This window comes from Neoarius graeffei, chromosome 2 (assembly GCF_027579695.1).
Source record: "Neoarius graeffei isolate fNeoGra1 chromosome 2, fNeoGra1.pri, whole genome shotgun sequence".
In the NCBI taxonomy this organism is placed as follows: Eukaryota; Metazoa; Chordata; class Actinopteri; order Siluriformes; family Ariidae; genus Neoarius; species Neoarius graeffei.
The window spans coordinates 56,817,558-57,039,176 of record NC_083570.1 but is presented as its reverse complement, the minus strand read 5'-3'; the positions used below and the strand labels follow the sequence as shown (position 1 = coordinate 57,039,176).

The window sequence follows — 221,619 nt, the reverse complement described above, 5'->3', positions numbered from 1 at the left end:
GACTGGAAGCAAAAATGGCTTTAACATGTAGTTATGATGAAAAATGTAAAAAGTGGCTCATCTTACCCCGCTCTCCCCTATATATTTTTATAATACAGTAAAAGATGGTGCGCCTTAAAGGGTCTGGTAAGATAAAGCAAAGAGTGCTTTCTGGATACCATCACCTTTATGGTTTTATAATGCAAAATGACACAACACAGCAAACAGTGGCACAATGTCTGGCATCACACAGAAGCCAATATAATTTGGAGCTTTTGATATGGAGCACATGGTGGTTTGTTTGAGCTGCCGTTAAAATAAGGTCTGAAGGGTGTCTCCCAATAATCTAATTTTATATATGTCACTCATGAGGAAATCAATGAATTGGTTTGATAAATTTGGATATTTTTGTTTGTGAATGTGTCTATATAATAAAAAGAAAATCACACATTAGCTTGAAGATATGAAGTTTACCTCTCATGTTGAAAAACTTTTATTTTTCATACGAAATACATCATGGATCTGAGTAACATATTTAAATAATATTGGCTGGCTTTGAGTGGTCTATCAGATATATTCCATTCAGCTAGCATGATACTGAATGAGTCGAAGACAAGTTCGGTATCATGCTAGCTGAATGGAATATATCTGATAGACCACAAAAAAAGTCAGCCAATATTATTATTATTACTGGGCTGCCAACTCTCACGCAATGAGCATGAGACACACGCATTTGATTGTCTTCACACACTCACACGCCATACCTCCGATTTCTCATGCTAGAAAAAAATCTAGTTTATCTATCTAATCTAGGCTACCCATTGCGTCGCGCCAACCACTTGCGATTGATCAATTATGCCTTACGCACGGCTAAACAGGCAGAGAGGTGTTCCCTTCTGTACACACTCCCCTATGGTAGGTGGCGCATCTAATGATGCTGCACTCGCCGGAAGTTGAATAATTGCCTACCGTCAATTTAGAGGAAGAGGAGAGAGAAGAAGGTATCCGAGTTGAAGACGGGTGTCTCAGACAGGTTTGTACATATGCACGCCAATGTGTGGTGTTACTGGCGTAATTATGAACTTATATAAAGTTTCTTAATCGTTTTAGCCTATAAGTGTTGTGAGAATATTTAATGCCATATCGAGAGCTGTGTACTAGGCATGCTAAATCATTATAGGCCTCCTGCCATGCCACAGCCTCTATCTTCCCAACAAGCAGCACGGGAGAGCACCTCCTTAGCACACATTTATTAAGGCGCATTTTTAGTTTGTTTACTGTATGTTATCATACTTTATGACTTTATTTGAAGCCATACTGGAAATGTTGTAAAATAAAGCAAGTAAGAGATAATATTACAAATGCAAGAAGAGCCATTAGCCACCATACCTATTGTTTATTTACAGGGTATTTATTTTTAATTATTTATGATGTATGTAATTGCTCAGTTAAAGTAAATAAAGCATGGTCACCTGTAATATCAAAGAACTTGAACTTGTGAATAATTAAAAAAAGACAGGGAACAATATACTGAGGAGACAGGGTTTCAAAGAGGGCAAGACAGGTAGAGAATATTTGTCAGATAACAGGCCCTGATGAATGCTCTATTACTAATAAGAAACATAGATAAGAAATAAATTAATAAGAAATATATTAATATAGCTTATTTAAGTATGACCAAAATTTTTAAGCCCAACTTTGTGTGCACATTCCCACCTATGGCCAAGGTTCAGCTTTTTGTGTTTCAATACTGTTCAAACTTAACCATTTTAATGTTTCTTGTAGCACATGCACATTTTGCTTACTGTTTAAGCATTTTATTTGTTCTTTTGCTGTTGATATTTTTCCTCATGCCAATCTTCTGCTGAACCCAGTGGTGGGGAAAGCCCTTAAATGCATAATGAATAGTCAGTGAGGGACAATCTTATTTTTTGCAACAGTTATTAAAAACTTAACATTTAGTTTCAATTCAGAAGGTGTTTAGGCTTAGCTGATGAAATATTTTCAAACATGAACTTGCCTTTAAATCTGAAACACAGGTCTATAGGGCTACAGGAACATTGGCAGTCATCTGTAGTTTTCTAGTGTGGGGGCTTTTAAACCAAAACTTGGTGCTTTTGTTGGCCACAAGCTGAAGGCCTGGCAAGTCAGGGTGTATAAGAGTGTAGGTATGGCACAGCAGGCCACTCCAAAAATCCACCAGAATGCAGGAACATCTACTAAATCCAAAATTTCAAAACCCCCCCCTCCATTGTCCATCTCCAGCTGGACGACCCACAAACAAAACACCAGAATGCAGGGGGACAAGTGAATATCAAACCGAATACAAAATTCCCACTTACTGCATGGTGTGCGGAAAAATTTTGCCTTGGCAGCCCTGTATTATTATTATTATTATTATTATTATTATTATTATGTATACACACTCTCTTCATATCAGCATCCTCGAAGGACAACGCTAGCTTACCTGCGACTCAGTGCTTTTAGCATGGCAGTCCAGTTACCTTCCAGCCGGTGTAGTGTTAGCGAAGGCCGATGTTAGCTTACCCGTGACTCAGTGCTGTTAGTGCGGCAGTCCAGTTACCTTCCAGCCAGTGTAGTGTTAGCAAAGGCCAATGCTAGTGCAGTCAAGCTGAATATTATTATTATTTTCCCTGTGTAATTTACTTACTTTTAAAGCCAACATCAACAACTACACACAACGGAGCGACTTGGCAGCCAAAATTCTCTCAAAATCTTCTGCTTTTAACGAAGCAAACCTCGTGGCCATGTTTGTTTACAAATTGTCACAGTCACTCACTAGCATGGAAGTTTTACATCTCTGATGTGTCTCTCTTCCAGTTTTTCGATGTCTGTTAGTGTGATTTTCTCTTGTAAATATGCATGAAGAATATATAATGAAGTTTTGGTAGCCTTTTGGGTGTTCAGCGCGTCTTCAGTTTCAGTTTTCAGTTTGTTTATTTATTTAGTGCTTAATCCTAGCAGTAGCACTGGATCAGGCTCATCTTCTCTCTTTCCCGGCAGACAAAGAAATGATTGTGTGCATGCACAATCATCAAATAAGAAAACACATTTGGAGTTTGCCCAACAGCATGTGGCAGACTCTCCAAACACATTGGAAGAAGATTCTCTGGTAAAACAAGACTAAAATTTATCATTTTGGCCATCATGGGAAATGCCATGTGTGGTGCAAACCCAACACCCTGAGAACACCATTCTTACAGTGAAGCATGGTGGTGGCAGCATCATGCTGTGGGGATGTTTTTCATCTGCAGGGACAGGAAAGCTGGTCAGGACTGAAAGAAATATGGATGGCACTAAATACAGGACAATTCTGGAGGAAAACCTGTTTGAGTCGGCCAGAGGTTTGAGACTGGGACGAAGGTTCATGTTCTGGCAGGACAATGACCCTAAACATATTGCTAAAGCTACACTGGAGTGGTTTAAAGGGAAACATTTAAATGTCTTGGAATGGCCTAATCAAAGCCCAGATCTCAATCCAATTGAGAATCTGTAACATAACTTGAAGATTGCTGTACCCCAACGCAACCCATCTAACTTGAAATTTTTTCTTGAGGAATGAGCAAAAATCCCAGTGGGTAGATGTGCTAAGCTAATAGAGACATACCCCAAGAGACTTTCAGCTGTAATTGCAGCAAAAGGTGGCTCTACAAAGTATTGACTTTGGGGGTGAATACCTATGCACACTCCAGATTTCTGTTTTTTCATCTTAATTATTGTTTGTGTCACAAAAACAATGTGCACCTTTAAAGTTGTAGGCATATTGTGTAAATCAAATGGTGCTAACCCTCCAAAAATTCATTTTAATTCCAGCTTGTAATGCAACAAAACAGCACAAACACCAAGGGGGGATGAGCACTTTTGCAAGACACTATATATATATATATATATATATATATATATATATATATATATATATATATATATATATATGGTTAAACAGTTTGTTTATATGAGATTTTATATATATATATATATATAATCTCATATAAACAAACTGTTTTACCAGGTTTTTTTGGATAATCACAGCCATGCTGACATTGAATTCAAGAGCATGCTTGCAAGTGTGATAATGATTTTATGTAACAGTTCTAAGAACAATAAATTAACATCAAGTAGCTGACATTTCAAACACAGTGTCCTAATATATTGTTTAATTTTACTCTGTCAACAGAAATATTTCTCAAAGAAACCACAGCTGGATCGAGTGTATATGCTGATACTAAATCCTAAATATAAGCACGTTTGGAATGCTGCTTGTCCAATCAAATTATTGGACTGGAACTAACTGTTGTATACATATACACTACGGTATATCACCAAAAGTATGTGGACACCTGGACATCTTCCCCAAACTGCTTACACAAGTTGGAAGCACACAGTTGTATAGAATGTCTTTGTATTCTGTAGCATTACAATTTCCCTTCACTGGAACTAAGAGATCCAAACCTGTTCCAGCATGATAATGCCCTTGAGCAAAAACTGAGCTCCATGAAGACATGATTTGCAAAGTGGAAGAACTTGAGTGCCTTGCATAGAACCCTTGACCTCAATCCCACTGAATCCCACCACTGACTGGAGCATGTTCAGACAGGCAGCCACCTACAACAACACCACATATCTCCAGGAGTACACGGAGACCGTCACTGCCTACATGAGGAAGTGCATGGACGATGTTACGGTCACCAGAACCATCTCCATTCGGGCCAATCAGAAGCCATGGCTGACAGGGGAAGTCTATAGGCTCCTGTGGGCTTGGAACGCCGCCTTCAGAGCTGGGGACGAGGTGGGCCTGAGGACAGCTAGGGCCAATCTGTCACGAGGCATCAGGGTGACCAAGAGACAGTATTCCAGGCACATTGCTGACCATTTCAATGACAGCAGAGACACCAGGAACCTGTGGTGGGGGATTCAGACCATCACAGACTACAAGCCCTCACCCCAGACCTGTGACAACTCCACATCTCTGCTGAATCAGTTGAACGACTTCTTCGCTCGCTTTGAGGCAGACAACAGCACCACGGCACAGAAGACCCCACCACCTCCCGGCGACCAGGTGTTGACGCTGTCCCCAGACAGCGTGAGGAGAGCTCTCAGGACGACAAATGTACGAAAAGCCCCGGGTCCTGATAACATTCCTGGTCGTGTCCTGAGAGACTGTGCCGAGGAGCTCACAGATGTCTTTACAGACATCTTCAACATCTCGTTGAGCCAGACTGTTGTCCCCACATGCCTCAAAACCACCACCATCATCCCGGTCCCGAAGAAGCCGTCTCCCTCCTGCTTCAATGACTACCGCCCTGTCGCGCTCACTCCCATCCTCATGAAGTGCTTCGAGCGGCTAGTCATGAGGCATATCGAGTCTGCCCTCCCACCCCCCTGCCCTGGATCCTTTCCAGTTTGCATATCAGTCCAACCGTTTGACCGATGACACCATCTCCACTGCCCTCCACTCAGCCCTCACCCACCTGGAGACAAAAGACTTGTATGTCAGAATGCTGTTCATAGACTTTAGCTCAGCATTCAACACAATCATTCCTCAGCAGCTCATTCACAAACTGGACCAGCTGGGACTCAACACCTCCCTATGCAACTGGCTGCTGGACTTCCTGACGGGGAGACCACAGACTGTACGGGTCGGAAGCAACTCCTCCAGCACCATCAGACTGAACACAGGGGCCCCCCAAGGATGTGTGCTAAGCCCCCTCCTCTTCACTCTGCTGACCCACGACTGCACACCAACATCCAGCTCAGATCTCTTCATTAAGTTTATGGATGACACGACTGTGGTGGGTCTCATCAACAATGGCGATGAGACAATCTACAGGAGTGAGGTGAGCTGCTTGGCCATGTGATGCAAGGACAACAATCTCCGTCTGAACGTGGAGAAGACGAAGGAGATTGTTGTGGACTTCAGGAGAGAGCACACCCAGCATGCTCCACTATCTATCGACGGTGCTGCAGTGGAGAGGGTGAGCAGCACCAAGTTTCTGGGTGTGCACATCTCTGAAGACCTGTCCTGGAGCAATAACACTGCATCACTGGCCAAAAAAGCCCAACAGCATCTGTACTTCCTCCGCAAACTGAGGAGAGCAAGAGCCCCGGCCCCCATCATGCACACTTTCTACAGAGGCACCATCGAGAACATCCTGACCAGCTGCATCACCGTGTGGTACGGCATCTGCACCGTGTCCTGCTGCAAGACTCTGCAGCGCATCGTGAGAGCAGCTGAGAGGATCATTGGTGTCTCTCTCCCTTCTCTAATGGATATTTATAATTCCCGCCTCACCTGCAAAGCCATCAGGATTGCAGGTGACCCCACCCACCCATCTCACAGCCTCTTCAGCCTGCTGCCGTCGGGGAGGAGACTGCGGAGTCTCCAGGCCAAAACCAGCAGGCTCAAGAACAGTTTCTTTCACCAGGCAGTCAGGAGGCTCAACTCCCTCCCTGTTCTGCACCTCCTCCCCCCTCTGCCCCCTGCCACAGATTCTGCTCGCACACCCCCCTTCAGCATCTGACATGTCATCCTCACAGTCCCCCCCCCAACACACACATACATCTCATCGTTCATTAACGCACTGAACTCAGGGACCGCACATCTCACTTTACCTCGCTCATTTGCACTATTCCGCACTACCTCATCTTAACAGCTGCTAGTTTGTTTATACTGCTTATTTCATGTTTCATGTTTACCTGCTATACCTCAAGTGCCCTTGACTGTTTGGTTATTTGAACCAATTTATGTGTGTGTGTGTGTGTGTGTGTGTGTGTGTGTGTGTGTGTGTTTATTCTACGTCTAGTTCATATCTAGAGTGTTTATACTGTTTATATTGTCTGTTTGAGTGTTTAGTCTGTGTGTAGTTCTTATCTAGTGTTTACACTGTTTATATTGTCTGAGTGTTTAGTCTGTCTTGTTCTTATCTAGTGTTTATACTGTTTATTTATACTGTTTATATTGTTTGAGTGTTTAGTCTATGTCTAGTTCCTATCTAGAGTGTTTATACTGTTTATATTGTTTGTTTTTTTCAATTATTCTATTTTTATTCTATTTTTATTCTATTTTTATTCTATTTTTATTTATTGCATTGCCTGTTTGCACCGTGGGTCAGAGAGGACTGATATTTCATCTGTGCTGTATGTCGAGCATGTATAGCATATTTGACAATAAAGTTGACTTGACTTGACTTGACTTGACTTTGGGATGAATTGAAACACTTGCACTATCTACACTGTAAATAAATCCATTAAATTTATGGTTTTATAATCTGGCAGTGTACCTAGCATGAGCTGATGGTGCAGAAACAAAATTACTTCACATGCATATTCAGTCAAAGTCAAAGAAAGTGTGAAGGCAGAAGTAAAACAGGTAGGCAGGAGAGCAAGAGTAGAACAGAGAGAGGGAGTAAATCGAGCATTGGATCGGGGAGGAGTGTGTTTTAAAAGGTACGGGTACAAAGAGAGAGTTAATAAGATTGTCTCAGTATCCACATCAGTACTTCGGCACAAAAAGAGGGCTTTTAATTGCTCTTGGTTTTGACAGCTGTGTGCCTCAGTACAACCAGAAGTATTTAAATGCCTCTGGCATCTAATCCTTTGATTTTTTTTATTTTAATTTTTTTTGAGAATCTTACGGTGATACAGTGGTGCAACATTGCTGCCTCACAGCTCCAGAGTCTCCAGTTTGATCCTGAGTTCACACTGCAAAAAATAATATCTTAGCAAGTGAAAATATCTTGAAAATAGTTGAAACGATCTAGCATTTCCTATTAGAAGAATACAAGACACCAATTCTGAGATTATTAAACTTAGTCCTAGATTGCAACCAACTTAGTCTAAGATGCCTTATCAAGTAAAAATATCTGTCCATGCAGCAAGATAATTTCACTAGTATTAAGTAATTTTCTCCTCAAATTCAGTTTTCAATTTTTTGCAGTGCAGGTTTCTCTTCAGGTTACTCTCTGTGTGGACTTTTGTATGTTCTCCTGATGTTTACATGGGTTTCTTGTTCTCTGCATTTCTCCCACATATCATGGATTGGATACTCTAAATTTCCACTAAGTGTGAATGTCTGTGTGCATTGTGACCTGAAATTGACTGAAGTCCCAGTTGCCAGGTGTCCCAGTGTTCTTGGAATGGGCTCCAGAACCATCACTACCCTGACCAGGATGCAGCAACTACTGAAAATTAATGCATGGGGAAGCCATGGCCTAAAGGTTAGAGAAGCAGCTTTGGGTCTAAAAGGTTGATGGTTCAACTCCCTGGACCAGCAGGAATAGCTGAAGTGTGCTTGAGCAAGGCACCTACCCCATAACTGCCCCCAGGCTGCTCTGGGTATGTTGTACATCACTCTGGATCTACAGCATCTGCTAAATGCCTGTAATGTAATAAATAAATGAATGAACTACAACTGATAACCACAACTGACAGTGTTATTCAAAAAGACCAAAGGCAAACTGTTTGAGCCGGCATGTCACAGCATTAACGATGCAGAGTAACTTCTGATAATCTTATCAAACCATCCATCTATCTATTAACTATTCCGCTTATCCAACAGGTAGCAGGGGAAGCTGGAGGCAATCCTAGCTGACTTTGGTCGAGAGGCAGGATACACCCTGGCCAGGTCGTCAATCTATCACAGAGCTAACACAGAGATGAACAACTATTCACACTCACATTCACACCAATGGGCAATTTAGAGTAGCCAGTTGACCTAATACACGTCATAGGACTGTGGGAGGAAGCCAATCAAACAATCTTTATTGTCTTATCAAACAATTAACTTATAATAGTGTGAATTGGGGGCGGCATGGTGGTGTAGTGGTTAACACTGTCGCCTCACAGCAAGAAGGTCCTGGGTTTGAGCCCAGTGGCCGGCAAGGGCCTTTCTGTGTGGAGTTTGCATGCTCTCCCCGTGTCCGCGTGGGTTTCCTCCACGTGCTCCGGTTTCCCCCACAGTCCAAAGGCATGCAGGTTAGGTTAACTGGTGACTCTAAAATTGACTGTAGGTGTGAATGTGAGCATGAATGGTTGTCTGTGTCTATGTGTTAGCCCTGCGATGACCTGGCGACTTGACCCCGCCTCTCACCCATAGTCAGCTGGGATAGGCTCCTGCTTGTCTGCGACCCTGTAGAACAGGATAAGTGGCTACAGATAATGGATGGATGGATAGTGTGAATTGGGCAGCACAGTGGTGTAGTGGTTAGCACTGTTGCCTCACAGCAAGAAGGTTCTGGGTCTATGTGCAGCCCTGTGCTGACCTGGCAACTTGTCCAGGGTGTACCCTGCCTCTTGCCCATAGTCAGCTGGGAGAGGCTCCAGCTTGCCCACGACCCTGCACAGGATAAGCGGCTACAGATAATGGATGGATAGTGTGAATTGTTGAAACTTTGCCAACTTCCATAATCTACTGTGTATTTCAGGATAGGGTGGTGAGTTGTTTGTTCTGACAAGCCCCAGTTTAGCTGGACGATGGATGTGATCGATGCCCAAATTGTTTGGAACCTGAACATCTCAAACAGGCACTTACAGACCATTAATTTAGTTGTAGCATAATGCTATTAGCAACCTACCTTATTGGCTATGGATATGCTGCTCGCTAATCATTACCTGCAGACTCCACTGGAAAGAAGAAGATAAACCCCTTCACCATGTTGCAGCAATAGGAACAGAAACACTGATTAGTCCCATGGAAGAGGAGGAGTAAGTGTCTTTACTGTGTTGGAATGCAGATTAAAATAGCTGACAGTGGGTATGGGCAAGAGCTATTAGAAGGAATGCAACAGCGCACTGAAGTACAGCACTCAAGGGACCCTAGTACTGCCTCCAGTAATTCCTCTTCGACAAAAGAGTGACATACATATCAGTTTAAGGATCATCCTTAAAGCCTTTAGCTTTAGCACCCAGGGTGTTTACAAAATGTATGAGAGTTGCTCTAGAGTTCCTGCACTGTCAGGGTCTGTGTGTACTCCCCTATCAAGATAACTGCTGCTTCACAGTCCAAAGAGCAAGTGATGAGTTCTTAATGACACGTATTGAAGCTCTAGGAAAGAAAATCATTTAAAAGGAAAGCCATTTGACCCATGCACAGACTGGTCATAGATATGAAGCTTGACTTGCAGGCTGTGTGAGCTTTTTTGACAGAAGATGGAGCTGTCTTGATCAAAATGGCAGAACAGAAGTCTATGTGCAAACAAACAGACAACACAGTGGCTGGTCTTCTTCTTCTTCTCGTATATCAGCCGTAGTTGACTGTTTACTGCAGATTTGTTGGCGAGCTCAGGAGAGCTACCCAGGGCAGATGTCAAGGACGTAGAGTAGTTCCCCCCCAACCATTCACACCTACTGGCAATTTAGAGTAGCCATACTGGCTGGTGTGCTTCCCAGACAGGGCAGAGACAGCTGTTTTAGGCCAGGATATCCCATTCTGACTGAACAAACCATGATTCAACTATTACTGATGTCACTAGTAGCATTGTTGTAGTTGAGTCATTAAACCTCGAGTCCGGGTCCAGTTTTGAGTCCCCACTGTTCAAGTCTGAGTCAAGTCCAAGTAATTACGTAAAAAAATTTTTGAGTCAAGTCCGAGAACAAGACTCCAACTACACCATTTGACGGTGGCTGTTTTAGCACCATTAAGATTAGTTTGTTCCTGAATATGATGTATGAACAGGCGAATGTGCATTCTCTTTGTCAGGGAGTGCAAAGTATCCTGTGGTTGGGAAATGGATGTAAGTGCAGAAGGTGTGTTTATTAATACAGGTGAAGACAGGTAAACAATCCAGAACAGCAAGCAAAATCGTAAAATGTTGAAAGAGGCAATAGGTCAAGCAAGGCACAAACAGGCTATCGTAGACTCGGCATAATCAAAGACTAGAAACAGGAAATCAGGAAACCAAACAAGGAAATAAGGCTTGGTAATGTGTCAGCAACGCAACTCAATACTTTGCAAAGTAAGTGCGTTTTCACAGTTTTTATATAGGCGTGCTGATTGTGCCTTAATCCTGTGAAGGTGCAAGTCATTTACGGCACGCGCGAGAGTCCGCTTGGTGCACACGCTGTCTGGAGCGCGCTCGAGAGTCGATCTGATGCACGCGTCAAGGCGTGCAGGTGTGACACTCTTGCACGAAATTAGTACAAAAATTAATGTAGATATAAATATCTTATGCCAAATTATTGTGGCATGTTACAAAAAATAAAGAAAAAATCTGAGTCCTTATCTCCAATTTACGAGTCCTAATGCAGTTAATGCACGAGTCCGAGTCATCAGTGCTCAAGTCCAATCATGAGTCCTTCAAATTAGGGCACGAGTTGGACTCGAGTCCAAGTCCTGGACTCAAGTACTACAAGCCTGACTAACAGGCCCTCTATTTCCACTATCCACCAGTCTAGACCTACAATCCCAGATGAATGGGTGACCATGGCACAGGAGATTGTGCCTTGAATTTATAGGTATGGCCCCTAGAGGTGGTCCCAACATACTAGGATGTTTGCAAGGGGTCAGACACACCTGTGTGAGCGCACATGCTCCATATATGCACTAGGTGTCCAGCTAGTTATACAGTGTGCAGGCAAGTTCAATTTTTTTTATGGCAAAAAAACCTTTTATTGCACCGTAAATTATATTTTGGCAGGGTGGAAGAGTGGTGCAGTGGTTAGCACTGTCATCTCACAAGGTTCCAGGTTCGAACCTCACTGCCGACAGGGGCCTTTCTGTGTGGAGTTTGCATGTTCTCCCCGTGTCTGCATGGGTTTCTTCTGGGTGCTCCGGTTTCCCCCACAGTCCAAAGACATGCAGGTTAAGTAAACATACCCAGCCAATGAGTTTGCACAAGCCAGTGCATACTTAGTGTCAGTCCCAAGCCCAGATAGATTGGGGAGGGTTGTGTCAGGAAGGGCATCCGACATAAAACCACTGCCAAATCAAACATGTGGAACAGATTCACTGTGGCGACCCCTAATGGGAACAGCTGAAAGAAGAAGAAATTATATTTTGGAGGTTGATGTAGAAGCGTCTTGTTCTAAAACAGGTAGATTAGGAAAGCGTTCTCTAATCTTTTTTTTTTTTTTTAGTACAGTTAAACATATCAAAATTATTAACTGGACATACAGGTAAATACAGAGTTGTCCTTTAAACTCTGTAAAAGCCAGACAGATTAGAGATGACTTTAGTATATCATCTAATGAGGTTAGATCATCATTATCTACTGTGTGGTAGGACTTAAATGTTTAGATACAAACACAGTCTAAACAACGCACCCAAAGTGCCATGGAAAACGTGTTTTAACCACCACATCGTATGCTTATTTTAGTGAAAATGAATAACTTGTGATTATTTTGTGCTTGCTAATCAACTTACTTCAAAGAATCTTTCAGAATAAACCCACTGTTATGAATTGTCATCACTGCATTATAATTTTGTAGTGTTTAGGCCCTTGTCTAGACATTTTTTATATATTTCTCCTGAGCAATTTATTTTCCTAGGGTCCTCTTGGGTCCTGTCTCTACTCAGAGCCTGTGGAATCATACTTATTTAACCTACTTTTTGCAAAACCCCTGGATGTAAGTTCATTTTAAAATGATTTTGCGTCTTTACACTGAGACTGACCAGAGCATAGCTGTAATTATTTTCCTATACAACTCCTATTGATACGTACAGTATAACACATTATTATACATAAAAGACATTTTTTCCATGGAATAAAAACATGTATTCTGTTCCCTTCTAGTGGGTTTATTGATGCCATACAATATTGTCATCATATCGCTTATACTCCATGTATTACGCCACTGTACCCAGTGGAGAATGAGTGTGCAATATTGTTATAATATTGTACGTTGTCAAGAAAACACGATGTCATACATCAGCGCTCATGCAAAGAACCAATGACAAAACTTTTCTGCTGCACATGTCCACAATCATTTCTTTGTCGGAGAGAAGGCAGGGTTAATTCAGTGCTCAGTTTAAGCACAAAATAAATAAACTGAAACTAAAGACACCTGAAAGGCTACCAAAACTTCATTATATATTCTTCACACACAGGAGAAAAACATACCAACAGATATCGAAAAACTGGAAAAGAGGCACATCAGAGATGTAAAACTTCCATGCTAGTGAGTAACTGACAGTTTGTACATAAATGTGGCCACGAGGTTTACTTCATTAAAAGTGGAAGATTTAAAGAGAAAGGTGCGCTGAACACCCGAAAGGCTACAAAAACTTCGCTGGATATTCTTCACGCATATTTACAAGAGAAAAACTGGAAACGAGATACATTGGAGACGTAAATCTTCCGCGCTAGTGGGTAACTGACAGTTTGTACACAAACATGGCTGCGAGGTTTGCTTCATTAAAAACATAAGATTTAAAGAGAGAGAAGGACGCGCTGAACACCCGAAAGGCTACAAAAACTTCACTGGATATTCTTCACGTATATTTACAAGAGAAAAACAGACTAACAGACATTGAAAAACTGGAAAAGAGAGCAACAGTAGAAATATTATCAAAGTTCTACTTGGAGGTGAGAAGTGAGGGAGACTTTTACAAGAGGACTTCACTTGTGGACTTCACTCAGCAAAGCCCTTTTGTTTTGAACAACTGCAATGTAACAATTAACTCCTACTGAAAGTAACTGTGAACTTGGACTGTCAACCTGGATATAGTTTGTATATAAGTTGGGTTGTTGTTCAGGCTTTTTGGACTTGTACCATTTTTATTGTTAGAACTTTGACTTTGTACATGTACATTGGATTGACAGAAAATTGAATTACATTCGATCAGAATCAGCATTCAATATTGGTAAGTTACCCCCCGGTTCTTAACTTTTTGTAAACTCTATAATTGTTCGATCAAATGTGTATCTCATCTCATCTCATTATCTCTAGCCGCTTTATCCTTCTACAGGGTCGCAGGCAAGCTGGAGCCTATCCCAGCTGACTACGGGAGAAAGGCGGGGTACACCCTGGACAAGTCGCCAGGTCATCACAGGGCTGACACATAGAGACAAACAACTATTCACACTCACTCATCTCATCTCATTATCTCTAGCCGCTTTATCCTTCTACAGGGTCGCAGGCAAGCTGGAGCCTATCCCAGCTGACTACGGGCGAAAGGCGGGGTACACCCTAGACAAGTCGCCAGGTCATCACAGGGCTGACACATAGAGACAAACAACTATTCACACTCACTCGAATGTGTATAATAATAATAATAATAATAATCTCATCTCATCTCATTATCTCTAGCCGCTTTATCCTTCTACAGGGTCGCAGGCAAGCTGGAGCCTATCCCAGCTGACTATGGGCGAAAGGCGGGGTACACCCTGGACAAGTCACCAGGTCATCACAGGGCTGACACATAGAGACAAACAACTATTCACACTCACTCGAATGTGTATAATAATAATAATAATAATAATAATAATAATAATAGCTGCATTTTTTTTCACGGTATATGAGATATATTCCATTCCGCTAGCATGATAATGAACTCATCTTCGATTCGTTCAATATCATGTGAGCTGAATGGAATATATCTGATATACCACTCAACGCCAACCAATATTATTTAAATAGCCTGGCCTTCGGTTCACTTCCGAAGAATACAGGCAATACTGTATAGATCCTACTGATCTCATCTCATCTCATTATCTCTAGCTGCTTTATCCTGTTCTACAGGGTCGCAGGCAAGCTGGAGCCTATCCCAGCTGACTACGGGCGAAAGGCGGGGTACACCCTGGACAAGTCACCAGGTCATCACAGGGCTGACACATAGACACAGACAACTATTCACACTCACATTCACACCTACGCTCAATTTAGAGCCACCAGTTAACCTAACCTGCATGTCTTTGGACTGTGGGGGAAACCGGAGCACCCGGAGGAAACCCACACGGACACGGGGAGAACATGCAAACTCCGCACAGAAAGGCCCTCGCCATCCACGGGGCTCGAACCTGGACCTTCTTGCTGTGAGGCGACAGCGCTAACTACTACACCACCGTGCCGCCCCGATCCTACTGATGTTTCTGAAAATGTTTTGTTTCTCATCTCATTCTCATCTCTTTATCTCTAGCCGCTTTATCCTGTTCTACAGGGTCGCAGGCAAGCTTGAGCCTATCCCAGCTGACTACGGGCGAAAGGCAGGGTACACCCTGGACAAGTTGCCAGGTCATCACAGGGCTGACACATAGACACAGACAACCATTCACACTCACTCGAATGTGTATAATAATAATAATAATAATAATAATAATAATTGCTGCATTTTTCGCAGTATATGAGATATATTCCATTCAGCTAGCATGATAATGAACTCATCTTCAACTTGTTCAATATCATGTGAGCTGAATGGAATATATCTGATATACCACTCAACGCCAGCCAATATTATTTAAATAGCCTGGCCTTCGGTTCACTTCCGAAGAATACAGACAATACTGTATAGATCCTACTGATGTTTCTGAAAATGTTTTGTTACTATTAATTAGAATTGTGAAATGTGAATTACAAGGTAGCCATAAAGATATTTATTTTGCAGTGACAATTATGTTTGGAAACTTTGCACAAGTCTTCTACATATGTACAATTCTATATCCATGTTTCTCTCTCTTTATTGACTCGTAGTTACATGCCATTTACTCAATAGTCTTATGGTACTGACTGAGACAATGCAACTGGATGGACTGGACAGATCTATGCAATATCATGTCTCCCTCTGCTGACCAAAATGTTTAATAGGATTTTGTTTTTCTTTATTTTTTTGATGAATATTTTATTGAAATGTCTGCCTTTCCAAATATAATATAAGAACAAGGATTAAATACACGAATTTTTATGAGTTATGAGTCCAACTATAAATTTAAGAGAGTCCCAGAAAGTAACATCTTGCTTGTTTTATTGTCTCTTCAGTTCAATTTGAATGCTTTTAAAAACTGTGTTTCTTGAAATAAACTGCTGGTCATTGGTCATTTTACATACATTTTTTTTCAACAAAGTTTTGATTTAATCATACAGATTATGAACCACAAGAAGTCATGCTCACTTTCAGTTACACTTCCTGTAAAAATGCCATAGCAAACCGAATTCATATTCATTTCAACCTTAAAACCCATTTCTTTGACTTTATCCCAGGCATCCCTTCAGCAGTAACAGTCCAAAACAAAGTGTTCAAGTGATTCATCTTCTTCATCTTTTATCTCACTACAGTCTTCTAAATGTCACTACTGAGACACTGATGCCATGAGGTCGAAATAATAATAAAGACTGTCCTTAATTTAGCTTTCCCTTAAGAATGGCTTTTTAGACTCAGTAATTAATTTTGTTTATCTAGAAAGATTGAAGGGCGGTACGGTGGTGTAGTGATTGGCACTGTCGCCTCACAGCAAGAAGGTCCTGGGTTCAAGCCCAGTGGCCGATGAGGGCCTTTCTGTGTGGAGTTTGCATGTTCTCCCCGTGTCTGCATGGGTTTCCTCCAGGTGCTCCGGTTTCCCCCACAGTCCAAAGACATGCAAGTTACGCTAATTGGTGGCTCTAAATTGACCATAGGTGTGAATGTGAGTGTGAATGGTTGTGTGTCTCTATGTGTCAGCCCTGCGATGAACTGGTGACTTTTCCAGGGTGTACCCCGCCTTTCGCCCGTAGTCAGCTGGGATAGGCTCCAGCTTGCTTGCAACCCTGTAGAACAGGATAAGCAGCTACAGATAATGGATAGATGGATGGATGGATGGATGGATGGATAGAAAGATTAACCTTCAGCTGAAACTAGAATAAACAAGAGTCCTCTAATAACTGATGCCACATGAAACCTGATTTCATCTCATCTCATTATCTCTAGCCGCTTTATCCTGTTCTACAGGGTCGCAGGCAAGCTGGAGTCTATCCCAGCTGACTACGGGTGAAAGGCGGGGTACACCCTGGACAAGTCGCCAGGTCATCACAGGGCTGACACATAGACACAGACAACCATTCACACTCACATTCACACCTACGGTCAATTTAGAATCACCAGTTAACTTAACCTGCATGTCTTTGGACTGTGGGGGAAACCAGAGCACCAGGAGGAAACCCACATGGACACGGGGAGAACATGCAAACTCCACACAGAAAGGCCCTCGCCAGCCACGGGGCTCGAACCTGGACCTTCTTGCTGTGAGGCGACAGCACTAACCACTACACCACCGTGCCGCCCCAACCTCATCTCATCTCATCTCATTATCTCTAGCCGCTTTATCCTGTTCTACAGGGTCGCAGGCAAGCTGGAGCCTATCCCAGCTGACTACGGGCAAAAGGCAGGGTACACCCTGGACAAGTCGCCAGGTCATCACAGGGCTGACACATAGACAGAGACAACCATTCACACCTACGCTCAATTTAGAGTCACCAGTTAACCTAAATGTCTTTGGACTGTGGGGGAAACCGGAGCACCTGGAGGAAACCCACGCGGAGAACATGCAAACTCCGCACAGAAAGGCCCTCGCCGGCCACGGGGCTCGAACCCAGATCTTCTTGCTGTGAGGCGACAGCGCTAACCTCTACACCACCGTGCCGCCCCCGCCCCAACCTGATTTCAATTTTTCAAAAAATAGTTTTTATGTTGATGTAATTAAACATAACATCAATTGCAATTCACCAGCCTGGTTCAAAACACTGACTGCATTGCCCTCAACATGACTAACCAATACATTTTTCAAGCAAACAATATTCATTTGCAGTCTATAAGCTCAGCTTCCCTTTTAACCCTCACCATGATCAGTGATGACAGTAGCCGTGTTTCCATTAACTTACTTAATCCTGTACACAGTCTGAAATTTCAAACTAAAAAACGAGTAATGGAAACGTGAATTTTTGAAAAAAAAAAAAACTTGAATATTGCAAAAATGTTTTTATGCTGGCATGAGGTGCTTTTTCAGACAATTTTTGTAACAAGCAATATTTTACAAAATTGAAATGGAAATGCATTTTTTGCATGACATGATATGACATGAAGAGCAAATGGAAATGCTACCTTTCTGAAAACGAGTGCTCAGTAAGAGCAGAAACTATCATGAGAGGAGAAAACTCAGCTTTAATCTCATAACATCACTCAATGGAAACACAGACCCTTTGCAACTGTCCATCCATTATCTGTAGCCACTTATCCTGTGCAGGGTCGCAGGCAAGCTGGAGCCTCTCCCAGCTGACTATGGGCGAGAGGCAGGGTATACCCTGGACAAGTCGCCAGGTCATCGCAGGGCTGACACATAGATACAGACAACCATTCACAATCACATTCACACCTACGATCCATTTAGAGCCACCAATTAACTTAACCTGCATGTCTTTGGACTACGGGGGAAACTGGAGCACCCGGAGGAAACCCACACGGACACGGGGAGAACATGCAAACTCCACATAGAAAGGCCCCCATCAGCCACTGGGCTTGAACCCAGAACCTTCTTGCTGTGAGGCGACAGTGCGAACCACTACACCACTGTGCTGCCACTTTGCAACTGTGTTTTGTCAAAAAATTTTAAATATTGCTTCTATTTTGCCATAGAAGGCCCAATATAAATTGAATACATAAATAAATAAATTGTGTAAAGACATCTTTAGTCCATTGTGACAACACAATTTATCTGAGTTACACCATTGAAAGTGCAGTTCTATATTATCATATGGTTATTATCTATATGTACTTATTAAATAACATTGCATCCAATAAGGGTGGTGTAGTGGTTAGCACGGTCGCCTCACAGCAAGTAGGTTCTGGGTTCGAGCCCAGCAGCCAGCGAGGGCCTTTCTGTGTGGAGTTTGCATGTTCTCCCCATGTCTGCGTGGGTTTCCTCCAGGTGCTCCAGTTTCCCACACAGTCCAAAGATACAGTGCCTTGAAAAAGTATTCATACCCCTTGAACTTTTTCACATTTTTCCACCTTACAACCACGAACTTAAAAGTTTTTTATTGAGATTTTATGTGATAGACCAACACAGAGGAGCACATAATTGTGAAGTGAAACGAAAATGATAAATGGTCTTCAAAATTTTAAACAAATAAAAATCTGAAAAATGTGGTGTGTATTAGTATTCAGCCCCCTGTACTCTGATACCTCTAAATACAATCCAGTGCAATCATTTGCCTTCAGAAGTCATCTAATTAGTTAATAGAGTCCTACTGTGTGTAATTTACTCTCAGCATAAATACACTTGTTCTGTGAAGGCCTCAGTGGTTTGTTAGAGAACACTGAAGAATAAACAGCATCATGAAGACCAAAGAACTCACCAGACAGGTCAGGGATAAAGTTCTGGAATAGTTTAAAGCAGGGTTAGGTTATAAAAAATATCCCAAGCTCTGAACATCTCAAGAAGCACTGTTCAATCCATCATTCAAAAATGGAAAAAGTATGGCACAACTGCAAACCTACCAAGACATGGCCGTCCACCTAAACTGATAGAGCGAGCAAGGAGAGCACTGGTCAGAGAAGCAGCCAAGAGGCCCATGATCACTCTGGAGGGGCTGCAGAAATCCACCGCTCAGGCGGGAGAATCTGTGCACAGGACAACTATAAGTCGTACACTCCACAAATCTGGCCTTTTTGGAAGAGCGGCAAGAAGAAAGCCATTGTTGAAAGACAGGCATAAGAAGTCCCGTTTGCAGTTTGCCAGAAGCCATGTAGGGGACACAGCAAACATGTGGAAGAAGGTGCTTTGGTCAGATGAGACCAAAGTTGAACTTTTTGGCCTAAATGCAAAGTGCTATGTGTGGCGGAAAACTAACACTGCTCATCACCCTGCACACACCATCCCCACTGTGAAACATGGTGGTGGCAGCATCATGCTATGGGGATGCTTTTCTTCAGCAGGGACAGGGAAGCTGGTCAGAGTTGATGGGAAGATGGATGGAGCTAAATACAGGGCAATCCTGGAAGAAAACCTGTTGGAGGCTGCAAAAGACTTGAGACTGGGAAGGAGATTCACCTTCCAGCAAGACAATGACCCTAAACATACAGCCAGAGCTACAATGGAATGGTTCAGATCAAAGAATATTCATGTGTTAGAATGGCCCAGTCAAAGTCCAGACCTAAATCCCATTGAGCATCTGTGGCAAGACTTGAAAATTGCTGTTCACAGACGCTCTCCATCCAATCTAGCTGAGCTTGAGCTATTTTGCAAAGAAGAATGGGCAAAAATTTCAGTGTCTAGATGTGCAAAGCTGGTAGAGACATACCACAAAAGACTTGCAGCTGTAATTGCAGCAAAAGGTGGCGCTACAAAGTATTGACGCAGGGGGGCTGAATACTAATGCACACCACATTTTTCAGATTTTTATTTGTTTAAAATTTTGAAGACCATTTATCATTTTCTCTGTGTTGGTCTATCACATAAAATCTCAATAAAAACTTTTAAGTTTGTGGTTGTAAGGTGGAAAAATGTGAAAAAGTTCAAGGGGTATGAATACTTTTTCAAGGCACTGTATGCAGGTTAGGCTAATTGGTGACTCTAAATTGACCATAGGTGTGAATGTGAGTGTGAATGGTTGTTTGTCTCTGTGACAGCCCTGTGATAACCTGGCGACTTGTCCAGGGTGCACCCCGCCTCTCGCCCATAGTCAGCTGGGATAGGCTCCAGCTTGCCCGCGACCCTGTAGAACAGGATAAGCAGCTACAGATAATGGATATTGGATGCATCCAATAATCATTTGGTGTGGTGACAAGGTGCATTGTCCCACTGCACAATTCTGTAAAAGTACACAACCTACAACCCTGATTCCAAAAAAGTTGGGACAAAGTACAAATTGTAAATAAAAACAGAATGCAATGATGTGGAAGTTTCAAAATTCCATATTTTATTCAGAATAGAACATAGATGACATATCAAATGTTTAAACTGAGAAAATGTATCATTTAAAGAGAACAATTAGGTGATTTTAAATTTCATGACAACACCACATCTCAAAAAAGTTGGGACAAGGCCATGTTTACCACTGTGAGACATCCCCTTTTCTCTTTACAACAGTCTGTAAACGTCTGGGGACTGAGGAGACAAGCTGCTCAAGTTTAGGGATAGGAATGTTAACCCATTCTTGTCTAATGTAGGATTCTAGTTGCTCAACTGTCTTAGGTCTTTTTTGTCGTATCTTCTGTTTTATGATGCGTCAAATGTTTTCTATGGGTGAAAGATCTGGACTGCAGGCTGGCCAGTTCAGTACCCGGACCCTTCTTCTACACAGCCATGATGCTGTAATTGATGCAGTATGTGGTTTGGCATTGTCATGTTGGAAAATGCAAGGTCTTCCCTGAAAGAGACGTCGTCTGGATGGGAGCATATGTTGCTCTAGAACCTGGATATACCTTTCAGCATTGATGGTGTCTTTCCAGATGTGTAAGCTGCCCATGCCACACGCACTAATGCAACCCCATACCATCAGAGATGCAGGCTTCTGAACTGAGCGCTGATAACAACTTGGGTCGTCCTTCTCCTCTTTAGTCCGAATGACACGGCGTCCCTGATTGTTAGGGTTTTGCTGGGATTCGAACCTGGTTCGTTGGTGTGATAATCCAGCAAACCCCCACTAGGCCACCAGGGGGATGACTCAAATGCAGAGGCGTGAGGCGGAAGTAGAAAAAGAATCAAATGGTTTATTTAAACTATATACACTATATACAGGGCAAAACAAAAGACAAAAAAAACCAAAGAGTAAATCCAAAAGAAAAGCAAAGTGCAAAAATTCAAAAGCTAAGAAGATCAAAAACACAGTACAAAGGAAACTGGAGATAAACATAACAGCACAAAGACTCCGTGACAAGAGGACTGAACTCAGGGGTATAAATAGACAAACTAATTAAGGACACAGGTGAAGATAATTAGGCAATTAACACAAACACAAAACACAGGAACAGTGGCGGCCTCTAGAGGCCAAAATAAACACGACATGAAAAGGAAATAACAGCGGCCTCTAGAGGCCAAAACAGTCCTAGTCCTAACAGGACCCCCCCCTCTAGGAGCGTCTCCTGACGTTCCCAGGGCGATCCGGATGGGCCGAATGGAAGTCCCGACATAGTTCTTTATCAAGGACATCCCGAGCAGGAACCCAGCAGCGCTCCTCAGGACCATAGCCCTCCCAGTCCACCAGATATTGCAACCCGCCGCGGACCCGGCGGGAGTCAAGCAGGCGATTCACAGTGAACACAGTCTGCCCCTGGAAGATGCGGGGGGGTGGGGGGTTCCTAGGGGCAGGGGCATACGTAGACGTCAGTACGGGCCGTAACAGGGAAACATGGAAAGTGGGGTTGATCCTCAGAGTCCGGGGCAACTGGAGCCGGTAGGAGACAGGGTTCACCCTGCGCACCACCTTGAAGGGGCCAATGTAGCGAGGAGCAAGCTTGCGGTTCTCCACCCGCAGTGGAAGGTCCTTAGTGGACAGCCAAACACGCTGCCCAGGGCGGAAAGCGTGTGCAGGTCTCCTATGGCGGTTGGCCTGAGTCTGGTTGGTTCTGGAGGTCTGACATGGGTGCTGCCACAGAACTGAAGTTCCTGATGAACTTGCGGTAGAAGTTAGCGAATCCTAAGAACCGCTGAACCTCCTTAACGGACTTGGGAGTAGGCCAATCCTGGACGGCCAGGGTCTTGGCAGGGTCCATTTGGAGTTGGCCTGTCCGTACAATAAATCCCAGAAAGGAGACCTCGGGAACATGAAATTCGCATTTCTGGGCCTTGGCGAACAGATTGTTCTGTAGCAGCCTCTGGAGAACCTGGCGGACATGGTGGCGGTGCTCCTGCACGGTCTTGGAGAAGATAAGGATGTCGTCGAGGTAGACAAAAACGTATAGGTTAATCATGTCCCTTAAGACGTCATTGATTAGGGCCTGAAAAACAGCTGGTGCGTTGGTGAGTCCGAAGGGCATCACCTGGTATTCGTAGTGCCCAGACGGGGTGTTAAAGGCAGTCTTCCACTCGTCTCCCTGTCGGATACGGATGAGGTGGTATGCGTTCCGTAGGTCCAACTTGGTGAAGACGGTGGCGCCTTGGAGCAGGTCGAAAGCTGTGGACATCAGCGGAAGGGGATATCGGTTGCGCACAGTGATCTTATTCAGGCCCCTGTAATCAATACATGGTCGGAGCCCCCCATCCTTCTTGCCGACAAAGAAGAAGCCGGCTCCAGCAGGTGAAGTGGAGGGTCGAATAAACCCAGAGACCAGGGCATCTTTGAGGTATTCCTCCATGGCCTTGCGTTCTGGCTGAGAGAGTGAAAACAGTCTGCCACGAGGAGGGGTAGTCCCAGGGAGCAAGTCGATGGCACAGTCGTAGGCCCGGTGCGGAGGAAGAACGGCGGCCCTGCTCTTGCTGAATACCTCCTTGAGATCCCAGTACTCTGTGGGAACTTGAGATAACTCGGTGAGATCAGGGGGCTCGGCAGGAGACACAGGAGAGCTAGAGAGCAGACAAGAGGCATGGCATGCAGGGCCCCATTCCACAACCTGGCTTGTTACCCAGTCTATGCGAGGGTTGTGGCGAGTAAGCCAAGGAAGGCCTAGAATAACTGGGAACTCAGGTGAAGGAATCAGGTGCAGGGATATTTCTTCCTTGTGACCTTGAGACTGGAGGAAAACTGGAGAAGTAACTTGGGTGACTCTTCCATCACCTAACGCTTGGCCATCGAGGGCAGACACAGACAGTGGGACTTCAAGAGGTGCAGTCGGAATATTGATGCTTTGGGCGAAGTGAATATCCATAAAGTTCCCAGCCGCCCCTGAGTCTATCAAAGCTTGACAAGAGTGGACAGACTCACCCCAGGAGATGGAGACCGGGATGTAGATTCCTTGGCCAGGGAGTCCGGGAGAGAGGGTAGGCCCCGTCACAACCCTCCCTCGGCTGGACGGGGCGGTCCTTTTCCCAAGAGTTCGGGACATGATGCTCGGAAGTGACCAGGATTGCCACAGTAGATGCAGCACTTGTCTCTCCTTCTGCGCTCCCTCTCAGATGCGGAGAGGCGAGTACGACCCACTTGCATGGGTTCTGGACAGTCACTGAAGGAGGTAGACGGTCTCCAGGTAGAGGTAGGGAGGCTGGGGGGGCTCAAGGCTTGGTGGCGTTCTCTCATCCTGTTGTCCAGACGAATAGCATGTGAGATGAGGGTTTCGAGGTCACTTGGGCATCCAATAGAGGCCAGACCGTCCTTGATGGGGTCAGACAGACCATGGTGGAAGGCTGACACCAGGGCAGTCTCGTTCCATCCACTTACTGCTGCGAGTGTTCGGAACGAGATGGCGTAATCTGCGACGCTTCCTCCTTGCCGGATGGACATGAGCTTTCGGGCTGCGTCGGTACTGATGTCTGCCTGATCGAAGACCCGAAGCATCTCTTCAGAAAACAGCTGGAAATCAAAGCACTCAGGTCCCTGTCTTTGCCAGATAGCAGTAGCCCAGGCTCGCGCCTTACCAGCTAATAAGGTGATCACAAAGGCAATCTTGCGGCGATCCGTAGTGTAGGTGGTAGGCTGAAGCTCAAAGGTGAGTTGACACTGGGTAAGGAACTCTCGGCACTCACTGTGCTTGCCGTCATACCTCTGTGGTGCAGGAAGGCTGGGTTCGCGAGGTGAAGAAGGCAGCATTGCAGGAGGCACTGGAGCAGGAGTGGGAGCTGGATCAGGAGCAGGAACTGGATCAGGAGCAGGAGATGCAGGCAGAGATGTCAGCTGTGCCAGGGTTTTCCCAATTTGCTGAAGCAGTTCCTCGTGGCGAGCGAGGGCCTCACGTTGGCTGGTGAGCGTACGTCCATGAGCGTCCATGGTCGCTCCGAAGCGTGTCAAAGCTGCCATAATTCCCTGAAGGTTGGCCGGGTAGACAGTTGAAGCAGCCTCTGCTGAGTCGGTCATGACGGAGTCTTTCTGTTAGGGTTTTGCTGGGATTCGAACCTGGTTCGTTGGTGTGATAATCCAGCAAACCCCCACTAGGCTACCAGGGGGATGACTCAAATGCAGAGGCGTGAGGCGGAAGTAGAAAAAGAATCAAATGGTTTATTTAAACTATATACACTATATACAGGGCAAAACAAAAGACAAAAAAAACCAAAGAGTAAATCCAAAAGAAAAGCAAAGTGCAAAAATTCAAAAGCTAAGAAGATCAAAAACACAGTACAAAGGAAACTGGAGATAAACATAACAGCACAAAGACTCCGTGACAAGAGGACTGAACTCAGGGGTATAAATAGACAAACTAATTAAGGACACAGGTGAAGATAATTAGGCAATTAACACAAACACAAAACACAGGAACAGTGGCGGCCTCTAGAGGCCAAAATAAACACGACATGAAAAGGAAATAACAGCGGCCTCTAGAGGCCAAAACAGTCCTAGTCCTAACACTGATTTCCATAAAGAAGTTCAAATTTTGATTCGTCTGACCACAGAACAGTTTCCACTTTGCCACAGTCCATTTTAAATGAGCCTTGGCCCAGAGAAGATGTCTGCGCTTCTGGATCATGTTTAGATAGGGCTTCTTCTTTGAACTATAGAGTTTTAGCTGGCAACCGCGGATGGCACGGTGAATTGTGTTCACAGATAATGTTCTCTGGAAATATTCCTGAGCCCATTTTGTGATTTCCAATACAGAAGCATGCCTGTATGTGATGCAGTGCCGTCTAAGGGCCCATGATCTCCGTGATCTAAGACAGCAGCTTAGATATCCAGCTGTTCCTTTTTTGTACCTTTAACTTTTCCAGCCTCTTATTGCCCCGTCCCAACTTTTTTGAGATATGTTGCTGTCATGAAATTTCAAATGAGCCAATATTTGGCATAAAATTTCAAAATGTCTCACTTTCGACATTTGGCATGTTGTCTATGTTAAACTGTGGGTGGTAGAAAAGGGCAACTGGACTTGCTTGAAGATTCTTGAAAACGTTTCAAGCAAGTCCAGTTGCCCTTTTCTACCACCCACAGTTTACTATGACCTGGATGATTGAGAATCTTCACAGATATGTTGTCTATGTTCTATTGTGAATACAATATCAGTTTTTGAGATTTGTAAATTATTGCATTCCGTTTTTATTTACAATTTGTACTTTGTCCCAACTTTTTTGGAACCACTTCTAATGAAAGTGTGTAGGGATAATAGCCAGGCTCCAATATTTTAAGGACGCGTTTACAAAATGACTGACGAAAGCCAATCCAAATACAAACACACCGGAAAGCAGGTTTCCAAACTGCTTTTCTTTTTCATCTAGTAATACACTTCTGTGAAAATGCTTTTTGTAATCACTTCTCCATATTTTACCCATTATTTGTCCTAATAAGAGATGAAAAATTTTGCCTATTGCACCTTTAAGGTGATTCTTGGACCACTTCTAATGAAAGTGTGTAGGGATAATAGCCAGGCTCCAATATTTTAGGGACGTGTCTACAAAATGACTGACGAAAAGTCAATCCAAATACAAACACACCAGAAGGTAGGTTTCCAAACTGCTTTTTTTTCATCTAGTAATACACTTCTTCTGTGAAAATGCTTTTTGTGATCACTTCTACATATTTTACCCATTATTTCTCCTAATAAGAGATGAAAAATTTTGCCTATTGCACCTTTAAGGTGATTCTTGAACCACTTCTAATGAAAGTGTGTAGGGATAATAGCCAGGCTCCAATATTTTTTTTTTTTTTTTTGGGGGGGGGGGGGGGGGCTTTTTGCACCTTTATTGGATAGGACAGTGTAGAGACAGGAAATGAGCAGGAGAGAGAGAGAGACGGGGAGGGATCGGGAAATGACCTCAGGCCGGAATCGAACCCGGGTCCCTGGATTTATGGTATGGCACCTCATCCACCTGAGCCACAACGCCCCCCAGGCTCCAATATTTTAAGGACGTGTTGTGACATCCCGAGAGGCTGCGTCTTGGAGGGGTGCTATATTCCACGTAGATGGCTCCAACCACAAGCAGCTATAACTCCATCTGGTGGTGGAGTTGGGAACTTCACCCCTCAGCACACAACACGGCAACACACCTGTGGCCAATGATGGCCTAATGAGCAAGAGGGCTTTGTGAGAGCTCAAAACTCTCAGTGTGAATGTGGAGCGGAGAGGAGAGAGGTTCATGGACTCTCTTTTCTGAGTGGATCCTGCTGGGCGGAATATTCATTGAAATGCTTACCTGTGTTACGAACGCCGGCTACTGGATTGCCACCGGGCTGAAGACTACATGGATTGTTGACTGGACTCAAAGTAAGGCAGAAGATTTTGTTTGTTCTGTGAAAAGGATATTGGATGGAAATAAACCTGCCTATAATTTGGTTATTCTAAAGCCAGAGACATTTTTTGAGTTTGACTTTTGGGAATCAATCCTCATTTGAACATTGGAATTTGAGATGCCTTTTCTGTTTAATCTCCTGGCATAACATTAAAAATCTTGATTTCTTCTAACCTTTGTGTCCTTGCACTAATTGAAATATCCCGCTGAGAGCCAGTCAACCTCTTGTGATCTCACATATGGTGGAGAATGCAGGCACTTCAATCATCAATAATAGTGCATGTACGAGGAGGACACTGAACATTTGATTACTCAATTCTCCCAGTTAGCCATAGTCCCTCCACATAACAAGATGGAGGAAATTTTGAAGGCCCTTATTGCAGGCCAGCAAGCCCAAATACAGGTGAGTGCGGCCCTCCTGGAGGAACAAAGGAAAGCCAACCAACTGAAGGCAGAGGACTTGCAGCTACAGAAGAGGATGGCTGTTCGGAGTGTTGGCCCAATAAAGGCAAGTAACTTTATCTCCAAAATGGGGGCCACAGATGATGTTGAGGCATACTTGCACACCTTTGAAGCCACGGCCACTAGGGAAGGATGGCCCATGGCACAGTGGGTTGGACTGTTAGCCCCATTCTTAACGGGAGAATCATTGAATGCTGTCCGAGACCTACCCCCTGACAAGACTATGAACTATGATGCTCTGAAGACCGAGATCCTCAGCAGACATGGGCTCACCAAGTTCGGTATGGCTCAACGCTTCCACAGCTGGACCTTTCAAGCAGACCAGGCTCCCCGTGCGCAGATGCACAAACTTTCCAGAATTGCGAAGAAATGGCTGGAACCTGAAAAAACCACAGCGGCTGCAGTAGTGGAGGCCACTGTCGTGGATCACTACATATGAGCCCTGCCATATGAGGCGAAGCGCTTCATCAGCCAACAAGCCCTAACCACAGCTGAACTGACTGTTGAAGCTGTGGAAAAGTACCAGGCCACAACAGAAATGCTCCGTGCTTCCAGGAAGGACCCCAGGACTGCGCCCCTGCTGCCGACAGGGGGAGGTCGCCCCAAAAACCCCAAGGGGTCCAGCCCAGCCACAGCAGGACCTGGCTATGCTCCAGGGGGAGCCAGAAGCCAGCCAGGTCCGATTAGAATTCCCCATGATAGTGACACCTGACAATGCTTCCGGTGTGGGGATATGGGACACATGTCTTGGCAGTGTGGGAAACCAGTGGACGAGCCTATGCCCACTGTAGGGTCCTCCAGCTCACCATCTGCCCAGCTGTTTGCATCACTCGTCGGGGTTGCAGATGGGGCCCCAGATCGACCCCCCCCCCTCCACCTGCCCAGTGATGGTGAATTGCCGTGATGTCAAAGCATTGTTAGATTCGGGTAGTCTGGTCACCTTGGTGCATAAGGACCTGGTGGATCCATCATGTCTGACCACTGACAAAGTTCTCCCAGTTTCCTGCATCCATGGAGACACCAAAGATTACCCCACCACTGAACTAAAAGTGACCACCACCAGGGGGACTATACACACGAGGGTGGGAGTGGTTGATTCCCTCCCTGTTCCTGTTCTGATTGGGCGAGATTGCCCTACACCTGCTGTGGAGAGAGACCCAGCAGAGGCCAGCCTGGGTACCCCACAGTCAGAGAGGTAAGACTCATCCTGCAAACACCCAAGTGCAACCCGCACAACCCCTCATCCCCGCTTTTGCCCTCGCAGGGATGACAGGCACCCAGGCCAACACAGAGACTGGCCTGGACACTGGAAAAGAGAATGTGGCCCCAGAAAGCTCTCCGAGCTCCAACGAGGAAGACGCCCCAGGCAGTATGGCACTGCCCAGTTGCAGGATTCCACGCTTGCAAATGCCTTAAGAAATGTGCAGGTCCTAGAGGGTGTACTGCTAGGGAATAGAGCAAGCCCTACATACCCTCATTTTGCAGTTATACGTGGCCTAATGTATCAGGTGGTGAAGAAAAATGACAAAGTGCATGAACAGCTCCTTGTACCACAGCCCCACTGGGTGACTGTGCTCAATCTGGCACACACACATCCACTGGGGGCCCACCTAGGTGTAGAGAAGACAAAAGAAAGGCTCTTACAGCGTTTCTTCTGGCCTGGAGTGCACAAGGAAACAGAGAATTACTGTCGTAGTTGCCCAGAATGCCAGAAGGTGGCGCCTAAGCCCCCATACCGTAACCCACTCATCCCCTTACCAATTATTGAAACTCCTTTTGAGAGGATTGGACTGGATATAGTTGGTCCTTTGCCAAAAAGCTCCAGGGGGCATCAGTACATTCTGGTCATCCTGGACTATGCGACCCAGTACCCTGAGGCCATCCCCCTGAGGAAGGCTACTTCCAGACAAATAGCCAAGGAGCTGTTCCTCCTCTCCACCAGTCTGGGAATTCCAAAGGAGATATTGACGGACCAAGGCAGTCCGTTCATGTCCAGGGTGATGAAAGAACTCTGTGCCCTGTTGAAGATCAAACAGTTGCAAACATCGGTCTACCACCCCCAGACAGATGGATTGGTCGAACGTTTTAACAAGACTCTGAAGTCAATGCTGAGGAAGGCAATTGAAGAGGATGGGCGGAACTGGGACCAGCTGCTGCCATACCTGCTGTTTGCAGTGAGAGAGGTACCCCAATCTTCTACTGGCTTTTCGCCTTTTGAACTTTTGCTTTCTTACAGACCCAGAGGGCTGCTGGACATTGCCAAGGAGGCTTGGGAGGAGCAACACTGCAGACAGCGGACCCTGATCAAGCATGTTGGGCCCATGAAGGAGAGAATGAGGGCCATCTACCCGATAGTGCGTGAACACATGGAGACTGCTCAACGGCAACAGCGGGCCTCCTACAACCGACCTGCCCAGCCGAGAGAGTTTAAGCCGGGGGACAGAGTGCTGGTCCTGGTGCCGACCGTGGAATGTAAGTTCCTGGCAACCTGGCAAGGACCATATGAGGTCATCGAGTGGGTAGGAGAGGTGAATTATAAGGTGAGACAGCCTGATAAAAGAAAACCTGAGCAGATATATCATGTTAACCTCTTGAAAAAATGCCATGCCAGGGAGGCGTTGTTCAGCTGTTTGCCCCTGACAGAGTCCAAAGAACCCGCCAGAGAGGAGGTTCAGGTGGGGCCAGGCCTATCCCCACATCAGCGGCAGATGACCCTAGAGCTGGTGGACCGCAACAGAGACGTCTTCTCACTCCCCGGGCACACAGAGGTGGTCCAACATGAGATCCGCACTGTCCCTGGCCAAACGGTGACTCAGCATCCCTATCGTGTGCCGGAGGCTCGCAAGGTAGCTATCCAGGAGGAGGTGAGAAAGATGCTAGAGCTGGGAGTCATCAAAGAGTCCAAAAGCGCCTGGGCAAGCCCCATCGTCCTGGTTCCCAAACCAGATGGGTCAGTGAGATTCTGCAATGATTATCGCAAATTGAATGAGGTGTCAGAGTTTGATTCCTACCCTATGCCCCGTGTTGATGACTTAGTAGACTCCTTAGGACATGCCCGCTTCCTCACCACTCTGGACCTTACAAAAGGCTACTGGCAGGTGCCCCTGACCCCAGCGTCAAAGGCACGGGCGCAGATAGAGGGGGGGACGGGGGGGATTCGTCCCACCCAGATTTAAATTCACTTCGTTCGGTCCCCCCCACTTATAGGAAGGAAAAAACGTCTATGCTGTCTTTCTTTGCATAAGGCAAACCTCACGGAAAAATCAAAAGACTAATTACCATTCGGTTTATTGAGGTGCACGGCAGTGTATACATAGTTGCAACAACTCACATAAAACAAAACAAAGACTGATATTCGGTTGGTTGAGCTGCGCAGACTGCACAGGTTGTGAGCTCGAGCTTGGTTGCTATGGTAACCCACAACAAGCTTGACAGGCATATCGGGGTTGGGGTTGGTTTGCTGGCAGCTTTGTCCCCCCCAGTTTTTTGTCCCCCCCCAGTTCAAAAAACGTATCTGCGCCCCTGGTCAAAGGAGAAGACGGCCTTTGCCACACCAGAAGGTCTCTACCAGTACACACGGCTCCCATTTGGTCTGCATGGAGCACCGGCCACGTTCCAGCGCTTAATGCAGGGGTGTCCAAACTGATCCATAAAGGGCCGTGTGGCTGCAGGTTTTCATTCCAGCCATGCAGCAGCACACCTGACTTGGCTCATTCAATCAACTGAACTGTCTTCACACAGTCAAATACTTGCAGCCACACCCACCCTTGATTAAAGGGTGGGTGTGTCAGTTGATTGAATAAGCCAAATCAGGTGTGCTGCTGCATGGCTGGAATGAAAACCTGCAGCCACACGGCCCTTTATGGATCAGTTTGGACACCCCTGGCTTAATGGATCGGGTCCTTGCTCCCCACAAGAGGTATGCAGCTGCATTTTTAGATGTTGTCATTCAAAGTCCGGATTGTGAAAGTCATTTACCCCGTGTACAAGCTGTGCTTGATTCCCTCAGAGGTGCAGGTCTCACAGCAAACCCAAAAAAATGCAGGCTGGCCTTCAGTGAAACCAATTACCTGGGGTACACCGTTGGCCGGGGACTGGTCAAGCCACAGGAAGCGAAGCTGCGGGCCATACAGGACTGGCCGCAACCCCTCACAAAGAAGCAGGTGAGGTCATTTTTGGGCCTAGCCGGCTACTACCGGCGTTTTATTGCCAATTTTGCCTCCGTTGCTGCATCCCTGACAGATCTGACAACCAAACGGCACTCAAGAATGGTGAAGTAGAATCCTGTGGCGGAGGCAGCCTTCATCAACCTGAAGCAGGCCCTCTGTTCCAGTCCGGTTCTGGTGGCACCAGACTTCAAGAGGGAGTTCGTTGTTCAGACAGACACTTCAGAGGTGGGGCTGGGGGCTGTACTCGCTCAAGTGCATGAAGGTGAGGAACATCCCATTCTATACCTAAGCAGAAAACTGCTCCCAAAAGAGAAGAACTATTCAACAGTTGAAAAGGAGTGTCTCACCATTACCTGGGCCCTGGAATCCCTACAATATTACCTCCTGGGCCGGCGTTTCATGGTGATCTCTGACCACGCCCCTCTGCAGTGGATGGCCAAGAAAAAGGAGACAAACAGTAGGGTTACCAGATGGTTTTTAGGCTTCCAAGTGTTTAACTTCTCTGTTGTCCACAGGGCTGGCAGGCGCCATGGCAATGCGGACGCCCTGTCCAGGCGAGATGCCCTCTTTGTGACCTTCAGCCCGACGAGGACGTCGGTCCCGAGGGGGGGGGGGGGGGGGGGGATGTGTGTGACATCCCGAGAGGCTGCATCTTGGAGGGGTGCTATATTCCACATAGATGGCTCCAACCACAAGCAGCTATAACTCCATCTGGTGGTGGAGTTGGGAACTTTACCCCTCAGCACACAACACGGCAACACACCTGTGGCCAATGATGGCCTAATGAGCAAGAGGGCTTTGTGAGAACTCAAAACTCTCAATGTGAATGTGGAGAGGAGAGAGGTTCATGGACTCTCTCTTTTCTGAGTGGATCCTGCTGGGCGGAATATTCATTGAAATGCTTACCTGTGTTACGAACGCCGGCTACTGGATTGCCACCGGGCTGAAGACTACATGGATTGTTGACTGGACTCAAAGTAAGGCAGAAGATTTTGTTTGTTCTGTGAAAAGGATATTGGATGGAAATAAACCTGCCTATAATTTGGTTATTCTAAAGCCAGAGACATTTTTTGAGTTTGACTTTTGGGAATCAATCCTCATTTGAACATTGGAATTTGAGATGCCTTTTCTGTTTAATCTCCTGGCATAACATTAAAAATCTTGATTTCTTCTAACCTTTGTGTCCTTGCACTAATTGAAATATCCCGCTGAGAGCCAGTCAACCTCTCATGATATCACAGTGTCTACAAAATGACTGATGAAAAGCCAATCCAAATCCAAACACACTGGAAGGTAGGTTTCCAAACTGCTTTTTTTCATCTAGTAATACACTTCTTCTGTGAAAATGCTTTTTGTAATCACTTCTACATATTTTACCCATTATTTGTCCGAATAAGAGATGAAAAATTTTGCATATTGCACCTTTTAAGGCGGTTTTTGAACCACTTCTAATTAAAGTGTGTAGGGATAATAGCCAGGCTCCAATATTTTAAGGACGCGTCTACAAAATGACTGACGAAAAGCCAATACAAACACACCGGAAGGCAGGTTTCCAAACTCTGTTTTGTTTTGCTGTTTTTCCCAGCTATGTGATACACTTGTTCTTGGAAAATGGCTGAAGCTACATTTTTTTTAATCCCTTCTACATATTTTTCACATTATCTGGACTATAGAGTGCACCTGTATATAAGCCGCATCCGCTCTATTTAAAAAAATAAAAATAAAAAAAAGATATACAAGCCGCACCGGGCTATAAGCCGCAGATATCTATGTTGAAAAATTAGATATTTACTGCATGTACAGAACGATTTTGTACTGTAAATGTACATGTATGTACCTGAACAGATTCTTTCCGAACAGTGCCTTTTAACACGGCAGCAACTTTGCTGATTAAAACGGAACAGAACCAAGAGAAAATAACCGGTATTTATTTACCTTCATTTCTCCTGTGTTTGAAACCACAAGTCACTTTAATCATCTTCGCTGGATTTGAAAATAATTACCAGTTAGTAATTTGTCGTGCGTGTTCTATCTGCTAAAGATCTGCTAATTCTTCTTTGCATTGATTTTTCGTCTATCTTATTTTTGATTCTACTTCCGGTTAAAGCGCCCCTAGCGGTGGAAGAAAAATCCACAGAATAGCCGCACCTTTGTATAAGCCGCATGGTTCAAAACCTAGGAAAAAAGTAGCGGCTTATAGTCCAGAAAATACGGTATTTGTCCTAATAAGAGATGAAAAATTTTGCCTATTGCACCTTTTAAGGTGCCCCTCCTAGAACTGCCACCTTATTGTGGTGGAGGGGTTTGTGTGCTTGAATGATCCTAGGAGCTATGTTGTCGGGGGCATTATGCCCCTGTAAGGGTTTCCCAAGGCAGACAGGTCCTAGGTGACAGGCCAGACCAAGAGCAGTTCACCAAAACCCCTAATGGAGCAATAACCAAGGACTGAGACGTCGCCCAGTATGGCGCAGCCGGGGCCCCACCCTGGAGCCAAGCCCGGGGTTGGGGCTCGCATGCGAGCACTTGGTGGCCGGGCCTTTGCCCATGGGGCCCGGCCGGGCTCAGCCTGAAGAGGTGATGTGGGCCCGACCTCCTGTGGGTTCACCACCCACAGAGGTAGCAGTAAGGGGCTGGTGCAGTGTGGATTGGGTGGCAGTTGAAGGCAGGGGCCTCGACGACCTGATCCCCAGACACAGCGGCTAGCTGTTGGGACATGGAATGCCACTTCGCTGGGGGGGAAAGAGCCTGAGCTTGTGCGGGAGGTTGAGAGGTACTGGCTAGAGATAGTCGGACTCACCTCCACGCACAGCTTAGGCTCTGGAACCCAGCTCCTTGAGAGGGGCTGGACTCTCCACTCCTCTGGAGTCGCCCATGGTGAGCGGCGGTGGGCTGGTGTGGGCTTGCTTATAGCTCCCCAGCTCAGCCACCATGTGTTGGAGTTTACCCCAGTGCACGAGAGGGTCGCCTCTCTGCACCTTCGGATTGGGGAGAGGGCTCTTGCTGTTGTTTGTGCCTACGAGCCGAATAGCAGTGTAGAGCAGGGGTCTTCAATCCTATCCGCAAAGGGCCGGTGTAGCTGCAGGCTTTCATTACAGCCAAATTGGAGGCTCACTTGATTGTTGACTGGAGACGAGGGTGAAATGATTAAACAAGTGAAATCAGGTGTAGCTCCTGCTTGGTTGGAATGAAAGCCTGCAGCCACACTGGCCCTTTGTGGATAGGATTAAAGACCCCTGGTGTAGAGTATCCGGCCTTCTTGGAGTTCCTGGGAGAGGTACTGAGGGGTGCTCAGACTGGGGACTCCATTGTGCTACTGGGGGACTTCAATGCTCACGTGGGCGATGACAGTGACACCTGGAGGGGCGTGGTTGGGAGGAACGGCCTCCCCGATCTGAACCCGAGTGGTGTTTTGTTATTGGACTTCTGTGCTAGTCACAGTTTGTCCATAACAAACACCATGTTCGAGCATAGGGGTGTCCATAAGTGCACGTGGCACCAGGACACCTTAGGTCGGTGGTCGATGATCGACTTTGTTGTCGTTTCATCTGATCTCCAGCCCTATGTCTTGGACACTCGGGTGAAGAGAGGGGCTGAGCTGTCAACTGATCACCACCTGGTGGTGAGTTGGATCCGCTGGCGGAGGAGGAAGCTGGACAGACCTGGCAGGCCCAAACGTATGGTGAGGGTCTGCTGGGAACGTCTGGCCGAGCACTCTGTTGGGGAGGTCTTTAACTCCCACCTCCGGGAGAGCTTTTCCCAGCTTCCGGGGGAGATGGGGGACATTGAGTCTGAGTGGACCATATTCTCTACCTCCATTGTGGACGCGGCTGTTCGGAGCTGTGGCCGCAAGGTCTCCGGTGCCTGTCGTGGCGGCAATAACCGAACCCGGTGGTGGACACCGGAAGTAAGGGATGCCGTCAAGCTGAAGAAGGAGTCCTATCAGGCCATGTTGACCTCCAGGACTCCTGAGGCAGCTGACGGGTATCAGCAGGCCAGGCGTGCTGCAGCTCGGGCAGTTGCGGAGGCAAAAACTCAGAACTGGGAGGAGTTCGGGGGGGCCATGGAGAAGGACTATCGGTCGCCCTCGAAGAAATTCTGGCAAACCGTCTGGTGCCTCAGGAGGGGGAAGCGGTACTCTGCCAACACTGTTTACAGTGCGGGGGGGAGCTGTTGACCTCGACTGGGGACATTGTCAGGCAGTGGAAGGAATACTTTGAGGATCTCCTCAATCCCACTGTCATGTCTTCCATTGAGGAGACTGAGGCTGATGACTCAGAGGTGGACTCGTCCATTACCCAAGCCGAAGTCACTGAGGTGGTTTGCAAGCTCCTCGGTGGCAAGGCACTGGGATGAGATCTGCCCTGAGTATCTCAAGTCTCTGGATGTTGTGGGGCTGTCTTGGTTGACACGCCTCTGCAACATCGCGTGGCGGTCGGGGACAGTGCCTCTGGAGTGGCAGACTGGGGTGGTGGTCCCTCTTTTTAAGAAAGGGGACCGGAAAGTGTGCTCCAATCACACTTCTCAGCCTCCCAGGGAAGGTTTACTCCAGGGTACTGGAGAGGAGAATTTGACCAATAGTCAAACCTCAGATCCAGGAGGAACAATGCGGTTTTCGTCCTGGTTGCGGAACACTGGACCAGCTCTATACCCTTCTTAGGGTGCTCGAGGGTTCATGGGAGTTTGCCCAACCAGTCCACATGTGCTTTGTGGATCTGGAGAAGGCATTCGACCGTGTCCCCCGTGGTATTCTGTGGGGGGTGCTTCGGGAGTATGGGGTTCGGGGCCCTTTGCTAAGGGCTGTCCGGTCCCTGTATGAACGGAGCAAGAGTCTGGTTCGCATTGCCGGCAGTAAGTCAGACCTGTTCCCGGTGCATGTTGGACTCCGGCAGGGCTGCCCTTTGTCACCGGTTCTGTTCATAATTTTTATGGACAGAATTTCTAGGCGCAGCCAGGGGCCGGAAGGAATCCTGTTTGGGAACCACAGGATTTCATCTCTACTTTTTGCGGATGATGTTGTCCTGTTGGCTTCTTCAAACCAGGACCTCCAGCATGCACTGGGGCGGTTTGCAGTCGAGTGTGAAGTGGCTGGGATGAGAATCAGCACCTCCAAGTCCGAGGCCATGGTTCTCGACCGGAAAAGGGTGGCTTGCCCTCTTCAGGTTGGTGGAGAAGTCCTGCCTCAAGTGGAGGAGTTTAAGTATCTCGGGATCTTGTTCACGAGTGAGGGAAGGATGGAGCGTGAGATCGACAGGTGGATTGGTGCAGCCTCCGCAGTGATGCGGTCGCTTTACCAGTCCGTCGTGGTGAAGAAGGAGCTGAGCCAAAAGGCGAAGCTCTCAATTTACTGGTCGATCTATGTTCCAACTCTCACCTATGGCCATGAGCTTTGGGTAATGACCGAAAGAACAAGATCGCGGATACAAGCGGCCGAAATGAGTTTCCTTCGCAGGGTGGCTGGGTGCTCCCTTAGAGATAGGGTGAGAAGCACAGTCACTTGGGATGAGCTCGGAGTAGAGCCGCTGCTCCTCCACATCGAGAGGAATCAGCTGAAGTGGCTCGGGAATCTTTTTCGGATGCCTCCTGGACGCCTCCCTGGGGAGGTGTTCCAGGCATGTCCCCCCCGGGAGGAGGCCCCGGGGAAGACCCAGGACACACTGGAGGGACTATGTCTCTCGGCTGGCCTGGGAACGCCTCGGTGTTCTTCCTGAGGAGCTGGCCGAGGTGTCTGGGGAAAGGGAAGTTTGGGCTTCCATGCTTAGACTGCTGCCTCCGCGACCCGGTCCTGGATAAAGCGGAAGAAGACGTGACGAGACTTTTAAGGTGATTCTTGAACCACTTCTAATGAAAGTGTGTAGGGATAATAGCCAGACTCAAATATTTTAAGGACGCGTCTACAAAATGACTGATGAAAAGCCAATCCAAATACAAACACACCGGAAGATTCGGGACCGCAAGGTAGGTTTCCAAACTGCTTTTTTTTCGTCTAGTAATACACTTCTTCTGTGAAAATGCTTTTTTGTAATCACTTCTACATATTTTCCCCATTATTTGTCCTAATAAGAGATGAAAATTTTTGCTTATTGCACCTTTTAAGGTGATTCTTGAACCACTTCAGCCAGGCTCCAATATTTTAAGGACGTGTCTACAAAATGACTGACGAAAAGCCAATCCAAATACAAACACACCGAAAGGCAGGTTTCCAAACTCTCTTTTGTTTTTTTCCAGCTATGTGATACACTTGTTCTTGGAAAATGGCTGAAGCTACATTTTTTAATCCCTTCTACATATTTTACCCATTATTTCTCCTAATAAGAGATGAAAAAATTTGCCTATTGCACTGTTAAGATGATTCTTGAACCACTTCAGCCAGGCTCAAATATTTTAAGGACGTGTCTACAAAATGACTGACGAAAAGCCAATCCAAATACAAACACACCAGAAGGCAGGTTTCCAAACTGCTTTTTTTCATCTAGTAATACACTACTTCTGTGAAAATGCTTTTTGTAATCACTTCTACATATTTTACCCATTATTTCTCCTAATAAGAGATGAAAAATTTTGCATATTGCACCTTTTAAGATGGTTCTTGAACCGCTTCTAATGAAAGTGTGTAGGGATAATAGCCAGGCTCAAATATTTTAAGGACGCGTCTACAAAATGATGGACAAAAAGCCAATCCAAATACAAACACACCGGAAGGCAGGTTTCCAAACTCTTGCTTTTTTTTCATCTAGTAATACACATCTTCTGTGAAAATGCTTTTTGTAATCACTTCTACATATTTTCCCCATTATTTGTCCTAATAAGAGATGAAAAATATTGCCTATTGCACCTTTTAAGGTGATTCTTGAACCACTTCAGCCAGGCTCCAATATTTTAAGGACGTGTCTACAAAATGACTAACAAAAAGCCAATCCAAATACAAACACACCGAAAGGCAGGTTTCCAAACTCTCTTGTTTTTTTCCAGCTATGTGATACACTTGTTCTTGGAAAATGGCTAAAGCTACATTTTTTAAAATCACTTCTACATATTTTACCCATTATTTGTCCTAATAAGAGATGAAAAATTTTGCCTATTGCACCTTTAAGGTGGTTCTTGAACCGCTTCTAATGAAAGTGTGTAGGGATAATAGCCAGGCTCAAATATTTTAAGGGCATGTCTACAAAATGACTGACGAAAAGCCAATCCAAATACAAACACACCGGAAGGCAGGTTTCCAAACTGCTTTTTTTTCATCTAGTAATACACTTCTTCTGTGAAAATGCTTTTTGTAATCACTTCTACATATTTTACCCATTATTTCTTCTAATAAGAGATGAAAAATTTTGCCTATTGCACCTTTAAGGTGATTCTTGAACCACTTCTAATTAAAGTGTGTAGGGATAATAGCCAGGCTCCAATATTTTAAGGACGTGTCTACAAAATGACTGACGAAAAGCCAATCCAAATACAAACACACCAGAAGGCTGGTTTCCAAACTCTGTTTTGTTTTGTTGTTTTTCCAGCTATGCGATACACTTGTTCTTGGAAAATGGCTGAAGCTACATTTTTAAAATCATTTCTAGATAATTTTCCCCATTATTTGTGCGAGCATGAACTGAAAAATGTTGACTATGGCACAGGGGCGTGTTTAGCCTATTTTTGGGGGTGCTCAAGCACCCCCAAAAACGAGCTCAGCACCCCCTAGCTCAGCACCCTCAAAAACACTGCTTTTGGACGTAATTTTCAGAAATAAGTGCCCTTGCGCACTGCGCAATGAATGTGTGCGCGGGCATGTGTGTGTTCTTGAATTCACCTGTTACGTGATAGTTCTATGACCAGTAAAATACCTCTCCTCCTTGCGTCCCCTATGATTGGGTTGCCTGTCCGCGCGAGTGCTTGCTACGACATGGTGTTTTTTTTAACTGGATTCCATGCCGAGGAGGAATTCGAAGTAGCACCTGAGTATTACTGGCATAGCGAGATGTGAAGGTACAGACTGGAGTTACAATTGTTAAACACAACACAATAATATGCATAATGCGATATTGATGTTCCCTGGTCTATGAACAGAATGATAAAAACGAGATTTATCATCCATATCGAGATACTTTTGTGCAGAGCTGTACAAGTGCTACGGTGCTAGACTACCATGTGTTAGTCAATTTTATTTAATGTAACATAGCGTTTACGTTTGCTTATCATTCTTATCATGCTTATCAACAAAAAATATAAACTAATGTAAACTAATGTAAAATCATAATAATACACACAATACACAATAACACATTAATTAACAATTACCACTGTTCAAAATGAATAGCTCCAACATTACAAATGCAGTAGTAGGTCTTGTTTAGTTAAAAATATAACGTAAATATTTGTGTCAGTGGTTGTAAATGTGTAGATATCATAGTTTATTGGGTCAGCTTCTGTTAAAACATTGCATAAGTCTAGTCTTGTCTAGTCTAGTCTTCTTGTCTAGTTAAGTCTAGTCTAAATGCGGAATAAACGTGGAAACACTGTCGTTCAAGCCAGGTGCCTCTGTCAGCTCTGGGGGCTAAGCACCCCCAAAGATCAGATGCTAGAATCGCCCCTGCTAGGGCACCTTTAAGGTGGTTCTTGAACCTGAAAGTGTGTAGGGATAATAGCCAGGTTCCAATATTTTAAGGATGTGCCTACAAAATGACTGACAAAAAGCCAATCCAAATACAAACACACCAGAAGGCAGGTTTCCAAACTCTGTTTTGTTTTGTTGTTTTTTCCAGCTATGTGATACACTTGTTCTTTGAAAATGGCTGAAGCTACATTTTTTAATCCGTTCTACATATTTTACCCATTATTTTTCCTAATAAGAGATGAACATTTTTGCCTATTGCACCTTTAACTCTTTACCCCTTAAAGCAGTTACTACAGCCACCCTTGTATATGTATATACTGTTCACCCTTAAAACATATTTACAAGAAAAAAAGTCTAAAGACAAGGTTTTAGACAGGGCGTCATATGTCATCATTATGGGATATACACAGGGTCATCATATGTCGTCATTCAGGGGTAAAGAGTTAAAGTGATTCTTGAACCACTTCTAATGAAAGTGTGTAGGGATAATAGCCAGGCTCCAATATTTTAAGGACGTGCCTACAAAATGACTGACGAAAAGCCAATCCAAATACAAACACACGGGGAGGTAGGTTTCAAAACTGCTTTTTTTTTTCATCTAGTAATACACGTCTTCTGTGAAAATGCTTTTTGTAATCACTTCTACATATTTTACCCATTATTTCTCCTAATAAGAGATGAAAAATTTTGCCTATTGCACCTTTAAGGTGATTCTTGAACCACTTCTAATGAAAGTGTGTAGGGATAATAGCCAGGCTCCAATATTTTAAGGACGTGTCTACAAAATGACTGACGAAAAGCGAATCCAAATACAAACACACCGGAAGGCAGGTTTCCAAACTCTGTTTTGTTTTGCTGTTTTTCCCAGCTATGTGATACACTTGTTCTTTGAAAATGGCTGAAGCTACATTTTTTTAATCCCTTCTACATATTTTACCCATTATTTAATAAGCGATGAAAATTTTTGCCTATTGCACCTTTAATTCTACCCCTTAAAGGAGTTGCTACAGCCACCCTTGTATATGTATATACTGTTCACCCTTAAAACATATTTACAAGAAAAAAGTCTAAAGACAAGGTTTTAGACAGGGCGTCATATGTCGTTATTATGGGATATACACGGGGTCGTCATATGTCGTCATTCAGGGGTAAAGAGTTAAAGTGATTCTTGAACCACTTCTAATGAAAGTGTGTAGGGATAATAGCCAGACTCCAATATTTTAAGGACGTGCCTACAAAATGACTGACGAAAAGCCAATCCAAATACAAACACACCGGGAGGTAGGTTTCAAAACTGCTTTTTTTTTCATCTAGTAATACACGTCTTCTGTGAAAATGCTTTTTGTAATCACTTCTACATATTTTACCCATTATTTCTCCTAATAAGAGATGAAAAATTTTGCCTATTGCACCTTTAAGGTGGTTCTTGAACCACTTCTAATGAAAGTGTGTAGGGATAATAGCCAGGCTCCAATATTTTAAGGACGCGTCTACAAAATGACTGACGAAAAGGCAATCCAAATACAAACACACCGGGAGGTAGGTTTCAAAACTGCTTTTTTTTTCATCTAGTAATACACGTCTTCTGTGAAAATGCTTTTTGTAATCACTTCTACATATTTTACCCATTATTTCTCCTAATAAGAGATGAAAAATTTTGCCTATTGCACCTTTAAGGTGGTTCTTGAACCGCTTCTAATGAAAGTGTGTAGGGATAATAGCCAGGCTCCAATATTTTAAGGACGCGTCTACAAAATGACTGACGAAAAGGCAATCCAAATACAAACACACCGGGAGGTAGGTTTCAAAACTGCTTTTTTTTTCATCTAGTAATACACTTCTTCTGTGAAAATGCTTTTTGTAATCACTTCTACATATTTTACCCATTATTTCTCCTAATAAGAGATGAAAAATTTTGCCTATTGCACCTTTAAGGTGGTTCTTGAACCACTTCTAATGAAAGTGTGTAGGGATAATAGCCAGGCTCAAATATTTTAAGGACGCGTCTACAAAATGACTGACGAAAAGGCAATCCAAATACAAACACACCGGGAGGTAGGTTTCAAAACTGCTTTTTTTTCATCTAGTAATACACTTCTTCTGTGAAAATGCTTTTTGTAATCACTTCTACATATTTTACCCATTATTTCTCCTAATAAGAGATGAAAAATTTTGCCTATTGCACCTTTAAGGTGGTTCTTGAACCGCTTCTAATGAAAGTGTGTAGGGATAATAGCCAGGCTCAAATATTTTAAGGACGCGTCTACAAAATGATGGACAAAAAGCCAATCCAAATACAAACACACCGGAAGGCAGGTTTCCAAACTCTTGCTTTTTTTTCATCTAGTAATACACATCTTCTGTGAAAATGCTTTTTGTAATCACTTCTACATATTTTCCCCATTATTTCTCCTAATAAGAGATGAAAAATTTTGCCTATTGCACCTTTAAGGTGGTTCTTGAACCGCTTCTAATGAAAGTGTGTAGGGATAATAGCCAGGCTCCAATATTTTAAGGACGCGTCTACAAAATGACTGACGAAAAGCCAATCCAAATACAAACACACCGGGAGGTAGGTTTCAAAACTGCTTTTTTTTCATCTAGTAATACACGTCTTCTGTGAAAATGCTTTTTGTAATCACTTCTACATATTTTACCCATTATTTGTCCGAATAAGAGATGAAAAATTTTGCATATTGCACCTTTTAAGGCGGTTTTTGAACCACTTCTAATTAAAGTGTGTAGGGATAATAGCCAGGCTCCAATATTTTAAGGACGCGTCTACAAAATGACTGACGAAAAGCCAATACAAACACACCGGAAGGCAGGTTTCCAAACTCTGTTTTGTTTTGCTGTTTTTCCCAGCTATGTGATACACTTGTTCTTGGAAAATGGCTGAAGCTACATTTTTTTTAATCCCTTCTACATATTTTTCACATTATCTGGACTATAGAGTGCACCTGTATATAAGCCGCATCCGCTCTATTTAAAAAAATAAAAATAAAAAAAAGATATACAAGCCGCACCGGGCTATAAGCCGCAGATATCTATGTTGAAAAATTAGATATTTACTGCATGTACAGAACGATTTTGTACTGTAAATGTACATGTATGTACCTGAACAGATTCTTTCCGAACAGTGCCTTTTAACACGGCAGCAACTTTGCTGATTAAAACGGAACAGAACCAAGAGAAAATAACCGGTATTTATTTACCTTCATTTCTCCTGTGTTTGAAACCACAAGTCACTTTAATCATCTTCGCTGGATTTGAAAATAATTACCAGTTAGTAATTTGTCGTGCGTGTTCTATCTGCTAAAGATCTGCTAATTCTTCTTTGCATTGATTTTTCGTCTATCTTATTTTTGATTCTACTTCCGGTTAAAGCGCCCCTAGCGGTGGAAGAAAAATCCACAGAATAGCCGCACCTTTGTATAAGCCGCATGGTTCAAAACCTAGGAAAAAAGTAGCGGCTTATAGTCCAGAAAATACGGTATTTGTCCTAATAAGAGATGAAAAATTTTGCCTATTGCACCTTTTAAGGTGCCCCTCCTAGAACTGCCACCTTATTGTGGTGGAGGGGTTTGTGTGCTTGAATGATCCTAGGAGCTATGTTGTCGGGGGCATTATGCCCCTGTAAGGGTTTCCCAAGGCAGACAGGTCCTAGGTGACAGGCCAGACCAAGAGCAGTTCACCAAAACCCCTAATGGAGCAATAACCAAGGACTGAGACGTCGCCCAGTATGGCGCAGCCGGGGCCCCACCCTGGAGCCAAGCCCGGGGTTGGGGCTCGCATGCGAGCACTTGGTGGCCGGGCCTTTGCCCATGGGGCCCGGCCGGGCTCAGCCTGAAGAGGTGATGTGGGCCCGACCTCCTGTGGGTTCACCACCCACAGAGGTAGCAGTAAGGGGCTGGTGCAGTGTGGATTGGGTGGCAGTTGAAGGCAGGGGCCTCGACGACCTGATCCCCAGACACAGCGGCTAGCTGTTGGGACATGGAATGCCACTTCGCTGGGGGGGAAAGAGCCTGAGCTTGTGCGGGAGGTTGAGAGGTACTGGCTAGAGATAGTCGGACTCACCTCCACGCACAGCTTAGGCTCTGGAACCCAGCTCCTTGAGAGGGGCTGGACTCTCCACTCCTCTGGAGTCGCCCATGGTGAGCGGCGGTGGGCTGGTGTGGGCTTGCTTATAGCTCCCCAGCTCAGCCACCATGTGTTGGAGTTTACCCCAGTGCACGAGAGGGTCGCCTCTCTGCACCTTCGGATTGGGGAGAGGGCTCTTGCTGTTGTTTGTGCCTACGAGCCGAATAGCAGTGTAGAGCAGGGGTCTTCAATCCTATCCGCAAAGGGCCGGTGTAGCTGCAGGCTTTCATTACAGCCAAATTGGAGGCTCACTTGATTGTTGACTGGAGACGAGGGTGAAATGATTAAACAAGTGAAATCAGGTGTAGCTCCTGCTTGGTTGGAATGAAAGCCTGCAGCCACACTGGCCCTTTGTGGATAGGATTAAAGACCCCTGGTGTAGAGTATCCGGCCTTCTTGGAGTTCCTGGGAGAGGTACTGAGGGGTGCTCAGACTGGGGACTCCATTGTGCTACTGGGGGACTTCAATGCTCACGTGGGCGATGACAGTGACACCTGGAGGGGCGTGGTTGGGAGGAACGGCCTCCCCGATCTGAACCCGAGTGGTGTTTTGTTATTGGACTTCTGTGCTAGTCACAGTTTGTCCATAACAAACACCATGTTCGAGCATAGGGGTGTCCATAAGTGCACGTGGCACCAGGACACCTTAGGTCGGTGGTCGATGATCGACTTTGTTGTCGTTTCATCTGATCTCCAGCCCTATGTCTTGGACACTCGGGTGAAGAGAGGGGCTGAGCTGTCAACTGATCACCACCTGGTGGTGAGTTGGATCCGCTGGCGGAGGAGGAAGCTGGACAGACCTGGCAGGCCCAAACGTATGGTGAGGGTCTGCTGGGAACGTCTGGCCGAGCACTCTGTTGGGGAGGTCTTTAACTCCCACCTCCGGGAGAGCTTTTCCCAGCTTCCGGGGGAGATGGGGGACATTGAGTCTGAGTGGACCATATTCTCTACCTCCATTGTGGACGCGGCTGTTCGGAGCTGTGGCCGCAAGGTCTCCGGTGCCTGTCGTGGCGGCAATAACCGAACCCGGTGGTGGACACCGGAAGTAAGGGATGCCGTCAAGCTGAAGAAGGAGTCCTATCAGGCCATGTTGACCTCCAGGACTCCTGAGGCAGCTGACGGGTATCAGCAGGCCAGGCGTGCTGCAGCTCGGGCAGTTGCGGAGGCAAAAACTCAGAACTGGGAGGAGTTCGGGGGGGCCATGGAGAAGGACTATCGGTCGCCCTCGAAGAAATTCTGGCAAACCGTCTGGTGCCTCAGGAGGGGGAAGCGGTACTCTGCCAACACTGTTTACAGTGCGGGGGGGAGCTGTTGACCTCGACTGGGGACATTGTCAGGCAGTGGAAGGAATACTTTGAGGATCTCCTCAATCCCACTGTCATGTCTTCCATTGAGGAGACTGAGGCTGATGACTCAGAGGTGGACTCGTCCATTACCCAAGCCGAAGTCACTGAGGTGGTTTGCAAGCTCCTCGGTGGCAAGGCACTGGGATGAGATCTGCCCTGAGTATCTCAAGTCTCTGGATGTTGTGGGGCTGTCTTGGTTGACACGCCTCTGCAACATCGCGTGGCGGTCGGGGACAGTGCCTCTGGAGTGGCAGACTGGGGTGGTGGTCCCTCTTTTTAAGAAAGGGGACCGGAAAGTGTGCTCCAATCACACTTCTCAGCCTCCCAGGGAAGGTTTACTCCAGGGTACTGGAGAGGAGAATTTGACCAATAGTCAAACCTCAGATCCAGGAGGAACAATGCGGTTTTCGTCCTGGTTGCGGAACACTGGACCAGCTCTATACCCTTCTTAGGGTGCTCGAGGGTTCATGGGAGTTTGCCCAACCAGTCCACATGTGCTTTGTGGATCTGGAGAAGGCATTCGACCGTGTCCCCCGTGGTATTCTGTGGGGGGTGCTTCGGGAGTATGGGGTTCGGGGCCCTTTGCTAAGGGCTGTCCGGTCCCTGTATGAACGGAGCAAGAGTCTGGTTCGCATTGCCGGCAGTAAGTCAGACCTGTTCCCGGTGCATGTTGGACTCCGGCAGGGCTGCCCTTTGTCACCGGTTCTGTTCATAATTTTTATGGACAGAATTTCTAGGCGCAGCCAGGGGCCGGAAGGAATCCTGTTTGGGAACCACAGGATTTCATCTCTACTTTTTGCGGATGATGTTGTCCTGTTGGCTTCTTCAAACCAGGACCTCCAGCATGCACTGGGGCGGTTTGCAGTCGAGTGTGAAGTGGCTGGGATGAGAATCAGCACCTCCAAGTCCGAGGCCATGGTTCTCGACCGGAAAAGGGTGGCTTGCCCTCTTCAGGTTGGTGGAGAAGTCCTGCCTCAAGTGGAGGAGTTTAAGTATCTCGGGATCTTGTTCACGAGTGAGGGAAGGATGGAGCGTGAGATCGACAGGTGGATTGGTGCAGCCTCCGCAGTGATGCGGTCGCTTTACCAGTCCGTCGTGGTGAAGAAGGAGCTGAGCCAAAAGGCGAAGCTCTCAATTTACTGGTCGATCTATGTTCCAACTCTCACCTATGGCCATGAGCTTTGGGTAATGACCGAAAGAACAAGATCGCGGATACAAGCGGCCGAAATGAGTTTCCTTCGCAGGGTGGCTGGGTGCTCCCTTAGAGATAGGGTGAGAAGCACAGTCACTTGGGATGAGCTCGGAGTAGAGCCGCTGCTCCTCCACATCGAGAGGAATCAGCTGAAGTGGCTCGGGAATCTTTTTCGGATGCCTCCTGGACGCCTCCCTGGGGAGGTGTTCCAGGCATGTCCCCCCCGGGAGGAGGCCCCGGGGAAGACCCAGGACACACTGGAGGGACTATGTCTCTCGGCTGGCCTGGGAACGCCTCGGTGTTCTTCCTGAGGAGCTGGCCGAGGTGTCTGGGGAAAGGGAAGTTTGGGCTTCCATGCTTAGACTGCTGCCTCCGCGACCCGGTCCTGGATAAAGCGGAAGAAGACGTGACGAGACTTTTAAGGTGATTCTTGAACCACTTCTAATGAAAGTGTGTAGGGATAATAGCCAGACTCAAATATTTTAAGGACGCGTCTACAAAATGACTGATGAAAAGCCAATCCAAATACAAACACACCGGAAGATTCGGGACCGCAAGGTAGGTTTCCAAACTGCTTTTTTTTCGTCTAGTAATACACTTCTTCTGTGAAAATGCTTTTTTGTAATCACTTCTACATATTTTCCCCATTATTTGTCCTAATAAGAGATGAAAATTTTTGCTTATTGCACCTTTTAAGGTGATTCTTGAACCACTTCAGCCAGGCTCCAATATTTTAAGGACGTGTCTACAAAATGACTGACGAAAAGCCAATCCAAATACAAACACACCGAAAGGCAGGTTTCCAAACTCTCTTTTGTTTTTTTCCAGCTATGTGATACACTTGTTCTTGGAAAATGGCTGAAGCTACATTTTTTAATCCCTTCTACATATTTTACCCATTATTTCTCCTAATAAGAGATGAAAAAATTTGCCTATTGCACTGTTAAGATGATTCTTGAACCACTTCAGCCAGGCTCAAATATTTTAAGGACGTGTCTACAAAATGACTGACGAAAAGCCAATCCAAATACAAACACACCAGAAGGCAGGTTTCCAAACTGCTTTTTTTCATCTAGTAATACACTTCTTCTGTGAAAATGCTTTTTGTAATCACTTCTACATATTTTACCCATTATTTCTCCTAATAAGAGATGAAAAATTTTGCATATTGCACCTTTTAAGATGGTTCTTGAACCGCTTCTAATGAAAGTGTGTAGGGATAATAGCCAGGCTCAAATATTTTAAGGACGCGTCTACAAAATGATGGACAAAAAGCCAATCCAAATACAAACACACCGGAAGGCAGGTTTCCAAACTCTTGCTTTTTTTTCATCTAGTAATACACATCTTCTGTGAAAATGCTTTTTGTAATCACTTCTACATATTTTCCCCATTATTTGTCCTAATAAGAGATGAAAAATATTGCCTATTGCACCTTTTAAGGTGATTCTTGAACCACTTCAGCCAGGCTCCAATATTTTAAGGACGTGTCTACAAAATGACTAACAAAAAGCCAATCCAAATACAAACACACCGAAAGGCAGGTTTCCAAACTCTCTTGTTTTTTTCCAGCTATGTGATACACTTGTTCTTGGAAAATGGCTAAAGCTACATTTTTTAAAATCACTTCTACATATTTTACCCATTATTTGTCCTAATAAGAGATGAAAAATTTTGCCTATTGCACCTTTAAGGTGGTTCTTGAACCGCTTCTAATGAAAGTGTGTAGGGATAATAGCCAGGCTCAAATATTTTAAGGGCATGTCTACAAAATGACTGACGAAAAGCCAATCCAAATACAAACACACCGGAAGGCAGGTTTCCAAACTGCTTTTTTTTCATCTAGTAATACACTTCTTCTGTGAAAATGCTTTTTGTAATCACTTCTACATATTTTACCCATTATTTCTTCTAATAAGAGATGAAAAATTTTGCCTATTGCACCTTTAAGGTGATTCTTGAACCACTTCTAATTAAAGTGTGTAGGGATAATAGCCAGGCTCCAATATTTTAAGGACGTGTCTACAAAATGACTGACGAAAAGCCAATCCAAATACAAACACACCAGAAGGCTGGTTTCCAAACTCTGTTTTGTTTTGTTGTTTTTCCAGCTATGCGATACACTTGTTCTTGGAAAATGGCTGAAGCTACATTTTTAAAATCATTTCTAGATAATTTTCCCCATTATTTGTGCGAGCATGAACTGAAAAATGTTGACTATGGCACAGGGGCGTGTTTAGCCTATTTTTGGGGGTGCTCAAGCACCCCCAAAAACGAGCTCAGCACCCCCTAGCTCAGCACCCTCAAAAACACTGCTTTTGGACGTAATTTTCAGAAATAAGTGCCCTTGCGCACTGCGCAATGAATGTGTGCGCGGGCATGTGTGTGTTCTTGAATTCACCTGTTACGTGATAGTTCTATGACCAGTAAAATACCTCTCCTCCTTGCGTCCCCTATGATTGGGTTGCCTGTCCGCGCGAGTGCTTGCTACGACATGGTGTTTTTTTTAACTGGATTCCATGCCGAGGAGGAACTCGAAGTAGCACCTGAGTATTACTGGCATAGCGAGATGTGAAGGTACAGACTGGAGTTACAATTGTTAAACACAACACAATAATATGCATAATGCGATATTGATGTTCCCTGGTCTATGAACAGAATGATAAAAACGAGATTTATCATCCATATCGAGATACTTTTGTGCAGAGCTGTACAAGTGCTACGGTGCTAGACTACCATGTGTTAGTCAATTTTATTTAATGTAACATAGCGTTTACGTTTGCTTATCATTCTTATCATGCTTATCAACAAAAAATATAAACTAATGTAAACTAATGTAAAATCATAATAATACACACAATACACAATAACACATTAATTAACAATTACCACTGTTCAAAATGAATAGCTCCAACATTACAAATGCAGTAGTAGGTCTTGTTTAGTTAAAAATATAACGTAAATATTTGTGTCAGTGGTTGTAAATGTGTAGATATCATAGTTTATTGGGTCAGCTTCTGTTAAAACATTGCATAAGTCTAGTCTTGTCTAGTCTAGTCTTCTTGTCTAGTTAAGTCTAGTCTAAATGCGGAATAAACGTGGAAACACTGTCGTTCAAGCCAGGTGCCTCTGTCAGCTCTGGGGGCTAAGCACCCCCAAAGATCAGATGCTAGAATCGCCCCTGCTAGGGCACCTTTAAGGTGGTTCTTGAACCTGAAAGTGTGTAGGGATAATAGCCAGGTTCCAATATTTTAAGGATGTGCCTACAAAATGACTGACAAAAAGCCAATCCAAATACAAACACACCAGAAGGCAGGTTTCCAAACTCTGTTTTGTTTTGTTGTTTTTTCCAGCTATGTGATACACTTGTTCTTTGAAAATGGCTGAAGCTACATTTTTTAATCCGTTCTACATATTTTACCCATTATTTTTCCTAATAAGAGATGAACATTTTTGCCTATTGCACCTTTAACTCTTTACCCCTTAAAGCAGTTACTACAGCCACCCTTGTATATGTATATACTGTTCACCCTTAAAACATATTTACAAGAAAAAAAGTCTAAAGACAAGGTTTTAGACAGGGCGTCATATGTCATCATTATGGGATATACACAGGGTCATCATATGTCGTCATTCAGGGGTAAAGAGTTAAAGTGATTCTTGAACCACTTCTAATGAAAGTGTGTAGGGATAATAGCCAGGCTCCAATATTTTAAGGACGTGCCTACAAAATGACTGACGAAAAGCCAATCCAAATACAAACACACGGGGAGGTAGGTTTCAAAACTGCTTTTTTTTTTCATCTAGTAATACACGTCTTCTGTGAAAATGCTTTTTGTAATCACTTCTACATATTTTACCCATTATTTCTCCTAATAAGAGATGAAAAATTTTGCCTATTGCACCTTTAAGGTGATTCTTGAACCACTTCTAATGAAAGTGTGTAGGGATAATAGCCAGGCTCCAATATTTTAAGGACGTGTCTACAAAATGACTGACGAAAAGCGAATCCAAATACAAACACACCGGAAGGCAGGTTTCCAAACTCTGTTTTGTTTTGCTGTTTTTCCCAGCTATGTGATACACTTGTTCTTTGAAAATGGCTGAAGCTACATTTTTTTAATCCCTTCTACATATTTTACCCATTATTTAATAAGCGATGAAAATTTTTGCCTATTGCACCTTTAATTCTACCCCTTAAAGGAGTTGCTACAGCCACCCTTGTATATGTATATACTGTTCACCCTTAAAACATATTTACAAGAAAAAAGTCTAAAGACAAGGTTTTAGACAGGGCGTCATATGTCGTTATTATGGGATATACACGGGGTCGTCATATGTCGTCATTCAGGGGTAAAGAGTTAAAGTGATTCTTGAACCACTTCTAATGAAAGTGTGTAGGGATAATAGCCAGACTCCAATATTTTAAGGACGTGCCTACAAAATGACTGACGAAAAGCCAATCCAAATACAAACACACCGGGAGGTAGGTTTCAAAACTGCTTTTTTTTTCATCTAGTAATACACGTCTTCTGTGAAAATGCTTTTTGTAATCACTTCTACATATTTTACCCATTATTTCTCCTAATAAGAGATGAAAAATTTTGCCTATTGCACCTTTAAGGTGGTTCTTGAACCACTTCTAATGAAAGTGTGTAGGGATAATAGCCAGGCTCCAATATTTTAAGGACGCGTCTACAAAATGACTGACGAAAAGGCAATCCAAATACAAACACACCGGGAGGTAGGTTTCAAAACTGCTTTTTTTTTCATCTAGTAATACACTTCTTCTGTGAAAATGCTTTTTGTAATCACTTCTACATATTTTACCCATTATTTCTCCTAATAAGAGATGAAAAATTTTGCCTATTGCACCTTTAAGGTGGTTCTTGAACCGCTTCTAATGAAAGTGTGTAGGGATAATAGCCAGGCTCCAATATTTTAAGGACGCGTCTACAAAATGACTGACGAAAAGGCAATCCAAATACAAACACACCGGGAGGTAGGTTTCAAAACTGCTTTTTTTTTCATCTAGTAATACACTTCTTCTGTGAAAATGCTTTTTGTAATCACTTCTACATATTTTACCCATTATTTCTCCTAATAAGAGATGAAAAATTTTGCCTATTGCACCTTTAAGGTGGTTCTTGAACCACTTCTAATGAAAGTGTGTAGGGATAATAGCCAGGCTCAAATATTTTAAGGACGCGTCTACAAAATGACTGACGAAAAGGCAATCCAAATACAAACACACCGGGAGGTAGGTTTCAAAACTGCTTTTTTTTCATCTAGTAATACACTTCTTCTGTGAAAATGCTTTTTGTAATCACTTCTACATATTTTACCCATTATTTCTCCTAATAAGAGATGAAAAATTTTGCCTATTGCACCTTTAAGGTGGTTCTTGAACCGCTTCTAATGAAAGTGTGTAGGGATAATAGCCAGGCTCAAATATTTTAAGGACGCGTCTACAAAATGATGGACAAAAAGCCAATCCAAATACAAACACACCGGAAGGCAGGTTTCCAAACTCTTGCTTTTTTTTCATCTAGTAATACACATCTTCTGTGAAAATGCTTTTTGTAATCACTTCTACATATTTTCCCCATTATTTCTCCTAATAAGAGATGAAAAATTTTGCCTATTGCACCTTTAAGGTGGTTCTTGAACCGCTTCTAATGAAAGTGTGTAGGGATAATAGCCAGGCTCCAATATTTTAAGGACGCGTCTACAAAATGACTGACGAAAAGCCAATCCAAATACAAACACACCGGGAGGTAGGTTTCAAAACTGCTTTTTTTTCATCTAGTAATACACGTCTTCTGTGAAAATGCTTTTTGTAATCACTTCTACATATTTTACCCATTATTTGTCCGAATAAGAGATGAAAAATTTTGCATATTGCACCTTTTAAGGCGGTTTTTGAACCACTTCTAATTAAAGTGTGTAGGGATAATAGCCAGGCTCCAATATTTTAAGGACGCGTCTACAAAATGACTGACGAAAAGCCAATACAAACACACCGGAAGGCAGGTTTCCAAACTCTGTTTTGTTTTGCTGTTTTTCCCAGCTATGTGATACACTTGTTCTTGGAAAATGGCTGAAGCTACATTTTTTTTAATCCCTTCTACATATTTTTCACATTATCTGGACTATAGAGTGCACCTGTATATAAGCCGCATCCGCTCTATTTAAAAAAATAAAAATAAAAAAAAGATATACAAGCCGCACCGGGCTATAAGCCGCAGATATCTATGTTGAAAAATTAGATATTTACTGCATGTACAGAACGATTTTGTACTGTAAATGTACATGTATGTACCTGAACAGATTCTTTCCGAACAGTGCCTTTTAACACGGCAGCAACTTTGCTGATTAAAACGGAACAGAACCAAGAGAAAATAACCGGTATTTATTTACCTTCATTTCTCCTGTGTTTGAAACCACAAGTCACTTTAATCATCTTCGCTGGATTTGAAAATAATTACCAGTTAGTAATTTGTCGTGCGTGTTCTATCTGCTAAAGATCTGCTAATTCTTCTTTGCATTGATTTTTCGTCTATCTTATTTTTGATTCTACTTCCGGTTAAAGCGCCCCTAGCGGTGGAAGAAAAATCCACAGAATAGCCGCACCTTTGTATAAGCCGCATGGTTCAAAACCTAGGAAAAAAGTAGCGGCTTATAGTCCAGAAAATACGGTATTTGTCCTAATAAGAGATGAAAAATTTTGCCTATTGCACCTTTTAAGGTGCCCCTCCTAGAACTGCCACCTTATTGTGGTGGAGGGGTTTGTGTGCTTGAATGATCCTAGGAGCTATGTTGTCGGGGGCATTATGCCCCTGTAAGGGTTTCCCAAGGCAGACAGGTCCTAGGTGACAGGCCAGACCAAGAGCAGTTCACCAAAACCCCTAATGGAGCAATAACCAAGGACTGAGACGTCGCCCAGTATGGCGCAGCCGGGGCCCCACCCTGGAGCCAAGCCCGGGGTTGGGGCTCGCATGCGAGCACTTGGTGGCCGGGCCTTTGCCCATGGGGCCCGGCCGGGCTCAGCCTGAAGAGGTGATGTGGGCCCGACCTCCTGTGGGTTCACCACCCACAGAGGTAGCAGTAAGGGGCTGGTGCAGTGTGGATTGGGTGGCAGTTGAAGGCAGGGGCCTCGACGACCTGATCCCCAGACACAGCGGCTAGCTGTTGGGACATGGAATGCCACTTCGCTGGGGGGGAAAGAGCCTGAGCTTGTGCGGGAGGTTGAGAGGTACTGGCTAGAGATAGTCGGACTCACCTCCACGCACAGCTTAGGCTCTGGAACCCAGCTCCTTGAGAGGGGCTGGACTCTCCACTCCTCTGGAGTCGCCCATGGTGAGCGGCGGTGGGCTGGTGTGGGCTTGCTTATAGCTCCCCAGCTCAGCCACCATGTGTTGGAGTTTACCCCAGTGCACGAGAGGGTCGCCTCTCTGCACCTTCGGATTGGGGAGAGGGCTCTTGCTGTTGTTTGTGCCTACGAGCCGAATAGCAGTGTAGAGCAGGGGTCTTCAATCCTATCCGCAAAGGGCCGGTGTAGCTGCAGGCTTTCATTACAGCCAAATTGGAGGCTCACTTGATTGTTGACTGGAGACGAGGGTGAAATGATTAAACAAGTGAAATCAGGTGTAGCTCCTGCTTGGTTGGAATGAAAGCCTGCAGCCACACTGGCCCTTTGTGGATAGGATTAAAGACCCCTGGTGTAGAGTATCCGGCCTTCTTGGAGTTCCTGGGAGAGGTACTGAGGGGTGCTCAGACTGGGGACTCCATTGTGCTACTGGGGGACTTCAATGCTCACGTGGGCGATGACAGTGACACCTGGAGGGGCGTGGTTGGGAGGAACGGCCTCCCCGATCTGAACCCGAGTGGTGTTTTGTTATTGGACTTCTGTGCTAGTCACAGTTTGTCCATAACAAACACCATGTTCGAGCATAGGGGTGTCCATAAGTGCACGTGGCACCAGGACACCTTAGGTCGGTGGTCGATGATCGACTTTGTTGTCGTTTCATCTGATCTCCAGCCCTATGTCTTGGACACTCGGGTGAAGAGAGGGGCTGAGCTGTCAACTGATCACCACCTGGTGGTGAGTTGGATCCGCTGGCGGAGGAGGAAGCTGGACAGACCTGGCAGGCCCAAACGTATGGTGAGGGTCTGCTGGGAACGTCTGGCCGAGCACTCTGTTGGGGAGGTCTTTAACTCCCACCTCCGGGAGAGCTTTTCCCAGCTTCCGGGGGAGATGGGGGACATTGAGTCTGAGTGGACCATATTCTCTACCTCCATTGTGGACGCGGCTGTTCGGAGCTGTGGCCGCAAGGTCTCCGGTGCCTGTCGTGGCGGCAATAACCGAACCCGGTGGTGGACACCGGAAGTAAGGGATGCCGTCAAGCTGAAGAAGGAGTCCTATCAGGCCATGTTGACCTCCAGGACTCCTGAGGCAGCTGACGGGTATCAGCAGGCCAGGCGTGCTGCAGCTCGGGCAGTTGCGGAGGCAAAAACTCAGAACTGGGAGGAGTTCGGGGGGGCCATGGAGAAGGACTATCGGTCGCCCTCGAAGAAATTCTGGCAAACCGTCTGGTGCCTCAGGAGGGGGAAGCGGTACTCTGCCAACACTGTTTACAGTGCGGGGGGGAGCTGTTGACCTCGACTGGGGACATTGTCAGGCAGTGGAAGGAATACTTTGAGGATCTCCTCAATCCCACTGTCATGTCTTCCATTGAGGAGACTGAGGCTGATGACTCAGAGGTGGACTCGTCCATTACCCAAGCCGAAGTCACTGAGGTGGTTTGCAAGCTCCTCGGTGGCAAGGCACTGGGATGAGATCTGCCCTGAGTATCTCAAGTCTCTGGATGTTGTGGGGCTGTCTTGGTTGACACGCCTCTGCAACATCGCGTGGCGGTCGGGGACAGTGCCTCTGGAGTGGCAGACTGGGGTGGTGGTCCCTCTTTTTAAGAAAGGGGACCGGAAAGTGTGCTCCAATCACACTTCTCAGCCTCCCAGGGAAGGTTTACTCCAGGGTACTGGAGAGGAGAATTTGACCAATAGTCAAACCTCAGATCCAGGAGGAACAATGCGGTTTTCGTCCTGGTTGCGGAACACTGGACCAGCTCTATACCCTTCTTAGGGTGCTCGAGGGTTCATGGGAGTTTGCCCAACCAGTCCACATGTGCTTTGTGGATCTGGAGAAGGCATTCGACCGTGTCCCCCGTGGTATTCTGTGGGGGGTGCTTCGGGAGTATGGGGTTCGGGGCCCTTTGCTAAGGGCTGTCCGGTCCCTGTATGAACGGAGCAAGAGTCTGGTTCGCATTGCCGGCAGTAAGTCAGACCTGTTCCCGGTGCATGTTGGACTCCGGCAGGGCTGCCCTTTGTCACCGGTTCTGTTCATAATTTTTATGGACAGAATTTCTAGGCGCAGCCAGGGGCCGGAAGGAATCCTGTTTGGGAACCACAGGATTTCATCTCTACTTTTTGCGGATGATGTTGTCCTGTTGGCTTCTTCAAACCAGGACCTCCAGCATGCACTGGGGCGGTTTGCAGTCGAGTGTGAAGTGGCTGGGATGAGAATCAGCACCTCCAAGTCCGAGGCCATGGTTCTCGACCGGAAAAGGGTGGCTTGCCCTCTTCAGGTTGGTGGAGAAGTCCTGCCTCAAGTGGAGGAGTTTAAGTATCTCGGGATCTTGTTCACGAGTGAGGGAAGGATGGAGCGTGAGATCGACAGGTGGATTGGTGCAGCCTCCGCAGTGATGCGGTCGCTTTACCAGTCCGTCGTGGTGAAGAAGGAGCTGAGCCAAAAGGCGAAGCTCTCAATTTACTGGTCGATCTATGTTCCAACTCTCACCTATGGCCATGAGCTTTGGGTAATGACCGAAAGAACAAGATCGCGGATACAAGCGGCCGAAATGAGTTTCCTTCGCAGGGTGGCTGGGTGCTCCCTTAGAGATAGGGTGAGAAGCACAGTCACTTGGGATGAGCTCGGAGTAGAGCCGCTGCTCCTCCACATCGAGAGGAATCAGCTGAAGTGGCTCGGGAATCTTTTTCGGATGCCTCCTGGACGCCTCCCTGGGGAGGTGTTCCAGGCATGTCCCCCCCGGGAGGAGGCCCCGGGGAAGACCCAGGACACACTGGAGGGACTATGTCTCTCGGCTGGCCTGGGAACGCCTCGGTGTTCTTCCTGAGGAGCTGGCCGAGGTGTCTGGGGAAAGGGAAGTTTGGGCTTCCATGCTTAGACTGCTGCCTCCGCGACCCGGTCCTGGATAAAGCGGAAGAAGACGTGACGAGACTTTTAAGGTGATTCTTGAACCACTTCTAATGAAAGTGTGTAGGGATAATAGCCAGACTCAAATATTTTAAGGACGCGTCTACAAAATGACTGATGAAAAGCCAATCCAAATACAAACACACCGGAAGATTCGGGACCGCAAGGTAGGTTTCCAAACTGCTTTTTTTTCGTCTAGTAATACACTTCTTCTGTGAAAATGCTTTTTTGTAATCACTTCTACATATTTTCCCCATTATTTGTCCTAATAAGAGATGAAAATTTTTGCTTATTGCACCTTTTAAGGTGATTCTTGAACCACTTCAGCCAGGCTCCAATATTTTAAGGACGTGTCTACAAAATGACTGACGAAAAGCCAATCCAAATACAAACACACCGAAAGGCAGGTTTCCAAACTCTCTTTTGTTTTTTTCCAGCTATGTGATACACTTGTTCTTGGAAAATGGCTGAAGCTACATTTTTTAATCCCTTCTACATATTTTACCCATTATTTCTCCTAATAAGAGATGAAAAAATTTGCCTATTGCACTGTTAAGATGATTCTTGAACCACTTCAGCCAGGCTCAAATATTTTAAGGACGTGTCTACAAAATGACTGACGAAAAGCCAATCCAAATACAAACACACCAGAAGGCAGGTTTCCAAACTGCTTTTTTTCATCTAGTAATACACTTCTTCTGTGAAAATGCTTTTTGTAATCACTTCTACATATTTTACCCATTATTTCTCCTAATAAGAGATGAAAAATTTTGCATATTGCACCTTTTAAGATGGTTCTTGAACCGCTTCTAATGAAAGTGTGTAGGGATAATAGCCAGGCTCAAATATTTTAAGGACGCGTCTACAAAATGATGGACAAAAAGCCAATCCAAATACAAACACACCGGAAGGCAGGTTTCCAAACTCTTGCTTTTTTTTCATCTAGTAATACACATCTTCTGTGAAAATGCTTTTTGTAATCACTTCTACATATTTTCCCCATTATTTGTCCTAATAAGAGATGAAAAATATTGCCTATTGCACCTTTTAAGGTGATTCTTGAACCACTTCAGCCAGGCTCCAATATTTTAAGGACGTGTCTACAAAATGACTAACAAAAAGCCAATCCAAATACAAACACACCGAAAGGCAGGTTTCCAAACTCTCTTGTTTTTTTCCAGCTATGTGATACACTTGTTCTTGGAAAATGGCTAAAGCTACATTTTTTAAAATCACTTCTACATATTTTACCCATTATTTGTCCTAATAAGAGATGAAAAATTTTGCCTATTGCACCTTTAAGGTGGTTCTTGAACCGCTTCTAATGAAAGTGTGTAGGGATAATAGCCAGGCTCAAATATTTTAAGGGCATGTCTACAAAATGACTGACGAAAAGCCAATCCAAATACAAACACACCGGAAGGCAGGTTTCCAAACTGCTTTTTTTTCATCTAGTAATACACTTCTTCTGTGAAAATGCTTTTTGTAATCACTTCTACATATTTTACCCATTATTTCTTCTAATAAGAGATGAAAAATTTTGCCTATTGCACCTTTAAGGTGATTCTTGAACCACTTCTAATTAAAGTGTGTAGGGATAATAGCCAGGCTCCAATATTTTAAGGACGTGTCTACAAAATGACTGACGAAAAGCCAATCCAAATACAAACACACCAGAAGGCTGGTTTCCAAACTCTGTTTTGTTTTGTTGTTTTTCCAGCTATGCGATACACTTGTTCTTGGAAAATGGCTGAAGCTACATTTTTAAAATCATTTCTAGATAATTTTCCCCATTATTTGTGCGAGCATGAACTGAAAAATGTTGACTATGGCACAGGGGCGTGTTTAGCCTATTTTTGGGGGTGCTCAAGCACCCCCAAAAACGAGCTCAGCACCCCCTAGCTCAGCACCCTCAAAAACACTGCTTTTGGACGTAATTTTCAGAAATAAGTGCCCTTGCGCACTGCGCAATGAATGTGTGCGCGGGCATGTGTGTGTTCTTGAATTCACCTGTTACGTGATAGTTCTATGACCAGTAAAATACCTCTCCTCCTTGCGTCCCCTATGATTGGGTTGCCTGTCCGCGCGAGTGCTTGCTACGACATGGTGTTTTTTTTAACTGGATTCCATGCCGAGGAGGAATTCGAAGTAGCACCTGAGTATTACTGGCATAGCGAGATGTGAAGGTACAGACTGGAGTTACAATTGTTAAACACAACACAATAATATGCATAATGCGATATTGATGTTCCCTGGTCTATGAACAGAATGATAAAAACGAGATTTATCATCCATATCGAGATACTTTTGTGCAGAGCTGTACAAGTGCTACGGTGCTAGACTACCATGTGTTAGTCAATTTTATTTAATGTAACATAGCGTTTACGTTTGCTTATCATTCTTATCATGCTTATCAACAAAAAATATAAACTAATGTAAACTAATGTAAAATCATAATAATACACACAATACACAATAACACATTAATTAACAATTACCACTGTTCAAAATGAATAGCTCCAACATTACAAATGCAGTAGTAGGTCTTGTTTAGTTAAAAATATAACGTAAATATTTGTGTCAGTGGTTGTAAATGTGTAGATATCATAGTTTATTGGGTCAGCTTCTGTTAAAACATTGCATAAGTCTAGTCTTGTCTAGTCTAGTCTTCTTGTCTAGTTAAGTCTAGTCTAAATGCGGAATAAACGTGGAAACACTGTCGTTCAAGCCAGGTGCCTCTGTCAGCTCTGGGGGCTAAGCACCCCCAAAGATCAGATGCTAGAATCGCCCCTGCTAGGGCACCTTTAAGGTGGTTCTTGAACCTGAAAGTGTGTAGGGATAATAGCCAGGTTCCAATATTTTAAGGATGTGCCTACAAAATGACTGACAAAAAGCCAATCCAAATACAAACACACCAGAAGGCAGGTTTCCAAACTCTGTTTTGTTTTGTTGTTTTTTCCAGCTATGTGATACACTTGTTCTTTGAAAATGGCTGAAGCTACATTTTTTAATCCGTTCTACATATTTTACCCATTATTTTTCCTAATAAGAGATGAACATTTTTGCCTATTGCACCTTTAACTCTTTACCCCTTAAAGCAGTTACTACAGCCACCCTTGTATATGTATATACTGTTCACCCTTAAAACATATTTACAAGAAAAAAAGTCTAAAGACAAGGTTTTAGACAGGGCGTCATATGTCATCATTATGGGATATACACAGGGTCATCATATGTCGTCATTCAGGGGTAAAGAGTTAAAGTGATTCTTGAACCACTTCTAATGAAAGTGTGTAGGGATAATAGCCAGGCTCCAATATTTTAAGGACGTGCCTACAAAATGACTGACGAAAAGCCAATCCAAATACAAACACACGGGGAGGTAGGTTTCAAAACTGCTTTTTTTTTTCATCTAGTAATACACGTCTTCTGTGAAAATGCTTTTTGTAATCACTTCTACATATTTTACCCATTATTTCTCCTAATAAGAGATGAAAAATTTTGCCTATTGCACCTTTAAGGTGATTCTTGAACCACTTCTAATGAAAGTGTGTAGGGATAATAGCCAGGCTCCAATATTTTAAGGACGTGTCTACAAAATGACTGACGAAAAGCGAATCCAAATACAAACACACCGGAAGGCAGGTTTCCAAACTCTGTTTTGTTTTGCTGTTTTTCCCAGCTATGTGATACACTTGTTCTTTGAAAATGGCTGAAGCTACATTTTTTTAATCCCTTCTACATATTTTACCCATTATTTAATAAGCGATGAAAATTTTTGCCTATTGCACCTTTAATTCTACCCCTTAAAGGAGTTGCTACAGCCACCCTTGTATATGTATATACTGTTCACCCTTAAAACATATTTACAAGAAAAAAGTCTAAAGACAAGGTTTTAGACAGGGCGTCATATGTCGTTATTATGGGATATACACGGGGTCGTCATATGTCGTCATTCAGGGGTAAAGAGTTAAAGTGATTCTTGAACCACTTCTAATGAAAGTGTGTAGGGATAATAGCCAGACTCCAATATTTTAAGGACGTGCCTACAAAATGACTGACGAAAAGCCAATCCAAATACAAACACACCGGGAGGTAGGTTTCAAAACTGCTTTTTTTTTCATCTAGTAATACACGTCTTCTGTGAAAATGCTTTTTGTAATCACTTCTACATATTTTACCCATTATTTCTCCTAATAAGAGATGAAAAATTTTGCCTATTGCACCTTTAAGGTGGTTCTTGAACCACTTCTAATGAAAGTGTGTAGGGATAATAGCCAGGCTCCAATATTTTAAGGACGCGTCTACAAAATGACTGACGAAAAGGCAATCCAAATACAAACACACCGGGAGGTAGGTTTCAAAACTGCTTTTTTTTTCATCTAGTAATACACTTCTTCTGTGAAAATGCTTTTTGTAATCACTTCTACATATTTTACCCATTATTTCTCCTAATAAGAGATGAGAAATTTTGCCTATTGCACCTTTAAGGTGGTTCTTGAACCGCTTCTAATGAAAGTGTGTAGGGATAATAGCCAGGCTCCAATATTTTAAGGACGCGTCTACAAAATGACTGACGAAAAGGCAATCCAAATACAAACACACCGGGAGGTAGGTTTCAAAACTGCTTTTTTTTTCATCTAGTAATACACTTCTTCTGTGAAAATGCTTTTTGTAATCACTTCTACATATTTTACCCATTATTTCTCCTAATAAGAGATGAAAAATTTTGCCTATTGCACCTTTAAGGTGGTTCTTGAACCACTTCTAATGAAAGTGTGTAGGGATAATAGCCAGGCTCAAATATTTTAAGGACGCGTCTACAAAATGACTGACGAAAAGGCAATCCAAATACAAACACACCGGGAGGTAGGTTTCAAAACTGCTTTTTTTTCATCTAGTAATACACTTCTTCTGTGAAAATGCTTTTTGTAATCACTTCTACATATTTTACCCATTATTTCTCCTAATAAGAGATGAAAAATTTTGCCTATTGCACCTTTAAGGTGGTTCTTGAACCGCTTCTAATGAAAGTGTGTAGGGATAATAGCCAGGCTCAAATATTTTAAGGACGCGTCTACAAAATGATGGACAAAAAGCCAATCCAAATACAAACACACCGGAAGGCAGGTTTCCAAACTCTTGCTTTTTTTTCATCTAGTAATACACATCTTCTGTGAAAATGCTTTTTGTAATCACTTCTACATATTTTCCCCATTATTTCTCCTAATAAGAGATGAAAAATTTTGCCTATTGCACCTTTAAGGTGGTTCTTGAACCGCTTCTAATGAAAGTGTGTAGGGATAATAGCCAGGCTCCAATATTTTAAGGACGCGTCTACAAAATGACTGACGAAAAGCCAATCCAAATACAAACACACCGGGAGGTAGGTTTCAAAACTGCTTTTTTTTCATCTAGTAATACACGTCTTCTGTGAAAATGCTTTTTGTAATCACTTCTACATATTTTACCCATTATTTCTCCTAATAAGAGATGAGAAATTTTGCCTATTGCACCTTTAAGGTGGTTCTTGAACCGCTTCTAATGAAAGTGTGTAGGGATAATAGCCAGGCTCCAATATTTTAAGGACGCGTCTACAAAATGACTGACGAAAAGCCAATCCAAATACAAACACACCGGAAGGCAGGTTTCCAAACTCTGTTTTGTTTTGCTGTTTTTCCAGCTATGTGATACACTTGTTCTTGGAAAATGGCTGAAGCTACATTTTTCAAATCATTTCTAGGTAATTTTCCCCATTATTTGTGCGAGCATGAACTGAAAAATGTTGACTATGGCACCTTTAAGGCGGTTCTTGAAACACTTTAATGAAAGTGTGCGGAATAATAGCCAGGCTCAGATACTGTATGTCATGGCGGCGCAGCACAAAAAAAAAAAAAGAAAAAGAAAGAAAAGGCAGTTTATTGGTTAACGGCGCAGCACCGCTCGGCTCGGCTCCCTGCGCGCGCGCACTCAGCAAGAGTATTGTTTCTCCACAGACTCGCCAGCAGCCTGATGTGATGTGATGTGATGTGATGCACAAGTACAGCGTTTTGTAACTATAAGCAAAGTAGTGAACCCGGGCTTGTGTGGGATTCGTCCGTATAAGCAAAGGCCTCTTCCTGCTCTTTTCCCTGAGCTACTTCTCTCGCTCGGTGTTGAGTTGAACAGAGTTCGCTGTGCCACTTCTCTCCAGATGAGTTTCGCCGAGTTTACATCCGGGTTTTTCCCTAGGCAATGGGAGTCGCAGCACCGCTGTTCCCTAGGCAAAGTGAAATAAATTCGCCGCACCGTCACAAAAAGTAGTTCTGTTTCAAAACACGTTTCGCTTTCACTTTATCGCACAGGTTTGACTAATAATCCTCACTTTAGCGCCTGCTTATTTAATCTCCAGCTACTGAACGCGTCAAAGAGCCGACCCGAGCCGCTGCGGGTGTAGGTTCACAGCCCCTCCGTCTCCCTCTTCCTGCGCGCAGTGATCGGTTTTGTGCTGCGGTCGTGGTGAATGAGATTGAAGAAGAGTTCTTGTTTTGTATCTCAGTTTCTCTCTGTTTTTTTTTTTTTTAAAACGCAGAAATTAAAATTTTAAAGCAAACAAAAATAACACCAGCCCGTCTGAGTAAATCCATGCCGTGTGTTTTTGGTATCGCAGTGATGTAAGGAATCGTTTTCGGACTCTGTTTTGCTGATTTTTTTTTTTTTTTAGTGTGGGGGGGGTGTTTGTAAATATTTATTTAAATAATTTGTCAGAAGGACTACTGATCAAGTAAAGAGTGCAGGGTAAGTGTACTTGGGGATCTTTTTATTTATTATTAGAACTTTTTTTATTATTATTATTTATTATTTATTTATTATTTATTTATTATTATTAGTAATATCACCGCCGTTTTTAGGACTTTAGTCCTGTTATTTTTTTGATTGTGTAGACTCAGAGATGTGTAGGCTGTGAGCTGAGGAAGTCTGGGCGCCTGCCTGCCTGCCTGCCTTTACCCATACTGTAGGTTTGTCCTTATTCTCAGAGTTGAGCGGTGCTCCACTATAAGTGCACTGTTTACTGGAGGACGGCAAGCAAAACAGCAAAGGGGCCGAATTTAAGTTGGTTTACAAATCTTAAAAAGCAGCCGAGAGAGGGGGGAAAATCTTGTTTGTGCAGTTTATAAATAAAACATGCTGCTTGCAGTTAGCCTGCCTTTACAGTTATATGGCTAGTGCTAGCTCTAGCTCTGTTAGCTTCTCATCTGGAGAGCGTTCATTAGCCTGAAAAGCCAAGTGTTAGCACGATGCCACATCAGTGCGTCCATCCGAGCTCCTAAAGCCCTCTGTGTCTCTTCCAGCTAGTTATTCATGAAGAAAACTCTCTCCTATAGTTCACCAGGTTGTTCCTGACAGCCTGGAACGAGTTCTCTACTTGTTAATAACCCCAGCTCCATGTTTCAGAAATGTTTGCTTGGTGTTTCTTTGGCTGAGTTGTGTTAATGCTAACGCACCTAGCCTGTAGCTTGCACCAAGTAACAGGACTGACTGAGCAGATTGAGATTCAGCTAGCAAGAAAGCCGCGCTTAGCTTAGCCACCCCGAACTCAAAGACCGAGCCGCTTGGAAACTTTTTTCTTTTTTTAATTTATATGTTCCCTTCGTTCCTGTTTATGATCTCTCCAGGTCATATCACTGTACAGGCCCGTGTTGGAATAAAATAAAAAAAAGTACACTTTTGTTTTCTTCCTCATTGCTGTCTGAGTCCCGCATCATATCCTCAGTTTTATAGGAGCTGCTGGTTTTAGGCCCCAATAAAAACTTTAGCTGTTCCTGTGCACCTTGCAGGTTCAGATAACGCACTCGGGTTCTCGCTTTTCATGCAACAAATCAGCTCATGTCTCATGAGCACTTTTTTTTTATTTTTAAACTTGAGTTCGTAACTGTGCCATCCGGCTTCTTTACTCCTCTACCTGCTCTGACTTTGATAGTTCTCAGGTGAGGAGCAGGAGTCTGGGGTCATGCTCATCTCATCTCATCATCTCTAGCTGCTTTATCTTATCCTATCCCAGCTGACTACAGGGTACACCCTGGACAAGTCGCCAGGTCATCACAGGGCTGACACATAGACACAGACAACCATTCACACTCACATTCACACCTACGCTCAATTTAGAGTCACCAGTTAACCTAACCTGCATGTCTTTGGGCTGTGGGGGAAACCGGAGCACCCGGAGGAAACCCACGCCGACACTGGGAGAACATGCAAACTCCGCACAGAAAGGCCCTCGCTGGCCACGGGGCTCGAACCCAGATCTTCTTGCTGTGAGGCGACGGCGCTAACCACTACACCACCGTGCCGCCCTATATAAAACATCTCATCTCATCATCTCTAGCCGCTTTATCCTGTTCTATAGGGTCGCAGGCAAGCTGGAGCCTATCCCAGCTGACTACGGGCGAAAGGCGGGGTACACCCTGGACAAGTCGCCAGGTCATCACAGGGCTGACACATAGACACAGACAACCATTCACACTCACATTCACACCTACGCTCAATTTATGCTGTGTTCACATATATACCGGTACGATAGTGGTATAACTGTATCGATACAAAGTATACCGGTACAGTTTAGTGCATCTGTCCGCACTAGCGAGAAATGTTTGCGGTTTTCTTTCACGGTAGTTGAAATGCGCGTGCGCGAAATGTTTCCGTGGTTACCGAGTAACTTCCTTCCGAGAATATGGCGGATGAAACAACGTGTGTGTGCTTTTTGTTGTCAATGTACAGTCTGTATTTCTGGTGGTCATTTATTCAATCGAATCGTATAAAACGCACGAGGCAGTTGAGAAAGAAACAAACGAATCTCCGTTCTTCACTATTTTATTCAGCGAAGACATCGATTGAGGTGTGTGACTTTGCGCATGCGCATTATATTTGTATCGATACAGAACCGCTTCATCTGTCCATACTACAGCAAAGCGCTACAGTACCGATACAAAACCCATACATTTGTGGGTTTCGTACCGATACAGTTATACCGCTACAGTACCGGTATAGTTGCTAGTGTGGACAGGTGTTGCAGTACGAAAGTAGTATCGTATCGGTACAAAATCCCTAGCGTGGACAGGGTATTAGAGCAACCAGTTAACCTAACCTGCATGTCTTTGGACTGTGGGGGAAACCGGAGCACCCGGAGGAAACCCACACGGACACGGGGAGAACATGCAAACTCCACACAGAAAGGCCCTCGCCGGCTACAGGGCTCGAACCCGGACCTTCTTGCTGTGAGGTGACAGTGCTGACCACTACACCACCGTGCCACCACGGGGTCATGGTGATGTGATTAAAAAAAAAATGTGATTGGAATAATGTCTGTTTCATTGTGGTGTCTGTCTTTCTTAATAATGTTCCTATTAGCTGTCTAATCCTACCATGTGATACTCCTGTTTATTTGGCTATAATTAGTTATGACGGTGGTGTAGTGGTTAGCACTGTCGCCTCACAGAAAGAAGGTTCCGGGTTCGAGCCCAGCGGCTGGTGAGGGCCTTTCTGTGTGGAGTTTGCATGTTCTTTCCGTGCCTGCGTGGGTCTCCTCCACATGCAGGTTAGGTTAATTGGTGGCTTTAAATTGACCGTAGGTGTGAATGGTTGTTTGTCTCTGTTGCCCCTTTTCCACCAAAGCAGTTCCAGGGCTGGTTCGGGGCCAGTGCTTAGTTTGGAACCGGGTTTTCTGTTTCCACTGACAAAGAACTGGCTCTGGGGCCAGAAAAACCGGTTCCAGGCTAGCACCGGCTCTTTGCTGGGCCAGAGGAAAGAACCGCTTACGTCAGCGGGGGGGGGAGTTGTTAAGACCAACAACAAGAGCAAGACCACGAAAGGTCGCCATTTTTAAATAAGCAACGAGATATCATGGATGCAGTAAAACAGCAGTCATCCATTATTGTTGTTGTTGCTGCTGCTTCTTCTCCGTGTTGTTGTTGCTTTGATGTTCGCGCCAAGGTTTATGCAAATGCAGCGACGTAACTGACGTATACAGTGACGTAATGACGTGGCTCCCCTTAGCACCCCGAGCTACAGAAAAGCAAACTGGTTCTCAGCTGGCTCGCAAGTTGAACGAGTTGTGAACCAGCACCAGCACTGGCCCCGAACCAGCCCTGGAACTGATTTGGTGGAAAAGGGGTATATGTGTCAGCCCTGTGATGACCCATCGTCCAGCTTGCCTGCGTCTCTGTAGGACCGGATAAGCGGCTACAGAGAATGGATGGATGGATGGATAGTTATGACTCGGGCGGCACGGTGGTGTAGTGGTTAGCACTGTCACCTCACAGAAAGAAGGTTCTGGGTTCGAGCCCAGCGGCCGGCGAGGGCCTTTCTGTGTGGAGTTTGCATGTTCTTTCCGTGTCTGCATGGGTTTTCCCTACAGTCCAAAGACATGCAGGTTAGGTTAACTGGTGACTCTAAATTGAGCGTAGGTGTGAATGTGAGTGTGAATGGTTGTCTGTGTCTATGTGTCAGCCCTGCGATGACCTGGCGACTTGTCCAGGGTGTACCCCGCCTCTCGCCCATAGTCAGCTGGGATAGGCTTCAGCTTGCCTGCGACCCTGTAGAACAGGATAAGCGGCTACAGATAATGGATGGATAGTTATGACTGAGTGTTTGGATTTCCTGTGCAGGAAAATGGGGGCTGCGATAGTGAGGCGAGAAAGAGAGTGCAGGCAGGGTGGAGCAGTTGGAGAAGGATTTCGGGAGTCATTTGTGATAGGAAAGTCCCAGCAAAAGTGAAAGGTAAGATGTATAAGACAGTATTGAGACCAGCTGTGATGTATGGATTGGAGACTGTACCCTTAACGAAGAGACAGGAGGCAAAGTTGGAGGTGGCGGAGTTGAGGATGTTAAGGTTTGCGATGGGAGTGACGAGGTTGGACAGGATAAGGAACGAGCACATCAGAGGGACGGCACATGTGAAGAGCTTGGGAATTAAGCTAAGAGAGATGAGGCTGAGATGGTATGGGCACATCCTGAGAAGAGATGCAGAGCATGTTGGAAGGAGAATGTTGAGGATGGAGCTGCCAGGCACACGGAAACGAGGAAGGCCAAAGAGGAGATACATGGATGTGGTGAGAGAGGACATGAAAGTGGCAGGTGTGGTAGAGAAGGATGCGGAAGACAGGGAGCAATGGAGACGAAAGATCCGCTATGGTGACCCCTAATCGAGAGCAGCCAGAAGAAGTTGTTGTTTGGATTAAAAAGTTCATCCTTTTGTTTACAGCTTTTGGATTTTCTGAAGCTTGCCCCCCCCTAAATTAAAAAAAAAAATTTTTTTTTTTGGTTAACACCTTTTTTCAGGCTACTAAACTAAGTTTCCCAAAAGCATTGTTAAAAGGTAAAGCGAGCAGTACAATGAACTCTCTCTCTCTCTCTCTCTCTCTCTCTCTCTCTCTCCTAGTTAAGATGCTCTTAGCATTAAGAAGCTTTTGGGAAACCCACCCCTGTACTGTTCCTCGTCTTTGAGGTGCACTGTTATGCTGGGACTACACAATATTTTTGCCTTTTGCAATGGTCACCATCTCATATTAGTGCCATAAATTCTTGCCATGTCTTAATCAGGAGACTGGAAACACAAGTTTGACCTTGACGAATCATCGGTCACATCACATCCTTGCATTTTGTCAAGAAATTGGAAGAGAGTTAAGAAATTATCAGTCAAGGAACATGTCATAGAAATTGTCAAATTAGGTGAGGAAAATACAAAAGGTTCTGAGATGCTTGAATTTAGTCAGCGTGTTGTGGGGCGTCCTGGACGCCATATTGCTGTGCTTTGAGTATGTCACAGTACAAGGCATGTTCATTATTCCCAATGTTCATATTCAGGCCCAATGCTGGAAATGTGTTGGCTGTGTCAAAATCGGGCCAAATATGTGTAGTCTGATCCTGGTATTAGTGTGCGTCTTTTTTACCTGGAGAGGTGCCATGTGGTGAACATCACACCACATCAACATGCCCATCTTTTTTTCAAATGGGCAAAATTTGAATTTGTCAAAATATCTGAGGGCCAGTGATTTAAATACAATCCAGCTGGGTCCAAATCTGCGAAATATGTATATGAATTTCAAAGTTTTTTATTATTTGTTACGTCTCCTTTTTGCTTTAATGACGGTGCACTCAAGCAATCCATGGGCTCCACAAGTTTGTGCAAAACCTTGTCCATTTTAGATCAAATCAATCAGTGTGTCATCTGAACACATGCTTCAGTTCATCAGTTAACATGGTCAATATCATACATTTGACCTAGAAATCTTGAAATATTAAATCAAGATATTGAACATTTACTTTCTTTGTGTTTTTATATATTTCAAAATTCTAAAGCCAGACTAACACAGAGACAGACAGCTGTTTACACTCACGTTCACACCAGGGCTTTACATTAGCACCCGCCAAATGCGGGTAAAATTCGGAGGGTAATGACTTTAGTCCCACTAGCCACTTTGGCGGGTGGTTTATTCTGTGATATGACGATATATTTTAATTGTAGTTTTCTCTGAAGGCATCTGATATAATAAACACATTGCAGTGTAATAGTACGCGCCTACAACTCCCATGAACACCTGCATAAACATTCTGACAACATGTTAGAATTGTTTAGAACGTTCGTTAACGGCTCAGATAAAATCAATGGTATGGTAACCTGCGGTTAATGAACGAAACAAAGTTGCTGATGACTGACAAGCGCACTATGTGGCGGCATATCGCTGGAGTTTCAAACCCCGCTGCTCAGGAAAAAAGGGGCAGAGATGAGCAGGGCCGGAGCAGCATTTTAAAATCACAGAGGTCCGTGATGTGCAAAGCGTGCGCCGAAACATGTTCGCCATATTTAAATGAGAGGGGTGAATTACACGTCACACAAGAGATCTATTCCTGAAATTACTTTTAATGGTGTTTGAACTGAATATCATCAGTTTTGAAAAAAATCATGTCTGTGGCAAGAGTAAGAATAATTTAAACTTGTTTAATGGTTTGATCTGGCCCAAGCAATGAGGACAAAAGATACGCTAACCATGCAGCCTATGGAACTAAGATACATTAATAATCTGGCATCCGTTACACCTACACAAAAAAAAAACATTCTGGGGAAAAAAAAAAAATCAGTATACACCACCATGTTTTAGGCAAAGTTATCCAAGGCAAACATAGGTTGAAACTTTCCACTCTATTGCTTTGGCTTATCGAATGATTTATTTTTAAAATCACAAACAAGGCAGGCTACAACCAGACATACAGCTTGTGAACAGGCAAGGCAGGCAACTGCTTGGGGCCCCCTGGCCCAGGGGCCCCCCGAGAGTCAAGGCCCAAGGGCTTATTTATTTTGTTTTTTATTGTTCTTTACCATTTGTATTTTCACATTTGGAATTTAAAAAAACCTTTAAATTTTTCGTTGGTGTCGGATTATCTCATCTCATTATCTCTAGCCGCTTTATCCTTCTACAGGGTCGCAGGCAAGCTGGAGCCTATCCCAGCTGACTACGGGCGAAAGGCGGGGTACACCCTGGACAAGTCACCAGGTCATCACAGGGCTGACACATAGACACAGACAACCATTCACACTCATATTCACACCTACGCTCAATTTAGTCACCAGTTAACCTAACCTGCATGTCTTTGGACTGTGGGGGAAACCGGAGCACCCGGAGGAAACCCACGCGGACACGGGGAGAACACGCAAACTCCGCACAGAAAGGCCCTCGCCGGCCCCGGGGCTCGAACCCAGGACCTTCTTGCTGTGAGGCGACAGCGCTAACCACTACACCACCATGCCGCTGGTGTTGGATTATTTAAAACATATTGGTGATGAACACTGGTCAGAAGGGCCCCCTGGAAATTTTTGCTTGGGGTCACAACAGACTCTAGAATCGTCTCTGGCTACAACTGCGCTGCTTTGAAAATGGAAATTTAACAGCTTGATGAAAGTGCGCTGATAGTTCCCATGGAAACCCCGTGTTTCCTGCACTGCGTTCCTCCGCCGAGTCGCGTGCTCATTCGCTTTTGTGTTCTTGGTCTCAGAGCCGCGTGCACCAAACACACACAGGAGACAGAATCAACGTTTAACATGATTAACAATGCACTTTTTACGGAGACGTTTTAATGTTATTCTTTATTTTTTTATCCAGTTGAATATTTAGCATACAAATGTATTTTCAGCTCTTAAAAATGACCGAGGTCCGGACCGCGGGGGCCTCAGAGCTGGCTGCGGCCATGGAGATGAACAAGACGCTAATAGGAAGATAAGACAGTTCAATGACAAATGGAAGTTAGGGCGAGATTGGCTAGTTCATAGCAAAACCGAAAATACCATGTACTGCGAAGACTGTAGAAAGTCTGTCAAAAACCGACACCAGTAATTTTAAACTCGAAACTATAAAGGACCACGAAAAGTCAAATGCACACATCGGTAGTATAACATCAAAACCAGCGAAGATGGCTGGTTCACTACAGGACAGCATTGCTTTCAGTCCCTGGCTATCATGAAGTCGGCTGAGCTGGAGAGGATGGAGCTGCTGTTTAGAAACGTTCACGCGATTGTGAAGAAGTTGATCTCGCCCCAGCTATCAACTTATGGCCTGCTGGAAGCCTCAGGTCACGAAGACCATTTTTCATTGACCATTCAGACTCCTCTGATAATGAATGTAATGAGGACATTTAATGTCTCTCTCTACACATGTTCACACACACACACTATTAATAGATAATATACATAATAATACTTGATAATACACATAATACTTGCATATCAAAACAAATGTTTTTCAATGATAAATATTTTGAATTAGACTTTTAATATTAGAATCAGTTCAGTTGTACTGAATGTTATTTTTCATATTATACGATATTTCATATTGTAAGGGGCTTGAATTTGAGTTCAATAAACAGAACTCTGTTTATATTTTTGTCTGAATTGGTTGCATGTTTTCATATAGGGAGCTACCTTAACAGCACTGAATACTTGAGTGCTACTGTAGAGATACATTATACGCTGCCATTCATAATTAAATCTGGAGCTTCCGAACTTTAACGTATCATGGTGAAGAAAAAACTGCGATTTCCTGGCAACAAAATTGTGGCTAGTGAAAAGGCTGAATGGCTAATGACTCAGGAAAACCACTAGCCACAGTGGCCAGTGAGCAAAAAAGTTAATGTAAAGCCCTGATTCACACCTGCGGAAAATTTAAAGTAGCCAGTTGACCTAATCGGTATGCCTTTGGACTGTTGGAGGAAACTGGAGCACCTGGAAGAAACCCACGCAGGCACAAGGAGAACATGCAAATTCCACACCGAAAGGCCTCAATCACTGGACAGGTTCAAACAACCTGCTTGCTGTGAGACAAAAGTGCTTATCCATAAATATACGTGTGTGTGTGTATATAAAATTTTATATATATATATTTTTTTTTTACACACACACACAACAAGGCACAATCATAAATGTATCTACCACAGTATATTGTCATTTTCAGTTCAATAGTAAATGAGTTCCGAGTGCAGAATTTCAGTTTCAATATGAGGTATTTACTAGGGCTGTAACGATACACCCAACTCACGATTCGATTCGTATCGCGATTTTTGACCCACGATTCGATACGCCCACAATTTTTTTAAAAATGTTTTTTTAAAGTAGTAAATTTGACTTATTAACATTTACTTACTTACATTAACTATTTAATAACAAATAATTCAGACCACTGCAGAGAATGAGTAATATGTATGCAAAAATGAACAAATGTATATCCAAAGATTGTTTTATTTCTCAAAATAATACTGTTGAGCCGGAAGCTCTGTTTTTTTCGGTTCTGAAAAAGTCATTTTTCCAAATCGTGTAAATCCGTTAAGATTTTTTTTTGGGGGGTGGCTCTCTCACTGTCTCACTCTCATAGGGCCAATGATTTTCTGTGATCGCGGAAAACAGATGGAAATTACGGAATTTTTATGGTGAAACATTGCTCGCGTGTCAAAATGTAACTGCCGCAGAAGGCTTCTGCCCAAGCAGACATGCCTTCAGTGTTGCCAGATATTGCTAACGTTTTCCATCCCAAAATATGTTCAAAACCAGCCAAAAAGCACTTAAACCTGCCCAATCTGGCAACACTGCATGCCTTTCCGGTCAAGTGATTGTGATTGGCTTGTGGCACACCTAGCCAGCCAATGAGCTGCTTGTTTACAGATTCGCTCCCCGCGTCGCAACCAGAATGGCGACCGCTTAAAAGAAATGAATGCTCTGCCAGTGGCGAGTGTGGACGTTGCGTGAATCGCAGAAGATTGTCGCAGGTCGGCGAAAAAACGACTAACTAATAGATATAAAAAAATAAAAGTAATTTAAGTAAGTTTAAAATGTAATTTAAATTAAAAGTAAAGTATTCATAAATTGAAGTTTGGAAGCGCCTCTGTTTTTGGGCTGAGGAGAAGTTTGAAAGGGTGTACCGCGATTCTGCCTTCTTGTATCGTGATACGGATCGTGGTTCTGCGTATCGCGATTTCGATTTCGATACGCATATCGTTACAGCCCTAGTATTTACATCCATGTTGTAATTCCTAAGAATTTCACACACGGCAGTCTCTAGAGTTTACACAGAATGGTGTGGAGGGGGGGAAGACATTGAGTGACTGACAGTTCTGTGGGTGAAAATGCCTTGTTGATTATAGAGGTCAGAGGAAAATGGTCAGATTGGTTTGAGCTGCCAGGAAGGATATAGTGACTCATATAATCGCTTTTTACAACCGTGTTGAGCAGAAAAGCATCTCCGCATGCAACAGCAGAAGACCACATTGGTTTCCGCTCCTGCCAGCCAAGAACAGGAATCTGAGGCTATCATGGGTACAGACTGTCCAGAGTCTTTGCTTTTGGTAGTGTCAGAATCCTGTTCTTGGTTGACAGGAGTGGAACCTGATGTGGTCTTCTGCTGGAAGAGTGCTGATTTGTGTTACTATAGAGGATGTGCAGTCACGTGACCCGCACGTGTGTACTCCGCCCACTCCGGCATATTGGACGGCATCAGGATAGTTTATCTTGCGCGAGCGTAATGGATCCAGGGAGTAATCCCCAAGAAAATTCGGAAAATACCCCATCTACATCGCACGATTACTTGTCTAAGTTTGTTCAGCATCTTGAAGGTGACGTGAGGCAGCGTTACGTGGAAAAGTGTTCCAGGTTGGGGATTGCAGATCCGTACAACTTGCCGCAATCCTTGTTCAGGGAAATTCGGAGCTGCGGTGCCGGCGATTTGCCCGATCTGGCCTACCACGACATTTACAATTTTCTTGTTAATCGTGAATCGTGTTACACTGGCAAAGCCCTCAAAGCTTACAAAAGCCTGGAAGCTTATAAATATTTTGTTGCGGGATGGGTATCTCAACTATACCTTTGAAAGGTTCTGAAGAAGAATGTCTACTTGATAACCTCACAGGTAAGTGGCATTAAGACGTTTATCATAAAGAGACTATGCAGGACGTTTTATCTTAAGAATGTTCGAAATTTAAACTCCGTTCCAGATAATGACAGGGTTGTAAATATGTATGTTTTTGTCTGAAAAACAGTAAATCTGCGCAGCTTCCGCGAAAACGTGGGCAGTTTTCTTCTCATACTTCCTATTTTTCATGGACATGGACATGGCATTTGCTTATTTAGTAATTTTAATACAGAATTTACTCTGATGAAATTATTCAGACACTCCAACGCCCCCTTAAAGAAAAAAATCGGATCTGCGCATTTCAGCCGTGAAACGTCATCCGCCGTTTGCATCCCTGTTTAAACTCATAGGTTAACCGACTTTAACCAGCTAATGAGGCTCGGTGGTCGGTCAAGATTTTTTTTTTAGTTTTCGCCATCCCTACTATGGATTGGCCTTTCAAAGGCATATATGAGCCAAAAAGATAAAACATTGTCATAGACTAGGCCAGGGTAGTAGGGCTAGGCATAGCCATTTTAAACATTAGAGACTGTCTAGTTTCTAAGTATGCAGTTATCATTCAATCCGAAAATCAACTTAACAGATGTACTAGGAGTATTGAATTAGAAGATTACACCAAATGCTGAACAAGATATAACCATTCTCGAAAGATCTACTCCCACACACTTGATAATTAGAACGGGTTCGTCTAACTTCTATGCGCGGCCTTGCCGTCCAAAATGGCGGATAACGAATATCACGTGACCTCGTGACGTCACGTGCACGCTCTCTATAGACTTCCTGTCAGCTCAGATCAGTCTGGTCATTTTCCTCTGATCTCTCTCATCAACCTGTTGTTTATCAGCCTGCAGACCTTCTGCTCACAGGATGTTTCTTGTTTTTTTTGTTTTTTTTCCCCCTCACCATCCTGTGTAAACTCTAGAGACCCGTTGTGTGTGAAAATCCCAGGAGAGCAGCAGTTCCTGAAACACTCAAACCAGCCCATCTGGTACCACCAAGTCACAGAGATCACACTTTCCTCATTCTGATGTTTGATGTGAACATTAAAGAAACTCTTGATCTGCATGATTTTTATGCAGTGCACTGCTGCCACGTGATGGGCTGATTGGATACCTGAATCAATGTGCAGGTGTTCCTAATAAAGTGGACAGTGAGTGTATCTAACCAAGTGGAGCTCGTATTAAAATGTAGCTCCATCACTTTCAGTTGGTTGCTGATGACACCCCAAAATGTTTCCTTGTAGCACCTTAAAGGAGATATGCAGAACCTTTATTTTTAAATACATTTCTGAGTGGATAGTATCTCCATCCTTGACTCTTGTATGCTGCATAAATGGGAATAAAAAAAAATATATTTTTGAGAGTTAAAATCGACTGCAAAGTTGGTATTCGAGCTGAGCCAGCCAGCCCTGAGTGCATGACATCACAGCGGTAATGGGGTTTAAGGCCAAGGCCTTTTACAGCTATAGACCAAAGTCATATCAATAAAAATTTATGGTGAAAGTAAGAAATGCCGTTACCGACTTGCTCAACTAAGACTGATTTGACTTCATTGATTGTGGGTTGACTCTCATTAAAACAGGATAGGTGTTATAACTTATGCAACATACATGTACATGCATGCATTTTCACTGATAAAACGTAAAAGGCTAATTAAATAATCAGATGAACTGAGACGATCACATGCTGAAGCAAATTAAATAATCTTATACCGGTAACTTAAACACACAATACAAGTTACATGTATTAATCTAAATGCAGGGAAACAACAAGTTGTTTTGTATCCAAATGAGAGTCGCATCTTACCTGTCTGTGTTCTCGCTTCTTGAAGGCCAACCTTGTGTCTGATTTGTTTTGAAACAATCCGACTTTCAGTTGTTTGTTCAGTTCTCCGTTCATTTGCTTCTTCCATGTAAGAGCGAGATATTGCTGCTGAGGCAAACGTATCCAGCGGAGAAATCAGACGGCTAGGCCACTCATTCTCCATTTTCTCCATACTGAGTACTCCGCCATTACTGCTCAGCTCAGGCAATTACTAAAACCCGGGACGGGACGTCACCAGTTTTAGCAACAACTGCAAGGAGGTCACTGCCCGAGCGATAATATGTCACGTCCCATTCCATCCTGGGTTTTAGCAACAACCCTCGGCTCACGCTCCGGGAGAACTGGTGCAACTGAACCTCCTTCCTTTTTAAAATAAATAAATACTTTCCTTTTCTTGTAGTTTTCTTTTCCTTTAATTGTTGTTACTGCACCCTCTTTCAGTCCAGGCTTATAGCCAACGCTCCTCAACAGATCAGAGGTTTCGTACGAGTCTTCAGTAAAATGTGCAGAGCAGAGGAGAGACCACTTCATAGGCGCCCAATGTACCCGTGAACTTCTCACAAAACGCGTCCAAATCTTTGCAGTTTGAACATTCTTGGGCCATGAATGCAACGTAAATCCACCTTCTGTCGTGTTGCTGCACCTGCCAGCAACACATCTACATGGCATGGCGATAAATTAGCTCAAAATGCAGGATCGGAGTTGCAGTCAGCTCTGTGTTTTAGTATAGCGGAAATGGCGATGAGACCGATAGACTTCCTGCTGTGACGTTACGGGCATCAAGGTCATTCACTCAGACCGCTACCTATATGAATCACTTTAATCATAAAAATTACTCCTATTAGGTTTATTGTTAACACTTAAAACTATTCCTGTGCCATTCTTGACGTCTCAGTATGTTTATAAACAAAAAGTGAGGCCATGGTTCTGCATATATGCTTTAAAAAAGATCCTTATACCATTTGGCTGATTAGCACGGTGAAAGGTTTGAACTCTGGGGGAACAAAAATCAGTTCTTCAGCATTTCTCATCTTTTGAGTTGCTCGAGTTCTGAAAAGCGCTGCAGATGATTAATGTATCAACCACCTGAGCACCTAACACTTCTTATATATAAACAAACACACATGCATATAATATCAAATGGAAGCAAGAAAGCAAACAAATTTACTAAATGTAGTTCATTAACATTAATTTTGTACGTGCTCATGATCGACACTTTTTAGTGATGCTCGTTACATTAGATACCGAATTTAGTGACAAATTCCAGTTTTGATTCTTTCCACATGACACAGAGGCACTGTGAATGCCTGATGTCTAAACCTTTTTTGCTTAAATGATGATTAAAAAGTGGTTTTTTTTTCTGCAAATCTGTTTTAAAACTTGTGGGACCTCCTGATGGTCCGTGGGCCTTGAGCAGCTGCTTATAGCAAGAAATAACCCTGCATGTGATCTGCCTTTTTAAAATATTACTCTAAAAGCTCAATAAGAGTTCACGAATGGTCCTTCAGGTCCAGTGTGTGTGCCCTAAACCATTTTAAAGGGCACACAACATTTCACATTACCATGTGAAAGATTTACACTGAAGGGTGTCACTCCAGCAACAAGGAACTGTACAGGGGTGGGGTTCCCAAAGGCCTCTTAAAGCTAAGAGCATCTTAACTAGAAGAGTAAGTGTTCATTGTGCTGCTCGTTCTACCATTTAACGATGATCTTTGTGCGATAATGCTTTTGGGAAACTCAGACCAGTTTAGTACTTTTTTCCTAATAATGTACCTTGGCCTTAAAGGAAAACTGAAGGCAAATTTTTTTATCATCAAAATTCTATTTATCTCATTTTATTAAATATAGGAACGCATTTTTGATAGCCATTTTGTCACTGCTATAGCAAGTTATGAGTGTTTGAAATATGCTCTGTAATATATCAGTCCATATGTCAAAGCGATGGCCGTAAACAAGATTCGCTGAGACCTGTGCGAGACATCATAGGATGGAAGTAAAACGTACAGCGGAAATCAAAGTGACCAACATCTGCCGACGTTCCCTGTGTCCGAAATTGCTCACTCGTTCACTACTCCCTACTCCCTACTCCCTTTACTACATAGAGGACTATATAGTGAGCTCGTTGGCAAAATGAAAAGAAAAAAAACGCTTTCAGACACTAGTCCGTCACGCTGGTATTTACATCGGTACTGTCGCACAATTAAAACGTGCCGGATCAGTCGGCTGGTGGGTTTTCAAAATAATAAACGCATGCATGTGTTTTTGTGATAAATCTGTATTATACTGAGCGCATTTCGCACATTAATCAATACAAAGTACCGGCATCTTTCAGTTTTTTTAAATCAAGGCTGAATACTTTCTTCTTTGCCGCTGCCTTTTATTAAATCAAATTTGACTTTTAATTTGATTTCTTTCAGCACGACAGCAAAAACGACGCGCGCGCCGCCTTTCGAATGCTGATGTAATCAAGCCAGAAGTTTTGTTTGTTTTTGATAGCAATCAGGAAAGTTTGAAAAAAGTAGGCAGTAATTGTCATTTAAACTTGTTTTTGTGCAATATTTCGTTTGGAAAAACAGTTTTCAAAATGGCGGCGCTGACACTTCATGTTTCGAAGTCTCGCGCAAGTCTCGTGAAGATCGCGCGGATAAGCGACGCCTGCCGTGGACCAAACGAACTAAATTCAACACGACTAAAAACCGAATAGGCTGATAAGTATAATATTTAATTGCAATTAACTGCCAATACGAGTCACAATATAAGGATTGCTAAAACCGAAAACGTAATTGAAGAACACGTTAATTAAGAAATAAAGCAAGTTTAAAAATGACTTCAGTTCCCCTGTAACTAAATTATTTTTTAAAAATGGCTAAATAACAAGTCTTAATGTTACTACTGTTCATATTGTTCCAAATATGACAATATTTGGAATTTGATCCGAGTTGTGTAAACAGCATATTCCACTTGGATATTCTGAATTTGGCCTCGTATTGAATTTAGCACTTTCCGGTTAAGACACCTGGGATATGCCGATATTATGCAGATTTTAGGAACATTCTTTGGACATGTATACAATGCATTCAGAATATGTGTCTCGCTTGGGGATTTTATGGCAGTTTGTGACACGCGGCCTCTCGCCTGTGCATTGAACGCAAACTGACTATGCATTCAGAATATGGCATGGCTGCATGCAAACAGGAATATTAGTGGAATATTCATTTTCAAACGGCATAATAGGGATATTGTCTTTTTTTTTGGAATAAGGGCAAAAACCGGAACACTTTGTGCATGTAAACATACTCTGTGTCCGAAATCACTCACTTGTTCACTACTCCCTACATAGGGAATTACTGTATAGAGGACTATATAGTGAGCTCATTGGTAAAATGAAAAAATACTTTCAGACACTACTCCACTGTGCCGTTATTTACGTCATTACTGTCGCACAATTAAACTCCGTGGGTTTTCAGAATAATAAATACATGCACATGTTGTTCGTCCGTTGAGGCAATGAAGACCATCTAGTCATCCTGGACATGGGGCGGGGTCTATGAGTGCGAAGGTGACTTGTCAAGCCAATGTTTTCTGGCAGTGAGGACAGGGAATGGTGGCGGCCATCGGGGATCTGTCGGCGCTGATTTTGCGGGCCTGCCGATGGTGCTGAGCTGCAGCGATCCTGCTTGCTTCACAGGAATTCGCCCCTTTGTGAATGGCAGAATGCTACTTCCCTCTGTCTTGAGCAGCCTGCTCCCATTAAAGGGGGTTGATGCCGAAGGCCTTCAGCGACGCTTTGAGTGTGTCTTTGAAGCATTTTCTTTGACCTCTGCGAGAGCGCTTGCCCTCTTGTAGTTCACCATACAGTAACATCTTTGGGAGCCGGTGGTCTGGCATGCGAACTATATGTCCTGCCCAACAAAGCTGTGACTGCATCAAGATGGTGTGGATGCTAGGCAATCTGGCACGCGTTAAGACCTCCATGTCTGGTATTTTCTCTTGCCACTCTGTGCCAAGCAGTTTTCTGAGGCAGGTAGTGTGGAAGTGATTCAGCATTTTGCTTGGCGCTGATAGACTGTCCAAGTTTCACAGCCGTAGAGCAGTGTGGTGAAAGCTATGGCCCGGTACACCTTGGTCTTGGTCGCTTTGGTGATGCCTCTCCTGTCCCACACACTTTTGTACAGCCTGCCAAAGGCAACGCTTGCTTTGGCAAGTCTGGCATTCACTTCATCATCTGTGACATTTCTGGAAAGCGTGCTGCTAAGGGAGGCGAACTTGTCCACCGTGTTCAGACGCTGCCCGCTCAACATAAGGCTTTCCTGGAGCTGGTTGGTGCAAAACTACAGTTTTCTTAGTACTGATGATGAGGCCAAAGTTGTTACAGGCTAGAGCCCTGCACTCCCGCGGGAGTCCCGTGGGACCCGACGCAAAGCAGTGCGGCGCGGGACAAATTTTGAAAGCTCATTGCGGGCGGGAGGGGGAGTGCACAATGCGGGAGCGGGCGGGAGAGGTGATAAACTGCAGTCCCGCTAACTAAAAACGTGTTTAAAATAAAATTTATAAATTATTAATTTATGTCTATCATATATAATTTTTGCTGGATATTTTATTTGGCATTAATAAAAACATTTTAAGATGCCTAAATTTGCGGATGTGGTCTAATCTCGCGTACGTTTCCGATTCCTTTCCGCTCTTCCGTGTTTGAGATCTCCGATCATGGCAGAAGAGCAGAGCTCCTCTAGTGAAGCTCACAGTGCTTCAGAAGTAAGTGCTGCTTTAAAAAGAGGTGCCTGGCAACGTGCACCCTCGCTACGTGCGCTAGGTGAAAGATCGGTCAGTGGAGAGCTCAGCTAAGCTCAGCATGTTTAATTCCCAAGCCAATGACAAGAACTTTCGTGAGAAATAACGTGAACGTCTGCATCATGCGGGATTTGCGGGCGGGAGCGGGACAAAATATGGCGGGCGCGGGCAGGAGCGGGACTGAAAATCATAATTCTTTGCGGGAGCGGGACTGAAAATTCTGTCCCGCGCAGACCTCTATTACAGGCCTCAGCGAACTTGTCAGCATTGCACTACATGTCTTCTTCCGAGACAGAATTAAGGGCACAGTCTTTCGCAAACAGGAAGTCATTAATGGTGGCTGTCTTCACCTTGGTTTTCGCAAAGAGCCTCCTGAGATTGAAGAGTGAACCATCAAAGCGGTATCTGATGCTAATACCTGTGTTAGTGTCAGCAAATGCCTTTGTTAGCGTGGCGGAGAACATGATATTGAACAGGGTAGGGGCAAGGACACAGCCCTGTTTAACTCCATTTGAGACAGGGAATGGATCTGATGTTTCTCCGTTGTCTAGAACCCTAGCCTGCATGCCATCGTGTAGTTGTCTCACAATGGCGATGAATTTTCTGGGGCAGCCAAACGTTGCCATGATCCTCCAAAGACCCTCTCTACTAAGAGTCAAAAGCTCTGGTCAGATCAGTGTGGGTGGAGTACAGGTCAGCGTTCTGTTCCTGACACTTCTCTTGAAGCTGCTTAGCAGCAAACACCATGTCGATAGTCTCACGTTCTCTCCAAAAGCCACACTGGCTCTCCGGTAGGAGACCTTGTTCAAGGTGTGCAATGGGATGATTGAGGAGGACTCTGGCCAGGCTCTTCCCTGCGATGGACAGAAGGGAGATTCCTCAGTGGTTGTCACAGGTCTGACGATTACCTTTACGCTTGTACAGATGGATGATGGATGTATCTTTTGAAGTCCTAAGGAACTGTCTCGTGCTGCCATATGAGTTCAAATGATTAATGGAGTTTCTCGGCTAAGGTCATACCACCTTCCTTGTAGACTTCAGCTGGGATGGAGTCTGAACCAGGTGCTTTGCCGCTGGATAGCAGACGCAATACTTTTCTGAATCTCCTCCAAAGTTGGTGGATCATCCAGTGATTCATTGAATGGAACCTGAGGCAGTCGCTCAGTGGTTACATTGTTGATTGTGGTTGGGCGGTTCAGTGCGTTGTTGAAGTGCTCAGCCCATCTTTCGAATATCTTCTCCTTGTCAGTGATCAGAGTCGCTCCATCAGCACCAAGGAGAGGAGATGAGCCCGAGGTGGTAGGGCCATAGACTTCTTTCAGACCATTCTAAAAGTTTTTCATGTCATTCCTGTCTGCAAAGCCCTGGATCTCATCAGCTTTGTTACTCAGCCAGGTGTCCTGTAAATGTTGCAGTTTCTGTTGGACGATGCTGCGCATGTTCCTCAGTAAATACATGCATGTATTTTTGTGATAAATCCATATTATTGGGCGGCACGGTGGTGTAGTGGTTAGCACGGTCGCCTCACGGCAAGAAGGTTCCGGGTTCGAACCCAGCAGCCGGCGAGGGCCTTTCGGTGTGGAGTTTGCATGTTCTCCCCGTGTCTGCATGGGTTTCCTCTGGGTGCTCCGGTTTCCCCCACAGTCCAAAGACATGCAGGTTAGGTTGATGTGGGGCTGCCTTGGGCTGAGGTGCCCTTGAGCGAGGTACCTGACCCCTGACTGCTCCCCGGGCGCTCTGGGCTGCCCACTGCTCTGTGTGTGCATGTGTTCACTGCTTCAGATGGGTTAAATGCAGAGGATGAATTTCACTGTGCTTGAAGTGTGCATGTGACGATTAAAGGTTCTTCTTCTTATATTGAGCATATTTCCCACATTAATAAATACAGAGTACTTTGTGTCTGCTGCATCTTTCAGTTCTGTTTAATCAAAGCTGAATACTTCTTTGCTGCTGCTTTTTATTAAATCAAATTTGAGGCTTTTGATTTGATTTCTTTCAGCGCGACCACAATGCATGATGGGATATATTGCTTGGTTAGTGACCATCGGTTGTACACTACTTTTCATGGTGCATTGTGGGATACTTTGAGTGCACTATGTAAGGTGTAATAATTCTCACTATACATTCGGACAGCACTACAATATGGCGAACTCACTATACAGTCCACTATATAGTGAGTAGGGAGTGATTTTCGGATGCAGGAATAGTGACGTTTTCTCCTCTCTCAAAATGTCCTGAATGTTCTTTGATGTTCAGTTTTCTAACTGCGACTATAATAATAATAGTTATGAATGACCAAGTTGGATTCAATTGTTGCATTAAAGTGCATTTGACCTGTTTTTCTTTGTTTTTCGTTAATAATTATTCTTGAACGTTGGAATCTTTGTAGCATTTTCTTTTATGCCTCTCAACCGACTTGTGCAAAACCACACGAGAGCCTTGGACAGGAAGCTGTTCCATTAGATGTGTGGAGTACTGTATTGTGCATGTCTGGGAGAGCAGCCTCTGTTGTATCTTCATTGTGTTTTAATCAATAACCCAGGCTACATTATTTACGCTGTGCAATTAATGAAAGGAGCCTGAGCTGAATATTGGTACAGCAAAGAACGAATAACCAGAGAAGATTTTGTGCAAGAAAATGCAAATGTGCTTGGGCCATTATTAAAAAATGTTCTGTTTCCGGTCCACCGGCCGGGTGAGTGCCGTTTGTGCGGTTGAAATTTTTTTTTTTTTAACGCCGTTTTTTTTTACATTTCTTCGGGTTCGTAAATCTAAAATTGAACTTGACATTTCCGCATTCCCAGGGCTTTCCACTAAGGCTCATACTAGCCAGCCATGACAAATAAGTAGCCGGGGGGAGTAAACACAAAAACTCCTGTGCACGCAGTTCCCAGGATTAAATATATTTTCCACAGACCATTTATTTATTCACTTTACTCAAATACAAAGTAAAATGGCAGTAAATCTTCTTTCTTTTCTTGCGTATTGCATCATGAGGCGTTCCTGGCTTGTAAATCTCTTATTTTCGGTGCATGACACATTCACGCAGCTGAGCATGCTATGAATTAACGACAACAGTCTGCAGTGGGGCTACACAATTACACACTCAGCAAACATTTCTCCATTTGTGTATGAAAATACACTCCAACGACTCGGTCTGGTTTCATTTACAACCAACGGTGTCTTTTGATGCCAGCACGTAACTGAACGAGAGAAGACTGGTTTACCGGAGACAAAATAAACGTTATCTCTGCTTCTGTTCCCTCCAACACACTACTGCCTCCGCCGAGTGCGCGCACACTCTGAACTGAATCAGCTCTGCGCATGCGCCGTGCGGCACAAAAAAATGGCAGCCACCATGAAGGAAGGAGATCCGCAGTTTTCAAACATTTGCTTAAGTGTGAAATTGCAAAATGGTATTCTAGCGAACAACAAAATAGTAAAGATTCAGAAAAACAAATCTTTCAGTGATCATTTTAATAGTGTAATTTCATCCGAACTAGGCCTAACGCTCGATTTAGAACTACAAAAAGTCCGTGTGTCGGACATTTTAAGTACCTTTGTAAAAGTTTTGCAAATGTTGCAGTCAGCATTTAAAATGCTAACTTAAAGTTTTTGTACAAGTTTCAGTTGATTAAACTGTCATTTTATTAAATGTGTCTGCTTTTGTAATAAAAAAGTACTGAAAGAAAAAGCAAACACAGCATTGCGATTTTCTTATCCATCCATATATTAAAAAAAAAAATCCCTCCCTCCCGACTGAATGTTTTTGCTCACCCGGTGGACAGGAAACGGATTTTTTTTTTTTTAAGGATGGCCTTGCGCCGTAGCAGCAGTCGGCTGTTGCATACCATAACCTATGCAATTACGTGGATGCTAAAACTTCACCTGACGAAAAGAAAGGTTTGACTTTCCAACCACCTGTTGGATGAGCAGTAAAATCATCTAACAAGGCACAGGGCATTGATTCTCGTATACCGATAATGTTCTGGCACACACAAGCAGACAACACACTCTGCTATTAAAATAATGAGTCAATGTTAAAAAATGATCTATGAAAATACAGTATGATACATGTCGGTGTCTAAAGTGAAAGTGCAGTTCCTGCAGAAATGGAGTGTGTTGTGATGGCAAATCTTCAGGGTCAAAAACGCACATCAATTTTACACTTATAATCTTTTACATGCCTAATGTTACATTAAACCCTACACTAGTTTGTCCCTTTTTCTCCTTCCATATTTTTGGTATGAGACAAGAAATAATTTGTCCCCTTTATCCTTCCATATAAAGCATCTTGTGTGAGTAAACACTTGAAACAAGCTCTTAAAACTCGCAAAATATTCAAAGTCGCGTAGCTATTGACATGGTTCGCTTCAGGAGACCCACATGGTCGTTTTGATACTTTAATATTTGGAATTTAACCTGAAATTTGTCTATTTTTGGTCAAGTAAATATGATGAGTGAAATAGATCAGAAGAAAATTGGCCAGATTTATGCACCTCAGAGTTAAACAAACCTTCAAAACTCAGAAAATATTCACGAAGTCGCTTCGCTAATGATGTGGTTCGAATCGGGGTAGACGTCGAATCAGTCCGATGTCAAAACATGTAGACTGCGTGAGAATTATTTGATTTTCGAGAGAGCAGTCAATAAGTTGAAAGTCTCTTTTCAACAGCTGCCATAAGAAACGCTCAGGACCGGGGAAAATATGGTTTATTTGACATATGGAATTACATGCTTCATTTCTTTGCCGTTCTTAAGGTAAACAGACACAGGTGTATCTCTGTAAGGATCCTTTCCTGTTGTCAGACACTGAGAATAACATTATGAGCCTGGCAGTGATGAAAACATGCGCTTTACTTTGACGCAGATGTTTGGCCCGTAGACTTGCGTTGCATCTCAATACTGGACAGATTTCAATCGTTTTTGTCCCTAGCCAATATTTGGACCCAACGAAATGGAGAAAATAGGGCCCAGGTTAAAAAATCCCAGAGCTTTCCTGTTTTTATCCCCAGCTGGCCGAAAGGCCCGAAGGGGGATTATGTCGTGGCGATTTCCATCCGTCTGTCCCGGGAAGGGTGCTCACTTTCTGAAATCGACTCCTCTCACCATTTTTGGAGGAATTTTATGAAACTCAACAGGATTCTTTGTTCTATGTCGGTAATACGCATATTGTAATTTCGTTAAATTGAGTCACATTTTATAATTTGACAATTTCAGGAGTGTTTTCCTTCTAAATTCAATTCCTCTTACAATTGTTGGAGGAATTTCACGAAATCTGGCAAAAGGCTTTGTTATATGTCAGTAGTACACATAGTGTAATTTTGTTAAATTCAGTCACATTTGACCAGAGTTCCAGCCCTTGATTAACAACCTTGTACTTTGACAATTTCGTGAAGGTGTGCTCGCCTTCTGACCTCAACTCTTCTCACAACTTTTGGACGAATCTCTCGAAGCTTGGCAAAAGGCCTTGTTATATGGTGGTAATACCCATATTGCGATTTAATTTCATTTGTGAGCATTTTACCAGAGTTTTGACCCTTGATTAAATAACTTGTACTTTGACAATTTCATGAGGGTGTACGTTCTTCTGAAATCAACTCCTCTCACAGTTTGTGGAGGAATTTCACCAAACTTGGCAAAAGGCTTTGTTATATAACAGTTATACGCATATTGAAATTTCATTTAATTTGAGCAAATTTTACCAGAGTTATGCCCTTGATTATTAACAAACTTGTACTTTGGCAATTTCATCAAGGTGTGCTTGCTTTCTGAAATCAACTTCCCTCACAATTTTTGGAGGAATTTCATGTAATTGGCAAAAAGTGTTTTATCCCCCACTGGCCGAAGGGCCTGAAAGGGGGATTATGTCGTGGCGATGTCCGTCCTGGGAAGGGTACTCCCCTTCTGAAATCAACTCCTCTCACAATTTTTGGAGGAATTTCATGAAACTTGACAGGATTCTTTGTTATATGTCAGTAATACGCATATTGCAGTTTTGTTCAATTCAGTCGCATTTTACCAGAGTTATGGCTCAGTTGTCAGTGGGGGATATTGTGCTCTCAGAGCACTCTTGTTATTATTGAAGTTTATGTTGTATATGATTTGTATGGATGCAATTTTTGCTTTAAGAATGTTAATGGAGAAGTACAGAGAAGGCTACATTGTGTGTTTGTAGACCTGGAGAAGGCATACGATAGAGTGCCGAGAGGTGAGTTATGGTACTGTATGAGAGAGTGGAGTGAATGAGAAGTATATTAGAGCGGTGCAAGACATGTATGAGAACAGTGAAACAGCAGTGAGGTGTGCAGTTGGAACAACTGAATGATTCAAGGTGAAGGTGGGACTCCATCGAGGATCTGCTTTGAGTCCTTTCTTGTTTGCCATAGTGATGGATAGCTTGACGGACGAAGTGAGGCAAGAGTCACCGTGGAACATATGATGTTTGCAGATGATATTGTGATATGTGGTGAAAGGAGGTTGAGTTGGGTTTGGAGAGATGGAGGTATGCATTGGAACGAAGAGGAATGAAGGTGAGCAGGAACAAAACAGAATACATGTGCATCAATGAGAATGGGGATGAGAGTGTAGTGAAGATGCAAGGAGTAGACGTAAAGAAAGTTGGGGAATTCAAGTACCTGGGGTCAACTTGCAGGAAAATGGGGGCTACGATAGTGAGGTGAGAAAGCGAGTGCAGGCAGGGTGGAGCAGTTGGAGAAGGATTTCGGGAGTCATTTGTGACAGGAAAGTCCCAGCAAAAGTGAAAGGTAAGATGTATAAGACAGTAGTGAGACCAGCTGTGATGTATGGATTGGAGACCGTACCCTTAACGAAGAGACAGGAGGCAAAGTCGGAGGTGGCGGAGTTGAGGATGTTAAGGTTTGCGATGGGAGTGACGAGGTTGGACAGGATAAGGAACGAGCACATCAGAGGGACGGCACATGTGGAAAGCTTGGGAATTAAGCTAAGAGAGATGAGACTGAGATGGTATGGGCACATCCTGAGAAGAGATGCAGAGCATGTTGGAAGGAGAATGTTGAGGATGGAGCTGCCAGGCACACGAAAATGAGGAAGGCCAAAGAGGAGATACATGGATGTGGTGAGAGAGGACATGAAAGTGGCAGGTGTGGTAGAGAAGGATGCGGAAGACAGGAAGCAATGGAGACGAAAGATCCACTGTGGCGACCCCTAATCGGGAGCAGCCAAAAGAAGATGTTATATATGATTTTGAGACTCTGGAGTAGATATTTGTTCAATTTAGAATACTTTTAACTATTTCAGTCTGTTGGTATGTAACCAGTTTTCCTTAAGTTTGGCACATCAGTGCTCAGTAAATCTTTGTGAATATTTGGTTTGGAAAGTGTTTTCTAATGAAATAATTTATTTTTATAGGTGGGTTGTTTTTTGGGGTTTTGTTTTTTTCATGAAATTAGGAAATCAGGTGTACTGTATATACAGTACCAGTCAAAAGTTTGGACACACCTTTTAATTAAAATGTTTTTTTATTATTATTATTATTATTATTATTATTATTATTTAAAAGACACTTCATGTCTTCAAGTAATGATGGATGTTGTTTCTCTTTACTTAGTTGAGCTGTTCTTGATATAATATGGATTAATACAGTTGTGGAACAGGGCTATTTACTGTATTCTTATTATTTACTGTTTACTGTTTGATCTCGAACACATTAAGAAGGCAGAAATTGCACTAATTAACTTTTGACGAGGCACCTGTTAATTGAAAAGCATTCCAGGTGACTCCCTCATGAAGCTGGTTAAGATAACGCCAATAGTGTGTAAAGCGTCATCAAGGTAAACGCTGGCTACTGTGAAGAATCTAAAACATGAAACGTTTTGTGTTTAAAAAAAAAAACACTTGATTACCATATAATTCCACATATGTTCTACATGTTATTTCATAGTTTCTTTCGATAACCCATACATCAGACAAATATGAGGGAGAGAACAGATTGCTCACTAAACACTGTTCGTATTGCTGTGACAGTGCCGTGAATACGTCAGGACGAGCACTGAATTTACCAATAATTCAAGGTACACTGTCAGAAATGGGGGTACAGTAGGAGTCAATTTCTGTCCCTCAAGGTACAATCTACACTAATGTACACCCCAGGGTTTATTATTGGACCTCAAGGTAACTATGTTCCTTTTTAGGGCCAAAAATGTACATGTTCCCAAGCAGTACATAAAAAGTACAAATCAGTAACTTAGAGGCTACTGCCCCAAAAACAAGCTATTGTACCCCTAAAGGGACAACAACGTACTTTATTTTCTGAGAGTTTATGCAGTATTTAGGAGAGCTTTTTCCTTCACATTTTTTAAAGCCTGTGTAAAGCTACAGTATCAACAGGTCTGGCATTTACAGCAATTAAGTCTTGATTTTGAGCTTGACATTCTTGTACAGTGGTGCTTGAAAGTTTGTGAACCCTTTAGAATTTTCTATATTTCTGCATAAATATGACCTAAAACATCATCAGATTTTCACACAAGTCCTAAAAGTAGATAAAGAGAACCCAGTTAAACAAATGAGACAAAAATATTATACTTGGTCATTTATTTATTGAGGAAAATGATCCAATATTACATATCTGTGAGTGGCAAAAGTATGTGAACCTCTAGGATTAGCAGTTAATTTGAAGGTGAAATTACAGTCAGGTGTTTTCAATCAATGGGATGACAATCAGGTGTGAGTGGGCACCCTGTTTTATTTAAAGAACAGGGATCTATCAAAGTCTGATCTTCACAACACGTTTGTGGAAGCGTATCATGGCACGAACAAAGAAGATTTCTGAGGACCTCAGAAAAAGCATTATTGATGCTCACCAGGCTGGAAAAGGTTACAAAACCATCTCTAAAGTGTTTGGACTCCACCAATCCACAGTCAGACAGATTGTGTACAAATGGAGGAAATTCAAAACCATTGTTTTCCTCCCCAGGAGTGGTCGACCAACAAGGATCACTCCAAGAGCAAGGTGTGTAATAGTCGTCGAGGTCACAAAGGACCCCAGGGTAACTTCTAAGCAACTGAAGGCCTCTCTCACATTGGCTAATGTTCATGAGTCCACCATCAGGAGAACACTGAACAACAATGGTGTGCATGGCAGGGTCGCAAGGAGACAGCCACTGCTCTCTAAAAAGAAGATTGCTGCTCGTCTGCAGTTTGCTAAAGATCACGTGGACAAGCCAGAAGGCTATTGAAAAAATGTTTTGTGGACGGATGAGACCAAAATAAAACTTTTTGGTTGAAATGAGAAGCGTTATGTTTGGAGAAAGGAAAACGCTGCATTCCAGCATAAGAACCTTATCCCATCTGCGAAACATGGTGGTGGTAGTATCATGATTTGGGCCTGTTTTGCTGCATCTGGGCCAGGACGGCTTGCCATCATTGATGGAACAATGAATTCTGAATTATACCAGCGAATTCTAAAGGAAAATGTCAGGACGTCTGTCCATGAACTGAATCTCAAGAGAAGGTGGGTCATGCAGCAAGACAACGACCCTAAGCACACAAGTCGTTCTACCAAAGAATGGTTAAAGAAGAATAAAGTTGATGTTTTGGAATGGCCAAGTCAAAGTCCTGACCTTAATCCAATCGAAATGTTGTGGAAGGACCTGAAGCGAGCAGTTCATGTGAGGAAACCCACCAACATCCCAGAGTTGAAGCTGTTCTGTACGGAGGAATGGGCTAAAATTCCTCCAAGCCGGTGTGCAGGACTGATCAACAGTTACTGGAAACGTTTAGTTGCAGTTATTGCTGCACAAGGGGGTCACACCAGATACTGAAAGCAAAGGTTCACATACTTTTGCCACTCACAGATATGTAATATTGGATCATTTTCCTCAATAAATAAATGACCAAGTATAATATTTTTGTCTCATCTGTTTAACTGGATTCTCTTTGTCTACTTTTAGGACTTGTGTGAAAATCTGATGATGTTTTAGGTCATATTTCTGCAGAAATATAGAAAATTCTAAAGGGTTCACAAACTTTCAAGCACCACTGTATGTGCATATAAAAATCTTAAGAGTTATTATAATAGGTTCCTGCATGTGCATGTGGGTTTTTTTTTTCCTTTCCTCGTGTTTTTGGGTCTGTAGTAGAAGTGCTGGTTTACAGGTGCAACAGTAATGAGCTGATACTTGGACGCTGTGCTGTTCCACAGGCTGTGAGCGTCTCTGTCTCTCTAATTGTGTGTGTGTGTCCGTGCGTGCAGGGAGTTGGAGAGTGAGTGGACACCAGTCTCATTGCCAGCTGGTGAGTCCTGTAATAGCTTCAGTTATAATTGTTCTTTTGGCTCAGTGCCTCACACACCAAAATCAATGACACTGAATGTCTTTAAGGCTGCCTCTCGCTCACACATCATTGTTGTGCAGTAACCGTCATGTCCTTAGCCAAAATGACTCACACGTACATACATATATTTTCCCTCTGAATATTTACATAGCTGTACATCTTAGTTTATATGTGCTATTCTTTTTGTGCTATATTTGAAAAGTTCTCTTAAAGGAGATACGCAGAACCTTTATTTTTAAATACATTTCTGAGTGGATAGTATCTCCATCCTTGACTCTTGTATGCTGCATAAATGGGAATAAAAAATATATATTTTTGAGAGTTAAAATGGACCACAAAGTTGGTATTCGAGCTGAGCCAGCCAGCCCTGAGCGCGTGACGTCACAGCGGTAACCGGTTTTCAGGCCGAGGCCTTTTACAGCTATAGACCAAGGTCATATAAATAAAAATTTATGGTGAAAGTAAGAAATGCCGTTACCGACTTGCTCAACTAAGACTGATTTGACTTCATTGATTGTGGGTTGATTCTCATTAAAACAGGATAGGTGTTATAACTTATGCAACGTACATGTACATGCATGCATTTTCACTGATAAAACGTAAAAGGCGAATTAAATAATCAGATGAACTGAGACGATCACATTCTGAAGCAAATTAAATAATCTTATACCGGTAACTTAAACACACAATACAAGTTACATGTATTAATCTAAATGCAAGGAAACAACGAGTAGTGTTGTTTTGTATCCAAATGAGTCGCGTCTTACCCGTCTGTGTTCTCGTTTCTTGAAGGCTGATCTTGTGGCCGATTTGTTTTGAAACAATCTGACTTTCAGTTGTTCATTCAGTTCTCCATTCATTTGCTTCTTCCACGTAAGGGCGAGATATTGCTGCTCAGGCAAGCATATCCAGCGGAGAAATCAGACGGCTGGGCCACTCATTCTCCATTTTCTCCATACTGAGTACTCCGCCATTACTGCTCAGCTCAGGCAATTACTAAAACCCGGGACGGGACGTCACTGGTTTTAGCAACAACTGCAGGGAGGTCGCTGACCAAGTGATAATGTTGGTTTATAGCCAACGCTCCCAACAGATCAGAGGTCTCGTACGAGTCTTCAGTAAAATGTGCAGAGCAGAGGAGAGATCACTTCGTAGGTGCCCAATGTGCCTGTGAACTTCTCGCAAAACGCGTCCAAAGCTTTGCAGTTTGAACATTCTTGGGTCATGAATGCAACGTAAATCCACCTTCTGTCGTGTTGCTGCACCCGCCCGCAGCACATCTACAGTGGTGCTTGAAAGTTTGTGAACCCTTTAGAATTTTCTATATTTCTGCATAAATATGACCTAAAACATCATCAGATTTTCACACAAGTCCTAAAAGTAGATAAAGAGAACCCAGTTAAACAAATGAGACAAAAATATTATACTTGGTCATTTATTTATTGAGGAAAATGATCCAATATTCCATATCTGTGAGTGGCAAAAGTATGTGAACCTTTGCTTTCAGTATCTGGTGTGACCCCCTTGTGCAGCAATAACTGCAAGTAAACATTTCCAGTAACTGTTGATCAGTCCTGCACACCGGCTTGGAGGAATTTTAGCCCATTCCTCCGTACAGAACAGCTTCAACTCTGGGATGTTGGTGGGTTTCCTCACGTGAACTGCTCGCTTCAGGTCCTTCCACAACATTTCAATTGGATTAAGGTCAGGACTTTAACTTGGCCATTCCAAAACATTAACTTTATTCTTCTTTAACCATTCTTTGGTAGAATGACTTGTGTGCTTAGGGTCGTTGTTTTGCTGCATGACCCACCTTCTCTTGAGATTCAGTTCATGGACAGATGTCCTGACATTTTCCTTTAGAATTGGCTGGTATAATTCAGAATTCATTGTTCCATCAATGATGGCAAGCCGTCCTGGCCCAGATGCAGCAAAACAGGCCCAAACCATGATACTACCACCACCATGTTTCACAGTTGAGATAAGTTTCTTATGCTGAAATGCAGTCTTTTCCTTCTCCAAACATAACGCTTCACATTTAAACCAAATAGTTCTATTTTGGTCTCATCCGTCCACAAAACATTTTTCCGATAGCCTTCTGGCTTGTCCACGTGATCTTTAGCAAACTGCAGACGAGCAGCAGTGTTCTTTTTGGAGAGCAGTGGCTTTCTGCTTGCAACCCTGCCATGCACACCATTGTTGTTCAGTGTTCTCCTGATGGTAGACTCATGAACATTAACATTAGCCAATGTGAGAGAGGCCTTCAGTTGCTTAGAAGTTACCCTGGGGTCCTTAGTGACCTTGCCAACTATTTCACGCCTTGCTCTTGGAGTGATCTTTGTTGGTCGACCACTCCTGGGGAGGGTAACAATGGTGTTGAATTTCCTCCATTTGTACCCAATCTGTCTGACTGTGGATTGGTGGAGTCCAAACTCTTTAGAGATGGTTCTGTAACCTTTTCCAGCCTGATGAGCAACAGCAATGCCTTTTCTGAGGTCCTCAGAAATCTCCTTTGTTCGTGCCATGATACACTTCCACAAACATGTGTTGTGAAGATCAGACTTTGATAGATCCCTGTTCTTTAAAGGATATGGGACATGGATTTTTACCTGGGCATAATTATGTATAAAGGACATAAGAAATGCCATCTAAATCACTGCAGGGCGTCAAAAATGTGAAAATAATCACATTATTCAAGTTTTTCTATACATCAGCGTAAAACAAGGATTCGTTAATGAGCTAGGTGGTCACGTGACCCGTGACGTCACAAAAACTTTCCAAGGAGCCAGCGCTTGGGAATCTAATGTAAACAGGTTACCGAAATGGACACCATCGACAGTGATATTCCCGATGTTTCACAGAGATGTGAAGTTAGACCTTATCAATTCGAACCAATAGCTGGAAATTCACATGAACATGGATCTTGTCTTTACTCTGACGGGTCAGATGATTCTGAGAGTGAGAGTTCATTCAGCCCTCATGAAACTGAAAGCGGTCGGCTGGATAACACTTCCTGGTAAGTTAAAAACAATTCTGCTCAAAGGCTAATGATCTGTTGAAAGAAGTATTATTTTTGTATCATACATTGAAAGTTCATCATAGATCTAGCTAAAGTCCATTGCAAGCTAGTTTTTTTTTTTTTGCTGATATTTTTCGAGATTGATAGAGATACAATGCTTCCAGAGTCTGAGATGAAAACATTCAAAATGGCGAAACGAGTCAGAATTATGATACTCAATAATTGATACACCCAAAATTATAATACTAATCCTTACCTCGGCTTTCAGTCGCTTAGCGCAGAGGTCTTCAACAGGGGGGTCGCGAAATCGCACCGGATCACTCATATCAACAAAAATATTCCTGCCCTGTCCCCTGGCCTCCGTGCAGGGATGCAAACAGCGCGCCTTTCGGCGGATGCCGCCTTTTTCACGGCTGAATCGCGCAGATCCGATTTAAAAAAAAATTAAAAATAGCGATGTTGGTTCATGGAGCATGAGGCATGAAGTGTAAGGATGAGAGAGAGGTGGTTTGGGTCGGGAAGCTGCGCGCATTTGTGCAGCCTGGCGCAGGTGTGCGCGGCTTCCCGATTTGAACTTTTTTTTTTTTTTCTCATCCTTATGCTTCCTGTTTCATGTTTCATGAATTAATATCGCTCAGTACCTGAGTATTAATGTTGAAAGAATCCTCAGTGAAATGGTCCGAACACAGTTTGTGGGAAACAGTAGGTGCAAAGTTTTTTTTTTTTCAACAGGTGTTCTGTAAAGTTGTCCTACCAAGCCTACTGCGCATGCGCGAAGCCTACTGCGCATGCGCAGGTGAGCCCACACTTTCCTCAGCTTCGGGTCCTTGGGGAATGCAAAAAAACTTATTCCAGGGCATTTCCCATTGGAATTATTGCAACCATAAGCAGCACAATACACCATGATGTCCAATGTATGATGTCCAATGTACTTTAAAGACTATAAAAGCAATTTTCTTGTCATCCACTTCTCCATTCATCTACCCGCTTGTGCTGTGCCCGAAAGTTTTTGTGACGTATGATCACGTGACAGCGGCTCTTCCGGTTGCAAAAAATGCATATCGGAAGTCGAGCAGAAATGCCATATAATCACGAATATAACGATTTTGTTGAATTTAATAGATGATTTTGTATTTGTTGATGCAATTAATTCATATTTTTAATGGAAAGAAACTGATATAGCGTGCTTTTATGTTTCATGTTTCATGTCCCATGTCCTTTAAATAAAACAGGGTGCCCACTCACACCTGATTATCATCCCATTGATTGAAAACACCTGACTCTAATTTCACCTTCAAATTAACTGCTAATCCTAGAGGTTCACATACTTTTGCCACTCACAGATATGTAATATTGGATCATTTTCCTCAATAAATAAATGACCAAGTATAATATTTTTGTCTCATTTGTTTAACTGGGTTCTCTTTATCTACTTTTAGGACTTGTGTGAAAATCTGATGATGTTTTAGGTCATATTTATGCAGAAATGTAGAAAATTCTAAAGGGTTCACAAACTTTCAAGCACCACTGTGTGTGGCATGGTGATAAATTAACTCAAAATGGAGGATCGGAGTTGCCGTCAGCTCTGTGTTTTAGTATAGCGGAAATGGCGATGAGACCGATAGACTTCCTGCTGTGACGTTACGGATGTCAAGGTCATTCACTCAGACCGCTACCTATATGAATCACTTTAATCGTGAAAATTACTCTATTAGATTTATTGTTAACGCTTAAAACTGTTCCTGTGCCATTCTTGACGTCTCAAGGCATTTATAAATAAGTGAGACCATGGTTTTGCGTATTTCCTTTAATCTACTAACGCCGATGCCCCAAAACACCCAGACTAACACACTGTCAGTGTTACTGCTTTAATGTCCCAGCTAGTCTCCATTAGACCCTTCATAGCTTTGCTGGATAATGAATATCGGATGTTTCCTACAGGACATATTTGATTACATTTGAATAAACCTCCAAACAAATAACAGTTCTTAAATATTTTACAGGCTGAAAAATTTCCGGGACTGACTTGACTTGCTGGCGAACTGGACCAATGATGGAACTGCAAACATTACAGGAGGCCCTGAAAGTGGAAATACAAATCCATCAGGTTAGAAGCTGTTCAATAAATAATTTTTTTTTTTTTATTGTATTTTGAATTGAAACAGACCTGAACCTTGTCTCTTGACCAGTAATTGTCTTGTCTTGTTTTAAGTAAACTCTCGATATGCGCGTTGATGACTGCTCAGTGACCCCGAAGCAGTGCGTGTTTTCCTGTAGGGGATTGGAGAAACTGATTCTTCCTCACTAGGAGGCAGTTGTTGCATATGGTTTCAAATGTGCATGTTTTCTATAAAGTCAGTAAATATTGAACATGCATGCATGGATTTAAAAGTGCAAAAAAAAAAAATTTCTTCTTCCAGGCGTACAAGTGGGAGCTGCATGTTCCAGTAAGTAGAGAACGAGTATAGATGCCTCAGCAGGATAAATACAGTAGTTTGGGAACATGGCAGCACTATTGTTAGAGCCAGAACATTGCTGCCAAGTCTTGGGCTTATAGCTTCAAAGGCTCGGTATTTGCATGCTCAAAGTGTACTCAACGAACTCTATGTTAATGAGACCTAGTGCAGGCTCAGTGCGAGTGTACAGGGATGGAAAACTGCTCGAATACAACCTTTGACATTTCAGCAAGGAAGTAACTGATGGATGCTTCATAGCAATTAGGTGGAACTGTTGTTGTTGTTGTTCTTTAGCCGAGTGTCCCTGTATGACCTATAACCAATTCTGTTCCTTGTTTTTGTGGATAGACTCACTATTTCCCACATCTGCTGTACAAATCTATTTAAAAATCTTACCTAATATTTAACAATTATTCCACGAAATCGAGTTGTACATGAGCTGATAGCCGACGAGGTGCATAGCGCCAAGTTGCCTATAAGCCATGTATGATGAGATTGAGTGGAATAACTTCTTTATTATATCCACGTTCACTGGATTTTGAGAAACCGGGTATTTTTATTTTTGCAAATTCAATAAATAACTTTATACAAAACGTCTGACAAAATCATTTCCGCTTAGGTGGACTTCTTAAAAACTTTCCGATGGCTGCACGAATTGACTTTAGTGGGTTGTTTTGGGTTTTTTTGTTTTGTTTTTTGTTTTTTTGTAGAAAGTGCCGTCTTGCTGTTGTGCCGAGTTATAGAATAGCTTTAGACATTTATTTAATTCTTCCTTGGACATTTCAGTTATGTCATTTTCAAACTTCTTTAAGCTTTTGAGCCAGTCTAAAAAAAATTCAACAAATTTTAATGCTTAAAGATGAAGAATGTAAACAAACCGGTGAAATGGCAGGAGCAATTTGTGAAAAATGCTGTAATAATAATTCGTGAAAAATAATAAAGAAGAATAAAATAAGAATAAGAAATTCTTACCATCAAATACTTTCATTCCATGTTTTGTTGCTTTTTTTTTTTTTATCCCCCACTGGCTGAAAGGCCCGAAGGGGGATTATGTTGTGGCGAAGTCCGTCCGTCCGTCTGTCCATCCTGGGAAGGGTTCTCACCTTCTGAAATCAACTCCTCTCACAATTTTTGGAGGGATTTCACAAAACTTGGCAAAAGGCTTTGTTATAGGACAGTAATATGCATAGGGGTTGTTTTACAATCAGGGTACAAAGTTTGTGTCACAGGGGTCCAAAATTCAAATTGATTCAAACTGGTTCTTGTACCAGTTCTTAAGTGAAGGACAAGTTAAAGAACAGATAGGCATGTGTAATAGTTTGTATTATAACAAGATTAAGTGTAGCTTTAAGCAGGGCTGGGAGAAACTAATGAAGTGATTCTCGGAGAGGACATTTTTTTTGACAATTCAGAATCCACTACTTCCATAGTGCTTTTAAATATAAGGCTGTAAGCTTTGTGTTAGTTGTCTCTAATATTTATGTCCCAATATCTTGACCACATTTTAGGATGAAAATAATCATTTTAGATATGTTATTTTATATTGAAAAATTAGCTGTCTCGGAGAGGACATTTTTTGACACAATTACATACTAATTTGATCAAAATAGTCTGGAAACTTACTGGCATTCAACATTAAAACTTAACTACAACCCCAATTCCAAAAAAGTTGGGACAAAGTACAAATTGTAAATAAAAACGGAATGCAATAATTTACAAATCTCAAAAACTGATATTGTATTCACAATAGAACATAGACAACATATCAAATGTCGAAAGTGAGACATTTTGAAATTTCATGCCAAATATTGGCTCATTTGAAATTTCATGACAGCAACACATCTCAAAAAAGTTGGGACAGGGGCAATAAGAGGCTGGAAAAGTTAAAGGTACAAAAAAGGAACAGCTGGAGGACCAAATTGCAACTCATTAGGTCAATTGGCAATAGGTCATTAACATGACTGGGTATAAAAAGAGCATCTTGGAGTGGCAGCAGCTCTCAGAAGTAAAGATGGGAAGAGGATCACCAATCCCCCTAATTCTGCGCCGACAAATAGTGGAGCAATATCAGAAAGGAATTCGACAGTGTAAAATTGCAAAGAGTTTGAACATATCATCATCTACAGTGCATAATATCATCAAAAGATTCAGAGAATCTGGAAGAATCTCTGTGCGTAAGGGTCAAGGCCGGAAAACCATACTGGGTGCCCGTGATCTTCGGGCCCTTAGACGGCACTGCATCACATACAGGCATGCTTCTGTATTGGAAATCACAAAATGGGCTCAGGAATATTTCCAGAGAACATTATCTGTGAACACAATTCACCGTGCCATCCGCCGTTGCCAGCTAAAACTCTATAGTTCAAAGAAGAAACCGTATCTAAACACGATCCAGAAGCGCAGACGTCTTCTCTGGGCCAAGGCTCATTTAAAATGGACTGTGGCAAAGTGGAAAACTGTTCTGTGGTCAGATGAATCAAAATTTGAAGTTCTTTATGGAAATCAGGGAGGCCGTGTCATTCGGACTAAAGAGGAGAAGGATGACCCAAGTTGTTATCAGCGCTCAGTTCAGAAGCCTGCATCTCTGATGGTATGGGGTTGCATTAGTGCGTGAAAAAGACCTAAGACCTAAGACAGTTGAGCAACTAGAATCCTACATTAGACAAGAATGGGTTAACATTCCTATCCCTAAACTTGAGCAACTTGTCTCCTCAGTCCCCAGACGTTTACAGACTGTTGTAAAGAGAAAAGGGGATGTCTCACAGTGGTAAACATGGCCTTGTCCCAACTTTTTTGAGATGTGTTGTCATGAAATTTAAAATCACCTAATTTTTCTCTTTAAATGATACATTTTCTCAGTTTAAACATTTGATATGTCATCTATGTTCTATTCTGAATAAAATACGGAATTTTGAAAATTCCACATCATTGCATTCCATTTTTATTTACAATTTGTACTTTGTCCCAACTTTTTTGGAATCGGGGTTGTATGTTTCCAATGATATGGAACCAAATATTTGTTTTATGGTATAAAGAATGATTTAAGTGCATCCCTTTTGGAGCTACCTGTGGTCAAAAAAGCACTTTTTCTAAATGACATGAGTAATTTTGCTAAATATGACATATATTGCCATACATTCACCAAAAATAACATTATCACCAAATTTTTTTTTTTGCATGGTAAATAGAGCTATCACAGGGCTACAATAAACAACCAAGTTTATTTAGTCAAGCCTTTTGATATTGAAGATAATAAGTGTTAAATGTGATTTTTAGCTTGCGTACCCTGATTGTAAAACAACCCATATTGCAATTTCGTTTGCAATATATTGTAGTGTGGGATATTGTGCTCGCAGAGCACTCTTGTTTTGTATTTTTTTTGGTGTTTTGTTTTTGAGTAGAGTTTTTATTTCGTCCTCAGTCGGTTCAGCAACACGCTCCTCCATTTTGTTTTGCTCTACTCATGGTATATGAGCTGATAGCCTAGTAGTAGAGTAGCCAATCAGAGAATGCGATTGCTCATATCCAGTGAATGTGGATAGAATAAAATATATTTGAATATCTATGGAAACATGCAGTGGTGTGTGTGTGTGTGTTAATGCACAAAGAAGGAGCTGGATGGCTGTGATGTCTCTGGCATACTTCTGGTGGTTTGGTGTGCTACAGGTGTATTATGTTGCAGTACCAGGCTTGGCCTATGAGTGTCGCTAATGCTCTGTGTTAGAGATTGTATGTGACTGGCAATTTGACAGTTGTTTTTTTTTTTCTTTCTTTTTTTTTTTTATACAGAAACTGGTTGCCCAAATGAAGCAGGACCCACAGGTAAATACATTTAGAAAACAGTTCAATACTTACAGATTACTCAATCACTCAGTTTTAGAAGTTGTGTAGGAAAATGGAGAATTATTGATGAAGGCCAACAAATCCGCTTTATCATTTGAGGTCAGCCATGCAGTACCAAAACTCTGGTGCTTCACACACAGCTGCTCGAAATGCTTCTTGCTTTTGAACGTCTGGCAGCGGAAGAACCTGTAAGGCCAGTAAACATGCCCCGTAGCAGGCTAGCTGTTAGGGAGTGTACAGGGAGCCAGGAATAACAAAGCCTCATAATATTTGTATTGTATTAAGCTATACAGTTTAGAAACTGCTCTTGGATACAAAATAGGATCTAAATGAAATCATTTTCATATAAATTTTTTTTTTTTAGTTTATTTCAGAAAAACTATTCTAAGAAAAAAAATGTTGTAAACTATTGCACTGTTTCATGAACATTTGGCATGAAAACCTCCCATTTTTGACAGTTTTTAATATTTAAATCTTTTTCAGTGTTGTGTAATTAATTATCGGAAATGTCATTCAGTTTGCATGTGGCATTAACCTTTGCATGATGATTTACACTCACCGTAACAGATGCACTATATGACCAAAAGTATATGGACACCTAACCATCACACTCATGTGTGCTTGTTGAACATCTCATCTCAGCTTTATTCCATTCTCTCTTATAATAACCTCCACTCTTCTGGGAAGGCTTTCCATGAGGTTTTGGGAGTATGGCTGCGGGATTTGTGTTCATTCAGACATTAGTGAAGTCAGGCACTGATGTTGAGTGAGGAGGCCTGGGGTGCAGTCAGCCTTCCAGTTCATCCCAAAGGTGTTCAGTGTGGTTGAGGTCAGGGTTCTGTGCAGGAGTTCCTTCGCTCCAGGCTTTGCAAACCATTTATTCATGGAGCTCGCTTCGTACACAGGGGTGTTGTCATGCTGTAACAGGTTTGTGCCTCTTAGTTCCAGTGACGGGGAAATGTAAAGCTACAACATAAAAAGACATTCAAGACAAATTGTGCGCAACAGCTTAGAGAAGGTCCACATGTGGGTATAATGGTCAGGTGTCCACATTGTTTGGCCAGATAGTGTAAGTTGTACAGCTTTGAAAATACTGCACCATTTAGTTTCATCCTATATTGTAAATTGTTCTGCCTGACTTTTTTTTTTCCCTTCTATCTCACCAAATCTTTTGTTTTCTACTTCTGTGGTTGCCTACATTAAAGCTAGGGTAGGTCATTTTTTAGAAGCATTTTTTGCAAATTCTCTTTCCATCCCAATCGTAATAAGTCAGTCAAATGCTCTGACGATAAAAGGAAAAGAAATCCATCATCTGTGGTGTTCGCAGGGCTATAAAAAGGCTGTCCAATCATTTTATTTGTTCCTAGGCAGACATATTATTGCAGACATCTTGGTAAAGCTAGCGACAGATGTGACTACTAACGATAGCCATGTTTGTTGCTTACTTTCATTAAAATAAACTTGGGTGTTTTCTTACATGTGAATGAAACATGAGGTAGTTGGATATGACGCTGATCCGCTACGCTCCTCCACCCAGTGCGCTCCCTGTCATGGACTCATCTTTCAGCAGTAGTCAGGCAGTGCGCGTTCATGTGTTTTGGAGGAGTGGCTTTGAAGGGAGGCCTGAATGGAGGGGGTGGTATTTTTCAGTTGGGTACTTTCAAACTTGAGCTTACTCTTGCTGTTTTCTCCAAAATTACCTACCCAAGCTTTAAACGTCCCATTCATACTTTCATTCCTAACTGCTGAATGAAAGTTATTAATCCTGTTCACAGTTCGTTGTTTGAAGACGAGAGGCAGGTTGTATATCATTAACACTGCAATTAATACCACCACACATTTTCACATGCTGCTTTATTTATTATTTATTTATTTCCCCGCTTACCCTCTAGAATGCTGATCTGAAGAAACAGCTTCATGAACTTCAGGCCAAGATCACCGCCCTGAGTGAGAAACAGGTACAAAAGGGCCGTTTCCTTAACTTCACAGATCATCTCGCTTCAAGAATGCTCGTATAAAAGCGGTATGGTTTAGCGCTGGAGTACTCCGCTGTGGTGTCTGAGGAGTTAATCATGGTGTTTTGCAGTAATTAGCAGTGAACATGGGTTTCTACTTAACATGCTGAGACGTTTGTCAGGTGATTCAGCTGTGGAGTAAGAACACTGACCTGAGCTACAACACACACGTCCCTTATGTGGACATTTTGTCCTCTATTGCTTCTTTTTATATCCTGTACTGTCTGCTGTCTGTCTTAAGGTCCTTTAGGTCAGCCTGTAATTGTTAAAGAGAATAGGTCGAGTTGTATCATTTCACATTATTAAAACAAGGACAAATGGTTGAATGTGTATTTGTACCAAGAATCTGCTGGTGTCTATAGAGAGCTACAGCTGTGCCTGCTTTTTCAGAGATGGGGACGTGTTTTGCCTTTTTCAATAAATCTGCACATGGCATTGTAAATCAATAATCAGTATAGATGAATAAATTATTTAATGTTTCAGTGCCAACAATGTTGGCTTAATGAAGATGTATTCATATAAATGAATGCGTCACTTGGAAATCCATGTCCTCTTGTCAGCTAGCTTGGATTTGTCACTTTGAATCGTCTATTCTGTGAATACAAAATTCAGCCATACCCTGTTGTGTTTTAATAAAATGGGGTGTGTGTGTGTTGTCTGTCTATTCAAAGTGAAGTGAATGGGTTCTCTCTCTTTTAGTTTCTGCTAAAATTATACTTCCTGCAATTGGTTATATGAACATGCAAATACCACAATACTGTTTTTTGCCCCACATTAGTATGGTGTCGAGTGAACCCCCCTGTTAGTTATGCTGTGCATGCTGCAACTCACAGCAGCATAAAGATCCATACTGTAAGCTTATCTCAAATTGATGATAACTAACCTCCTCGGAGGATAAAAGGCTGTTTTATCGCTTTGTCATGACCGAGTTGAAGAGTATGTGTGGCATGTGACTCAGCCTTACCGCTATTTGAATTCATGTCCAGAAACTAGTATTTGATCTCGATTTTTATCTGATCTGCATTATGGTCAAAAAGAATTTGGTCTGTATCTGTAATTTTATCTGTGTTATGATAAATTATACAAACAGTCTCTAGATAAATAGCCTTGTTAAAGTGGAAGCAGTTACCCCTTTTATGATTAAACTGTGCAAGGAGGATGGTGTGTGTGTGTGTGTAGGCGCCTGTAAGCGTGTGCTTTCCAGTCTTCTCAGAGATGCGCTTTTGCTCCAGCAGACTCTGAGGCAGTGGTGTGTGTGAGCTGAATTTCAATGTGTTTATGTCTCTGTTGAGCGACTTTGGCAGCCTTTATTGAATAGGTTCCTCTGAAGGTGTGTAACTATGCTTCACACCTGAAGGGCTTTTCACAGTGACCATCTCCAAGCCAAAAAGACACCATGTGTGCAGTGCATATATCAACCCAGTGAATACTGGCCGCATTACGTATTTGGATAAAATAAGTGTATGCAGCGGTAGTAACAACCTTGGCTCGATTTTCAGCTCCGCATAATACACCATCTGTGTCCATTCTAGAAAAAGGTAGTGGAACAGTTGAGGAAGGAGCTGTTGGTGAAACAGGAGCCAGAGCTCAAGCTCCAGACGGTGCAGGCAGCGGCGGACGGTAAAGCCATGATCCTGTCACCCTCCTGTCAGCCTCAACAGCAGCCCACAGGTCCTCCTCACAACAAGGCAGCTCCACAGGTAAAGCCGCGTCCTGTGCTTGCAGGATATTCCTGACCTGGTACTGAAAGTACTAGAAATACAGCTGCAGTTAGAAGTTTACATGCAGGGACATGAATGCTGTCATGGCAATATTTGGCTTTCAATCATTTCTTTGAACTGTTCTTTTTCTGTGGCAGAATGATTATACAACATGCATCTTTTAATTAAATAAAACCAAGAATCTGGTACACGAGATTTTATTTTGGGTTTTCTGAACTCAACACAGGGTCAAAATTTTACATACCGCGCACCTGTAAAGTTGCTTTGCGACAAATAAACTTGACTTGACTAATATTTTTTGGTTAAACGTCCCTTAGCAAGTTTCTCCCTGACCAGATGCTTTTGGTCACCTTTAACAAGCTTCTGACAGAATTCTGCTTAGATATTTGACCACTCTTACTGCCAGAATTAGAAGAGTTCAATTAAGTTTGTGTGTTTCCTGGGACAGACCTAGCCTGGGAAATCCCATGCTGCTTTGCACAATCGTTCCGATCTGAAAAGACAGCATGGAAACTATGGTCTAAAGGCTCACTTGAGTTAGGGAGCCAATCAGAGAGTGGGGAGGGGTGGAAAGACAGTGACGCGTACTACTCGACAAACGGAAGCTTGTAGTTTGAGACTGTTTACGGATCACATTTAATATGGCGGCGAGCGATACGAACCAAACTTTCGATCAAGCTTTGTCTTGCACAAACGGCAGTAATCGTTCGGTGCCATTGTTTTCCTATTTTTGTTTTACTTTCTCTTTCCTTCTCTTCTTCGCGTCTTCGTCGCTCTAACTACGTCACCGGGTACAACTGCCATGATTGGCCATGGGCTACGTATACGCCAAATGATAGACATTCGCAACGTCCAATAAACGGCCGTTGACAATCGTAAACCACACCTCCCCTACGAGAAATTCAATAGGCGGATTCCAGACCATATTTCACTTGTGATATGGTCTGGTGTTAACCAGACTAGGACAGACCCGCCTTTTCACACAGTCCATGTATTTTCAATCGGGTTGAGGTCAGGACTTGTTTTAAGCTGAATGTTAGCCTGCTTTATCCATTCCAGCAAAACAGCCCCAGTGCATGATGCTACCACCACCATGCTTAACAACTGGTACAGCGTTCCTCTGTACCTCTGCTCATTGTGAGCAAACGACTTAATCTTTATGTGATCTGACCATAAAATGTTCATCCAGAAGGCTTTTCCTTTGTCCATGAGGTCAGCTGCAAACTTTAGTTGAGCTTGAAGGTGTCGATTTTGGAGCAGGGGCTTCTTCCTTGAATAGCAGCCTCTCAGTCCATGGTGATGTAAAACTCGCTTGACCGTACACAGGGATACTGGTGTTCCAGCAGCTTCCAGTTCATGGTAGGCCTGTGATTTGGTGGTTCCTGGGTTGTTCCTGATCATCTGAACCCATTTCCTTTCGATTGAGGGTGACAGTTTGGGTCATCTTCAAGCAAACTGGCTCCGCCTCCCAATCACTTGTATTTACATGCAATTGTTTGAACTGATGATCTTGGAGTCTGCAGTTTCATTACATACGAAAAAAAAGTTCATTTCAAATAATGTAACGGTCAACGTCGACATGGTTTCATATGTCCTTTACGTTGGCATGGTTCTTAAGCAATACGTGCACTCGAGAGCAGCTCAGAGTCAAATGTTTTTGACAACGAACATGGCAGGGGTGGAGAAGGTCATGAAAATATACCTGCTAAGAAAGAGGCCAAAGTGGAGGCGGAGTTGTAGGCGCTCTAAAATTTATTTATTTAAATGGCCGGGTTCTTGCCTGAACTGATAATCACATCAGTTTTTCTTTGGTTAATCAGACACAAAGTACACCCCCACACTTGGCAGAGCAGTTGAAGGTTAAGTGTCTTGCTCAAGGGCACTTGAGCCAGTCCTGCTGGTTCCAGTGACATTTTGGTCTCTAACCATTTGGCCATGGCTTCCCCAAAGTTTAGTTCACTCTAAACATCATATATATTTAACATTTCTTACTAAATTGCAAAAACCTCCCCTCAAAAAATTCAGCCATTTAAAAAATGTCTTCGTGTCTCGCTTAAACCACTGGCTACACTGCCCCCACGATTTCCAGGGATACCGCTCCATTTCGTCTGTATCTGTAACCTTTCAGAAAACGTCCACAGATACGGATGAAATGAACGTAGAGTACAGACAGAAGCCTCCCTCCGTATACATGTACGTATTTATCGTGACGCATAAACGAGCCTTAACATGACATGCGGTTTATAACTTCAAGAGAAGGGGGAAAAAAAAGCAGGTACAGTGGTGCTTGAAAGTTTGTGAACCCTTTAGAATTTTCTATATTTCTGCATAAATATGACCTAAAACTTCATCAGATTTTCACACAAGTCCTAAAAGTAGATAAAGAGAACCCAGTTAAACAAATGAGACAAAAATATTATACTTGGTAATTTATTTATTGAGGAAAATGATCCAATATTACATATCTGTGAGTGGCAAAAGTATGTGAACCTCTAGGATTAGCAGTTAATTTGAAGGTGAAATTAAAGTCAGATGTTTTCAATCAATGGGATGACAATCAGGTGTGAGTGGGCACCGTTTTATTTAAAGAACAGGGATCTATCAAAGTCTGATCTTCACAACACATGTTTGTGGAAGTGTATCATGGCACGAACAAAGGAGATTTCTGAGGACCTCAGAAAAAGCAGTGTTGATGCTCATCAGGCTGGAAAAGGTTACAAAACCATCTCTAAAGAGTTTGGACTCCACCAATCCACAGTCAGACAGATTATGTACAAATGGAGGAAATTCAAGACCATTGTTACCCTCCCCAGGAGTGGTCGACCAACAAAGATCACTCCAAGAGCAAGGCGTGTAATAGTCAGTGAGGTCACAAAGGACCCCAGGGTAACTTCTAAGCAACTGAAGGCCTCTCTCTCATTGGCTAATGTTCATGAGTCCACCATCAGGAGAACACTGAACAACAATGGTGTGCATGGCAGGGTTGCAAGGAGAAAGCCACTGCTCTCCAAAAAGAACATTGCTGCTCGTCTGCAGTTTGCTAAATATCACGTGGACAAGCCAGAAGGCTATTGGAAAAATGTTTTGTGGATGAATGAGAACAAAATAGAACTTTTTGGTTTAAATGAGAAGTGTTATGTTTGGAGAAAGGAAAACCCTGCATTCAAGCATAAGAACCTTATCCCATCTGTGAAACATGGTGGTGGTAGTATCATGGTTTGGGCCTGTTTTGCTGCATCTGGGCCAGGACAACTTGCCATCATTGATGGAACAATGAATTCTGAATTATACCAGCGAATTCTAAAGGAAAACGTCAGGACATCTGTCCATGAACTGAATCTCAATAGAAGGTGGGTCATGCAGCAAGACAACGACCCTAAGCACACAAGTCATTCTACCAAAGAATGGTTAATGAAGAATAAAGTTAATGTTTTGGAATGGTCAAGTCAAAGTCCTGACCTTAATCCAATCGAAATGTTGTGGAAGGACCTGAAGCGAGCAGTTCATGTGAGGAAACCCACCAACATCCCAGAGTTGAAGCTGTTCTGTACGGAGGAATGGGCTAAAATTCCTCCAGGCCGGTGTGCCGGACTGATCAACAGTTACCAGAAACGTTTAGTTGCAGTTATTGCTGCACAAGGGGGTCACACCAGATACTGAAAGCAAATGTTCACATACTTTTGCCACTCACAGATATGTAATATTGGATAATTTTCCTCAATAAATAAATGACCAAGTATAATATTTTTGTCTCATTTGTTTAACTGGGTTCTCTTTATCTACTTTTAGGACTTGTGTGAAAATCTGATGATGTTTTAGGTCATATTTATGCAGAAATGTAGAAAATTCTAAAGGGTTCACAAACTTTCAAGCACCACTGTAAGTGACTATTTATAGCTGGTATATTATAAGCAGTGACAGGAACTAAATTATCTTGCAGACATTCCACAGTGTTTAAATGTATTAAAAGCTGTAATTGTTTGCCGGTCACTGTGGTATAAGAGGAATAAAACACTTGGGGATGTCCTGTTGTCAAAAAAAAAACAATAATCCACTTTTCGTAGAGTCAGGACCCTGTTATATGAGATTTTCTTGTAGCAGTATGTCATGTTGTCTGACTTAATAAACAGAGCTTATGGACTTGGCTTAATCTTCAGATAGTGCTAGCTTGGTGAACATTTATAAAATGCTTTGTGTACGTAGTAAACAGTTTGTGCCACTGTACCACTTCTGTATCTAATATATAAATGAAAGTCTTCGGGAAATCCGGATATTTGACAAAACTCTTGAAAATCTCCGGTTTCCCGAATGGAGAAATTTATTTTTCGGATTTTTCGCGTTCCTAGACGCGGCGTAATGCTTCACATCGTCCTTGCATGGGCGCAGTCCTTAAATAGACAAACATAGTTCATTGATTAAAGACAGGTGTTCTTTGTTAACGGCACGCATGCCGGAGCTCATTAGGCGCACACGCCCAAGGCGCGCCTTCAGGTGCACGTGCTAAGGCGCGCAGGACTGACACCGTTCTGCGCAAGCGCAACACAATCGCACTAGAAAGCATGTTCAAGCTGCCAGTGTAGCTGCAGTCTTTTTAGTTGCGAATTACAAGTATTTCCTCTTGTGTTAATAATTCGCCATGTCAAAATAAGCAAAACTTTCCTCCTTCTTTCGACGTGAAGAGAGGTAAGCAATTTATTTTTTTTTTCCATCAAAGTTGCATTTTGTGGCTTTGAAGCTAAGTTTTAGTGCCGTTTCTAGAACACATCAAGAAAACGTGGAAGAAACCGCAATAATGGAAGAGCCGGTTTCTAAGCAACCTAAAACTAGCAATGGTAATTATTTTTTGTTACATAATGTACTCAGGCTGCCAGTCAGCGTGTGACACACACCTGAAAAATCCTAGCTACGCCCCTGATTTACATGAGAAATTTGGTATTCGTTGGCGTGTTTAAATTTACAGACAATACGAGCGAATGTAAACAATTGGCTTCAACTCGGATAAATATGAATTGGAAATGTTTAGTTCACTTTAGCTTATGCAAACGCACAACTCTACTAAAAGATTGATAAACGAGGCTCAATGTCCAACATTGAAACCTGAAAGCTTTAGAAACTCTAACAGACCTTTACTTTTTAACAGCACTGTTTTGGGATTTTGCGGAGTTTACCTTCAACTGTCTGAGTTTTTTTCAAAGTAATGAACTGTGTAGCAGGAAAATCACTGCGTTTTCTAAATGCACTCCTGAAAATTGCTCCTTAACTAGGGGACTTAAATTTGATATTTTTGACATGTTAATCATTAATGTACATGAAAGAAAAAGGCTTAAAAGTTATAACTTGTTTTAGTGAAAATAAGTACTAAAATGCACTAGAATGCAGCGTTTTGTGTGTTATGTTATTAATTTTTTCAGGGGACGTTGCGCCCCCCCCCCCCAATCTTAGTTTGACTTTCAAAAGTTCAGGATCTTTTTTTCTTTGCTCCACTTTCATCTCCACTAATATAAATTTCTTGTTGACGTGATTCCTCTCCTGGTTCTCCCGTTGTTTTTGTACATTCCACTATAGAAGACTCTGCAAGTCACGCCGGTCCTCACCGCGAAGACGCTACCTCTAGTACTGAAAGCTGCCGCCTCTACCATGCCTGCTTCCATGACTACGCCACGCCCCACAGTTGCCATGGTCACTGCCATCAGCAATCCCCCCAGGCCTGCCTTGACCCCTGACTCTCGCAATGCACCAGTGAACCTTCAGCTGTCCAGCAAACTGACCGGTCAGGACACCGAGGCAACGTCACGAGTCATGCCGAAGAACGTAATCGTAGTGAGTGTAAATCAGTGCATTGTCTATTCCTTGTTCTCCCTGTGCAAGCTCCTTTATAGAGCGAGGCCCTTATTTACCATATCTCCGAGTAAGAGAGCTAATCTCACTTCAATTTATTTTCTAATAATATTATTAGAATAATAGATCAAAGCAGCAGCAAACTCTTACTCTGAGAATTTGGGCACACCCCTTCCCTACTTTAGCTCATGTAAACAAACATTCTCAGTTACATTAATTTCAGGCTAATACTTTTTTTTAAATGTTTAACAGTTTGCATTAAGTCATTATTTAGTTATGAAGTGTTTTTATGTTTTATGGACTGAAAAGGATGTGTGCACAGTATTTACATGAAAAACTGCCATGACTTGTGTGCTGATGTGCTCAGCTGTGGTGATTGCTTGTATTCATCTGTGATTTTAAAACCAAAAACAGATGGGGAAAGATGATTTAAAAAAAAAAAGAGGAAAAAAGTTATCATAAAAATAATTTTTGGAAATTCAAACTGCACAGACTTAAAGTTTTTCCTCTCATTGATGTTTTCCCCCAAACAACAATAAAATAAAATCTGCTCAGCATTTTGCTTGCAAATAAAGCACTGGTTTTGTCACAGGTGCAGGCCAGCACCACCTCGGCTCAGCCTATCAAAGTTCCCCAGTTTGTCCCTCCTCCTAGACTGACGCCTCGACCCACCTTTCTGCCACAGGTGCGTCTCTGTAAGATCCGCCCACCCCCGTCCCTGTCCCAGCGTGTGCAGTTCAACACTGACGCCAGTAGAGGAACTCTAGCAACACAGAATAGGCTTAGACTCGGAGGACGTTCATAGCTGTTCACGTTTGAGTGCCACACAGTGAAGACTTATCAGGGCGCTTCAACCTGGACACACGTGAAACACTTTAATTGCAACATTTGTGATTTATAGAATTACATCATTAAGAAATGTGAGATTTCTTTATAGGTCCTAAAGATCTAGACCTTCGTATATCGGTTCCATAGGTGTAGAACTAGGCATACACGGCTCACTGTAATGACCCTAACTGTCCTGTTTTCTAACCCAGCGCTGACTGCAGTCATTTGTCAAACTCCATTCACCCTACTTTTTTCTGCAGCTAGTGTATTTGCCAGTGTGTTGCAGTGTGTGTATCCCTGTAAGGATGTTTCAACAGAAACATTTCTAATGCTTTTAGACTGGTACCAAAATCCAGAATTGTGACACCCAAAGGCATTTTTGAGACAAAGTCGGCAAACAGTCTTATTTTGTCAATTTGGGTGTGCCGAATTCAAATCTGCAATATGCCGAGCTCTATCTGACCTCTGTTGACCTCTAGAGGTCATTGAACTTTGGGCCTGTAAATATCTCAGCTGAACCCAGTTTCTCAGCTTTCTAAGGAATGAAATGTACTAAAATGATTAATGAAGTTAGCAAATGGCCTTGTTTGTTAAATGTTTGGGTGCTGAATTCATTTTTCATTTGTAAAACGACATATGACCTCTGATAACCTCAAGGTCATTAAACTTGGCCTATAGGCCTATGCATTTAACGGCATTTTTAAACTGACTTTACTCCCCCAAAAAGAATATGAACAGACAAAAAACAAATAGAAAGGAACAAATACAACATTAAATGCCAGTCCATGTACATGTGACTTACTTTTCACAATGAGAATGCCTAGGCGATCACCTTACATAACATTGCATTACATTTAGCGGTTATTGTTTATACAAAGCTACTGAAAAAAGGACAGATTCAGCAGCATACAAAATGTGGGGGCATACAGGGTATACAGGTTAATCAGGGTTAGTATATATGAGAGTTTTTTTCTTTGTTGTTTGTTTTTTGTAAAGGCTTTACCCCGTTTAAAACAAAACAAAAAACAACAAAGAAAAAAACTCTCATATATACTAACCCTGATTAACCTGTATACCCTGTATGCCCCCACATTTTGTATGCTGCTGAATCTGTCCTTTTTTCAGTAGCTTTGTATAAACAATAACCGCTAAATGTAATGCAATGTTATGTAAGGTGATCGCCTAGGCATTCTCATTGTGAAAAGTAAGTCAAGGCCAAGTTTAATGACCTTGAGGTTATCAGAGGTCATATGTCGTTTTACAAATGAAAAATGAATTCAGCACCCAAACATTTAACAAACAAGGCCATTTGCTAACTTCATTAATCATTTTAGTACATTTCATTCCTTAGAAAGCTGAGAAACTGGGTTCAGCTGAGACGTTTACAGGCCCAAAGTTCAATGACCTCTAGAGGTCAACAGAGGTCAGATAGAGCTCGGCATATTGCAGATTTGAATTCGGCACACCCAAATTGACAAAATAAGACTGTTTGCCGACTTTGTCTCAAAAATGCCTTTAACTCCTTAAATAAGCACTTTTTTGAATTTTGGTACCAGTCTATTTACTTATATGCTTGTGTTGCTCTGCTGTTTGCACCCTGCCCTTTGCAATGGTTTGATCCCCCCCCCCCCCCCCCCCCACACCTTCTTTCAGCAAGTTCCATTGTGCTTTGGCTGTCCCTTTGCTTAACATTTTATTTTTTGATGTAAAAAATAAATAAATAAATAAAACCCTGCCTTTTGATTTAACAAAGCCTTGTAATGCTACTTGGGGCTCTGTGACTTAAACGTTATAATTCAGACAGAACTAATTTCTCTATTTTGAAGCTCTGATTCTGACTGCAATTTACGTAGAATTTAACGACCAGACAATTAGCTGTAAGGCATCGACCAAATTTCCTAATGTTATTTCACTACCAGTGACTTGCGAGGACCAAAAAAGTGTCATAATGCCCTAAGCTCCCGTACATTTTTGGCTGTCTGCTTCTGCCTGATGAGAAATAACACACTTAAATTGAACTCAAGAAACAATTTGCACTTACCCTGTCTGTTAGTGGAGAAGGAGGATTTCTGGTCTTTCTCACTATTGATAAAGTGCTTACCAGAGCCCTTTAGTAGGCCTTACCTGGGACTAACAAGTCAGCATGACGATTGTTAAAGGCATGGGATCTTCTCTGACAGAAATTATCCCACTGAAATGCAGAAAAGTGGGAGGTGGTGTATGTACATGTGTGTGTGCGCCATAACTAACAGTCTAACTCGAGCCTCTTTAATTCATAGGTACGCCCGAAACCTGCTACTCCCAACAACGTGCCCATTGCCCCTGCTCCTCCTCCCCCCATGATGGCTGCTCCACAGCTGCTCCAGAGACCAGTCATGCTTACTACAAAGTTAACATCAGCGCTACCCGCCTCGGCAGGCCCCATCCACCAAGTGCGCATTGTCAACGGCCAGCCCTGCACCATCCCCAAAACCATCCCTTCTACAGGAGCCAGCACAGGCCAAGTGACGGGCATCGTTATTAGTGGCCCGATGCAGACGCTGCAGATCAGCAGCTTAAACGCAGACATAAAGGTGAGAGTACTGCCTTTGTGGCTGCGCATTGATGGTGTCTTCAGACGCTCATTTAATGGACAACATTAAAGCTAGAGTAGGTAATTTTTTTATTTTTATTTTTTTAAAGAAGCTTTTTTTTTTCTAGTTCTTGAAATTCTACTTCCATTCTCAAGTCAAGTTTATTTGTATAGCGCTTTTAACAGTAGACATTGTCGCAAAGCAGCTTTACAGAATTTGAATGACTTTAAACATGAGCTAATTTTATCCCTAATCTATCTCCAATGAGCAAGCCTGTGGCGACGGTGGCAAGGAAAAACTCCCTCAGACGACACGAGGAAGAAACCTCGAGAGGAACCAGACTCAAAAGGGAACCCATCCTCATTTGGGCAACAACAGACAACATTAACAATTTTAGCATGAAGTCAGTTTTGTTGATGTTATAACTCTTCAATTGATGGAAACTTGAGTGCAAACCTGTTCATGACAACCGCAGTCCTAAAGTTAGCAAGTCAACTGTAGTCCTCAGCCATAAAAGCATTACTGTAAGAGTCCAGAGCATCCTCCAAGTGTGACTTTCGACTGTCCATATGGGGCCGTCCTCCACAGGAGCGATGTGATGAAACTCTGACCAGACACAGGGCACCAGGATGGATCAGCAATGAAGAAATCCGATGCTCTGACAATAAAAAGAAAAAGAATCTGTCAGTCGTATGGCTGTAAAAAGCCTGTCCAGTCTGAAAAGCTTGGATTGCTTACCTGCACGCACTCTGTCCACATACTCATTGCACCTGACTGGAGTCTTCCACAAGTCCAGGCAGACATATTGCTAAAGATAGTGAGCTAGTTAACACCTGTTTACTAACAATAGCCACGTTTGTTCTTTACATATTGTTGGGTGTTTTCTCATACATGAATGGTTGGGTTTACATAGAGCCTAGCATTTCAATTATAATTGGTTTAAAAGCTCAAACTGAATAAAAATGCTTCATACAAACACTTCAATCAGAATAAAAAGGTCCAAACCGATTGAAAATTCAGTCGGTTGCAGATGGTTCCTTTAAACCTTTTCATAAACTGACCAAAAGGAAATATTAGCCATGTAAACGCTTGAGTGGATTGCCTTCTGCGTGTGCTCAGTATGACATCGGGCTTCGGTGCTTTCTTTGGAGTCTCACAGTAACGGTGTGTACATCACACGCTGCTACCGGAAGTATTAGACAATTGTGCCAACATTACCCTTGTCTGTTTGTTGCAAGATAAATGTTTACATTGACTTGTGTTCTATTTAAAAAAAATTTAATTAATTACTCCTAAGGGGGAAAAAAAAACTATTGTGGCATAATAAATTCTCTAGTGATTCAGAATAGGAAACAAAGATATGGCTTTGTACAGGATGGCATAATCCTATATTCAGCTACTTCTGTGAAGAGTGTTTCTTTCCAACCGTTGCGTAAATAAACTAGATAAAAGAAACATGATTGGCTAAAATACTCAACATATCCAGCTTTTGGGAGCAGAGTAATCCAGTTATACAGGATTGTGCACATATCACAAATTTTATTCTGATTGTACGTTTGAGACATATAAACACGCACATCTATCTGCATCTGCATCGCCAGTCGGATCGAATTCATTCCACGTGTAAAAAATGTCTGCATGTAAACACAGCTACTGAGCAGAGGTGGACAAAGTACCCAACTTCATTACTTAAGTCAGAGCACAGATCCCACTGGTCAAATGTTACTCCGATACAAGTGAAAGTTGTCCAGTCAGTTTTTATGCCTCCGCCACCGTAAGGTGCAGGACGCATTATGTTTTCGGGTTGTGCGTGCGTGCGTCCGCCCCGCAACCTTGTGAACGCGATATCTCAAAGGCTAATGAAAGGAATTTCACCAGACTTTCACCATTTGTGCGCTTTGGGACAAACATGAACTGATTAGATTTTGAGATCAAAAGGTCTAATGCCGCTTTTCCACTACAAACGCGGCTGAGCCGTGCCGTGCTGAGTCGGGCTGAGCGGGGCTGTTGGAGTTGCATTTCGACTACAACCGCGCTGAACCGTGCTGGCTGGAAGTGGGTGGACACATTGGGTGGAGTTAGCGAAAGTGGGTGGACGTCAGGTGATGTCGTTAAGCAGCGCAAACAGTGACATCAGTGATCTTTTAAGCGGTAGTCTCACGACCCGGATAGTAAACAATAAACATGGAGGACATGGAGTCGTTAGTGTTGCTGGTCTTGGTGCTGTGGCTTGTTGTCACCGACAACGCTTACAGATACTGGCAAGAGCGTATAGATGAGGCGAGGCGCATAAGGCTTCAGAAATTCTCGTAATTCGTAATTCTTCTCCTTCTTCCGGGTTTACGGTGTTTACAGATCCCAGCGCGCTCGCGGGGCGTGTGTGGGCATGTGAGGACACTCCTCCTCACCAATCAGTGCACAGGGGAGTGTCTGCTCATGCCCCCAGCCTCACTCGGCACGGTTTGGCTCGCTTCAGCCCCACTCCAAAACGGTGCGAGTTTTAGGGGCTAAGCAGGGCTGAAACGAGCTGAGTCGTGCTGGTTTTTGGTAGTCAAAACGCGAGCCGTGTCGGGCTGAAGCGAGCTGAAGTGAGCTGAAAAAGGGTAGTGGAAAAGGGCCATAAGGTCAAGGTCACTGTGAGGTCAAATGTCTGTCCGAAAACCTTGTGAACACAATATCTCCAAGGCGAATACAAGTAATTTCACCAGGTCAAGATTACTGTGAGGTCAAATGTCCATCCCCAAATCACAACTTAAGGCGTGTAGTCAACCAGGCGGAGGCATCCCCATCGACACCATTGGCATCAAGTTCTATCTAGTTTACTGAAGTTAAAGTACTGAAGTACTTGCTTTTAAAAATACTTAAGTATTAAAAGTACATTTTGTGTCAACACATCATTGTATTATTGCCACAGCGCTTACAAAACCTAACGCCGTTACCAAAGACAGAAATGTGAATTCACAAAATGAACTCATGCTGTGCATCATGGTGGTTTAACGTTAAGCTAGCTAGTCAGTGAAACTCCACCTGACATGCTAGCAAACTTTTCAAACTCGAAATCATATTGGGTAGCTAACACTACTAGAAAAGAAGGATTTCTACATTCTGTTTATTTGGCACATTGCAAAAAATTGAAAACTGAATTTGAGGAGAAAATTACTTAATACTAGTGAAATTATCTTGCTGCATGGACAGATATTTTTGCTTGATAAGACATCTTAGAATAAGTTGGTTGCAATCTAGGACTAAGTTTAATAATCTCTGAATTGGTGTCTTGTATTCTTCTAATAGGAAATGTTAGACTGTTTCAACTATTTTCGAGATATTTTCACTTGCTAAGATATTATTTTTTGCAGTGCAAGATTATGCTAAAACATATTTCTGAAAGGACTTCAGATAAGTTGATGTTATTCACGTTAGCGTAACTCCATTTTTACATGCTAACTAAGAGTGTCCAAGTTAACTAGCTATGTGTTGGCGTTAGCCGTGGACAAGGCTACGGCAACTTGGTGGGCAAATCCATAGAAAGTCATGTGACTAACCAGACTGTGTCACTATTGCAACGTTATCGCTAGCTCTAAAAGCACAGCCAACTTCGTTGCAAGCGTTCTCTTGGAATAAAATGTTTATATACCTCAACATGCTTCCACAGGTTGGACGGCGAGTTTTTGTAGGCCGTGATGTGGTTCGGTTTTGGCAAACATTTAAAACGAAATGAATCTTTAATCCTTTCAGAAAACTGTAACATGGATTCATGGGCTATGAGTGCGTGCATTCCCCAGAAGAACCACCTCCTTCCATTCTGCCATCAACTGATCGTGTTCAAATAACGCTGATGAGAAATTGAACTTGATTTTATCCAGTCTATGGACGTGACGCGACCCTAGTGATTACTGATGGACTGTCTCAGTGTCACCTGCGAAAAAACCAATCACATTTTAGAAAAGAAAAAAAAGACATCAACTTTCAAAGCTGCTTCATAGTAACGAGGACCTTGATAGAAATGTAGTGGAGTGAAAAGTACTAGATTTGCCTTTCAGATGTAGTGAAGTCAGAAGTCTCATCTCATTATCTCTAGCCGCTTTATCCTGTTCTACAGGGTCGCAGGCAAGCTGGAGCCTATCCCAGCTGACTACGGGCGAAAGGTGGGGTACACCCTGGACAAGTCGCCAGGTCATCACAGGGCTGCACATAGACACAGACAACCATTCACACTCACATTCACACCTACGGTCAATTTAGAGTCACCAGTTAACCTAACCTGTATGTCTTTGGACTGTGGGGGAAACCGGAGCACCCGGAGGAAACCCACGCGGACACGGGGAGAACATGTAAACTCTGCACAGAAAGTCCCTCGCCAGCCACGGGGCTCGAACCCGGACCTTCTTGTTGTGAGGCGACAGCGCTAACCACTACACCACCGTGCCGCCCCGAAGTCAGAAGTTTCCCAAAAAAATAACTCAAGTAAAGTACAGATACTCAAAAAGTGTACTTTGTTACTGTCCACCTCTGCTACTGAGATATGACAACAACATGCTACACTCCTTCCCCTCAATGCTCAGTCTCGTGGACACATTCTTCAGCAGTAGTCAGGCAGTACGCGTTCATGTGTTTTGAAGGACTGGCTTTGGAGAGAGGCCTGAAAAGAGGGATGGGACTTTTCAGTTGGATACTTTTAAAAATCTAGCTGTCTTGCTGGTTTCTCCAATATTACCTACCCTTGCTTTGAACTCCTCCTCATTTAATCCATCCAGTTTTAAGAGACCTTTCAAGTGTGTTTGTTTCCATTAATGTGTCTACAGCATTGAATGTGACCAGCAAAGCTTTATAATATTAAGGGTATCATTTAAATTTTAAGCACATCTAACTCCCCAACTCTCTGTCAGACTGTGAAATCTCAGGGGGCTTCAGAGCAGGTGCTTACAAGCACCCCTTCTTCAACGTCTCCTCTTCTTTCTCCTCCCAAGGTTAAACGAGAAGAGAATCCACAGGTAACATGAAAACCTGACTTCTCTGACCTTTATATATCTGATTTTTGTGTGTTACTTTTTCATTACCTACTGCTCATGTATATACTATATGTATTTATCTTCTCACTAGAAACTTGCCTTCATGGTGTCTCTTGGGTTGGTCACACATGACCATCTAGAAGGTAAGTCCCACCTACAGCAGGATTTTTCCAGCAAGTATTAGTTTTACATGAGACTCTGGGAGCAATTAAGTCTTTTACAGGACCTTCCCTCATTGTGTTTCTGTCTAGCTCATGGTCCTGTCGGGGCAGCGTTAGTATTACAGGGTCCGCTGGCGTCGTTCCGTCTTTTATAGATGCTACCTGGTGATTTTATTTCCATCCAGATCAGAACTGTGAGGGGGGGTTTGAGCTCCTGAGAAAATTTCTGAGCCAATTATTCAAATCCTTAGTGTATGTAATGCCTTATTGTAATGCTTCAAAAATGAATATATCATTAGTAATGACCAAAATTAATTAATAAAGCAGGGGGAGAAATAATATAAATTATTTTATCATCAAGCACAAAACTACCGATAAATCGCAGCTTCCGGATCCCGGAAAAAGGCAGCTTTGCCTCAGGGCTAATCTCACACGATGTCATGCGTGGAACCCCGGTTATCTGGGTCATTTTGGTTCATCTGACTCCGTGCTTGTTTTCTCACTGAAATTGGATATTGTTGTTGGAATCTTACAAAAATAACGATGGGAAAGTGCTGCGCTGTGTTTGGACGTTCAAATCCATATATAACACATCATTCAGTTCACAAATTTCCAAGAAAAAACACAAATCTAAAGCGACAGTGGGTGAGGTTTGTGCAAACGAAGCGGGCAGATTTCGTGTCGCCTACTAATAATAAATCTGATCCATCAAGTGTTCACCACCAGAACGACCACATGGGAATTATTGGAGCAAAAAGAAACCCATTTATTTAATAAATGACATTTGATCTGACATTTGGACAGTTCGTCGATTCCCACATTATCTCTCTCACGCGCGCGCACACACACACACACACACACACACACACACACACACACACAGTGCACCAGATGCAGGATTATGAGCAACATTTACACGCTTGCAACATCTGATCTTATCATATCTGATGCACTTTAACAGGAAGAAAAATGCACGCAGTCATCATCATTAATTATTAACTGAAACGTGTTAAATGCTCTCAGATTGCAATATTCCAAGACTCGATTTGTTTTTAGTTTTGTTCAGGAAAACATGATGAAAGGTAACCACCGCGTTCTGCACATCTCTAGCCATCTATCCATCTTTCCACCTCGTGCGCGCTACAGAGGAAGACTGTCATGAACTGAGTGAACTGGCGGTTTCTCGTCTCGGGGGCTCGAAAAGATAACCATTTACTCCGGAATATCCTTGATAATCATCTGCCCCTTCATCTGACATAAGAATCCCAATCACTATCAGAATTCTCTCCAAAACGTGATTCCATATCGAGACTGATCTAACCACTGCTGCACACGGGAACGAAATTGATACCTGAATTGTTACGTGTGACGTCACGCACCCCTTCGGGATCTTCCGGTTCAGTCTCGGCAGATTCCGTGAAAATCGGCTGATCTTATTGATTTTCCATTAATTTATGGCCTTTGGATCAGCTATGGTTCGAAAACACATGATCAAGCAACATAACGATTGTTGCTTTGTACAAGGAAAAAAGTGGGGTTTAGGGGCGTTACATACACTTTAATGGTGGTCTGATACTTCGTCTCATGTGGATAGATGCTTTGTAATTTTACCCTTGCATGTTCTCTTGAGGTTTCAAAAAAAAAGTTTTAGAATGCTGAAAGTCAGTGTATTAAGTCATTTTTTGTGCATACACGATAAAATGCATCCAGCAAATCATGAATGTTATGGAAGATTGGCACAAAAATGATTTGCTGTGGGTCATTTTACTTCCCCTCCATGCTGTTTTTATCGAGAGCCCATTAGAAGGGGAAAAAAAGACCAAGTCTATCAAATGATGGAATACAGTCCCACACGCTGATTAAATTGGCACGAGTCAATACCGTCCAATAGACATAATAGAACAATTGGATACTTTCATCAGTGCATTGCATTCAGTGAAGTTAACTGTTGCTGAGTGAAACACAAAGCTCTTTTTCCACCGTGCTTTTCTGTTGCAGAGATTCAGAGCCGAAGGCAGGAACGGAAAAGGAGAACAACGGCCAATCCTGTGTATAGCGGAGCAGTATTTGAGCCAGAGGTATAGATTTTTTTTTCCCCCCTCTGTACACCTGCATGCTGTACAGGGCTCGACATTAACTTTTCAACCCATTTGCCCTGGGGGGGGAAGTGGGGGTTAATTTCCACTTGCCCCCCAATATTCTCACTCGCCTCACATTTTGTGAGCACTTTTTTTTTTTTAAGGAAAACTTTGAATAGTTATGAATTGCAACATAAAATGAAGATCGCACATTGAGTTGAAGTTTGGTTATTGGTTTCTTTTTACTTCTAACGGACAATAACAATTTTATCCAAAATAGTTTTTCCTGCCATAATCGATTTATTTCCATTTCACATGCATGCAGCTGTTGTAAAGTGCACTGTGTTTGTGTAGAACTCTCTGACTAGGTTCATTACTCGATAATGTAGAAATCATAAAATGGAAATCTATAACAGTTTGTATGAAGAAAACAATAGGGTGCCAAGACTTTAACAGTACTTTGTTGAAGAAGAAGAAACCTTTATTCGTCACATGCACACTTCAAGCACAGTGAAATTCATCCTCTGCATTTAACCCATCTGAAGCAGTGAACACACGCACACACTCAGAGCAGTGGGCAGCCACACCAGAGCGCCCGGGGAGCAGTCAGGGGTTAGGTGCCTCCAGGGGCGCCGCCAGAAATTTTGGGCCCCATGAAAGATTAGAATTTTGGGCCCCACAACTTTGCCCACCCTCGTCACAATTGCACTATTGTCATTATTTGACTTTTGATAGCCCATGGACCTTGAGTTTGTGACTTTATTACTTTTTATGTATTAACCTACCAGGGACTAGATGAAAACTGGTCAGTGACTAATTCTGGTGCATTTACAATCACAAAAGAAAATTCAAGATTTTGCCACATGCCTTCTTGTGCTAGGACAATTGGTAGTGAAATGTGTGATGTGACTGGTGTCCGTTATTAGCAACACTTTAATCTAGCAAACTGTATATGGCGCTCGCTCATTAAAAGCTTCAGTCCTAAAGCATTTATGGGTTGTATTGCTGCTTACCTCCTTCTCCAAAGGGGGGTTCAGTGGTTTGGTAGGGCGGAGGTCCCCCTGAGGCTGAATCTGTGCATATTTAGGGCACCCCATTAGTTATGAAACTGGTTATTAGCACTAGTTATTAGCACCAGCATAACGTAATATTTCATCCTGTTTATCACACAAGTCAGTTCAGTTATTAAAATGGAAAAAATGTCACTGTACAAACTGTAAAAGTGTTCTCTTGATAGGCTAATCCAACCACGTTCATACTGTTCATTTACCATTCGCTAATATTTTGAACACACACGTGAGCGATAGCTACCTTTCTTTGAGAAAAACTGAGTGACCAGTTGCCTGCCTCTCCGGTCCCTCTCAGCTTTCAGCTGCCTTTCTTTACGTTTTTGACAGCCACTCTTCATATTTAGCGATCATAGACTGTACGCACTCCACTGCTGGCTGGCTGCTGCACCGCGACACAGCAGCAAGTAGCGTTGCACTGATCAGCACACAGATTTAACGCATCACGCTTCTACCAGAACTGGACCGTACCATTTCGCAAAAGGGAGAGGGTTAAATGACAATATGTTGAAGAACTCAAGAAATAGACAACCTTGTTCAATTAGCTCATTTTACCAGATGGAATATTGCATTGTTGTTATTTCAAAAGTCTTATTAAAATCATTAAAAGCATATTATCAGCCCCTTAAAGGGGCCCATGGCAGTGCTGGGCCCCTAGAATTGTTCTAACCTTTCCCCCCCGGCGGCGCCCATGGGTGCCTCGCTCAAGGGCACCTCAGCCCAAGGCCGCCCCACGTTAACCTAACTGCATGTCTTTGGACTGTGGGGGAAACCGGAGCACCCGGAGGAAACCCACGCAGACACGGGGAGAACATGCAAACTCCACACAGAAAGGCCCTCGCCGGCCGCTGGGTTCAAACCCGGACCTTCTTGCTGTGAGGCAACAGTGCTAACCACTACGCCACCGTGCCGCCCTAATATTGAGTATTTATATATTGGGGTTTTTTTTTGTTCTATCATCCACTTCTAGGTTTATTTAAAAAAAAAAACATGCTGCGTCATGATAGACAGGATAACATTTGAGTTTAAAATTATTTAGTGTGTAGGCTGTGGGTGTTTTATACAGACCTGGCAACCTGTAACTGAATCAGTGCAGCCGATCTGTCATGACGCAGCGCAGGGTTGTGGTTTTTGTTTGTTTGTTTTTTTAAATAAACCTAGAGGTGGCTGATAGAACAACAAAAAAAGATATATCAATATTTTGCACAGGACTGTGTTCCTCTGATAACAGAAACAAAGCTCCAGCTCTCTCTGCTCTTAATCTGTTCTGTTCTTTCAGGATTTATCGCGCATGTCACTCCTTGTTGGGTTTTTTTTTTATGCCCGAGTTGTTTGAAACCAATCTGGGTTTTCTGTGTTGAATAAGGAAGCGGCTTCACCTTTTAAGAAAATCAAACGCTTTCATGAAGGAGCTGACTCGAATGCGAGCAGAAAAAAATAAAATTAGATTCTTAAGCAAACTCTTCCATCCTCACTTCCGACTTTGTTTTTGTAAAATACATTTTAAATAAAATTGTGAATTTCTCTGGAGTTTTCAGGCTGAGCTTCTCCTCGTGTTCTTTAACCACTCGTTTCCTCGTTGTTCTTGAAGCATTTGCTTCTATTTGTTAACATGTTTCTTGATAGTGGGGAGACGGTAATGCCTTTTATCTATTTCTCTGTTTGAACAAGCAAAAACAACACAAAAATTAACCATATTGAAGACGGATTAAGCCTTACTTGCATGAAAGACGGTGTCTCTCTGACCCCAGCTGTAATTATCACGTGATGCATGACGTCATGCACAAGGGGTCTATAAAAAGTATGCGTGCCATACTACAACAGCAGGGGTATATAAAATACAGTTAGGTCCATAAATATTTGAACAGAGACATTTTTCTAATTTTAGTTCTGTACATAACCACAATGAATTTTGAACAAAACAATTCAGATGCAGTTGAAGTTCAGACTTTCAGCTTTAATTCAGTGGGTTGAACAAAATGATTGCATAAAAATGTGAGGAACTAAAGCATTTTTTTAAACACAATCCCTTCATTTCAGGGGCTCAAAAGTAATTGGACAAATTAGATAATTGTAAATAAAATGTTCATTTCTAATACTTGGTTGAAAACCCTTTGGTGGCAATGACTGCCTGAAGTCTTGAACTCATGGACATCACCAGACACTGCGTTTCCTCCTTTTTAATGCTCTGCCAGGCCTTTACTGCAGCGGTTTTCAGTTGCTGTTTGTTTGTGGGCCTTTCTGTCTGAAGTTTAGTCTTTAACAAGTGAAATGCATGCTCAATTGGGTTGAGATCAGGTGACTGACTTGGCCATTCAAGAATATTCCACTTCTTTGCTTTAATAAACTCCTGGGTTGCTTTGGCTTTATGTTTTGGGTCATTGTCCATCTGTATTATGAAACGCCGACTGATCGGTTTGGCTGGATTTGCGCACACAGTATGTCTCTGAATACCTCAGAATTCATCCGGCTGCTTCTGTCCTGTGTCACATCATCATAAACACTAGTGACCCAGTGCCACTGGCAGCCATGCATGCCCAAGCCATCACATTGCCTCCGCCGTGTTTTACAGATGATGTGGTATGCTTTGGATCATGAGCTGTACCACGCCTTTGCCATACTTTTTTCTTTCCATCATTCTGGTAGAGGTTGATCTTGGTTTCATCTGTCCAAAGAATGTTCTTCCAGAACTGTGCTGGCTTTTTTAGATGCTTTTTTAGCAAAGTCCAATCTAGCCTTTTTATTCTTGAGGCTTATGAGTGGCTTGCACTGTGCAGTGAACCCTCTGTATTTACTTTCATGCAGTCTTCTCTTTATGGTAGATTTGGATATTGATATGCCTACCTCCTGGAGAGCGTTGTTCACTTGGTTGGCTGTTGTGAAGGGGTTTCTCTTCACCGTGGAAATTATTCTGCGATCATCCACCACTGTTGTCTTCTGTGGGTGTCCAGGTCTTTTTGCATTGATGAGTTCACCGGTGTGTTCTTTCTTTCTCAGGATGTACCAAACTGCAGATTTTGCCACTGCTAATATTGTAGCAGTTTCTCGGATGTTTTTTTTCTGTTTTCGCAGCTTAAGGATGGCTTGTTTCACCTGCATGGAGAGCTCCTTTGACCGCATGTTTTCTTCACAGCAAAATCTTCCAAATGCAAGCACCACACCTCAAATCAACTCCAGGCCTTTTATCTGCTTAATTGAAAATGACATAACGAAGGAATTGCCCACACCTGCCCATGAAATAGCCTTTGAGTCAATTGTCCAATTACTTTTGGTCCCTTTAAAAACGGGGTGGCACATGTTAAGGAGCTGAAACTCCTAAACCCTTCATCCAATTTTAATGTGGATACCCTCAAATAAAAGCTGAAAGTCTGGACTTTATGTCCATGTCCATTATATAACTATAACCTGAATATGTTTCAGTAAACGGGTAAAAAAACAAAATTTGTCTCAGTGTCCATATATATATATATATATATATATATATATATATATATATATATATGGACCTAACTGTACCTTACAAAGCAGTAAATGAAACCAAGACTAAGAAAACAGCCAAGACATAATGGTGGATACTAGGCTTGGCACGGTTATGGGAAAAAAACCGAACCGTACGATACGCCTGTTGCGGTGCAATACGCGTATAAACCGCGGTACCCCTATTTAAGACGTTCGCCAAAAAAAAAAAGCCGAATGCCCGTATGAAACCACGTGGTTCTCTTTCTCGCGAACAGGGGTGATAGCGTTCCGGCGCCGCGCCGGATTTCCGGCGTACCGCGGCACCGGAAAAAAAAAAATCTAGTTCGCCCATTATCCTGTGTCATTCTGAGATGCGCAGATAGACAGTAAAGGGAATTCGGAATTCCCTTTACTGTCTATCTGCGCATCTCAGAATGACACAGGATAATGGGCGAACTAGATTTTTATTTTTTTTTTCCGGCGAGGGGAGGGGAGGTTTGTTTTAAACAGTGCAGTGATTGGTTTTATTGCAATATTTTATATTGGCTGTGTGTGTATTTTGTTATAAATCGTTCTAAGAATACAGTGGCACTTTAAGATTAGATAAGAAATCCAGCCATACGTTTCAAAACACTGCACTTTAATTTCAAGTGAAAAAATACATCCTCACTCTCAGGGATTAGAAGAGTTTTTGATTCGGTTTTTGTATATAGGTGGTTGGTTGGTCGCCACATAAAAGTTTAAGTTTTAACACACACATCTGTTCAAAAGTAAGCTTTAAGAACTCATTTTTATTTCTTCCAATTATGAAAACTCTGTATGTGACAAAAGACACCTGGTTCCTCTAGATGCCACAACATGGCAGCAAACACTCCTGACACTTTGTATAAATACTGTAGTAAATAAAAAAGCTGTTGAAATCATCCATGTCTTCCCTCTTGCTGTTTCAAAATACTACCTGGCTTTTCATCAGAGATTGTTCATAAAATGTGCTTATGTCAACTCAAACTCAGTTTGTGCATGATTATTTCATTGTAACTATAATTTTAACCTCTCTTAAATGCTGTATCCTAAACTATGTTTACTTAAGGTAAATAGTAGGCTATATGCCCAAATACAGAGTACTTAAGATTTAAAAAAAAAAACGCAATACGTACCGAACCGCAGACCTCAAACCGCAATACGTACCGAACCGCGACTTTTGTGAACCGTGCCACCCCTAGTGGATACGTAGTGAGGGACGCTTTTAGGAACTGAAATAAAAGATCAAAAAGACAAATTTTTGTGGTGCTAGTTCGTGATGTATGCTCATTCCAACTTGTCCGGTCGGGCATGTTGGGGATATATCCCACTTACCCGAATGCATGTTTCACTTGCCCCGGGCAGTCCTTAATGTCGAGCCCTGCTGTATGGACCTGGTAGTGCATTATCTCCTGATTTAACTAAAACATGATCCGGTGTCCAACATGAGATGAAACAGACCTGACCTAGGTTCAAAGCAAACCAGGTCCAATTACAAAAACACCCCAGCTTCACAATAAAGCCATAATGGAAGTGTTACAGAATTGTGATGCACAAAGCCCGTATCAACTTTATAGTAACTTGTCATGTTGCATTTTCTTTGATCGTCAAACTATAACACATTCCATTTAAATTAGAAAAGATGTAAATGATGGCCATTTATGAAGTCTAAAAAAAGAGTAGAAAACACTTGTTTAGCTACATTGCTTTAAGAACAAGCGGTAACTGAAAAATCTGATTAGTACTGATCATACTGTATGACATACAAGTGTCATGGAATACATGAGCCTGTCATGTTCAAGTAGGCACATACAATGTAGGGCCAAAAGTTTGTGAACACCTGACCATCGTGCACCCGTGCTTGTTGAACATCCCATTCCAGATTTGGTCCCCTCTTTCCTGTTATAATAACCTCCACTCTTCTGGGAAGGCTTTCCGCTAGATTTTGGAGCCTGGCTATGGGGATTTGTGATCATTCAGCTACAAGAGCGTTCCTGAGGTCAGGCACTGATGTTGGTGAGGAGGTCTGGGTCCGTGTTCCAGTTCATCCCAAAAGTTGCTCATTGGGGTTGAGGTCAGGACTCTGTGCAGCACATTCGAGTTCTTATACTCCAGTTTTGGTAAACTGTCTTCATGAAGCTCGCTTAATGCACAGGGGCATTGTCATGCTTGAACAGGTTTGGGTCCCTTAGTTCCAGTGAAGGGAAATTTGCAATGCAGCAACATACAACTGTGTGCCTTTAACTTTGTGGCAACAGTTTGGAGAAGGACCACATATGGGTGTGATGATCAGGTGTCCACAAACTTTTAGCCATGTAGTATATTTTCTGTTATTACACAGAGTCACCAGAGGAGGGAGACTGGAGCACGTAAAATAGGGATATAACTTAATATAAGCTGCATTGTTTGGCTTGAACAAGTAATATGTTGTGAAGTGGAACAAACAGATACAAATAGTATTGGGCTATTCTCTGGATTTTTATATATATAGGAATCACCCTGTCCGTCTGTCCATGTGCTTGTAAGCGCAACTCCTGCTAAACGGTTTGATGGATTTTGATGAAACTTTACACAGTTGCAGTATACTATCTGAAGATATGCATGAAAGAAAATAATCCTGCTCCGAAGTTTCAAAGGGGAGATAAATAGATGTTATTTACCAGCTTAAAGTCGGTCCGTATGGTGAAATACTGTGACAGAGGTCTTGAAAGTACTGAGCGAGGCCCTCTGGGCCGAGGTCACTGTATTTCACCATACAGACCGACCTTAAGCTGGTAAATAATATATTTTTTTTTTCTTTACCAAATTCTAACAGAAAACGAGAGCGCCCAAAAGGGAAAACCGAGGCGAGCCGCCATTTTGAATCCTCATTCACGGCTGTAATGCAAATGGCTCCCTCCTCGGTATACAAGTGCACTTCCATGGCAGGAAGAAAACTACATTTTGCCGCCTATGTCGTCCCCTATTTATACAAAATTGAGTCACTCAGGATTCAGCCATGTTTTTGCTCGGCGTTAGCAACAGTTAGAGGTTTTTAGCTTTCTCCTGAAATGTTTTATTTCTTCTCCCTCAGGGTAGTAGAACTCGCTTTTGCTGTGAACACTGTCGTTATCGCTGTCCATGCTGTAAAATTAATGCTATTCTCCTGAGAAATGCTGGCAAAAATTTATAAGATTTTCGATAATCTTATAAATAAATCTTATTTAAAAAAGATAAATGTTGACAAACAAATGCTACTATGTTTGTTGTTGTGAACGAGCGAGTCGCCAGAGGTCCATAACTGGGGTCCGTATCGTAGGATACGGACCCGCTCGCCAGCCAGAGCGCAGGATTTGATGGAAACCGGACCGCGAAAAAAATAAAAAGGCTTATTCCCTTACATATGGCAATATATGATGACAGGCTCGTAAGCGGGGGGTATTCTATCGTGAGTTTACTCACAGTTCTAGTTTTAATTTGTCTGCTGGTTACTGGTTATTTTCTTAATAATTAAGTGTTTTAAAGGTTAACGATCTATTCTTATATTTTAGTTTAATATGCATTATTGAATGGTGTTCTCTTGGGCATGTCCACAGCACTATTTAGTTAGACCCTGGGCAACATACCAATCAATTATCGCATTGGATTATTGTATCGCATCATGATTTAACAGACATATCAACTTTCCTCCAGAAATGAACAGGTAGCCGCAATACTTTTATGAATGAATACATCGGTGAAGAGTCTTTATAATGCAGCATGATGTGCTGAACTAGCTTAAACTTTAGGCCTGTTATATTACAGTATTATTGTCTGCTGTAGCAGACATCTGGTCATGGGTGGGGGGAAAAAAACAAAAAAAACAGGACTTTATTCAGCCAAAACTAAACCAAGCAGCACAAAAAACAAGGCCAGAATGCTGGGAACAAAAGCAAAGCAAATACAGGTGGCGTTCCGGAGCAAAGAGCAAAAATGCAGCGTGTTGAGAGCAGCACGTGTTTGACAGGTGTCTGATGAGCCTGCAGGTGTGCACAAGAGCCCCCCGGGTGTCTATGTACAAACAAACAGTCTGCATGTGCAGTCATGTTCTTTTGTCTCTAAACATTATTTTCATAGCATAATAAATAAATGTTATTTACCAGCTGGGAGGTCCGTATTGTGAAATACCGTGACCGAGGTCTTGAAAGTACTGAGCGAGGCCCTCTGGGCTGAGGTCAGTATTCAAGGCCGAGGTCACGGTATTTCACCATACAGACCGACCTTAAGCTGGTAAATAATATATTTATTTTTTTCTTTACCAAATTCTAACAGAAAACGAGAGCACCTGAAAGGGAAAACCAAGCCGAGCCGCCATTTTGAATCCTCATTCACGGCTGTAATGCAAGTGCACTTCCATGGCAGGAAAAAAACTACATTTTGCCGCCTATGTAGTCCCCTATTTATACAAAATTTGAGTCATTCAGGATTCAGCCATGTTTTTGCTCGGCATTAGCAACAGTTAGAGGTTTTTAGCTTTCTCCTGAAATGTTTTATTTCTTCTTCCTCAGGGTAGTAAAACTCGCTTTTGCTGTGAACACTGTCATTATCGCTATCCATGCTGTAAAATTAATGCTATTCTCCTGAGAAATGCTGGCAAAAATTTATAAGATTTTTGATAATCTTATAAATAAATCTTATAAATTAAAAAAAAAAGATAAATGTTGACAAAAAAATGCTACTATGTTTGTTGTTGTTGTGAACGAGCGAGTCGCCAGAGGTCCGTAACCGCTCGCCAGCCAATCAGAGCGTAGGATTTGATGGAAACCGGACCGCGAAAAAAATAAATGTATATTATTTACCAGCTGGGAGGTCCGTATCGTGAAATACCGTGACCTCAGTCTTGAAAATACTGGCCGAGGCCTCTGGGCTGGGTGATATGATATTTTTAGGTCATGTTGCCCAGCCATTGCCGCGCATATATGCACCCGTTTATTTACTCCAAATGCAAAATGTATTGCCATTACGTTGTTTGTCCGATATCTGTAGAACTTTAGGTTCATTTAATAATTCTGTGTTTTTAGACCCAAATGTTGTTTTCCAAAGAATTTGACCTTTCTAGTATACACACCCAGATGCATTCTGCATTTTGCTCAGTTGACTTTGTTTTTATGGCTCGGCTCAGTGAAACTGCTTCTGATGTAAAGAGTTTTTTTTGTGGTTTCATAAACATGTATGCTAATTACCTAATTTGTCTTATCACACCTCCTAGAGGAAAAAGAGTGCTGTCACCTATCTGAACACTCCCCTCCATCAAGGAACGAGGAAGAGAGGTCAGTAACTGCTCACTGCATCACTTTTAGCTCTGAATAACTTTATTTGATACAGCTGTTTGTTGTCTTTGTGCTTACAGTGCGTGTTGTATCATTGGTTGTCTGCTACTCCTGCTTTTACATGCTTCCTAACCAAGTTTTACAGTGTTGACGGCTCAACATTAATGACCTCTAAGAGTCTGTGAATTCTCTTGCTGTTGCTCTTGCTAGCTGTATCCTCTTTCCCAAGCTTGCAAACACTATCTGCTTTGTTTGTTTGTTTGTTTTTGTTTGTTTTTAATTGGCCCACCCCCCAGACCTGAATAGAAACTGGCTAACTTGCTAAACTAATATATTCTGTGAAGATGAGTGCTAAGCTTGATTGATTATGCATTTGCTTCAAATTTTTCTGCAAGTCAAACCGCTTGATGATTGTGGAAGGAATCAGGAGTTTTGCTTGTAGTTCTGGAAGAAGCTGAAATCACACGATGGAAAGAAAAACATGCATTTCATTTCTCCTTCTGAGCAAACGGCCTTATTCGTTGGATAGAGCTGCGTGATTGGATTCTGAATTTTGACAGTTACTGGAGCTCTGAAAGGAGTGAACGGTCCTTCTGTGTGTGTCTGGGCTCTTTTTGTGTGCCGCTTTCTTTGTCTTCCTCCCTCCTTCTTTCTGACTCCTTTTTTATCCTTCTCTCTCTTTCAAGCTAACTCCCTGCATGCAGTTGTTGTCTGGTGCACTAATTGCTTTCTGGACCTCCTTTCCCTTTTTTTCCCCCTTTCCCTTCCTTCTCTGCTTTCTTTAATTCCTCCATTTTCATGCTAGCCAACGAGGACCCCCTTTCAAAGGTATGTTGTGACCAATGTCTCATCTGTTTTATTTCACCTTTGTGTTTTTTTTTTGTTCCCCCTTCCTCCTCCTCCTCCATCTTTTTTTTCTGTTCTTTTTTTTTTCTTTTTTTCTTGTCTGTCTCATTTTCGCTCAGGTCGCCCACCCAAATACAGCAGCAGTGCATCAGGGCCAGAGCTGGGCTGCCACCCCCTGCTCTCCCCATCCAGCAGTCACCCCGCCTCCCCAGCCGCCGAGCGGCCTGAACTCGGGGGTTTCCCCCTCCCCGTCCACCCCCACTCTCTCCCTCAGCCCAGCCCCAGCTCCGGGGATGTAAGTAACCACAGAGGTTACCCCACTTTTCACTCTGCTCTAGAGTACAGTAGTGTATACCACAGATGCCCCACCACACTTTTACACCTGCCCTGTTCGTGTTGTACTGTAGTGGAGTGATGTGCTGACAAATATCCTCCCCCTGTTCCCTTCTTGGAAATACAAAAAGCAAATTGTCCTCCAAGCACATCATTATTGTGTTTTTGTTATTTCATCGGAAAGAAGAAGGCAGCAGCAGCAACCTTACACTCAAAAGTCTTTGTTTAATCTCCTTAATGGTCAAAATACCATGATCACTTATGAAGTGATTCACAAAGTTTGTTTTTCTAAATACGTTATCTGTTACCTTTGCCTTCAATAAGCTTTAAGTGTCTTATGCACCTATTAGTAGTAATTAGGATACTTTGACAGGTGCTTTGATCTGAATTTATTCTCAGATAATAATAATAATTCTGGATTTACTTTAAATACTGGATTATACTTTCAGCGATAGTTTTACCAATTAGCAAGTTTAGTAGTCCGCACTCCCCCTCCCTGCCCTGCCCTGTCCCCCATTTGATTGGTCCGGCACAGAGGGGTGGTGGTACTGACCCGTGCCGTTCTTCCTGACAGGGAGACATCCATGAGGATTTCTGCACTGTGTGCAGACGTAGTGGCCAGTTGCTCATGTGCGACACGTGCTCACGCGTCTACCACCTCGACTGCCTGGACCCGCCCCTCAAAAATATTCCTAAAGGCATGTGGATCTGTCCCAAATGTAAAGACCAGGTAAACTACATCACTCTGCCACGAAGATCCCCAAACTCGTTAATCAGTCTGCATTGAATCCTGCTAACCTGACCTCAACTTATCAGGCTTTTCAGACACACAAAGACAGTAATATTTAGTGTTTGATTAAAACCAGGCCTCTCTCTTACTAGTATCAATTATACATCCCCTAACCCACACCAAAAAAAGGCAAATAAGGCTGCTTATAAGAATTTGTAGCTTTCCATGTGGTCTTGTATCAATTGTCCTTTTATTTCACTCATCATGTAAATGGAAGCTGGCATCCAGTACACTCCCATTGAACTCCTTTCTTTGTTCATCACTACACCATTAGCAGTTGATCATTGGGGTAAAGGGGTTATTCTGGTGTCCCAAAGTTTTTTCCTCAGTACTGTGCCAGTGCTAATGTCATATTTATTTACAGATACTGAAAAAAGAGGAGGCCATACCATGGCCCGGGACCTTGGCGATTGTGCATTCCTACATTGCATATAAAGAAGGTAAAAGATCATCTTATCAGTAAGGTTAAAGGAGATACGCAGAGTCTTTATTTATAAATACATTTCTGAGTGGATAGTATCTCCATCCTTGACTCTTGTATGCTGCATAAATGGGAATAAAAATATATATATTTTTGAGAGTTAAAATCGACTGCAAAGTTGGTATTCGAGCTGCCCCGCTGAGCCAGCCAGCCCTGAGCGCGTGACGTCACAGCGGTAACCGGTTTTCAGGCCGAGGCCTTTACAGCTATAGACCAAAGTCATATCAATAAAAATTTATGGTGAAAGTAAGAAATCCCGTTACTGACTTGCTCAACTAAGACTGATTTGACTTCATTGATTGTGGGTTGACTGTCATTAAAACAGGATAGGTGTTATAACTTATGCAACATACATGCACATGCATGCATTTTCACTGATAAAAAGTAAAGGCTAATTAAATAATCAGATGAACTGAGACGATCACATTCTGAAGCAAATTAAATAATCTTATACCGGTAACTTAAACACACAATACAAGTTACATGTATTAATCTAAATGCAGGGAAACAACGAGTAGTGTTGTTTTGTATCCAAATGAGAGTCGCATCTTACCCGTCTGTGTTCTCGCTTCTTGAAGGCCGCCGATCTTGTGGCCGATTTGTTTTGAAACAATCCGACTTTCAGTTGTTCGTTCAGTTCTCCATTCATTCGCTTCTTCCACGTAAGGGCAAGATATTGCTGCTCAGGCAAGCATATCCAGCGGAGAAATCAGACGGCTGGGCCACTCATTCTTCATTTTCTCCATACTGAGTACTCCGCCATTACTGCTCGGCTCAGGCAATTACTAAAACCCAGGACGGGACGTCACCGGTTTTAGCAACAACCGTGGGGAGGTCACTGACCGAGCGATAATATGTCATGTCCCGTTCCGTCCCGGGTTTTAGCAACAACCCTTGGCTTACACTCCGGGAGAACTGGTGCAACTGAACTTGATTTCCTTTTCTTGTAGTTTTCTTTTCCTTTAATTGTTGGTACTGCACCCTCTTTCAGTCCGGGCTTATAGCCAACGCTCCAACAGATCAGAGGTTTCGTACGAGTCTTCAGTAAAATGTGCAGAGCAGAGGAGAGACCACTTCGTAGGCGCCCAATGTGCCCGTGAACTTCTCACAAAACGCGTCCAAATTTTTGCAGTTTGAACATTCTTGGGCCATGAATGCAACGTAAATCCACCTTCTGTCGTGTTGCTGCACCCACCAGCAACACATCTACATGGCATGACGATAAATTAGCTCAAAATGGAGGATTGGAGTTGCCGTCAGCTCTGTGTTTTAGTATAGCGGAAATGGCGATGAGACCGATAGACTATCTGCTGTGACGTCCCGGACGTCAAGGTCATTCACTCAGACCGCTACCTATATGAATCACTTTAATCGTAAAAATTACTATATTAGATTTGTTGACGCTTAAAACTATTCCTGTGCCATTCTTGAGGTCTCAAGCATTTGTAAACAAAAGTGAGGTCATGGTTCTGCGTATATGCTTTAAGATCCAGGATGTAGTGCAGCATAACCACATCTTTTAGTGAGGGTTTTAGTCCAGATTCATTCTGTGAATGTGCTCACTTTTTGTTTGGTTTGCTTAAAAGAGCAGAGTGGAGTACAGGTAGTCGTCGACTTACGACCTATGTGACTTACGACCGACCGACTTTACGACCGTATGGTTATGACTGGCAAGTGTTTCCCAGCTGAGCTAGCTGAGCGTACGACAGTTTCCGCCCCAGCTCCCGGCAGCGCCCAGCATCCAGCCAGTGTTGCAAGATACTGCTGACGGTTTCCAGCCCAAAATATGTTCAAAACCCGCCAAAGTGCACTTAAAACCGCCCAATCTGGCAACACTGCATCCAGCCTCTTCTATTATGTGTGCAGTGTTTCGCTGGACAAACAACGAGTGAGCTACAGCGCGCATACGGCTTAACCAGATCTTGTGCTATAACGTGCGCAGCTGGTAATCAAAGTAACTTTCACTTTTCTGTTCTGTTACACTGTTCTGTGTCCAATGTCCAAAATGAAAAGTTAGTTTTCAACTGTTCAGCTAAAAAAAAAGTTATTAAAACGATTGTGTTGTTGAAATGATGTTTGCAATTTATTTATAATCAAAAACTGATACAGGTGGATGAAAGAGTGATAGTGTGATTAAAAAAGTACTATACTAGTACTACTGAGTGATAAGAAGTCCTAGTGAATGCTTGATAAGTAGACAATAATAAATAATTAGGTGTATTTTTCGGCGCGCGCGCATATACCGGCAAGAAATAAAAGTTACTTTCACCCCGAGTATGCAGTGTTTGACTTAAACCAAATAATGAGCCAAGGTAATGAAATAAGAAAATGTTGATAAAATAAGACTTTAAGATGATTACAATAGCATTACACATCACAATATACTTACGTTCATTTAACATAGGCCGACTTACAACCAGATCGGTTTACAACCGGTCAGTCGTAACCAAACGCAGTCGTAAGTCGACGACTACCTGTACTCCAGTTGGATCATCTATTTTCTTATTTTTATTTATGCTGTCATTTGGAAGTACGGACATGTTAATCAGGGCTGTGAAAAATTCGTGGAATTCCGCAGATTCGATCGCAAAAATTATATTTTTGTAAATCGTGTATTTTTTAAAGAGAAAATAAAATTTAGGGGGTGGGGGTACTCTGCTAATGGTTGTGGACCGTAATCACTGACGAGTACATTGTTTACTGGATGGGGGGGAAATCTAATGCCAGGTGTCTCTATTTTACGACATCATACAGAGGCAATAATGATAATGGCAATAATGATAATGTGAAAAAAGTAGACAAGGAAAACGGAATCAAGAATCCATGGAATTGGCGGTAACTGGAATTTAAAGTCGGAAACGAATATCTTTATGAACACATCTGAAAGATCAAAGAACCAGGCAAGGCACACTGCACGTTATGCCATCAGGATGTAAAATACGGATTGGGAGGAAGAACACGCTTGGTCGATCACATGCAGGGAAAGAAGCACGCAGAACTGGTGAAATTAAAGCTATCAAATTACAGATTACCAGGTATTTATAGCTTATTTTCATATTTGTCTGTTGATCACGCGTGATACTTTTTACTAAATGTTTGTTAGTGTTATAACTTATTTTTAATTTGCCACGCTGAGCGTCGTGTAAATGCACTTAGCATGATAGCCTTAGCATGATCATACATGCGCACAGAGATATATAGTGTAAGTTGTCCTCGGATTTTACCTTTTCTATCTCACAGCCCTGGTTAATGCGACTGTTCTCTGGGTTTCTGTCTCGGATATCTGCAGTGGTGCTTGAAAGTTTGTGAACCCTTTAGAATTTTTTATATTTCTGCACAAATATGACGTAAAACAACATCAGATTTTCACACAAGTCCTAAAAGTAGACAAAGAGAATCCAGTTAAACAGATGAAACAAAAATATTATACTTGCTCATTTATTTATTGAGGAAAATGATCCAATATTACATATCTGTGAGTGGCAAAAGTATGTGAACCTTTGCTTTCAGTATCTGGTGTGACCCCCTTGTGCAGCAATAACTGCAACTAAACGTTTCCGTTAACTGTTGATCAGTCCTGCACACCGGCTTGGAGGAATTTTAGCCCATTCCTCCGTACAGAACAGCTTCAACTCTGGGATGTTGGTGGGTTTCCTCACATGAACTGCTCACTTCAGGTCCTTCCACAACATTTCGATTGGATTAAGGTCAGGACTTTGACTTGTGTGCTTAGGGTCGTTGTCTTGCTGCATGACCCACCTTCTCTTGAGATTCAGTTCATGGACAGATGTCCTGACGTTTTCCTTTAGAATTCACTGGTATAATTCAGAATTCATTGTTCCATCAATAATGGCAAGCCGTCCTGGTCCAGATGCAGCAAAACAGGCCCAAACCATGATACTACCACCACCATGTCTCACAGATGGGATAAGGTTCTTATGCTGGAATGCAGTGTTTTCTTTTCTCCAAACATAACGCTTCTCATTGAAACCAAAAAGTTCTATTTTGGTCTCATCCATACACAAAACATTTTTCCAATAGCCTTCTGGCTTGTCCACATGATCTTTAGCAAACTGCAGACAAGCAGCAATGTTCTTTTTGGAGAGCAGTGGCTTTCTCCTTGCAACCCTGCCATGCACACCATTGTTGTTCAGTGTTCTCCTGATGGTGGACTCATGAACATTAACATTAGCCAATGTGAGAGAGGCCTTCAGTTGCTTACAAGTTACCCTGGGGTCCTTTGTGACCTCTCCGACTATTACACACCTTGCTCTTGGAGTGATCTTTGTTGGTCGACCACTCCTGGGGAGGGTAACAATGGTCTTGAATTTCCTCCATTTGTACACAGTCTGTCTGACTGTGGATTGGTGGAGTCCAAACTCTTGAGAGATGGTTTTATAACCTTTTCCAGCCTGATGAGCATCAACAATGCTTTTTCTGAGGTCCTCAGAAATCTCCTTTGTTCGTGCCATGATACACTTCCACAAACATGTGTTGTGAAGATCAGACTTTGATAGATCCCTGTTCTTTAAATAAAGCAGGGTGCCCACTTACACCTGATTGTCATCCCATTGACTGAAAACACCTGACTGTAATTTCACCTTCAAATTAACTGCTAATCCTAGAGGTTCACATACTTTTGCCACTCACAGATATGTAATATTGGATAATTTTCCTCAATAAATAAATGAACAAGTATAGTATTTTTGTCTCATTTGTTTAACTGGGTTCTCTTTATCTACTTTTAGGACTTGTGTGAAAATCTGATGATGTTTTAGGTCATATTTATGCAGAAATATAGAAAATTCTAAAGGGTTCACAAACTTTCAAGCACCACTGCATTTAAACATTTTACAATCAACGATTTGGATGAAATAGATCAAAATTGTGCATCTTTTGTGTACATTTGTGCATCTTGTTTTCAATTTGTCTAAATGAAATGGCAGTTGTGCTTTTAGAGCTATGCTTTTAGAACCAAGTTAGAAATCGTTTGCATAAAAACCCTCAGTTCCTTTGTGTTCAACAGCAAAAGAAGAAGAAAAGCAGAAACTGATGAAGTGGAGTGCTGAGCTCAAACTAGAGCGAGAGCAGCTGGAACAAAGGGTCAAGCAGCTTAGCAACTCTATAACGGTAAATATCTGTAAATGCCAGACAACTCTGTTGACTGTCACCAGGCTCAGGCCTGTTTAGAAGGTCAGGCAGGATTTCTTTCAAGGATGCCAACAGTGAGCTTCATTTATCAAGCTGAATATTAATGGATTTATGCATAAATCATTTCTGTGAGCGTTTTCACACAAAAAAAATTGGTTTTCATGAAAATCCTGTAAATTAAAAAAAAAAAAAAGTTTGTATCCTGCTCGTGCTCCTGAATGTGTGTAAACATACGCATAAGTAGATTAACTAATGTAAACCTCGACTGATCGGCTTTGAATCTTATCGCTTATACTGCTTTACTGTGTTTTTAGATATAGATTATGCCATCAAGTTCAAGTCACTTATTTATTTCAGATCCACATACACTACCGTTCAAAAGTTTGGGGTCACTTTGAAATGTCCTTATTTTTGAAAGAAAAGCACTGTTCTTTTCAATGAAGGTCACTTTAAACTAATCAGAAATCCACTCTATACATTGCTAATGTGGTAAATGACTATTCTAGCTGCAAATGTCTGGTTTTTGGTGCAATATTTCCATAGGTGTATAGAGGCCCATTTCCAGCAACTATCACTCCAGTGTTCTAATGGTACAATGTGTTTGCTCATTGCCTCAGAAGGCTAATGGAGGATTAGAAAACCCTTGTACAATCATGTTAGCACAGCTGAAAACAGTTTAGCTCTTTAGAGAAGCTATAAAACGATGGTTACGTATGTAACCGCGGTTCTATGAATTTCGGATGACCGCCAGAGGCAGTGCTGTAAGCACCTGGATGTCCATCACATGCGCATGCAGTTCGAGTGTCTGTATACCAACAAGGTCGCTTGCGACAGGGGGTGACGTATGTCACTGCACCGGTACTTAAGGTGCGTTCACCCCGGAAGCGTTCTCTTGGCAGTCTTCTCGTCAGCCTTCCGAGTGACAGCCAAGTTCTGGCGGTCATCCGAAATTCATAGAACCGCGGTTACATACGTAACCATCGTTCTATTTCATTTCTCCTGACCGCCAGAGGCGGTGCTGTAAGCACCTGGATGACTTATACCAACAGGGTCACGAGGAAGACCTATTTACCCTACGAATGGCTGAAAAGGGTGGCTGTGGCCAGTGGACTGTGCATGGCCACATTAGCCCTATAAAACCTTGCAAACGTGCAAGTTGAGACTCATGAGACAGCGGCGCAGATATCAGAGAGTGGAACTCCACGTAGAGCCGCCCATGATGCAACCACATTCCGAGTGGAGTGGCCTCGGATGTGGGGAGGGACCGGGAGGCTGCTGCTAATGGCCTCCATGGTCCAGTTCGACAGTCTGTTTGGACAGCGCGTGGCCGCGCCTATGTCCAGTGTGGCCCACAAACAGTGCATCCGACTGCCGAAATGCAGCAGTCGCTTCAATGTATGCCCTCCGTGCTCGAACTGGGCAAAGAAGGACGTGACCTTGGCCCTGCTCATTCTCCTCAGGTGGTGGTCTGAAGGCTTCCAGGCTGAGGGGCTGATTGGTGTATGAAGAGGAGGAGAAGTTCTTGGGCATAAACGAAGGATTAGGCCACAATGTTACACCCATGCCATCGGGCTCCATTGTAAGCACTCCCGGCCGATAGACAGGGCGTGTAGTTCACCCGCTCTCTTAGCATTCCTTTTAGCTATGACGTCGGCTGTCTTTAAAGATAGCCACTTGAGCTCTGTCCCCTGTAGGGGCTCAAATGGAGGTTTACACAGTGCACTTAAAACCAGAGGCAAGTCCCAAGCTGGTCTTGGACTGCGTTGAGGGGGTCTTATGCGCTGGGCACCTTTAAGAAAGTGGCTCACCCATGTGTGGGATCCCACAGTCAGCCCGTCTACCCTGTTGTGCATTGCGGATATAGCCGCTACATACACCTTGATGGTGGAGGATGCAAGGCCCTCGTCCAGATGAGACTGTAAAAAGCTGAGAATCCCCGGTATCGGGCAACATGCCGGTTCCTGATGGCGTGCTTGGCACCAACTTACAAAGAGCTTCCACCTATTGGCATAGCGCGCACTGGTGGAAGGTGCGCGGGAACACCGGATGGTCTGCACAACGGTCGACTCACATTCTGCTAGCAGTGGGTCGGGCCCTTCAGAGGCCACACCCACAGCTGCAACCGTACTGGGTTCGGATGCCAAATTTGACCTTTCATCTGTGAGACGAGGTCCATCCGTGCAGGGAGACACCAAGGCTCCTTGTGCAGCAACCCGTACAGGGTAGGGAACCAGACTCTACCCGGCCAATAGGGGGCTATCAACAGCACCCTGTGACCCTCCTTGAGGATCCTCTCGAGAGTGGGCAGAATTAGCGGGAGTGGTGGGAAAGCATATAGGAGCTGCTGTGGGCACTCATGTGCCAGTGCGTCTTGGCCCAAGGGGCTTGACGTTTCTTTCAGTGTAAACCACGGGGGACAATGTGTCGTGGCCTGGGAGGCGAAAAGGTCCACCTCTGTCCTGCCGTATTGCAGCCAAATACTCTGCACCACTTCCGGGTGCAGCTTCCACTCCCCCGGATCGGGGTTCTGTTGTGACAGAAGATCTGCATCAGTGTTCCTCACTCCTGGTGAATGCATTGCCCTCAGGCTCACCAGACGAGGGTAAGCCCATGTCAGTAGGTGCCGAGTGAGCTTTCAGGGAAGGTAGTGACCTGGTGCCGCCCTGGTGGTTTATATGATAGACCACAGATGTATTGTCGGTCTTTATAAGGACATGCCGACCCGCTAAAACCGAACGGAAATGTTTCAGGGCGAGGAAAACGGCCCGCAGCTCTAACACATTGATGTGTTGTCCCTGCTGTTGTGGGGCCCATACGCCCCGGGCAGTCCTGCACTGCCACACTGTGCCCCAGCCGATCAGTGATGCATCGGTGGCGACTACTTCTCTGCGAGAGGGTATGGACGTAGACATGAGGAGCAACTGGCCGTGATTCTGACTGGCCTGTGCCTGTGATGTTGTGGATGTAACCCAAGGCTGTTCATCCAGATTTGTAGAGGCCTGAGTGTGAGGAGGCCCAACGGAACTACCGACGAGGCCGCGGTGAGTATACCTAGTAGTGTCTGGAAAGACCTGAAGGTCAGGGTTCATCCTTTCCTGAAGCGATGTAGCCGTCGGACAATATCGCTCACCCGTCGCTAAGACAGGGTTGCCTTCAACAGCTGAGAATCCAGCTGAAGGCCAAGAAAAACAGTCTTCTGGCTGGGTATAAGGGAGCTCTTGGCGTGGTTCACCCTGAGCCCAAGTTTGGTGATGTGAGAAACCAGCATGGCTGGGTCGCTGAGCGCGTCTACCCTTGACTAAGAACCAATCAACCAGTCATCCAGGTAGGGGGAGGATACGCATTCCCCTGCTCTGAAGTAGGGACAGTGCTGCCGCGACGAATCTCCAAGATTCTGGGAAGTATGCATCCTTCGGATCGATGGTTGTGAACCAATCGTCCCGTCTGATGCTGTTTAAGACATTGGATGTGCGCAGCATACGGAATTTGAAGACTTTGAGATGGTTGTTCAAATGTCTCAGATCCAGTATGGGGTGAAGCCCACCCCCTTTTTTTTTTTTTTTGGGATGATGAAATAGGTGGAATAAAACCCACTGTTTTGTGAAGGTGGATCTAATGGCTTGATGGCCCCCTTTTTCAGGAGGGTCAAGACCTCCTGGCGTACTGCCAGAGCTTTCATTTTGACCCCTTGAAATCTCGGCAGTCGTCCTCTGAATTGTATGCTGTAACCCTGAGAGAGGGTGGATATAACCCAGGGGTCCGATGTTACCACTTCCCAGTAGGCAAGTTGTTGACTGGTGAAGTGTCCGACCGCCGGAGTGGAGTAGTCAACGTCTGCCTCCACGCCCCCTACGGGGGGGGGAGTGGGAATTGTACCCCGACGTGCCTGTGCGGTGGCACCAAAGAGCTGTCCCGGAATCACTGGGAGAGTGCGGAGGGCCTCCTGCAGGGATCTGAGAGTGGTGACTGAGCCAACCATACCTGACACCTGGCGAGAGTTAAAGACGACATTAGTCTGCCCAGCTCCCTGGACATGAAAGCAAATGCCTGCAGCAAGGCCTCGCTTAGGCTTTGCAGTGATGGGTCTGCTCCAGAAGACTGAAGAGCCTGAGACTGGGCCAGGATCAGGTGAGATAACGAATTGCCTATGCGTGCAGCCCGTGCTGCAGCATCATAGCTCTTCCTGATGAAGTCATCGGTCAAACGACACTGTGGCCGTGGACAGCGAGCGTCGGGTCTCAATGCCTCCATGCTGACCAGACCCTGACTGGACGCATCCTGTATCTCTACAGCTCCTCAATAAAGGGGGCTGAAGGTGGAACAGTGAAAACAGCAAAGGGGGAGTCTAAAAAAGGCACTCTGCATCCATACTTCAGATGGTGCCGTGTCCAACCCCAGGCGCCATTTTTATCGTGGGCTTGACCATAGTGGAAAGCACGTCCTCCTCTTGAAGCTCCGCAGCCGGGGACAGCACCGAAGGCTGTGGCTCAGGAGGAGTAAATGAAGCAGCAGAGGCGAGAGCATCAGCAGGCTGTGCTTCAGGCGGTTGTAGGTTATAGAGCAAAGCCTTAATCTCAGCAAGCTCTGAAGGATCACAATGGAAAAAAGTATTTTTACTTTTGTGTTATCCTCTGTAATATTTATATTTATATTATGTTTACATGTTATGTTTTTATTGTGAAATAAATCAAAACAATACAAAAAGAGACAAAGGTGCCCACTTGTTGCGCCAAGGGGTCCACCTTCTGGTACTTGGGCCTACAGGGAGCCTCCCGTGACGGCTGCTTAGGGCGCTTCCTAGACTTAGGAGGCAGAGTGTAGTCGCTCGGTGCTGGGGGCAGTCGAGAACCCAAACTGCTTTCCAGCTGAGCAAGCCTAGCAGTGCGTCAAGCAAACAAAACGAAATATCCGCGGCGGAGTCAGGCGAACATACTCCCCCAACCGCGTTCAGGTAATCAGCAATCAAAGCTGAAATAAACAAGCTACAAGGCGAGAAAATACCCATGTGCTCGCGGTGAAACTGAAACTTATAATTAGAGGTTGCTGGCTGCCAAAGTCCGAGTGGACTCACTCATAACCGGTTTAGTTGAAAATACTTTACTTACCTTAAAGGTTTGAGACAATCAGCACATAAACCTGACCGCTGTTTATTCTACTTACCTAAATATGGATTAGGTGACAGTAAACAAGCAGTGTCGAAGTACCAATACAGAGCCAAGCAACCAAATGAAATATCCGCGGCGGAGTCAGGAGCGGACACGCTCACCCAGCCGCGTTTAGGTAATCGGCAGTCAGCTGAAGTAAACAAGCTGCAGTGCGAATCAGAAGCGCACACAAGCACTAATTAAGTATCATACTTGCAACAAAACGATACTTATTAAATCGCTACAAGGCGAGAGAACACCGCTATGATCGCGGTGAAACTGAAACTTATAGTTAGAAGTTGCTATCTGCCGAAGTCAGAGCGAACTCACTCAGCTATCAGCTGAAGTAAACAAGCTGCAGTGCGAATCAGAAACGCACACAAGCACCAAATAAGTGTCATACTTGCAACAAAACGCTACTTATTAGATCGCTACAAGGCGAGAGAACACCCTTATGATCGCGGTAAAACTGAAATTTATAATTAGAAGTTGCTAGTTGCCGAAGTCAGAGCGAACTTTACTCAGCAATTAGCTGAAGTAAACAAGCTACCGTGCGAATCAGAAGCGCACACAAGCACCAAATAAGTGTCATATTTGCAACAAAACGCTACTTATTAGATCGCTACAAGGCGAGAAAACACCCCTATGATCGTGTTAAAACTGAAATTTATAATTGGAAGTTGCTAGCTGCCAAAGTCAGCGAACTTACTCATAAACGGTTTCTTACCTTAAGCAAATGGCAAATCGCAGTCTTAAGAGGGCGAAAAAAACCACAACTCCAACCCGTTAAGGGTTTGCAAGACTCCAGCGATTGCTCTTAGAAAATAGTACTACTCGAATAATCTGCTCTGCACGAGAAGATGCAAGAGAACGCTTCCGGGGTGAACGCACCTTAAGTACCGGTGCAGTGACATACGTCACCCCCTGTTGCAAGCGACCTTGTTGGTATACAGACACTCGAACTGCATGCGCATGTGATGGACATCAGGTGCTTACAGCACCGCCTCTGGCGGTCAGGAGAAATGAAATAGAACTGACCTTCCTTTGAGCAGATTGAGTTTCTTGAGCATCACATTTGTGGGGTCGATTAAATGCTCAAAATGGCCAGAAAAATGTCTTGACTATATTTTCTATTCATTTTACAACTTATGGTGGTAAATAAAAGTGTGACTTTTCATGGAAAACACAAAATTGTCTGGGTGACCCCAAACTTTTGAACGGTTGTATGTGTATATAATTTAATAAGACTAGTTGTTCAATTAAGATGAAGTGCTGCTGTATAAAAGGAGGGTGGGCTGACCTGTGCAGATGGGTGCAGTAAGCTGAGGCAGTGCCAAAGGCAGAATTTATATTACTAGAAGAGATAGTACATGAGGAGAGCTGGATTATAAGTTGGTTCCATCTGCCATGGCATCTGGTCAGTTTTAAATAGCTTTGCCATGGTTTGTCCTCCCCGGTCAGAGAAAATCTGTTAGCAGTAATGCTTTAAAAAAAAAAAAACTCCTGTTTTTCTATCAGACCATTTTCTTTTGACCTTTGCTTATATTGCACTGGATGGATGACACCAAATTCACCTCTGTGATCTCTCTTCACATTTTGGTTATTTCAGGTGCTGTGACTCTGCTTGATACACCACTAAATAATAATTTTATTTTCAAAAAGTCCTTCAGCTTCTACTGCAGAGAAATGCCTCTTTTTTTTTTTTTTTTGCACTTCCTGTTCTGTGAACTTGACCATTTTATGTATTTTCGGGCGTCTCCAAACACACATCGTCTGTGGTGTACGCATGCCCGCTAATTTACAGAAGAACGCCATGTATCAACATGTACGTGAAATATGGCTGAAATCAGCTTTCACTTAGTTTAATTATAGAAACGGGTTCCGTCCGTCCGTCTGGTCACGTTTTCGTTTCCGGGCCATATCTTTAAAACTATTTGAAGATATCTTCATGAAACTTTGTATGCATATCAAGCAACATGTTGAACTGGTGCCTTTTGCTATTTTGGATTTGGGGGGGGGGGAGTATTTTTCAAATTTTTACATTAAAAAAAAATAGATTTTAACTTGGTTCCGAAGAGCGATGTTCGTTTCCGGAGCGTATATCCAAAACTATTCATGATATGGATTTGAAACTTGGTATACATGTTAACAAGGTGATGTAGATGTGCCTTTTCATACTAAGAAATTAAAATTTTTCATGTTTCCATGGAAACAATTTCAGACTTAGTCTCTTGGGTTAGTCTTAAGGGTAGGTTTTGTTTCCAGAGCAGAACTTGAAAACTATGAGTGGTACGGTCTTGAAAGTTGGTATATGTGTTGATTAAGTAATGTATACAGTGGGGCAAAAAAGTATTTAGTCAGTCACCAATTGTGTAAGTTCTCCCACTTAAAAAGATGAGAGAGGCCTGTAATTTTCATCATAGTTATACCTCGACTATGAGAGACAAAATGAGAAAAAAAAAATCAGAAAATCACATTGTCTGATTTTTAAAGAATTTATTTGCAAATTATGGTGGAAAATAAGTATTTGGTCAATAACAAAAGTTCATCTCAATACTTTGTTATATACCCTTTGTTGGCAATGACAGAGCTCAAACGTTTTCTGTAAGTCTTCACAAGGTTTTCACACACTGTTGCTGGTATTTTGGCCCATTCCTCCATGCAGATCTCCTCTAGAGCAGTGATGTTTTGGGGCTGTCACTGGGCAACACGGACTTTCAACTCCCTCCAAAGATTTTCTATGGGGTTGAGATCTGGAGACTGGCTAGGCCACTCCAGGATCTTGAAATGCTTCTTACGAAGCCATTCCTTCGTTGCCCGGGCGGTGTGTTTGGGATCATTGTCATGCTGAAAGACCCAGCCACGTTTCATCTTCAGTGCCCTTGCTGATGGAAGGAGGTTTTCACTCAAAATCTCACGATACATGGCCCCATTCATTCTTTCCTTTACACGGATCAGTCGTCCTGGTCCCTTTGCAGAAAAACAGCCCCAAAGCATGATGTTTCCACTCCCATGCTTCACAGTAGGTATGGTGTTCTTTGGATGCAACTCGGCATTCTTTCTCCTCCAAACACGACAAGTTGAGTTTTTACCAAAAAGTTCTATTTTGGTTTCATCTGACCATATGACATTCTCCCAATCCTCTTCTGGATCATCCAAATGCTCTCTAGCAAACTTCAGACGGGCCTGGACATGTACTGGCTTAAGCAGGGGGACACGTCTGGCACTGCAGGATTTGAGTCCCTGGCGGCGTAGTGTGTTACTGATGGTAGCCTTTGTTACTTTGGTCCCAGCTCTCTGCAGGTCATTCACTAGGTCCCCCCGTGTGGTTCTGGGATTTTTGCTCACCGTTCTTGTGATCATTTTGACCCCACGGGGTGAGATCTTGTGTGGAGCCCCAAATTGAGGGAGATTATCAGTGGTCTTGTATGTCTTCCATTTTCTAATAATTGCTCCCACAGTTGATTTCTTCACACCAAGCTGCTTACCTATTGCAGATTCAGTCTTCCCAGCCTGGTGCAGGTCTACAATTTTGTTTCTGGTGTCCTTTGACAGCTCTTTGGTCTTGGCCATAGTGGAGTTTGGAGTGTGACTGTTTGAGGTTGTGGACAGGTGTCTTTTATACTGATAACGAGTTCAAACAGGTGCCATTAATACAGGTAATGAGTGGAGGACAGAGGAGCCTCTTAAAGAAGTTGTTACAGGTCTGTGAGAGCCAGAAATCTTGCTTGTTTGTAGGTGACCAAATACTTATTTTACCGAGGAATTTACCAATTAATTCATTAAAAATCCTACAATGTGATTTCCTGGATTCTTTCCCCCCATTCTGTCTCTCATAGATGAAGTGTATCTATGATGAAAATTACAGGCCTCTCTCATCTTCTTAAGTGGGAGAACTTGCACAATTGGTGGCTGACTAAATACTTTTTTGCCCCACTGTATGTGCCTTTTGATATGAAGAAATGTGAGAAATTTAAATTTTTAGCTCATCTGGACCAAAGGGCCGATGGGTTTATGCCATGAGCTGCTGAGGTCCGTGTAAAGAGGTAGGGTTGGTTTCCTGCAGCAAAACTTGAAAAATGTGACAAATCATGTTTTGGTATATAGTTAGTATATAGGGCGGGGGATATAGATGACTCTGTCTTCTTGTTTGTTTTTTAATTCGGCAAAAATTTTTAAGTCCGTTTGGCTTATACAAACAAACAATTGATGAATCAGACCCAGTGAGGGAGCAGTACCTGTTAGTAAGCATGGAGTACTCAACATTAATGGAAATGCAATTACAACAGATTTTGGATGTCCGTTTTTGCACTACGTGCTCAATTAACTTACTACAATTGGATGGCGAGACCTTAGGTTCTCACTTTGTTGTTTGTTGGTTTTGATGTCAGAATTATATCAAAGTACAGTCTAAATCATTTCTTGTAAAGATATAATCCAGAAAAGCCTCGAATATAACCGTTGTTTTATTTTACGATTTTTAAATAAGTCCGTCTCTCTATATTGCAGTGCAGAGCCGAAGTACATTATAGCATCATAGCGTGTAAACACAAAACTGCAAGACTCTTGGCTGCTGAAAGATTGAGGCATCGTTACCTAATTTATGTATCAAGCTGAACCAGTGTGAAACAGGAGGAAAGATGGAAAGCTTACTTGCATTATTCTGAAAAGATTATGTTCCAGCAACACACAGCAATGTCTTTTCTAACAGATGCCAAATGTCGTCGTGAGTCTCGGCAGCTGTCCACTCTGCACTTCTTCCAATTAGTTTTGAACAAGAAAGCTAGTGCCTGTGAACACAACAGGGTCAAAACACAGAGGCGTGGAGACAGTGAAAATTGGGCCAGCTGTGATTACAGCACAGTTCAGTAAAAAGGTGACGTGATGGTAGTAAATTTTAGCGCAATGTCTTTTTTTTTTTTTTTTTCTGGTTGTTGTCATGGGTGTAATTACCATATGAACACCTTTTTCTCCCTGGAACTACAGGACAATCTGTCATAACAGGGTCATGTTTTTGAACATTTGTTGAAATGAAAGCATCGTTTCTGTGACGTGGCTAAAAATGTTGTCTGTTTTAACTGTCTTTACGCTGAATTTTTATTTTTAATACAAAGACTGCATTAGTAATGTCAATGATTTATGTTTCCATCATATTATAGTACTGATGCTCTGCTCCACTTGCCATTTACATAAGCCTAAGGTGTTCTCTCTTTGGCACATCTATCCATTTTAACCCCTCTTTATTAACAAATCCAGGACTAACACAATATGCTTCTCTCTTTTAATGTCTAAGAAATGCATGGAGACCAAGAACAGCATCCTGGCCCGGCAGAAGGAAATGCAGTCCTCGCTTGACAAGGTGAAACACTTGGTGCACCTCATCCACAGCTTTAACCTTTCTCAGACTGTGGAGATCGGTGCAGTCCAAGAGGACAACCCTGACGACAAGACTGACGGCTGCCAAGAGCCCAAGGGTACCGTACATTCATGTGCCAAGCCCTCAGGGTCTGAGCAGAACCCTGCCCAAGTTGGTGCGCAGGTCCCTGCTGCTGGCACGGTGCCCAAGGTACAGGCTGAGCCTGAGGTGGGCGAGATGGCCGACTCGGCCGCCGCCGTCACTCCAGAGGCAGAGCCGAAAGGATCAGGAGTCACACAGGCCAGTAATACAGCAGTCAGAGACGACATGGACACAGTGAAGACTGTAAAGCCAATGGAGGTTACAGAGGTCAAAGAGAACGGTGGAACGGACTCGAAGAGCCCTGGAGAACTGGGAGAGAGTCCTGTGGACATAACAAACTCTGAAAATACGACTCCCAATGCCAGCAACAGCGAAGAGGCAGTCAAGATGGATGTCGAGGACCTGGACCACAGCAAGAACACCAACAATGGAAAAATCTTAGAACCCTCGCAACAGCTTTTACCAGTGGCACTCAACAATGTGGACATCTCCCAATGAGTCTTATCCAAGTCGACTCAACTAAGTATACCTCTCCTTCTCCCAAACATTTTAAAAACAACTTTTACTGCATCCAGCACCGATGCACCAAGTTGCCAATCTATATATATATTATACATATATATGTGCATTTTAATTTTTTTTTTTTCCCCCAGTGTGAGGTGAGACTGTCAACAGTGCTTCTACATCCACGGTGAATTAGTCATGGTTCTTTGTCAGTGAATACGCCCAACAAAGGTTGTAGAAAGGTGCTTATAATACAGTGTCATACCAATTCATGGATTATTTAAAAAGAAATGAAAAAAAAAATCAAATAAAATGAATAATGAAGGAGGAGGATAACTGAATATATCTCATCACACCAGTGTGTGCCTGCAACAGTTGCCCTTGAAACTCATGGGGATTGTTTAAGTTGTCTTAGTTTCTTTTTCTCTGGGAAGAGGGTGGCAGGTCACACATGTCCAAAGACTGCATGCTCTGTCCACCCTCATCGCGTCCCCCAGCCAGGTCTGAGAGGACCCTTCCTAAACCAAAAGCTTCTTGTTCTGAGCTGGACAAGTTGCATCAGTATTCGCCAGCGGCAGGAAGCACCGAGGCTTCTGAAGTCACAGGCATTTGTTAGACTGAATCAGGACTATAAAATGCCGATCTCTCCATCCTGTTTTCATTTCATATGAGCAGTAGAACGTGAATGATATGGCTAAAAAAGAAGTCCCATATCGAGTACGCCTCAGACTAAACATCGGGAAGAGAAGCATGTGTAGTTGGGGCGAGGAAACGCAACCGCGTCATTTGACAGCAGCGTCTGATGAATACGAAAAAGATGTTGCTCTTCTGTACTGAGTCTTTACTGCACCCGTGTGTGAAACATTGCAGGCTCGCTGTGTTGAGGGGGGGGAAAAAAAGGTGTCCATGTCTGAGGGGTATTTTGTCTTTCTGTTAATAGCAAAATGTATTCAGGTCTTCCTAGTCTTCACACAAAAATAAGTGCTTTTCTGTTTCAGAAACAGTAATTTGCTATCAGAGGTGTTAAAATGGCATCGTTTATGCAAGAAGCTCTTTGTTGCAAGCAGAAGGGCATTGCATAATGAGTGTTTTTATTTATCATTCTAAACTGCCAAATGGTTTTTTTTTTTGGTCCCCTGAATCCAGAATATAAATGTTTTAGCATATTTTGAAGCCTAGTCTAGATATCAGTAAATACATCACTCCTTTCTTCCTTCCCCTGAATCATCGTGTATGGTAAACATGCATACGTAACAACAATGCTTCACAATTTGCTGTCTTAAACTTGAGGGTTTGATGTTTGAGCCAAATTTAGTAATAAGACAAAGACGGAAAACCCTGGATTTAAAGCACAAGCTTATTTCAAATAACAAAACTTCAAGTAAGGCAAAGCTTAAGAAAGTGAGTTATGCTTATTTGTTAACGATCGTTATGCTTGCCAACATATTTTTGTTTCCAAGGATGTGTAATGAAGCTGTGCTGCTTACTCACCTGCAAGTGGAGCATCTTCTGCCAGACTTTTCTTTCTTTTTCTTTTTTTTTCCTTTAAACTAGTTCCTTTTGAACCTTTCTGTTCACCTTTTCACCTAAGACCAAAACATCAGACGCACGTTTGCCCAGTTTACCTCTTCTACATCGCTTTCTCTTGCGTTCATTTGTACATTGCACTGGAGTAAATCATGTCTTAATGGTACTGCACAGCTGGCACCTCAAACATGTTTACATCTCCTCTTTCCAAATTTGCATATCTTCATCTGTACCATTTTTGACAGATCATTAAGTCTATTACTGAACAATAAATATCGAACGTTATTCGTTATACCATGTACATTTATATTGCACGATTACTGCTGTTTGCAGGGCAAAACAGGCCTTGTGATTTCAGACTGTTTCACAAAGATGTAACCAAACTAACACAGTGTACTTTGGATCAGGAGGTAGACGGACGAAAAAAAAAAAAGTAGTGCAGTCAGATTCCTTGCTTTCGTTGGAAGCATGCTGCAGTTCTTTTTGCATGACTGTGAAACACAAATCAGCTCTCGGCATTCCTTTATACTTTTGTTACTAAGCTGTGTCTGGAAAGCAAAATAATAACTCTTCATATCTTGGCTGTTTTTATTGCAATCTAAAATCAGATAAACTGAAAGGACATTTGATGGCCTTCTGAAACCCCTCACTGTTTAGTGCATCATAAGGGTGAGAGGGTTTTAAGTAAAACGCCTCCGTTCCTTCCTGTACAGGTGCCCTCGAGTGCCTTTATTTACATCATCTCCCAATTATAGTTCCCGTCCTGCGTTTAGTTATCTTCCCACAGATCTGTCATTCACTTTTCACGAAGACTTTACGTGTTGCGTAGAAGCACAGCCTCAAGTTGTGATTTTATTGGGGAAAAGTAAAAACTGGGTGTAGTAACGTGGTGTTAATTGTCTGGTTTTCTCTGGCTGTCTGTGGTTGACGTAGATGTTTCACACACTCCCTTTTAAAAAGTAAGCTTAAAGAGCTTGATGTTCAGGTTAAGGAGTTGCCTTAATAGGTGTTCTTAAGTTTTGTTAAACACCCAAGAACAATAGTGTATTTATCACAGTAATTGCACAAGTTGAGGGGGGAAAAAATGTCTGTAAAGAAACCTAGATTCTACTGTCATGGCTAACGATTATTCCTTTTATTTAGTGGTCAGGTCTGATTTAGTTTATGATCGTTTTTATTGGCGTCAGCAATTTTAAGGGGAAACTAAGACAGATGTGAGTAGTGATTATTCGTATTCTATTATTTATGCACTTTCAGCAGTGATGCCATTAGTGTTAAAGGTACACCAAGGAATATCTTTAGTCAGATGGGTTAGTATATAAACCCTCAGAACAGGATGTAATCTTCCAAGCCTTTCACTTAATCACCTTGTACTATTCCATACATTCTGCTGTTGTGTAGAAAAGCCTCTTCGTTGAGGTTCAGCGAGTACGTTTCTTTTCACGAGAAGAGACTGTGTGTTTATTATCTCATTATCAACAATGTAATACACTAAATTCTTTTTCTATTCCAGAAGTAAATGATGTTTATCAGGTATTCAAAGTTCAGCAGCGATTTAAAAAAAAAAACACCTGCAAGCTGACTGCATTGACTTCACAAAACCACCAAAACACCACGTGACCAGTTGGTACAATAACAAACGCCACTTTCTTATGCAAGTTTTTTTTTTTTTTTTTGGTTTGGTTTTGTTCTTTTTTTTAATGTTTTATCAAAACTTTTAAATATGCATCTATCTTTGAGTTTAATTTTTAGGATTTTTATGCAGAACTATTTTGTTGCTTTCCATTAATCATTGCTGGCAGCGAGATTTTAAAAACAAAAAAGGTACATGCATGCTGTGCATCTATTAAAAAAAAATTTAGTTTTTATTGATGAACAAATACACTTGTGGTATTGCTGGTATGTCTGGCACATGGTCGAGTAAATAATCAGTCAAACACTGTAATGGATACATGCAGGAATAATCACAATGCCACCAACCTTGTCTCTTGTACTAATGTGGATTATTGCATCTCATGAATAATGGACCATTTATTTTTAATTCAGTTCTGTCTTTCATATGTGAACCACGCTGAATCAGAGTTAGCGGAGAGATTTTTTTTTTCCTTTTTTTGGGGGGGGGGTTATGATGGGTGAGCGAAGAAGAAGTCTTTGTGGCATAGTTGTAGTGGAAAAGCCCCACGTTCACATTCTATAATCTGAATACCCAAAGAGACTGCAAATGTGCATTCTGCAATGAGGAAGCCTTTTACGTTTTAAATACATATCACTGATTTTCTTTTATGGCGAACAGCTTACAGCATTATGTCGAACATTTGATTTTTTGCAGACTTTCTGGTTTTATTAGTCATTTTCAGTGCACTGTAATTTGGAGTTTACAATATTGGAGAAGTGAGAGAATGAGGACTATATTTATGCATATATGGGAACATTGATTACACATTCATTCCAGCTGTACATCTCATTAACCTGCTAGTTTTTAGATCCTCCATATTCACACACACGTGCATTATATTCCCTCTGACGTGTGTGGGTTTTTGTTTTTAAGTACTCATTCATGACTGTGGCCTTCTAGTATTGTTGATGCATTACATTATACAGAAACTTCCCTGGTATTGTACACGTCTGCGCGTGTGTGTGTGAGAAAGAGTGCGTCTTTTACCTCATCTGCAGTCAACTCTTAAATTGGAGTACTTTTGTTTACGTGTGAAGAAAAACAAACAACAAAAAAAAGGAGAAAAAAAAATCTTCCACTAAAGAAACACAAGATGCATTGTAGCGATTTGAGTAATTACAAAACGTTCACCTGGTGTGCTGAACTATGTGTAAATTGTTTATTACACAATATAAATATTTGTAAAATTGTTTGTATTTTTCATAATGGTTTTAAAAAGGAGTGTGTTTATTTTTATGAATTCTTTCTGTTACAGAACTCTTGCTTTGTCTTTTTCGCCTGACATTGTGAGTGAATTGGTTGGTTCTCTTACCTCTCTCATGTATTTGAGCCTGTGCTGAGTTGTTTGTATGCAGTGTTTAGAAATACTGTAGGGAACGTGAGACAAAATCGATATTAGGAGCAATTGATCAATTTGTATTTATTTATTTTATCATTTTGTTAATAAATTTACCAAGAAACTTGGTCTGCTACATATTTTGAATGACCTTCCGTTGCTGTTTTAATACTTTTGCATTTTATTCAACAGATGTTACGTTTGTTTTCGCAATAATTTTTAGCATTTTATTCAAAATACTATTATAAAGTAAGCTGGTGTCGGGACACAAGTTAATCATCTTTGCTCCAGGCTGCATCCCACCACCTCATCGTTGATCATTTTCCTGTAAGAGCATGCCACAATTAAGATGATATTCCTTAGAGTTTAGACTGTGTGGCTAGATTTGGGACCTTGGGTCCAGTGTGTTTTTAAAAGGAAAAACGAAAAAAAAAGATGGCTCTGTATTATAATAAGGTGAGACATTTTAGAGCTGGTTTTAGAAGTCAGCGTTGCATCCCACCATCTTGGTGATTGGTTTTCCTGTAACAGCATGCTCTGGTTATTATGGTTTATTTATTCATTTCATTTTACACCATGCAGCTAGATTTGAGACCTCGGTCATGGAAGCCTGTTTCTGCCACCATAATAATGAGGGTTTATCATAGTGAGCGAGGGGGCGACACGTGATGTAGTGGTTAGCACTGTCGCCTCACAGCAAGAAGGTCTGGGTTCGAGCCCCGTGGCCAGCAAGGGCCTTTCTGTGCGGAGTTTGCATGTTCTCCCCGTGTCCGCGTGGGTTTCCTCCGGGTGCTCCGGTTTCCCCCACAGTCCAAAGACATGCAGGTTAGGTTAACTGGTGACTCTAAATTGTCCATAGGTGTGAATGATTTGAGAAGAGAAAACCTCTATAATAGTCCAGGAAACCACTACTGTAATCCTTCCCCAGAAATTTTAATGCCTGAAGCCGTCAGAGCGGATCTGCCATCAGGCAGAACACTAAAGGAGAAGGAGAGGGTTTTCTCATCATTATTATTATTATTATTATTATTATTATTGAGATCTCATGATAGGGGTGGCACAATGGTGTAGTGGTTAGCACTGTCGTCTCACAGCAAGAAGGTCCGGGTTCGAGCCCAGCGGCCGGCGAGGGCCTTTCTGTGCAGAGTTTGCATGTTCTCCCCGTGTCCGCGTGGGTTTCTCCGGGTGCTCCGGTTTCCCCCACAGTCCAAAGACATGCAGGTTAGGTTAACTGGTGAGTCTAAATTGACCGTAGGTGTGAATGTGAGTGTGAATGGTTGTCTGTGTCTATGTGTCAGCCCTGTGATAACCTGGCGACTTGTCCAGGGTGTACCCCGCCTCTCGAACCATAGTCAGCTGGGATAGGCTCCAGCTTGCCTGTGACCCTGTAGAACAGGATAAAGTGGCTACAGATAATCAGATTATTATTATTATTATAATATACTGTGGGGGCGGCACGGTGGTGTAGTGGTTAGCGCTGTCCCCTCACAGCAAGAAGGTCCTGGGTTCGAGCCTTTCTGTGTGGAGTTTCCATGGGTTTCCTCTGCAGACATGCAGGTTAGGTTAACTGGTGACTCTAAATTGAGCGTAGGTATGAATGATTTGAGAAGAGAAAACCTTTATAATAGTCCAGGAAACCAGGCTAAAACTAGGCTCCAGCTTGCCTGCGACCCTGCAGAACAGGATAAAGCGGCTAGAGATGATATGAGATGAGATTATATACTGTGATTGTTTCCACCACATGGAGGAAAATCAGGCTTCCATACAGGTTTTACAGAGAGTCTTTTATACGTATATAAAGATTGATGTGAAATCCTGCTGAACTGTCTGAACTATCCCAGATCTTGGTGTACAGCAGATGTTTAATAAAATAAAACCGCTCCCTCAGTCAAGTCCTAACCCTGATTACAGGCAGGCGCAGGAAGTGTGTGTGTGTGTCATGCTCTAAAGTGTACATGAAGGGAAAAGCTGCAAATGAAAACTTTCCCAGTTATCTCGCCTGTTCAACCCGCTCCTCCACATCAACGCAGCTTTCTTCCGTTTTTCCATGTCATTTCCTGTAATAAAAAAAAAAAAAAGATGGTGGTCAAAGCTGCGAGAAGCAGCTGACTCGTGAGAAAAGATGTGAGGAGCTGAAAGTTTTGGCTCTTGCCTGGACTCGTGTAATAATTAGGTGCTGGTGGTGGATGTGAGTGTCGTCACGGCTGATGCACCCGAGGGGAAGTGAAGCTCTCCGGGACCGAGCGCGGCTCAGAGCGAGGTGAGTCCTGCACTCGCCACAACTGTGGCCAATGAAAATGGCTTCCGAAAGCGGAAGGTAAGTCGCCAGTGGCCTGCGCGCTGCCAGGCTCTTTCGTGCTATTCTAAGCTAAGCGAGGAGAAACTTCCAGACTCCGGGAGCCGTTGAACGGCGTTCGAGCTCGCCGCCCGGCCTGGGCCGCGATACTTTGGTTTGTTTGAGAGTGTGGAGGAATAGCAGGGTTCAGGGCTTGTTTGTGTTTTGCTGCTAGCCTTCGTCTCCTCACAGCTTTGACTAGCCTCTCTCGGAGTGACGGCTCTGTCCACCAATCAGCTTTCAGCTTTTCCAACCGAAGGCTCGAGATAATCAGGGCGCGCGCTTCTCTCTCTGTCATCGTCATAGTTACAGGCTTGAAGTATCGTTTGTTTGTTTGTTTGTTTTTGTTTATTTCCACTTAATCTGTCCTGTTCCGCTCTCTTTCTCATCCATCCTGACACCACAGGGCGTCTTCTGACGTGTTATGTATTCAACTTCGTTTTAGCAGAATTAAAAAAAAAAACCCTGCTTGGTTGCTAAAACACAGTTTGTGAATGTCTCAAACATTTACTCATCAATTCAGTCTTAATAAAGAGGCTAACTATTTTATTATTATTATTATTATTATCAGACTCATACATCAGTAATCTCATCTCATTATCTCTAGCCGCTTTATCCTGTTCTACAGGGTCGCAGGCAAGCTGGAGCCTATCCCAGCTGACTACGGGCGAAAGGCGGGGTACACCCTGGACAAGTCGTGTACCCATAGACACAGACAACCATTCACATTCACACCTACGGTCAATTTAGAGTCACCAGTTAACCTAACCTGCATGTCTTTGGACTGTGGGGGAAACCCACGCGGACACGGGGAGAACATGCAAACTCCACACAGAAAGGCCCTCGCCGGCCCCGGGGCTCGAACCCGGACCTTCTTGCTGTGAGGCGACAGCGCTAACCACTACACCACCGTGCCGCCCCCTCACTGTTACTTATATTAATATTTATACTTATTTATATTTACTGTTTCATCTTTGCACTATGCACCATGGCGGCACGGTGGTGTAGTGGTTAGCGCTGTCGCCTCACAGCAAGAAGGTCCTGGGTTCGAGCCCCGGGGCCGGCGAGGGCCTTTCTGTGCGGAGTTTGCGTGTTCTCCCCGTGTCCGTGTGGGTTTCCTCCGGGTGCTCCGGTTTCCCCCACAGTCCAAAGACATGCAGGTTAGGTTAACTGGTGACTCTAAATTGAGCGTAGGTGTGAATGTGAGTGTGAATGGTTGTCTGTGTCTATGTGTCAGCCCTGTGATGACCTGGCGTCTTGTCCAGGGTGTACCCCGCCTTTCGCCCATAGTCAGCTGGGATAGGCTCCAGCTTGCCTGCGACCCTGTAGAAGGATAAAGCGGCTAGAGATAATGAGATGAGATGAGACTATGCACCATATTGCACCAAAAGGGAAAATCCTTTCTATGATGAACAGCTAAAATCCAGATTCATATATCAGTAATATCACTTGTAAAATGGGGGCGGTACGGTGGTGTAGTGGTTAGCGCTGTCGCCTCACAGCAAGAAGGTCTGGGTTCGAGCCCCGTGGCCGGCGAGGGCCTTTCTGTGCGGAGTTTGCATGTTCTCCCCGTGTCCGCGTGGGTTTCCTCCGGGTGCTCCGGTTTCCCCCACAGTCCAAAGACATGCAGGCTAGGTTAACTGGTGACTCTAAATTGACCGTAGGTGTGAATGTGAGTGTGAATGGTTGTCTGTCTATGTGCCAGCCCTGTGATGACCTGTCAGCCCTGTGATGACAGGCGAAAGGCAGGGTACACCCTGGACAGGCCGCCAGGTCAGCCTGTCCAGGGTGTACCCCGCCTTTCGCCTGTAGTCAGCTGGGATAGGCTCCAGCTTGCCTGCGACCCTGCAGAACAGGATAAAGCGGCTACAGATAATGAGATGAGATGAGATCACTTGTAAAATATCTGCACACTCATACCGTCATTCTGTGCACACTGTATACTTTATATTTATTTATCTATTTCATACTTGACTTACCTGGATTACTTTGCGCTATGCACCTATTGCACCATTTTTTGTTTGTTTTGTGTATACACTTTTTTTTTTTTTTTATCTGTTTTGTACTATGAGAGCTAAGTGAAACCGGAGTCAAATTCCTTGTGTGTGTCCACATACCTGGCAATAAAAGTGTTTCTGATTTCTGATTCATAACCTAATAATAATAATAATAATATAACTAGCCTGACCAGCTCAACTGTTTTTGTTTTTTTTCCTTTCCAGCAGGTATTCAGGAGAGTTTATTGGCATTCATGTAATGACTACACACAAAACCAGCCACACATCCTAGTACTGCGTATGCTGATTATGTAAGGCACAGAGTAATATTTTTAGAAATTCCTGTGCTTGACATCTCCTCGAGATTCCTGAGGTAGCGAATCATGCCTCCAGAATCGGCCCTAAATAGCCCAGGGTTCAAGTTATTAACTTGTGATGAAGTTGTTTTGTTTCATCTTGCACATAATCGTATGGGGCCGAGTAAAAATTAAGGATTAATTTGACGAGGGATGACGAAGTTTTCAAACCTTCGAAATCACGAGTGAAATTGATCCTTAATTTTACGAGGAATCATACAATTACTTGTTTATAATATCATCTTCTGGCTGCTCCCGATTAGGGGTCGCCACAGCGGATCTTTCGTCTCCATTGCTCCCTGTCTTCCGCATCCTTCTCTACCACACCTGTCACTTTCATGTCCTCTCTCACCACATCCATGTATCTCCTCTTTGGCCTTCCTCATTTTCGTGTGCCTGGCAGCTCCATCCTCAACATTCTCCTTCCCACATGCTCTGCATCTCTTCTCAGGATATGCCCATACCATCTCAGTCTCATCTCTCTTAGCTTAATTCACAAGCTCTCCACATGTGCTGTCCCTCTGATGTGCTCGTTCCTTATCCTGTCCAACCTCCCATCACAAACCTTAACATCCTCAACTTTGCCTCCTGTCTCTTCGTTAAGGGTACGGTCTCCAATCCATACATCACAGCTGGTCTCACTACTGTCTTATACTTGTTTATAATATATAGGATTAAATTCATACTTCAGATTCTGTAAAGCTGCTTTGCGACAATGTTTATTGTTAAAAGCGCTATACAAATTGACTTGACTTCAGAAGCCATTCAAGTTCACAACATTGGTTCAGAAAACATGAATGACAAATCAGGGCGCAAGACTATCTTGCACGTTTGAATCAGTTTCTAAAGCGTCTTTCATCATGACACGGCGACACGACACGAGGATTTTGAGGTTTATTATTTCTTCGTCAAATATAGTGAAACGCGGTACTGCAGAGTCAGCCATTTTGTTGACAAAATTTGCTAATTTTTGTAACCATAACCAAGCAACGAACTAGCCAATAGCATTTTAGAAATACGGCCCCATGTTAAGGAAAAAAGCCCTCCTTGATTGACCAGTCAGAATTGAGTAATTTGGCCCTATGTATTATAATCAGGTAACAATAAAAGAAATCAAATTTGATTTAATAAAAGGCAGCAGCAAAGAAGAAGGTATTCAGCCTTGATTTAAAAGAATTGAAAGATCCAGCCAGCACACACAAAATACTTTTGTATTTATTAATGTGGGAAATACGCACAGTATAATATGTATTTATTATTTTCAAAACCCACCAGCCGACTGATCCGGCACATTTTAATTGTGCGACGGAGTAGTGTCTGAAAGTGTTTGTTTTTTCATATTACCAATGAACTCATTATATAGTAATTTCCTATGTAGGGAGTAGTGAACAAGTGAGTGATTTCGGACACCGATTGTTTTCCTGATATAGTGATTTCAACATGCAAAGGCTTATTGAGACTGATTAGTGTATCATGTAGCCCCTTTTCCACCAGCGTGGTGCCAGGGCCTAATCTAGAACTGCTTCCATGCATTTCAGCCAAAAAAAAAAAAAAGAGTGGTGCAGATGCCAAAATGCACGGCACCACAAAGTTGGAACGATTGATGTCCGTGGCTATGGGAGGGGCTACTGGAAGATATTCACCTCCATTTTGATGAAACATGAGCGAAATCAGAAATCGTACATGCAGGCAGCTTTCAAATGCAAGATGCAATGACTTTTTAAAAGTGAGGTTCTAAAAAGCAAGCAAAGCTGATGTGTTCTGTCCACCATAATTTTTTCCCCGGCAAAATTTCAACAGAAGTAACCTGAACGTCTGCTACGTAACGTTCGGTTCTCAAACTTGTGGGCCAGCTCTCGGAACTGACTCCACATCAGCACTGCCCTGGTGAAAAAGAGCTAATCCATGAAGGAAAAATCCATCCTGATTTAAGTGTTGGGCCTTTTATTTGTTGAGCGAATGTGGAAGTGAGAGAGCTGGGCCAAAAGATTAAAGCACTGCTGCATCATTCTCATTAGACTGAGAAGAATCCAAAGGTGTTATCTAGAGACCTGTCTTTTTGACGGCCAATACTAAAAGTCGATGGGTAATTTTCTGCAGCGACGGGCTTCAAAATTCCCATTCAGGGATCCTTCGGGGTGCGTTGTACGCGCGCTTGGGACCGAGTCATTATGGGAAACACCTGATGCTGATTTGAGCACAATCAGCATGTGCTGTAAGGACACTTCACAGAGACTATGTGAAGGCTTCTGTCAGGTATGCGGCAGTAGACGGCTGTAAGTGCAGGAAGAGTGTCTGTTAGCAGGCGTGATATTTACAATAATGAAACTGAAAGCAGAGTCATAAACATGGCTACAAACAAACATGACCGTGATGATGATGATGATGATGATACTTCACAAAACCTGTGTCCTTACATGCGCGTGCTGACTACACTCAAATCAGTATCAGGTGTTTCCCATAATGACTGGGTCCCAAAAGCGCACACAACGCGCTCTGAAGGATCCCCGAATGTAAATGCACGTTGTCTCTGTAAAGTTTAGACTGTACCTAGCTGCTGTGTTACTCATGTTCACGTCACTGGATAAGAATGAGCACCTTGCTCCAGTTCTGAAACTTTTATTATTTTGGAATTCTTACCTTCTTGGAAATGAACTGAGCATACCATCGGGTTCTTGACCTCTCCGTTCGACACAGAGTCCCACTGAATAACACACCCCCCCCCCCGTTTTTCCCTTCTACGTTTAGAAATCTCTCTCTTTTTTTTTCCCACGATGATTAATTACTTTTGGTAAATTAAAAAAAATCTGATGTCTTTGTTTCATTCAAAGCTATTTGCACATCCAAAAACACAGCAGAACCTTCCCATACCGATCAATAACAACTAACTCATCTGAACGAAGCACTACAAGCTGCCTCCCGTCGTGGTGACATAGTTACCATTGCTGTGGGGTCAGGTGACTGCAAAGCCTCTATGAAAGAAAATTGTGATGAAACAAAAACAGGCAATTTTAATTGATAATTTTGCAATCATGATTGTGCATGTGATCGGATGACTGATTATTTTGTAGGGCTATTTGAACTGTTTGCTGCATCTCTTTCCATCCTGGTTGGCAATGCAGTGGCTGAAAGGGTCTTCAGCTGGAGCAACAGAATAAACCTCCACAACCAACTTAGGATCAGTACACTGGACTGCCTTGTTCGTCTAAGCTACGCAAGATAGGCTTTGAGGACTAGGGTCTGTCTCAGAAACTGGGTACTGTGGGGGAACCCCACTAAATATACTCAGTCAATGAACTATACGGTTTTGCATGGTGATGTTGGTTTTAATTTGAAATAAAATGATGAAAAAAATAATACAGATTATAATACTAAGTCTTTGATGTGAATACTCTCATTCAGAATTTGGCAAAAATTCTGCAAATTTGTGGAAAAATGGCGGCTTGATCTGGGACATGATAAATGGTTGACTACATCGCATTCCCTTAAAAAGGTTGTAGTCCACTGAAAAGTCTACAGTTATCACTAATTGTATTTTAAGTTGTAACTTTATACACCTAAGGATTGGTGCGCTCACAGAATAATCATAACCATAATAAAACATCATGCAAAATATTTGATCACCGTTGTAACTCCATTTTCCGCAGACCCAAAACCAATACGATCGTGTGTTTTGATCTAAACGGAAAGCCTCAGGGTCACTACCTCACCAAAAGTAGTAACTTAAAATCACTACGCCATATAAACATTGTTATAAATCTGCGATTTTGTTTTTTAAAACCAAAGCTGAAAGGTATAGAATATGTTTCTTACAGAATGTTACAATGGTAGCTGGTCTTGTATGAATTTCTGAGCTATAAAATGAGTTGTGGTCTATTTTTTACCGTAGTGTGTTATTTGTGTCCGGGGAAGGACACACATTAACAATTTGCACATGTAGAATGGAATTTTCCACTCCAACAGTTAGGAGTTGATCGTGCTTCCATTTGCGGTCTTTCTGTTACGCGAGTGATCTGTTTGGACGTTATCACTGAAAAGGTGAGTGTTGACAGTTTTATTTTGTTTTAGTCTTGCAGTATAAGGCAATAGAATGTTTCTTTTTCATCTTACTTTCACATTTCGTAGTGTTTGCGTATTTTTGGCCAATATTTTGCAACCATGGTCAATTTAGATCGAACTTTTGATAGAATCTACGGCCAGTCATTTTGCCCCGCCCCCGCCTCGCGCTCCAGCCGGTGCGGTAGTGATGTTCCGTTGCTCGCGCGCCGTAGCAGAGACTCGCGCGACCTTCAGCCGGTACAGTCACTGTTCTTTTACCACCGCCGTTATTCTCATCTTTCCGGTGTGTTCTTGAGTTTTCCATTGTGTCCTATTTCGCCATATACCCAAAATGTATCATTCATATTTAAATGAATAATCAATTCAGTCATCATAACTTGGCATTTTTAACCCAAGCAATCAAAAAGAGGAAATTTATTCAATATTTTCACCCATCTGTGAAGGAGGGGCTTTAATTCTTCATGATGTAGTTATTTTATATGGAAATCAATTTTACAAAAGCATTTGAATTGTCTCAGCTCATCTCTAGCTGCTTTATCCTGTTCTACAGGGTCGCAGGCAAGCTGGAGCCTATCCCAGCTGACTACGAGCAAAAGGCGGGGTACACCCTGGACAAGTCGCCAGGTCATCACAGGGCTGCACATAGACACAGACAACCATTCACACTCACATTCACACCTACGCTCAATTTAGAGTCACCAGTTAACCTAACCTGCATGTCTTTGGACTGTGGGGGAAACCGGAGCACCCGGAGGAAACCCATGCGGACACGGGGAGAACATGCAAACTCCGCACAGAAAGGCCCTCGCCGGCCACAGGGCTCGAACCCGGACCTTCTTGCTGTGAGGCGACAGTGCTAACCACTACACCACCATGCCGCCCCCATTTGAATTGTAATCAAAAAATTTTTCCACAGTGGAGGCTAGATAAAGCAAGATGCTATCTTTATTCTTATTAAACATGACAAAAGAAACATTGAGTGTTAGGTAAAGGCAAAAAAATAGTAAAATTAGAAAATGTATTTTTTGGCCATAATGTCCCAAATGAGAGACCAGTTTCTGAGACGGACCCGCTAACAATTTGAGGAAGCTGCAGAACTTTTCATGCAACCTCCTCTGAGGCATGTGCGAAATCTCTAATGCGTATTTACCTTTAGGCACAAAGGCTACACATGCTGTAAAATAAAGAGTTTTCTTGAAATTAATTGAGCTGACTGATTCCTTTTTCGGAAATTCACTACCTAAAACACCTTATTTTAAGAGCTTCTTCCAACTGCTTTTTCATGCCAAGATTTCACCAGAGGGGCCAAATTTGCTTCACTATTTCAGATTGTCCCAGAGGAGCATGCCCCCGGACCCCCCTAGCAGGCACCCCCGCTGACACACTTCTCTCAGTTTCTAGATAATACCCTGATCCCAACTAGTGCTAGCAGGTAATCAGATGGCATTGTGGGTAATGTAGGCACAACTGCAAGTCAAAGTGAAACTAGACTTTTTTGATTAGATAAGGTTGTGACAAAAAACTTTTGTCATTTCCATAAGTATGTCATAAAATAAATATTTCATAGTTAAATATACACATGATTATAAATATTGATAAACAAGCTGCTTAGGGTGGATTTCTCATTTAACATGGCCCTCCTGCTAGGTCAATGTACCCCGGCTCTCTGATTGGACAGTTTTCATTCTCTAGTGTCAATAAAACATTTATTTGTGCTTAAAGGGGAACTGAAGTCATTTTTAAACTTGCTTTATTTCTTAATTAACGTGTTATTCAATTAAGTTTTCTGTTTTAGTAACCTTATATCGTGACTCGTATTGGCAACTAATTGCAATTAAATATTATACTTATCGGCCTATTCGGTTTTTAGCCGTGTTGAATGTAGTTCGTTTGGTCCACGGCAGGCATCGCTTATCCGCGCGATCTTCACGAGACTTGTGCGAGACTTCGAAACGTGAAGTGTCAGCCAGGTGTCAGTGCCGCCATTTTGAAAACTGTTTTCCAAACGAAATATTGCACAAAAACGAGTTTAAATGATGATTACTGCCTACTTTGTTCAAACTTTCCTGATTGCTATCAAAACAAACAAAACTTCCGGCTTGATTATATCAGCATTCGAAAGGCGGCGCGCGCGTCTTTTGACAACGTTGGCAGATGTTGGTCACTTTGATTTCCGCTGTACGTTTTTACTTTCGTCCTACGATGTCTCGCACAGGTCTCAACGAATCTCGTTTACGGCCATTGCTTTGACATATGGACTGATATACAGTTAGGTCCATATATATTTGGACACTGACACAAATTTTGTTTTTTTTTACCTGTTTACTGAAACATATTCAAGTTATATATATAATGGACATAAAGTCCAGACTTTCAGCTTTCATTTGAGGGTATCCAGATTAAAATTGGATGAAGGGTTTAGGAGTTTCAGCTCCTTAACATGTGCCACCCTGTTTTTAAAAGGACCAAAAGTAATTGGACAATTGACTAAAAGGCTATTTCATGGGCAGGTGTGGGCAATTCCTTTGTTATGTCATTCTCAATTAAGCAGATAAAAGGCCTGGAGTTGATTTGAGGTGTGGTGCTTGCATTTGGAAGATTTTGCTGTGAAGAAAACATACGGTCAAAGGAGCTCTCCATGCAGGTGAAACAAGCCATCCTTAAGCTGCGAAAACAGAAAAAACCCATCCGAGAAATTGCTACAATATTAGGAGTGGCAAAATCTACAGTTTGGTACATCCTGAGAAAGAAAGAAAGCACTGGTGAACTCATCAATGGAAAAATACCTGGACGCCCACAGAAGTCAACAGTGGTGGATGATTGCAGAATAATTTCCATGGTGAAGAGAAACCCCTTCACAACAACCAATCAAGTGAACAACACTCTCCAGGAAGTAGGCGTATCAATATCCAAATCTACCATGAAGAGAAGACTGCATGAAAGTAAATACAGAGGGTTCACTGCACGGTGCAAGCCACTCATAAGCCTCAAGAATAAAAAGGCTAGATTGGACTTTGCTAAAAAACATCTAAAAAAGCCAGCACAGTTCTGGAAGAACATTCTTTGGACAGATGAAACCAAGATCAACCTCTACCAGAATGATGGAAAGAAAAAAGTATGGTGAAGGCGTGGTACAGCTCATGATCCAAAGCATACCACATCATCTGTAAAACACGGCGGAGGCAGTGTGATGGCTTGGGCATGCATGGCTGCCAGTGGCACTGGGTCACTAGTGTTTATTGATGATGTGACACAGGACAGAAGCAGCCGGATGAATTCTGAGGTATTCAGAGACGTACTGTGTGCTCAAATCCAGGCAAATGCAGCCAAACTGATTGGTCGGTGTTTCATAATACAGATGGACAATGACCCAAAACATAAAGCCAAAGCAACCCAGGAGTTTATTAAAGCAAAGAAGTGGAATATTCTTGAATGGCCAAGTCAGTCACCTGATCTCAACCCAATTGAGCATGCATTTCACTTGTTAAAGACTAAACTTCAGACAGAAAGGCCCACAAACAAACAGCAACTGAAAACCGCTGCAGTAAAGGCCTGGCAGAGCATTAAAAAGGAGGAAACACAGCGTCTGGTGATGTCCATGAGTTCAAGACTTCAGGCAGTCATTGCCAACAAAGGGTTTTCAACCAAGTATTAGAAATGAACATTTTATTTACAATTATTTAATTTGTCCAATTACTTTTGACCCCCTGAAATGAAGGGATTGTGTTTAAAAAATGCTTTAGTTCCTCACATTTTTAGGCAATCATTTTGTTCAACCCACTGAATTAAAGCTGAAAGTCTGAACTTCAACTGCATCTGAATTGTTTTGTTCAAAATTCATTGTGGTTATGTACAGAACTAAAATTAGAAAAATGTTGCCTCTGTCCAAATATTTATGGACCTAACTGTATCACATAACTTGCTATAGCAGTGACAAAATAGCCATCAAAAATGCATTCCTATATTTAATAAAATATGAGAAATAGAATTTTGATAATAAAATTTGTCTTCAGTTCTCCTTTAATAGACCATATGCCTACTATTCGAAGCTTACATTAGAGTGCATTTGTCATTTGCTTCTATGGCGTCTCCTATGAATATCTCTTGAATGCTATACAGAATATTTTGGGCAATGGCTGTGGTATACAGTAGTATAGATGTATTATCTTGGAACGTTTTGTTTTGATATGATTTCCTCATGTGGTCTCAGGGAGTTTTTCCTTGCCGCTATCACATCTGGCTTGGTCATTATGGATATAAATCTACATACAGATTTCTATAGCTTTCTTACAATGTCTCCTGTAAATAGAATCAAATACTACCATAACTTGAGATCGAGAGAAGTTGAATGAAATTAATATATGAGAAACAATAAATAAAATCCACTGCTTGGTAAGGATTATCAGTCATACACTACCGTTCAAAAGTTTGGGGTCACTTTGAAATGTCCTTATTTTTGAAAGAAAAGCACTGTTCTTTTCAATGAAGATCACTTTAAACTAATCAGAAATCCACTCTATACATTGCTAATGTGGTAAATGACTATTCTAGCTGCAAATGTCTGGTTTTTGGTGCAATATCTCCATAGGTGTATAGAGGCCCATTTCCAGCAACTCTCACTCCAGTGTTCTAATGGTACAATGTGTTTGCTCATTGCCTCAGAAGGCTAATGGATGATTAGAAAACCCTTGTACAATCATGTTAGCACAGCTGAAAACAGTTGAGCTCTTTAGAGAAGCTATAAAACTGACCTTCCTTTGAGCAGATTGAGTTTCTGGAGCATCACATTTGTGGGATCGATTAAATGCTCAAAATGGCCAGAAAAATGTCTTGACTATATTTTCTATTCATTTTACAACTTATGGTGGTAAATAAAAGTGTGACTTTTCATGGAAAACACAAAATTGTCTGGGTGACCCCAAACTTTTGAACGGTAGTGTATATGACATGTATGAGCAATCTGTTGTGAAACTCATGAAGAGATTAACAAAATAAAAGAAGGCAGCATGAAATCGATATGCCTTTTAGCCTTAATTAATAAATGAAGTCAGGACAGTATGTTAACTTTTTTTTTTTGTGTTCTCTTCACAGTTGTAAGATGTTTGCATGAAAATAGGCCTGGGTTTGGCCCTCCATCCTGCATTGACCATGGCAGACTCCAACGCCTTTCACACTGAGCCATGTATGGAAACTGAGCCAGAATGCAGCACAGGGTAAATCTCCTCATACACTGCTTTTGTTGGAAAACCCACATAGCTTCATTTTGGGTTTTTAGCTTACCCACTGCTTGCTACCTACTTACAATAAAACGCTTCGTAAGTTTAGGGATCTGGGCCCTACCCAGTGTTTCCAGTAAACATTAAAATGAATTATAGCTTTGTACCTGCTACGGTTCTTCATTTGGGCAGTAATTAATCAAGTTCTATACTGAGATTTCAGTTCACTGAATAACGGCCACGACCACAAACTACCGAAACCACTAAAATCATCAAAAATCTCATCAGAAAATTCCCGTGCAGGGATTGGCCAAGGATGGCTCATGTGACACAAAATAGTTCTACCATTGATGAAGCAATGTATCTTGTGACGTTAAAAAAAAAAAATGGATATGGTGTGAGTCAGTCATGGTATATCCTGGATATACCATGAACTGACGTCATAATTTCAAGCTATGCAGCTGACTCGAGTTATAGCTGTGGCTCCGCGAGCATTTCTGTGTGTATGGATCTACATATCATGGTCATGCCCAGTGAGGCAGGCGATAGCATGGTATTTAAAAAAAAAAAAAGGCAAGAGTATGGTACTTTTCACATGCACAGGTCGAAGGTCACTCCGACATAAACAACAAACATGACTGCCTCCAGTGAGTTTATGCCAAGATTCAATCTTAACACTTTTAGTTTGGAATTTTTTGATGAGGGATATTTAAACAGTTATTCCACAAAATCAAGTCGTACATGAGTTGATAGCCGACGAGGCGCATAGCACCGGGTTGCCTATAAGCCATGTACGATGAGATTGAGTGGAATAACTGTTTTATTCTATCCACATTCACTGGATTTTGAGAAACGGGGCTTTTTTTTTTTTTTGCAAGTTTGATAAATAAAAACTTTTATACAAACAGTCAGACACAATCATCTCTGTTTAAAATGTAAAGAAACCAGCAAAATAACAGGAGCAATTTGTGAAAAATGCTATAATAATTCTTGAAAAATACGTTCTTACCATCAAATACTTTTTATTTCATATTTTGTTGCTTTTTTTTGTATTGGGGGGGGTGTTTGTTTTCAAGTAGAGTTTGTATTTCGTCCTCGGTTGGTTCAGTAACACGCTCCGCTATTTTGTTTTTCTCTACTCACGGTATATAAGCTGATATCCTAGTAGTAGTAGCCAATCAGAGCGTGTGATTGCTCATATCCAGTGAATGTGGATAGAATAAAAATCAAATATACCATGCACTGAGAGGCACCAGTAATTATGGATTCTCTTCGGTGACTGGCATAGTACTGTTTTTCTTCAGGCGTGCATTCCTCAGAGAATCCGTAATTTCAACTGGAGCCTCTCCGTGCATGGTATATTAGATTACTGTAGTGAATAGGGTATAATTTGGACATACTGTTAGTTTGTGTGAACTTAATAATTAGTTATTAATCTATAGCAATCCATAGCTTGAGCTAATATGATATGGTGTATTTTTAGAAACTTAACATGGAAATTCTGTGCAATCCAATAACCAGAACGTCAAGGACGTAGTCGCTCCTCTGGCCCGCCATCGAAACAACCATGACTACCAGAACATCAAACAGAACTGAAATGTGATAATGTAAGAGAGGACCAACCTCCACGACAAATTGTTTACAACAGAAAAATCAACAAAGGACTAAGATCGACCCAAAATATTGATCAGAACTGAATTCGCATGATAAATTAGAGAGGAGATACAATTCTAGTCAGAAGAAAATTTATGTTGACCTAATTACGAATTTGTTGTCAATTTTATGCTAATATAATGACCAAGTTTTGTGCAAAAGGTCTAGTTCTTTCAAATAAAACAACCAGAACTGAAATCCACTGAGAACTGAGGGAGGAGATATGATGTAACTGAAAATAAACAAAGGTGTAAACAAATCTTTCCTTGTTCCTCAAGGGAAGATTTACCCAAAACATCAATCAGAACTGGAATCGGATGAGAGAGGAGAGAAAAATTCTCGTGAGCAGCCTGGAAAATTTGTTAATTTGGCCTGGCCTAATTACTAACTCATTAGCAAAAAAAATTGACCAAACAATGAGCAAGTTTTGTGCAGAGTGAGGAGTTCTTTCAAAAAAAACAATCGTAATGGAAAGCCGTGGAGAATTGACGGAGGAGATGCGATTTAACTGAATTGTGGACAACGGACACCACGCCATGGCAGCGGCTCATCGATCTTATGGCGAGATGAGCTAATGAACAATAGCACATTAAATATAACATGTTATAAACAGTAATGAAACGGAGCCAGAATAGGCATTTCCTTGCCAAACAGCTGCTTGGTATGTCTGATTAAATAATGATGATTTAATGTATTGTAACATGTGAAATATTTCAGTGCCATCAATGACGGTTCTTCTGAGGAGCCCAAAGAGAAAAAAGTCAACCATGAGCGTTGTGTGAATGTGGGACAACGAAATGTTGACTGCTGGTGTAGGTATTCAGTCGTTACACAAAGTGTTTACTTTTTAAATTTAAGCGAGCACCAGGCTAATGTAACAACACATTTTTGCAGATAACAGTACTAAAGGATGCTCTTGTGTCATTGTTTATGTAGTCTGTGAAGAATGTAAGGAGTATTTCCTCAAGGAATGTCTCCTCCATGGTCCCCCTGTGTTTGTACCCGATACGCCCACTGAGCTCGGAGTGCATGATCGTGCAGCTCTCACTGTGCCTTCGGGGATTCAGATCATTAGGGAAGGCCAGGACGTGGACGTGTGCTGCATGGATGAAAATATCCCTAAGGGAGCTCTGTTTGGCCCCTACCAAGGCCAGATCATAGGAGCCCACGACAAACCATCAGGAACATACTCCTGGATGGTATGATAGGGTTCCTGTTTTCAAATATTACTTCAGAATTTTTTTTTTTTAGTTGAAATCATTGATTGTGTTAACCTGTTAAAATGTGTTCGGCTTCTTTTAGATTGTCGATGAGGACAACTCCTACAAAACGATTGATGGCTGTGATGTAACTGTAGCAAACTGGATGAGGTAAACATCAATAGTACACTCTGAGCATTTGTGACAAGTTCATGCACAAGTGTTCTCACTTGCTAAAAGCTAACACAGTCATCCTTTTTTTTTTTTTCTTAAACTTTTGTTCATTCATTTTTGTTTGGCTTTCCCATGTTTTATTTTATTAGATACATCCGGATGTCTTCAGAGGAGGGCGAGAGAAACTTGAGTGCGTTCCAGCACGGTGAACATATTTACTTTCGCGTGTGTCGGAGATTGACGGCTGGAGAGAAGCTTCGTGTGTGGTACAGCAATGAGTACACAAAACGTCTCCAGAGTATGTCCCAGGGTAGTACCAACCGCAAGCTGGACACAGGTGAGATATCTCCTGCTGTCCCTGATCAAACTATTTCTTGTCATCTTATTGAGTGGAATAAGATAGATTAGGCATCCGCTATTGAGTGGACGTATGGATGTCTTCATGAAGCAGATCTCCAGTGAGTGAATATTTTAAACTATATGTAAAGGTTTAAAAGAAAAGCCTTTTAGTTAGTTTGCGCTAAACTCACCAGCCACTTTAATAGGACCTTGTTCTTGATCCTAAGACTCCTGTTCTTGGCTGGCAGGACTGGAGCCCAATGTGGTCTTCTGCTGTTGCATGCTGAGATGCTTTTCTGCTCATCACAGTTGTAAAGTGTTGCTATGAGTTACTGTATCCTTCTTGGCAGCTCCAACCAATCTGGCCATATTCCTCTGACCTCTCTTATCAACAAGGTGTTTCCGCTCACAGAAGTGTCGCTCACTCAGTGTTTTTTTTTTTTTTTTTTTTTCTTTTTCGCATCGTTCTGTGTAAACTCTAGAGATTGTTGTGTGTGAAAGCCCCAAGAGATCAGCAGTTTCTGAAATACTCAAACCAGTCCATCTGACACCAACACCCATGCCACAGTGAAAGTCACACTTTGAGATCACAATTTTTCCCACTGTGATGTTTGAAGTGAACATTAACTGAAGCTCTTGATTTGTATCTGCATGATTGTATGCATTGTGCTGCTGTCAAGGGATTGGCTGCATAAAACAGCCGGTGGATGGGTGTAACCTAATAAAGTGGCCAGTGAGTGTATGTCCGTCGATGGACTCTCTGCAATTCAATCCAGCAAATTTAAAGAACACCACTAATGACCTATGGGTCAAATGAAAGGAAATACCAACATGAACATGTCTTAGAAAGTTTTTGGTTGACCATGAGCCCCTAGGATGGCTTTTTTAGGTTCTACAAGTCTCAGGATCTGTACTGGAGAGAGAAGCACCATTCTTCCAAAAGATATTGCTTTAAGTGGCGTGGTGTCTAGAACAATGGTCCGAAATCTCTCCTATAGGTGTTCAGTCAGATTGAGCTCTAGCTACTGTGAAGGCCATAGTATATGACTGATGTACTTGTATAATTTTCATACTCCTTGAACCATCTCATAATCTCATTTAAATACTGAAGTGCCAATAGGCATGTCTCCACATTTCTGTAGTGATTCTTTCTTGTATTCTCCTTGGATGGGGTGCCAGCACACACATTCATGCCTCAGGGCAGTTTAGTCACCAGGGCACTTACGGATATGTTTTTGGGGGGTGGGAAGAAACCAGAGAACCTGGAGGAAACCAGAAACCCACATAAACAGTAACCCAAGCTCAGGATTGAGCTGTGAGGCAGCAATGCGACCTACTGTGCCGCCTATGTAATACGCAGTAGTGAAATAATTTAGCAATGATTCCTTCAATAGATTTGAGTGTACCCAAATGAAGTTATCTCCTATATAATACATGCACTAGATAGGGTCTACCATGCATACAGAACCAGTTAGGATCTTTTAATTATAAGGTTTGACGTACACTTTCTTAATAATTAAACAAGTGTTGCCAGGCAAAAGAAACCTCGCCCGGCAGCACTTATTTTATACCTATATGTTGATAATGCTTATGCAGCCACTGGGGGTGCATAAGCGTACTCTTGGTGCCGGTCCCAAGCCCGGATAAATTGATGGGGGTTGCGTCAGGAAGGGCATCCGGCGTAAAACTGTGCCAAATCTAACATGTGGAATGAAAAGAGAAATACCATACCGGATCGGTCGGGGCCCGGGTTAACAACAACCGCCTCCGATACTGTTGGTCAGCAGAGTGTCGGTGGAAAGTGTGCTACTGTTGCGCCAAAACAGAGGAGGAGAAAGCGAGGGGGGAGACATGTTAGGAGAGAGCGTGAAAGATGGAAGGGAAGGAGCTTAGAATTGAGGGTAGGAACACTGAATGTGGGAACATTGACTGGCAGAGCGAGAGAGTTAGCAGGTATGATGGAAAGAAGGAAGTTGGACGTTTTGTGTGTGCAGGAGACGGTGGAAAGGAAGCAAGGCCAAGAACATTGGAGATGGATGCAAGTTGTTTTATTATGGAGTGGATGGAAAGAGAAATGGTGTTGGTATTGTTTTGAGGGGAGAGTTGGTCAGCAGTGTGACTGATGTGAAGAGGGTGTCAGAGTGATAGGCATGAAGTTGGAGATTCAAGGAGTGGTAATCAACGTTGTGTGCGCGTACGCCCCACAGGTTGGATGTGAGAATGAAGAGAGAGAGAGTCTTTCTGGGAAAAGATGGATGAAGTGGTAGAAAGTATACCGAGGGAGGCGCACGTGCTGATAGGAGCAGATTTCAATGGACATGTTGGCGAGGGAAACAGAGGAGATGAGGATGTGATGGGCAAATATGGTGTAAGAGAGAGAAATGTGGAAGGGCAAATAGTGGTTGATTTTTTTCAAAGAGGGTGAATTTGGCAATAGTCAATACATACTTCAAGAAGAAAGAGCAGCACAGGGTGACGTTTAAGAGTGGAGGAAGATCTACACAGGTGGACTACATAGGTACTCTGCAGAAGGGGTAACTTGAAGGAGACTGGAGACCGTAAAGTGATGGCAGGGGAGAGTGTAGCAAGACAACATCAAGTGGTCGTGTGCAGGATGAGCTTGAAAGTGAAAAAGAGGAAGCGTGAAATAGTGGAGCTGAAGATTAAGTGGTGGAAACTAAGAGGTTGAACATCAGAAGGAGTTTAGGGAAGAAATGAGACGAGCATTGAGTGGTCATGGAAGTTTGCCGGAAGATTGGAATACTACTGCTGTACTAGTAAGAGAGGCAGCAAGGAAGGTGCTAGGGTGGTCATCGGGAAGGAGGAAGAAGACAAGGAGACATGGTGGTGGAACAAAGAAGTGCAGGAAATTATAAAAGAGAAGAGGCTAGCAAAGAAGAATTGGGATGATCAGAGAGATGAGGAAAGCAGGTGGTTAGAAAGAGAGATGAGACAGAAGGCAAAAAGAGCGATAGCGAAAGCAGATGCATACCAGGAGTTGTACGAAAGACTGGAGACCAAAGAAGGAGAGAAAGACCTGTACAGACTAGCTAGGCAGAGAAACAGGGAAGCGAGGGATGTACAGCAGGTAAGAGTGATGAAAGATGGAAATGTGCTGACAAAGAAAGTGTATGAAGAAGGTGGAAAGGGTACTTTGAGGATTTATTAAATGAGGAGAATCTAAGCGAGAAAAGGTCAGATTCATTGGAGACAGCAAATCAGGAAGCAGAGTTGGTTAGTAAGGATGAGGTGAGGGCAGCCATGAAAAGAATGAAGACTGGGAAAGCAGTCGGACCAGATGGTATCCCGATTGAGGCCTGGAGATGTTTGGGTGAGACGGCTGTGGAGTTCCTAACGAGATTGGTTGGTTTGTTTGTTTGTTTGTTTGTTTGTTTGTTTGTTTGTTTGTTTAATAAGATCCTAGAAAACGCCAAATGAACAGAGAAAGTGTGTGCTAGTCCCAATATACAAGAATAAGGGAGATGTACAGAGCTGCAGTAATTACAGAGGAATAAAATTGATGAGCCACACCATGAAGCTATGGGAAAGGGTATTGGAGGCGAGATTGAGAAGAGAGGTAGCAATCTGTGAACAGCACTACAGGTTTATACCAAGGAAGAGAACGTCGGATGCAATTTTTGCTTTAAGAATGTTAATGAAGAAGTACAGAGAAGGCCAGAGAAAGCTACATTGTGTGTTTGTAGACCTGGAGAAGGCATATGATAGAGTGCCGAGAGGTGAGTTATGGTACTGTGTGAGAAAGTGTGGAGTGAATGAGAAGTATATTAGAGCAGTGCAAGACATGTATGAGAACAGTGAAACAGCAGTGAGGTGTGCAGTTGGAACAACTGAATGATTCAAGGTGAAGGTGGGACTCCATCAAGGATCTGCTTTGAGTCCTTTCTTGTTTGCCATAGTGATGGATAGCTTGACGGATGAAGTGAGGCAAGAGTCACCATGGAATGTGATGTTTGCGGATGACGTGGTGAAAGTAGAAAGGAGGTTGAGTTGGGTTTGGAGAGATGGAGGTATGCATTGGAACAAAGAGGAATGAAGGTGAGCAGGAGCAAAACAGAATACATGTGCATCAATGAGAATGGGGATGAGAGTGTAGTGAAGATGCAAGGAGTAGACGTAAAGAAAGTTGGTGAATTCAAGTACCTGGGGTCAACTGTGCAGGAAAATGGGGGCTGCGATAGTGAGGTGAGAAAGAGAGTGCAGGCAGGGTGGAGCAGTTGGAGAAGGATTTCGGGAGTCATTTGTGATAGGAAAGTCCCAGCAAAAGTGAAAGGTACATGTATAAGACAGTAGTGAGACCAGCTGTGATGTATGGATTGGAGACTGTACCCTTAATGAAGAGACAGGAGGCAAAGTCGGAGGTGGCGGAGTTGAGGATGTTAAGGTTTGCGATGGGAGGTTGGACAGGGTAAGGAACGAGCACATCAGAGGGACAGCACATGTGGAGAGCTTGGGAATTAAGCTAAGAGAGATGAGACTGAGATGGTATGGACACATCCTGAGAAGAGATGCAGAGCATGTTGGAAGGAGAATGTTGAGGATGGCGCTGCCAGGCAAATGAAAACGAGGAAGGCCAAAGAGGAGATACATGGATGTGGTGAGAGAGGACATGAAAGTGGCAGGTGTGGTAGAGAAGGATGCGGAAGACAGGAAGCAATGGAGACGAAAGATCTGCTGTGGTGACCCCTAATCGGGAGCAGCCAAAAGATGTTGATGATGGTAATATTTCTCAATCATTAGCTGTCCTGTTATAGTTCTATGAAAATCCTTGGGTTTGACATTTCAAGGTCAAAGGTCATGGTGCCAAATGAAAGCCCATATGGCATTTCCTATAAGTTGATAATGGTAAAAACCTTCTACCATCAACTGTTTTCAAGTTACAGCCCTCTGAAAATCTGTGACCTAAAGATCGTGGTGCCAAATGAAAGGCCATATGGGAGTTCCTGTATGCTCATAGTAGTAAACATTGGTCTATCGGCAACTGTGTTTGAGTTATAATGGGAAATATGCTATTTTGACCAAAAGGTTGACCTTTCCGGTGATCTTGACCTTCACCTTGACCCGATTACCCCCAAAATTTACTCGGGTAATCTATGGACCATTGCCCACCTACCCTAAAAATTTGAAGTCAATCGGTGCAACCGTCTAGACGCTAGATTGTTAACAGACACACGAACAAACCACACTGATTACAATACCCCCCCCCCCCCCCCCCCCCCACTTACTCCATCACGGGCAAGGTAATGAAGCCTGTAAACTGTTTAAAAAATAATAATAATTTGAGTACTCGAGTACAGATTTACATGAAGTTAGTCCATTTATTTACAATTCAATTCACAAAGTGTGGTCAGAGTGCTAGATTTTACATCAAGTAAGACGCAGCCTTATGAAGCGTTTTATCAACCAGTTAATGAAGTATCCTTAAAATACACTTAGTATATATTACTAACTCATTACGTTACATATTTCTTGTCAGTTGGTGAGAAACAAAGTTACGACGAGGCGTATCAGACGCTCGCTGGCCATGCTGTGAAAATTGTGCATGCAGGTGCTGCTCATCTAAGTTTCCAAATCTGTCATTGCTTAACTCTTGAATATTTTGTATCATGAATATGGTCATTAAAAAGATTATAATTTCTCCTTTCCAAAGAAATTTATCTCGTAAAGATCTGCTCAGTACTTTGGGAGTAACAGCAGGTTGAAGTTGGTATACCAGAGTAAAAACTCTGCTCGCGTGATGTCGGGAAACTGCCGGTGCTTTTCGAGTGACAGGAAATCGGTCAGGCTGTCTCTCTTCTGATCAGTTTCCGACTGGATTACTCATGAGTGTCGGTCAGATAACTTTTATCGGGATGTTCTGTAGGTCTCACTGTTTCTGATGAAGTATTCAGCAAAATTTCCTGTCAGCTAGTTTTGATGTTATGATTCACAGAAGACTTTGAAGTGAGTTTTCATAGCTTTACCTACTTATTTTTTTTTTCAAATCAAACTGATTCCTGTAAATAAATAATTATTTTAGAATATAACTGTAGCTGTTTTGATGAAAAATATCGAGATCTTAGTGGTTGGAACGAGATTAAAAAAAAATCGAAAGTCAGATACGCAAATGTCAATTTCAGTTCAATTAAAGGGAGTTGTTTATTGGGTGTGGCTCAGACAGTTTTCTTTGAGGTTTGCCTTGAAAGCTGTGAATATTAATCAAAATAATTTATATTCTTTCATATAAATACTAGTAGGCCCTACTTTTGAGAAATACAAGGGCCTACAGAACACAGACGGTATTAGAAATCTTTATTTTGATAGAGAATGTGGGGCAGCACGGTGGTGTAGTGGTTAGCGCTGTCTCCTCACAGCAAGAAGGTTCTAGGTTCGAGCCCAGCGGCCGATGAAGGCCTTTGTGTGTGGAGTTTGCATGTTCTCCCCGTGTCTGCGTGGGTTTCCTCCAGGTGCTCTCGTTTCCCCCACGACTGTGAGGGAAGTCTTTGGACTCAAAGACATGCAGGTTAGGCTAATTGGTGGCTCTACATTAGAGGTCTGCGCGGGACAGAATTTTCAGTCCCGCTCCCGCATTGTGCAGTCCCGCTCCCGCAAAGAATTATGATTTTCAGTCCCGCTCCCGCCCGCGCCTGCCATATTTTGTCCCGCTCCCACCCGCAAATCCCGCATGATGCAGACGTTTGCGTCATTTCTCACGAAAGTTCTTGTCATTGGCTTGGGGAATTAAACATGCTGAGCTTAGCTGAGCTCTCTGATTTATGGCCGTTGTATGTCAGAACCTTTTGGCACTTATCACAACAAGCAAAGGGCAGCTGATTTCCCTCTGCGTCGTACACGAGTGAGAACGACTTCCAAATGTCTGATTTCAGGACTCTTGACTTTTTAACGGTAAATGTACCTCTTTTTAAAACAGCACTTACTTCTGAAGCACTGTGAGCTTCACTAGAGGAGCTCTGCTCTTCTGCCATGATCGGAGATCTCAAACATGGAAGAGCGGAAAGGAATCGGAAACGTACGCAAGATTAGACCACATCCGCAAATTTAGGCATCTTAAAATGTTATTAATGCCAAATAAAATATCCAGCACAAATTACATATGATGGACATAATTTATAAATTTTATTTTAAACATGTTTTTAGTTAGCGGGACTGCAGCTTATCATCTCTCCCGCCCGCTCCCGCATTGTGCACTCCCCCTCCCGCCCGCGCCCTCAATGAGCTTTCAAAATTTCTCCCGCACCGCACTGCTTTGCGTCGGGTCCCACGGGACTTCCGCGGGAGTGCAGGGCTCTATTCTACATAGACCGTAGGTGTGAATGTGAGTGTGAACGGTTCTTTGTCTCTGTGTCAGCCCTGTGATGACCTGGCGACTTGTCCAGGGTGTACCCCGCCTCTCACCCATAGTCAGCTGGGATAGGCTCCAGCTTGCCCCAACCCTGTACAGGATAAGTGGAGATGGATGGATGGATGGATGGATGGATGGATGGATGGGTTGGAGATGTGAATGACATTCTATGCATATTTTATAGTTAACATTGATTTCGCCTTCTTTGTGATGTATAAATGAGAGTGAAGATCAGCTTTATATTGCACAAATAAACTTTGAAGAAGAGTGTACTGATTTAATGTTTTTACCCAGTTAGCATAATTAATATTAATTAAGAACTAATTTGCATAATATGTGTTTACTAATTTTAACTTTGTATTCCATATACAGCCATATATGTGCCTGCCAATTTCCATGTAAATATCTTGAAGTATAAAAAGTTCTTAAGAAAAAAAAAAAACTTGATCTCAATTTGTTAATGAGGCCCATTTTGGACCATGTTGTTGTAATACATAATATTACGGCAGTTTTCTAAAATTTAAGCTGTTTTTTTTTTTCAATCTTTGATTTGTAATAGATCAAGAACAGATAAACATATTTTAATTATATAAAAAGTATGTTCTGCACTCAGTTCTGAATTCAAGGAGTTCAGTTTCAAGCAATTTGGATTGAATTTCAATTTTCACCTGATATGCCTATTACTACATGACAAGTTGTTTTACTGGTAATTATTTATTTAGGAGTTTACTGGTTGCAAATTCCTCATAATGCTGTCCTCCTTTGAGCGCTCTCTCTCTCTCTCTCTCTCTCTCTCTCTCTGATTATTTGCATACATGAGTGCGGTTGTGTTGGATTTAAAACGCATTGATGCCTTTTGACAGCTTCTCGGTCAAATAAGCTGCACCAGTAGCCAGTAGTTACGACTGCATTTTAACTCGAAGATGAACCCACAGGTTCTTTGAGAAATCTGCAAATGAAAGCACAAACTCGGATATAATCTAGAAAAAAAGGTTCCGATTTTAGATTTCTTAGTAAAAATCTACCATTTATTGCTTCACCACATACAACCCCGATTCCAAAAAAGTTGGGACAAAGTACAAATTGTAAATAAAAACAAAATGCAATAATTTACAAATCTCAAAAACTGATATTGTATTCACAATAGAACATAGACAACATACCAAATGTCGAAAGTGAGACATTTTGAAATTTCATGCCAAATATTGGCTCATTTGAAATTTCATGACAGCAACACATCTCAAAAAAGTTGGGACAGGGGCAATAAGAGGCTGGAAAAGTTAAAGGTACAAAAAAGGAACAGCTGGAGGACCAAATTGCAACTCATTAGGTCAATTGGCAATAGGTCATTAACATGACTGGGTATAAAAAGAGCATCTTGGAGTGGCAGCGGCTCTCAGAAGTAAAGATGGAAAGAGGATCACCAATCCCCCTAATTCTGCGCCGACAAATAGTGGAGCAATATCAGAAAGGAGTTCGACAGTGTAACATTGCAAAGAGTTTGAACATATCATCATCTACAGTGCATAATATCATCAAAAGATTCAGAGAATCTGGAAGAATCTCTGTGCGTAAGGGTCAAGGCCGGAAAACCATACTGGGTGCCCGTGATCTTCGGGCCCTTAGACGGCACTGCATCACATACAGGCATGCTTCTGTATTGGAAATCACAAAATGGACTCAGGAATATTTCCAGAGAACATTATCTGTGAACACAATTCACTGTGCCATCCGTCGTTGCCAGCTAAAACTCTATAGTTCAAAGAAGAAGCCATATCTAAACATGATCCAGGAGCGTAGACGTCTCCTCTGGGCCAAGGCTCATTTAAAATGGACTGTGGCAAAGTGGAAAACTGTTCTGTGGTCAGACGAATCAAAATTTGAAGTTCTTTATGGAAATCAGGGACGCCGTGTCATTCGGACTAAAGAGGAGAAGGACGACCCAAGTTGTTATCAGCGCTCAGTTCAGAAGCCTGCATCTCTGATGGTATGGGGTTGCATTAGTGCGTGTGGCATGGGCAGCTTGCACATCTGGAAAGACACCATCAATGCTGAAAGGTATATCCAGGTTCTAGAGCAACATATGCTCCCGTCCAGATGACGTCTCTTTCAGGGAAGACCTTGCATTTTCCAACATGACAATGCCAAACCACATACTGCATCAATTACAGCATCATGGCTGCGTAGAAGAAGGGTCCGGGTACTGAACTGGCCAGCCTGCAGTCCAGATCTTTCACCCATAGAAAACATTTGGCGCATCATAAAACGGAAGATACGACAAAAAAGACCTAAGACAGTTGAGCAACTAGAATCCTACATTAGACAAGAATGGGTTAACATTCCTATCCCTAAACTTGAGCAACTTGTCTCCTCAGTCCCCAGACATTTACAGACTGTTGTAAAGAGAAAAGGGGATGTCTCACAGTGGTAAACATGGCCTTGTCCCAACTTTTTTGAGATGTGTTGTTGTCATGAAATTTAAAATCACCTAATTTTTCTCTTTAAATGATACATTTTCTCAGTTTAAACATTTGATATGTCATCTATGTTCTATTCTGAATAAAATATGGAATTTTGAAACTTCTACATCATTGCATTCCGTTTTTATTTACAATTTGTACTTTGTCCCAACTTTTTTGGAATCGGGGTTGTAAATAGAGTTGACCATCAATTGTAATGTGAGCTTTAACAACTTTTTGTCAACAATTTAAAAAAATAAAAATAAAAAAAATCACAGAGGAAATGTTCCTGGCCGTTTATCTGCAATGATTAACAGGTAAGTAAAGTGGGTTTTGCTCATCCCAATTGTCTGATGTGTTTTTTGGGGGGTGGTTTTTTTGGGGGGTGGTTTTTTTGGTTTTAATAAGTTTCATGTTACCCTTACCGTTGCTAATCTTTGTGTTTTTCAAGGGCTAAATTCAGAAGACATCACCCAACACCAAGAAGAAGCTAAAGGCCCACTTTTGCGCTCGAGTTTACATGGAAGGAGAACCCTCATAAAGCATGGAAGCGACGAGGCAGATAGCCAGCCTCAAGTAAAGAAGAAAAAAATCGATCTCATATTCAAAGATGTAGTCGAGGCATCGCTGGAAGCAAGTCAATGTCAGGACAATCCACTAAACAGCACTCTATTGTTACCAAGACCAAAAGCACAAATCAGTAATGTCTTTAGCCAGTCTGGTACGTTTTCACCAAATGTAGTGGAGATGGTCATGGGCGGCCAGACTGAGAGAAAAGTGCCTCTTGTGGCCAGTGGACTTGTACCTGTGAAGCAGCTAGAGAGCAGTCTTGAAAGATATGTCAAAGTAGAAGATGCACAGGACAATCCCATGATGATTAGTGAAGGTCCATCGACCTCTTTTTGTCCAAACTGTGTTCGACTGAAGAGACGTATACGTGAACTGGAGGCAGAGCTTCTTCATTTTAAGCAACAAGAGCAGACTGAGACATTGGGTTTGCCCCCATCTGAATCCTTGCCAAGCGATGACCTGAGAGGTAGGTTTACACATGGGCAACAACTCAGCTGTGGAATTACCATGCTGTATTGGATCACTACTTATATGAGATGTCCGTATGCCGAGTCTGTTCCAATTGTTGTCTTTTCTATATCACTGTAAACCTAATAGACTTATTAAATATTTGGAAAAACACATTGTCTGCTCGTTTGCTGTCTGATTATCAGCTCTTAATGACATGTCACGGTGTGCATTTGACATTGGATGGTTCTCAATGTTAAGTTAGTTTAAACACTCACAAACTAGGCTGCTGTGCAAGTTTTTGCTGTAAGACATCATGTGCGTGTTATTGATGTTATGTCAGATTCCCTATTTCTGAGAGATTTGTCATAGGAATACCATTAAAACAAACTAATCTAATGTTACCAAAGTGTGTGTGTGAAATCATATTTCTGAATTCTGTTCTCTTGCAGCGGTAGAGGCTATGACACCCATTCCAGCTGGTATGGAAGAGGATGACCAGGACGTTGACTCTGCAGATGAATCCATAACTGCTGACATGATTATAGCCACCGACGACTCCTCAAAACTGTCTGTTAGCCCAGGTCGGAGAATCCGACGCTTTAAACAAGAGTGGCTCAAGAAATTCTGGTTCTTGCGTTATTCTCCGACGCTGAACGAGATGTGGTGCCACGTGTGCCGGCAGTATACCGTACAGTCATCAAGGACGTCTGCTTTCATCATCGGCTCCAAGCAGTTCAAAATCCACACCATTAAGCTTCATAGCCAGAGCAATCTCCACAAGAAATGTCTGCAGTTGTACAAGCTACGCATGCATCCCGAGAAAACCGAAGAGATGTGTCGGAACATGATGACGCTGTTCAATGCCGCTTACCATCTTGCGGTTGAAGGACGGCCATATTCTGATATCCGGCCCTTAGCGGAGCTGTTAAAAAAGTGTGAACTTAAGATAGTTGATCAGTACATGAACGAGAGTGACTGCCAGATTCTTATTCACCACATTGCCCGAGCATTTAAAGAGGACTTGGTAGAGAAGATCCGTCTCTCACCTTTCCTTGGTGTAATCATGGATGGCCAGAATGATGATTTGCTAGCAGACACGGTTGCGGTTTACGTGCAGTTCATCACTACAGAGGGCCCGCCTGCCACTGAATTTGTCTCCTTACAGAGACTGAGTGGTAGTAGTGTCGATGGATACCTTCAAGCTGTTGACCGTGCCTTTGGTGTCCTAGGTCTACGGTTACAGGACATGCTCGTGGTTGGCTTGGGAATAGATGGTTCCAACATCTCTTCTAGCCTTCGGGCAAACCTCTATGTAGCCATACGGAAGATTTTTCCATTTGTATTGTGCCTACCAGTAATGATTCATCGTCCCCATCTAGAGATCCTGGATTCCATCTGTGGGAAGGAGCTCTCGTGTTTAGATGACTTGGAGAACAACTTAAAGCAATTGTTGAGCTTCTATCGATACTCACCTCGTATGATGACTGAACTGAGGTCAACGGCACCTACTCTTTCTGAGGAGACAGAGTTTCTTGGGGATATACGAGCAGTTCGGTGGATCATTGGTGAGCCGAATGTCCTAAATGCTCTCATCAAGGACTATCTCGAAGTGGTGACCCACCTGAAAAGCATCAGTGGTCAGACCCAGAGGGCAGATGCAGCCGCCATTGCTCTTTCTCTTCTGCAGTTCCTTATGGATTACCAGTCTGTGAAGCTTATCTATTTCCTTTTGGATATCATTGCCATTCTGTCACGCCTTGCCTTCAACTTTCAGGGAGATTATCTACTGGTTTCTCAAGTAGATGCCAAGATTGTGGAAGCCATTCATGAGATTGGTCAGCTAGTTGATTCTCCAGGAGAGTACCTGCAAGAGTTTGAGGACAACTTTCGTGAGAGCTTCAACGGAGTGGACCTCAAGAACCTGCGGGTGGCCGAATCGAAGTTCCAGTCCATCCGGGAGAAAATCTGCCAAAAGACCCAGGGAATTCTTGCCCAGCGCATTGATCAGCACAGCCATTCTGTTGTACATGCTTGCAAGGTGCTTGACTTGTCCTCATGGCCACACAGTAGGGATGATCTCCAAACCTATGGAGAGGAAGAGATCCTCCTCATCATTGAGCATCTGGAGACGATTCCCGTATCAGGACGTGAGCTGTCGCATGACAGGTTGGATTTACGTGCAAGCCTGATAAGAGAATGGAGGGATCTCAAAGCCGACTACTTTAGCATGAATGGCTTTAAGGAAGTAATGACTCATGTCTGCAAATATAAGCAGCGCTTTCCTTTGCTCAACCAAATCCTGCAGTTGGTGAGGGTCTTGCCAACGTCAACTCTCTGCTGTGACAAAGGACGAGAGTCTTTACACAAAGTAAGAAGGAATAACCACTCCAGACTGACTCTGGAACAGATGAATGACCTGCTCACGTTGGCTGTTAATGGGCCACCTATTGCCAACTTTGATGGCAAGAGGCCTCTAGACAGCTGGTTTGAGGAGAAGTCGGGGAACAGTTACACACTTTCTGCAGAAGTGTTGAGCAGACTGTCCAACACTGAACAAAAACCTGTGTTGCACTCTATGGATGTGAATTCAGAATTTTATCCTGGGATTTGATTAGAACCTGCGTTTTAGCCAATAATATTCCAAAAAGCCATCTCAGTGGGCGTGAACTGACCGGGGGCTGTTATGTGATTGGCCAATATGAATGACATTGGCTCTGCTGCTACAATGGCCTGGTCAGCAATCCTTATTCATACAATTCATTTCTAAAAAAAAAAATAATGGTATGAATGCCTTTGCAGGGCTTTGGCACTTACACACTTAAACCTATTCTGGAATGTGTAATTATTTTCTGTGATTTGATGTTCCAAAGAAAAAGAAAGCACTTACTATTAGGTTGAATGAATTGAGTAGCTGAAATCTGTAAAAACGGATATTCAGTTTTGTGGGAGTTTTTTTTTTTTTGGTCGTCGTTTCACTTATTAACTTGTCCAATATTTGCTTGAAAATGCACAGTTATGCCTGATTTGTTTGTGCAGCTGAGAACCTGGTTTGACGTTTCACTTTATTCATCATATGAGAATCGTGTAAGCTTTTAATTATGCCATGTTTAAATGCTGTTAATCATCCATTTAAAGTAGAAAGAGATTTTGCAACCTTTATTGCTACTAAGCGTTCTCTTTTAACCGAAACTGACTGATTGTTCAAAAGGTAATAGCATTTATTTTGATTAAAAGTGATTTTTTTTTTTTGCTTCAGAGAACCCTTAAAAGACTTTTTAAAATTGGGTCATAATGCATTACGAAATTGTAGCCCTGCATGACGTAGTTTATTGCCAATCGTCAAGCAGTTTGGAATGCAATATACAAGATGCTCCTGCCTTATATTCATGGTTTATTCTGAATATGCTGTTCTTGTCATGTTCTTTCTTCTTCTTCTTCCTCCTCCGTTTTAGACTGTATACCTTCTGTCACTGAGCTATCATCTGAGACATTTCAACATCCAAACAAACAAAGCTCTTACGGATTTTTAATAACGCAAGAACAAAGAGTCTGAAAACATGGTATTGTGCTCGAGTACCTTAGCACTCATGTTTTGCCATATATAATTTTACAGTGTGCTTCTTTTGTAGATTTACCACTATATTATTGTTAACATGTGCAATGTATGATCATACACTTATTGTCAGTTTCCGAATACCTAAGCATTTGGACACTTTTATGCTCCAGTAAGGAATACTATGGATTTAGAACTTAAACATGATAATGTTTAGTTGTTTTATTATTATTATTATTATTATTATTATTATTATTGATCACAGGTGAATTGTTTAGCGTTTATCTAGACAAAAATAAATGAACAGAATTTGCGATGCTGCTTAAAAAAAAAAAATCTTAACCATTATTGCCAAAGTTTCTACTGAAATCCTGAGTATGCTATGAGAATCGTATCATGTTTTTTTGCATTCGTGTTTGTGTTCTCTGATATATCGCATTTTAAAGGGCACATAAATGGAGAATATGGCCTTATGCAGTATATGTTGTTGAAATTTGTCTTGTGACAAATTTGATACAGTAATATTGCATGTTATCTGCACAGCTAGATTATTTTTTTTTAACAAGAATTTGTATGCAAGTATTGATAAATGTCTCGTTATTTTGTAATATTGGCATTTTACAGACCTATAAATCCTGGCATGTTTTATTATTAATAGCTTCAGACAAATTTCACACTTTTTTTTTTTTTTTCTCTCGTAGTTTGATTATTATTTATGCAGATTACATACTGTGTGCAAAAAGATTTACTGCAAAAATAATCTGTGGTGTTTAAAATCTTTTTCCAGAAACAAATATTCAAGACGTTTTCTGATAAACCTTTATACTTCCAATAGTGTGTATTCAGTACGTATGTTTTTCATGTTAATGATTTGATTTTTGTTAATCATAAATATTTTCATGCCATAGCATTCCTTGATTTTAGTTCTAGTTAAGGTCCAGTTTAATGGTGTAATGGTTTTCTGTCTAGTAATATAGTAGTGGGGTTTTTTTCTTATTGTTTTCATTGTTTCTTTGTTCATGAATGTACAGACTGTTACCTCAGATGTGCCGTGAAATGGATAATTTTGGTACCTAGCTGTATTATTCAACCAAATGTAACATTGTGGGTTTTTTTTTGTTTGTTTGTTTTTTTTTTTTTTTAAATTTAAGTGTGGGTTTTTTCTTTGTGGTGGTCTGGTACAGCCATCACTGCACACGTCTTCCTTGTTTGGAGAATGATTGGGATCTTTGGATGAGGATTTACCTTCTCTCTCTTGCGCTCTCTCTCTCTCTCTCCTTTCTTTTCTTTTTAGCACAAAGACACACATTTGCTTCTCCCGTAATCACCAGAATGTTTGTTGAAGCTATTGTATTTCTCCTTTTCTTTAAAGATCATAAAGTCTAGAAAACATTGAGATGATTTACATATTTTAAAGTATTTGTGATATTTTATATCGATACCCTACCCTATGCTGTTAATGTTTTGTTTGAATCAGCAAAAAGGAACAAAGCCTTTCTGATTTTAGATATTCATATTCCGATATTTTGGTGTGAATGATGCATTTTGGGGTGGGGTTTTTTGTTTGTTTGTTTGTTTGTTTTTTAATTTTTATAAAGTCAACCAAGTTGTGTTATCAGATATAAACCTCTACACAACTCTATACATCACAGACTTGGGATTTTGCATGAATACATTGTAACACTGGAAATACATAACTATAAAGTATATGTGAACTTAAGGAGTGAATTGCGCATATATATATATATATATATATATATATATATACTGTCCACTCAAAATGCAAGCTTATTAATATATAATTCCACATATAATGGTTTAATAAAGCTGTTTTGTATTTTAGATGTGTTCTTTGGCTGTGTTGGACTTGCTTGCCATGAAAGAGACAGCGATGAAATGTTCTTTGTTCATCTGTTCCCAGCTCTCGAGCTGCAGACGGATCCCTGGCATTGAGACAAAAGACATGTCATTGTTCTCCATATCAGCCATGTAGATCAGCGCAGTTCTCATTTGTGCAAGTGATGTTTGCGAGTGAAGGAAAACACTGAAAAGGTAGATTTTTCTGAACAAACCTGCTACTTCTCCAGAAGTGTTTGTAGAAAAACGTATATTTATTTCAGCTTATAAGAAATACTTCAAACATGTTTTAAGAAGCTTGTGAGAACTGAGGAAAGCAATAATACAAGAGAAATATTTCCAGTTCATTTTACCACAATTTCCTTCAGTGTTTGGAATGAATTTCTACACAACTATTTTTTGTCCACGATTAATTCTGATTGTCCACCATGACAGACTGATTCACCTGTAGAGATCAACCAGTGATGCCTTTTTTCCTTCCTTTTTAAGTAAAGCTTATCAGAAACTTTTCTGAAATTCGAACCGCTATAGCAAATCTGCAGGATTTGAAATGAATCTCAAACTAAAATTCAAAATTACTGTCAAGTCAAGTTTATTTGTATAGCGCTTTTAACAATAGACATTGTCCCAAAGCAGCTTTACAGAATTTGAATGACTTTAAACATGAGCTAATTTTATCCCTAATCTATCCCCAATGAGCAAGCCTGTGGCGACAGTGGCAAGGAAAAACTCAGCAGCGAAACCAGACAACGCGATATCTGGGTACTCGATGGTCGGTAGAAGGTGTCTTATCTTCAGAAAAGTCTGACTTTTGTAAATAATGAGTCAAAACCCGCACATCTCTATCTTCTCTTTGTATCGAATCTTCGCTGGACCGTTCAAAACGTGCCAATACTGAGAAACTTCAGCATTGTTTACAGACACACTTTCAGCGGCTGCCGTCCTAGTTGCTTTGTACATCCACCATCATGGCGGACGCTCATGACCTAGCACATTTTGATCACGTGGTTGCAAGTCATCTATATGTGCTGATATCCTAGTAGTAGAGTAGCCAATCAGAGCACGCGAGTGCTCATATCCAGTGAATGTGGATAGAATAAAATTGTATGTGTTTTAAAAATAATCCTAATATGCGAAGAGTTAGATTATGATTAGTGCAAAAAAAAAAATCTGTGGGTTCCATGTAACTTATTTCAAGTTAAAATTAGTCAAACTTTTCATGAAGCTTTGCATGAGTTCTGAGGCAAAATAAATGGAAGAAATGAAAATACATTTTTAATACTGTGTTCACGTTGCAAGTAATGTAATTAACACTGTGGACTTTACAGAAGATGGGGCAGTTCAGTGAAACAAATGCGCTCTCAGTTGAACAGTGAGGATATACAGACAGCAGTTTATAGTCATACAATCGTTCTAAGGAACCCAAACAGTTCGGTTGAGGGGAAAAACATGTGAATGTCTGTGGCAGAAAGCCTATGGAAAGTCTGACACAGTGCTCTTATTATCTTCCCAGCTGCAGCACAAGATAACTCCATGCTTATTTATTTATTTATTATTCTCCATAACGAGTTGCTCTCGTTTGCTTGTGAAAGATGCCAGTTATTTTTCAGCACTCAAGTGTCAGTTCCAAGAAGCTGTAAATTCCTAACTGTGTAATACCATTTTAGATCTGCCTGACACCATTGTGTCGTACCCACACTGAGACCGATAGGGAACGAAATAATCTGCCCGTGTCTTGTTTTCCTGGAAAATAAACCAGAGCTGAATTTATGGAGATGATCATCCAGCAAGACCTGAATGAAGATTGCCTTTCCTGCGACTCTTAATACAGTGTGCCGTGCCGTGATGTTCAACACAGAAAGCATGACCAGATTTTACACCACAAATGTTGTTTGGAAACAAATGTGGAATGTTGTTCGTTGATACCTGATTGTACTTATACTTGTCTAACCTTATTCATTTAATTAACAATTATTCACCGAAGGCGAAGTGAATATCGGTGAATAATAACAGAGATGAAGTCAAGGGGCGGCACGGTGGTGTAGTGGTTAGCGCTGTCGCCTCACAGCAAGAAGGTTCCGGGTTCGAGCCCCGTGGCCGACGGGGCCTTTCTGTGCAGAGTTTGCATGTTCTCCCCATGTCCGCATGGGTTTCCCCCGGATGCTCCGGTTTCCCCCACAGTCCAAAGACATGCAGGTTAGGTTAACATGGGATGGCCATGGGCTGAAGTGCCCTTGAGCAAGGCACCGAACACCCAACTGCTCCCCAGGCACTGTAGCATAGCTGCCTACTGCTCGCTTGTGTGTGTTCACTGCTTCAGATGGGTTAAATGCAGAGGATGAATTTCACTGTGCTTGAGAGTGCATGTGACAAATAAAGGCTGCTTCTTCTTCTAAAAGTATTCACTGACCCTGAGGCAGATAATTCTTTTAGTATAAATACACAGGGGTGGTACGGTGGTGTAGTGGTTAGCGCTGTCGCCTCACAGCAAGAAGGTCCGGGTTCAAGCCCCGTGGCCGGTGAGGGCCTTTCTGTGTGGAGTTTGCATGTTCTCCCCGTGTCCGCGTGGGTTTCCTCCGGGTGCTCCGGTTTCCCCCACAGTCCAAAGACATGCAGGTTAGGTTAACTGGTGACTCTAAATTGACCGTAGGTGTGAATGTGAGTGTGAATGGTTGTCTGTGTCTATGTGTCAGCCCTGTGATGACCTGGCGACTTGTCCAGGGTGTACCCCGCCCTTCGCCTGTAGTCAGCTGGGATAGGCTCCAGCTTGCCTGCGACCCTGTAGAACAGGATAAAGCGGCTAGAGATAATGAGATGAGATAAATACACAGGTGATTTTATTTTTTAAAAATTACGTTAAAAATCATCTATTTCAAACTTCAAAAGTGGTATGCAAATGTAATGCGTGCAGACTTGTCACTTATCAGTGCCAAGTCACATAAAATACTTTGTTTTGAAATCGATAAAATAAATCACAGTTCCACCTTCCCTTTGAATAGTTTTAGACCAAACTTCGCAGCATCTTCAGTGCTTTCAGGAACAGCATTTTCTTTCATCATTTGTAATTCTTCCTCGCTTACAGTGATGACACGATTAGCCGCCATTTTGCCGAGTCGCTTGAGGTGATTCTTGAGAAATAGTCTGAATCTCTCAACCAATCAGCGCACATGATTTTCTATAATCACCTCCGTATTTATACTAATATAATTATAGTACTATGAATGAGAGGGCATGTTAAAGGTAGTCCACAATGTGATTAGACAATGATTCATCATGAAGTAGTGTCCCGTTGTATAGTCACACATTAAGCACAATATGAGTGGGTTAATACTTAATTTTAGGAATGTTCATTCAACAGTGTAAACTTTACTTTCATCGTGTGTTGAAGAAGTGCTTGGGATTTTGCTGCATAACATGGTCTATAACCAGTTACCCTTCCTCTTTTGTTGGTTCTCTAAAATGATTAATTGACTTACAAAAAAAATTTAGAGTCTCCATCAATCCATCTATAGTACCAGGCAAAAATTTGGACACACCTTCTAATTCAATGGTTTTTCTTTATTTTTATTAATTAAAAGACGCTTCATGTCTTAAAGTAATGATGAATGTTGTTTCTCTTTACTTAGTTGAGCAGTTTTTGATACGGATTACTACAGTTGTGGAATAGGGCTATTTACTGTGTTTTTATTATTTACTATATACTGTTGATCTCAAACACATTAAGAAGGCAAGAAATTGCACTAATTAACTTTTGACGAGGCACCTGTTAACTGAAAAGCATTCCAGGTGACTACAGTGGATATAAAAAGTGTACACACACCATTAAAACGATAGATTTTTCTGATGTAAAAAAATTAAAAAATAAAAGAGACCACGATAAAACTTTTCTCACCTTTAATGTGGCCTATAACCTGTACAATTCAATTGAAAAACAAACAAATCTGTTAGAGGGGAAAATAAATAAATGTACAATAAGCTGGTTGCATAAGTGTGCACACCCTTAAAACTAATACTTTGTTGAAGCACCTTTTGATTTAATTACAGTATTCAGTCTTTTTGGGTCTAGACTTGGCAATATTTGCCCACTCTTCCTTGCAAAAGCGCTCCAAATCTATCAGATTGCGAGAGCATCTCTTGTGCACAGCCCTCTTCAGGTCACCCCACAGATTTTCAATTGGATTTAGGTCTGGGCTCTGGCTGGGCCGTTCCAAAACTGTTTTGGGGTCATTGTCGTGCTGAAAGATGACATTCATCTTCAGCTTTCTAGCAGACACCTGAAGGTTTTGGGCCAAAACTGACTGCTATTTAGAACTGTTCATAATTCCCTCCAGCTTGACTAAAGCCCCTGTTCCAGCTGAAGAAAAACAACCCCAAAACATGATGCTGCCACCACCATGCTTCACCGTAGGTATGGTGTTCTTTTGGTGATGTGCAGTGTTGTTTTTGCACCAAACATACCTTTTGGAATTGTGGCCAAAAAGTTCAACCTTGGTTTCATCAGACCAGAACACATTTTCCCCACATGCTTTTGGGAGAGTTGATGTATTTTTTTGCAAACTTTAGCTGGGCCTGGATGTTTTTCTTTGTAAGAAAAGGTTTCCATCTTGCAACCCTACCTCATAGTCCCGACTTATGGAGAATATGGGAGATTGTCACATGTCGTACACAACCAGTACTTGCCAGAAATTCCTGCAGCTCCTTCAGCGTTGCTGTAGGCCTCTCGGCAGCCTCCCTGACCAGTTTTCGTCGTCTTTTCATCCATTTTGGAGGGACGCCCAGTTCTCAGTAATGTCACTGTTGTCCCATATTTTCTCCACTTCTTGATGACTGTCTTCACTGTGCTCCATGGTGTATCTAATGCCGTGGAAATGTTTTTGTCCCCTTCTCCTGACTGATACCTTTCAACAATGAGATCTCTTTGATGCTTTGTAAGCTCTCTGTGAACGCTGGCTTTTGCTGGAGGAGGCAACTGAGTAAATGTCTGAACTTTATTTGGGGTTAATCAGAGTCATTTTAACTGATGGCTGGTGTGAACCCAAAAAGCCTGAATGCTGTAATTAAATCAAAAGGTGCTTTAACAAAGTATTAGTTTAAGGGTGTGCACACTTATGCAACCAGCTTATTGTACATTTTTTATTTTTTGTTTTTCCCCCGAACAGATTTGTTTGTTTTTCAATTTAATTGTACAGGTTATAGGTGACATTTAAAGGTGGGAAAAGTTTTGAAATTATTTATCGTGGTAGTTTTTTTTTTTTAATCAGAAAAGCCTATCATTTTAACAGGGTGTGTACACTTTTTTTTTTTTTTTTTTTTTTTTTTTTTTTTTTATATCCACCGGACTTCATGAAGCTGGTTAATTTGATGCCAGTAGTGTGCGAAACGTCATCAAGGTAACTGCTGGATACTTTGAAGAATCTAAAATATGAAACTTTTTTTTTTTAACGCTTGCTTACCACATAATTCCATATATGTTTCATATGTTATTTCATAGTTTCGATGTCTTCAGTAGTGTTCTACAATGTAGAAAATGGTCAAAATACAGAAAAACCTATGAATGAGTGGGGGTATCCAAACTTTTGACTGGTACTGTATCGACTGTGTAAAGGTTTTAGGCGCATGCAAAGCAATGCTGTAAAGCAACGATACCTTAAAAATAATGAAATTTAAAAATGTCTACTTAAAAAAAATACCATCAAGAGCAGTAAATTGTGAGGGGTGGTACGGTGGTGTAGTGGTTAGCGCTGTCGCCTCACAGCAAGAAGGTCTGGGTTCGAGCCCCGTGGCCGGCGAGGGCCTTTCTGTGTGGAGTTTGCATGTTCTTCCCGTGTCTGCGTGGGTTTCCTCCGGGTGCTCCGGTTTCCCCCACAGTCCAAAGACATGCAGGTTAGGTTAACTGGTGACTCTAAATTGACCGTAGGTGTGAGTGTGAATGTGGGATAGGCTCCAGCTTGCCTGCGACCCTGTAGAACAGGATAAAGCGGCCAGAGATGATGAGATGAGCAGTAAATTGTAATACACTTTAAAAAAAAAAAAAAGTGAATATTTAATGCAACAACCCTTTGCTTTAAAAAAAAAATATATATATATATATATATATATATATATATATATATATATATATATAATCATTAGTTTCGGGTATAATTTGTTCAGGAAATTAGCTGGTAAGGTTTTTGTTTTGTTTTTCTTCATCATCTTGGAGAATCTGCCACAGTTCTTCTTTAGACTTTGTCACACTTGCTTCATTTTGTCCGAGTTGTCATACAAAACTCAAAGCAGCTTTCATTATGTTTTTTTTCTTCTTTTTTCTTAAAAGGGGTCTGTTATGTCACATGTTGCTTCCTTTATTGACATGCAAATATTTTTCTGTAACGTTTTAAATTTTTTGTTGGGAAATGCAAAATGTTTTTTCCCCCTACTGAAACAATTATGCAGAAATTTATTATTATTATTATTATTATTATTTGGACAAAGTTGTGTCATCAGTAAGCTATTATTTGCCATGAGTGGTGTGGCCTGGGTCAACCCAGGGTGTCTATAACAGCAATCAATGACATCATTCATGCGGCGCAGCAGGGGTGAGACTGGGCGAGAGCAGAGGAGAGATGGCATGAGAAATCTCTGTCCTGAATGGGCTGTGTGTGCAGTGGACTTTTAACTCCTCTCGCCTAAAAACATCAGCAGACACTGTAAACACTGGTGAGTAGCTTATTATTGGTTTTACTGAATGTTGAACTGTGTCTAATGACTTGTTGCGTTTTGTTTGTTTGTTTCCTCTTTCTGATCAGCATTAAAGCGAGATGAAATACTCATTTGGACTTTTCGTGGTAATCTCTTCGTTGGCCATCGGTGTCTGTAAGTTTACTGACACTTTGGTTATTCACTGCTTTCTTGCTGCATTGTGTATGACCCCCAGGTGTGTGCGTGTCGGTGTGTTTCTCTTGGAAACAGGCAATAAGCATTATGGGATGCACTACTCCTCATTAGGCGCGTCTCTGCGCTGCTATAAGTGCTCGGATTACTATGGTGGCTGGTGTGGAAATATCCAGGAGTGCACTTATGAAGACTCGTGCTTGTCTCTGCATGAGAAAGGTGGGGGTGAAAAGTGTGAATGCCTAGTAACTTAGAACCTACACCCTAACTTATTAATGTGCTCCAACACAATACAAAAGACCTCAACCTAGAGCAGGGATTCGCAAATGATCCCATGTGGACATTATGAATTTTCTGTCATCCAAAGCCTTAACCACAATACATTTGTTGTTGTTGTTTTTTTTATTCCATAGTTTTAGTACTGGCGTAATATTTGAACACCTTATTAAGTTAGTAACATACTGTACGTACATACATACATACAGTCTGTGTAAAATATGTGACTAAAAACCAAAGGAGTATTCCTTGAACTGATTTACCAGTCCAGTGTGAAGTGTCATGTTACAGGAAAATAATCCGTGTCAGGGTGGTGTGACATGGCTACACGTGAAGCAAAGTAGCCTGGTTTATACGTGATGCACGACTTGTTACGGCATTGTTCACACACCTACTGCGTATCTTATGAACATCCAGAAGATCTGAAAGCGACATTCACTCACTACATGGGACATTAGAGCCAAAACAGCTCTGTCCATGAGGTTTCCAAGTTGAACTCTAAAATGTTTAGTGATTTCATGCACAGTGACTTTAAATACACTGATGCACTGTTTCTCTTTAAAACTTTCCACTGCTGTCGAGAGTCTAAAATATGCAAGAAAGGGGGGTATTCTGGGACCAGGTTTGGGAACCTGTGAGTTAGCCTGCTAAATTTGTGTGCAAATGTTTGCATCTGTCTTGACTTGTTGGTGAATTCATTTTGGTAAATGGTGCTTTCATATTGAAGGAAAAATCCACCCTGAAAGACTTCATGATCGATGTTTGTGACCTTCAGCGTTGCAAAAGATTGATTTGTTGATTAGATTCTGAGTTTACTTTTTTAGTTTCAACTTCTGGGTAATGGTGTCTTAACTTACCCACACTGTTGTTGTTGTTTGTTTTTTGATTATTCACTAATACTGGTGCCAGTGAGTGATTTTAGCCTTTCCTTCATCTTCTAGTTAAAGAGTCTGCACATTCAGCAGCACTTTAATCCTTTAAACTCTGCTCAGACACAGATGGTTCCAAAGCGTCAACTTTTATGCTAATACTGCTCTCTTAGAACATCATCATGCACAACTGTTTCATTTAGCTGCATTGCTTTTGGGAGTTGGAGTCCAACTATTGTTGTCCATCCCTACCTGTTGGGTTTCTCGTTAATATGACGTTGAACGTCTCTGGAAATTGGTGAGTAAGAAAATCAGCTCTTGTGAAATGCCATTGTAATTGTGCTAAAACAGTATGGAATCAATTTTGTGCCAAAGTGTTCATACAATATTTTTGAAATATCAAACAAAAACGACAAGTCAAAATACAAAAAAACAAAAAAAAGTCAATTTTTTTAGACTGGCAAACAAATTATTCATGTAATCGTGCAAAATATCAGTCTATTACTCTTCAGAAACCTTTTATTTTTGTTCCGCGTCTTTCTCAGTTTTGTTTGGCGTAATTTATTTGGGTTGCGATTCCAGCTTTCTCGTTTGCGCTCCCTGACTTTTTGCTTGCAGTTTTGGCACAAACTTCACGTGTGGGCGGGCTGTCCAGGAATGCATTCCCATTGGCTAACTTGTGTTTGACTGACAGCTACGCTCAGCCATTCCCTACTCGGATTTTGGCGGACTGTTTGACGAGTGACCGATCCATTGCCGGTAAACAAGGCTCGAGTGGACTTCAGTGGTGACTATGATATTGAATTTACACTTTGTTGAATTAATTCAATATCATAGTCGCCACTGAAGTCCACTCGAGCCTTGTTTACCGTCAATGGATCGGTCACTCATCAAACAGTGACCGCAACAGCCTCCGGGGGAATGGCTGAGCGTAGCTGTCAGTCAAACACAAGTTAGCCAATGGGAATGCATTCCTGGACAGCCCGCCCACATGTGAAGTTTGTGCCAAAACTGCAAGCAAAAAGTCAGGGAGCACAAACGAGAAAGCTGGAATCGCAACCAAAATAAATTACGCCAAACAAAACTGAGAAAGACGCGGAACAAAAATAAAAGGTTTCTGAAGAGTAATAGACTGATATTTTGCACGATTACATGAATAATTTGTTTGCCAGTCTAAAAAAAATTGACTTTTTTTTTTTGTATTTTGATTTATCGTTTTTGTTTGATATTTCAAAAGTATTGTATGAACATTTTGGCACAAAATTGATTCCATAAAACAGCAGACGGCCATTCTCATTGGAACAGACACACTACAGCACCAACCGACAAATCAACACCAAAATCACTAAGCGCATCACGTATACGTCATTGAAATCATTTTTATTGTCTTTCAGGCTGGATTTTTCTTTAAGGGTGTCAGCCGAGAGCCTGATATCTTCTAGTAGATTTGACTTTTCCTTATTAAGGCGTCTAATGACTTATAAGTGTCTGCATGTGTTTACATAATTGTTATATTTATTTCATGAAATGTTGAAATAGGCCAAGTGTAAAGCAGTCTGCTGCGAGCGGTTAGGAGTCAATGTGATCAGGGAAAAAGAGTGGGTGGAAAATAACAAAGGAAGAAATTCCTCAGAGGCTCAAAATATCCTAGACAGAGCCCGTCAGAATAGAAGTTCACATTTATATCCTGAAGAAATGGAACTCTGATTATTTCACTATTAATTTCTCTTAATAATGTCTAAATGTATTGTATATATGGTGTTCATAACAATATTTTTACTTGTGACAAAGGAACATCTGTGAAGCCTAACTCACACGAAACCATTAAGACATTTAATAATTTTGATATAAGGGTATGCACTCAAGTCCACCTTTATTTCCTTTGGACAGTGGAATATAAACTCTTATTATTTTCCCATCCGGTTTTCATCAAATCGTGCGCTCTGATTGGCTCGTGAGTGGTCCGGAATCCTACGATCCGGACCCCGGTTATGGACCTTTGGCGACTTGCTTGTTCACAACAACAACAAACATAGTAGCAATTTTTGTCAACATTTATTTTCGCATTTCTCAGTATAATAGCATTAATTTTACAGCATGGATAGCGATAACGACAGTGTTCACAGCGAAAGCGAGTTTTACTACCCTGAGGAAGATGAAATAAAAGAAAACATTTCAGGAGAAAGCCGAAAACGAGCTTGTAGCAGATTTGTTCTAAATATGGTTTCCCTTTCAGGCGTTCTCATTTTCTGTTAGAATTTGCTAAAGAAAAAAATAAAAATATTATTTACCAGCTTAAGGTCAGTCCATATCGTGAAATACCGTGACCTCGGCCTTGAATACTGACCTTGGCCCAGAGGCCTTGGTCAGTATTTTCAAGACCAAGGTCATGGTATTTCACGATACGGACCTCCCAGCTGGTAAATTTATTTATATATACTGCTTCTTCTCAACTTCACAACTTTATCCTCTTTGTGCAAATTTAAGGCTGCTGATGGGATCAACCAGGGTGTACAGTTCCCACTGTGAAAGTATTAGAATGGCAAGGCCAGTTCTTTCATTGTTGCTATACACTGAAGACATTTGGCTTGAGATCAAACCGATGAAATAGATCATAATTTCAGCTTTCATTTCCTGATGTTTGCATCTACGTGTGTTAAACAACTTGGAACATGGCACCTTTGGTGGTCCATCCATCCATTTTGGCATATCACTACAGTGATGTGGCCGCTCTGACAGCTTCAGCCATCAGAGTCTCTGGGAAACATTACAGTAGTGGTTTCCTGTTGCCTTCTACTGGATTATTATAGAGGTTTTCTCCTCTCAACCATTCACACACACATTCACACCTATGGACAATTTGGAGCCAGCAATTAGCCTAACCTGCATGTCTTTGGACTGTGAGGGAAACCGGAGCATCCGGAGGGAAACCCATGCAGACATGGGGAGAACATGCAAACTCCACACAGAAAGGGCCCCATCAGCCACTGGGCTCGAACCCAGAACCTTCTTGCTGTGAGGCGACAGTGCTAACCACTACACTGCCATGCCACCCCTTTGGTGGTAGACCACACAATTTTTAGGTGAGGCAAAGTATAGGAACAGATGGTCTTAAGGTAAATTAAATAACGCTTATTATTCTATCCACATTCACTGGATATGAGCAGTCGTGTGCTCTGATTGGCTACTCTACTCCTAGACTATCAGTTCATATACCGTGAGTAGAGAAAAACAAAATGGCAGCACATTTTGCTGAACCAACCAAGGATGGAGTAAAAACTCTACTCGAAAACAAAACCCTAAAAAATACAAAAAAAAAAGCGCAACAAAATATGGAATGAAAGCATTTGATGGTAAGAATGTATCTCTTTTTTATTTTTCAAGAATTATCGCAGCGGCACGGTGGTGTAGTGGTTAGCGCTGTCGCCTCACAGCAAGAAGGTCCGGGTTCGAGCCCCGTGGCCGGCAAGGGCCTTTCTGTGCAGAGTTTGCATGTTCTCCCCGTGTCCGCGTGGGTTTCCTCCGGGTGCTCCGGTTTCCCCCACAGTCCAAAGACATGCAGGTTAGGTTAACTGGTGACTCTAAATTGAGCGTAGGTGTGAATGTGAGTGTGAATGGTTGTCTGTGTCTGTCAGCCCTGTGATGACCTGGTGACTTGTCCAGGGTGTACCCCGCCTTTCGCCCGTAGTCAGCTGGGATAGGCTCCAGCTTGCCTGCGACCCTGTAGAAGGATAAAGCGGCTACAGATAATGAGATGAGATGAGAATTATCGCATTTTTCACAAATTGCTGCTGTCATTTTGCCGGTTTGTTTACATTCTAAGCAGAAATTATTTTTGTTGGACGTTTTGTGTAAAGTTTTATTTATCAAATTTGCAAAAAAAAAATTTAAAAATAAAAATGCTCTGTTTCTCAAAATCCAGTGAATGTGGGTATAATAAAAGTTATTATTCCACTCAATCTTGTCATACATGGCTTATAGCCGACTTGGCACTACGTGCCTCATCGGCTATCAGTTTACGTACGACTCGATTTCGTGGAATAACTCTTAAATATTTGGTTGCATATCCCTTGCTTTAAATAACTGCATTTTACTGACAACCTACTAACATCACCAAACTGTTGCATTCTTCTATTGTGATACTTCTTTTAAGTTTGTTTGTTTGTTTGTTTGTTTGTTTGTTTGTTTGTTTGTTTTTGGAGGTGTCCAAAAACATTCCATATACTCAGTCTTCTCTTCAGGAGGTGAAATGCATGCTCAACTGGGTTTAGGTCCGGTGATTGTCTTGTCCAGTCTAAAACCTTCCACTCTTTCCCTTGATGAAGACCTTTGTTGTGCTGTCAGTGTGTTTTATGTTCTTGTCTTGCTTCATGATGAAATTCCCCCCACTTAGATTGGATGCATTTCTCTGTAAACAGGTCGACTTAATGTTCCTGTAGATTTCTGAAATAATTCTGCTGATGAGATGCATCATCAATAACGTTTAGTAAGCCTGTTCCAGAAGCAGCCATGGAAGCCCAAGCCATGACACTACCTCCACTGTGCTTCACTGATGAGCTTGTGTCATTTGGCTCATGAGCAGATCCTTTCTTTCTCCACACTTTGGCCTTTCCATCTCTTTTGTAGAGGTTAATCTTGGTTCCAGAGCATTTGTGGCTCATCTCTGTATTTTTTTGTGAATTCCAACCTGGTCTATTGAGTCAGACCACTGAGTGGTTTGCATCTTGTAATATAACCTTTATATTTCTGCTCTCAAAGTTCTTTTAGAACGGTGGATTGTGATATACCTTCACCCCTGCCTGGTGGAGGTTGTTGCTGATGACACTGACTGACTGTTGTTTTGGGGTTTTTCTTCATAGCTCTCATAATGTTTTTGTCATCAACTGCTGTAGTTTTCTTTGGGCAACTTGTTCCATGTCTGGTTCTTGGTACACTAGTGGTTTCTATCTCTTTCATGATATTCCAAATTGTTGTATTGGATTTTCCCCTCTTTTCTCAATGTCAGAATGGTTTATTTTTCTCCCATAGACAGCTCTCTTGTTTTCATATTGGTTTATCCTTTTTAACAACAAAAGCAGTTTTCACAATCAATCTAACGGGGCACATGTGGGCAACAATAAACACCTGAGGTCACATGCTCCAATATTTTTGATCACTTGAAAAATGTGTGTTTAAACAAATGGTGTTATAAGTTGTTTGATGCATCTAGATGTAAATATGAGGAAATGAAAGCTGAACACCTGATCTATCATCTCATATTCACCTTTTGATCTCAATCCCAAATGTCTTCAGTGTATAGCCCAAAAAAAGACTGTATATTAGGCTATTGCATGTTATTCTATCCACATTCACTGGATATGAGCAATCGTGTGCTCTGATTGGCTACTCTACTACTAGGATATCAGCTCATATACCATGAGTAGAGAAAAACAAAATGGCGGCGCGTGTTGCTGAACCAACCTCTCACTCACTCACTATCCGGTTTAACGTCCGTCATCCACCACCGGTAGGTTGGACGCTGTGTGGTGCAACCGAGGACGAAATAAAACTCCACTCGAAAACAAAACCCCAAAAATACAAAAAAAAAGCAACAAAATATGGAATGAAAGTATTTGATGAGAAGAACATATCTTTTTTTTTTCCCCAAGAAGTATTATAATAGCATTTTTCACAAATTGCTACTGTCATTTTGCCGGTTTGTTTACATTCTTCATCTTTAAGCATTAAAATTACGCATTAGGGTGGATCAGTTGCCCTCACTTTCATAAAATCTGATGCATTTTTGTTTGGGTGTTCCTTTTCACCAATAAAGACATCCTGTAAAATTTTTTGACCATATTCAAAAGTCTAATGGTGGCACCATGAGGTTCATTTTTTGCCAAAAAACACTTTTTATGTTTTCACGTAAGGTTTGAATCACAGTGTTGGACTCCATTTATTGATTTCTTGTGACCCAGAGATCATGTTAAGAACCTTTGCAAGGGATTGAGAAGCATTAATGTGATTCATAATACATTTGTATTGTTTAAAAGTAGTTGAACAATGATTCAATGAACAGCTAAAACTCAAACTGTGCTTGATAATATATTTAGAATATGTACTAAAAATGTGTATCTTAGATATTTGGTATACTCTATAAGGTGCCATAATGTTTCATGAAAAGTGATCAAATTTTTGTCATAAAAGTCATAAAATAGCAGCTTTTTCCATAACTTTCAGCTCCTGGTGCCACCATTAAACTTTTGAGTTTTGTCAAAATATTTCACCCAGTGTGTTTTCTTACCAAAAGGAACATAAAAACAAAAATGCATCATGATCGGAGGAACTTTTCATTTTTAGGGGCAACTGATGCACCCTATTACGCATGTATGCAATTTGTCACATGTCGGCTAAGCGGAAATGATTTTGTTGGACATTTTGTATAAAGTTTTTATTTATTGAATTTGCAAAAAATAAAAATGCTCTGTTTCTCAAAAGCCAATGAACGTGGATAGAATAAATCAGTTATTCCACTCAATCTTGTCGTACATGGCTTATAGCGCCTCGTTGGCTATCAGCTCATATACGACTCGATTTCATGGAATAACTGTTAATTAGCTAATAGGTAAACTACCTTTAATCAAGAACATGTGCATTCAAATTGGCTTTGCTAGTTACAAGCTAGCTCATAATGTTGCAAACCTGCCAAACAGTTCTGATGTTAGACTACATTTAACCAAAGAGCTGGTTCAGAAACTGCAGCACTGTGCTTCCAACATCTGTTTTTGTGACAGGAGGGAAAACAATCCGGCAGTGCATCAGGTACACGGACTGCGACAACTCCCGGCTGTCTCAGATGTTTCCAGCGGTGTCTGGATTTACGTACCGCTGCTGTAACTCTAACTTATGTAACAGTGGGCACAGGGACACGGCCATCCTCAGCCTGGTCATCTCTCTGCTCAGCGTGTGGTGGAGCTGCTGCTGTTAATCTTCTCACTGTATCACAGAATTTTTTTTACTGTTCTTACATGCAGTAATGGTAATAGAATGTGTATGGTAATTTTAACTTCTTCTTTAAATTAACAACCATCTTAATATGTTTTAATACCGATAAACCCATTTTCAGAATAGTAATGACTGGTTTTGTCATGTTTTTAATTGAATTTGCTCATTGTTGGATCGTGATGGAAATAACAATTAAAAGCTTTTCCTGAAATTGAGGCCTGAATATCTTGTCTAAAAATATCGGCTGCTATGATTAACTAATTGAGTTTTGTATATTTTTGCATTTCAAACCTGGTTAATTGGGCAAGTTGCGTCTGTTCACTCTCGGTTTGTGCAATTCTGACAGACTTGTATCTGTTTGCCTTTTAATCTTTTTTAGCTAGTGCTGGCTAGTGGCTAACAGATGTTAGCTACATAGGCATAACTTTCACTCGGGACACATACCCACCACTTTTTCTGAAAGTGTAGTTCATTTAAAAATATATATATAATAGTTCTTGATAGAACCTGATCCAAACATTTTACATAAATATTACAGTCAAGCCAGAAAGTCTGCACACCCCTTTCACCTTCTCCACGTTTTATTACATTACAGACTTGTTCTACAATAGATTGAGTTCATTTTTTGTCACAAAATTCTACACAAACTAGCCCATAATGACAAAGTGAAAGCAGGTTTTTAGACATTTGTGCTAATTTATTAAAAATCAAAATGTTAAATATATGTACACGTGTGCACACCCTTTGATATGACACCCAAAGTGAGCTGAGGTGCATTTTATTTCCCCTGATACTGTTTAAGATGTTTCTACAACTTAATTGGAGTCCACCTGTGGTAAATTCAATTGATTGGACATGACTGGGGATGGCCAACACCTGCCTATATAAGGTCCCACAGTTGACGGTGCATGTCAGAGCAAACTCCAAGCCATGAGGTCAAAGGAATTATCTGTAGACCTCAGAAACAGGATTGTGTCAAGGCATAGATCTGGAGAAGGGTACAGAAAAATTGCTGCAGCTTTACAGGTCCCAAAGACCACAATGGCTACCATCATTCATAAATGGAAGAAGTTTGGAGCCACCAAGACTCTTCCTAGACCTGACCAAACTGAGCAATCGGGAAAGACGGGCCTTGGCCAGGGAGGTGAGCAGGAACCCGAGGGTCACTCTGACAGAGCTCCAGTGTATCCTTGTGGAGATGGGAGAACCTTTCAGAATATCAACCATCCAGGCAGCATTCCACAAATCAGGCCTTTATGGTACAGTAGAGTGGGCAGATGGAAGCCACTCCTTTGTAAAAGGCACATGACCGCCTGCTTGGAGTTTGCCAAAAGATGCCTAGAGGACTCTCAAACCATGAGAAACAAGATTCTCTGGTCTGATGAAACCAAAATTGAACTTTTTGGCCTGAATACCAGGCATCACGTCTGGAGGAAACCAGGCACCGCTCCTCAGCTGGCTAATACCATCCTTACAGTGAAGCATGGCGGTGGCAGCATCATGATGTGGGGATGTTTTTCAGCAGTGGGAACGGGGTGACTAGTCCTGATAGAAGGAATGATGAATGCAACTAAGTACACCGAGATCCTTGAAGAAAACTTGCTCCAGAGCGCTCTGGACCTCAGACTGGGGCGAAGGTTTACCTTCCAACATGACAACGACCCAAAGCACACAGCCAAGAGAACAAAGGAGTGGCTTCGGAGAAAGTCTGTGAATGTCCTTGAGTGGCCCAGCCAGAGCCCAGACCTGAATCCAATTGAACATCTGTGGAAGGAGCTGAAAATGGCTGTGTACTGATGCTCCCCATCCAGCCTGACAGAGCTTGCAAGGATATGCCAAGAGGGATGGGGAAAAAATGTCCAGAAACAAGTGTGCCAAGTTTGTAGCTTCTTTCCCAAGATGCCTTGAAGCTGTAATTGCTGCCAAAGGTGCATCAACCAAGTATTACGCAAAGGGTGTGTACAGATATGTAACCCCTAAATAACCTATTTTTGTCAGTAAGATAAAATTGCATATTTTCTAAAAACCTGCTTTCATTTTGTCATTATGGGCTATTTTGTGACAAAAAATGAACTCAGTCTATTGTAGAATAAGTCTGTAACATAAAATATGGAGAAGGTGAAAGGGGTGTGCAGACTTTCCAGCTTGACTGTAGTATAGATTTAAATTATTTTATTTGTATAATGTTGGGGGTGTTTTTTTAACAATAGAGATAGTCACAAAGAAACTTCACAGACGATTTTAAGCATGTAGCATTTAATATCCATTTGACAAAGCATATTTGCAGGGAGTCCTTTTCACTAGGTTTCAATTGGAGATACAGTTGTCATCAGCATAAAAATCATAAGAAATGTTGTATTTGTATGAAAAATGGACCCAAGGGAAGAATGTACAAGCAAAACAGCATAGGCACCATGATGGAGCCCTGAGGTACACCACTGGTGATGATACTGACATTCTTTGAGAGTTAACTTTGATGGTTTGAGCAATTTGTTTGGGCTCATTGGCTTCATGAATCTCACTCTTGATACTGGCAAAGAAAAACTTGTTTCCTTAGGGGAATGGCAAGTGACAACTCAGTGCTGTGGCAAGCCAACTCATAATCATATCCCCTTTTAGCCTCTGATGGAATGCATAAACAAGTGCAGGCTCGTTCCATCTGCTTCCAGTAGCCAGTGTGTGAAACTCAAGAGTGTTCTCAGCTGCTGATCTTGAACCTTGTTTTATAGATAGAGCCATTCACCTGCATCTTTGCCATCAGGAGGGTGAACGAACACATTGCAAAACACCTTGGCAAACCACTCATGTGACTGCACAACAGTGCAGATCCAGACAACAGTGGCCCATTCAAGTGCCTTCTCAGTGAGCAATGAAATGAGCTACTTTGTCTTTATCTCTTCTGAAGAGAAGTACACTGAGCATGGTCGTTAGAAATCTTGGTACTTCAATGGATCTCATACTTGTCATATTTGTCAGTGTTGGCGATGCAAAAGGTCATGCAATGACCATAATCGTATTCATTATTTGTTGCAGCTGATTGTTAAGGCTTCCTAGTGCTTCAGGAATTGTGGAGATTTGCTGCTGCTGTTGCTCACTGACTATATGTAACCTACAGCAGAGGAAGCTTAGCAGAATTAGCTGAAGTCTCATGTCATGAAGTGGTTAGATGGTACAAGTACAGTTTTTTGGTTTTATTAAAGCCAAAGTAGCAGACAACTTAAGGGAAGGGCAATGCTCACAAATACGACAGGGAAATGGTCAGGTGATAAGCAAACAGACAAAAGATGAAATCAATAAATGTGAAGCAGGCTAGGGTCAAAACTTAAAGCTATACTGCCTTTCAGATTTTCCAAGTGTAGGTCATAAAAAGAATTTTCCCTGACAACCAATTATTTTTGTTTAGTGGACCGAAAGCTACTGAATTTGAATCACAGACTTCCAATTTTATTTATTTATTTATTTATTTTTAAATAGAACAATTAATGAATTTGGGGCCACGTGGCCCTAAATTCTCTGCCATTTTTTTCCTGCTTCACCATGACCCAATTCAAGATACTACTATACATCATACATCATGTGGTGGGCTTTACCCGTTCACACAAGGCATTGTGGAATGCAAATCTGAAACAGGAGAAAAAAATGGATGATGCAAATGAAATGTGAAAGACTGACTACAGTAACGGAAAGCAAGAAGAAAAGATGTTATGTTGCAAAGGCAAGGAAATGCAGGAATGCAGGACCAAACTAATAAATATCGGCGGTCAGCGTGTGATCAGCTGTTCGTTTAGCGACAGAATGATGTAATTTTCAGTGCGCAGTCAAAGTAAACCTGTAGATGGCAGTAATGCGACACTGTGGATGCCAGCTCTCGTAAAACCCAAAAGAAGAAGAAGGTGGTAAGCCTGTGCATGTGCACACAAGCTTCCTCTGTCTGCTTGACTGCGTGAAGCGAGTGATTTCATGCACATTATTTGCTTGAGAATCCCCTCAAATTAAATAACTTCCCAGCCACCGAATGGCCTGATATTTTGTGAGATATTACAGAAATAAACATATATCACAATGACCAAATTTCAGAGGGAACTAAATTCCACCGATTTTATGAAATCGAAAGGCCGTCTAGCTTTAAGCAAGATATGCAGATAACAATGCCTTGGAATTGGTACGGATTGTCAGAGATTTCACAAAGTAAGCCTGAAAAATTGGATTACTTAAAGTGTGTAGTGGGATTGCAAACAGAGCTGCATTAGTAGTATGGAACCAATAAACACCATCCAACCAATAACTGTCATGTCAACACTGGAATCAGTGTCAAATTACAACACTTGTAAGACAATGTCGCCTACAAACATGACCATCATGGACTCCAACTCTCACACTCATCGTCAAGTTCACGCTCTCCTGACTACTGATCATGCACACCTGGACCCAATTTCACCACCACAGTATATAAGAACTCTCAGTATACGTGCACAATGTGAAGTACTCTGTGTTTTGTACCAGTCGTTACCAAGCAAGTCATTTTTCTATTCTACCTGGTTTTTGTGATCGTCTATCCCAGTTTATGCTGTTTGTTCATTGCTTGACCTTTGCCTGTTTTTTTGACCATGCCTTTATCTTACAGTTTGGATTTTTCTATAAGCTTTACAAGTAAAGCTGTTGTTCACCTGCATTTGTGTCCATATCGCCAAGAAAATTGCACACAAAGTTGAGGTTGTCATAGTCAGCAGCCTAGAACGTCAGTGATATCAGTGCACAAAGATGACACATGAAACATCTGGACACAGCAAACATAGAAACACAGAAAAAACACAAACCACAAGGCATAACAATGATGTACAGCATGTATTTTTTTTTTTACCATAGTACATACATACATACATATATCATGAGCAAGCACAAATGGTCAATGTGGTGTTCTGTAAGATTGGTGCTACCAGGGAGTGGGGGAAAAAAACCCATATCTGCACACTCCGCTCTCTTACATTCGAACAACCTGTTCTCTCTGGGGCGATGAGATATGGGATCTCAAGGTGACTGAAGGAGGTTTAGCTATTTTTGGACACCCCAGTCACAATTTATCTCTGTCTGCTACTGCCATTGCCAAAGCAACAATGACTCCTCACTCATCCTGGGTCTGGAGAAAATTCTCCAGGAGAGATGGTGAAAAAAAGAGGTGAGAAGGCAATGAACCATAGTGCCAAGATTCATCCTTGTTACCCCAGCCAGTTCACAGAGCACCACTGACAATCTCTGCTTCTTCTCTAGAACTGGGATGGTGGAGCTCTTGTTTCTTGGGCCATGTGATGCCAACAGGATCTTGCCAGCAAGAGAGTCAGGCTGGTGGCACTGGATCCACCAAGTGATAAACTGCTCCACTTGTTCAATCACCTTCTTAGGTTGCTTGAGATTGGGACTCAACCACTAATGCTGCATTCAACTTATCTCATAAGTGGTAGTTCATATCTTGGAACGAAGTCATTTTTGACCTTGGCAAATTCAACAAATAAAGTACCAAAAAAAAAAAGCCCATGGATGATTCCATGTTTGTCTTTTGTTAGCATCAAGCTAGCCAGCTAACTGTGATGAGTGATGCTATGTCTCCCTCCTCAAAATAATGAACTGTATAGTCAAAGTTTTAGATTTAGAAAGTAAATATATCTGTATATTGATTGACTGATTGACTGATTGATTGATTGATTGATTTAAAGCAAATATTTGTGCATAATTCATATTTAAAAGTAAGAATCACTACATTGTTTACTTCTGATGCTGTGGGAAGCCATGTTGATTTGATGTCACTGCATAAACTGCGAAAGAACTGGTAGTTTACAAGTTGACAAGTAGGAATTTAAATTTAGGGGGTGTTTTCTTTGGCTTTTTCTGGTTGGTGTTTGGGAATTGCAATTTCTGGAAGTGTGTCAAACGCAGCATAAGAGCAGGAGTCAAAGAGCCTCAGAACAAAGGCAAACTGTCAAACCCTTCATCCACAGTCTGCTCCCAGGATCCTTGCCAATGTCCTGACATTGCATCTATTCAAAGAGTTCAGTGCTTCATGAGCATCAAACCCAGGAAATGTTTATTTTTTGGGTCATGTTTGTGGCACTTCATGCTTTTTAACTCAAATATGAAAGACAAATAATACGACTCTCTTCTCAGCTCACTCTGCTCTTTTGCTGTTCAGAATCATCTACACACACACACAGGGCATCACACAAGCTCAACTCATTGCTCATGAAAGAAAGGGGGAAAGAACACAAAAATGGGATTGATAATGAAGTTAAGGTGTGCCACATCAGCTCTATTTCTCCTGCTCTTCCCAAAATCCCTTCTCCCAGTACAAACTTATCCTAATCTCTGCCCTAACTTGTCACATGCACAAATAAGTACTTTAAACTCATAAAAACTCTGATCCGAAACAGTAGGAGAGAGCGAGGAGACTTGGGACAGTTTGTATTCCCATTACATTACCAGTATTTAGCAGATGCTCTTATCCAGAGTGACGTACAACATACCCAGAGCAGCCTGGGGAGCAGTTGGGGTTAGGTGCCTTGCTCAAGGGCACTACAGCCATAGGATATTAAACCAGCAACCTTTTGGGTCCCAAAGCAGCTTCTCGAACCATGGCTTCCCATGAATTAATTTCAACCAATCAGGTTTAGATTACATCAGAAGTTAGATATTGCCCCTTAGAGTAACCGACTTCCTTTGGAGCTACGAAACGGGACACTGCAGTAAGGTATGTGCAATAGGGTGCATCAGTTGCCCCCTAAAAATGAAAAGTTCCTCCGATCATGATGCATTTTTGTTTTTATGTTCCTTTTGGTAAGAAAACACACTGGGTGAAATATTTTGACACAATTCAAAAGTTTAATGGTGGCACCAGGAGCTCAAAGTTATGGAAAAAGCTGCTATTTTATGACTTTTATGACAAAATTTTGCTCACTTTTCATGAAACATTATGGCACCTTATAGAGTATACCAAATATCTTAGATACACATTTTTAGTACATATTCTAAATATATTATCAAGCACAGTTTGAGTTTTAGCTCTTCATTGAATCATTGTTCAACTACTTTTAAACAATACAAATGTATTATGAATCACATTAATGCTTCTCAATCCCTTGCAAAGGTTCTTAACATGATCTCTGGCTCACAAGAAATCAATAAATGGAGTCCAACATTGTGATTCAAACCTTACGCGAAAACGTAAAATAAGCGTTTTTTGGCAAAAAATGAACCTCATGGTGCCACCATTAGACTTTTGAATATGATCAAAAATTTTTACAGGATGTCTTTATTGGTGAAAAGGAACACCCAAACAAAAATGCATCAGATTTTATGAAAGTGAGGGCAACTGATCCACCCTAATGTGCAACTCAATATTTTTGTCAACCAAAACTTGTATTTTCTACTTCGCCTCCACTTCCATGGTGTGATGTTTGCTGGTGAATTCTTGGATTTGTTGGGAATTAAAGTATGTAGCCTCAAATTACCAAAGTATTATTTATTAAACTTAAATTCTGAGGAAAAAAACATTGAATGTTTTTTTCCAAAACTGCCAGATGGGGAGAGTTGGGACAGTTCATGTTACATGTTTTTGTTTGTTTGTTTGTTTGTTTGTTTGTTTGTTTGGGTTTTTTTCTATTTATAAATATAACATTTTTTTAAAATTTTTGTTTAAAATGTGGGCATGTACCTGCATGAGGATTAAACTTATTTCATTCCTTCTTGAGAATGGAACTGTTTTATCTCGTCAGGTTTTGGGTAAACTGACATTTTTCTTTCGCTGTACCAGCATTGTGTGTTCATACAGTTCATATGGTACAAGTTTTGATTATAAATAAAAATTAAACGTTGTAGGCCTAGGTATTTTATTTTTGTTCCATGTCTCCCCACTTCGTCCCAAGTCTCCCAACATAATGTTCCATGTCTCCCCTCAATGCCTCATGTCTCCCTGCAAAAAACAATGACAGAAAAAGTGAAGTCTGAAGGCCAGTAAATGTGACAAGCTGAGAAACTAATGCTGTGGAAAATACTCTCTAATGCAATATGAATGTGACACTACCTGCAAAGAATTTTACACAATCTACAAAAGCTGAAAACTTGTCCCAAGTCTCCCTGCTCTCTCCTACCTAGTTAGTCTCCATTGTAGTTTGTTACACCCTTGATGTTTCAGCTCCTTGCCATGAAAATTAAAAGCAGCTGAAACTTAATAAAATGTCTGACTTACTAATTTGACTTTAATATACCATCCAATGTCGTGTTTTTGCACGGCTACTAAATTTAAGCTGATGGTGTTGCTTTCATTGGGTAATTACATAAGTTTTAAAAAAGGTTAACATTTTCAGTTTGGGATTGTATTTTAAGTATTTTGGTTGTTCTAAATAAGACATTTAATGGATTTTTATGAAATTCATGTCCCTTTATGTCTGACTGTTCTGTCCTGTCAGTATAACAGTAAAAGCCCACCCACTTCTGTAACTTTTTTTTGTTGGATGCTGCAGATTTCAGTCCTACTGTACACCTCTAATGGAACAACAACTGTAATTGTGTGTTGTGATCAGATGAAAGCAGAACATTTTAGCCATGAACACCAACAGCGTGCTTGGAGGCTGCATACAATGAATCCCCTAACCCCACTCACTCTTTCTCTGTAAATCAAAGTCAAAGTCCTTCCCACGCCATGTGGTGTATAGGGCTGCGCCGATCTCTATTTCCATAGCCCTCGGCCTCTCGCCTATTACATAGCTAGGGTTACAGTGGGGGGCTGGTCCTCTGGTAAGCGCAAGAGTTTGACTCCCCACTCGCATCTGTATTGCAGCGTGCCTTGCCAGACAGCAGTAGGTACAATTTTAATAATGGTCTTTGGTATGACCCGACCGTGAGTAGAACTCACAATCTCCTGATCGAGAGGCGGACACGCTAACCACTAGGCCAACTCGCGGTATCTTTCTCTGTAAACCCTGCTGTAAAATATTACAATCTTTATGGTTGGGCCATGGGCTCTTGTAAAGATTGATAGAATTATGATATCAGGATGGTGGCACACAAACCATGTCACTTTCAATTTCCAGATTTTATTTAAACCCTGTTACATGTCCAAACTTAAAAATACGCTCACTGGTCACTTTATCAGGCACACCCATACACCTGCTGTTTTATGCAGTTCTCTAATCAGCCAATCCCTTGACAGCAGCACAATGCATAAAATCATGCAGATACAAATCAAGAGCTTCAGTTAATGTTCACTTCAAACATCAGAATGGGGGAAAAATTGTGATCTCTGTGGCGTTGGTGCCAGATGGACTGGTTTGAGTGCTTCAGAAACTGCTGATCTCCTGGGGTTTTCACACGCAACAGTCTCTAGAGTTTACACAGAATGGTGCAAAAAACAAAAAACACTGAGTGAGTGACAGTTCTGTGGGTGGAAAAACCTTCTTGATGAGAGGTCAGAGGAAAATGGCCAGATTGGTTCGAGCTGCCAGGAAGGATATAGCAACTCATATAATCACTCTTTACAACCGTGGTGAGCAGAAACGCATCTCAGCATGCAACAGCAGAAGACCACATTGGATTCCACTCCTGCAGCCAAAAACAGGAGTCTTAGGGTGTATTCAGACCAGGATAGTTCGATAGTTCACTTGCTTTGGTCCGAACCAAATGTTTTTTTTATTTTTTCATTTTGGTGCGGTTCGCTTTCACACTGTACATTTTAGTAAGCGGACCAAAATCTGTCAACAAAGCCACGCACCCTGAGGTCGTTCAGCTATTGGTCAGAGACGACACGCGCACAAAGCGTTAAGTTCAAAAGTAGTCATGGAGGCTTTCCGTGCTGTTATTCTTTTTAATGTCATCAAAGCTATATGTTTTTCCAGTTTTTACTGTTTTCACAATTGTGCGATTATTATGCTGTTGTACAAGTAATTTATCAACGACGACTTCAAAGGGCAAGGCGGCTACGGAGGATAGCGCTGATGAACGCACATCATGTTGTGACAGTTCTGGCTCTTCACGCAAGACAGAGGAGGTATGTGTCAGGATATTCGCCTTATCCATCGTAATAGATGAATTTCTTTTTTGCGTCGCTAGTACCGCCACTTTTTGAAAGAATGTCCCTGATTTTAATGTAGGTCTGATGGAGTTTCTTCACTTTTAGCTGACATTGTTCTGGGGAGCGCGTGAACCCCTTCTCCTTCATTTTCTCACTGAATACAGCAAACACGTCGCCATTTTTGTGTGTTCTCTCCAAAAGCTCAGATATGTGGACATCTGCCCATATATCCACAAGGGTACGCGTTTCTTCCTCGGCCCACGTTTGCCCCCTACTCATTTTTTGTACTCTGTAGTCCAGCCTACCACTGGTCTGAATGACTGAACGACTGTTGTAAGGTTCCCTTGACAACCGAAACAGTGTTTGCACTTTGCGGTGGAGTGTCAAGACTCTGTTTCCCATAATGCTCGACAAACGATGGAAGCTCCCGAGGTACAAAAAAGCAAAACTGTCAGATTAGGTCCGGTCTGCTTTCACACCTCCAAAAGGTCCGCACCAGAGTTCCTTTGGTCCGGACCGAGTCCGACCTTGCAGCTCGGTCTCGGTCCGCTTGTTTGGTCCGGACCAGAGTTCGGTGGTTTGTATTCAGACCAACCCAAAAGGTCTGGACCAAGGGAAATTTGGTTCGTTTAGTCGTTTGGTCCGGACCAAACAACGTAGGTGTGAATACGCCCTTAGAATCAAGAACAGATTCCTATTAAAATGGTGGTGAGTGTATATAAATGAGGAAGAGAGAAGAGTAAGGGAGAACAGAGAGTGTCCAGTGTCAGAAGCCTGCTATTTTCCACAACTTATCACTGAATGATGGTCCTTTCTCCCAGTTTGTTTATGATCCACATGACTCCGCGTGTGCTGCCACTATATCATCAGCATATCTTGATAAAGTGCAGCCTCCACCTTATCCTTAGAATTACTGCACCTAAAGCAATAGCTTTCACTGTTTAAAAAGAAAAGTTTTTTCATACTGAATCTGTTTATTAAATCATATTTGAAAGCAGACAAAGAAACTTAAAAATGTTCAAGAACAGGAGTACATTTTATTCTCCAGACGCATTTTGTGAATAATATACATAATTACATAATTATTTGTAGTATATTTTGCATCTAATACATTTATATGCGATTGGTTAGCCTGTGTCTTGACTTATAAATGTCTTTTGAAAAGACAAACGAACTGTTCAGTAAAAGCCAATTGAGCCTGGAAGATATTTTCTGCCTCATTTACTTGATGGAAAGATGTTTGAATGTCACCGTTATTACTGTGACATAGTCCTGTGGCTTTTTAAATTGCTCTGTATGCTTGGGGTTTATGAGTTCCAGATCGTAGCTCACACAAAAGCTGTGTAACACAATGCAAGTGGTCACCATGTATTTTATTTTGCTTGTCCTGGAATCATTATATAAGAAAGCATCACTGAGTTTCTGGAATAGTCTTCATCACATTGTTGGTGAAACTGTAGCCTGAATCAACCAGAAGAAACACAGGGAGTCACACCATTAATCTGCCTCGATATTTCTGAGAACAGAATCCATCCATCCATCCATTATCTGTAGCCGCTTATCCTGTGCAGGATCACAGGCAAGCTGGAGCCTATCCCAGCTGACTATGGGCGAAAGGCGGGGTACACCCTGGACAAGTCGCCAGGTCATCACAGGGCTGACACATAGACACAGACAACCATTCACACTCACATTCACACCTACGCTCAATTTAGAGTCACCAGTTAACCTAACCTGCATGTCTTTGGACTGTGGGGGAAACCAGAGCACCCAGAGGAAACCCACGCAGACATGGGTTTCATGCAAACTCCACACAGATAGGCCCCCGTCGGCCACTGAGCTCGAACCTAGAACCTTCTTGCTGTGAGGTGACAGTGCTCACCACTACACCACCGTGCCACCCCAGAACAGAATCCTACATTCCCAATTTTGAGAGATGGGAATTGCACAAAGTATTGCACATTTTCCAGGCCAGGCTATATCACAGTTGAGGAACTTGTAATTGTGAAGTACAAGTCCTTGAAGCAGTGCACTGTACCACCCCTTGTGGTTCTGGTAATCAGTATGAAATGATGATGGGGATGGGGCAGCGTCATCATTTCATAATGATGAAGTCATTATAAAGCGACTTCAACATTGAAATCATCATTTCAAAGTGCACACTTGCCAGAAAATGTCACATTGGTGGCTCTCAGAGGTGGAAATACTTGAGTAATTATATTTAGTTACTATAACCAGTTAATGTGAACAAATGAGCAAACCTAACCTCAACATGCTTTTTCAAATTAGATGATGTTTACACCTTCTAGGAAGACAACACAGATACCTATTCTTTTTTTATATACGAGTCTTTGCTTAGAAAGCAAAGAAAAAGAAAGCACAACTTTATTCATCACACACTTGTAAAATTTCCTCTCTGCATTTAACCCATCTGAAGCAGTGAACACGCACATGCGCACACACACACGTGAGCAATGAGCACACACACATACCCAGAGCAGTGGGCAGTCATGCTAACAGTGCCCGGGGAGCAGTTGGGAGTTAGGTGCCTCGCTCGAGTAGTCTGGTTAACACCAGACCATATCACAAGTGAAATATGGTCTGGAATCCGCCTATTGAATTTCTCGTAGGGGAGGTGTGGTTTACGATTGTCAACGGCCGTTTATTGGACGTTGCGAATGTCTATCATTTGGCGTATACGTAGCCCATGGCCAATCATGGCAGTTGTACCCGGTGACGTAGTTAGAGCAACGAAGAAGACGAAGAGGCGAAGAAAGACTGAAACGCCAAACGCTGTTCTTTTTTTAAAACAAACTTTCGCTCTAAACTATTCAGAACAGTGTCTAAAGCTTGATCGAAAGTTTGGTTCGTATCGCTCGCCGCCCTGTTAAATGTGATCCGTAAACAGTCCCAAATAAACTACAAGCTTCCGTTTGTCGAGTAGTACGCATCACCGTCTTTCCACCCCTCCCCACTCTCTGATTGGCTCCCTAACTCAGGCGAGCCTTTAGACCATAGTTTCCGTGCTGTCTTTTCAGATCGGAATGATTGTGCAAAGCAGCATGGGATTTCCCAGGCTATCGCTCGAGGGCACCTCAGCCCAAGGCCGTCCCATATTAACCTAACCGCATGTCTTTGGACTGTGGGGGAAAACGGAGCACCCAGAGGAAACCCACGTAGACACAGGGAGAACATGCAAACTCCACACAGAAAGGCCCCCGCCAGCCACTGGGTTCGAACCCAGAACCTTCTTGCTGTGAGGCGACCGTGCTAACCACTACACCACCGTGCCACCCAAATATTTCAATATGCCAGAGTCTTTGCTTACTCTGGCATATTGAAATATTTCACTGAAGTAGAGCCAGGGCTCCTGCAGTCGAGTCACTTATCCATCTTCACACACACACACACACACACAGCTATAGTGCATTGTATAACATGACAAGGTTACAGCAAATGGTGAACTGACACAATTCATGATAGTTGTTTTGTGTTTATGAAGTTGATTGGATGCTTTAAACTAAAATGATTTGATAATAAACTGAGCCCATGTATTTGAAATGCAATACAGTATGCAGTCATTAGCTGGATAAGAAAAGAAGAGACCTTTGAAATCTGTAACAAGTACTTTGAAGGCATAATACTATATTACTATAAGGAGTAAAAAAGTTTGCTTTTTTCTCTTGGAAATGTAATGAAATAAGAACACAATTATTCAATTTCAATAATACTCAAGCAGCGTATAAATATAACAAAAATAATATTAAGTTTAGTATAAATACGCAGGTGATTTATAGGAAATCGCGTGCGCTGATTTGTCAAGAAATTGGGACCATTTCTTGAGAATGACCTCGAGCAACTCGGCAAAATGGCGGCCAATCGCTTTGTCACCATAAGTGAGGAAGAATTACAAATTATGAAAGAAAATGGTGATCCTAAAAGCACTAAAGATGCTCCTAAGTTTGGTCTAAAACTGTTCAAAGGTAAGGTGGAAATGTGATTTATTTGATCTATTACCAATGTTAGCCCAGTCTGTAGTATAACAGTGTAATAAGCATAATTGCTGGGTTTCAGTCGCGTGACTTTTCTTAGCGGTTTTACCGGAAGTGAAATAGCTGGTGGTCTAAACGGCTGCCGTAGTGCAAACAACTAGCGATAACTTATCAAAGTACACTCGTAATCTAGAAGCCGCTGCTCGCTTTAGATATATTCAGAAGATTGCTATGTGCAATGGAATCGACCTCTACAGTCTGGGAAAGAAGGATTTGTCATACGATCTCAAAAACTACCCTTCAGTCAAGTTCCCCGATATCTCAAACGATCTGGTATTGCAGACGTCCTTCTACACCGCAGAATAGATGAAAGTGTAAAAGAGTATGGAGGCTTACAACTTTTTTTGTATGTGGCTGGGTAAAGGACCTCGCTATCAAGTTGCTGCTCAATGAATCCTGTATTGCTTTCGCCCGTGTAAGTTTTTTCTTTTAAGCTTACACGGGCAAAAATGGGCTTGCAAGTTCATGTCTTTACAACGAAGCGCTGCAAGTTGAAATGTAAACAAACAGTTTGCTTGATTCTCACTTGTGTTGGCTCTTATCTCTCAGGTAAATCATTCACAAAGATCATCAGAAAACCCTTTAAAGACCTGAATCTTAGTTAAACAAGATGGAGAAGTGATCACGGCACACTGTAACTGTATGACTGGGGAAGAATTTTGTCGTGACTTTCATGTATATGGACTTTGTGAGGAGTAAACAAAGAAATAGCTGAGGACTTTAGCGCTTTGTGACTAAAAAAAAGTACCGTAAAATAATGACACATAGCAAGAAAAGTACTTGGAAAACACTAAGGACATAGCTGAGAGGGAAATACAAACCTTTCACCAAGCGATCACTGCAAACTTGAGCACGCTTCGACTCGGCTCCCTTCGATTTCAGTGAGAGGTTCAAAAGCCACATTTCTCGACGTCTTTTTGTGAAATCCTGTGTTCGTTCTGTTAGGGTTTTGCTGGGATTCAAACCTGGTTCACTGGTGTGATAATCCAGCAAACCCCCACTAGGCCACCAGGGGGGTGACTCAAATGCAGAGGCGTGAGGCGGAAGTAGAAAAAGTATCAAAAAGTTTATTTACAATATATACAGTCCAAAAAGAAATGATCCAAAATGCTCAGAAGATGAAGGGAAAAATAAAAAAAAATCCAAAAGTTCAAAGTCAAAACAAAAGCCAAAAAAACAGAAAAGAAAAAGCAAAAATACCAACGCTCAGAAGATCCAAAAAAAACAGTAAATACTAAGTCCAAAAAGTCCAAAAAGAAAAGCAAAGTGCAAAAACAAAAAGACAAAGGCAAGGAACACGGTACAGAGGTAACTGGAGCTAAACATAACAGCACAAAGACTCCGTGACAAGAGGACTGAACTCAGGGGTATAAATACACAAACTAATTAAGGACAGGGCGGGGCAGGAAACAGGCAATAAGACAAACACAAAACACAGAACACAGTGGCGACCTCTAGAGGCCAAAACAAACATGACCAAACAAAGGAAATAACAGCGGCCTCTAGAGGCCAAAACAGTCCCAGTCCTAACAGGACCCCCCCCCCAGGAGCGTCTCCTGACGTTCCCAGGGCGATCAGGATGGGCTGAATGGAAGTCCCGACAAAGTTCTTTATCAAGTATGTCCCGAGCTGGGACCCAGCAGCGCTCCTCAGGGCCATAGCCCTCCCAGTCCACAAGATATTGGAGACCCCCGCGAACCCGGCGGGAGTCCAGCAGGCAGCGCACAGTGAAAACGGTCTGACCCTGGAAGATGCGGGGGGCGGGGGGTTCCTAGGGGCAGGGGCATACGTGGACGTCAGTACGGGCCGCAACAGGGAAACACGGAATGTGGGGTTGATCCTTAGCGTACGTGGTAACTGGAGCCGGTAGGAGACAGGGTTAACTCTGCGTACAACCTTGAAGGGGCCAATGTAGCGAGGAGCAAGCTTGCAGTTCTCCACCCGCAGCGGAAGGTCCTTGGTGGACAGCCAAACCCGCTGCCCAGGGCGGAAAGTGTGGGCAAGTCTCCTATGGCGGTTGGCCTGAGTCTGGTTGGTACTGGAGGTCTGGATGAATGTCCTCCTGACCTTGCTCCAGGTCTTGCGACACCGTCTCACGTATTGGTTGACCGAGGGCACCCCAGCGTCCTCCTCCTGGTCCGGGAACAGAGGTGGCTGGAACCCGAATTGGCACTGGAACGGTGACAGCTTGGTGACCGATGACTGCAGGGTGTTGTGGGCGTACTCTGCCCATGGCAGCCAGGTGCTCCACGATGTTGGGTTATCCATAGCCAGGCCTCGCAGGGTGGTTTCCAGGTCTTGGTTGAGCCTCTCCGTCTGGCCATTGGACTGGGGGTGGAACCCAGAGGAGAGGCTGGCAGTGGCCCTGATGAGCTTGCAGAAACCGTGCCACACTTGGGAGGAGAACTGGGGCCCCCGGTCAGAGACGATGTCCTGTGGAAGACCAAAGACTCGGAAGACGTGATTAAATAACAATTTAGCAGTGTTAAGGGCAGAAGGGAGTTTGCACAGTGGTATAAAGCGGCAGGCCTTGGAGAATCTGTCCACTATGACCAAAATGACAGTGTTACCTTGAGACTCAGGGAGACCCGTGATGAAGTCGACCGTCACGTGGGACTAGGGACGCCGGGGAATAGGCAGAGGATGCAGGAGACCCTGGGGATGCTGTCGCGGGTTCTTGTTTCTGGTGCAGACCTCACAGGACAGGACGAATGACCTCACTTCCTTCTCCATGTTAGGCCACCAGAAGCGTCTTTTCAGGAAGTCCAGGGTCCTCCGAGCTCCCGGGTGGGCGGTGAGAGGGGAAGAGTGACCCCACTGGAGAATCTTGGCCCGGGCTTGACGAGGGACGTACAGGAGGCCCGGTGGCCCCATCCCAGGATCAGGGTCCTGGCGTTGAGCTTGTCAAACGGTCTCCTCAATACCCCAGCGGACAGGAGCCACAATCCGGGATACAGGGATACTAGGCCCAACTTCACTCTCCCTGTTGTTGGGCGAGAACAGCCTGGAGAGCGCATCCGGTTTGGTGTTCTTAGAGCCCGGGCGGTATGATAGGGTGAAGTTGAAATGGCTGAAAAACAAAGCCCACCTAGCCTGTCATGGGTTCAGCCTCTTGGCTTGCTGGAGGTACTCCAGGTTCTTATGGTCCGTCCACACCAGGAATGGATGTTGCACTCCCTCCAGCCAGTGCCTCCACTCCTCAAGGGCTCGTTTGACCGCTAGCAGTTCCCAATCCCCCACATCATAGCGGGACTCCGCAGGGCTCAGGTGGTGGGAGAAGTAAGCGCAGGGGTGCAGCCTCCCTTCCGAGCATTGAGAGAGCATCGTGCCAACACCACTATCCGAGGCGTCCACCTCCACAATGAATGGTTGGGAGGTGTCTGGGAGAACCAGAATGGGTGCCGTGCAAAAGCGGTGTTTGAGGTCATTAAACGCCTTTTCCACCTGAGGGGACCAGACATAGGATCCACCAGTCCTTTTGGTGAGGTCCAACATAGGTGCTGCTACGGAACTGAAGTTCCTGATGAACTTGCGGTAGAAGTTAGCGAATCCTAAGAACCGCTGAACCTCCTTAACGGACTTGGGAGTAGGCCAGTCCCGGACGGCCAGGGTCTTGGCTGGGTCCATTTGGAGTTGCCCCGTTCGTTTGACAAATCCCAGGAAGGAGACCTCGGGGACATGAAACTCGCATTTCTGGGCTTTAGCAAACAGATTATTCTGTAAAAGTCTCTGGAGGACTTGGCGGACATGGTGGCGGTGCTCCTGTAAGGTCTTGGAGAATATCAGGATGTCGTCGAGGTAGACGAAAACTTATAGATTAATCATATCCCTCAAGACGTCGTTGATAAGGGCCTGAAAAACAGCTGGTGCATTGGTGAGTCCGAAGGGCATCACCTGGTACTCGTAGTGCCCTGACGGGGTGTTAAAGGCGGTCTTCCACTCGTCTCCCTGTCGGATACGGACGAGGTGGTATGCGTTCCGTAAATCCAACTTGGTGAAGATGGTGGCGCCTTGGAGCAGGTCGAATGCTGTGGACATCAGCGGAAGGGGATAGCAGTTGCGCACGGTGATCTTGTTCAGGCCCCTGTAATCAATACATGGCCGGAGCCCCCCATCCTTCTTGCCGACAAAGAAGAAGCCGGCACCAGTGGGTGAGGTGGAAGGTCGAATGAACCCAGAGGCCAAGGCTTCCTTGATGTACTCCTCCATGGCCTTGCATTCTGGCTGAAAGAAGGAGAACAGTCAGCCCCGAGGAGGAGTAGTCCCAGGGAGCAAGTCGATGGCACAGTCGTAGGCGCGGTGCGGAGGAAGAACGGCGGCCCTGCTCTTGCTAAAGACCTCTTTGAGATCCCAGTACTCTGTGGGAACTTGAGATAACTTGGTGAGATCAGGAGGCTCGGCAGAAGACACAGGAGAGCTAGAGAGCAGACAAGAGGCATAGCAAGCAGGACCCCACTCCACAACCTGGCTAGTGACCCAATTTATACGAGGGTTGTGGCGGGTAAGCCAAGGAAGACCTAGAATAACTGGGAACTCAGGTGAAGGAATCAGGTGCAGGGATATTTCTTCC

At 42.5% G+C, this 221,619-nt stretch overlaps 3 protein-coding genes and 1 long non-coding RNA gene across 13 annotated transcripts; 3 read left to right on the top strand and 1 right to left on the bottom strand.

Annotated features, from left to right (window-relative positions):
- Positions 1-63,811: 63,811 nt before the first annotated feature.
- Positions 63,812-154,485, top strand: phf21ab (PHD finger protein 21Ab). Of its 7 annotated transcripts, none has more exons than XM_060914492.1 (19): positions 63,812-64,163; positions 91,661-91,701; positions 96,763-96,866; positions 101,005-101,037; positions 102,951-103,016; positions 104,606-104,773; positions 110,360-110,614; positions 111,225-111,317; positions 113,740-114,033; positions 118,920-119,024; positions 119,134-119,185; positions 121,202-121,281; positions 131,056-131,116; positions 132,082-132,257; positions 132,870-133,025; positions 133,450-133,525; positions 138,593-138,696; positions 149,155-149,842; positions 149,973-154,485. In XM_060914492.1, exons 3-18 carry the CDS (start codon positions 96,810-96,812, stop codon positions 149,815-149,817), a joined length of 2,439 nt encoding a protein of 812 aa, XP_060770475.1. In that variant the 5' UTR covers positions 63,812-64,163; positions 91,661-91,701; positions 96,763-96,809; the 3' UTR covers positions 149,818-149,842; positions 149,973-154,485. The 7 variants fall into 7 exon arrangements, with proteins under 7 accessions (XP_060770475.1, XP_060770477.1, XP_060770478.1 ...); XM_060914491.1 differs by adding an exon at positions 64,310-64,380 and having other exon boundaries at positions 63,813-64,163; positions 149,155-154,485; XM_060914494.1 differs by having other exon boundaries at positions 110,363-110,614; positions 149,155-154,485.
- Positions 96,562-101,239, bottom strand: LOC132881711 (uncharacterized). Its single transcript, XR_009654069.1, has 3 exons — positions 101,071-101,239; positions 96,927-97,030; positions 96,562-96,839 (listed from the first exon to the last, which is right to left on the bottom strand). It is a non-coding gene; the product is annotated as an uncharacterized LOC132881711 (long non-coding RNA).
- Positions 154,486-156,302: 1,817 nt separating the features above from the next.
- On the top strand, positions 156,303-186,747 carry prdm11 (PR domain containing 11). Of its 2 annotated transcripts, XM_060914485.1 has the most exons (9): positions 156,303-156,621; positions 164,437-164,540; positions 168,200-168,321; positions 170,695-170,789; positions 170,914-171,176; positions 171,280-171,347; positions 171,500-171,687; positions 181,960-182,544; positions 182,978-186,747. In XM_060914485.1, the coding sequence occupies exons 3-9, from the start codon at positions 168,215-168,217 to the stop codon at positions 185,137-185,139; spliced, it is 3,468 nt and encodes a 1,155-aa protein (XP_060770468.1). In that variant the 5' UTR covers positions 156,303-156,621; positions 164,437-164,540; positions 168,200-168,214; the 3' UTR covers positions 185,140-186,747. The 2 variants fall into 2 exon arrangements, with proteins under 2 accessions (XP_060770468.1, XP_060770467.1); XM_060914484.1 differs by lacking the exon at positions 164,437-164,540.
- Positions 186,748-186,769: 22 nt separating this feature from the next.
- On the top strand, positions 186,770-203,071 carry LOC132881709 (CD59 molecule (CD59 blood group)). Of its 3 annotated transcripts, XM_060914488.1 has the most exons (5): positions 186,770-188,133; positions 194,483-194,637; positions 194,727-194,793; positions 194,890-195,030; positions 202,730-203,071. In XM_060914488.1, the coding sequence occupies exons 3-5, from the start codon at positions 194,739-194,741 to the stop codon at positions 202,921-202,923; spliced, it is 390 nt and encodes a 129-aa protein (XP_060770471.1). In that variant the 5' UTR covers positions 186,770-188,133; positions 194,483-194,637; positions 194,727-194,738; the 3' UTR covers positions 202,924-203,071. The 3 variants fall into 3 exon arrangements, with proteins under 3 accessions (XP_060770471.1, XP_060770472.1, XP_060770470.1); XM_060914489.1 differs by lacking the exon at positions 194,483-194,637; XM_060914487.1 differs by lacking the exon at positions 186,770-188,133 and having other exon boundaries at positions 194,304-194,637.
- The last annotated feature ends 18,548 nt before the right edge of the window (positions 203,072-221,619 follow it).

What these genes read in the sequence shown, in the direction of transcription:
- phf21ab (XM_060914492.1), top strand. Translation starts at nt 96,810, where the DNA reads ATGATGGAACTGCAAACATTACAGGAGGCCCTGAAAGTGGAAATACAA. An exon ending in AAATGAAGCAGGACCCACAG is followed by an intron (nt 101,038 to 102,950) that starts GTAAATACATTT and finishes CTTACCCTCTAG; the next exon opens with AATGCTGATCTGAAGAAACA. An exon ending in ACAACAAGGCAGCTCCACAG is followed by an intron (nt 104,774 to 110,359) that starts GTAAAGCCGCGT and finishes ATTCCACTATAG; the next exon opens with AAGACTCTGCAAGTCACGCC.
- LOC132881709 (XM_060914489.1), top strand. Translation starts at nt 194,739, where the DNA reads ATGAAATACTCATTTGGACTTTTCGTGGTAATCTCTTCGTTGGCCATC. An exon ending in TTCGTTGGCCATCGGTGTCT is followed by an intron (nt 194,794 to 194,889) that starts GTAAGTTTACTG and finishes TCTTGGAAACAG; the next exon opens with GCAATAAGCATTATGGGATG. An exon ending in CTTGTCTCTGCATGAGAAAG is followed by an intron (nt 195,031 to 202,729) that starts GTGGGGGTGAAA and finishes TTTTTGTGACAG; the next exon opens with GAGGGAAAACAATCCGGCAG.
- prdm11 (XM_060914484.1), top strand. Translation starts at nt 168,215, where the DNA reads ATGAAAATAGGCCTGGGTTTGGCCCTCCATCCTGCATTGACCATGGCA. An exon ending in GAGCCAGAATGCAGCACAGG is followed by an intron (nt 168,322 to 170,694) that starts GTAAATCTCCTC and finishes GAAATATTTCAG; the next exon opens with TGCCATCAATGACGGTTCTT. An exon ending in CAGGAACATACTCCTGGATG is followed by an intron (nt 171,177 to 171,279) that starts GTATGATAGGGT and finishes GGCTTCTTTTAG; the next exon opens with ATTGTCGATGAGGACAACTC.